This window comes from Leiobunum rupestre, chromosome 5 (genome assembly GCF_980474605.1).
Source record: "Leiobunum rupestre chromosome 5, qqLeiRupe1.1.hap1, whole genome shotgun sequence".
In the NCBI taxonomy this organism is placed as follows: Eukaryota; Metazoa; Arthropoda; class Arachnida; order Opiliones; family Sclerosomatidae; genus Leiobunum; species Leiobunum rupestre.
The window spans coordinates 25,980,517-26,267,280 of record NC_143388.1 but is presented as its reverse complement, the minus strand read 5'-3'; the positions used below and the strand labels follow the sequence as shown (position 1 = coordinate 26,267,280).

Sequence of the window (286,764 nt, the reverse complement as noted above, 5' to 3'; positions counted from 1 at the left end):
CTAAAATTGTCGTTAATTCTAACGACAAAAAAAGTTGTAGTTAGAGCACGGCATAGAAATCTCATAGGTAACTAGAATGCTGCCGTGTAACTGGAAAATGGGCCAAACGCCGTGGCAGACGATAGCCAGATCTCAGCCAATCAGAGCTCAAAGAGTGGTTCTGCCAAGAATTTAATGTCACCAGAGAGAATGACGTCACCTATCTCCCGCTATAGTAGCGGATCCAAGGAGGATTATTATCCTCCTTGGCGGAACCACTCTACGGCCTCTCATTGGCTGAAGGTTCAAGGCGAACTGGCGTCAAGCTCGGCCGTAGGCGGCAGAATTCTAGTTACCTATGAGATTTCTATGGAGCACGGCCAACTTTGATGTCTCGCGCATCTCTCGCGCTATAGCGGCCATCTCATTCGTTGACGTTTCTGTGTTAACCTATGAGCAAAAGATGTGTATGACGTCAGCGCCCCTAGCGGATTATTATTTTTAGTATAGTTTTTACATTGAAGACAATATAACAACCGAGCGTGGCGCTGACCTCTTACACATTATAGTGCAGGGGGAAAATCCTTGCTCGCGGAATTTCGACGAATGTGTTGGCCGTAGTAGCGCGAAAAGCGCGTGATCAAAGTTGGCCGTGGTTAGAGCCACGGGCGACAATTTTTTTTTAAAGATGGCGATATTTTCGAAACATGAAATTTGAGATTTAGCACAGGAAAATAAAAATAATCGTGATTTATAACTTCAAAAAGTAATACGATGTCGAGCTCAAGGATTTGAATAAGATGAGTATAGATTTAAGCGTTTATTTACGGTAAAAAAAGAACTCACGTATACTCAAATTTACTCATTGTGATAGGCTTGGTGAGAGTTTATCAGAAACCAATACACTGGCAATACCAGTGAATATTAAAAACTATTATTAACTTACTAGATTAATACTATATCTAAAAATACCATAGTCAAGTAAATTATAACACTAATAAATTATTCCCCTCGGGTGTAATAACAACAAACAGTTACTTTTACCATTTGATTATATGTTTTTAAAAGCATCGGTTCCAATGGTGAAGTAAGATGAAAATATTTACCAAATACTCAACTAGGAATTTGTTGTACGTTTATTATTCACAATGAACACTTTTTATTCTTCTTCTACGTCTAAAGCTTGGTTTACACAGGGCCGGCTCAAGAATTGTTTTTCACCCGGGCAAGGGGGACTTTTGGCGCCCCTCTTATTTTGAGACTAAATTAAACTACCCCCCCCCCCCCCCCACGAAAAACCATTACCATGTCCATGTTAAAAATTTACCGTTTTCATAACAATAAATAATACCTTTAATCACTGTCTAAATACTTTGTGTAAACATATTTAATACCTTCTTTATGGTACATGGTCATTTTACATAAAGCTTGAAACACTAGGTAAGGTGGCAAGACTAGTATACCTTAAGTACATTAATTATAATGTCCATACTGAATAATATCACGGTTAGTATACAGGTTGTCCTAATTTGATCGGCCCAGGCATTTTTCTCAAAAACTATAGTTGCTAGAAATGAAATTATCAGGATATACTCTCTCAGAAAGGACCCTTTTCTTTTGGAATTTTCAGAAAAGTCGTGAAATTTTTCACCGTTTTGAAATTTTTATTTTTTGAACGATAGGTGGTAGACGCAAACCATTAATGAAATTGGTATGGTCAAAAACGGTAAATTTTTCATTGAAATAATACGTCATGAAAAAACCAGTTGCCACTACCCAAAAAGGTAAACTTAATTATTTGCTTTAACAACCTAATTAAAACACTTTTTTTGCCTGATTTTTTAGGCCTACACATGAATATTTTTAAAGCTGTCGCTTGCTTTTCTGCTCCAACGACTTCTCTTCATTTCCTTTTTTTTATAAAAATAACCAGAATGCTTCTTTTTCTCTGACATCTTAATTCAATTCAACGTGACTCTAATTAATATCTATCTAACAAAAACTATTTAACTGAAACAAATAAATGGCTTTCTGCGCGTGCGCGTAAAATAGAAGAGACTAACTGTAACCACGGGCACACGACAGATTAAATCGTACCGATAGACTGCTTTGGAACTAGCCATCGAAAACGATTTAAATGCATTTTAGAATACTAAATGCATGGTCGTAATAGCCTAAAAAACAAATAGAATTCTTGAAGATGGCCTGCTAGTTTATTTATCATAAAGCTGGATACACGACAACGAAATAGAAAGCAAGTTACTTTGGGCTTCCTACTATTCCTGTGGCCCTATATGGGTTAGAGTGTGCAAAACTGGTGGTTTTACCGGGGAGTTGGGGTCTGGCCATAGATAAAATAACTTCGTATATAGATAGGAAACTTCAATGGGGCAAACGGACTCTCACGAGATTGCCCTGACATCTAGTGACTGCGCCAGTTGGCTGTGTTCTCAAGAGCGTAGCCTTTGCAATTGGGCTTGCGTTACACCAAGGTTCTAATACGGACTTCGAGTAGTGCGAACTTCACCAAATAATATTATTCGGGTCCCACCACCAGATGTCGTGAAGTTTCCTATCTATATACGAAGTTATTTTATCTATGGGTCCGGCTCTTGTAACCCATAAGTGTGGTGGCGCACTGGGATATGTTAGCTCTGATCAAATGGTCCTATCTCCACCTCCGACTTCGGTCAGGTTTGGACTGGAAACTGAGCTTCGGCTCAGTCTAACGGAGAGGGTCCGTGCAAACTGGCCACCTCGGCGGATTGGGTAGCCTGCTGTGGGGTGGCGGGCCTCCGTATGAGGGCACGCTGGTCCTTTTTCCCGGCCTTTTGGAGCACACCAGTATCTACGGTGCCAGCTGTGCCGGGTTATGTGGACCGCTGTGTTCCCGTCGTTCCCCTTTAGGAGCTCTCTCCAAAGGGTATGATGACTCTTTACCAACGTAGGTAGGGTGTCGGCTGGAGTTGCTATAGCATCCACTCTTAATCCCACCGCTGTGTGCGAAGTGAGAATTGGTCAACCCATTGCTGCACCTTTTGCTGGGTTGAGTGGTTTGCGTCAAAGGTGCGACCATCAGTAGTAGGGTACTACTACCCATGATGGATTTGACACCTGTCCGGGCTTTGGGACGCTGGCGTAGGACAATATGATGATAAGCCTCCGGTGGTAAGGCCCCTGTTGCTAAGTACACCGGGCTAAAAATTCTGGCACACTTCTATTCTTGTAGTATCGCCCGACCACTTTTTCTTCTTTATATTTTATACCCAGGTTTATAATGAAAATACCAGGAAAATGTTTCATCCGTCAGAACTATGCACCGTAATTTTTATGGTTTATTTACTTTTGGAAAATAAATTAGTCGCAAAAAAACGTTCATCGACGATGTTGGACATTTTGGTTGGGAAAACGATTTGTATTTCAAATTAGCTAAAGATTTTTCAAATTATGTTATGCTTTCATTAAAAATATTATAAACGAATCCAATTCTTGGTAAACCAAAATGGCTCACAACTCAATTTCGGCGCCCCTCTTAAACCGGCGCCCCGGGCAGTTGCCCGGGTTGCCCGGCCCTTGAGCCGCCCCTGGGTTTACAGTAGCTGAAAACTATTCGTGAGTTCTGAACCGTTCAACCAGTCTCCATGCGCACTATTCGGCAAAAACAAATTCTAGAACTGCCCAAATGCAAACTATTCGCAGACAAGAACCTCTTGTTGAACCGTTCGGAACCGTTCTAACGGTACCTGCTCAAGAGCAAGTACTGGCCGGAACTCAAGGTTAAAATCTCTAAAATTCGTCTGCACATCGGGCTGCGTACGTCAAATCGGACGATCCTAATTTGAATGACAACTATTCGTACAAAAGTTCTGAACTATCCAGAACTTTTTCGTGACGTCACAGCTCGGTCCTGGGCCGTTCTGTTAACGGTTCAGAACTCACGAATAGTTTTCAGCTACTAGCGCACGTCATAATGTATTTTTCTTTACAAACGTTATGTTTGTGTCAAAGCCGAGAAACGCGTCGTCGTCACGCCGCGAAGTGGTAACCAAGGCTTTCAGCTTAAGCCTAACCTCTGTAGAATAAAACATTAATACCATAGATATAAGAAATGTATATAAAGGTCTAGCTAAATTTCGGGGCGTCTAAGCCTAACATAAAATACGGAATTGACACCTAGCAGACACCGAGGAAGGCACGTGACCAAGAGCGCGAGCTCTCTTAGCATTTTAGTACTAAGTGCTTGACCTTTCCGCAGGCCGTAGTCTTTAGACACCATCTGTTGGTGACTTTTAGTATCATTTTTAAGCAGGAGACAATGGCTCTCGAGACGATAGTACGAGCTTTCTTACCGATAGATAGCGCCTTTTAAGGATAGCCTGCAGAAATTACGCGTTTCTGCTAGCTGTCACCTCCGTATTCACTCCCTTTGAAATATTTTATCTAGACCTTTATATACATTTCCTATATCTATGATTAATACCGTCTGCTGTATATGAACGAAACAACTGATAAAACGATGTGTCGCTATTGGCTCTAGCAAGAGCGGAAGCACGTCACTAAAAATTTCTGTCGTTAGCCTCTCTCTCATAACACTGCCGTAACGAGACACGTCTTAGAATACCAATTTTATTCCCGTTAAGAAATTGTCGCTTACAGATTGTCGTTTCGCCTATCGCCAGAATTTTTGTCGCTAGCTTAACCATGGGCCAAATAATGATAAATCCAGGACATGCCTCTGGTACCTTCATACGTACTAAATCGGTCGTCCACCAAAAGTAACGGGCGGCCATTTTAGTAGGCGGGGAAAAGGTGCAAATAAAAAAAATTGGGAGCAAAATCAAGCAGAAATTTCCGGTTTCCCGAACGCCATCTTGTGTTGACTAAGTCGAAATTCGGAAATAAGTGGCGGTTGTAATTCGAAAATCCTGCCATATTGGCCCCTGATTTTTAGATTAATGTTAACGATTCTAGGAAAGTAAATATGCGCATTTTTCCCAATAGGGGGCAATAGTGGTCGGGTGTTAGCGCTATTGGACGGGTTTTTCGCATAGAGTCATGTCCTGGATTTATCATTATTTGGCCCATGGCTTAACGATAGCCTCAGAATCGAGCCCCAGACCCGTAATTTAACGAGACCCAGCTTAGTGTTAGGAAAACGCGTTCGAGATTTTTGGCCTTTTTTTTTAATAAGCTCCGCCCCCGTTCGGAGCCTATAAAAACGCGGGAAAAAATCGGCGGGAAGCGGGTCACTTCAAATCCTCCCTGCTTCAATCGCTATTATTTCTTCAGCTATTTAAACTATTTCTTTCGTGTAAACAGCGGCAATTTTCCACTTTCGACTTCGTATTATCGGCTAATTATCAGATATTTTATTATATATATTTTTATTTATAAATTTGGTGATTATTTACATTTGTTTTTATATAATATTTACATTTATTATTCATAAACACGAAATTGTTTTGAAAATGAGGAAAGCAAAGAAGCAGAGCAAATGGCAAAGAAGTTTAACCCAGGTTGAACGAAAGGGAAAAGGAAGCAATTGTTGCTGGGTTTGAAGCTAGAATTGGTTGGGTCAACTGAGTTATGGAATAGTGAAAACGTAGAAAAGGAGTGGAAAGAGATGGCAAAAGTGTCAGCCGTTGGTAAGGGGACAAAAATAACTCGCCTACAAATTAGAACAAAATGGTCTGACTAAAAAAACATAGTAAAGAAACTGGCCCAAGATATCAGAAAAGCGACCGGGGATGAGCTGACACAACTTGAGAATAGAGTGGTGTCTTCCCCCTTTCCTTAAAACGTTTAGCGAAAAGGCTCGTCCAATGAAATTTGTACACAACACTGCGTTAGAGTGTTTAAAGGCTAGCTGCGTTTTCCAAGTGTTTGTTGCTCCTATAGCTGGCAGCATCTAGCGGAAGTTCTTGGTTTTTGTTTAATATTATTCTTTTTAATTCATAAACACCGTTAAAAAATTAGAATCTTTAAAAATATATTATACTATTATTTAAATATTAACCTACATTCGGTTTGATTAAATGTTATAAGAAAAACTTGTTATTTGTTGATGTGAGCACCGTTAAATTTTGATGGTAGCGGACCGCTGGCGGGAAAATGTATTTTCGTTAAATTCAGGTTGTCACGGCCAGAGGTGGGCAAAAATAGTGAGCACTCGTTTTTGAAAATCCTGCAGTAATGAGCGAGCGCTTCAAATTCGAATTCCAGCTGCTCTTGTTCAGCGAGAGGGCTAAATTGAGCAGCCTCTGGGCGAGCGCCGAATAGTTCGCTCCGGCGTTGATGGCTGACGGCGCGCTGAGGGAGATTCCCCCATCGACTAGTTAGCCCCCTCACTTTTAAGCGACGCGTTAGTACCCTCAGTAGAAAGCGCTGACGCAGCGTTGAGGGAAAATTACCGAGAGAAGGAATAGTTCGCTCAGATTTGAGCGCTAGCTACGCGCGGATTTTGATCACGGTGAGCGACGGTAAAGTTCGTTTACGCAAATCGCTCACAGCGCGGCGAGCAAAAATTTCAAAAATCAAACATTAAACTATTACTCGGCTATGGGTTTATTATTTACTTTTTTATTAATAAAATGAAGGGTACTCTAAATGTCGGGAGTTAATGATATCTCCGATTGAATAAAATTCAAAGGTTCTTCCGAATTTATCCAACGATAAACTAGACTGCAAATATTCCGTTTAGTGTTAAAAGAGCTTTATTAAATATTAAAAGCCACAAATTATAACAATAGGCGCTAGTATACATTCTTTTGGTCTTGACAAACTTGGCAGGTGAAATGGGCTACGCGGTACGCGTTTCTTCATTTTTAGGGGATTGTGGCTCGCGCTACTTTAAAGGAAAATATTAGCGCGCTCTCAACTTAAATTAATGATCGGTACCATAAAAACAAGTGGACATTTACTAACCCCTAATCCAACTCATTTGTAAATCTCCAGAATTTAATAGACAGTTTTAGCAACTACCTACAGGGGCGGTGCCAGAAGATTCTTAGTGTAGGCTAATAATGTTTATCATTTGTGGGCCCCCTGTTCCTCAATATTGGGCCCCTCTATATATTGACTTAAAATTCAATTTTGCAAATTCAGGTAATTTATTTATTATTTGATATTAGTGCGGTTTTTAAAATTTTACAGTATTAACTATCATCACATATCTTATTTGAATTTAAAAATCGACTCGATATGGCCCCGTCAGATCGATTTGTGGGCCCCTATTTGAACACAAAAGTAGGCTATAGCTCGTGTTGCCTACCCCTAACGCCGCTCCTGACTACCTACACCGGGATTTTAATCACAGTGAACGACGACAGAGTTCGTTTACGGTAAATCGCGAAGAGCAAACATTTCAAAAATTAAACTTCACATTTGACGGTATGAACAAGTTAATAATAAGATTATTTTTTATGTATATGTAAAATATAATACAATATCTTTGCATATAACCATCTTCGATTTTGTCCATTGTTTATGACATCGACAAAAATAACCATATCATCAAATGATCAAGCTAATTGCGAAGATTCACGGTTTTTAAATAATAATTTTTTTCAGAAAAAAAGGGAGGGGTTGGAATTAATATAATGGCCAGCCTGTGCCAATATTAAAACTGTTTTAGTTCCAAATTGAGGTAACTCGATTTACGCGAATTTTCTTTTTTGCCGTTTTTCAAACTTCCTTTACACTAAAAATATAAATATTACAAATAGCGGCCAATGTATAGTTACAAAGTTATCGATTATTTTCTATTTTTAAAAAGCATTACGTTATAAATCTTTTTCAAATTTAAATAATATTTTTTAGATACCTGGTTTTGAAACTAATAGCGTTCTTTTCGTTTTTATTTCACACCGAATTTTAGTAATAATAAAAATGTTTGAATAATTCTAATGTCTAGTTTGTGCGGGTAACAAAAATCAACAGTGAAGAAGCTGTCAACGATCACCGTCAAGCTCAGCATGTGGGGAGTGGGGACCCCCTGGCTGCCGGTGAGTATGAACAAGGAGGAAAGGGGGTGGCATTACCAAGGTAACCTATTTAAAGTTACTCTAGACAGTAGGCTATAATCACTATGCTGTAAACATCTGTGTCGCGCGAAAGCGATCCAAATGTAACGACTAACGATTACGATAAAAATTACATCATTCTTCCGAACTTCAAAAGGGCGTTATTTTATTTCTGGGGGGGGGGGGGGATTTCTATTTGAACTTGTAATAACTTACACACAAATATTTTCTTTACATTTTTCTGTTTTTATTGCTTACGATGTTACACTTTATATACAATATGGGAAATATTTCAATAATTATTTAATTCTTCGCTCTTGCTTGATACCTACAAAGATTCTAAAAAAAAATTGTGTGGAGCGTGTCATTTTCGCCTAATTTGGTTTGCACATGTTTCTTAACAATGAAACGAAACCAAAAGTAGTTACCGCCATACGCCAAACGAGGAGGCAATGAACACCGCTAATGCCCCACAATGGAACATTTTGAAAAAAAAAGGATCCACCGTGGAACTTCGTATGTCATTAGAAAGTGTTCATCTTGTAAAATACGGAAGCGAACTTAAAGCCTGAAATTTAATAAAAAAACTCAAGCCACAGGCGAAGTACTATAACTCCAAAACTACGGACTAGAAAAAATTAAACTTCGAAGGCGAGAAAAATTATGAACAGCTAAAGCAAAAAACACGAAAAAATTAAACTAAGGAAGGACCGAAATACGAATCGAAAGACGCAGACTTGAGAAAAGTCGACAAGAAACTGTAACGAAATGAGAAAGGAACCTACTATTTATACTATTATTGTAGAAAGGATTACGAAGCGAGGTATAAGTATAGGACAAAGACTATATAACGCTTCGCTTACTAGACAGGCGTGTTCCTAGGAAAAACCTGTTAACACCTCTGTAGCACTGTTAAAGCTGGGGTAATATTTGGACCCGCGGCTAGAGGCGCCACTAGTAACACAGCTCAAGCTAGGGGAAATTTTGGGCCAGCGTCGAGATGGAGCCACAATCGGTATGCAAGTTGAGCCATAGAACACGCCTGTCTAGTAAGCGAAGCGTTATATAGTCTTTGGTATAGGAAACTTCGAAATTGCCCTAGCATTGGCTATCTTAAACGGCTAAGACCCAAGGGAGGGGCGACTCATTGGCGTCAGTTCGGAATTCTGGCGTTGACCCACCGTCATATGACGTTAAGAAGTACACGCTATTGTTGAAATTGAAAACTGCGAGAATCAAGAAAATGGGTTCGATGCTAAATAGAAAAAAAAACCTCCATCGACTGTCCCCCTATTTTAATATTTTTGTCAGGTGCAGTAAGGAGTAAGTGGCGCCCTTGCTGTCTGGAATGAGCAGTGTTGGAAAAAAAAGCCCAAAGTGGGAAAAAAGGTTTGCAGAGCCAAATAGGATTTTATGAATCGGGCCAAGCCGCCAATTCAATGCTTTTGAATTAACTAATATTATTCTAATGTCTGAATATGTCGGCTATAGATTCCAAGGTTCAATAATATCTAATCGGCCCGATTAGTCGCAACTTAGTAAATAGTAACACAGAATAAATAAATATTGTAAATAAATGTAGTAAAAATAGCTAATAATACCATTAGTTAATAATATTGTTACATAAGTATGACACGTCTTATTCTTTATATGCAAAACGTTTACTGATAACTAGCCACAAGAGACACTCTATATAGAGGGCTTCTCGTGTATGACGTGCCCTTTATCAGCATCTCGCTAGGGGCGATTTTTTACCGTGATGACGTCACTCTGTAAATAGCTTTTAGTGAATTATTTCCATTAAATTATGGATTTATGATATTACGTAGTATTTTTATTTTTATTGATTAACGTTTTCATGTTAGTCTATCCGTAGTCCAGAAAAATATACTTTGGAGCTAACGTTCCGTAGACGCGGCCCGAATATACATGGTTTTCTCCGTTTTCCTATATGGTATTTTATTATAGAATACTTATTTCGGTTTCAGAAGGGCTAGTTTTGATCTAGTCTATCTATGAAGCTATACGACTCATTTTTAGGGGGAGTTCAGTTTAGCGAAAAGTATATTTATATATGTATATTATAAGTCAAGCCTAAATTAGCGAGCGAATGCCTATACGGGATTTACGAGAGCATTTCTAATAATAGTTATTATTATTGTTACTAATTATTGATAATTTTTGTTTTTTTATTTCTTAGGACGATTTACAGAAAAATATTTTGATATTTTCTGTAACGAACAAGAACTCGACCAAAGGCCAGACGAGCTGATGAATGCCAAGTTAAAGAACGGGGCAATGGAATTTGAACTCCAGTTGTATAAGGAGCAGTTGGACAATGCCAACAAAGCCCCCTAAGTGGCTGTAGCTGGTTGTTCTTGCGTAAAGGTCTCAAAAATTCCAAAACCAGAAGAAGCCAAATAATTGGCTAAAATCAAAACGGTCCTTTTCAGGACCACCTTCGTTTGGTCTAAAGGCCATTAGACTGTGTGATTCTAAAATGCTGAACTATTGAAACTAAAATATATTCGCTGTTTTAATTGTTCCGTATTTTACAAGATGAACACTTTCTAATGACATACGAAGTTCCACGGTGGATCCTTTTTTTTTTCAAAATGTTCCATTGTGGGGCATTAGCGGTGTTCATTGCCTCCTCGTTTGGCGTATGTCTGTAACTACTTTTGGTTTCGTTTCATTGTTAAGAAACATGTGCAAACCAAATTAGGCGAAAATGACACGATCCACACAATTTTTTTTGAGAATCTTTGTAGGTATCAAGCAAGAGCGAAGATTTAAATAATTATTGAAATACTTCCAATATTGTATATAAAGTGTAACATCGTAAGCAATAAAAACAGAAAAATGTAAAGAAAATATTTGTGTGTAAGTTCAAATAAAATCCCCCCCCCCCCCAGAAATAAAATAACGCCCTTTTGAAGTTCGGAAGAATGATGTCATTTATATCGTAATCGTCAGTCGTTACATTTGGATCGCTTTCGCGCGACACAGATGTTTACAGCATAGTGATTATAGCCTACGGTCTATAGTAACTTTAAATAGGTTACCTTGGTAATGCCACCCCCCTTCCTCCTTGTTCATACTCACCGGCAGCCAGCGGGTCCCCACTCCCCACATGCTGAGCTTGACGGTGATCGTTGACAGCTTCTTCACTGTTGATTTTTGTTACCCGCACAACCTAGACATTAGAATTATTCAAACATTTTTATTATTACTAAAATTCGGTGTGAAATAAAAACGAAAAGAACGCTATTAGTTTCAAAACCAGGTATCTAAAAAATATTATTTAAATTTGAAAAAAAATTATAACGTAATGCTTTTTAAAAATGGGAAATAATCGATAACTTTGTAACTATACATTGGCCGCTATTTGTAATATTTATATTTTTAGTGTAAAGGAAGTTTGAAAAACGGCAAAAAAGAAAATTCGCGTAAATCGAGTTACCTCAATTTGGAACTAAAACAGTTTTAATATTGGCACAGGCTGGCCATTATATTAATTCCAACCCCTCCCTTTTTTTCTGAAAAAAATTATTATTTAAAAACCGTGAATCTTCGCAATTAGCTTGATCATTTGATGATATGGTTATTTTTGTCGATGTCATAAACAATGGACAAAATCGAAGATGGTTATATGCAAAGATATTGTATTATATTTTACATATACATAAAAAATAATCTTATTATTAACTTGTTCATACCGTCAAATGTGAAGTTTAATTTTTGAAATGTTTGCTCTTCGCGATTTACCGTAAACGAACTCTGTCGTCGTTCACTGTGATTAAAATCCCGGTGTAGGTAGTCAGGAGCGGCGTTAGGGGTAGGCAACACGAGCTATAGCCTACTTTTGTGTTCAAATAGGGGCCCACAAATCGATCTGACGGGGCCACATCAAGTCGATTTTTAAATTCAAATAAAATATGTGATGATAGTTAATACTGTAAAATTTTAAAAACCGCACTAATATCAAATAATAAATAAATTACCTGAATTTGCAAAATTGAATTTTAAGTCAATATATAGAGGGGCCCAATATTGAGGAACAGGGGGCCCACAAATGATAAACATTATTAGCCTACACCTAAGAATCTTCTGGCACCGCCCCTGTAGGTAGTTGCTAAAACTGTCTATTAAATTCTGGAGATTTACAAATGAGTTGGATTAGGGGTTAGTAAATGTCCACTTGTTTTTATGGTACCGATCATTAATTTAAGTTGAGAGCGCGCTAATATTTTCCTTTAAAGTAGCGCGAGCCACAATCCCCTAAAAATGAAGAAACGCGTACCGCGTAGCCCATTTCACCTGCCAAGTTTGTCAAGACCAAAAGAATGTATACTAGCGCCTATTGTTATAATTTGTGGCTTTTAATATTTAATAAAGCTCTTTTAACACTAAACGGAATATTTGCAGTCTAGTTTATCGTTGGATAAATTCGGAAGAACCTTTGAATTTTATTCAATCGGAGATATCATTAACTCCCGACATTTAGAGTACCCTTCATTTTATTAATAAAAAAGTAAATAATAAACCCATAGCCGAGTAATAGTTTAATGTTTGATTTTTGAAATGTTTGCTCGCCGCGCTGTGAGCGATTTGCGTAAACGAACTTTACCGTCGCTCACCGTGATCAAAATCCGCGCGTAGCTAGCGCTCAAATCTGAGCGAACTATTCCTTCTCTCGGTAATTTTCCCTCAACGCTGCGTCAGCGCTTTCTACTGAGGGTACTAACGCGTCGCTTAAAAGTGAGGGGGCTATTCCGAAGATCGGGAGATCTCGCTCAGCGCGCGGTGAGCGCTTAAAAGTGAGGGAACTAACCCGTCGAGGGGGTAATCTCCCTCAGCGCGCCGTCAGCCATCAACGCCGGAGCGAACTATTCGGCGCTCGCCCAGAGGCTTCTCAATTAGAGATTGAGAAAATAAACTCGTTTGCCTTGAGTACTCGCTCACTTGAGCAAGCCGTGTTTAAAACTCTATATGCTCATTTTTCCGAACGCTCGCAAAAAGTTACGTAACAATATCAACCGCGTTAGATTGCCATTTTGAAATTTTAAGATCACGTGGTACAAACGACCTTGCAAGACTCCCTCGGAGTATCTCGAGCTGATTGATACGCGGAGAGAAATAAAATGCACTGTGGAAGGGTATCAAAAACCTGTCCTCTTAATTTACTGTCCATGGTTTAAGAAGTCTCGTTAAAATGTCTCTGGAACGCGTTTTGCTTACTCTAGTCTGGGTCTCGATAAAATGTATCTAGAACGCGTTTTGCTAACTCTAGTCTGGGTCTCGTTAAAATGTCCCAGGAACGCGTTTTGCTAACTCTAGTCTGGTACTCGTTAAAATGTCTCTGGAACGCGTTTTGCTAACTCTAGTCTGGGTCTCGTCAAAATGATTCTGGAACGCGTTTTGCTAACTCTAGTCAGGGTCTCGTTAAAATGTCTCTGGAACGCGTTTTGCTAACTCTAGTCTGGTACTCGTTAAAATGTCTCTGGAACGCGTTTTGCTAACTCTAGTCTGGGTCTCGTCAAAATGTCTCTGGAACGCGTTTTGCTAACTCTAGTCTGGTACTCGTTAAAATGTCTCTGGAACGCGTTTTGCTAACTCTAGTCTGGGTCTCGTCAAAATGATTCTGGAACGCGTTTTGCTAAATCTAGTCTGGGTCTCGTTAAAATGTCTCTAGAACGCGTTTTGCTAACTCTAGTCTGGGTCTCGTTAAAATGTCTCTAGAACGCGTTTTGCTAACTCTAGTCTGGGTCTCGTTAAAATGTCTCTGGAACACGTTTTGCTAACTCTAGTCAGGGTCTCGTTAAAATGTCTCTGGATCGCGTTTTGCTAACTCTAGTCTGGGTCTCGTTAAAATGTCCCTGGAACGCGTTTTGCTAACTCTAGTCTGGGTCTCGTTAAAATGTCCCTGGAACGCGTTTTGCTAACTCTAGTCTGGGTCTCGTTAAAATGTCTCTGGATCGCGTTTTGCTAACTCTAGTCAGGGTCTCGTTAAAATGTCTCTGGATCGCGTTTTGCTAACTCTAGTCAGGGTCTCGTTAAAATGTCTCTGGAACACGTTTTGCTAACTCTAGTCTGGGTCTCGTTAAAATGTCTCTGGAACACGTTTTGCTAACTCTAGTCAGGGTCTCGTTAAAATGTCTCTGGATCGCGTTTTGCTAACTCTAGTCAGGGTCTCGTTAAAATGTCTCTGGATCGCGTTTTGCTAACTCTAGTCAGGGTCTCGTTAAAATGTCTTTGGATCGCGTTTTGCTAACTCTAGTCTGGGTCTCGTTAAAATGTCTCTGGAACACGTTTTGCTAACTCTAGTCTGGGTCTCGTTAAAATGATTCTGGAACGCGTTTTGCTAACTCTAGTCAGGGTCTCGTTAAAATGTCTCAGGATCGCGTTTTGCTAACTCTAGTCAGGGTCGTTAAAATGTCTCTGGATCGCGTTTTGCTAACTCTAGTCTGGGTCTCGTTAAAATGTCTCTGGAACACGTTTTGCTAACTCTAGTCTGGGTCTCGTTAAAATGTCTCTGGAACACGTTTTGCTAACTCTAGTCTGGGTCTCGTTAAAATGTCTCAGGATCGCGTTTTGCTAACTCTAGTCAGGGTCTCGTTAAAATGTCTTTGGATCGCGTTTTGCTAACTCTAGTCTGGGTCTCGTTAAAATGTCTCTGGAACACGTTTTGCTAACTCTAGTCTGGGTCTCGTTAAAATGATTCTGGAACGCGTTTTGCTAACTCTAGTCAGGGTCTCGTTAAAATGTCTCAGGATCGCGTTTTGCTAACTCTAGTCAGGGTCGTTAAAATGTCTCTGGATCGCGTTTTGCTAACTCTAGTCTGGGTCTCGTTAAAATGTCTCTGGAACACGTTTTGCTAACTCTAGTCTGGGTCTCGTTAAAATGTCTCTGGAACACGTTTTGCTAACTCTAGTCAGGGTCTCGTTAAAATGTCTCTGGATCGCGTTTTGCTAACTCTAGTCTGGGTCTCGTTAAAATGTCTCTGTATCGCGTTTTGCTAACTCTAGTCTGGGTCTCGTTAAAATGTCCCTGGAACGCGTTTTGCTAACTCTAGTCTGGGTCTCGTTAAAATGTCTCTGGATCGCGTTTTGCTAACTCTAGTCAGGGTCTCGTTAAAATGTCTCTGGATCGCGTTTTGCTAACTCTAGTCTGGGTCTCGTTAAAATGTCCCTGGAACGCGTTTTGCTAACTCTAGTCAGGGTCTCGTTAAAATGTCTCTGGAACGCGTTTTGCTAACTCTAGTCTGGTACTCGTTAAAATGTCTCTGGAACGCGTTTTGCTAACTCTAGTCTGGGTCTCGTCAAAATGTCTCTGGAACGCGTTTTGCTAACTCTAGTCTGGTACTCGTTAAAATGTCTCTGGAACGCGTTTTGCTAACTCTAGTCTGGGTCTCGTCAAAATGATTCTGGAACGCGTTTTGCTAAATCTAGTCTGGGTCTCGTTAAAATGTCTCTAGAACGCGTTTTGCTAACTCTAGTCTGGGTCTCGTTAAAATGTCTCTAGAACGCGTTTTGCTAACTCTAGTCTGGGTCTCGTTAAAATGTCTCTGGAACACGTTTTGCTAACTCTAGTCTGGGTCTCGTTAAAATGATTCTGGAACGCGTTTTGCTAACTCTAGTCTGGGTCTCGTTAAAATGTCCCTGGAACGCGTTTTGCTAACTCTAGTCTGGGTCTCGTTAAAATGTCTCTGGATCGCGTGTTGCTAACTCTAGTCAGGGACCCTGACTAGAGTTAGCATTTCGGCGCCGCGCTCCAATCGTCCACTGCTGCGCGGGAAATTTTAAATTCCCCTTCGTTGTTCACCATTCTTCCTCAATCAACTATTTCACCATCACTAATTTCTCCAATTTCAACACTACCATCACTGTCAACTATGTATTTCACGCCAACTGCTACACCTCTGTCGTCCTCGTCTCCTCCGTCAACTACGCCATTATCGGAATCTCTCTGCACTTCAGCTTTACCTTCGCCAACCTTTTCGCTGTTAACCATATCTCCAACGTCAACACTACCCTTTCCGTCAACTATGAATTTAACGCCAATTGTTTCATCCCCGTCACCCGCGCCTTCTCCGTCAACTTCCTCATTATCAAATTCTCTCTACGCTCCAACCCTGCCTTCGCCAACCCATTTTCACCGGCGGCTAAGCCGAATCCATCCTCGTGGACTGTGCATTGCTCATCTCAATATTTGTTCCCTACGCTCTAAAATTCTACCACTTGAACAGCTACTACTGTTACACGATATTGACATTATTGGGATCACGGAATCTTGGCTTAACGACTCTGTCCCCGACTTTGTTTTGGAAATTGATGGCTATACGCTTCTTCGTCAGGATCGGAGGGGTCGTTCTGGAGGTGGCGTTGCGCTTTACTACAAGGAGCATCTCACCGTGACTCCACTATCGAATCCGCTTAGCCCAATTGAAATTCTTACCTGTAAACTAACATTGAAAAACGCTCGTCCGATTTTTATCGGTACTGTATATATACCCCCCGACGCGCCGATTTCTCATATCGAAGAGCTTCGGGTGGTTATTGACTATTTCCAAAATGATGTAGCTGGGGAGTTTATCATAATCGGCGATTTCAACATCGATCTTCTGAAACCAAATAATAGCAAGACTAGAAAACTAAAGACTGCCACTTCGGGCCTCGACCAGCTCATTGATAAATCCACCCGAACTACTCTCAAGACCAAAACCCTAATTGACCATATTTACGTTAGCCACCCTGACAAGATTTCTTACAGTACTGTAATAGATATTGGCTTGTCCGACCATGACCTGATTCTCTGTATTCGTAAAGCTCCAAGAACTCCACGAGAAACTAAAATTCTAACCACTCGTTCATTTCGCGATTTTGACGCTACTGCCTTTACGAAAAACCTCGCCCAAGAACTTTCTATTACTCCGCAAGTTTCTTCAGTCGACATCTTGTGGACTTTTCTTCGAGAAACAATATTAAAAACGCTCGATGACCATGCCCCGTTAATTTCGCGACGGTGCACTTTAAACAATCCACCTTGGTTCACGTCCACCATTCGAAAATTGGCCTACTATCGTGATCACCATAGATCTCGACGCACCGGCCCAAACGCCGAATTTCATGACATTCAATTCAAATACTACAGGAACTTACTTAACAACAAACTCAAGTTATCCAAGGCCTCCTATATTCGTTCTGAAGTTAGGCGCTGTGCGGGAAATTCTCGTCAGCTATGGAAAACCTTCAAACGTTATATTAAATGCAAACGTAAAGCAATTACTCATTTGACGGTTGGTCAATCAATTGTGGACAGCCCTTACGACATAGCCTGTACCCTCAATACTACCTTCACCAGCATGAAGCCTTGGCCTAGCGTCCTTCCGAATATAGTACCAACCACAGTCGAGCCTTTCGTTTTCCAAGAAGTCCAGATTCAAGAGGTTTTTGCGCAGTTGAAAACCCTATCCACGAACAAGGCAACAGGTCCAGATGGTATTCCCTTGAAAATTTTAAATGGCGCTGCTATCTTGTTAGCCCTTCCACTAACCAAACTGATAAACCTGAGCTTTCGTACTGGCCATTTCCCGTCTGACTGGAAAATAGCTCGTATCTGTCCGATTTATAAGGGCAAAGGTCTAAAGGATGATCCTCAGATGTATAGACAAATTGCCATATTACAATCTGTGACGAAGGTTTCCGAACGCTTATCCCAAGTGCAGATTCTACAATATCTCTCGGACCAGCGCGTTCTATATCATTTGCAGTCTGGATTCCGTCCTCAACATTCTACTGAAACTTGTATTTTTAATCTGCTCGAGGACATTCTAGATGCTCTTTCTCAAGGCTACTATGTTGGAGTAGTCTTCCTCGATATTGCGAAAGCCTTTGACTCGGTTGACCACAAGATTTTATTACATACGCTAGAGAAGCTTGGTTTCTCCCCGGAGTCTGTTTCGTGGTTTGATTCCTACTTAACTGGACGAACTCAATTTGTCACAATAGACGGCGTCTCTTCTGAATATGTCCAGTCGTCGATTGGTGTACCCCAAGGAAGTGTCTTGGGTCCGTTGTTGTTTTCCATCTACATTAACGACATTGCGAAATCGCTAAAGCACAGCACGGCCCATCTCTTTGCCGATGATGCCGCCTCTTTGTGTAGAGCTCTATCTTCTCAGGCCTTAATTGCGTCGATGGACGCTGATGTACTTAACATTGAAAAAGGTTATGAAGACATTCACTTGTCCCTCCAAAAGTCCAAATCAACGTTCATGGTTTTTGGTACCCCTAAAATGCTCACCAAATTTACAAATGTATCGGAATTGCCCTTGAGTCGCGTCTCACGAGTCGAATCTATGAAGTATCTTGGCGTATTAATCGATGAAAGACTTTCATTTGGTCCACATACCGTCCATCTCTCCAAGAAACTGAACCAACGACTGTGGTGCATTCGTACTCTTAAGCCCGCCCTTGACATTAAACTTTTAAACACAGTTTTTAAAGCCCTTGTGCAGCCTCTATTTGACTACGGGGACTTATTCTACAATGTCGCTCCAAACTATCGTTTAAAACCACTTCAGATTTTGCATAACAGAGCCGCAAAAACCGTCATTGGAGCCAAAAGTCGATCCTCGTCTACTGTCGCCCGTTCAACTATTAAGTGGCTCACCATTAAGCAACGCTACGTCTTGCACATACTCGTCTTTATGTACAAAATCTACTACAATCAAGTCCCGGAGTATGTGGCTCGACGATTTACGCGTGTTTCGTCGGTACATAATTATAGAACTATGAACAGTGCGTCATCATTCTACTTGGAAAAATTACCTCCCGCGTTTGCCAAAGTTAGCCCAAGATGTCGTGGAATAATTCTATGGAACTCTCTTCCGTCTAAACTAATCTCCAGCAACCCCTCTCTTTCAAAGTTCAAAAATCTTATTCGTGACTTCATTTTAACATTTGATTAACTTATCTTTTATTGTTATGTCTATTGCTATTTGTATCTTAAAATTTTATGTACACTGGACCCAACTGGAAATCAGTATAGTCATACTGAGTTGGATATCCATAATAAAGCCTTATTATTATTATTATTATTATTATAAATGACCTTGACGGACTCTCTCTCTCTCTATTTCGAAGTGATTGATGCGCGAGGAAACCAAAATTCTACAGGGGAAGGCTACGCTTTACTCGTTTTTTAAAATTTACAGTCCGTGGGGTAATCAAAGAGAAAATATTCTTAATTCGTTCAAATGTTGGTAGTGCGTATAAAATTTTACTTTCTCATCATTATCCTCGAAGGTTTTTTCAGCGCATTCTGACTCGAGAATTTGTTCCCATAATCTCTAAAGCTCGTTATTCATTCTTATATTGTCATTTTCTAACGCTACTCTTTAGCTCTGTAATATAATTGGCATCTAGGAGCCACAAACACAAGGAAAACACAGCTAGCCTTTAAACACGCTAACGCAGTGTTGTGTACAAATTTCATTGGACGAGCCTTTAAGCTGAACGTTTTACGGAAAGGGGGAAGACAATTTCTGATTTTTCCCCCTCAAGACGGCAGTCAAAAAACCCGTTCAGTAAAAAACCGCTGACCATTGAGCTCAGGGGCGCGTCAAAATTCTAAGAATAATAACAACAACAACAACAAGGCACCACCTTAGGCCCAAGTCATCTAGCGACTTATAATGCCATTAAACAGGTTGCCCTTGATAGTGAGAATTCTCACTTCTCAAAATTTTTACGGTCCTTCTCACAATTTTTACGGTCCTTCTCACAGGAGGTGACGTAATCTCTTCTCACGAGTTCTATTGAGAAGAGTGAGAATGCCTCAGAGCATTCTCACTTGGTCAAAAATGAGGGATTTAAAAAAAACGGCAGCTAATATTCTGGGGCGGCTCCAGGGGGGGGGGCTTGCCCCCCCCCAAAATAGCTAATATTTACGATTAGTATCATTTTAATATACGTGTAAGAAATCAATACAGCTTACTGTTTACATGCCATCACGGTCTTTTACTTTTTACATGCAAGAGATACTGCAGCTACAGAAGAGCTACGTAACGTATACCTGCGGAGATAAATTTGCCAGAGCTTTAACAGCGGAACTTCGACCGTCACCTATATGCTAAAGTTCTTGCAGCTGCAGGCCGAGTCACTGATTCACTTCTGGAAAATCGAGACCCGTATTCGCGTATGTAACATAATTGCTCATAAGTATGCCATTAGCTCTATTTCTTCACTAACGGTTTGTTTCACAGATATTGCGTCATCCGTACCCTACGTAATATTTGACGTCATCGAATCTCAAATTCCGATAATGCCGTCGTATAATTAGTTCTACGACTGATAAACCGACGGCCATTATTTTAGTAAAGAAACCGGTTTTAACAACCTAGGCTTAGGAGCTAAAATGAACTACAATATAGTGTCAAGTTCTGTTAATGTAATTAATTTGCAAATTAATGAATTTCTCGGAGACTCACGTTCTAAAATAAATTTGCATTGTCAAATAAAAGAAGCAGGTTTATTGCAAAAAATAGTTGAAATTCAGGTTGAGCTTTTCTGGCGCATCTACAAGGTTGGAGTCGCTGATTCTTTTGAGCCTAGGCCTAACTCTTCTAGGCTTGATATGAGTTTTAATAACGCTGGTGGAATATCCCACTTCGACGACTTGTTCCATTTTCGGAAAGCGATCACTTATAGGTCATTTTCCCCAACCTTTTATTTTTCTAAACTACTCATAATTTAACTTCATCCGCACAAACCGAGCGAGTTTTATTTTTTTATTCAAAGAAGAAAGGGCTGATTGAGTCTGAGAAGACCGCGAGCCCGGCGAAGACACCATCTGATTAATCAGGGTGAGATATGTGTAACGGCCAGTGCCCCCGCCAGCAGTAGGCACAAGTAGGCACGTGCCTATGTTCAAAAATTTTAGGCCTATTTTAGGGGCCTCTAAAGGTTTAAAAAAATTGCCACTGGGGCCTCCAAATGTGATTTTTAAATTTTATTTATTTTTAAAAATTGGTCATCTAGCCCCCTAAAAAAAGAACTCCCATTCAATTCCAATTTCCAAGAGTCCTAAATGGCCCTAACAAAACGTTCCCTTTTGAACCACCTATACTCAAAATCAATATTACTTGAGTACACAAACAAAGGCAGCGGACTCTGTGGTTTCTGCTTTTGGTAGTGTACTCTGTTAACATTGATATAGAGTATATGACGGAAGTCCGTCGTGCAAGGAAAGCAGCAAAAAAAACCACCTGTTCGCCTCAGTGATACAAGGGCGTGTCCAGGATTTTATTTCAGGGGGGGTTTTGAGGGAAAATTTCAAGGGGGGGGATGCTGACGGAAGTTTTACTGATATTTATTAGGCACCCCCCCCCCGGTCATCAGCATTTCGGGGGGGGGGTTTCAACCCCCAAACCCCCCCCCCCCTTAAATACGCCCTTGCAGTGATAACTTAGCTCCAACCAACACAATAAACATAAGCTTAGTTTCTAGGAATTCTACAAAAGGGGGCATAAAGTGAGAAACTGGATTTCTTTAATACGACTTAAACCGTTACAACGCTTAAACGAAGGGAAATCCGAGGGGCAGATCACTTTTTTACCAGGTGTCCTAATAATCATGATTAAAAATTTAATCATGATTTAATCATTTTTAATCTTTGTACTGCCAAAGCTACAGATTTAATTTTAATCATGATTTAATCATACGAGGGTGTCCTAAAAATCATTGGAGTGAGCTGCCCCTCAGGGAAATCCCAGCGGAGCTGAAGTCGAAGCGTAAAGCATCGTACCAGTCACTACTTTGAATAGAGAGCGTCCTGGGGATTAGGGTTTTTTACACACAATCCTAAGGATTTGTGTGTATTAGTCTCACGTACAGTGTAGCCGTTGCCGATGCCGATGCCGCCGTGTCACGCATACCTCTTCAACGGTTAGGGCTAGAAGAGTCAATGATATCTCGTTCGAATGTACAGACATCGCCATTGATAGCCTTTCATAAAGTTTTCAAATCGGAGGCCAAGAAGTTGGCATTTGCCCAATTTACTATTTTCGGTGATTTCCTTTATGTGGTAGATATTTTCTTTAAAATTAAGTCCGATAACGTTAAAAAAAATATTATTGGATAGGTTAGGATTCACTTGAAATACAACTTCGGTTATATCAGTAAATATTAAATTTAAGTATAGTTTTCGGGGTTATTTACGGGACCCCAATGTTCGCGGTTTTATATTTCCGCCTGAAAGTCGACATAACGTTCCTTAATTTAAGTCCGATTTTCATGAAAGTTATATTTTTGAATAGCTGTGGTTTACACTTAACCTAGAATTGCAAATACGTTCCTTAAATTTAATTCAAAGGTTTTTTGGGCAGCGTATACGGACCCCCGCAATTTCCAACATTGTAAATCCGCGTGTTTATTGAGGTCTACGCGCCCGTTTCCCTCTGGCGTTTTTCAAAGAAGTTCAGAGTGGGCCGCGCTTTCAACGTATGAGCAGAAGTAACAATTAAGTATGACACTGATCGGCCTAGTCTTCGGCGTATGACCAGAAGTAACAAATAAGTGTGATCAGAAGTAACCAATAAGTGTGATCAGAAGTAACTAATAAGTTACTAGAAGAAATAAGTGTGACACTCAACAGCTGACTAGTAGTAACAAATAAGTGTGATCAGAAGTAAAAAATAAAAGTGACACTGATCGAAGGAATCTTCGATGCTATCAAAGTATGACTAGAAGTAACAAATAAGTGTAAATATGTATATATGTGTGACCGTGTATATATTTTGGTTGCGATACCGGCGTTGCAGGTTGCTGTGAATAGCTCAAACAAACTTAACACATTCAGCGCTGTCTTTCCCATTGGGCCCGTTGGGCCAGGGCCCAGGGCCCCGAGTTCGAAAAGGGCCCCCTCGGGCTCAAAACAAAAACATTCAACATTAAAATTTCATATTTGCAATAATGGCTAAGCGAAGGAAAGGTTTATATTGTCCCCACTTTTTTTATTTCACTGAGACATTTTATTGCAATCGGCGAGCATATTTAGTCGGAGCTGATTTCTACCTTCGATAAATTGTTTTCTCTTACCAGGGCCAGCGTTAGGGCGTGCGGGGCCCCTTTCCCCCCATAACAAATTTGCCGAGGAAATGTTCTAAACAAATAGGGTTCACTCGCTCGGTGATCAAATTCATAAAATTGCTATACACCTGATTCCAATATTCCAAATCACAAGAATCTGACCGATAATCCTAATTTTTTTCGGAATCAAAGAATCATCTTGGAATCTGGAATCGAGTTCGAATCATAAAAGCTTACCCGGAATCAAATTCGAATCATTGAATCGTCTCAGGGCCCCTGAAGGCAGCGCTTACCGCGGGACCCTAGGCGGTCGCCTCATTCATTCACCGGCTTTGTCTCTCACCAACAGTTTTCCGGACACAGCCAAATTTTTAGGGTGTCTATGTTTAGAGTGCGAAGTTGACGTCAAACGAGCTTGAAGTAGGTCCGTATAAGATATTGCCACTATTTGATACGACTAAATTATGATGTTAAATTTCGGGTTTACTATTCCCACCGGCGGATCGAAGTTTTGTTATTAATTTTTTGAAATACCAAATAATGAATTTCGCCCATAAGCCCTGAAACTTTTGCAGTGTTTGAGAGAAGGCGTTAAGTTGTGTAATGCGAAATATCAAATTAATAAGAAATATACCATCCCCTTTCCCCCAAAATAATTGCTGGTCGAATATTTTGGTGATTGGGTGATTCGGTTGTTTGTGTTTTACCCCAGGTAAGGGAAGGGCCCGTCCTTTTACCGGGAGATCTTTGTTTTTGTGGGATAGCGAGGAGATCACAGCGCCCCTTTGACCCCTTATTGATATGCCGACGTGTCTAAGACCAGTTGTTTGATAGTCATTTATATTTCTTATACATTATATATATTATAAATTATTTATTGTGTTAAAATATGCTTACATGTATTATACATTTTTTACGTTTATATTTATTCTCAAAATTGAAGAGTTGGAAAATAATACGCGAGATAAATAACGCGAGTTTTTTTAATAACGCGCGCTCGGACGCGAGCTAAAAAAAAAGAAATAGTAACGGTTCGGATTTTGATTTGAAAAGGACTCCATTTTATGATCGGAGCAAAATAATTGATATTTCAACTAATTTTGGACGTTAAAGTCGTGTTTTGTTTAACCTTCGAGCTGTAAACGTGTTGACTTCAAGATAAGGACAGGAACAATCTATATTGGCCAATTCGTTATGCCCAACCATCCAGCGGTTACATTCAACATATTGTACGAGATACCATCGCCACCAACATAAATTCTGTGTTCCGCTGTTCCGAAACGTCAACAACGTCGCTCAGATTCTTCCACGGCTCCAACCGGACTCTGCCACTTCGATAAAGTTTCCGCAGTTCAACTGAACATTTCGGGATGAACTTTGTTAAGTAATGGTTGCAACCTAGATTTTACATTTCGTTAATGCCGCGAGCACTGGCCAGTTGCTTAGTTTGATAATATTTCATTTAGTTTAATTAGTGTTTAGGTAGTTTTAAGTTAGCTTAAATGTTTGGTTAGGATATTGAGTTTAAATTAAATCAATTAGTGTTTGGCAATCTAACAACTGGCTTGATACGTTTAATAACAAATTTCTCCTAGACACCAATTTAATACTGAGGACCCTCGCTAACCCCACCATATCACGTTACGCGAGTAGTCCCGGGCGTATTCAGTCATTATTATTAATTGTAGACGGGTACCTTAGGGGTTCGCTTAAGTCGATTGTCCCTAGGTTGAGATCTCCAATATTCGACACCCGCGCTACAATTTGGGGGCCCAGCCGGGATTTGAAGGCAGCGCTTACCGCGGGACCCTAGGCGGTCGCCTCATTCGCCTTGCCCTAAGACCGGCTTTGTCTCTCACCAACAGTTTTCCGGACACAGCCAAATTTTTAGGGTGTCTATGTTTAGAGTGCGAAGTTGACGTCAAACGAGCTTGAAGTAGGTCCGTATAAGATATTGCCACTATTTGATACGACTAAATTATGATGTTAAATTTCGGGTTTACTATTCCCACCGGCGGATCGAAGTTTTGTTATTAATTTTTTGAAATACCAAATAATGAATTTCGCCCATAAGCCCTGAAACTTTTGCAGTGTTTGAGAGAAGGCGTTAAGTTGTTTCATGACGCATTATCTTGAAGTGTTTCTCTCTTTAAGGAATGTGTATGAAATAATTATAGCAAAAAGAAAATATACTGTATCCTAACAAAAAACTTTTAGCTTCTGTATCTTTGCCTTTGTTTTGTGGGAAATTTCCTTAGCTCACGATAATACTTATAGCATAAATCGCATAGTACGAATAAGTATGACACTGAACGCGAAGGAAACTATGTGACAGTGTTTGTGTAATCGAAAGTTTTGGAAGGGGAGACTCTTCCCTACCTAAACTCTTCGCCGGTAAATGCCAGGTTAGTTTGATGGCGATAGTCACTACGCATTTAAGTTTCAAATTCAAAAAGTAATACTCTAAAGGGAATATAACCTCCAACGCGATCTGTATGGGAGACCCCGCAATTTTAAGGATTACCTCTCAAGTAAACCACTAAGCCGCGCCGATGCGTCTAAAGCCATAGGAGGAAGCGGCCAACAGCAAAACCGTTGGAGGGTGACCAAAATACCAGAAGTTATATTCCCTTTAAAGAATGAAGCGAGTGTTTATAATTCTGATATTTCACTTCCGATTCAATAATACATCATTATTTTTCCCAAGTAAACGTTATTTATATTTGCAGAAGTTAATTTTCTTCTGATACTTGTGAAAGGGTTTTAATTTTCAAAGGGTCTAGGCTCGTTCATCAAAAGTTGAAAATGGCTAACAGCAACGATTTCCCGCGCGTTGTTACCTGGAACTAACAAAGACTAAGTAATTCTAGGACCGGTGTCAGTTTTTAGCAACATAATGATTTAGGTTGTCATTGGCGAAACAGAATATCAGTAAAAATGTTGCATTGGGTGATAGGAAATATAATATTTTGTTACTTATGTCTTTAGGTGTTTATTAACCCAGAGCATAAGCCAATGGAAAAGACGTAAGAAAATTATATCAGCAATGCTGGTAGCACGTTTAGAAAGTTGGAGGGGAGAAAATCACTGAGGAATTGTTTTAATATCATCCTACGATTGATGGGGCCGAGAAGTTAAAGCTATTCCATAACGTTATCTTTTCCCATTTTATGCTGTAGTGTTATTTTCTATTATTTAACAACTTTTCCCATTTTATGCTGTAGTGTTATTTACCATTATTTAACAACTTTTCCCATTTTATGCTGTAGTGTAATTAACCATTATTTAACAACTTTCCCCATTTTATTCTGTAGTGTTATTTACCATTATTTAACAAATTTTCCCATTTTATATCATGTTATTTACCATCTGTTAAGTACCACGCTTTCGTAGTCGATGGAAATTTACTCCTCAAGCTAAAATGTTGATATTTGGTTTATGATAAAAAGTTCCCTTTAGTTAAAAATTTCAAACCGGGCGGTATTTGTTCGAATATTTCCGGTCATTTTCGAAAATAAATTTGACAAATGATTTCTAAAAACTGAAATATTTGGTTTTAGACCAATAGCCAACATGGCCAACATGATATAGCGACCTCACTCGCTTCACTCGCTCGGCGGTCACACAGAACGGTTTGATAAATGATAATGAACGAGCTTTCCATAAGTGATATAAGACACATTTGATGTAATTACTCTACTGCAGTGTATTCCCCAAAACGAAGAACGACAGTTCAAGTAATACGTTGGCGCGGTTCGTTTTTGGGTATTAGCCTAGTCTCCGACAATTAATCGAAAATAACTACGGGAAAAACTTGGACCCAAGAAGGGCAAGGGGGAATAGCTCATTGAAGGGGGGGGGGTGGCAATTTATCCCACCCTGTGGCCGTACATGACACCAAAAATAAATGATAAATTTCTACTCGCCCTGCCCTACCTTGAAGAGTACTCGGCTACAGCCCATACTTGCTATCTCGTCGCATAGGGGGACCCCAAAATAATAATTGCCACGGCATCACAATATGTAAAGACGGCCCTGAACACATTAGAAGGATTGTGTGTATTCTGACCGTCGTACGTCTTGTTCTTTTTTACTCCTTGTACCTTTTGCGAAATCACGTGATATCAGTGACCACTGATCGTAGAGAAAGGACCTAGACCTTCGGTGGTCGGACTTGTCCCAGATAACGCGCGTTTCTTCATTTCGTTTTCTGCTCCTGAACAAACAGGTAGTTCTCAATTTCGATTCTCTCCCAGTCAAATTTTTTCTAAGTCTCTTATAATAATAATAATCAGCTAGGCTAGGCTAATACCCAAGGCACCACCTTAGGCCTAAGTCATCATGCGACTTTTGAAGCCCTTAATTAAGGTGGCCGGGTTACAATGCGTAGGAGGGTGGTGGCAAGCCCTGCATGCCACGAGATCGAGCCAACAGCTCCCTACACTAACTATTACCGTTAACCTAAACAAGTTTTTATGGAAGGGGAAACCGAAGAACTCGGGTGAAAACCCCTTAAACCAGTGGGGAGAGAACTTGCAAACTCAACGCAGAAGGATTTGTTCCGAGTTTTCACCCAGTGCCACAAGCTGGGATCGAACCCGGCTCCTCTTGCTGCGAGGCGAAAGTGCTAACCACTCCGCCACCCCACTAACTAACTTGGCCAATACAGCCTTTTTAAAGGCTATTTAGCTGTTTTAAGCTAATTTTTAAACAGCCTTTTTCAAGGCTAATTAGCTATTCTAGCTAAATTATTCAAAAAGCCCTTTTCAAGGCTAATTAGCTATTCTAGCTAAATTATTCAAAAAGCCTTTTTCAAGGCTAATTAGCTATTCTAGCTAAATTATTCAAAAAGCCTTTTTCAAGGCTAATTAGCTATTCTAAAAAAAATATTCAAACCGCTTTTTTCAGGGCTTTGATATAGCTGGTATTATTAAAAGGTCTGTTTGAAGACTACATAGCTTTAACTAAGCTTTATTTTCTTAACCTTTTTAAGGTTATTTCGCTATTAGTATATAATAGTAGCATTTTCAAATATGAGTACCAGAAAATTTTTATCTGGGTCCCAAAAATGAGAAAAATGGAAAAGGGAAGATAGTTTCGTTAGTAATCAGAAAGGTGCAATGGCACGTTTTTTGAAATCGTCGGCGCAAAGCCATAACTATAGTTCTGAGAAAAACCTAGTCAAAGAATTGGGAAAGGGATTAGAATCCTTGGAGACTGATAACAGTCACTGTTTTAGTAATACTGCTGAAGTTCTTCCAAACGTCAGTACTGATATGGAAATGGAACTCATGAAGGAGAAATTGCAGAAGTAATTGCAAACCCCAACTCTAACCATGCACAAAATACATCAAACAACGTGTCCAATTCAAAATAAATGGGCTTACACGCGTTGAATAACTTGGATATTAGTCTAGATAAAGATTGCCTTCCAGTTCAGCCTAAACTAAATCCTTTTCCTAAAAGATTAATTGGCGGTAAAAATCGAGGTTTCAATTCTTCTTGGTATGACGAATATCAAATGATTGAATATTCAGTTGCAAAGGATGCAGTGTATTGTTTTTGTTGCCGTCATTTTTTAGGCAGTAGAAACACTGCATTTCTAAAGGAATTTTCGGATTGGAAAAACATGGGGACACAATTCGAAGAACACTTCACTTCCAACAAATCTTCTCACCAACTAGCCTACAAAATGTACTTAGACTACATGGAATCCAAATCCCGTGGATCAATAGTTTGCCAGGTTAACGACCACCATAGACTAGACGTTATTAGAAACACGTGGAAGTGATTATTTTATGTGCCCAACAAGATTTAGCACTTCAGGGGAACACTTACACATCCGCCGACAATATTGGGAATAGGGGAAACTTCATTGCAATATTAGATATTTAAAAAAAATGTCATGATTTAAAAGGAAGTTTAGTGAGAAAAATTATTGTTCAAGAGGTCAACTACTATAGGGTAGCTTGGGCGCTTGCCCAACGTGTTTAGCTCCGGGGGTCCGAATTAAAACGTAATAATTAGATTACTTTGAAATTTAAAATTGTTAAAATTATTTTAAGCACTAAACAAGAGGCTGTTTTACACATCAATATTAATTTAATAAGTTAAAACACAACAATAAAACAGTTCAGCTTGAAATAGCGCGAAACTAGACAATGGCCACTGTAGTCTTCTCCCTTAACAATGGGGGAGACAAGCCTAAATAAGTAGTTGATGAATTTGGGTAAAGAGGTAATCGTAGGGTGGAATTCTTCGATTAAAAGTAAAGTTGGTAATATTTATTTGTAAATAATATACTTAATAATAAAAAAATTATTAATTTAATAATAATAAAATTTTTATTAATTTAATAATAATAACATTTTTATTAATTTAATAATAATAACATTTTTATTAATTTAATAATGATAACATTTTTATTAATTTAATAATAATAAAATTTTTATTAATTTAATAATAATAAAAATTTTATTGATTTAATAATAATAAAATTTTTAAATAATTATATACAATTTGCTAGTTAAAGAACAACAAAAATTACAAAGGAGTTTTTTATGGGGGCCTCTTAATCACGCAGTGGCTACTCGCGAAACAATCCTGGCGGGGCTACTGGTAACGGCCACGCCAACGGGGGATACGTGGGGACATAAGTATATGTATTTGTACCCCGCTGCTCCGCCTTAAGCACTACAGCGGCCACCAAAACAACCAGCCCCGGACAAAAGTGCGCTTTGCGAAACAACGTTCGGCCAGTGAGACAGCCATTTTGACCGCCTCACATATAGCAAACAAACGCCCTCATCACGGCCCAACAAAAGGCGACACCATGGGCTGCCCGAGACCCACCCTCGCACAGCTGAGGACTAGAGTGGCTTCCTCTTCCACTGCAAACTACCCTCCTTAGTAGGTCACAGAATGACGAGTGTGGAACACCCATGAGGTTCCAGTGACCCAGCGCCCCGATCACATGACCTTGAGAGCCGGGTATGGAGCCCCCCACAGGCTCCAGTGACCCCATCACACCACTAGATAGGGACAGTGGGAAGATACGTGGGGACAGGGGTAGAGACACCCGTGGCGGAAGTATTCCGACCACCCGTTGGGGGATTGGTGGTCGTCCTCACACGACCATCCACAAACTCTGCCTCCGGGATGCCTGGGAGTACAGGAGTGAGCCACTACTCCCGGCAACCGAGCGAGTTTATAAATTTCAATAAAGCTACATTGGGCTGGCTAAAATTCCAACGCAAAAAATTCCTTCTCAATTTAGAGGTTTTCCATTGGCTTAAATAAATATGATACTAGCCAATAGTGTGACTCCCAAAATTACTAGGATTAATAAAACTGTTAAAATCTAACGTGGTCCACCTTTTTATTGGTTCGTGGTGAAACAAACCGTTAGTGAAGATTTTTTAATGGAATAAAGGTACAGTGGCATACTTATGAGTAATTATGTTACATATGGTATTCGGAGATAAATTTCAAGGCCGATTAACGGCGAGGCGTTGACGGCCGTTTCCATTCCTTCTTCTAGAGGAGGCAAGCGCGCGAGCCAGGCCAATAGAAAATGTACGATACATTGTGTTTTTTTTATTAAACTTCAGGAAATGTTATTGTTATTTATAATTACAATTTATAACTACACAAAAACCTCGTTTTTGTCGCTGCTTCAACTTGTTTGGGTGCACGTATGCGATTATGGTAAGTCACAAGTATCTTAGTGATAAAATTATTTTAGTAAGCCTATTTATGAAATTACGGTTGTAGTGCAACCGTTCAACGATGGCGTCGTAATTTTCATCGAAACTAAACCTAGTATATATAAGGGACAAACGATAAGTTTTATGGGAACTTTAGAATATCAAATGAAAGTGCTTTCTTATAAAAATGTCTAAAAAGCTTTATAGAGTTTTATGGTTTTATAGAATGCCTATGGTGCACTAATACCTACAGTGCCATGTGTGACTCTCTTGACCTAAATCAAGGCCCAGTATTCCTCTTTCCCCTACACCACTTTTCTGGCACTGTAAGTAGTATTACAGTGCATGGGTAAATTGGGTACACAAATCCGAAAGTGTCTGTTTTTTATGTCTTGAAAAAAATCTACGACGGTGGTCCCCCCCTGATGCATAAGTTGAAATTTTAGATTTTTTAGACAAAAACTACCCAGGCCAGCGATTATATTATGCAATAACACAACTTAGTTATTAATTTACAAGGTTTAACGATCTGATATAAAACACGTGTCTCGATACTTTTCAAACTTCAGTATGTTACTTTCATTCTGTACGTTGTTTGGATATTGACGCGACGGTTATTGTGGTTGTATTTATAAAGTTTTGGGCGCACCTGTTGAAACATAAAGAAATATTGGGAGCAAGTAGAACAAAGAATATAAAGCCCCAGGAATGGAAGGATTGATATTATTGGCCGCGTTTTTTGGTTGCGTTAGAAACATCCGGCAAAGCAAATCTGAGTAACCGGAAACGATTAAAGCAACCCGGCCTCTCTTTAAAAACGAGAGGCGCAAAAGTTCCACTAGACGGAGCTACACCTTCCATTCCTGGGGCTTTATATGCTTTGAGTAGAACATTAACTTGAGCTGACAAGAGATAAAACTAGACGAGGCCTCGCGCGGTTGTACTGTACACAGTCCCATAGGCAATTTGGGGGCCTCTCGATGGAAGCCCCCCCCCCCCGATTGCGGAGTCTGCCGGGGCGTTATTTACGCCACTGCCTTTTCTCCTCTAAGTCGGTTGCGAAGGGGATAAAAAATTATGCTTTCCCATTGCCCCACTAAATAATTGCTCGGAAGGCACACTAGTAGCAGTAGACGACAAATATTTTTTGTGGCCTTTTCTACATTTGTGAAATTGTATCGAGTTTTCTGACTGAAGAAATTAAAACTAAAACTATCACGGATTTCCGGATTATTCCAGTTTTTAAAGCAAACATTTGGAGGACGAGCCCATTTTCAATTGAGAATACGTCAGGGTGTGTCAGTTGACAGTTACGTATAAACCCACATAGAGTTATCTGAGATAAAGATGAGCTTATATGAAAAACTGATAGTAAATTAGGAAGATTAATTACAAAATTTCAACATGCGTTAAATGTTGGTAAATAAAGTTATAGAACCGTTTAAAACAATGAAAAACTCGGTTCCGGTTATCAATTTTTTACAAATATCGGTTCCGGATACGGTTATCAAATTTTTATATTATCGGTTTCGGTTTCGGTTACGGTTCCTAGAATTTACTCGGTTCTTCTCGGTTCCGGTTCCGGTTATCCGTTGCATCCCTAGTAATTAATAATCGGCAAGTTTCTAGCCAAAGACAATGGATCTTCAATTAGCATTCTTCGAGCATCATTGGCTCGAGATTTTGGATTAAAGTTTGAGCCCCACAACGACTAAGTCAAACTAGACTCTTCTCAATAACTGGAGAAGCGATTAATGTTCTGGGAACTGCAGAAATCGAATATGGTTTTGGATCACTTAAATTGAAATGGCGCGTTTACATTGTCGAGGGTCTATAGTGATTGGTCTCCTCTATTTTAAGGAAGCGCAACTTGATTTTCAGAAGAAAGTGTTGCGTAAATAGGATATAATTGTTCCTCTGCTCAAATCCTTTAACTCTTCCGAATAAATGTTGTGTAGAATAGCCTTAGCTGGCTAATCACGAAGTGATTGTCAAAGGGGCAATAACAAAAGACACTCAGCAGTTACGGTCAAACTATCTGAAAAGTCGGTACGGGCTGATTGAACCAGTCGAGAGTTTCCGTCAGTCAAATACTCTGGATAAGGCGGCGGCGACATTTCGTTAAAGAGACAAGAATTTGCCCCCTGGGTAGAAGTCTCGTAAATTTGACGAGTGACTCGTTATTTGTCAGATTGATTAATACTGGCTCTTCTCCAAGCACAATTTATAAAGACAGTATAATTGGTACGTTGCACGAGGTCGATGAAGTCGATCCTGTCCCGAAATACCCATCCAAAAAAACTGAACAAACCAAAAGTCTCGTTAGTAGTTTCAACCTTGAATGCGCTGCACTACAGCCTCAAGAGCAAAACCAACTGGTAGAGTTGCTCCAACGCTACAATCACATATTTTCGAAAAACTAATATGATTTGGGCCTGGTAAAGAACGTTCGACAACAGATTAATAAGGGCCAAGCTCTACCAATCAAGAAAACACCATATCGTGTTCCTTATTTTCAGACAGATATTATTGACACTCAGATAGAGTCTATGCTGGAACACCACATAATATCTCCAAGCCTTCGTCCCTGGGCCGGCCCCATAGTACCAGTGAAGAAGAAAGACCACTCCAGGCGTTTTTGCGTTGATTATAGATCTCTAAATGACGTAACTAAAAAGATTCCTATCCATTACCGCGAATTTGGCATCTGGGAATTGGCAGATTCAAATGGATTCAATAAAGTAAAGACAACCTTCATTAAAAAAAAAAGGTTTATTTGAATTCAATAAAATACCATTTTTACATGCAAACAGCCCTAGCACTTTTCAGAGACTGATAGAGTGTGTTCTGCGCGGGCTTCAGTGGGAAATTGGTTTAATATATTTGGACGATGTTTTCAACTACATTTGTTGAACAATTGGACCGACTGGAGAAAGTGTTCCTCCGTTTCGAGGCCAGTGGTATAAAACTGAAGCCAAGTAAATTATTTTTCTGCAGGGACGAAGTAGAATACTTGGGACATATAGTATCTGGCGCGGGGATTCAGCCTAACTCGAGGAATACGTTGAGAGTTTTTAATTGGCCAAAACCCACTTCTACTAAGGACGTGCAGTCATTTCTCGGATTCGCCTTGACTATCGTAAATTTGTCAGGGGTTTTGCTTTTATCGCAGCGCCACTCCACGCTCTTCTCAAACAGAAAACGGAATTCGAATGGACAACGCAATGTCAGCTAGGAGCAACAAACACAAGGATACCACAGCTAGCCTTTAAACACTCGTAAGCCCCATTTTTATGCTCGCTGGTAGCGGGTAAAAATCGACAAAATCCGCTTCCGCTACACACTTTTTCACTTTCCGCGTCGATCTGTTTCAAACAGATATTTTAGCTTTATTTTCACGCTTGCGAGTGGCGGATGCGAATTTTGACGATTTTTATGATTTTATCCGCTACCAGCGAGCATGAAAATGGGCCTTAAGGCAGTGTGGTGTACAAATTTCATTGGACGTGCCTTTACGCTGAACGTTTTACGGGCGGGAGGGGAAGACAATTTCAGAATTTTCCCCTTCCGACGGCAGCAGGCGCTAAAACATCTAACCAATGAAAATTGTACACAAAAAAATCCACGACTTATGACGCGTTGCGTTCTCCTTGTGTAGGGTGTTGTGTTTAGTGATATCAAGTTGTTGGACTGTTGCATTTCTCTTGTGCCAAAAATTATTAGTTATATTGATATATTTGTATTTCATCTTGATTTTGTGCATTTGTTTTGCTTATAAACTTTATTAAACTGCCATTTTTTTATAGCCGTCTAATTATTTCATAAAAATGTTATATATATATAATCTATCACTAAAGTCTATATTTCCCTGGTTCAATTAATAAATATTCCCAAAATATTGTGAAGGGATAAAATAACCAAAAATATTATCGGAATTCAAATTTACCGCGAAATTGACTATTTATTTAAGGAAAAAAGATAGATGGAGTAAGCTTTTCCGGAATAAAAAACTTCAGCTAACAAAAATATCGAGAAAAAATGTACAAAAACTGAAATTTAGTGAGGTCTGGCTTAGCTTAGTAGTTGAAAAATGAATATTATAAAATGAGTACAATGAAATGGGATATCAGAACAGTGGCGTAGGAACGAGGGGTACAATATACACCCTTGAAATTCAAAAAGGGCGCCAAATTTAGCATTCAAGCTGTACTTTCCTACGCGCCTGTATCAGAATGTAATGGAGAAAGGCAATTAATGTTATTTTGAATGATGTTTAAGAGCGAGGTTTTATATGGGTATTAATGTTATTTTTAATGATATTAAATTATATGTTTAAGTACGAGGTGTTTATTTTGGATTCATTGGGCACTAACGCATTATGAATACCAATGAGAATTTGGTTAGCGTTGTTCAACTGATTTGAGAATTCTGCCAAAATTTTGCCAGTCTGCTCTCGTTGACTGACCATTTCATTAAGGATTGATGAAAAAATATTGTGAAGCCCATCCTGATTGTTCACAACAGATTGCGCTGGCTTATCTAAAGTTTCAGTCTCACTACTTGAATTGGACTGCTGAGATAGCAGATGAGCTACTGGTACGGGACTTCGATTTTTGTGGCTTCTTTTAGCAATTAGCCTAGGTTGAGTTGACTTCTCCGGGACGTTATTGCGTGGAAATGGGTTTTCCTCTAAACTTTCTTCTGCTTATAAAAATTTATCTAAGGTAAGGCCGTTGCTTATCTAAAATTAGCCCATTTAAATTTATACTCATCTGTGCATTTATCTCGATCCCTCTACTCTTTTTGGATGATATTGGGTTGCAAATTGGTGAAGCTAAAGAAGATTTCACTTAACTAATGGAATCCATATTCAATTTTTAATTATATTTTACCGGGGCATTTCAACGAGCAATTCCTAGCATCACCACTGTCAATACTTGGTGTTGTATCCATCAGGCTTATGTGATAAAGGCCTGCATTTGGAGTAGCAGTAAATGCACTTGTACTAGGTCTTGATGGTGGAGTATAGGAAACATTGTTGGCAGTGACTGATAATGATTTTTTCTGTGCATGTAATGTATTAATTGTAATTGTATTTATCTATAAATTGTGTACTGCATTACATACTTGGAAATGAATAGCCACAGTGTCTATGTGGTTATCACCACCAACTATCCCTTTAATTGCCGTTTCGCCAATTAATTTTATGACCCTGAGTTCAATAGGTTTCAGCTCATCATAAGAGGCTGGAACCCCTCCAGTGGCGTTTTTAGACCTAATATTTTCTTGAGCCTTCTTCTTCACTAAACTTTAAAAGTCGCACCATTTGGTTCTTAGTTGAGGGCCTGTTCTTAATACACCCATTCTAACTGCCGAAACTTCCTTCGCAATTTCGTCCCAAGCTTTCGTTATGTCTTCGTTGCTTTCATATTTTTTGCCTATCCCCACTTCCCTGTTAACTAATCCTAGTCTTGACTCTAGTCCTGCAACAAGAGCTTCTAATTCCCTACCACTGAAATTCTTACGCCTTCGCTCATTTTGTTTCTCAGCTTTACTTTTATTTTTTGCCATTGTAAATAAGTAAAATGTAAAAATATAATTTATAATATAAAATTTTAAATATAATATATATATAATTAAAAACTCGCTTTATATCCAAAATGTTTAGACTGTTTCACTACCGACGTCAATCTGCCAGAATTTTAAAAGTTAGAAAAGATAATATTTATGGTGGGGTGGAGTACCCAACAAAACATAATTAAGCTATGGACGTAACTACGGCGTAAAACATTAGAAACTGCTTTTAAACTTTAATAACATTACGGAAAAAATTATCTAGCCCACTAAAAACTTTGTTTATTACTAATAACCAAAAAATCCAGAGTTATTTAAAAAATACAGAGAAAAACATAAATTTCAAAGAAACTAAAGCATATGGCGCTACCAATGTCTTATATTTTTCGACCGCGTTTTTTTAAGTTTCCATTAATTTACCAAAATTTTACATAGGAAATGTGATTGAAATAAATATTATATTAATATTATAAAGGTAATGATCAATTAATTGGGGTGGGGTGATTATAGCAAACCAAATATTACCGCTTTCCAAATTTAAAGATAGGTAGATAGATACTAAACATATTTAATCTATTGGCCGAAATTTATTATGATAGTCAGTATAATTTAAGCAATGTAAAATTGCAACTCCTATACAAACGAAATATTGAAGGCGTTTAATTTGGATTAATTTCAATCAGATTTACCGCGTCATAATTTAATTATTCCAAATTAAAATGTCGGACGCGGGCGGCGGTCCGCCTTAAAGGGAATAGAACCTCCAACGCGTTCTTTATGGAAGACCCCATCAATTTCCTTTATTCCCTTCACAATCAGCGCTTATCAGCGCCGCAAGTGTGAAAAGTCATGGGAGGCAGCGGACAATATTGGAACCCTCGGAGGGCGACAGAAATACCAGAGGTTATATTCCCTTTAAACGCCGTCGTCCCAATATTTAAGCGTTGGTTTGAACGTCAATGTCCCTTTTGCTGTAGGAGGTGCATTTCTAAATTTTATAGCAATCGATGGAAAACTTATTGAAGTATCATTGACGTTAATTTAAATCAGATTGACCGCGTCATTATTTAATTAATCCAATTTAATTAATCCAAATTAAAATGTCGGGCGCGGTCCGCCTTAGACGCCCTCAATATTTCGTTTATACATGTATAGGATTTTTTTTTAAAATTAGACTGACTATCATATTAAATTCCGGTCAATAGATTAAATATGTTAAGTATCTATCTACCTATCTTTAAATTTGGTAAATGGTAATATTCGGTCTGTTATAATCACTGCTACTCAAATTAATTAATTGATCATTACCCTTATAATATTAAAATAATATTAATTTCAACAACTTTTCCTAATCATATTTGATTAAACACGTATTGTAGTACCATTCAATAAAATAATATTTATTTCAATCACATTTCCTATGTCAAATTTTAGTAAATTAATGGAAACTTCAAAAAACGCGGTCGAAAAATATAAGCCACTGTTAGCGCCATCTGTTTTAGTTTTCTTTGTAATTTATGTTTTCCTCCGTTTTTTTAAAAGAACTCTGGATTTTTTGGTTATTATTAATAGTAAACAAAGTTTTTAGTGTGTTAGATAATTTTTCCGTAATGTTATTTAAGTTTGAAAGCAGTTTCTAATGTTTTACGCCGTAGTTACGACCATAGCTTAATTCTGTTTTGTCGGGTACTCCACCACACAGTAAATATTATCTTTTCCACCTTTCACCAAATTTACAGCGCTTCATTGGTTCATGATTGGTAACAGCAGCGTTGCCAGGTCCCGAAAATCAAATTATCTTACTAGGACTATAAAATTATCGATTTGTCATAAAAATTATCATACATTCCCAACGCAACGAGAATTGGCGCTAAATTTGAATTTTTTACTGATTATTAGCGCGTAGTCGGGTTGAGTGCTTTTTTATACTAGGTACCTTGATTTTTAATAGCGAGCGAGCGGATCAAAGCTGGCTGTTACTGAAGTCACAAAACTGAAAAGAACCGAGCTCAGGTATTTCAAATAAATATTGTGAGCCTGAGACGAGACCGATAAGTTTTCACGTTAAAACCGAGCCCGAGCTAAGGTATTGTGGAACGCATATTGTAACTTGTGAGCCCGAGCTTGAGCCCCTGTTAAAATACAAATTACTTCGAGTTCGAGCTTGAACCCATTTCATGATTCACATTACTTGGAGCTCGAGTCCGAGCCCGTATTAAAAATTAACGTACTAACAGCTCAACCTTGAGCCCGAGCTAAAGACTGATAATAATAAATTTTATTTCGTCAGGTAGAGAAAGCTATACACTTATTGTGCCCTGACACCTCTACAACAAAGTGAGAACAAAGTCAAAACAAAAACAAAAATAAGGAATAAAAACAATGTATACACACAAAAGATAAACACAAAACAAAAACAAGATGTACACACACTAGCGCGAACCGCTAAACTTAGCGAAACGGACCTTAAAGGCAAACACAGACGATTTGATTTTAACGTCCGATTGAAGTCAGTTCCACGTGTTTATAACGCGTTGGGTGAAGAACGTACGCCGAACCGTACTGAGACATCTTTTCTTGATAATGGTGGGAGCCTTGCGCCTTGTCCATTTGAGGTCAAAAAAGTGCGCTGCAGACACGTCATAGAAGCCATAGATTATTTTGTAGGTTTCTACAATGTCCGCCCGAAGACGTCTATCTGCTAGCGAGATAAGGTTCAGGCGCTTGAGGCGATCGGGGTATGAAAGACCACGTAAGCCAGATACAAGTTTTGTGGCCTTTCGCTGCACCCGCTCTAGGTTCTCTATGTCCTTCACCAAATGAGGGGACCAAATACTAGAGCAGTAGTCGAGGTGGGGACGAATGTACGTACGATACAGGATTTTAAACGACTTAGGGCTGAAGTGAGAGAAGGATCGTCGGAGCATGTAAAGAGCCCTCATCCCACGAGCAGACGCCACCTTACTGTGCGACGTTCCCAATAGTTGGCCAGAAAGCATGACTACAGCTTGGGTTTCAATTGCTCCACCACCCAGCCGGTACGGAAATTTTGGGTTTTTTGCCCCACAGTGGAGCACCATAGATTTGGCGGCATTAAAGCTCATACCGTTGGAAACCACCCAGCGGTCAAGGGCGTCAATATCGCTCTGAAGAGCATGGGCGTCCGTTATAGAGGTGATCCTACGCCCAACTTTATTGTCATCTGCAAAGAGTTTTAGGAGAGCATCGCAAACCACCAAGGGTAGGTCATTAATAAATATGACAAACAGGGTAGGCCCGAGAACGGACCCCTGAGGCACCCCGCTAGTGACCTCAGTCCAGGAGGAGCTAGCACCACCAAGGACCACACGTTGAAGCCGACCGCTCAAAAAGTCGGCAATCCAATTGAGGAGCATGTGCGGAACCTCAAGAGCCTCCAGCTTACGGATGAGCAGGGAGTGAGGGACGGTGTCAAAGGCCTTCCGTAAGTCCAGATAAATGAGATCAACCGAGTCACCGTTCTCAAGCCACTTAGTGACCTCCTCCAGAGTGGCAAGTAGGTTGGTAAAACACGAACGTCTGAGGAGGAACCCATGTTGGGCGTTGGAGAAAAACGAGCGCTTATCGAGAAACGAGACCAGCGTGTCCCGTACATTTGTTTCCAGCTCCTTACAAGGGAGGCATGTAAGACTAATACCACGGAAGTTGTCGTACGCACTGGAGACGGGAGATTTCCTGATCGCCGTAACGTTAGCTTGTTTCCAAATCGTAGGTAGACGACCCGACTCCAAGGAGCGCTTAAATATGGCGAGGAGGGGGGTGGCAAGTATAGATGAGCTCTCTCGCAAAAGTCGTGGATGAAGGTTATCCGGTCCCGGTGATTTGTCAATTTTCAAACGGTTGAGATACTTACGGACCGTGGTATATGTTAGACCAAAGTCCTGGATGGTTAATGCATCACGAGCAGGAAGAGAGGACGCCTCGAGTTGCGAGAAAAAGTCACCCAGTAGAACCGCTTCCTCATGAATTTCGTCAACAAAAACCGACCGGAAAAATGCATTAAGTGACTCAACAATCGCGGCTGGATCCCGAAGGGTGACCCCAGCTTGATTAACGACCACCGCTAGGGGTTTTTTGGGATTAAGGGAACGCGCCACATGGGAGTAGAGAGCTTTGGGATTGGTTGGGACTGCTTCCACCAGCGAGGCTTCATATTTATATTTCGCAGCACGGATGTGGGAAATGAGTGTGTTGCGGTGTTTAGAGAAGTTACGCCAAGCCTCCAGCGAGTTGGACGTTCGGTACCGTCGAAAAGAGGCCCGCTTAGCCCAAATTAAGGCCTCCGTTTCCCTTGACCACCAGGGTTCCCTGCGCAGGCCGGACTTCCTAGGGAGCGGCCTATGTACGAGGGGAACGCTGATATTGGTAGTGTTCATATCTGAGGTGAGCCCGAGACCGATTTGAACACTGTTTTCGTATCTCAGGATGAGCTCGATCTCCTTCCAATTCGCGATATATCTTAACCCTATAAGTCCACGTTCTAAATTTATTTTGGCAAAAAAAAGCGTTAGAAGCTAGCGCGGCTTAGAGCCGTCTGGATCATAGAAATCTCATAGGTTACTAGAATGCTGCCGTGTAACTGGCAAATGGACCAAACGCCGTGGCAGACGATAGCCAGATCTCAGCCAATCAGAGGTCAAAGAGTGGTTCTGCCAAGAATTTAATATCACCAGAGAGAATGACGTCACCTATCTCCCGCGATAGTAGCGGAACCAAGGAGGATTATTATCCTCCTAGGCGGAACCACTCTACGGCCTCTCATTGGCTGAAGGTTCAAAATGAACTGGCGACAAGCTCAGCCACTCAGCCGTAGGCGGCAGTATTCTAGTTACCTATGGGATTTCTATGTTCTGGATTCCCGGGCTCAGGGCTGCCTGACCGCCTCCAACTTACTGTCTTCTAGGTGTGCCAGTGATGCCTGAATGGAGCTTGAAAACACTAATTAGGCTATTTGATTAATAAATTGTGCGACGAAACATTGAGCTCGAGATCACATGTCGAATTGTAATTGTTGTGAGCCCGAGACCACCCGTCGATTTGTAAATATAGCAACTACAGTGAGTCCGAAACGGCGAGGAAATTTAGATAAAGAGCTCGAGCCCGAGACCCGGCCAATAATTGGTGGGACCAAGGTGAGCCCCAGACCAACCGTAAGCTCATAATCGAATTCAGTGAGGTGAGCTCGAGGCCATGGCCAGCTCTTGGCGTTGACCAATGATAGCGAGGGCTGCCGCGGCGGATGCAAATTTTGTTTCTTTCTCCCAGTGTCTTGGCTAAAATGACAGTAACACCATCTACGCGGAGTTTGATTTGCCAAAAATATACGGGAGCGATAACTAGCCGACAACCGGCAGTTGTTCCGTATTCCTTGGGTACTACGTGTAAAGCGCCACTTAAGTTTAGTGGCGCTTTAGACTAGGCGCCCACTGGCTCTCTGTTTCGTATCCGTCCTGCCTTCCACAAGGCATTGTCTCCGTTACGAAGCAAAGGCTTGTGGAAGCTAGGACGGAGACGTTACGAGGAGCAGTGAGCGCTTGGCCTAGGCCACGCATAAGAATATTTATCCGGTTTAAAATAAGACGCAAAAACTTAAGGAGTGAATTTGATAAACGGGTAGTACCAGAGAGGGTAAAGTCGCTTCGCTACTGAGAGGCGTCTCTCGTTCAAAAATCCGTATTTATTTTTTTCGGCGAAAATGCCCATAGGATCCGAACGTTTGATGGCGCTGCAAGCGTATCCGGAAGTCCTAGCGCGCGATTCAATATTCAGTTTAGTACGACGCAAAAATTGATTCGTTTTTAATTTACATTTTAAGTAGTTTTTAAATGTTTTAAATATGCCTGGACCATTGTGTTCCGCCGTAAATTGTTCTAATACGAAAAATAAGAATTCTCGATTATCATTTTTCAAGTTTCCAAGGGAAAAAGAACGGTGAATACGCGTTTTTTACATAGGTTTATTTTTACTTTAACTTTCTTATTGAAATTTCAGTTCCCTATCATAGTTGGATAATGTAAAAAACGAGAATCTGACAAATAAAACAACGGAATACCTACACTTTAACCATAGGTTTTGCTCTAATCATTTCACTGACGAGTTTTATGAATATTAAAACTAAAAATAGTCTAATACCATACAATATTTTATTAACACTACTCATTTTCCAGTACAGTTAGTGAAGTATAAAGAAAAACATCTAACGGTTCTTAATGTGGTTTAAAAAATTTACTGACAATTAATATACTAAAATGTATAGCATATCCATACGCGACATATGAACATGGGTTGGAAGAAAGCACGTTGGTCACAAACGCATCACAACCAATTTCAGAGGAAAACACATTGAATGTTCTAGATGAACATAATTACACTTTGTCCAGCAGTATTTCATGCGAAAATTCAGAAAATGGTAATTGAAATTTGAAACTGTCTATCTCAATAACAAATAATTTTAATAAATTACATTACTTTAGTTGTTAATCACAATGGTAAAAGAACTTTAGATTTAAACACGCAATTGTCATCATCTTCTAAACACATTCGAACAGAGCATATGCAATTCAATTGAGAGTCCAAATCTACTTAAACAAAATGTCCTTAGCTATATATCAGGATATCTAATCCATCGCTGTTTTTCCAACCACCAATGCTCCTCTTGCCTCAGCCAACTCAAAAAGAACAATCCAATTATTGATCCTACAAATGTGCTCTCCTTCTTCAAGTTTTTCAAAACAACAAAGAACTCTTCTTTTGGTAGCCTTATAGTACCTACTGACAATTTTTTAAAGTTTATTACAGAAACAAATGAGGTATTTGATACTATAGCTTTAAACTACTATCTCACATGCCAAATGTCAAAGAGCGTATGGAAAAATTTATTACACGTCGAATTGACAAGACTTGGTTTCAAGCATCAATAGATTCAACATGTCCGACTGTATTTCAAAACATGATAAGTTTCTTCGTTGAGTTTTGCATGCACAGTGCCCTGAAAAAACAAGATCTCGATCATGATTACAAAAAGACACAGAAAAGACTGGACAGGAAATTGATGAAGATACAGCACTAAACTCATACCTCATATTCGTCTTTTTTGAACTACTTCGAAGCTTTATCTTATATATTTATTTCTTATTTATTTTCATTAAGTTATTTGATCTTATTTCATTTCCAATATATTAATTTCTATTGTTATTGTTGTTAGGCCTTAGCTATTTATGTTTCCCATTATTTTAGGCTGTTAAAAAGAATTGACACTTCAATATTCAAATATAATATTTAAAAATAATTAGTTGTACTTACTTGCGTCATAAATTCACATGAAACAACCATTTCACATTTTATTTAAATTTTTTAGTATCAGAAATAAGAAAATAATCGGTGCCATATTGCGGATGTAACAAAAATCTTCTAAAAAAATTTAACTAACGACACCCTGTAGCATCCTGGTAGTGGGATCCTGAACTTCATTTGTAATTTCTTCTATTCGCGCGTGCGTCAAAAACTGGTAACGAAATTTTAACATTGCGGGAATAGGAAGAGACGCCTCTCAGTAGCGAAGCGACTTTACCCTCTCTGGTAGTACTTTTATGTTAGCTAACATGTTTCATAATTCGTTTTGGTGATTTTTACCTCTCCGAGGGGACTTTGAACCCTAGGAGAGGTTATACAACCAGTGTGTCAGCCAGTCAGTCAGTCTGTGTGTGTGTTTGTTTGTTAGGGGTGCGTATGCTCCAACTCCTTCTTATTGACTTTTGAGACGGACCAAGTGCTGAGTGTTATGGCAACCTCTCAACTTCCAATGGCAGGGCTTCCACCAATTGTTTACGCTATTCGTCTAATTTAGCGTTTTCTCTATTGATTAAAAACAAAGGCACCACCCAGGTTTCGAACCCAGGCCATTCGTCTTGGCAGTCGAGCGCTCTATCACAGAACCACCGATAGCTGCTTAGCTTCACTGAAAATAAGACACTCATCGTAAGCATAATAGGTAATAAAGTCTTGAATTTTTTTATGAATGAATCTATGAAGGCCTAATCTGGTTTTTTTACGAATGAAATTATGTTGATTTAATCTTGTTTAAAATAATAAGTTGTTGAATTTCAAGGAAAGGAAGGGTCTTATGGTACTTTTGTTGGTTATTTTTTTTAATGAATGGAGATAAAGATTTTTTCTGTTGTATATTTTCTTCTTTAATTTTTAAGAGTATTTACTTCTTCCGCGAAATGGTTCATTTTTGGAGGAACCTTTTTGCCATTTATTTTTGGTCTATTAATTTTTTGAGAATATTTACGTTTTTCGGAATTGGATCATTTTTGATGGAACTTTTAAAGTGTATACGTTGTGTCCTTAAGCTTTTCCGGTTTGATTATAACTAGGTTGAAACTTCATAATTTATTAAAGGTTTTTCTTATTCTAATCGACTTAAAATTTGTGACACTGATAATGCGGTGGCGTTGGTTTGGCGTTTAGTATTTAAAATTCAGTTAAGTGCCTTTTTTGTGCTTTGTTAAAGGTAAGATGTGTTTGGTTTTTTGCTATTAAATGTTTTATTGGTGTTGGTGTTTGGATTGATTCTCTGAAGCCAGATCGATTGGGTTATTATTATATATTTTTCTATTCGTTATTCTGACCCTGAAGCCTGATCGATTGGGTTATTATTATATATTTTTCTATTCGTTATTCTGGCTCTGAAACCTGATCGATTGGGTTATTATTATATATTTTTCTATTCGTTATTCTGGCTCTGAAGCCTGATCGATTGGGTTTATTATATATTTTCTATTGAATATTTTGGTTGTGAAGGCTGATAGATTGTGTTATTATTAAATATTTTTTATTGAATATTTAGGCTCTGAAGCCTGATCGATTGGGTTATTATTATATATTTTTCTATTCGTTATTCTGGCTCTGAAACCTGATCGATTGGGTTATTATTATATATTTTTCTATTCGTTATTCTGGCTCTGAAGCCTGATCGATTGGGTTTATTATATATTTTCTATTGAATATTTTGGTTGTGAAGGCTGATAGATTGTGTTATTATTAAATATTTTTTATTGAATATTTAGGCTCTGAAGCCTGATCGATTGGGTTATTATTATATATTTTTCTATTGGATATTTTGGCTGTGAAGGCTGATCGATTGTGTTATTATTAAATATTTTTTATTGCATATTTAGGTTCTGAAGCCTGATCAATTTGGTTATTATTATATATTTTTCTATTCGTTATTCTGGCTCTGTAGCCTGATCGATTGGGTTTATTATATATTTTCTATTGAATATTTTGGTTGTGAAGGCTGATCGATTGGGTTATAACGATGTATTTTTCTATTCGTTGTTTTGCTTCTGAAGCTTGATCGATTAGGTTTTTATTATATATTTTTCTATTCTTTATTTTGCCTTTGAAGCCTGATTCGGTTATTGTATATTTTTATATTCGTTATTTTGCCTCTGAAGCCTAATCGATTAGGTTATTATTATATATTTTTTTATTTGGCATATTTTTGTTCTGAGCCCTGATCGTCTGGGTTATTATATATTTTTCTATTGGTGAATTTTGCTCCGAAGTTTGGTCGGTTGGGTTTTTGTATATTTTAATTTTTTGATTGTGTTAAGCTTTTGGGTGGTTTTGTTTTTGTGAAATAGTTTATATTGGGTTATTTGGCTGGCACTGAAAATTGATGTGTATGGCAACATTTCTTGGAAGGGTCTTAAAATACAGTTGTCTGGCTAAATATTTTTTTAGCAGGTAAGTTATTATTTTTGCATTGTTTTGAGGTTATTTTTTAGCTTATCCGGTTTCATAATAATAACGTCTAAAATTCCTGTTTTGTAATGGTAAGGTGTCGCACTTCTTGCTATAATTAAATTTTCTATTGTTTGGTTTCTAAATTTTTGAAGGAATTTGTTGCTTGATTGCGTTATATTTTTCTTCCGGTTATTTTTTCTTTGAAGCCTGATCGATGGAGTTAATATTATATATTTTCTATTAAGTATTTTTGTTTTGAAGGCTGATCGATTGGGTTAATATTAAATATTTTTATAGGTTATTTTTGCTCCGAAGCCTGATCGATTGAGTTATTTTATATTTTTCTATTTGTTATTTTTGCTCTGAAGTCTGATTGATTGGGTTATTATTATAAATTTTTCTATGAATTATTTTTGCTCTGAAGTCTGATTGGGTTATTATTATTTATTTTTCTATTAATTATTTTTGCTTTGAAGCTTGATTGATTGGGTTGTTATTATATATTTTTCTTTTGGTAATTTTGGCTCCGAAATTTGGTCGATTGGGCTTTTGTATTTTAATTTGTTGATTGTGTTGAGCTTTTGGGCGGTATTGTTAGCATTAAATTATTGTTCTTTGTGTGAAATGGTTTAAAGTAGGTTTTTTTGTTGTTATTAAGAAAATGTTTTATGCCACGAGATTTGTTTTATTGAATTTGGTGTAGTGTTTTTTAAATAAGAGTTAGTAAATTTTGAATATTAGATTTCAGGAGACGAGGGTTTATCTAAAGAAGAACTAAGAAAGGGTATCGGTTTTACCCAGGTTATCTTCATCATGGGCGAGTGTTGAAATAAAATGAGCGTTAAAGATGCGTCAAGTATTGCGTAAGTGAGAAAACTAATAGTACCCTCTGTAGACATTTCTTTCATTGAAATTGGCTTCGTATTAATTGATACACTTGTACTGTTAAGAGGGTTAAACTCAATTGTACATTGTTTTAGTACGTCTAACTCACTGTTGTAACTACTTCGTTTATAATATTCTGAATAAATTAATTTCGACTGTTTCGTCTCAATTATTTTTATTATAATAAAAATTTTATACTGGGTGGGATCGAACCAGGATTACGTTTTCAGTAAATAACTCTGAATTGCGGAGATATATCATAAAGGGTCATCTCGATAAATTAATACAACTAGGGACAATTCTTCCGAGGAGAGGTATATTTTGGCTTGCCAACTTCTTTTTATTAAAAAGTTATAGAAAGTGTTTTCTACTAAAAATCTGTTTTTATTTGGTAAAAAAGGTTAATATTAGTGTTTTTACGCATTGTAATAACAAGTAAAAAATACCGGAAAAGATTTCATTCCATAAGTAGGATTAAATTATCATATTTCGATGAATATTCATTCTTATTAAAAATCTTTGTATAACTATAGGTTTCCCTTATCTAAACCTACAATACTTTCTCAATGAACAATTGCTGTAAATCGCGACACATACAAATCATGATTTAATTTGTAATGATCACTTTTTAGAACGGGATATACAAATTGTAAATGGCAAAAGGTGGGTCACACCAAAAGCCATTCCAACTCTGGTTTGGTTTCCATAGAATTAAAACAAGTAAAAATAGTCTTAAATAATTTTATTATTTAATTTAAAGAAATTACATCCAGTTGAAAGTAAAATAGAAAAAACCGGTGATGCTAACTTCTCACCTTTAAATTTTGACCAAGGATCATTTCGTGTAGGTTTAATTATGTTATTATAATTTGAGCAAGATTCCTTGGTTTTTAGCCAATTTTGTTTAGTTTTTTTTATTCAAAGAAGAAAGGGCTGATTTGAGTCTGATAAGACCGCGAGCCCGGCGAAGACACCATCTGATTAATCAGGGCGAGATATGTGTAACGTGGCGGAAGTATGCCGACCACCCGTTGGGGGATTGGTGGTCGTCCTCACACGGCCATCCACAAACTCTGCCTCCCGGACGCCTGGGATTACAGGAGTGAAATTTTGTTTAGTTGTTATGAAGAGATATTCCTCTCTCCATAAAAGAACTAGAACTTGCTGTATTACGAAAAATTGTTGGCATGGACATCTTCCCAGATCACCACGAACATGTTTGATGCTGAAGTTGGAATCGAACATCATCATTTGTAACGACCATATTTTAGGCTTACGTCAGCCTGTTAATTTTAGAATTCTTGATGGGCTTTCTAGTTTCGGTTTAATTGTATCGTTCTTTAAGTTTTTGTAACTTCCCCTCGGGCGTTCTCTCTCTACCCCTTGGTGCGGGTCGTCTTGGGTTTTGTGGGATCGCGTGAACCAGCTGTTCTTAGCCGAGCTTCCCTCTCTTCCATGGGGTCCATAGTGGCTTTAGTGGCCACGGGCCGCTGTGCCCCCAGTAGCTTTTCTCGTTCCATATAACGATGCGTTTGGAGTAAAGGAATGCCCTCTTGTCTTTGTAATGCCGCACTATCTTTTCACCCACATCTCCCCATTTGGGATTTCTCCGAAATAAGAAACAAGGACTGCCAATATGTCATGTTATTTTATATTTTTGTTATTTCTGTGTGACGTTTTTATGACTTAAATTCTGAGAGTTTGTATTGATACAATTTTAAGGAAATGAATAGAAAGCGAGCTTTCCTCGCTTTGGGGTCATAAAGTGACTCGGATGGAAACGTTTAACGCCTAAGTGCGAAAAGTAAAAGTTTAAATGTGATTGTGTTTGGCTCGGCGGTACGGCCTTCATGTTAAACGAGCGTCCCTTCAACTAATAACTATTTTCGGGGGTTTGAATTTAAAGACTTTCGCTCCCACGCTCGACGATTGGATGACCCCAGTGATGACCGTTCAGGAATAGAACTAGTGGTTGGACAGAGCCCAAAAGCGCGGGAACCCAAGACCATCAAAACCAAAGATTTTGGCGGATTTTGACAGAACGAACTTGAGAACCGCTCTGGGGACTCGAACCAGAAAAAGGGTCACCCTCTCCGCTACTCCTGGAGCAGACCCGACCTTTGGGTAACTTGGGTCCACTGACGCGAAGTCGGAAGCACCCCTAATCTAAAGGGCAACTGGCCCGCGGTTTGGTAGTGATGAATCGAGCTAGCCTGGCGGTTTAGGTTGGAAAGGCGTAAGTCCCGTTCGGGCAGCAGAAATCCCGGAGTGCGCGTGTGTGTCTGTGCGCCACAACTCTAGCGGTCATCGTTCCGAAACCGCAAACTGGGTGCCGAGCCGAAGCAGCAATGGTATGACGAATGTTTATTTTCGTAACTAAGACTTTAAAACTGTTGTCAATTCCCTCGGAATTGTTTCTGTGTTTTGTTTGTTATAAGATGTATGTCATGCATCAGTTAGTCTCTGCAGAGCATTTGGTAGAGTGAAATCTAATTTGTGTTAATAATTAAAAGTAACCATTCTAATGACAATTTGGCAGTCCGTCCTTTTATCCCTATGAGTAGTTTAAGCATACCCCTAGACTTCATCAACTCGTTAACTCCAATCGTGTACGTTATACGAGTTTCCCCAGTAACAATCCTTCCCTGTAGGCTATTGTCTCTTGCGCTGTCGTCCTTTTGGCTAGGAGCAGTTGTTAAAGGTAAGGAAATAGGCTTACACATTAAGAAAGTTATTAATTTATATTGCAAGCTCAGACTCCACAAATTAGCAAAGGACAAAAATCAAGAAATGAAGGGTCAAGCCATCAGACTTAAATTGTCAAGCTAATTTTACCTTTAGTAGAATCATCTATTTCATCAAAATTCCATTCACTTTGGTTTACAATTTAGAATCTCAGAATATTCCCATAACAAGCCATAGCCACAACACACCGGATAGTACACGAGTTACTTAAGCCTTTGACAAAATATCATTTCGCAATTAGAATTTTTTTGTTTTTAATTAAAAGATCATCTGCTGCTTTTTATTTGGGTTTTGAAAGAATTAATTGACTTACTTAAAAATTATAATAAAAATTAACCTTATTTTAAATTCACACAGCCAAAATATTCGTGAATCACGTCAGAGTACCTAAAATATTACAAACACGAACATGTGTGACGTGTCACGTGATGATTTTTTATTTTCTCACCTAATCGACAGGCGTCGCTTAAACGTGGTACCACAGGAATACGGAACAAATACCGGTTGTCTGCTTGCCGTCGGCTCCGTATTAACCGCCCGTAGAATCTTGGGTCTATTTCTTTATTATGTCTATGGCTGGCACTATCAAGAATGTGGTTAGTGGTTTTCGGATTCATTTTTTTCGAAAGGTAAATACAGCATTTCTTTGTTATTTTACGAGATGATAGATTATCTTTTGAATAATTGTTGTAACTTATCTTTATTATTAAAAAAATAGTTTATTGTATTTAGGGCTAGTTAGGAAGGCTTAGGCTTAGCCTTTACTTTCTGATTCTGTCACTCTTGTAAGCTAGCGGCCTAACTATTTATAATACTTAGTTTATAGTAGGTTTTCAGTTTGCTTCTGTTAAAATTAGATGTACTTTTGTTTAGAGAAACTGTCTTTGCTAAAGTATTATATAAGGTATTAAGCAAGTATATTCTTGCTGGCTCTGAGTCTGAGGTCTACATTTAGCGTTGAAATAATACACAATGTATATACTAATTTAAAGTATTAAATATAATTTATTATACGTTTGATTCTACATGTCGAACAGTGTCATCGGTGTCCAGTTTTCTTTTCAAAGCATTGATACTGGTCTTGTGGATTTAATCCTCAATTACCGCAGTCAATATGAACTTCAATTGAAGTGACCCATAAGCCTATTCGATCTAACTCAGGGGGTGGAAAAGGGGTGGAATCGCGCTTGCGCAGATAATACAACTGTTTCCAAACGGGCGCTATGATAGACTTTTCATAAGGTTATTCCTATGGTAGTTTGTAGTGTGTCATTTTAAATTGAAATTAGTAAAATTAAGAAATGGTTTCGTGTAGTGTCGTCGGTTGTAAAAGTAGGTTTGGTATTTCAAATATTAGATTCCATCGATTTCCGTCGCCAGACTTAAACTATGGGCAAAAATATTGAATAGAAAAAACTTCGCTCCCACTGTCAACTCGCGAGTGTGCAGCGAACATTTTGTTTCGGGATTTCCAGGCTGGGAACCCAGTGACCCTGATTGGATTCCTACTTTAAATTTACCCAAAAGTATCAATGTATCTGAAGCTAAACTGCAATTAGCACATAAAAGGAAGACCATTAACGAAATTAGAAGCCAAATTAAGGTAAACAAAAGTTATATGGCTCTTATTAGTTCATAAACTACTTAAAATATCTTAAGCCTTGGTGTTTTTTAACTAAATTATTGGTGTAAATTTTACTTCTTTAGGATGAAGAATATAAACAATTCACGAATAAGTTAGTGCACGAAAGACGGCTTGGTGTTTCTTTGGGATTCCATGATTACGTCAGTACCAGCATAAGTATGAAAGAAATTAGCGAAAAAGAGGAAGAAACACCTGTAAACATCCCCAGTGAAACTTTGATAACAGAAGAAAATCAAATTGAAATCCCCAGTGACAATGACTTCCCAGTGAATACCGAAGATAAAAAAACCATAGTTAGTCAAGGGTCTCAAACAGACTACTATGATTTAGAAATGGAAAATAGAAATTTGCAAGAACAGATATTGGGGCTCAAAGAATGCTTAAAACAACGAACCTGGAGCGCAGACAAGTTGAAAGATAATAATGAGATGACAAAGTTTTATACTGGTTTGCCAACTTATGCCGTATTCCTATGGCTTTTCAGGTATGTAATTGTACTGAATTTATGTATTAGGTTCGTTATTATAATGGGATTTATTAGTTTTTTACAGGAGAAAGCTGAGAAAATGACCTTCAAAAGAGGAAAGAAGAAGCAGCCTATTGGGCAAAGGAAAAGGTCTTTTAAGCTTCCTTTAATTGACCAATTCTTAGCGGTGATGATGAGACTTAAGGTGGGCTTGTTCTCTCAGGATATCGCAGATCGTTTTAATATCTCACCCTCCACATTTTCAGACATGTTTCAGACGTGGATTAAATTAATGGAATTAGAGTTAAATGAAATGTTTCCGTTTCCCTCAAAAGCTTTAGTCGATAAATATATGCCCCAAGGTTATTTAAAGTATCCTAACACGAGGATAATTATAGATTGTTCAGAGTTATTTATAGAACGGTCAACCTCTTTAACAGCTCAGAACCTTACATTCTCTAATTACAAACAACACAACACCATTAAATTTCTTGTAGGCATCACACCTGGGGGTGTAATTTCTTTTGTATCTGAGGTATGGGGAGGGAGAGTATCGGATAAAACTATAACTAATGAATCAAATTTAATTTTGTTACTGGATGAAAATGATAATGTAGTTGCCGATAAGGGCTTCTTAATAGAAGATTTACTGAAATCAAAAAAGTGTACTTTAAATTTACCCCCATTTCTGAAAGGAAAGGCACAATTTTCTGAAAAAGAAATAATTGAAACTCGAAGAATTGCTGAGTAGAGCGAGCTATTGGTAGAGTTAAAAAAATTTCACATTTTTGATGGCGTTATGCCACTAACAATAACGAAAATGGCAAGCAGTATTTTCGCAGTTTGCAGTTATATAACAAATATATATGAACCACTTTTGTAAAAACTATTTTAATATACTTATTAAAACCACTTTTTGTAAAAACTAGTTTATTAAAACCATTTTCTTTGTAAGCACGTTAAGGAACAATTTTTAGGAACTATTATTGACCTATTCAGGTCTTAGGACTTCCATTATTTGTCTATCCACTAAAAATGGAGCTATATATTTAGTGAAAAAATGTTTAAGTTTAGGCAAAAGCGTTGTATTCCAAAAATGGTCGTCAAAATTAATTATTTCTCTAAATAATCCATCTTCTTTCGCTTCGGTGTATATCACAAAATCTGCCCAACTCAGCTTTTTTACCGCCATCTCCCCCTGTACCTGGGAATAATAATGGGATTTTCTATCTAGTTCAATTAATCCAAAATTATTTCTTTTTAAACAAGAGCTAGGAAAGTTATCAATAATGGTCGATATTTCCATTTTCCTAATGTCCGTTCCTTTAATTGACGCTAAACATTTTATCTCCAAAATCCCCGGAGTAATTTCCATTGGATCTGAAATTATCCCATCTCCACTGGCTCCGATAAAAGAGTACTCTGTCATCAGTGACAATCCACTAGGTTCTACTTTGATATTAAATAGCTCTTCATATTTGGCTCTAGCAACAGGTTCCAAATTTTTCCCACGCAGGATAGCGGGAGGTAATCTGGCATAGTTATCCAGTTTTGAGGGGTGCAATATTGAATCCACAATTGACGTTGGAAATTTCTTTTCCCTGCAACCTAAAATTTGTCCAAACATTGAACTCGTTGCTCGTCCTACTCTCAATGTTTTCCATAAAGTGTTGGAAGATTGATCACTCGTTTTTTTTTCTATGAAGTCCACTAATTCTTGAGAAATTTTCTGCTTTTCAACGAAGTCCTCTAACGTAGATTCACTCACAATTTCGAACGTCACAGCTGTAATCAGAATTGTTAATACCTATTAATGTATATATAAATATAGTTTCATTACTTATCCGGATGAAAGATAAGATTTGTTGCTTGTGTAATCAAACTGTACGACTCATTGCTGGAGGTTGATATTTCAACCTCGTTACTATGACTAAGGAGCGTTTCATTAACAGTTTCGGTGTCACCATCAAGGTCGCAGAAATGTTTTGCTCCAGTTTGAGGATAAATTTCAATTAGAGCTCTAACGAAACCTTTAATTCTTTCGGGATCTTTATCCCTATGATCAGGGTGCCTGGGATCAAAATTTTTCCATTCATCCTTTTCAGTTGGAGTGTCCGGAGATTCCTTTGTCTTGGAATAAAGTTTGGGTCGATTTAATGTTATTTCACTGAGTGGCTTTGGCTCAATATTTCTCAATTTTGGTGCTTTCCAGCCACAAATTGTTGAAGTACAGGAAATTTGAATGTCTCCAGGTGTCATGTCTGCATACCTTTCCAAAAAAAGGAGCAAAGCACCAACGTGACTACACCTACCAGATTTCCTAAATTGAGTAGATAATTTAATATTGCATAAAATGTTATTATTAAACAACTACATACCCAACAGCACATTCACAACCACCTCCACATATGATACAGTCTAAATGGTCGAGGACGACGAAGACTCTATAGCTCTCCGATCTCATAGAGGGGTAGCAGCGAGACTTTACGTACAAAAACTGGTCATAAACCTATAACAGTATTCAATTAGTTATAATAATCCCAGAATAATAGACAAAGAGTAACTTGCCAGACTAGTTTCAATTCCATTGATAATGTCATCAGCTGCATCATCCGCTACGGCTCGATTGAAACCTTTATAGTGCCTATTACTCGTGTTATCAATATTAGACTTCTGTTGAACCAGATAATCGTAAACTTCAACTGAAGTAATCTTTGGTATAACTGTTGGATGCGGATTCAATGACCAATTTGGTATCGTATCTGGCTCAGGCCCTTCTTTCCCAGATATATCTAAAACAATAATTTATCACATCACGTTAATTTAAAATAAAAGCGATAAACTTACTTCCGAAATATTTATGACATCCACTATTTAGTAATAACTGGCCTTTTCTCTTCTTATTGGGATGAACGATTGGAGTTGAAGAACATAATGGCACATTTTCATTGCTATATAACAGGTTTTCTACCTGTTCATCATTATGGAAATCCTCACCAAGGCTTATCGTATTAGACTCCTCTACGCTCTGATTTTTGTCTTTTTCTCGAAGTACTTTTTCTATCGCCTCAATGTAATCCTTTTTTCGCCATTTACTCTTACAATTAATGGATAAATTGCAGCAAAATACTTTTAATTTCTTAATATTTAACTTGATAAGATTTCCCCTATCCATTTCTACCTCCATCTTGACTCGACTATTTTTTTAAGAACCAATCATCGAACTGCGTGTGCGCCAAAGTTAGATCGAATAGGCTTATTATTCCGACTTTCCCATCATTTTCTCTCACACAACCTTCACAATAGCTTCATTTTCAAGCGATTTATTGCAGAAATAACAAGAGTTAGCCGGGTGGTAAATTTTAAACGCGGTTACATGAAGAGCGGCGGACGCGTCCACGAAGGCTAAAAATTGTAGACGCGTTTCGGATACAACATTAAAACCACGAATACGACACAACGATTGCTCGTATGTAAAATGTTCATAGAACATTTTTTGTAGGAAGTAGCCGGGCCCTAATGTTTGTAATTGGGTACATACAATACAAACGTAGATATTCGCGATAAACCATTACTGTGCACTGGTTTCCACCATAACCATTGCGCGTAAAACAACTATTTCTAACAGTAACCTGTTCGTAATTGGGTACATGCAATACTAACGTAGATATTCGCGATAAACCATTACTGTGCACTGGTTTCCCCATAACCATTGCGCGTAAAACAGCTGTTTTTAACAGTAACCTGTGAAAAGATATGTTTTTGTTTGAGTAATTACTCCTAAAATATTTAATTACGCAATTTTGAACCATTCTTCATTTTTTATTTAAAAAAAACTAGCTTTCTACGATTTGAAAGAAACGCGTTTTCTAGTGCGTTCTTGGCGGTTGGAAATTATGGTAAAAAGAAAACTATTTCTAACACTAACCTGTGAAAAGATATTTTTTCTTTTGTGTATTTACTCTTACACGATTTAATTACGCAATTTTTAGCCATTCTTCATCTTTAATTAAACATTAATTAGTTGCTTTAAAGCTGTCAAAAAAACTGCGTTAGCGTCGAGCTACAGTCGGTCATTTAATCTTAGGTGAAATAGAGTGTTAGTTCACCAGTGCGGGGCCGATGACGTAACTTTCGTTGCCAGCCAAACGAAAAGCATGGGTCAAAGGCAGGGTTCCTTTATAGGGTTTTCCATTTGATTGCTCAAGATTCGCTCTGAATTTGTCTCTGATGTCATAGATCTCGCCCCAATCGACTAGAGTAAAACCGCAAATGGAACATTCCATGAACATATTCCCGCGCTTTGTTGTTTTTCGTCTGCTAGTAATTTGAATTTTCGCGTCTTGGTCTGCCATTTTGCCAAAAAATCTAAAAGGAACACGCGAAAATTTGCTCCGATCTCGATCTCAATCCGTTGATCTGTCCAAATCGGCCGATCGGTTTTTGGGCGATCTCGGAGCACCCTAGAGCGCGAAATGGAACACGCGAAACTTGATCGGAACAGTTCCGAGCACGCTAATGGAACATAAAATGTTGATCAGAGCGATCTAGAGTGCTCGAGAGCAGACAAATGGAAAACGTTGCCAGATGTAAAAAAGGGAAATTATAGTATACGAATTCAAAAATTATGGAATTCTTCGCCAAACTATTTCACTAGCATTATGTAGGCTTGTTTAGAGAATTTGGCGAGTTTTTAAAAAATTTAAAGATTAAACCTTCAAAAATTGACGTGGTCTACGTATATATTTAATTTAAACAAAGACGACTAATAACATTTTTGGTCTGAACATAGTGCAAAATGTTAGTGGATTGGAAAATTATTGATATTATGGTAAGTCCTATCAGAATTATTGAAAATATTGTACGGTCATAATTATGGTACGTCTGGCAACGCTGCGTGGGCGGAGAAATACCATATTAGTCTAGACTGTCTAGAGGATTTGTGAAAAATTGTGCGTTTTATGAGAGAAACAAATTCAAATGGTAGTTTATTTTCCTTTGATTTACATGAAGGAGTTGAAACTTTGGTCTATTTAGGAAGAACTACCTAATAAGTCTAAAAAAGATTGGATGAATTCTCTATCTGGTCTGTGACATCTGTGACAAACGTTTAAAGTCTGCCACAATCTGTAAAAACATATCGGTGCTATCCAGGGTTGGACATAAGCAGTGGCGTAAATACGCCAATGCAGCCAATGAGAGAGAGAGAGAGCTTCAAAGTGTGGCCTACTAGCCCCTGTAAGTAGCCTGCAACAGGTGCAAAACCAAGCACTTCATTTAAATTAAGGTTTTCGCGTTTCACTGCCTTATGGCCGGGGATGCCGAGCGCCCCAAAATGAATATTTGGGCATCCCCAACCCAATCGACCCAAAAAAAATCGATTGCTCAATTATCAACTAATATCATACAACATCGGTTGCCCGTATTTTTAATAAAATATTCTGTTCTAAACGAAGTCGAAATTCATAATTAAAAAAACACACAAAATAAAGCCAATTTCGGTAAATTTACTAATTTCAGGAGTGGGAGTTAAAAATTACGATTTTTAGTATCAAGGCATTGTCGCCACTCAAAAAAAATTGCGACTGAGGTTAGAGATATTGGGCGGTAATTTGAAAGATCGTTTCGTTTCTAGTTAATTTATAGACAGGTAATAAATTTGCAAGCTTACATCCCAAATGAAGAGTAGACGTCGATAGCTTCACCAACGGGTCAATTTTAGCAGGGGACATCGTCTTTAAGAGCCTAGGAGTACCATCAGGGCAGCTCTTCAAACGCTTTAAGGACAGAAAAAACGTCTGACAAGTTAACTGACTCCAAGGACAAATGTCCAAGGGGCGGTAAAGTCAAATCAGGATCTGGAGTGCCAAAACTACGACAGAAGAAGTCACCAAAGGCCGTAGCTTGTACAGGGTGACCACTGAAAAACCTCAAAATGTTTTAGGCATATATGCAATTCAACAGTCGATTTATAGGAGAAAACAGGAGTATTTTCTTTGATAATATAGGAACATATAGGAAAACTTGCATAAAATTTAAATTTGTTTTAATATAAAAGGAACTTCTTTTAAGCAGACGACGATATTCTTATTTCCGTTCAAGGCAGTTCTTTTTAAGGGGAAAGAATACCGTAAAAGCCTCTTTTTCGTTCAAGCTGAACGTTTCTATTTTTACAATTACATAATTGAATTATACTTTTCTTATTAGGCTGAACATTCCTCTAGTGCTTAAAATAATTTTAATAATTCTAATATTAATAGTTAACGAGATATAAGGTCCTAACTAGAGGGTAGTTTGGGCGCTTGCCCAACTTGTTTAGCTCTGGGGGTCCGAATTAAAACGTAATAACTTAATTACTTTTAAATTTAAAATTGTAAAAATTATTTTAAGCACTAAACAAGAGGTTGTTATACACTGAAATATTAACTTTATTATTTAAAATACAAAATTAAAAGAGTTCAGCTTGAAATAGCGCGAAAATAGACAACGGCCACTGTAGTCTTCCCCCTTAAAGGGAATATAACCTGCAAAGCCATCTTTATGGAAGACCCCTTCAATATTTCAAATTTCCCTGCACAGTGGCGCCAAACATTTCTAATGCCAAAGGCAAGAGCGGCCAAAGCTGCAAGCGTTGGTGTTCCACACCAAATACCTGAGGTTATATGCCCTTTAAAAGCAGTTTACATTTTATCTGCATACACAATTTTTAAAAACCTTGACATTTTATCAAAGGGTTTTAGTACATTAAGCGGCATCTGTATTACGAAAAGCGAACTAGGCCCGTGGGAAATTTGAAAAAACAGCGCGAAATACAAAATAATATTTAATTATAGGAAAATATAGGAAAAACGGTTAAATTATAGGAAAATAAAGGAAAGCATTGAAATACATGTTGTCAGAATTTATAGCCCGGTGTACCGGTAACAAAACACCACACCACCGGAGGCCTATCATCAGAATGCCCTACGCCAGCGTCCACAAGCCCGGACAGGTGACAAAACCAGCATGGGTAGCAGAACCCTACTACTGATGGTCGCACCCTCGACGCAAGCCGCTCAACCCAGCAGAAGGTGCAACAATGGGACGACCAGCCCGCCACTTCGCACACAGCAGTGGGATAGAGAACGGATGCTCTAGCAACTCCGGCCGACACCCCACCTACAGAGGGAGGGAGCCAAGCCATTTGGAGAGAGCGCCTAAAGGGGAACGGCAGGCACACAGCAGCCCGCATAACCCGGCACAGCTGGCACCGGAGATCCCGGTGTGATCCAAAAGGACGGGAGATGGGTTCGCCGTGCCCTCATACGGAGGCCCGCAGCCCCACAGCAGGCAACCCAATCCGCCGAGGCGGCCAGTTTGCCCGGCCCCTCTCCATTAGCCTGGGCCGAAGCCCAGTATCCAGCCCACACCTGACCGAAGTCGGAGGTTGGAGATAGGACCCTTTGGACGGAGCTAACATCTCCCAGTGCGCCACCGCCCTTACGGGTTACAAGAGCCGGACCCCGACTCCCCGGTAAAGCCACCAGTTATTGCACACTCCGACCCCTTGAAATACAGGAAAATTATAAAATAAAGGAAGAATGGTCACCCTGCTTGTAGCATGCTTCCTGATTACCCTTAATCAAACTGACTGGTAACCAGCCAAATGAAGTCTGCTAGACATAATCCTACACAATCTAACCAGGTCATCGCAAAAACCGAAAACGGCATTTTCAACAAAGACTTGAGCGGAGTGAGCTGCAAATCTAGTGGTTAATTAGGCTTAGATTAATTAAACTCAAGGAGAGAAAAAAAAACGAGATAAATAATTTAGTTTACCAAAGATTACTGTTTATTTGGTAAAGATAAGACAAAATAAAAATAGAAAATATGTGTACACAGCTATTGCTTATCTTATTTGAAACTTTGCCTATGTGGTAATACTGCAAAGGATCTTAATCCTTTCAAGTTCTGCTTTTTTTGGCAGATAATCCACTCTTATTGTTAATTTCTAAAAGGCGCGCAATATTAAAACCCGGGTTTCGACGGACAGCAATCTTTTCACTCGAGTCGCTTTCCGAAGCTCCCCCTTACCCCCGACTCCTTTGGCTTCCGACGGACAGCAATCTTTTCTCTCGAGTCGCTTTCCGAAGTTCCCCCTTTCCCCCGACTCCTTTGGCTTCCGACGGACAGCAATCTTTTCTCTCGAGTCGCTTTCCGAAGCTCCCCCTTTCCCCCGACTCCTTTGGCTTCCGACGGACAGCAATCTTTTCTCTCGAGTCGCTTTCCGAAGTTCCCCCTTTCCCCCGACTCCTTTAGCTTCCGACGGACAGCAATCTTTTCTCTCGAGTCGCTTTCCGAAGCTCCCCCTTTCCCCCGACTCCTTTGGCTTCCGACGGACAGCAATCTTTTCTCTCGAGTCGCTTTCCGAAGCTCCCCCTTTCCCCCGACTCCTTTGGCTTCCGACGGACAGCAATCTTTTCTCTCGAGTCGCTTTCCGAAGCTCCCCCTTTCCCCCGACTCCTTTGGCTTCCGACGGACAGCAATCTTTTCTCTCGAGTCGCTTTCCGAAGTTCCCCCTTTCCCCCGACTCCTTTGGCTTCCGACGGACAGCAATCTTTTCTCTCGAGTCGCTTTCCGAAGTTCCCCCTTTCCCCCGACTCCTTTGGCTTCCGACGGACAGCGATCTTTTCTCTCGAGTCGCTTTCCGAAGTTCCCCCTTTCCCCCGACTCCTTTGGCTTCCGACGGACAGCAATCTTTTCTCTCGAGTCGCTTTCCGAAGCTCCCCCTTTCCCCCGACTCCTTTGGCTTCCGACGGACAGCGATCTTTTCTCTCGAGTCGCTTTCCGAAGTTCCCCCTTTCCCCCGACTCCTTTGGCTTCCGACGGACAGCAATCTTTTCTCTCGAGTCGCTTTCCGAAGTTCCCCCTTTCCCCCGACTCCTTTGGCTTCCGACGGACAGCAATCTTTTCTCTCGAGTCGCTTTCCGAAGTTCCCCCTTTCCCCCGACTCCTTTGGCTTCCGACGGACAGCGATCTTTTCTGTCGAGTCGCTTTCCGAAGCTCCCCCTTTCCCCCGACTCCTTTGGCTTCCGACGGACAGCAATCTTTTCTCTCGAGTCGCTTTCCGAAGCTCCCCCTTTCCCCCGACTCCTTTGGCTTCCGACGGACAGCAATCTTTTCTCTCGAGTCGCTTTCCGAAGTTCCCCCTTTCCCCCGACTCCTTTGGCTTCCGACGGACAGCGATCTTTTCTCTCGAGTCGCTTTCCGAAGCTCCCCCTTTCCCCCGACTCCTTTGGCTTCCGACGGACAGCAATCTTTTCTCTCGAGTCGCTTTCCGAAGTTCCCCCTTTCCCCCGACTCCTTTGGCTTCCGACGGACAGCGATCTTTTCTCTCGAGTCGCTTTCCGAAGCTCCCCCTTTCCCCCGACTCCTTTGGCTTCCGACGGACAGCAATATTTTCTCTCGAGTCGCTTTCCGAAGTTCCCCCTTTCCCCCGACTCCTTTGGCTTCCGACGGACAGCAATCTTTTCTCTCGAGTCGCTTTCCGAAGTTCCCCCTTTCCCCCGACTCCTTTGGCTTCCGACGGACAGCAATCTTTTCTCTCGAGTCGCTTTCCGAAGTTCCCCCTTTCCCCCGACTCCTTTAGCTTCCGACGGACAGCAATCTTTTCTCTCGAGTCGCTTTCCGAAGCTCCCCCTTTCCCCCGACTCCTTTGGCTTCCGACGGACAGCAATCTTTTCTCTCGAGTCGCTTTCCGAAGTTCCCCCTTTCCCCCGACTCCTTTGGCTTCCGACGGACAGCAATCTTTTCTCTCGAGTCGCTTTCCGAAGTTCCCCCTTTCCCCCGACTCCTTTAGCTTCCGACGGACAGCGATCTTTTCTCTCGAGTCGCTTTCCGAAGCTCCCCCTTTCCCCCGACTCCTTTGGCTTCCGACGGACAGCAATCTTTTCTCTCGAGTCGCTTTCCGAAGTTCCCCCTTTCCCCCGACTCCTTTGGCTTCCGACGGACAGCAATCTTTTCTCTCGAGTCGCTTTCCGAAGTTCCCCCTTTCCCCCGACTCCTTTAGCTTCCGACGGACAGCAATCTTTTCTCTCGAGTCGCTTTCCGAAGCTCCCCCTTTCCCCCGACTCCTTTGGCTTCCGACGGACAGCAATCTTTTCTCTCGAGTCGCTTTCCGAAGCTCCCCCTTTCCCCCGACTCCTTTGGCTTCCGACGGACAGCAATCTTTTCTCTCGAGTCGCTTTCCGAAGCTCCCCCTTTCCCCCGACTCCTTTGGCTTCCGACGGACAGCAATCTTTTCTCTCGAGTCGCTTTCCGAAGTTCCCCCTTTCCCCCGACTCCTTTGGCTTCCGACGGACAGCAATCTTTTCTCTCGAGTCGCTTTCCGAAGTTCCCCCTTTCCCCCGACTCCTTTGGCTTCCGACGGACAGCGATCTTTTCTCTCGAGTCGCTTTCCGAAGTTCCCCCTTTCCCCCGACTCCTTTGGCTTCCGACGGACAGCAATCTTTTCTCTCGAGTCGCTTTCCGAAGCTCCCCCTTTCCCCCGACTCCTTTGGCTTCCGACGGACAGCAATCTTTTCTCTCGAGTCGCTTTCCGAAGTTCCCCCTTTCCCCCGACTCCTTTGGCTTCCGACGGACAGCGATCTTTTCTCTCGAGTCGCTTTCCGAAGCTCCCCCTTTCCCCCGACTCCTTTGGCTTCCGACGGACAGCAATCTTTTCTCTCGAGTCGCTTTCCGAAGTTCCCCCTTTCCCCCGACTCCTTTGGCTTCCGACGGACAGCGATCTTTTCTCTCGAGTCGCTTTCCGAAGCTCCCCCTTTCCCCCGACTCCTTTGGCTTCCGACGGACAGCAATCTTTTCTCTCGAGTCGCTTTCCGAAGTTCCCCCTTTCCCCCGACTCCTTTGGCTTCCGACGGACAGCAATCTTTTCTCTCGAGTCGCTTTCCGAAGCTCCCCCTTTCCCCCGACTCCTTTGGCTTCCGACGGACAGCAATCTTTTCTCTCGAGTCGCTTTCCGAAGCTCCCCCTTTCCCCCGACTCCTTTGGCTTCCGACGGACAGCAATCTTTTCTCTCGAGTCGCTTTCCGAAGTTCCCCCTTTCCCCCGACTCCTTTGGCTTCCGACGGACAGCAATCTTTTCTCTCGAGTCGCTTTCCGAAGTTCCCCCTTTCCCCCGACTCCTTTAGCTTCCGACGGACAGCAATCTTTTCTCTCGAGTCGCTTTCCGAAGCTCCCCCTTTCCCCCGACTCCTTTGGCTTCCGACGGACAGCAATCTTTTCTCTCGAGTCGCTTTCCGAAGCTCCCCCTTTCCCCCGACTCCTTTGGCTTCCGACGGACAGCAATCTTTTCTCTCGAGTCACTTTCCGAAGCTCCCCCTTTCCCCCGACTCCTTTGGCTTCCGACGGACAGCAATCTTTTCTCTCGAGTCGCTTTCCGAAGCTCCCCCTTTCCCCCGACAAACCGTTAGTGAAGATTTTTGATTGGAACTAGGGCGTCGCAAAAACCGAAAACGGCTCTTTCAACAAAGACCTGAGCGGAGTGAGTTGGAAATTCATTGGTTAATTAGGCTTAAGATATTGATACCCTCACCCCAGCCGAAACGGAAAGGCGGTGGAAAAAGAAAACTACGTTTTATTTGGAAAAGGAAAAAAACAATACGGCGTTTGCCAGTTTTCCACACAGCTTGCCCTATGTGGTAGTGTTCCAACGGAGCCTAAGTCTTTCAAGTTCAGTTTTTTTTTGGCGCCCAACCCACTTTTATTGTTGATTTTTAAAAGGCGCCCAATGTTAAAACCCGGGTCAAATATAATTCCATCCAAAGTCTTAACTCGCGACACGGCAACATAAGTCATTCCGAAGGCAAATTCGTTAAGCCCAATGTCCGCAACTCCTTTCTCCAGAGTTAAACCTTGGGAACGGTGAATACTTATGGCGTAAGTATATGTTAACTTCCAGAAATAAATTTCATTTAAAAAAAACTACCAGTCTCTTTCCCACACCCGTTCACGCAGGGCCGTATTTCCGCCTAGGCCTAGGGGCCCATCCTTGGAAGAGACCATCCAGTGACCTTAAGTACCGTTAAGGAAGGCATGAACCTATAATATCAATCTTCATTAAAAATTTATAAATTGCTAGATTGAACTGCGTTGAAGATTTTGTTTTACAATTACCAAAATTTACTATATTCCTAAAAAGGGGGACCAGACTCCTTATCTGCCTAGGTGCCCAGGATCTCTAAGTCCGGCACTGGGTTCACGACTGGCGCTTAGTGCTTACCCCTGTCTTCCCCCAACCGATCCACGACGATTTTTCTCCAGCCGATTATCGAGGCTCCCCCTCTCTATATCTACCCACCCAGCACCCGACGACGGACAGCAACAGATTTTTCTCCAGCCGCTTATCTAGCAAGATTTCCTATCAACTTTCCACAGTGAGAGCTTCGCTCAATAAAGGTACAGTGGCATACTTATGAGAAATTATGTTACATATGGTATTAGTTACGGATTTATTAAATTAATTATACGACGCTACGGAAAGGTTTTGTATACCTCGGTTTACAGCTTCACCAAACTGTTTCATAAACTCTGGATTATTTATTCGCCATCCCCTTTGACTTTGGTCATCTACTAGCCTGACCTTACGTTGTAGCCTCACTACCTAGACTGTCTTCGTCTATATTCATACAGCTTACAAGGTCCATGAAAGACTGATAGCCTAAGACGTAGTCAATCACGGTTGATATACCGCTTGCAGATTTCCGGGTTAAAATTTACGATTTCTAGATTCTGAGATACCGAACAGTCCTGTAGCAAATTACCAGCCGTGTTTTCACGTCCATCCCGCTCCCAGATATGGGCGTTGCACATTGCCTTTTCCCCGTCACGATTGAGTAAGGCAATGAAAGATATTCCATTCGGGTGACTCTCTGTTTCTAACTGAATATACCACTGCCAACAATATTGAAAAATTATGCGTTTTAACTTGTACCCAAAGATGCTCTTTACATTTAGTAGGCGAAACGGGTGAACATTTCAAGCTATCAGTTACCAAAACACTGATACCACCACCTCCCTTTTCGCGACCCTTTCTATTGAGATCCACCCAGGAAAACCCCGGGTGAATTTCACAGAAAACTGGGGTACTGCATGGTAGTTAGCATCTGAGGGTATATAATTCCGACCACAACTCCCGTTTTAAGTTCTGACTATCTAGAGTTATTTACATTTTTCTTCCTACGCGAACGATTTAGAGATTGGTTAACACCTCATTGTTCCAGTTGATGTTCCATTATCAAGAGCGTCTCTCTGACCCCCTTGACTCTGGCCTTCCGTCCTCTTCCTTCTTGGCCAAAATGCTCTACGTTCCCAAAGTTCTTGACGTGAATAGTCGGAAAGAATTTAAACCCGTTCAAAACCTGGCAGATGAGCCAGGGCACTAATGTTTTTCAACATCAACTTCTTCATCTCATTATTAGTCATGGTTAGACAGACTCAAGAATAAGTACATGTATACGGGATTTACGAGAGCATTTCTGTGGGCGCCGTCATAAGATGTCGGCACGCCTTTTTCATTGGCTGACATTCCTTGTCAGTGCATCGAAGCCGGTAGCTTCCACAGCACTATCCTCCAAAAAGGGGGCGGTTACCTCGTAAATCGCGTATACCTTGGTTATAAAAAATTGATTTATTTGACTAAAATCGGATTTTTAAAAAATGAATTTGATAATACTATAAATAACGTTTCTTTAAAATCTAGTCATTTTCCCCAAGCAAGAAGGTAAATTTTAGCAAAAGAAATTTTTATGGCAAAAATAATTTAAAATAGCAACCAGTAGGCTTGAATTTTTAGTGAAGGGCTATTTCTGTACGCATTTTACTTGGCAGTAAAGCCGAAGGGGGAGTAAATAGTTGGCATAAGTTTTTTAACAGCTATAAAAAGGTGAGGGATACTTCCAATGGCATCAGATTTCCCTTCGTAGTGCGATTGCAGTATTACTGTTCCTGAGAGACTAGAGCTGTGATTCCTCGATATCCTGTTGAAGACGAAGTTGCGATATTTTGGTAATAGAAGTTTCCTTGGCTCAGGTTGAGTTACTAGTAATCATTAAATTAAGTAACATAAATTTAAGAAATGGCGTCTTGTGTCTTATTGCAGTTATGGACATCAATATGAAGAATATCGTATTATTCTTGTGCTTTGGTCTCTTGATTCAAGAATTCCAAGTCTCATCTCTGCTTTTGACGAAAGGACTCGTTGGAAGTGTTATCGCCAAGAAAGGTCTGATTGGAGGTGGTCTCGTTGTTGCCAAAGGTGCCGGAGCTCTGGCCATCGGGACAGGCCTCTTGGCTACCAAAGCGGTCGCGATCCCCGTACTTCTCGGAGGCAAGGTCATTGCTGGGAAAGTAGCTTTGGGAAAAGCAAAAGCTGGAGTCGTGGGCAAAATAGCGATCGGAAAAGGTAAAATAGCCCTTTCTGGTGGCAAAGCCGTCGTTGGTGGAAAACTCGCCTTTGGGAAAGCTAAAGCCGCAGTCGTTGGAAAGGTCGCAGCGGGGAAAGCCAAAGTTGTCGTCGCCGGAGGAAAAGCATTTGTCGGTGGGAAGGTTGCCATCGCCAAAACCGGAGCCGGCGTCGTTGGCAAAGTCGCTCTTGGTAAAGCCGGATTGGTTGTTGCTGGAGGAAAAGCGTTGGTTGGTGGTAAAGCTGCAGTTGGTCTCGGTCTAGCTAAGAAAGTCGGTGGTATTGCTGTCGTCGGAGGAAAGACCCTAGTCACCGGAACCGTGGCAGTTGGTGCCGCTGGAGCTAAACTGGCTGTCGCTGGAGGAAAAGCGTTGGTTGGTGGAGCTGCTGTCGTCGGAGGAAAGGCCCTGGCTGCCGGAACCGTGGCAGCTGGTGCCACTGCAGCTGTCGCTGGAGGAAAAGCTGTAATTGGTACGAAAGCAGCAGTTGGGGTTGCTAGTCTTGGTCTGGCGAAGAAGGTTGGTGGAGTTGCTGTCGTCGGAGGAACAGCCTTGGTTGGTGGTAAAATTGCCGTAGCAAAAGCCGGAGTCGTTGGAAAAGTAGCTGTTGGTAAAGCTGGATTGGTTGTTGCTGGAGGAAAAGCGTTGGCCGGTGGAGCTGCTGTCGTCGGGGGAAAGGCTCTGGTCGCCGGTAAAGTAGCCGTCGGAGCCGCGGGTGTCGGAATCGCCAAGAAAACCGCTCTTGGTCTCGGAGGAGCTGCTCTGGTCGGAGGAAAAGTCGTCGTGGGAAGTAAGGTTGCTGGATTAGTATTGACCAAGAAAGCGGCTGCCATAGGGGCTAGTAAAATCGTCGGTGGAAAAGTACTGGTCGGTGGTGTCGGTGGCGCCAAGCTAATCGGAGTCAAGGTCGGAAGTGGAAAACTGCTGTCTGGTATCGCAGCCGCTAAATTAGCAGCTGGGAAAGCCGTCGTAGCAGCCGGAGCCAAGGCCGGGACTGCCAAATTGGGAGCTGGGAAGGCAGCTGTCGCAGTCGGCAAATCTTCCGCAGGAGTAATTGGAACTAAGGCAGCTGGAGTCGCTGCCGCCTTAAAAACTGGAGCAGCCTTAGCTGGGAAAACAACGAAAGCCGCGAAAAATGCTGTGGTTGGAGTCGTCAAAGGTTTAGTGGACGTTCCTCGAGTCGAAGGGCACGTATCAATGGAACAGTATGGCCCTGCAGTGGGTAAGTATAGAAACCTTTAAATACTTAAATCTGTTAATTAATTCAATGCTCTTTATTGCAGCCCCTGTGGAGATCCCGGTCGTCCACGAAATTCCCGCAGTTCCAATGGAGCTGGTGGAAACTGGCAAATCAGTTCCGCAAGTAGTTGTGCCACCTCCGTCCTTTTTTGGGATGCCAAACGGGTTTCTCAATCCGCAATAACAATTTATTGTATTTATTTAAATTGCATCTCGGTTCTGTAAATACTTTTTAAATCTTATGGTAACTTCGCGTAGTTTTTTAATACCATGTTATGAGCTTGGTCTTTTAAATATTTTAATAAATTATTAGAACCTGCTTTCCCGCATAATTATTTCATAAACGTTTAATTTCTCAAACGAAAATAAGTACGTGGCAGTTTGAGCAAGTCTCATTCAGATTTCAAGTGAAGTAATAATAAGTAGCCCTAAAAGATATTCTAAGAAAGAACCAAATGCAAGAGTGTAGAAAGACCGTTGTAATTAATTTCTGATATCACGGTCCTTCGGCAAATAGGATGTCGTAGTTAGTAAAAGTTAACCTTCTAAATGACATTTTGAGTTACTATATTTGATACCTTTCATGGTAATGTTGTCGACACACACAATTTCCTAAGGTGTTTCGCCTACTACGTCCAAGAATATTTTGGAAGCATAAGAAAAAACATCCCATACGCCAAGGCACGGCATAGCGGCTAAAATGGTCAAATTCTGGAAAACGTTTGTAGGGGAGCTATTCACCTCCCCTCTTGATCACAACACTTGATTTAAATACAAATCATTGTTAATTTTACCGGATTAATTTTACTTAAATTAAATTACTTTTAAATAGGAATTTCCCAAGTGAATGTTTGAAGGGGAGTGCCATCAGGAAACCCCTCCACCAAGGGAAATGGTCATGTTGGTAAAAATACCTTAGAGATTCAACCTACTGTCATAGCAGACCGGCCTCTAACGGGCCAAGTTTTTCAATAAATAGTGGCTTTACTAGGGTGGTGGGTTTGGCCGTATTAAGGCGTGTGCCATGGCAATGGCATTTTATGTTTGAAACCACATTAACGTTAATAAAAAATTTTAGGGGCCCCAAATTCAACTCTTCACAGGGTCCCCAATATTGTAAATCTGACTCTGGTGTTGGGGGTCCGACACTTGTAACCCATAAGGGTGGTGATGCACTTAGAAATGTAACCCTTGGTCAAATGGTCCTACCGGTTTAAGGATCTGCTAATCCTTCAATTAATTTGCCTTTATGTCTAATCCTTCTTGGTTTTAGTTCCGCCTTTTTTAAAAATTTTGCGCACAGAACGCCATCTGCTGAGCCGTGGTGGAACTATTAAGCAAGATTTACCATGGAGGGGTCCTTTAACTCTGGCTTTAGCTTTTCTTTTATAAAAGGAGATATATGTACCACCGGTTTTAAGGACTTGTTGAGTTAATTCTTAATAGTGAAATCCTAAACAGTTTCGCGATAATAGTAACAAGACGGTTAACTTTATACTAACATAGCTGAATCACCAAGGCTTAAGGGAAACAACAAATGTAATGAAAGCTTACTACTAAATGACTGCCTTAATTTTTCAACAATATAATTACAAATCTTGACTTATAGGCGAATTAGAAGAAGCCACGTGTGTTATTATTATTATTATTATCGTCTGAATAGTTGTTTTCCTCTAATACCTTTTCCTTTGGTATTTTATTTACCAATTCCGCGTTTTATGGTACGATTTTGCCAAATGATCAGTAACCTTCCGCCTTTTGGCAGACGAAGCCATGGTTGAAGTACATACTGCCATTATCAAGGTCGTTGTACTAAGTTGCAACTTAAGAAAATGAAACAATAAGTACAGAGATATAAATATAATATTTTTACACATTTCCGGTAAACAGTTGGCGGGAGTTTTGAATTCTAGGGGGCAATGCCCCTCCCTAGAATTTTGCTGGGAGGGGGCAACTAATGTTATTGCTCCGTACAACTTTTTGGTCAGTTAAAATCTACCAATGGCTTAAATTATCATTTTAAAAGCATGTAAAGCTTATAGAACCTCAACTGTTTTTAAATTTCCGACTTTTCCCGCCAATTTACATAATAAGTAAAAAGTACACATGCGTTCGGAGAAGCTACACTCCATTAAAAATTCAAAACCTTTCTCCAGACCCCCTTTTCTTTTCTTCTTGCCTCTCCAACTTCTAGAACGTTCCTACGCCCCTGCTTGAAGTGGTTCCTGAAATAAGGTCTGGTGAAAATAAAAAATACTAGTGTAATGATAAGGGTTTCCTTTGGCGCGGGTAACTGAACGAATCTCAATTTTTGGCACGCACAAACGAATTAACGCGCGTACAGAAAAATACATTTTACGGGCTTTCGAGGAATGATCTTTAAGCTTCATTTTCACGGTTGCTATACTAGTACTAAAGTCGTGACTTAAGTATGGATTGTCTTTGACTTCGTTGACTAGGTATGCTTGGCCGGCCTTGGCTATATAGGCTCGGAAGAACGAAGCGAGGGGAGGGGCGTTCATGGAAGCGCCTATTGCGTGTTCAGATCTGCTAGAACACTTTAATTAATCTCCTCTCCAAAAAAAAGCGAAGACGCCGAACTAAAAGACAATCGATAAGTAGTTTGTTTTTCTCCTTCCCCTACTGTAGGTAGAGCGTGAAGTGTCAAATTGACAAAATACCCCTGAAATCCAGGGTTTCCTTCTAATGACCAACCAAACGAGATCATTCAGGCCACTAGTACCAGTAAGGTCCCATATACCTGTCGAGTGCCCAACGAAGAGCTTTAATATGGTTGAGAAACTTGAGAACCGTAGAATTTAGAGTAAGTCATAATAACTGTATTGCCTTCATCTAATAGATGCCCCAATTGGGTGAAGTATTTTTTGTAGAGGTGTGCAAATACCATTTTTTGGGGATCGAATATCAAATATTTTTTTCAAAGCACGGCAAATACCAAATCGAATATTTATAACGTCAAATAATTTGGTCGAATATTTTTAGGGCAAAAATTTAGACCAGTTAACTGATCAAATACCAAATAGTATTTCGAATATCAAATTATTCGACGTATTTGGTTTTCAAATAGCCAAATAGTTTGCATATTTGTTTAAATATTTGGTCTGACCAAATATTTTGCACACCCCTAATTTTTTGTTTTTGATTGAGATAATTGTTTCCGTTTGATATCCGAACCTCCCCCTTCCCATTTATTTTATTGACTCTTCTCGAGTGCCTCGGTCCCACTACTTAAAATTACATCATTTACATTAAATGAACATCTTAACGTCACTCCACCAAAGTTGAGGTAGTTACACAGTCCAAAACTCCTTGAAAATTGTACCTGAATGGAAATTGAGTGGTGTTGAGAACTAAGGGAATACAAAGTGTGGGAAATAGAAAAGTCGCTTAATGACTTAGGGGCTGTTCACAAATTACGTAACGTGGTAGGGGGGAGGGGGAGTTTTCGCAAGCGTTACGAATTGTTACGTGGGTGGAGGGAGGGTTCACTAAAATGTGACGTAACACATCTTATTTTTAATATCGTAGAATAAAATTTTCATCACTTTCAGAAACAGTCGCAATTATTAAAAACATAAGCATCTTCATTGGTTTACTCAAGTTTAAAAGAATTTCATACCCATGGGTATGAAGTGTTGCGTAAAAATACAGTTGTAATTTCAAATGTAAATTACAAACAATAAAATTTAGTACCTGATCTTATTGTACTTTATTACCAGCATATTAGTTGTTACGTACTATAATAATTTAAGGGGGGGGTTCGAAATTTGTTACGTAATTTAGGAAGAGGGGTCCTTCCATTTGTTACTCTTTGTTACGAGGGGGAGGGGGGAGTCCAAAAAGTGGTTTTTCTGCGTTACGTAATTTGTGAACAGCCCCTTAGGCCTAAGGTGGTGCCTTGGGTATTAGCCTAGCTGATTATTAATTTCAGAAATCAGAGAGGAGGGAGTCCTGGACTCCAAGCAACAACCTCGACCGGTCCATTTTCCCGCGCGGTTTGAGTGGTCCTGAAATTATAAAACTACAGCGCCGTTTAGTCCAATCAAAATCTAGGCACTATCCCCCGTCTCAAGTTGATGATGATTACACTGCGTATCAAAAGGCTCGTAATGCCACTACCAATGCTTCCAGGAACTTTAAGCGGAAATCCGACTATCATCTTACTACCCAAATATCTAGTAACCCGAAGGCATTTTTCAGCCATGTAAATAGACTACGTAAATCCAAACTCACCATTACAGAAATGATGTCGTCTCGCGTTCCGACCCGAAGTCTATGATGACCACTTTCTGGAAGTCACTTCCAACACACCTCCCACTGCTACCCACCGGCCTCAGAATACTGACCCTTCCGCGACAACGCCTTGAACTTTCTTTAACTTTACAGCTGATTGCAGTCAATGTCAACCAAGCTGCTGGCCCTGACGATCTCCACCAATATCTTTTAAAGCAACTCGCTGCCACCTTCGTGTACCACCTCTCTTTAATAATCACCAGAAGCTTCGCAACTGGCCAAATTCCGCAAGTCTGGAAGTGTTCCAACATCACCCCCATTTTTAAAGCTGGCTTGAGGACCACCCCCACGAACTATCTGCAGTTACGTGTCATGTTGCCCGTGTCAGTGAGTGCCTAGCAAACGATCAATAGCGCACTTTCCAGACAGACACCGACTTCTTCCATCCCTCCCAACATGGCTTCCGCTCCAAACACTCAAGCACCTCCAGCCTGCTATCAGCAAACAACGACTGTACTACCTGGTTGGATGACGGAAAGCCCTTTGATGTTATCTATTTAGACTTTCGTAAAGCTTTCGACATCAGAAACTCGTCGAAGCACTACATAAGGCCGGCATCGATGACATGACCCTTCACTGGCTCTCCGTGTTCTTGACAGACCGCCAACATTCTGTCGTCCTTCAAGGCCAAACCTCTGGTCGTAGTACCCCTCTTACGTTGTTAGTGCAGTCCCTGAAGGTAGCGTGCTTGGACCTGTTCTGTTCTCAGTATTCATAAACTCAATACCTAGCGTTGTGCAACATGCATGTATTTACCTATTTGCGGATGACTCTAAATTGGCATCCCTTGTTGCATCACCCGAAGATCCTGATTGCCTGCAAACTGATTTTGACGCAGTAGCCCACTTATCAACCGACCACGGCATGGCCCTCAATGTGTATAAATGTGGTATCAATCATCTCGGCAGCAACAATTCCTACTTGGCTTATATCTTGACCAGAGTGCCACTTTCACACTTGGATTCCCCAATACGCGACCTTGGTGTCTGGGTCACTCCCTCCTTGACCTTTGGGAACCGCACTACCAGAATCGTTAAACGAATCAACTCCATTACGGGCCAAACACGTCAAACCGTCTTCTTTCGCTCGCCACGCCTTACTCCCACATATTAACTACGCCTCTGAGATCTGGAGTCCACCTTCCCTCTGTGACCAAGCCAACCTTACGAAGACCTACAACCGTTATACTAAACTTACCAGAGGTATTGACAACTTAACGCGTGACGACCGCAATGTCCAACTCCAGCTTGATCCGCCCCTTCTCCGACATCGCATGAACGATCTCGTCCAAGTTTGGAACCTTTGGTCAGGCAAATCGGCCATCAGCCCGTCGACCCTACTTCAGTTTGACTAAATTGACTCTCCTTGGTCATTGTGCTAAAATTACCAAACCTCGCGTCAAAACGAAACTTCGACAGAGCCACTTTTCCATCCGCCGCATCTCTAACTGGAATTCTCTCCCTAGAAAAACATTTGCGTGTACTACGCGCCAGACCTTTGACATAACGCTCCGCAACGTCTCCTATCAACCCTTCATTAATTCATTAATTCTTAATTTGTTATTCTATGTTTCTTCCTTGAAAATAAATAAATTAAAGAAGGGAAATCAGACCAATAATCCAATTCGTTTGTAGGCTTACACGAGCTATAGCTAGCGTAAGCCGTCACGTTGTCCGCCGCCACCGCCGCCGTATCAATTCGGTAACGCACGCACGGCACTCGGCCAACTGCGTTGTCTGTACTAGGCATTCAATAATCAATATCTGTACCGTCCGCTCGTGTGAGCCTACTAATTGGGTCTGCATGGTCCACTTGTTCATTTTTCTGTGACTGGCGAATGAGCACCTTTTAGTTTTATCAGGGTTCGAACACGACCTTGAAAACCTGGAAAAGTCAGGGAATTTGAAAATGTTTGCAAATGGTCACAAAAGTAAAGGAATTTTAAAATGGTCCCAAATTGTAAGGGAATTTTAAAATTACCCCAAAAAATCAGGCAAATAAAGTTTTGAAAGAAGATGTTTTTTAAGATTTTTACCTCCAACCATTGATTTATTTTACAAAAATGGTCAGGGAATATTTGGCAATTTGGTTAGGAGAAACCTGGAAATGTCAGGGAATTTAACGCGGGGTAAGACACTCTGCGAACTCGGTGTACACTTCCGTACCTTTGACAGTGCTAAATGGAACTCGTGAACTCTTGAAAATATGTACCTTTAACAGGGCTAAATGCACGAACTCGGTGTACAGATTATCTGAGACTGTCTTACCCCCTCGGAATTTAATTCCGGAAATTTTGGACTCGTGAACCCTGTTTATGACCCAGGATGAATTGGCCTTTCTATAAAGCAAGGATTCTATATTTTTAGAAGGATAGGAAGTGACTAGGTTCCCTTGTATAAACGGCCTGGCGGGAAGAGCGTGGAGTTTTACAAAATATTGACGTCACTTTTACCGCTTTTACTCACCCCCGAGGCCAAATCGTTCAACGGCGAAATGGGCTTTGGCGCCTTCACGGTAGCGATATTTGACCTTGGCTGGGTAATTTTTGGAAGGAGCTACTGCGCAGTCGCGCGTTTTCTTCCCGGCGCGAAAGCACCATCACTTACTATCCTTCTAAAAATATAGAATCCTTGTATAAAGTAACATTGGCCTTCTGGTTTTGATGTTGCTGCTGCGTCACGGGTGACGTATCGATGACGTTTTTCTAAGAAAAGCCCTGGACATAAGAGTAAATTCGACGAGGCATCCCGTTTTTAAGCTTAGATTGAACTGAACTTATACGTATTTCGTGACGAACAAGCTACATAAAAACAAGTTCAGCAAGAGTAGCTTATTTTATGGAAAGGCCTATTGTCAAAGCAAATTTTGAGGTTGCTATCTTGGCCAAATACAGGCCATCGGACCGAAATGACCGTCATTGAATTATAAATCTAACTTTAGTAATGCCCCGTCGTCGTAATTCTGTTTGTCCGCTTTGTATTTATTTATACCCCGTCATTTATTGAGCAAAAAGTACAGTTATTTCTAATTTATGGTCCTTTGGTATAGTGTGACCTACGATTTTATTTTGTCACGAGTCCTACTTTAGCTCAGAAGTAATAAAATGTTTTTAATTAATTTTTATATACTTATTTTAGAACAGATAATAGAAAGAGTGTTATGAGGTGTGTGTGTGTGATTATATGACCATACTCGGTTTCGGGTTAAGACAGCAAAACTTCTAGTACATTTGGCGGAAAGATACTACATGTAGCACGAATTTCCAGTAAATCGGCAACGGGAATTTTCAATTTTGCCTGTTGAATTCCTAAAGGTTCATACACGTCTTATATTAATCCATTTAAGAGATACCTATCGTGTAAATTTCAAAGTGATCTATAAATATTTAATGAAAATTAATATTTTAAAGCTTCATTACAGTATTACGCTTCTAAATTATCCTCAAATCGCACGTTTATGTACGCCAACGTGGTAATCTCGGAAATACCCGTTCTATACTTACCCTGTACTCACCAAACGGAATTTGTTCAGGTATGCCTCACTTAGAAATTCAACCGAAAAAAGGTCAAATTCTAAATTCCCCCCGCCTATTTACCGGAAATTTCGGTTAGTATCTTTCCTCCAAATGAACTAGATATTTTAAGTTAGAAGAAACCACCTATGGACTGTGCGAAGGATGATAAAATACGCGAAAAAGTTGATTAGTCGATAATTCAAAGGGACAATATAGCTAAATCCTAAACAAATTTGAAGAAATTAAAAAAAATTAAGAAATTAAAAAACTTACTAATAACTCGTACCAATAGATCTTCGAGCAAACAAAAAACGCGAATCTCGGATCAAATAGATCTTCGAGAAAAAAATTCCAACGGTAGACCGGTTTCGTTCTATTTGGAATTCATCAGTACCGTGGAATTTCAGGCTATTTTATTAAGTTTTTATGTAGTTTAGTACTCGAAGATCTATTTGATCCGAGATTCGCGTTTTTTGTTTGCTCGACTTACAAGGAGACATCCCGAAGTGTAACCCACCGATTTGGTTCAAACTCGGGGGATTGGTAGACGTTCATGTATGATGAAAAATCCTAAAGGGAATTTATTCAATGGGCAACCGTTTTGCCATGGCAACGAAAAATGTTTTTGACAATACAAAATATAAAATTTTCCCATTGAAAATAACATGGGATTTTGACCTCAAATTTATCAAAAGTTGATCAATTTTGATGTTTTTATTGTCAATTTTTATTTATTTTTCTTTTTTGGCAATTTCGAAATTGGTTCAAATTTTTTACCGGCTAGGAATCGGTCAGAATCCCATGTTATTTTCAATGGGAAAATTTCCATTTGTTGTTGTCAAAAACATTTTTCGTTGCCATGGCAAAACGGTTGCCCATTGAATAAATTCCCTTTAGGATTTTTCATGATACAAACCAATCCCCCGAGTTTGAACAAAATCGGTGGGTTACACTTCGGGATGTCTCCTTGTTAGAGTTCAGTGTTTCAGTTATTGTTATTTAAATGTTTGATAAAAAATTGGTTTCATTAATCCAATGATGAATACACAACAGAAAGCACACCATTAAGCAGCTCCTTTTTGTTGCACATCAAAAGATATAGATATATATTTCGATAGAAGTGGAACTATTGATTTCTTTGAAAAGTAGTAGTAGTGGTAGTCTTACTTTGCAACACCTTTCACAACTTTTTATCAGGGCTGCATATCAAGATCATTCTTTTTTCAAAATGCTTATAAGGCTACTCTCTACCTGCAGAGTAGCTTACACTATTTAATTACAATTTCGCAAAGCTTTTAATTTTACCTCTTTATGAGATTTTACGCAAGCTTTACGCGAAAAATAGTTAACTTAAATTGTTTTTCCGATGATGGTTTTGGGTACATTGCGGTCGTATAATTATAAACAGAGGCGTTTCCATAATTAAGTGCACATTTTTTATATAAATGACTGTACCTCTTTCCCGCTTCGAGCACGCTGACGAAGGATTGCAATTAATTGTGATTTTACTTTAGCTTTCGCATAACCATAATCTTAACTAGTTCAATTGGTTTAAAAGCATGCTACAACCTCTGAAGAGATAATTAAAACCGGTTACTTCACTGGAACTTTCATTACAAAAGCCTAGTTTACTTGGAAGCAATTCGTTAATGTATTGAATCTTTACACTTGAATTAAACGTTATGCTTAAAGGTAAAGCACCATGCTTTCAGGAAAACCTTAAACTTTATGTAGGCTTAGAGTGAAATCATAATGCGGGAAGGTAAGTTCTAATAATTTATTAGAAATATTCATAACATGGTACAAAAAACGCGAAGTTACCATAAGTTTATAAAGTATTTACAAGAACCGAGATGAAATTTTTAAAATAAATATAGGAAGTGTTATTGTGGCCTGAGAAATCCTGTTGGCATCTCGAAAGTGGACGGAGACGGTATTATTACTTGTGGAACCGATTTACCAGTTTCCACCAGCTCCATTGGAACTGCGGGAATTTCCTGGACTACCGGGATCTCCACAGGGGCTGTAAATAAAATAGGGTCAATTAATTCACAGCTCAGGCCACGAAATATTATTTCAAACTTTCTTTACATACCAGGTGCAGGGCCATACGGTTCCACTGATACGTGCCCTTCGACTCGAGGAACGTCCACCAAACTTTTGACGACTCCAACCACAGCATTTTGGGCGGCTTTCGTTGTTTTCCCGGCTAAGGCTGCTCCAGTTTTTAAGGCGGCAGCGACTCCAGCTGCCTTAGTTCCAATTACTCCCGCGGAAGATTTGCCGACTGCGACAGCTGCCTTCCCAGCTCCCAATTTGGCAGTCCCGGCCTTGGCTCCCGCTGCTACGACGGCTTTTCCAGCTACTAATTTAGCGGCTGCGATACCAGACACCAGTTTTCCACTTCCGACCTGGACTCCGATTAGCTTGGCGCCACCAACTAGTACTTTTCCACCGACGATTTTACTAGCCCCTATGCCAGCCGCTTTCTTGGTCAATACTAATCCAGCAACCTTACTTCCCACGACGACTTTTCCTCCGACCAGAGCAGCTCCTCCGAGACCAAGAGTGGTTTTCTTGGCGATTCCGACACCCGCGGCTCCAACGGCTACTTGGGTTCCGACGACAGCTTTGCCTGCAGCGACAGCTACTTTACCGGTGACCAGGGCCTTTCCCCCGACGACAGCAGCTCCACCGGCCAACGCTTTTCCTCCAGCAACAACCAAACCGGCTTTACCAACAGCTACTTTTCCAAGGACTCCGGCTTTTGCTACGGCAATTTTACCACCAGCCAAGGCTGTTCCTCCGACGACAGCGACTCCTCCGACCTTCTTCGCCAGACCAAGACCAGCAACCCCAACTGCTGCTTTCGTACCAATGACAGCTTTTCCTCCAGCGACAGCTGCAGCGGCACCAACTGCCACGGTTCCGGCAGCAAGGGCCTTTCCCCCGACGACAGCAGCTCCACCGACCAACGCTTTTCCTCCAGTGACAGCCAGTTTAGCTCCAGCGGCACCAACTGTCACGGTTCCGGCAGTAAGGGCCTTTCCTCCGACGACAGCAATACCACCGACTTTCTTGGCCAGACCGAGACTAACAACTCCAACTGCAGTTTTACCACCAACCAACGCTTTTCCTCCGGCAGCGGCCAATCCGGCTTTACCAAGAGCGACTTTTCCAACGACCCCGGCTCCTGCTTTGGCGATGGCAACCTTCCCACCGACAAATGCTTTTCCTCCGGCGACGACAACTTTGGCTTTCCCCGCTGCGACCTTTCCAACGACTGCGGCTTTAGCTTTCCCAAAGGCGAGTTTTCCACCAACGACGGCTTTGCCACCAGCAAGGGCTATTTTACCTTTCCCGATCGCTATTTTGCCCGCGACTCCAGCTTTTGCTTTTCCCAAAGCTACTTTCCCTGCCATGACCTTGCCTCCGAGAAGTACGGGGATCGCGACCGCTTTGGTAGCCAAGAGGCCTGTCCCGATGGCCAGAGCTCCGGCACCTTTGGCGACAACGAGAACACCTCCAATCAGACCTTTCTTAGCGATAGCACCTCCAACGAGTCCTTTCGTCAACAGCAGAGATGAGACTTGGAATTCATTAACCAAGAGACCGAAGCATAGAAATATCATTAAACTCTTCATATTAGCGCCCATGACTGTAAAAGGGGTCATTTTTTGATGAATATTAACTTAATGATAACTAATAATTCAACTATAAATACCAAAATACTGCATCTACAGATCTTCAGCAGGATGTCGAGGAAAGCTATGGAGAGGAACCTAGTTGGTAAACTGATAAACACTTGTAAAGTCCCTCACCTTTTTATAGCAGTTAAAATACGTATGCCAAGTAGCTTCGTCCAATCACCAGATTTCGGTATCGAATCTGTTCAGGTACACGCGCTTCTGCTGTCTCTAAAATGACCCCTTTGAGGAGGCGTTCGTAAGTTATTCCCCCCTTTGGGTTTACTGCAAAGTAAAATGCGTACACAAATAGTCCTTCACTAAAAACAACGGCCTACTTTATATTATTTTTAATCCTTTTTTTCATAAAAAAAATTCATTAGGTAAAATGAACTTCACGCTATGGGAAAATTACTAGATTTCTAAGAAACGTTATTTAGAGCAGTATAAAAAGTTACTTTTTAAATTAAAATTGAAGTTTTTTAAATTAATTTTTTAATTATTATTGCGCAGAACAAGTAACAGATGGCGGTACAAAACAAGATTATTGTTCTAGTCTGATTTCAGTGTTGTGATTTAAATCAAGTTATTATTTTTTTAAATAGTTGATTGAAATCACTTATACTTCAATTTATACATGAAAATGTGCCAAATAGTTTTTCTAGCATTGGCATTTCAGGTAAAACTAAATTAATAGCATTATAGCAGTAATTAAATTTAATTAAGTTTAATTTTAGATTACATTATAGCTGCGCGCAAATGATTAAAAATATTCCAGGAAAAGGATAAATTAAATGATTAAAAATCAATAAAAATCCAATTCCTATCAAATAAATTGATTTTGGATTTATGTGTATTACCATTACTTTCCAATGGTACGTAGCCGACGCCGCCGTTAATTTGATTAACCTCGAGCCGTTTGCAGTAAAATGGCAAATGATACTTCGGTCGATAGTGCGTGGCCGACCGTCGAAAGCCCAATTTCAATATCCGGGCATACCTCTTCAAGAGTTCCGGTTAAAATTTCAAATGATACGATAGATACCGATGCGATACGATACCGACCGTCGATAGCCCAATATGGATTTCTATGAAAGGGTGCGAAACTTTGCCCATATTTGTGAATTCGCAGTACTCTACTAATCTCTTCGGCCGATAGGGTTAGAAGGGTAGATGACACATCAATCAATAGAAAATGTCCCGACCCTCGCTGCATTTAGATCCCTTTTTCCGATCTGGGCCCCAAAACGTAAACAGTAATAAATTTTTAGTTTGTCCATCATGGCTTTTTTGATTTAGCTTCGATGACCATTATGTCTTCAACCGATAGGGCTAGAAGGTGAATGGTTCAATCGATAGGGAATTAGATAATCCTGATATCCTATTTTAATTTTGCCGATCAAGCAGTAGCGCTGACAGCGGTAGGCACAAGTATGCACGTGCCTACGTTGAAAATTTTTGGGCCTACTTAGCTGACCTAAATTTTAAGAAAAAGGTGCCTTCTTGGGGCCTAAAATTAATTGAAAAGATGACTAGTTGACAACCAGTTTTTTTTATTCCTGAACGTTACCAGAGTTTCATTTCATTTTGTGCGCTTCTTCAAAGCAGTTCTCTACATTTCGAGTCTTTCTCAGTCCGTTAAAGGGGCTCCAAAGTTCGGTGGCAAAATGTGCGTAAAGTCAGTAAAGTGTGAAATTTACGGTTGACTCTGCCGGCCTCTGCCAAGGTCGAGTGAGGGGTTGGGGGAATGAAAAGCATGCTCAATTTTCTTTTTTTGCCACCGAACTTTGGAGCCCCTTTAATTTAGTGTCCATTTTGTTTAAATATTTTTGGCAAGTGCCGACTTCTACCTCCTAGATGTTTAAAGAAGCCATACTGCGCTTGTTTTAAATAAAAACATTTCGGGTTAGTTAATATAGTTAGTTGGCTTTTTTCAAGCTTTTTATTTACACTCTAAAAACACAACACTAGAAATTGAATGCATCAGCATTCAATGCCTTGCCACTGTGGTGGAATGCTTTACCATTCAAATGTAAGTGCTCACGGGGGCGTTCAACTTTGACTGCTAGGTTAACATTCAATATTGAAAGTGAAGATTCAATCCTGAATGGGTAAAGCATTCCAAGCCAATAGTCGCACAGTTCATCTTTGATTGCTGAAGTTCCAATTTAAGCGATCCGGCGTTCAAATTTAACTCTTTTGGCGATCATATTTACCTGAAATGGCGTTCAAATGTGCGTGATTTAATATTCAAATTTAAGTCTTTTGACGTTCAAATTTAAGTGTTCCGGCGTTCAAATGTAGGTTTTAGAGTTCATATTTAAGTATTGGGTCGATCATATTTACCTGAAATGGCGTTTAAATGTGCGTGATTTATCACTCAAATGTAAGTCTTTAGGCGTTCAAATTTAAGCGTTCCGGAGTTCAAATTTAAGTATTTTGGCGTTAAAATTTAAGTCATGGGTCTATCATATTTACCCGAAATGGCGTTCAAATGTGCGGGATTTATCATTCAAATGTAGGCATAAGTCTTTTGGCGCTCAAATTTAAGCGTTCTGGCATTCAAATTTAAGTCTTTTGGCGATCAAATGTACCTGAATTGGTGTTCAAATTTAAGCGATATGTTGTTCAATATAACGACAATTGAGCTTCACATTAACGCGTACAGGCGTGCGTGAATCATTTTTATTATATGGTGAATTTGAGGCGACAAATATGTTTAATTGTTTATGTGCTAGAAAGGGAACAAGTAAGCTTACAGCATTAATAAGTTCATAGTTTAGAAAATACGTTTTTATTGAAATTTAAACTTTATTCTTTAAACAAAATTAAAGTGTATTCTAAAGCATGATCCATAAACTTATAGTTATTCTGTAAGTCTATTAACAATGCCTACTACCGGCGACGAAACATCCGTTGTTACAATTTTAAAAAACACTTTCTGGAAATTCTCAAGGAAGTCGGATACTCAAGTTGAAACGTATGGTATCCAGAAAACAAGGATGCGACTGTCATTCTTATTGAGTTGACGTCAAATGACACCCCGTCAATTTTAACCTCCAAGGGAGAATTGAATATTTATCTAATGTTTTCATTTTGGAATACTATTTTCGGTGTATTCACAATTGGATCCTGTATGAAATATAAAAATATAAATTTTGTAAAATATAAAACCGCATGCTTTAAAAAAATTATTCTCACTTTAAACGTGAACTATGAAACTATGTGGTAATTCACCACAGTATTTATTGTGCCATTTACGGAAGTTTTCCGAGAGCACATACTATATAAATTTTGTAGAAACGGAAGAAGGAAATTGCATACTAAGCAGTTCTCTTCTTTAATAGTAGATGGCGCGTCAGCCACTGCGTTTGCGCAGATCGTGTTACTGAAGTGGTGAATTATCTTGATTTTTATTTAGTGAAGGCTGAAAAGCTCTTTCTAAAAACGCCAACCATTAATTTCGAGTTACCAGGTTTTGGAGATCAGGTAGCGAAATAAAATGAAATCTAAATTCCCAATTTAAATTTATATCAAGTATATTTCTGTTTAAAATCTGTAGAGTCAATAGTTTTCATTTCAACACTAAACGTTTACTAGTGTTTAAAAAATCTCGTTCCATAAGCTTAACGTAGCCATTGTTTACCGGAAGCGGGGAACCCTATATTTTCTTTAAGAACAAATAATTTCATTGCTTAATTCTAAGCCAAGAATAATATAAAATTAGAATAGCAAAACCAATTGATATTTACCTGCTTGTTAAAAGGTACCCTCGTGAAGTCGTGGTAGTTGAACAACAAAGTAGGCTAAGGCTTAACACGACCGGGAAAAAATGGCTTAGTTTTTTTTTTTATTCAAGGAAGAAAGGCTGATTGAGTCTGAGAAGACCGCGAGCCCGGCGAAACACCATCTGATTAAACAGGGCGAGATATGTGTAACGGCCACGCCAACGGGGGGATACGTGGGGACAGGGGTGGGGACATCCGTGCTGGAAGTATTTCGACCACCCGTTGGGGAATTGGTAGTCGTCCTCACACGACCATCCACAAACTCTGCCTCCCGGACGCCTGGGATTACAGGAGTGAGCCACTACTCCCGGCAAAATGGCTTTTTTCCCACGATGCTCTTAAGTAATAGCAGGGTCTTTTTGGAGTGGGTAGCGACGCATCGCTGCCACGTTTTAAAACGCAAATGATTCCAGGCCGGAGCGCTTCCGCAGCCGTTACGAGAAAGCGGGGCTGAACATCGAAAATTATTGTAAAATGAATTTCAAAATTTTGTAAATTATTTTAATCGTGTAAATTTGTGCTACTAGAGGGTTAAAGTAATATTCATTTTAGATTAATTAATTGGTTCGTATTTTAAATAGCTCAGCCCGATCACGTTTGGTATACAAATTTATGGTACCCTGAATGTGGTTTTCGATGGTTACGGTCGGTCGGCAAAACAACTTTGTTTAATTCAATTAATTTAATAATAAGGTGTATCCGCTATATACAAGATAATACACAATGATCTTAGCCAAGAGTCCGAGTTTTTTAATTCTTTAGCCATTACCCGCCTAAAGCTAGTGATCCGGGTTCGATTCCATACCGTTTAAATATTGCTAATTAAAATAAAAAAATTGCACTGAATTGCCTTTAAAAAAAGCTCAAATTTTATTATTAATTATATAAATAATGTATAACAAAACTATTAAAGAAACAATTGTCTCTTCCAAAATTAAAAAGCATAAAGAATGGCAGAGAAACGTTAAGCTTTATGTTTAAAAAAAGTGTCCGATGCAGTAAGGGTCGGTGGCTCAACGGTTAAGCACTCGCTCGGAGTGCAGAGCGCCGGGAGTTCTATTCCCGGTAGCCGGATTTGTTAATTCATTTGTATAATTACTAATACGCGAGTCACAACATTTCAATTTCTTCTGTGCAATAATTTAAATCGAACCCAAAATTTCGTTATATTTATCATGGAAGAATAAAGCTTTCTTCTTCCATGTATTTACATAAGAAGCGAAAAATAAACCACTATTGATATACGCTTTTGATGAAACTGAATTTCTAATTTTCAACAAAGTGATTTAAAGGGGCTCCAAAGTTCGTTGGCAAAAAAAAAGAAAATTGAGCATGCTTTTCATTCCCCCAACCCCTCACTCGGCCTTGGCAGAGGCGGGCAGAGTCAACTGTATATTTCGCACTTTACTGACTTTACACACATTTTGCCACCGAACTTTGGAGCCCCTTTAAGTATCGGAGGTTCTTTGGTACTGGTAGAACGCCCGCCTGTCATGCAGGAGGACTCGGATTCGAAACCCACCCGATGCGATCACAAGTAAGACATATACCGTGAACATTTGTTGGAAACCTTGCCATTTGGATGCTTAGACGTCAAAAGCATCGTGAAAGATTTTTGAACGCAGAGGCTTATGCGTGTTCGTTAAGGTTGAGCAAACCGTCGTCTGCTAAACTTCGGCTGCTCACAAAGTCGCTTGGATACACTATTTAGCTCGCGTAAGTGTCGTCACGTTTTATAGCAGACGACACAGCAGCCAAGAGCTCACTAGACCAACGATCAGGCAGTGGCGTCACCAGGATTTCAAAACTGGTGGCGCTTAAGCCATTAGCACTGGTCAGGGGCGTCCTATAGTGAGTGATATGGGGGAGGGGGGGAGCTCCCAAAAAGGTTTTTAAAGTTGAAATATTGAGGCCGACTATGAAAAATTAAATTTTTGATGCCCATTTTTAAGTTCGAAGAAACTTTTCGACAAGTGAATTGGAAAAATTTTGAATTTTAGGTGGCGCTTCTCAGAAATTTTAGGTGGCGCTTCAGAAATTTTACAGGTGGCTCAAGCGCCGCCTAAAACACCCTAGCGACGCCACTGCTTTACTTCGACTAAATCTTTACACCAACAGTCTTATAAAAATATTCAGACTATTTGGAATCGAAATCTCGAGGCTCAATAGTATGTTAGGTTGATCAGCATCATAAAACAGGCGTTGCTTGAAATAGAGCTGTCGTAGCTGCTCACGTGCAGATAATAGTACTGTGCGCCCAATTTCGTAGAAATTTTAGATTTATTAACAGTGGCGCCGCCAGGATTTTTTCCCACGTAGGCACTACAATTTGGGGCCCCCTCTTGCCCACCAATTTTAAATATATTTACTTCAACCAAAAGTAACATAATAAACATAAGTATGACACTACCTATTTACCTAATGCATTATTTTAATAATAGTTTGTTTCGCCATTCACAACGTAAATTATTATGTCACTTAAGACTAATAACTCTCGGCGAATTCCTCTTAGTCTTTGGAAATCGCCGAGTGATACAGCCAAGGCCCATTAAAAATTGAAATGCTTTCAAAAATGTAAATAACGCTTACTTTGTGTTAAAATATTTATGCATTATTATATCAGGAGATAAAAATAACTATTATAAACATTAAACATTAGCTAGTTATTTCAGAGAGGTTACCCGTAGACCTCTCTACAATGTCGAACGGTTCTCTCCCGCCTTTGCGGGCACTACGAGCTAACCATCTAATTGTACCACTATTGAGTAAACGCAATATTTCTTGCCCCGCCCCCCGACCCCCACATAGGGCGGGCACGAAATAAAAAGAGAAAGTGAGTCACCCTTTTTTCTTTGAAATAATACACTACATGTCTACATCTCTGCTACTGACGAAGAGAACTATATACAAGTCTTAAATCTAGTCACAAGATAGCTTGTTGTTTCTTTATTTTTTTCTCTGTCGCACCTGTGCGATTTCGTGTTTCGTCTAGCCACGCGCGTAACTCCCCCTCAGCGGGAGGAGAAGTGACGGCCGTGTAACGCACCCGTCGCGTTTTTGCTTACGCCCTTACCCCCTGGTATTATACAATGGGTATTATCCTTTTTAAATGGAGTAAATATAAACCCATAAAATATGTGCATTAGTTGATAGTCACTAGTTTGAAATTTTTCAGCAATTTCTCTATTAATTCGGCTACGGAAAATTTACCAATATGAAAAAAATTAGGCCCCTTTTTTAATAAATTTGGGGCCCCCTCTAGTTTTCCACGTAGGCACGTGCCTACTCGTGGCTATTGCTGGCGGCGCCACTGATTTATTAAAGAGAAATTGTCCCGACTTAAAAGCCAAGTGTTAAGGTATGCCAAATAATGCTAAATACATACATAGCACTGTCCAAAATGAGCTGATTAACCTTAGTGGAAATATTGTTAGGCGAATGATGGTAAAGGAGGTTAATGAATCAGGTGGTTTCTTTTCCGTAATTGCCGATGAGACGAGAGATAATGCGGGAGTAGAACAGCTGAGTGTTTGCATTAGGTATACTAGAAAGGAAATTGGCGTAGTAGAGCGATTTTTAGCAATCACAGATTTGCATAAGTTCGACTCTGAAAGCATCAGCTTGGCTATAATTACCCTTTTGACGGAGAATGGACTGAAAATTGAAAATTGCGTTGCTCAGACTTATGATTGGGTCAGTGTAATTATTGGGCACGTAAAAGGGGTGAGGGTTCAAATAGAGAAGGCAGTAGGTGGAAATTGTCCGTACGTCCAGTGCTATGCCCATCGTTTAAATTTAATTTGGTTGAATGCTGCTCCAATATAGTCGCGGTTAGGGAATTACTCGGACTAGTTCAAGCGATCTATAATTTCCAAAGCAATTCAGTTATTAGGAGTGAACGTTTTGATTATTCTTAAAAAGAGCTGGGCTTCGAAATAGTCTTCATTACTTCAGAAGTAGATTTGATTCTGTTCTATTAGCATTAGAGAACTTGGTAGAAAATGGTAAGCCCGAAGAAGCTGCCGAGTGTCGAGGCTATATATTGCAATTACAAAACTTCACTAACTTGATTTTGATTACGGCTTTAGATGAAATATTAGGTATTACCAACTCCTTGTCGGAATATTAACAAAGTCCGAGAGTAGTTCTAACTGAAGCTATCGCTATTTGCAAAGCTACCATAACTACCTTAGAGGAAGTAAGGAACCCCGAAAAATTCGACTTAATTTGGGACGAAACTTCTAAGTTAGCACAATCCGTTTTTATCACGGTTCCCGATCGCAACACTGCACCTTTAGCTTTACGAAAACGAAAAATAATCCCTAATCAAAGACTAAATCATAGTGTGGTAACGTGTACAACAGGAAACCGAGACACTGAAGCAAAGACCTTACATGAACAGTTGAGATCAACTTACTACCAAATAATCGATAAATTTATATCAGAAATGAAAAACCGATTTTTAGAAAATAATAGCCTAATTAAAGGAATAACTGCGTCTGACCCCGACTCGGACAACTTTCTTGTAGAAAATGACGTCCTATACACTCGCTTTAATTTCGACCTAGATTCATTGAAAGGTCAAATTAAAATAGCCAGAAATTTAATAAAATCGAAAAATTTGAAAAGCGTAACAGACTGTTATCACTATCTAATGACGATGGAAGGTGGCTTTGCCAACTTGGTTAAGTACTATAATGTTGTTCTGTGTATTATCGTGGCCAATATTATTTCTGAAAGGAGTTTCAGTTCCTTGAATAGAATTAGGAATTTAAGAAATTACTCATTACTCATAGCATAAGTAACATAATAATATAATTATGACACTTCCTATTATTTTAATGATACATTTCCATTATTTCCTACAGAACCTTTTTACTGCACTGAGTTCAGAGATAATTATATAAATACTCTCTGCTGAGACTCTCGCCCAACTCCCACTTGAACTTGCAACAAGGAGACTACCCGAGGTGTAACCATGGGCGAATGGTGTAACTCAGCGATTTGGTTTAAACTCGGGAGTTAAATAGACTCTCGTGTAATTTAAATAACCCTAAAGGGAAATATTACTACGGGCTTTAGTTTGGCCATGGCAACCGAAAACGTTTTTGACAACTAAATTAGAACATTTGTCTATGTAAATTAACATGGGAAAATCGAAAATTCTTTTTTTTATAAAAAATAAAAGGTTGTTAAATTTGGGTATATATAATTAAATTAGGTAATTTTATGTAAAATGGGTAAATTGGGGTAAATGCAAGTGAATTAAAAAAAATCGCGAAATTTTAAGAAATTGACAAAATTAATATGAATTGGCTACATTGAGGATAAAATAGGGCAAATTTACTTGAGATATCTAAAATTGCGTAAATTTATATTATATATCTAAATTTGGGTATAATTAAAGAAAATATAGGCTTAATAATTTAAATTTGGAAAATATTTGGGAAAGTTATATAACTTCTATCTTAGACTATCTCGATCGGGGCAGGGATAATTAATTATCTCTGATCGGGGCCGCTGCTAGTGTAATAAGAGACAGATTCGGAGTGATTCTCGGTTAGTCAAAGAGGAAAGGAAATTTTTTACTGGAAAGCTTGTTTAAAAAAAAATACCAATAAAATACGCCATTTAAGCTTTACCTCTTTTCTCCAAAACAATTTATATGTTTATATAATTTATTAAATCAGGAAACTATAGAAGTATACACTTGGAATGTCTAAGGTGCCATTGGGACGGTGATACGAAAGCGCGTCGAGAAAAAGGCGGGGCTTAACTACGTCAAGTTTAAGACGTAATACAATTTGGGAATGTACGATATTTTCAATGGCGTACTATCTAGGAGGATTCAATTAAACCATAGAGTAAGAAAGGTTTCACAAGAACATTTCGCGTGTGACCCCCCTTAGCTTTTTCCTGTATAACCGGCGGCGCGAGACCCCCGACTTCGTTAATGGTGCGAACGGCCGCGCGCCCAGCGGATTTTTAAGAAAGTGGTGATCACGTGCATATTATTTTCAAACCCATATAGTACCTCACGTGTATCACATCTGATTTCTAAAACACGTGCTAATAAGAATAATATTTGAGTCCTTCGAATTTGGTTCGCACCAGCATTTTGATATACGTGGCGCCCTCCCGTGCTGAGACTTTACACGAAATGTCCTTGTGAAACCTTTCTTAGTCTATGATTAAACCTGGAGTGGTCGTCTCCCGTTTTAGGCGGGGCAGTAAAAAATTCACGGACATGACAAGTATCGCCATCTATCGTAGAACCTTTACACTTTTAATAGGCTTTTCGTCTGCTAGTTTTTCTAGTCCCATGTTTTTAGTAGGAAAAGACAATGAATTTTAATATTCGAAAACTAGCAGACGAATTTTTTAAAAACATGTAGAAAAGGTGGCGCTAAACTCGTATGTCCGCGATTCTGGCTCGCGCTGTGTTGAGAGAGAGAGGGGAGCTCGTAGTGGGGGGATACACTTTTCTATTCCAGGGTACCAAGTTTTCATATACCTAGGTACTATATTGTACCACTGTACCAGAATTAGATTAGAAGAAATTATCATAGAACCCACTATGGGTGCATTTGTCTCACAGAATCAGTGGTAGTTGGGACTTTAGTTTGTGATATTTCAAACTTGATCAATTTTAATTATAATTAAATTATGAAGTAAGTAAATTTGTATTTAGGAATTTTGGCATTAAAGATAAATAAAAATGGTATAGAATACTGAAGCATATGTTTTAAATAACGCAGTTCTTGACTGAACAAATAAACTTACATCTTTTTTTTTTATATATTAGTAACTTAGGTAAATAGGGGTCATCCCAGTCCCACCCATTGAGTTGGGAATAAATAGAGGTACAACTAAATCTGGCTGGCGCGGGACCAATTTCGTTCAATAAGGAGACATATTCAACTTTATCGTTCTACCGTGGCGGCATCTCTCTCTCTAGTGGTGGCAACTATATTGCAATTGAATTTTTTTCGCGAATCTGATGCGAAATTGAAATGTATGATTTCTCGTAACAAACAAACCCTTGAAGTTGTTTAAAAATAACTTTATTCTGTCAACACGATCCTTTTTAACTCAAGTTACGGTGAGTTAGCTAATAATTATTTATTTTTAGCCATGTAACTTTACAAAATATAGATGGCGCTACCACCTAATTATAAAGATGAATTTCGTACAGTCTTATCAGAACAGGTCCCGCGAAACCATGGCAACCGAAATCGTAATTGTAATTCTAGCAGTATTATTCCCAATTCAATGGTCCCACCCTTCCATGTCTAACAACACTTAATATCTAAGCCTTGTAAAACTTACGATATAGCAGACGATATTTTCATCTCGTTAGCTCACGTTAGATGGCGGTATCGTTACCCAGCGTCCCTCGAGAATCTTCTCTCTTTTTGAGGGGGGATGGAATTTTCAACGAGAATGAAACTTACCGCCCAGCAGTGGCCTAAATAGCGCCCCCGCAGACCCCGCGGCGCGGGGGGGGGGCCGAGAACTAGTGGCCCCCAAACGTTTATGATTAAAATCGGTGCTATTTAAAAGGGCCCCGAGTTGTTTTTTGCGGGGGTGGGGGGCGGGGTTCCTAGTTACGCCACTGCCGCCCACGCTTTTGTAAGGCATAATAGGCATTTGCGTTTCCAGAATTTCAGGCTCTGGAGTCTGTAGTGAGAGTACATATTTTTCGATAATTGAGCTAGCGCGTACGATAATGTTCGATAATTTTTAAATTTGCTGAAAAACTGCGACTTTTAAACATAAGATTTCAATCTATTAAACTTTAAGTGTTATTAAGAATTTGGATTTCCCGTCGGTATTTCACACAAAATTCAAATTTACCACCTGTGCTCAGGCGCACGATAATTTATTTCTGAATTCGATAGTTTTTTGGATATGGTACAATAATTAAAATTTCAGGCACTGGCAAAATCAATTGGGCAAAATAACCGGTAACTCCTGCTTTCAGTTTTTGCACGGCCAACTTTGATGATGTGTTTTTTTAATGAAAATGCATAATCAAGTTGGATGTGACGAGAAATTGAAAGTAGTCTGCTAACATTTCCTCTTTGCCCCCCCGATGTTATGTGTATTTAATAATACGAAATATAACACGTTTGTCCCAAAATTATTTGAAAAACACGATATTATGCAATATTTTAATTGTGATGTTTTTAAAGTAAGTTATCAAATACTCAAATTTATTCAATAATGCGTTTTTAAAAATTCTATAGAGGAATGTCTTTGATAAGTTTGATTAGGCTCTAAGCCTTTGGTAGTGGGCGTAATTAATTGTTAAAATTTACTTTACAGTTATAATGCCTTTTTGATCCAATTTTAATGCTAAATGGCTGCTATTCGTCATTCTCTTCAACGTGACGTGTTTCGTCCTAATGATGAAAGATTGGTAGGGGTTGTCCATGTTGCTAAAGCTAGTAAAAAGAAGAAAGCAAGTTTTTTATGCATAGCTGGTAAGCATCTGACTATATGAAGCGTACATTTAAGATGTATAAATTTTTTATCTGCAGTTAGTATAGAAAAGCCTGTGCAGGTTACAATCTACCAAGTAAAGAAATCTGATAAAGATGTTTATAAGAAAAAGTCATCTTGGCCTCTTAAAGATATTAAAGTGGTTGATGGAAAAGACAACGGCACTAAAGTAGCTTGTGTATAGTCTATTCTTACTTGCATAAATCTGAACAAAAATAATTTCAGGAAACTGCAGAGTTTGAAATAGTTTTTGAAAGACCTTATAAATGGTTAGCTAGTAGTGTGCAAGAGAAAAATGGTTTTATCAGCTGCTTATGGAAAGTCTGTGCTCAGTATCCACCACGACAAACGCCTACCTTCGTTCATATACAGAAGTCAATTTTAGAAGATGTTGTTCAAATCACTGATACCATTAAAGCTACTGAGGAGCTGGAAGTTGGAGTTGAATTGATTGACTCTGAAGATTATCAAGCTCTCACATCAAGAGAAGAAGCGGATTTGGAACGTCTTATGACTCAAAGTGAATTTGCAATTTGCAATGCGGAAGCTTTTACAGAACAGTTAGCTAGAGAACTGGCAGAACTTGATTCTGTATGTATATTAAAATTTCACTAAGACTTTTGCAACCCTTACATCTTACAGCATCTTTTCGCTTAGATTAATATTCACACCATCATGGCTTCGGAGCAGAGAGTGCATAAATTAATGTTTATATTGCAATCTGCAATTGATGAAGCTTCCCGCCTTGAAACACGACTTGATGCATATTGCTCCCTATTGAAAGTAATTGTACCAGAGATGACTCAAATTATTTAATCCTTACTTTACTTTAATTTTATTTTCAGAATGTTCAAGATAGCGTTCAGAGAATGGAAGAAAAAGATAGATTTATTCAAATACAAAATTCAAATAATAAACGTTTATGTGAAGAACTTGATAACATAGTGGTAAAAACTAAATATAACAAAATTCTACATTTGGAAATGTAAATGTACTTAATGTTATTAGACGCAACTTGATTTACCTTTTGAGCATCAAAATACGCTTTTGACAGGAGATTTGAAATCACATGATGGCATTGCTAAATTTGTGTTGGCTGTTAAAAGCTTGCAAGATGCCATGAATACCCAAATTCATCCAAGTAATTATGCGTTCACCCTAGAAGTCAAATGCTTGCTATAATAATTTTGTCAATAATCAGGTCTTAGGGAGATGACAGCAGTTCAAGAGCAATTCAGGTTATTTGAAAAATTGAGAAGCAGCTTCACTACCAGACTATCTCATCAGTTAAACAACATGTTCGTCCATTTGGTAATTCCTTTCTGATTTAAGCTTGCGATTCATTGTTTTAATATTATTTTTCAATATATCAAGGGCAATGAAACTGGGGAAACGTTAAACTGGTCAGGTTCCCAACAGTTGACGCTACCAGTACATAGCTATTGCCATGAAGAACTTACTCCGTACATCGAACTAATGCGTTGGTTAAAACAAGTGGATCCTAGTAGTTACGGGAAGCTCATGAAAGTCTACATCAATTCTTTGAGCAAGCAATATGATAGAGAAATACGTTTCTTCTTTGAAGTGGCTAAAGAAAAAATATCAGGGAAATATGGTAATGATAAAGATGAGAAAGATAAATATTAATTTTATTACGATTTTGTTCAACTTAAACTATCTTTTCTAATGCTTTAGATGTTACGGGCAAAACTACCAGGGCTAGACAGGCTTTATTAGGGATGGATCCTGAACATTTTGGTTCTGATATGGATCTAGCTGAAAGAGAGGCCTTCGATAAGTTATTAGATAGAATTCTAAGTGTACTGGAACCAATATGCCTTGCAGAGCAACAGTTTTGTCTGAAATTCTTTCACTTAACCTCCGATGTTCATCCTTCATCTTCCCTTTCCAGTCAGGTTTGTTTTTCTTACACGAATTTCAAAAGTATTTACCTCTCAAATGATTCTAATACATTTTCAGTTATCCGCGGTTCAAGCAAGTGTCTTAAGTCCAGCACCTAGTCATCAAAGCTTGAGTCGAACTAGCAGTGAAGAATTTTTAATGGCTAATCAAAGAAAAGAGTAAGGCCTACCCTCGTCTTACCACGCATATTTACAATTTAATTTATTGATTTTTTTTGTAAAGCAAACAAATTAATGAAGAACTACGTCGAATGATGGGTGAACTTTTTTCTGGGCTAGAACCCGAACTAATGAACTTTATTGCCTTTTATGATAAAGTTGATGGCTTGTAAGTCTTTGTTATTGAGTTAGTACAAATTTCTTTCCATTAATTATGTTTTTCTATAGCTTCTCTACCTATTTATTGGTAAGATTGAGTCAACATGTAATGTCGGCTCAAGATACAGGATCATTTCTTAGTATGACATTTGCAAATGCCCTGGTGCAAGCTAAACGTAATTTTGATCGTTTTATGGTAAATATTACATCAAACATATTACTATTTGTTTATTTCTCTTCTTTTAATAATTGTTACCTTCAAGCAAATGCAAATTCGTTCCATTGAAGAGACGAGAGTCGCAAAGAAATCTAAATGTGGAATTTTGCCATTCGTTCAAAATTTTGAAGTTAATATTATTGTCATATTTAATCCTTTTATAAACCTTATATTGAGTTTTTTTTCTGGTTTCAAAAGGAATTTGCGAAACAAGCTGAAAATATATTCAAAAACTCTGATAGAAGAGCTGATTTAGACCGATGGTATATCAAGCTGATGCACGCAATGTTTGAAAATATTGGCAAAATAGCAGTTGAACATCAGAAAACCCCTCACGAAGTAGTTCTGATGGGTAATACCTATACTTTTTCCATGTATTCTTAACTTTTTCGTAGACTTGTTAATTTGTTTTTCCCCCATTGTAGAAAATTTTCATCACATCTTCACGCTACTTTATCAATTAAAGATTCCTTGCTTAGAAAATGAGAGAAAGGAAGCCAAACAAAAATACAATGAAGCTTTGCAGGCTTATGTGACTCATTATTTTGGAAGACCTTTGGAGAAGTTAAATGTAAATTTCTAAATAGTTACAGAATTGGTCTTTTGAGAGAAAAATCCATCTAACTATGCTTCTAATGTTCTGCACTTAAAACATGTACCTTCACCGGCTCCTATTGATTTTATGAAATGGTGCAAGGCGAAATACATCAAAGTGCATAATAGTGATGGACCAAAACCGTTAAGATATCGTTATCGGTTATCGATATCGCCATTTTGCCGATTAATCGGTTAACGTGTAAATTATCAATTTTACTCTATACCGATATTTTCCCAGTATTTTAAACTGATATTTTCTAAAACCAGACAGAACGCGCCACTAGTTGATTGGAAGATACTCAAAATTGATATCGGTATCGATTAAATTATGATATCGGCGTACACTAGCGCCTAATGTCTACCTTTTTTATGATTAGGCAGCGTAATACATGGGGTCAATTTTGGCTCATGATGCGGTGTTTTGTCAGTTTGGTGGGAAATACAAACTGCGATAGTGCATGTTTAATTTTTATGGTCCAGATGGCTACTTCTCTCGGGAGGCATATTTTAATTTCTGATAGTATGTTTAATTAATTCTGCGGTTTTTCTGGTTATTAGCAATTTTTTGAAGGGGTCGAAAGTAAGGTTGCGCAAGGAGTTAAAAGGGAGGAAGTCAGCTATCAGCTAGCATTTAGTAAGCAAGAATTGAGGAAAGTTATAAAAGAATATCCAAATAAAGAGGTATATTTAAGGTACTTTTTTTAATTTTAGGCATTTAACTATGATTTGGTTTCAGGTTAAAAAAGGTCTTGAAAGTTTGTACCGCAAAGTTGAAAAACATTTATGCGAGGAGGAAAATTTATTACAAGTATGAATCTTATTATTTTATATTGTATTTAGTATTAATTGAGAAACCCACAGGTTGTGTGGCATTCTATGCAGGATGAATTTATCAGGCAGTACAAGTATATCGAATCATCGATAAGCAGCTGCTATCCTGGGGCTATGATAACTCTTGAATTTTCTATCAATGATATATTAGATTTTTTCTCTGATATTGCCAGATCGCATTAAGAAACATTGCATGCCCTGTGAAAGGAAATTTTTTATTTAAAGTATGTACAAAAAGAAAAATAATTTAAGTCATTATCATCTCTAAATCCTCTCTAAGAGGATATTTTGTTCCATTTTGGATATTGCATTAAATACAGTCTAGCTAATTCTTCGTTTATAAAATTTCATCACGGTGTAAGAAATGTCCCAATCAGAGACTAAGGAGAACAAAAACACTATCGCTAGCGGTGTTAGTGGATATAGCAAAACTTGAGTGCTTTGTAATATAGGGACAGCTGAAATTGAAAAGATGGCAAATTAGATTAATGGTAATACTATTTATTGGTTATTCCAATACATACCACTATAACCAAGGAATGTGATATAAACATAATATCCAATGGCTATAAGCCAAAGAGAATTGCCAATTAAAAGTGGGAAAAATGAGGTTGCATAATCAGAATGCACTATAAAAATTAAACTGCTTTTAGTATTTATATTAGTTAGGCATGTGCGAGTACTAGATTTTGTTTGTGTACTCGCTCAAGCTTTAGTTGAAAAGCTCGAAAATGGTTCAAGCATCAAATCGAGGCCTAGGTTTAATTTTCGAGTACTCAAAACAATTATTCTTACCAAGGCACTACTCCGGAGCTTTTAAAAATGGTGGGAAAAGCTAACAAAATTCCCTTTGGTCTGCCTAAAGATCTTTTATTGGGTGAGGTACAAGTTCTAGTTGTTTCTGATTGATCACTGATTTTAAATGTAGAAAAGGAAACCAAAACCATAAGTTACATAACGTAGGGTGCCCTAGATGTTTATTGTCAGTTGTTTGGTGGTGCATCAGTGAACTATTTTCTAGTTGTAACCCCTTGTATGGCCAGTTTTTAATTGAGACTTCACAAATATGGCTTCAAATAAACGTAAAAGCTCTGGCAGCAAATATTCTTTTAATGAAGAAGTAGTAGAACCTAGTGATAGAGCTTTCATCCTAATTATTTGAGTACTAGAAACCCCCTTTTTTAGGCTTAGCCTATAAGCTCGAAAGCTGGATAAAATTTTAAAGCTTGGCTCGAAACCCAAAAATCAAGGCTCGCACATGCTTATTAGTCCTTAAATCTCTAAAGAAATTTACCACTAAACCAAATAAGTTGAAAAACATGCAAAATGATTAAAAGAGGGAAGAATGCATTGAGATGTACGTCAAATGCGTAGCCCCATTCCACATCTTGGTCTGTGCATGATGGTTTACGCAAGTAACGGTTGCTTAGTATCCTTGAAAAAAATATTTTTGGATTATTGAGTCAAAATGTGTTAGCTTCTATTACCACAAAGATGTAGCAACGAGCAATCCAATTCCTACGCAGTCAATACAGATAACCCACATAAGAAATTTTAGGAACTCGAAGAAATTAAAGCCAAGTACGATGGCAAAACCAACTGAAGAAGCTGTAAAAAAAAAGCATTTTAGATATAAAATTATTAGGTAGATATATTTAGCTGTTCTGGAACAAAAGGTGTACACAACTATTCGCTTGATCTGGTGAAGAGAATTACTCTACACCCTGAACTATTCGTCAAGGTCAAAGTATTATGGCTACGCATTTTACTACTTAAAAGTAAGAGTAAAATGACTAAACTGATAAAATAATCTGCTACAGACAGCCGTAATGGGAAAAGTTTTTACTCTCTCAAACTATTTGCCAACACAACAAGTAAAATGACTTCAAAGGTTACTCTTTTTACCCTACAGCAAAATCCCAGAACATGCTAAAAGTATCCACCTACTCCATATTCATCATATCATACCAACTAGCCAAAAGCTAAGTAAAACAAGAAAGGCTGGGTCATCTCTAGCAAACTGATCCTTTGTTTCTGCAAATGGTAAAAAATTTGTTGTTAAATTTGTGTTGATATAAATGACAAATTTGTATTACGTTTCCGGTATTGAAAGTTGCGATACCTAGAGGATTACATTGTTTTATTAGCATTTAAGCAATTTCGATATGTATGGGACCTTACACTTTTTGGGGTGCTAGGAATAGGTACAAAGTTTGCCAAAAGGCAAATTCAAAATCCATGTGTCGAAAATGAACAAGGCGGCGCAGGAATTTATGGCTTTTCGCTGTGGCTGAATGCCTTTCCATTCTATTTGGAGATGGTATTGGAAGTGGGGATGATGAACCTCTGGAAATCATGTTTATATGGTATCTAGGATCAAAATAGAAAAGATACAAAACTTTCCTCCTTTTTTAAATATTAAATTTATTTACTTTTTATGTTTATTAAAACCAGTAAAAGGAAACTTCAACTAATTAAGTTGCTGTCATCACATGGGAGCAGCCATTTTTTGATCATCTCACGCGCAGTCGCATTAATTTTTTTTTCTCGCGCTCTTTTTCAAATTCGTTTTTATATAACCATTTCTAAAAGTTAGGCTTAGCAAATAAATATATATTAGGTATATATTTTACAGAGTATTCGGCTTCGCGGAGTAGCCGTTTGCTAGTCGGCGCGCCCTCTACAAAGTACGGGGTAAGAGGCATCGTCTAGCGGGCGGTAGGGTTGTTTTTTGTAGCTATGTCTCAAGTCTATGGTCTACGAAAGTGTCGTCCTCTGCGTAAGGATGACAGTCAAAAGTGCCAGACCTGTTTCAAATATGAATGTACTTTGAATAAAGGCACTGGTTTCAAGGATCTGTGGATTCGCTGTGAAAAGTGTCTGTACTGGTACCATGTTGAGTGTGCCTCGATACAATGTGTGGTGGTAGACAATGAGAGGACAATTCCAGGCGATGTTCAGGACTCTTTTAAATGTATGAAGTGCTTTTCAACGGACGAAATAGTGTCTCCAAAGGATGATGATGGTACCAGCAACGCCTTAACGCGCCCCATTCGACAAGACCGTACCCCGGTAGTGACCCCAAGGAAGCCAGTGCTTGGGGAGGTGGCCGCTATTGATAATGCTGAAGGTGGTATGGTCGTGAAAGAACAAGGCGTGGTCGGTTTTTCACTTGACGTGCTGCTAAATGGCATTGAGTCTATGTTGTCGTCGAAGTTTGCCATACTGGAACACAGAGTGGCGAGTGTGGAGACGACTCTGGTAAACGAACTGGAACGACGGGATAGAATATTCCAGGCACGGTACGATGCACTTGAGAAAAGACAAGATGATCAAGAAGAAATGAATAAGGAACTGAAGATTCAAGTCGAAAGGCTACAGATATCAATCGATAATATGCAAGTTCAAGATCAACAGGCGGAGACTGATCGAATTCGGGAGTCTTTTCAAGTCTTGTCTCAGCAGGTGGCCACTCTTAATGATCAAATGATGGAACAATCGCAGAAATTTGCAGATTCAAGCGCTAATCTCGTTACCAAAGTGTCGTATACTGTGGATACTTTAGCCTCTAATATGGTGGCCTTCAGAGTGTCCTTTGATGATTTGGATACGCCTGAAGGAGCTGAAAATTGGCTAAGGAAACATCTTGATCTTGGTAATGATATACCTTTAGCGGTGAAAAGTTGTTCCCGGTTTGGCAGACGTATGGGGAAGATAAATAAACCTGTCTTGATTGAGCTAGATAGTGCTGAAAGTAGGAAAATTATTCTAAATGCGTCAGATAGACTACGAACCAATCAAGTGCTGGAATATAGACAGGTCAGGCTTGCTCCAGACCGCTCTACTGAGGAAAGGATGTTCTACAAATTTCAACTATGGAAGAATAAACGTCTCACTAACAGAGTGAAGTCGCAAAGCACCCCGGCAACGTTGGAAAGTGGTGGGGTTGAGTCAAAGAACGCTCTCCAGAGTTTGCCTCCGGACACTCAAAAGACAGAAACGTTGCCGCACTCGAATGGTCTCTCCGTGGAGTCCAACCGAAGTGGTGGTGCATCAAAAAATGTGCCACCGGGCCTGACTTCGGGGAACCAGTTTCTTTAGGCCGGCAAGTCACCCCGTCCTCTGATGTGACCATCTTCCATGGGTCTCGAAGACGGTTTCACAAGGTACGCAGAGGAAATCGACGTGGGAAAAAACGTACCGCTTTCGTGTCTGTATATAGTGTAAAGGGTTCTATAAAGTTTGGTTACCTGAACATGCAAGCATCCTCACAACAAAAGTGGATGGAAGTTACCACAACAATTCTTGATAATAAATTGGACTTTCTCTGCCGGTCAGAAACGCATTTGAGGGACGGCAATTTGCCACCTACGCTTCCTGGTTTATCGTGGTTTGGAGTAAATCGAGTGGGTAGTGTGAAAAAAGCTGGTGGACTTGGAGTTCTTGCTCGTAACGACGGTTCGCTTAAGGTACTGAAGACCTGCTCTGAGCATATGTGGTTTTCCCATGAGTCCCAACCGGACATGGCTATTCCCTTGGTTTACTGTGCTACTGGAAAAGGAGCTAGAGTATGGAATGAGAAAATCTATACATGCTTAAGTGAAGATATCTTAGAATTCACATCAAATGGGTTTCGAGGCTTTTGTATTGGTGGTGACATGAATGGTCATTTGGCGGAGTTTGATGGCTATGAGTGTGATAATGGTGAGCTGCTGCGAGTTTTTGCGGAAGTACATGGTTTCACATTTGGTAACATGTTGGAGTGTTGTGTTGGACGAACGACATGGAACAATCGGACCAGCAAGTCTACCATTGATTACATTCTCCTTAGTGAAAATATTGTTCAAAAAGTCTTACTTATGGAAATTGACGAAACAGGGCAGTCGAGTTTGGGAAGCGATCATAACTTGGTCATATGTGAAATTGAAACAAATCCTGGTTCCCGGGTTTGCCCAGTTCCGACTCCTAGTTGTGTCACGCAAAAGGAGTTTTGGGACTTTGATAACGAAGAGGCCATGGCGAATTTTCGTGATATGATGGAAGACTGGGCCTCTGGTCTAACAAGTGCTTCTAGCTATGATACCTTTATTGAAGCATTGTTGAAAGCTGTTCGAATGAGCCTAGCGAAAAAGTCTCCCTCGAAGACTTTGAAACGTGGTGTCTTTCCAAAGAAATGGTGGGATAAAGAGATTTCTAAGGCTATTCATTCAAGACAGCAGGCTAGCCGTGACCACAGGAAAGCTAAGTCCCAGGGGCAAACTGAAGATGTTATCCGTGCTAAATGGACCACCCTACTTCAGACGAAGAAAGCTGTTAAGGAGATGGTAGCTCGAAAAATAAAGATAGTCAATGGGAAAAAAGTTTTGGAAATATTTGTCTAAGCTTCGGAAAAGTGCTTCTTCTGTAGCGTCTAAGAAAACTGGCTTTCGTGGAAAAAATGGAGTCCTACTGTACGAGAAACAAGCAATGATTGCACGTATAGAAGAATATATATCTGACTTAGAATATGACCTGTTGAACCGCTCTGTTGGTGCTTCGTCCGTGAGAAATCCAGAGTCGAAAGAACCAAGAAGCGTATCCCCTGAGCAACTTAACGATCCGTTTCACCAAAAGGAGTTTGAAGGTGCAATTAAAAAGTTAAAACGTGGGAAAGCTGTGGGTATTGATGGAATTTATGCTGAGAGCATCTTGTCGCTTGGTCCTCGGGCACTAAATTGCCTCTGCTATATTTATAATGACATAAAAGAGTCTGGTGACATCCCTGCCGATTGGAAGATTTGCCGAGTTAGTCTTATCCACAAGGGAAAAGACAAACCAGCAGACGAGTTGGAATCTTACAGGCCAATAGCAGTGACGTCTGTTATGTACAAAATTTACGCTATTCTCTGGAAAGAACGGATAACCACTTACGTGGAGCTTAATGGCTTTTTAAATGAGTCACAGTATGGATTTCGTCATGGTCGTAGAATAGCGGACAACCTCTTTGTGCTGACCCAACTCATTGAAGTGTATCGATTGACGAACAGACCACTATTTTGTGGATTCTTGGATTTAGAAAAGGCGTATGATAGCGTTCGGCTTCCTCAATTATGGCAAACCTTAGGCGGTCTCGACGTTGGAGATAAAACGATTGAAAAGTTGAAAAACATGTACCATGGCGCTACCAGCATATATAGTGCACAGGGTGTCACCACTTCCCCAATGCTAAATTCCGTCGGGCTTCGCCAAGGATGTCCTCTCTCCCCAGTTCTGTTCTCAATCTACATCAATGCATTGGCTGATCAGCTGGAAAGCTCTGCCTTTGGAGCTTTCGTAAATGGTGAAGATGGATTACGTGTTTCTGCCCTGTTATTTGCTGATGATGTCCTTCTCTTGGCTACTAGTCCGTCTGATCTCCAGAATCTCCTCAACATTTCTTCTTCTTTTGCGGATCGCCAGGGTTTGCACTTCGGAAGTGCTAAATCGAAGGTTTTGATTTTTGGAAAAGAAGCTACCAGTGATAAGTTCTTTCTACATAATGTACCAATTGTTGTTACCACGGAGTATACGTACCTTGGCGTCCTCTTCTCTACGAAAGGAGACAACTATATCCAGGAACAGGAAAGGGAGTTGACCCTAAAGGCCACGCGGTTAAGATGGGCGGTAAAAAACCTGGCACAAAACTCGTACAATAAGTATACCGTGAACCGTACTTTGTGGAAAACCGTTGCTGTCCCTGCGGTGACGTATGCAAATGAGGTTCTTACTCTTTCGGATGCGACGCTAAAGGCCTTGGATTATGCCCAAAGAGAAGCGGGTCGTAGTGCCCTGTCGGCGGGACCCTTTTCGGCTAATGCGGCTGTTCAGGGAGAAATGGGCTGGAGCACAATGAGGGATCGTGAAGCGCTAAGCAAATTAAAGTATTTAGGACGCCTTCTATTGCTGCCGGCCAACATGCTTCCTGGTATAGTGTTCAGAAACCTCCGACAGGCTGGAATTAGAACGAAGCTCCTTAAGAGAGTAGACCAGTTAGATAGGATCTATGCAAAGGGTAAACGTGCTAAGGACACGTGGCGTCGCAATAACTTGTAGCACTTTTACATTTGTAAGCTTTGCGGCTGGGAAAATGAAGCTCTGTCACATAATTCTCCTTCACCGCCCGAAGACGGAAGTGGCTGAGGACATCCTAGAATGGCGCATGTTAGGTTTTACGGGAGGGTGCGGGCATTTGAACATGGTGAAACATATACTAGTCTATTTCAAGAAATACTAAGCTGAATGACGTAGTCTGAATTGTTAATATGAACTATCACCATAACTATAATTGTTTTTCGTCTTTAGTTTTTAATTCTAAATTTTAAATTTCTGTAATTTTATTTCCGACTGAAACTTTGTTTTTTTTTTTGTTTTTTTGACCGTGCGCCCACATATGGTGGTGAGCCGCTCTGTTTCAAAAGAGTGGTATTTTATACGGGTCTATTAATAAATCATAAATCATAAATCATAGTCACTTTTTTTTTCAAAAATAATAAACTTTATTTTGGTGCACATGACAACTAGGTCTTCGCACCATACACACCCTGATACAGATACTCAAAAACAAAAGAAAAAGAAAAAATATATATACAGCAAGATAAAAGTTGGCAGTCCTTTCTACTGTTTTTTTCCCGCTTTGTTTTTAACAAAAAAAAATGACTATTTATGTCTGCTTTGTATTCTACTTGCGCTTTAAAAAATACTGGCCGCGCGAAAAATAGCACAGATATCAGAAATGATTGCCAGGTCTCCGTTTTGGACCGCGGTTTTCACCCCTTGTAGATTTGTATCATATCTGCCTGTGTTTAGGGCATGAAAAAGTCTCGGCCTAACTGGTTGACCACGAACACAGGAGAACAGAATATGCTCCACTGTCTGGACCTCCTGAGTGTTACAACTAGTACAAGCATTCGATTGTTTTAAGTTGATAAGGAAAAGTCTTTCATTGGTAGGTAAGCGATCACAGTTCAGTCTGGCCAGGAGAGAGGGGGGGCAGAATAACGAGAATGAATATTGGTGTATATAGCAATGAGCCTTCACACCAAGCGCACCAGATTCAAAATAAAACAAATGGAAAAATTAACAATCACTAAAAGCGAACAATGCAATAAAATGAACACAGAAAACAAAAATTAAAATACGCGACAAATCGAAGAACAAAACAAACAAAAAAAAAGAAACGAGATAATAATAGTCCGCAGAAAGTTATCAAGTGCGAATAGCGTTGCGAAGTATAGCGCAAGTGGCGGAAATAACGTCTGAAAAGCCGGCGTGGACCGCTTTCAACACACCCGTCAGAGAGACGGGAAGAGCCCTCTTATGGAGACTACTAAGGAGACCTCGCCGTGCTGCAACTTGGGATGGACAGGCGAAGAGAATGTGCTCCGCGGTATCTACCGCCCCGCACTTCGAGCAAAAATCCGAGCTACTCAAATTAAAGCGGAAGAGAGTTGCTTTCGTGGGAAGGCATCCGCAGCCGAGACGCGCCAAAAGAGTGTCATCCCGCCTGGGGAGCTGACGCCGCATAATCTCGCGAGAGCCCGGATTAGGCTTCGCTTCCCTGAGCGCGTAGGAGGTGGCGCGGGTCTGCCAGGAATCCCACCAAGCACTGGTAACCACTTTACTACACGCTGATTTCAATTCGGAGAGCGTAGCCGGGAGGAAAAAGTCCACCTTGGAGGGACGCGGAAGACTGGTGACGTCCGCGAGACCGTCCGCCGTTTCATTGCCCACTACGCCGACGTGAGCCGGACACCACAAAAGAGTCACTGGGTAGGAGTACCCGTCGCATAAGTCATGAATAGTAGTGATTACCGGATTATTTGAACGCGAATGTAACATCGTGAGCGCGCTTTTGGAGTCGGAGCAGAGGACTATTGAACTTTCAAGATGAGTGGAAGCGTATGAAAGTGCCAATTGAATGGCCAACAGCTCTATCCTGTTTATGGGATGGCCAGGATCCACCAGAGACCGAGCACTGACCCCGAGAGAAGGAATGGCGAAGGCGGCAACCCCGACTCCCGAGTTCGGGGCGAGAGACCCGTCAGTGTAAATAACCATCGCGTCTTTGGCGTAGATGTCGAGCGTCGCGAGGAACAACTGTCGTAGCGCGTCCGAGCAGAGGTCACCTTTGCGAGTAGTTAGCCAACGGGAGATGACCGTCACCTTGGGAGGTTCCCAGGGAGGAGTGGACGTGGGAGGAAGATGACCCCTGTAGGAATGAAAGAGCCAGGAGAGATTGTGTTCCCTAGCCAAGTTCCACGCCCGGAGCAGAAAAGGAAGCCGATCCGGGGTGAAGCGATGTTCAATGACCTCCAGTTGAGCCAGGTTGTCCCGCAGAAGAGCGGGATAAAACGTCGGGGTATCCGCTGTGCCACATGGAGCAAGAGTATGGAGGTCCAAAAGAGTGCGACGAAAACTCAGCGGTGGAATTGCGGCCTCAGCTTCCATTAGGACAATGGGTGTAGACCGTGGCACACCAAGGATGACCCGTAGAGCAGCGTTTTGGACTTTGTCCAAAGAGGCGAGCAGAGGAGCGGCTGCGGATGCATAGAGGGGGCTGGAATAATCCAGCCGGGAGCGAATGAGGTGGGTGTACAAAAGCCTTAGCTCGCCTCTACTGGCACCCCAACCGGTCGCTGAGACAGTACGCAGAAGATTGAGGCGCTTGAGAGAAGAGGAGGCTAGAGCCTCGACGTGAGGCTTCCATGTGAGTCGGTCGTCGAAAATACCACCGAGGTACCTATACGAGTGGACTTTGGTTAAGGGAGTGCCATCGAGACTGAGAGTGAGATCGCCTGGGATGGTAGTCTCCTTGGAGAAAAGCATAAACTGGCACTTGAGTCGCTGAAAGTTGAGCCCCCAGCGTGCACCGTACTCCGCGATGTGATCAAGCGATTGCTGCATGGAGCCGTATAAGGAGCGAAGGGCTTGGCCACAGACCCAGGCCGCAATATCGTATCCATCCTCAGCCAACGCTCGGCCCGGAACAAAAATATCAGCCTGAACCACTTTTGGAGCAGCCACCGGCGAGATGCAATGTCCCTTTCTCGGAAGCGGAGTTATACGAGGTCCTCTCCGGCCTTCGTAACACCTCCCCTGGGAAGGACAACGTCTCCAACCTCATTATAAAGGCCAGGAGAGAGTCCTTCCATCGATAGTCACCTATTGCCGAACGAAACGAATCTAGATGGCGCAACGGTGCCAAAGCAAACGTATGCACCGTCTGCTTGGAAACATATTTCATTAAATTAATGTAAATAAAATATGGAAGATGACAGAAATATTAGTAAGCTTAATAATTTTTTATATTAGTTTATTAAGATTTATTATTCTTGTAAACTTTAATTATTATTTCCGTCATTCTAACCCTTTTTAGGTTTTGAAGGGGATTTGCATATTTGTGGATCATGTCAAACTCAAGAGACAACAATACCAAATTTCCTTGAACATAAACGAGTCTGCTTAAAGTCGAAAAAGAACAAGGATCAAAATCACTTCCAAGATCATGATTATTTAGACAAACAATCGCCTTTCCAATCCCAATTACAAACTATTTCAAGTGACATAGTAGAGGAATGCACAAATTTAATAAGTGATAATGTTGGAGAATTAAATTTTACAACTTTACAACAAGCAGTGATAATACGTGATATTCAGAATCAAGATAATAATTCTGTTACCCCATTGAAAGATTATATTAATTCTTTATCTTCAAGCCCCTTTGCTTTCCAAGAAACTATTAATATAGAAAATGATAATAGCAATCACATAGATGATCCTATCCCTGAAAAAATAATTCCGGAATCTCTATACAATAGTAATGCCACTCAAACTGAAACAATTTTAATACCTGAAGTGTCATGTGTAAAATCTCCGGACAATAACTCTTTGAATGAACAACAAAAGTACAAAATTTGTAAGTTTTTTAAAAAAATTTTAATATTTCTGTTTGAATTAGTACTTATACCTGTTTAAAATTTTCTGCAGGTGTTGATTCTGAATCTGGCAGTAAAAGATTTAAGTGCTGCTATGATAATTGCTCTTACTCTAGTATTTATTTGAAAGATTGGACTCGACATTCTTTAACTCACACGGGAGAAAAACCATACTTTTGCAAACTGTGTGACAAACGATTCAGCCGTATGGATAAACTTAGAACTCATGAATTGACCCACACAGGGAATAAACCTCATAAATGTACTGAATGTACCTACGCTGCAACAGATAGGAGTAGTTTGTTGAAACATTTGAGAATTCATAGAAATGAAAGGCCTTTTAAGTAAGTATTGAAATCTCACCAGAAATAATAGACCTACACTTTTCTTTTTCATATGTGCTAATGATGGATTTTTCATTCCTAATTGAAAATTACACTAAATAGTTCTTTTTATAAAATAACCTTGGCCATCTTGTTGAAATGTTGCCTCCCCGCTTCAGCTGTGGATCCATTTTCTCTCCCACTAAAGAGTTTATTTACTCATTTTTGGCATTGGCTGAACTATTCCAGGGCAACATTTCAACAAGTTGGGCAAGCGTTAAGACATTTTATAAAATCAACAATTAGTCTGAAAAGCTTAATATCCTAACTATAGATCATTTGATAGAATCTGCATTGCCATACAGTTTAAAAAATAAAGTGGTTAGGTAAATTAAATTATCCCGGAAAAATTATTAAAAGTTTAATAAATCGCCAAAAGTGAAAAAAGGCTAAAAGTAAACAACATCATTCATTTCCGTAATGTAAATAGTGCAGTGGCCAAAAGAAATGTTATGAATCCTTAATTGTTTAGTCCATGGAACGGGTGTCTTAATTTGCTCTGATATCGCATTTATCTCCAAAACTATAATAGGTAGAGTTTTGAAATTTTCTGTGTAGACGTATGACGTACGGAACATTTTAATTTCTAATTTTCAGAAAATTTTAAAAAGAGTTTCATGTTTTTCAAAAATTTATTTTTTGAAAGTTAGGTGAAAAGAAAAGGTACAATATAAGTTGTTGGTCACGGCCAACTTTGATCTCTCGCGTTGAAATTCCGTGAGCAAGGATTTTCCCCTTATAAACTGTAGGAGTTCAACGCCACGCTCGTTTTTATATTGGCTTCAATGAAAAAACTATTCTAAAAATTATATTCCGCTAGGGGTGCTCAAATCATACAGATATCTTTTGCTCATAGCAGGAGACATGACTAGAAGTTGACAGCCATTTGTCAAGTTAAGATTCCAGTTAAGACCATACTAGGTTTATGGAAGCGTTGGAATGATTTGTGGAGACGGAATAACATATAGAGATATTTTATTGACCACGTGACTAACGTCACTAATGCTTTTTAGCAAAGAGAAACCCCCACAACATGGCGACCGTTTCCACGGGTGGGGTGCATTTGGCCGACTGCCCATTTGGCCGACAGCTCATTTGGTCGACTTTTCGGTCGACCAAATGAGCAGACCATATGGCCGACTACTCATTTGACCAACTACTCATTTGACCGACTGCTCATTTGTCCGACTACTCATTTGTACGACTGCTCATTTGTCCGACTGCTCATTTGACCGACTGCTCGTTTACCGACTGCTCGTTATAGCCTGTCCTTAACTATGTCTTTAGTGTTAGGTTGACTTATAGAACGGGCAATGTATTCTAAGTAGGCTAGTCGGCCATTACCTGGAACCACCGGTGGGGGGTCTAGGCTCCGGTCTTTGGTCCCAGGATATGGAGAATGGGGGTTAAGGGGGTTAAACTCAACATGGACGCGCCCAGCAAAATTCCAAAAAAAAGAGTCTATAAGTTAAGTTAAGTTACTTTGTATGACTGTGCTCCCTGAATAAAAAGGTGAGCCGCCCTGTTCCAAAAGGGCTGTCAGCGGTTACCGCGTTGTATGAGCCCCGGCATCGGCAACACAAAAAACCCGTTTTTCCGAATCCCTCCCGCTTTTAACCCTCCCCTCAAATTTTTTCTCTGCCGTATCTCGCCCGCCGCGTGAGATACAGCATGGACATTTTATAAGGATACAGTTTATCGACATACACGCATTTTAGGTAGGCCGACAAGCAGACGACGCGAATTCCAAAACTGCCGGAATAGGCAACCTTATTTAGTGCTTTTATTTATTAACCTTGTCTAGAACCATAGACAATCTGTTTATTGTCTATGCTAGAACTTCTGTCGTTTTTTTGCTCACGCGCTGCGGGCAGTGAGTTAACTTAGGTTATTGGTAGATTTTGCTTAAGATTATTAGGCCTTGTTTTAAGTTAGTTCTCAACTTATAATATGGCGAGTAGTACGCAGTCTACGCAGTGTAATTTAAACTTAGGAAAAAAATCTGTTTTGAAACACAAGCAAGTTCAAACTATAAAATGGAATGACACCAAATTGAAGAAGAAAAATTTCGGAAGCCAGTTTTCAACACCAGGGCCTAAAGTGAAACATGTTGCTATTCAAATTATTCCTTCCACTAAAATTTCTTTTAGTCAAACACTTGTTAACAAAGTAAACCAACCATCAAAAACTAAAACTTTAAACGCTCAAACACAGTGCCATTTAGGTGTAAGATTGGTAGAAAAACAAAAAGGTACGTAAATTTCGTTTCTGCATTCTATCTGTGGTGGTACGTACTAATGTTAATAAATTTGTTTACAGATGTTTCGATTCAAACTAAAAATAACTCTAATGCAGTGGATGTTAATGCAAATTTCAAAGACCATTCTGCGAACATAGCAAAATCTCTTCTACTTCAGTATATGAGTAGGGAATCTAAATTCTACAATTTAAATGCAACGGTAAATTACTTAAATAAATTAGTTGACCATAATAGTAGGCATTAGTCAATTAATAATTTAATATTTGTTTAGGTATTTCAAAACAACCGCAGTGAATACTCTCTGCTTATTTTTAATCCGAGATTTGTTGGCATCTCTGGATTTGATCTAGCGATTGCAAAGGCTACTATAACCGAATCTGGAAAATGCACCCTTGAGATCCCCTTTTGTCAAGCTAAAGAATGCAACTTATTTTTAAATAATGTGGTTTTGGAAAAAGAAGCTTTAAAAATATTTGAAGTATTGGCCGGAACAGAATATAGCTTCTGCCCTGGAATTAGTGATGTAATTGGGGGTCTATCGAGTAATGGCATAACAATATCTTTGATACCTTTTAAAAGGCGCATGTCTTCTAATTGCCAAGTTTGGTTTAAAAATAATACTGGTAAAACAGGAAACATAGTTCAGTGTTCAGGATGTCGAAATGCTTCTGTTAAATTATGCCAATCAAAAAAGAGAAAGCGCGAAGAAACTCCTGCGAGGCTGTCCAAACGGCTTAAAGCTGACAGCAACTACCCATTAAGTTATCTAACTCCGAAAAGATTCAAAGTTCGTATTGCTGCTTTAATAGAATCGCGAAAACAATTGAAACGAAAAGTTAAAAAATTGGAAAAACAGTTAGTTCATCGAACTATTTTGTTGGGCGATTCTGATTCTGAAGACCTTTCAAATAAAGTATCCACCCTAGATAAATAATATGGTGAAATTGTAGTGGAAATAATTTGTGAAACTAGAGATAAAGCAGACATCCTAAAAAAAGTATGGAAAAGTCTCTTGATGACTTAGGCCTAAGGTGGTGCCTCGGGTATTAGCCTAGCCTAGCTGGAAAAAAAAAACATTTTTTCAAGATCAAATTCGTAATTCTACAGGCAAATCTAGTAATTCTTGGAATGCTATAACTATGAGAATAGCATTGGGAGTGTATTGCCGTAGTCCCCGCGCTTATAATTCATTACGGAATTTTAAATTTTTTGCAATTATCTTCTGAAAACACTTGGAAAAAAAGATCGAAGTAAGCCTGAAATTGATCATTCATATTTACAGTACCAAAAAGGTAAATACGAGGCAGTTGTCCAAGATAAGAAGAAAAAGCGGCTGGTGGTACCTCAGGGTGATGGCACCTCAGGGTGATGGCATATTAAAATTTGATGAAGTGAAAGTCATAGAAAAACTTGAGTGGAATTCTATGAATCATCAATTTATGGGAGCAGCTATGGAACGTGCAGAATGCTCGTTTTTGAACGATGTCTTCACAGAAAACGAAGTAAAGCCTACTCAATTCGTACTACAATTTCTATGGCGGGATTTGACATCAGGCTTCGTTTTTTTAGGCCCTTATTACACTTTCAGTCGAAGCGTAAACAAATTTGACCTCGAAGATTGTGTTTTAAAAGTTCTTAATACGTTTTCAGCATATGGTTTTTCCACTATGGGCATGATGTGTGACAGTGCTAGTAGCAATCTTGCCTTCATCCAAGAAACTATGGATGCAAAAGGGGCATTTCCATTAAAGAGTGATGATGAAGCATTCAAAATTAAGCCTTTCTTTTAAGTCATGTCTCCTGCTCATAGGTTAACATAGAAACTTCAACGAATGGGTTGGTCGCTATAGCGCAAACAGCGCGTGATCAAAGCTGGCCGTGGTTCGGTCGAAAAAACCGAATTTTCTTGAAGATACAAGGTCATGATAAGAATTTGGTCATAGAAGGCAATAGCTTTTTCGGGCACTGTAAGAAAACACATTTTAAGCATAACGCAAATGTACGAAAGATAGACTGTAAAATAAATGGGGGTCGAATTTTTAACCGTCACTGCTACTTTAAAACTGAACGCTAGCTAGGGAGGGAACACCGGATTGGTTGGTATTTGAGCATACGCAACGACCGATTTTTGCCTATCACTGAGAAACAAATAACTAAATCATGTTTGCTCATCTAAGTAAATAGACCGTTATATTTCGGAAATCAAATCTTGAAAAAATGATCGTTTAACCGTAAATTTAGGTATAAGTTGGAATTCGTTAAATTAAAACTTAAATTATTAATTGAAATGAATCACCACAGACGTGAAAAACGGTAGAAATTACCTCGGTGCCAATTGAAGTCGTGAAGTATTTAAAGCGACCACTTCCTAATGTAAAATCATCCCTAGTTACTGGTGTTGAATTAAGATGCCTCTTTATTCTCGCGATCAGCGTACATAATGTTTCAATTGTTTTACGGCTACGCGAATCGGAACTCTACAAGAGTAAGTCAGTTATTTAGTATTCGCTATCCGAACTGAACACCAAGTCGAGATTTCAACCACCATGGAGATGTCGATGCCAGATTCCACGGAGTAGGTCGTCTAAACATCGACATGGAAAATTTTGTCCTGGCCTACTTTGTTGCTTATCCTCGACCCAGAATCAGGAGCGCAAGTGATGAACAGGGTTTGACAAGGGACTTCGTCTGGATCGTTCGTCTGAACGGGCAGAACTATTTGGAGTTCTTACAGAACGAAGTAGCGAATACGTTAGACGACATTACTCTGGCCGACTCTCGCCGACCGTAATTTCAGCGTGACGGTGTGCCACTACATCAACCTCAAGCTGTTGTAGCTCATTTAACGCTGAATTTGTTCAGCGATGGATCGGTCCCGTTCGTTGACCTCCAAGATCATCAGACCTACAACCGCTTGACTTTTTCCTCTGGAACTTCATCAAGGAGCACGTTTAGCAGATGCCTATTACGAGCTTCAGAGAACTGCGAAAATTAATTATTGATACCTTGAAACTTGTCACTTCCGATATGATACGGCATTCATTTTGAGACATGCTTCTTCGTGCAGAACCATGCAGTACAGCAAAAGTATGAATAATTGAACCCCACCTGTAATTTGTTCATGTTTGTTTTTGATCAATCTTGGGTACATTTATGGTAGGCTTGAAAATTGTTTACTTGCAATGCCCAAAAAAGCTATTGCCTTCTATGACCAACTTGTTATCTTTCATGACCTCGTATCTTAATAAAAAATTGGTCTTTTTCGACCAAACAACTTCATTGTACGTTTTCAAGTATGTTCTACAACTTTATCATTGAAAATTTTTATCTATCACCTACCTTTCAAAAAATAAATTTTTGAAAAACATGATTCTAATTTTCAAAAAATTCGAAAAAGAGTAATAAAATGTTCCTTAGGTCATACGTCTACACAGAAAATTTCAAAACTCAGACACACTGTATAGTTTAGAGGTGGAAAAACTTTAAAGTGTGTATATTGAGGAAAGCCACCTAGGAGAATGCAGTGTTGTGTACAAATTTCATAGGACGAGCCTTTTCGCTGAACGTTTTACGGGAAGGGGGAAGACCCTTCCGACGGCAGCGGGCGCTAAAGCGTCTAACAAATGAAAATGCCGGACTTATGACGCGTTCCGTTCTCCTTGTGTGGGGTGCCGTGTTTGTTGCTCCTAGCCAGTCACTTGGGTAGCCCCTTAATTCCACACATGTTGCACCCAAAGGTGAATCAATTCTGCGTTTCAAACTTTATTCCTAAAGGTGGCGCTGTTAGTCGACGTTGAGAAAGGGAGGGTAGTTGTCTTGGATAAGATAGTAGAATCTAAGACTTCTAAGTAAAACATAGTAGTAAATTATTATAATTTTAACGCAGATGTCAAATTTGTACCTACGCTAGCCGTAATTCCAGCCAACTGATCGTTCATTTGAGAACGCATACCGGCGACGCGCCTTTTCATTGCACTCTTTGTAAAATGAAGTTCAAAATTAACGCCGATCTGAAACGACACATGATCCTTCACACCGGAGAAAAACCTTATTCCTGCCCGAAATGCTCCTTCCATTGTAATAATAAAGGTAGGCTACCGACTTGCACTAATGTCAGGGTTGCCACAGTACCTGGAAAACATGGAATTCCTGGAAAATCCGGGAATTTTCAAAATTAGCCTAAAAATCAGGGAAATGTCAAGGAATTTAATTTTGATTGCCGTAGGAAATATTTACGAAAATAAAGGTTAGAAAATATAAAATTTTGTCACAAAATAAGTCAGGGAAAACCTGGAAAAGTCAGGGAATTTAAATCTGAAAAACAATGGCAACCCTGAATGATGGCACAGAAAAGACAGAATCTTTTTAGTAAACGGGTCATTCCATGACAAAACGCCTACCGCAGAACACCCGGCCGTTTTCGATTTCGCCCAAATTTTGCACATACGGTTTTGTGGGCCTAGGAAAACGATTGTGAAAGTTTCATAACGATTGATAAAGCCGTTTACGAGATACAGTATACAATGTTTTCAAAAGTACGCCTTGACCCCCTAATTGATTTCTCCTATATCTTTTGAACTAATAATCACAAAATCACATTAAATATCTCAATTTAAAGATAATGCGCACATTTTATGAATCTGTAATCCCAATAGTTTTGTGCCGTAAATTGCATTAAAATCTAGGTCTTTAAATAATTTGACCTTTGACCTCGACCAGACACCTCAATCGTAGATCAACGATTTTAGCATTTTTTTAATCCTCGCTAACGAATACATAATAATAACCCAAAATCTCAAAGTAATAATTGTAGTTTTCGAGATATTAATTTTGGAAATTTACCCCACCAATTAATGAAAATGTTATTTTATACTTGTAACTAGTTGAACTAGTACTAAATAAATTGATATTATTATTATTTTAGTAATTTAGAGTTTAGAATATTAAAAACTTATTCTTACATTACGTTTAATTATTTATATTAATATTTTGGTTTTTCATGTTATCTTGAGAAGCGAAATAGAATTTATCCATAGACTAAGAAAGGTTTACACCTTTCTTAGTCTATGATTTATCTAACTGAATATTCTTGAACAAAGCCTTGAAATGGATCGAAATTGTTCGTTTTGGTGAGACAGTAGTAAATGTCATTTACAAACACTTTCGAAAACAGTTGGTATCAACATCCATCTATTCGAATATGACAAATTAGTTCTTAGCAGCCGGAACATCTATACCTATGTCCAAAATAAGAAACATATGTCGTCACCATGAAGAACTTTTTATGAAAAGGTATTCAACGAGACAAACTAAGTGTATGAATCATTTTGGGACTCATGATGCTGTTAGAAAGAAAGGACTAAAAACTATTTCATTGGATTTGTTCAAAAAACTAAAGCTGCAAGGAATAAGTTATACATCCAGTGTTTTATGTCTGCTGAAAAAAGGAAAGGATGAACCCCACATACAGCTCGACGTTACAGAAGTTCACACCAGTGCACAAGAAAGCGATTCTTTTTTATTTAGTAAACCTTGTTCATCAAAGATATAGCTTTTGTGGCAGTTAACGAAACTCTAATAAACTTGGGAGAATCTCCTGTTAAAAGAATGTATATATAATTTTTTTTAATTTTTGTACAGAAGGTTTGTCATCTCGCGAAAAAAAAAACAATTCTAAGCAAGACTAAGCTAAACGCTTTGAGCAAATCATTGAAACGCAAATTAGAAGAGTCAATGGAAATTTCTCTTGATGAAACAGATGGTTATGGACGATGTATTTAGAAAGCTCGAAGAACATCGATTGTATGGGAATGTTTTGAACGAACTGAAAGAGAAATTCAATAACTCCAAGACATCATACGGCGAAAAGCTTCAGATCCTAACCTTGTCACCTTTTGGATTACAACGCACAATAGAGGAATTTGGAACACCAGAATACATGGTCAAATGAAGCAGGAATCTTAAATCTAGCCAGGGAATTCTTTCGCTACCAGAGAAACAATCGAAGGGATTAGTATTGACCGAAGACATTAAATCAAAGGTCATCATTGAATTTTACGTAAATGACGATAACACTCGTTTGGCACCTGGACAAAAGGACTTTGTGTCAATTAGGATTAGAACCACGAGACAGGTCAAAAAGAACATCATCAAAAGAGGCTTGTACTGCTGAACTTGAGATAGCTCTATAACAAATTCAAGGAAGAGCATGATTTGTCGTTAGGGTTTTCGTAATTTGGTTATCTAAGACCACCTTGGTGTGTATTAGCAGGTCCGTCAGGTACACATTCAATGTTTTTCTGCACCTACCACCAAAATATCAAGCTAATGAAATCAGCTCTACCGTCTCCTTGTCATCTAAAATGCGATATCGATTTCATTGCTCTCACCGTGTGTAACACTCAAAACAGGAATTGTATGATGAGAGTATGCAAGGATTGTCCTGGGAAAAATGGCCTACTTGAAATGAATTCTTAACGAAACTTTTAGAAGATTTTGAAAACATAAGGTTCATGCAGTGGGTGGCGTTCGTTATCTGCAACTGACAGCACAAAGCTAGTGAATTTGACTGAGAATGTTGGAAACTTAATCGACTCCTTTGCCATTAAACTACTTGAACTAACGCGCCATCATTACACATCTAAATCGCAATCGAACTATCTTAAAAACCTCAAAGAAACTCTAAAACCTGGGGAAGTAATTGTTCTTGGTGATTTTGCGGAGAACTATTCCTTCGTAATTCAAGATGAAGCACAAGGGTTTCATTGGGACAATTATCAAGCGACGGTGCATCCCTTCGTTATCTACTTCAGGGTAGTTAACAAGACGTACGACGGTCAGAATACACACAATCCTTCTAATGTGTTAAGTTTGTTTGAGCTATTCACAGCAACCTGCAACTCCGGTATCGCAACCAAAATATATCCACGGTCACACATATATACATATTTACACTTATTTGTTACTTCTAGTCATACTTTGAAAGCATCGAAGATTCCTTCGATCAGTGTCACTTTTATTTTTTTCTTCTGATCACACTTATTTGTTACTACTAGTCAGCCGTTGAGTGTCACACTTATTTCTTTTAGTAACTTATTAGTTACTTCTGATCACACTTATTAGTTACTTCTAATCACACTTATTTGTTACTTCTGGTCATACGCCGAAGACTAGGCCGATCAGTGTCATACTTAATTGTTACTTCTGCTCATACGTTGAAAGCGCGGCCCACTCTGAACGGCCTTGAAAAACGCCAGAGGGAAACGGGCGCGTAGACCTCTATAAACCCGCGGATTTACAATGTTGGAAATTGCGGGGGTCCGTATACGCTGCCCAAAAAACCTTACTTGGAATTAAATTTAAGGAACGTATTTGCAATTCTAGGTTAAATGTAAACCACAGCTATTCAAAAATATAACTCATGAAAATCGGACTTAAATTAAGGAACGTTATGTCGACTTTCAGGCGGAAATATAAAACCACGAACATTGGTAAATAACCCCGGAAACTATACTTAAATTTAATATTTACTGATATAACCGAAGTTGTAGTTCAACTGAATCCTAACCTATCCAATAATATTTCTTTTAACGTTATCGGACTTAATTTTAAAGAAAATATCTACCACATAAAGGAAATCACCGAAAATAGTAAATTGGCAAATGCCCAACTTCTTGGGCTCTAATTTGAAAACTTTATGAAAGGCTATCAATGGCGATGTCTGTACATTCGAACGAGATATCATTGACTCTTCTAGCCTTAACCGTTGAAGAGGTATGCGTGACACGGCGGCATCGGCATCGGCAACGGCTACACTGTACGTGAGACTAATACACACAAATCCTTAGGATTGTGTGTAAAAACGGAGAATTTAACCACTTAAGTTTTTGTATTATCAGTGATACCAGAACACATTCAACCGATACTGTTCACACTTTTTTAACCTATCTAATTCCAAATATAAAAACACATGTCCCTAATGTTCGAAAGCTCATTTGCTTTACGGATGGATGTGCTGGACAATATAAAAACAAATATAACTTTTCTAATCTCTGTCGCCAAAAGGAAGATTTTGGGTTGGAGGCCGAATGGCATTTTTTGCCACATCTCATGGCAAGGGACCTTGTGATGGAATTAGAGGAACAGTGAAGCGTAAAACAGCAAGAGTCAACAGCGACCAGTGACTGGACAGATTTTGACTCAAACAGACAAGTTTAATTTCGGCCTATCAGCCTTTGAAAATATCAAGTTCATCTATGTTAAAAACGAAGAAATTCAACGACAAAGGGAACTTTTGAAAGAAAGGTTTTCTAAAGCCATAACAATAAAAGGAACTCGACGATTTCATAAATACGTTCCGACATCATTAAATAAAATCATGGTTGCTCCGTTATCTTATGACGATTCGCTAACCATAGTTAAGGTTTCAACTTTCGAAATGCCAGATACTCGAAATCAATAGGCTGAAAACTTTAAAGTGGGAAATTTGGTAGCCAGCGTCTACAAAGGCCAACTTTACGTTGAATTAATTGAGGAAGTATCAGAGGAGTTTGAAGACTTCTTTATAAACGTTTTGCATCCCCCTGGTATTTCGGACAAATACACATGGCCCAAAAGGATCGATAGCTGTTGGTTATCAAGTGAAAATGTTCTCTATAGAATTGAAATACTTGTAGGTTTACCAAATTGTAAAGGTTATCAAATCAAAGAAGACGATAAATATAAAATTACCAAAGCCTTTTCAAAGTATAAAGAAGTTTAAGCTGTTTTGTGTAAGCTAAAAATTGATTCGTGTGTAACCTATAAGAATAAATAGTTTTTATATTTCATCTTGTGTGTGGTGGGGTAAATTTCGAAAATTAATATCTCGAAAACTACAAATATTACTTTGGGATTTTGAGTTATTATTATGTATTAGATAGCGATAATTTTAAAAATGCTAAAATCGTTGCTCGACGATTGAGGTGTCTGGTCGAGATTCCAAGGGCAAACTATTTTAAGCCCCGATTTTAATGAAATTTACGGAACATAACATTTCTTATTAAATATTCGTATTAAAGTGTGCATCATCTTTAAGATGAGATATTACATGTGATTTGGCGATAATTACTTCATAATATATAGGAGAAAACATTTTGGGGCGTACTTTTGTAAAAAAATCTCATGCTGTATCTCGTAAACGGCTCTATCTATCGTTATGAAACTTTCAAAATCGTTTTCCTAGGCCCAAAATACCCTGTGTGCAAATTTTGGGTGAAATCGAAAAGGGTCGGGTGCTAAAATTAAAAAAACAAATTGGCGTTTGTCATGGAATGACCCTAACGCGAAACACTCTTCTTCCTATCACTCCATCTGGAGAAAAAGGCATACCCACGACTGCACAAGTGCGAAGGCATCACAAGTAGTGCCTAGCGCCGCGCCACCGCAGTCATTTACTTTTCAGCGCGCTGCCGATAAATTTTGATTCCGCCGCCGAATATTTTTTGATATTTTCTACGTAACTTAATTTTTTTTTCCTTCAAAAAACAATTTTGAATTTTATTTTCACAAATTTTCAAAAAGGGGGGAGAAAATTTGGGCTTTTCACGCCGTGCTGCCGAAAAAACTCAACGCCGCTGTAGAATTTTTCAAAATTGGTGCGTCGCGCCGCCGCCGGTATATTTTAGCGAAACGCCGCCGCCGACCCAAATAAAATCGACGTTATGCTCTAATCACAAGGAGCAGCCATGATTTAAGAACAAGGTGGATACTTTTGGCTTGTTCTGGAACAAAAATAGTACACTTTTTACGATAAATTAAACTATTCGCTTTTTCAGGTGGAGATAATTGCCCTACACCGTGAACTATTCGTCAAGGTCAGAGTCTGCTTATCTAGAATTTATCTGGTAAAATGCCATAGGTAGCCATTTGGGGAAAACGTTTTTACACGGACTCGACCACAGAATCGGAGTAAAATGACGTCATAGGGTTACTCTTGTTATCCTATTCCGAATTTACAGAACGAGCGGAAAGTATCCACCACCTACAGTAGAGCCGACGTCCCACGTTTAGAGGATCTCTTAATATCGACGGCGCTGCCGGCGTTTTGAAAACACGGGCTGGCCGGAGGGCTACCTAGCCTTGAGTAGACGCAAATATACGGAACTCCGGTTTTTACACACAGTCCCGACCTTGGGATAAAATCCCATGTTATTTTCAATGGGAAAATTTAAATTTTTTGTTGTCAAAAACATTTTTCGTTGCCATAGCAAAACGGTTGCCCATTGAATAAATTCCCTTTAGGATTTTTCAAGTTACATGAAGGTCTACCAATCCCCCGAGTTTTAACAAAATCGGTTGGTTACACTTCGGTATGTCTCCTTGTAAGATCACGTACCGTGTAGCCGTCGCCGCCGCCGCCGAATCTTACATAACTTCTACGTTCTTTTTAGGGCCGGGGTTCTTCATTGAGTTAAAATTAATCTTTGGTTGGTAATGCTTAGGTAGGTAATTAGTTATGTTAAACGACATGATAATTTAGAAGCGCTCATTTTCAACCAAACTCCTCTTGGGTTATTATAGTACGCTTATTAAATTAATGTACAAGATGATTGAAAATAGGTTCCAATTTAAATTCTATATTCAAAACATATTTAATACATCAACTGGCGTTTCAGACTTTTGGCGCCATCTCGTAAGACCTCAGGTTCTTAAAAATCGGTCGCGTAATGACGATACATTAGTATAACAGGGGGAATGCTTGTTCTCAAATGTCCGTGACATCTTATTTTAAAAATGGCCGCTCCTTGTGACACCTTCGCACATTCGCAGAGTGGGTGACGAATTTTGGCGTTTTAGGAGAGCCGAAATGTCACTGTATTAATTACTAAAGTTCTCTAATGTTGTAGGAAACCTGAACATTCACATCCGATCCATCCACAACGAAGAAAGTGTATTGCACTGTGACAAATGCACTTTCTCGACGTCTTCCAAGGCCAAATTCCGAGAACACGGATGGTGTCATACAAACCATCCCATAAAATGCAGCCACGTAGGTGCCATTATTCGATTACCCGGAGTATATACCGATTCATAAATTTCAAGGAAACGAGCATTTTTTATGCATATTTTATACTAGATGGCGCCAGTGTAGTGTTGTTAATTTCCGGAAAAATAAAATGCGGGAAATTTTTCGGAAATCGGAAAAATAAAAAATTGGAACCTAAATTACTTTTTAGGGGTTTTTTATGTTTTCAACTTTTTATCGATATAAAATGTCTACATACTACAAAACATTAATAGTGTTACATCGTTAATCAGTTTAAACTAGTCTAGAGGTTTAGTTTTACTTTTAGATTAGGAAAAATGAGGCGGAAATGCCACTTTATTTAAATTTGCAAACAATATATTACACTAACAAGTCACTAATCATGGAATGAAAACTTTTTTATTTTATTCGGGAAAATATGGAAAATATTCCGGAAAAAAGGCCTCGGTCATTTTCCGACTTACAACAGTACGCCAATGTAAATGTAAACGTTAAAGGGCAACGCCGTGGTAGGGGTAAAGTTTGGGGGAGCTAATCCAGTTACAGGCGGCTTTCGCCGTTTATTCCCCCTCTGCAAAATCTGCAGTTTTCCACCTCTAACTATAGATAGATGGTGCCACAAGGCCCACAACTGACCGAAAACGGAAAATTGTCTCTTTCATCTTACCTTCTTCTCTTCCCTTCCCTAAAGCCTGGTTCACACGGGCAGTGTTTTCCTGGTTTTCTATATTTTCTAGTTTTACCGCCTTTTCCCGTGGTTCTGGCGCGCAGGAACACGACTGTACACACGGACCAAATTTGCCGGATTTTATCACAGCGAGCGTTGCCGGGGAACGAGGAAACGGATTACCTTTTTTTGAGGGGCGTTGGGCTCGACCAGTCAGCGAGCGTTATGCCGTCACGTGGTAGACGCCAAAATTCTTAAGCCTACTTTTAAAGACTTTCAAAATCGCTCCTTATATCACGTGACAGCGAAACGCTCGCTGATTAGTCGAACTCAAAGAGCTTCAAAAACCGGAAAAATAAAGTAGAGATATTTCAACATTTTTTTCTCCGTTTTCTCGTTTATCGGCAGCGCTGACGGCGGGAAAATCCGTTAAATTTTATCCGTGTGTACAGTCGTTTTCCCGTGCGCCAAAACAACGGGAAAAAGTGGTAAAACGAGAAAATCAGGAAAACACTGCCCGTTTGAACCAGCCTTAAGAAAGGGGGAAGCTTCGTGGCTTGGAAAAATCACAACATTTCAGCATGATTTCAGTCCTCCCTGTGCTCGGTAACTTGCCTTTCAGACTTTTGGCGCCATCTCGTAAGACCTTGGGCTTTTAAAAACCGGCCTCTAATGGCGATACTCCTGTTAACGGATCTTCTCCCTTGTCAAATGTGTATTAGTCTAATTAGGGTAGCGCGGACAAGATAAAGAGGTTTTTTATATGAATAAAATTTGGTTTATTTCTTTTCTGATACGTTTAATAAACGTATAGGCTTAAGAAATATAGCGCCATCTGCCTTAATATCCGTCAACTAAATATGCGAATAGCAGAATACTTAAAAATATATAGTCTGTTGTTTCCTCATACATTTAATTGAGAGGTATAAAAGCTGATGACGATATTTTTATTTCCAAATTCGAAGCTTACACGTGGCACAAGTAGAGAAAAATTTCTAAACTACTAATTTAAAAAAATAGCAAAACCTTGTAGTAAACGAATAAATTGTATATTTTCTTTTGAAGTGCAACTTCAGTGCGACAACTCAGTCCGCCCTCAAGGTACATCAAAGAGTGCACAGCAGCGAGAAACCCTTTCGTTGCGAGCATTGTCCGTATACGTCGCGACAAGCTTGTAATATCAGAACCCACACCAAGAAACATCATCCTAAAACGTTGATGCAGCGCCTAAATGGCGTTTCCGAAGTGACGGTCTCGCACAAAAGAAATAGAAAACATTTTGAGAATGAACAGAACAGGCCATTTTGTGCCAAGTCCTTCAAATGCACCTTGTGCCAAGCCGCTTTTGTTCGCAAGGATTCGTTAGATAGCCACCTACGTCACCATCAAAGTCAAATGACACAAGTAAATATTGTTTATTTAAGGCCTATTCACACGAACTAACATTACGTACGATCTACAAAAGATGGCCGAGATTTCCGTAGTTAACCGGCGATGCAAATTACTCATAATTCTTCTAAAAATGCCTCTACTACTACAAAAATATGCCAATTTACGTTAATAAAGGTGGGCAAGTTTAATATTATCATTTAATTTCGTATAATCAAAGGATGCGAAAGAAAATTGTTAAATATAAATATTGGAACTAAGCCTCGGTCAAAACTTGGCACACAAATCATTTGTTGTACGTTTTCCTTAAGTACCGTTCAGACTGCAATTTTAAAGGTGCCACATTAGTGGTTCATATCCTTAGTACCAATTAATGGGTTACCCTAACATGTTCACACTTTTGAACCAAACTGACAAGTGAGTTTATATTGAATTTTCCTTCAATGGGATTATGGGCATTTTTTTTATTGTCGTCTGCTATAAAATTTCCTATATGAAATTTAGAACTTAGGTTTAGCCTGTCATATTATTTATGTCTGCTTTTACGATAATAGCAATATTGTATAGTCATCAGACGACCGGTCAAATGTTTCAAAGTTAACGCGATAGCTTAATTTTATTGGCTGAATTCCAAATAGTTGTATATCTCAAACAAATTGTACATCCAAAAATCGGTCACCTAACCGAAAAATATTGCATGTTGGTCCACCAAAGAGTAGGAACAAATTCCGTGGACAAACTTATTGGCCTTTAACAGCCAGCACCGTATTTACTGAAGGTGGGGCCCTAGGCAGATTTTGTAGTATGTAAGGAAAGCATATAAACGCAAAACTCGCGTGTCCCGAAGCTGTGGTTATGTCACGAGAATAATGATTTTTCAAATTATAAAGCAACAAGCCTAATATGTTTTACTCTTAAACCGAATCAGTGAAAATTCCATTGCTTTCATCAGTGGTGGGGGCCCATAGGCCTGTGCCTAGTCCTTAATCCGGCACTGTTAACGTCCCTTTAGTGCTCACGGAGGAACTCGTGTTGCTCGTGTTAATAGGATCTTATTTCTATATTTTAATAAATAATTTTTCAATAATTCCTGGTTTCTAAGGCTATCATCAAGTCAACTGCAAGTGTTGAAAGATCAGAAATGGATAATGGACTAAACGACCCTGAAGAAGGAATGGCTAGTTTGAGTCATTGTACGTTCTCGATAGAAAATGCTAAAGTTGAGCTTCCCAAAGAAGGAGTTTTGTCTTATCTAAGTTGTGAAAATGCTCCAGCGCTGTTGTCAAACGATTATCAAGATATAAACGTTGATCTAGTAACTAATGGAGTTTTATCTCAACCAGACCCTTCCCAAAATATAATTATTGTGGTGAATGATAACTTACTTTATACCTAATAAATTGGTTCCCAACTTGAAAAATGTTTAAAAGTTTATTTTTTGTACTATTTCAGTACTCAACATAACAACGGTTCCCAATTTACATTATTTTAATACATTTATATAGTTACAAAGTCATAATAAATGTAATATTACTATTGAACCCCTTAAAATCAGTTGTTTTATCTTTAAATATTACTATAAATTCGTCTAAACATTCGGATAATTTCCTATATTTACCTAAAAATTACTATAAAATGACTATAATTTTCCTATTTTTCCTATAAAAAATAAGAGGGTTTCCTGTGATCACCTTGCTCAAGGAAGGATAAACAGATTTTTGAAACCCGCTCAACGTGCTGTAGTATCTTGGTTATTGCCAATTTGTGAAACAGCGCCTACCCGACGCTATCTTACTCGCGTCAAGGGCTAAATAAAATCCCCACGTATACAAATAATTTAGATAAAATATTTTCTTAATTATTTTTCCGTAATTACTTAACATTTTTATACGTTAAACAATGGAATTAACAATCAATGGATTGTTTTTATTATTAATTTATTTCTTGCCCCATTTTTAGTTTTTGGTGACGTCACTAGGCTGATATTTTTCGTTTGTTCTGGGCTGCTTTCTGAACGCTTAAAGTTGAGGCCGGTTTCTTACTTACGCCGTTTCCGGTTTCGACGTCACATGGATCAATGAAGCCAATAGTGGCGTATCAAGGGGTTGCGGCACTTAGGAGCAACAAAGACAAGGAGCTAGCCTTTAAACACGCTAACGAAGTGTTGTGTACAAATTTCATTGGACGAACCTTTACGCTGCACTTTGTACGGAAAGGGGGAAGACAACTTACGAATTTTCCCCTTCCGACGGCAGCAGGCGCTAAAGCGTCTAACCAATGAAAAATGTACGCAAGAAAATGCAGGACTTATGACGCGTTGCGTTCTCCTTGGGTGGGGTGCTGTGTTTGTTGATCCTAGGTGGCAACCGGTTCAAAATTTTGAAATGGTGCCCTATACTACTTGGAATGCTTATCGCGGCAGATTTTCACTATGTTAACTTAACGAACAACAACGTGAGAGGGGAGCGTGCACAAAGGGGATTTTTCTCTCTTAGGCGGGGCCAAAGCTGTCAGAGTTATCTTACCATACGCGATACGGAAGAATAAGCATTCCAAGTAGAGGTACGGATTCTTGACTGATTAAATTCCCAACGTAATCGAAATGAGTTCATCCTTCGATAGTGTTCTGTTATTAACAATGTTAAAGTAAGCAACGTGTATAGTTGGAATAATTTTGGGCCTTATGGTGCCCCTCCAGATGACCTCTTCAACATGCCCCCAATGGTAGTCGCCAAACATATATACGTATAGCTAACGATACTAATTTACCTAGGATACTGTATCCTTGATTTTACATTAGGGGCGACTGATGTATGGGAAAATAACATGGGGTTCACGCTATGGGGAAATGACGGATGTCTGGCGCGCGCGATATCTCTAAAACGGCTTTATGAACAAGCTTGATATTTTACATTAATTATACGAATTTTAATTAAAATTAAGTCACTGAAAACGAATTTTGAAGAATTATTGTAAATAAAATATACCAGATGGCGATACTTCTACCGCTGCAAAAATCTTTATCGTTATTGTTCTGAACTGATTGGTTTTATTTCGTAGTCCATCAACAATCAATAATTAAAAATAAAATGACTGACCTAAGCTTGAGTTATTTCTGTAGCACGTGTAAATTAGGCACATATCTACGTAAGCACTACATAAAGCTTAACACTTTTCCAACCTAGTTATTCATCTACTATTTATATACGAAAAAACTACCTGTCTGCCAATCTAGTGATATATTCACCATATCTATACGTAGGAAACACGTGACTGAATAAGTGTCTTATATACTAACTTAACACGTTGAAATGACGTATATATTTTACCTAACACGGAATATAAACGATGAATATTAATCATCACCCTTATATACACGTGCTCGTGCTACCTGGGTTAAGACTTAGGAACGTCCCTTGTTAATAACGTATAACCATATGTAACATAATTTCTCATAAGGGAAATCATGCCTTTTAACTTTAAGTCATTTACCTAAAAATTTATATTGTTCTGAAACAAATGCGCTGAAGAAATGCTCTCTAGACGTTTTAACGATAACGTTAGGAAGACCTAGATGTTCACGGAGAATTACGATTTCATTTTACGTCTTAAGAAAACGTTTACGGCTTCTACTCTTGTTCTTAAAGGGACTCCAAAGTTCGGTGGCAAAATGTGCGTAAAGACAGTAAAGTGTGAAATTTACGGTTGACTCTGCCCGCCGTGAGGGGTTGGGGGGAATGAAAAGCATGCTCAACTTTCTTTTTTTTTTGCCACCGAACTTTGGAGCCCCTTTAAAGGGTTCCATCAGCCTCGTAAGGGGAGAAACTCCCCCCCCCCCCCCCATTCCCTACCCAGTCTGGATTTTGATTTTGATTACCGCCACTAGAAGGCGCACGTCGCGCTAAACGAATGTACGATGACCGCGTAGTATTCCTCCGGGAGTTCGCCAGTGTATTAAAATTTTCGGTTTTAACAATGTCGAGCAATGAAATTAATGGTAATAATAAAATACATGATAAACGAAAAGAAAATCAATCACTAAGACAATTCGTTGAACAATAACCACTTTCCACATTAATTCTAATTAAATTCCAATAAAAGCCAACTAGGCCTAGGTGACAAAACTTCGTCCGTTGCGACCGATATCGAAATCCGAATTTCCGCGAAATGACCACGTGTTTTGTAAAGTTTCGTATTACCAAAAATTTGTCTCCTTCCGCTTTAAAAGAATAGTGCTATTTCGCCCCTCACTGACATCCCCTTACGAGGCTAATGGAACCCTTTAAAATGATACCACACTTTGAAATATATAACACTACAGTTATGAAGGGTCATATATTATATGAAAAGCTCCCTTGATAGTCTTATGGTAAAAGTGTGCCGGCAAAGAAGGGACCGAAATTTTAAAGGATACTTGAGTAAGCACTGCTCGGATGGTCCCGATTGATCCGAGAAACGGTTCTCGGTAGCCAATAGTCTGCGGCCCACGAGGGGTCGGAGTGTGCAATAACTGGTGGCTTTACCGGGGAGTCGGGGTCCGGCTCTTGTAACCCAGCACGGGCGGTGGCGCACTGGGAGATGTTAGCTCCGTACAAATGGTCCTATCTCCACCTCCGACTTCGGTCCGGTGTGGGCTGGTAACTGGGCTTCGGCAAAGGCTACCGGAGAGGGGCCGGGCAAACTGGCCGTCTCGGCGGATTGAGTAGCCTGCTGTGGGGCTGCGGGCCTCCGTATGAGGGCACGGCGCCCATCTCCCGGCCTTTTGGGGTTCCACCGGGATTTCCGGTGCCAGCTGTGCCGGGTTATGCGGTCTGCCGTGTGCCCGCCGTTCCCCTTTAGGCGCTCTTTCCAAAGGGCTTGGCTCTCTACCTTTCTAGGTAGGGTGTCGGCTGGCGTTGCCAGAGCATCCGCTCTTATTCCCACTGCTGTGTGCGAAGTGGCGCGTTGGTCGGCCCATTGCTGCACCTTCTGCTGGGTTGAGCGGCTTGCGTCGACGGTGCGACCATCAGTAGTAGGGTTCTGTTACCTTTACCCTTTAAAATTGATCTAGATCTTTTGGCAGAAAAATCTTTTATTACGCCATCAAACTCTAATGATTTCGCCACTTTATTTTCGATTGACAATAAGGCTAGTGATGACAGTCTCTCTTGGCTTATAGTTGATCTTAGATAGTTTTTAATTAATTTCAATTTTGAAAAAGATCTTTCTGCGGAGGCTACTGAAACTGGAGTGGTCAACAAAATTTTCAAAGCTATTACAATAATAGGGTACAACCATGTTATTTTTAGTTATATAATTTAAAGTATCAATAGCTGTCAAGACTGTTACAGGAATAACATCTTTAAACAACTGAAACTCTTGAAATAATTCTCCGTCTACATCGTCAATTAACGTCGTTTCAAGATTTTTATAATAATTTTGTAGATCTTCTTCCGAAATGTTTTTTATTGCACCCCCACCATATATGAAGCCAAATACATCTTTGTGCTCTCTGTACAATTTAAATCTACTTTCCATGGCAGATAACGCGTTATCAACTAATTTTAAAAAATAATTCGTTTTAAATTGAACCTCACCATGGTAAACTGTTTCATCGGGACCTTCATAACTAAATATTTTCTTTTTTTTTTCGTGCCCTAACTTCCCTAAAAATGGTTGAATAACCAATTCAACGATAATTTAAAAAAAAAAACAATTTCTGCTAAAATGTTTAGTCGCTACGTCCATTGTCACTTTTTGGTTTTGCTGACTATATTAAATTTGGTCAACATTTCGTACCAAATACTCAAACTAACGATGAAATCAAGACATAATGCTTAGGGCTTTTAAAAAGGCCGGAATTTGAAATCTAACAGCTCTAACCTGACCACCACCCTCCTAAGCATTGTAACTCGGCCACCTGGATAAATTTCTTTAAAAGTCGCTTGATGACTTGGGTATTAGCCTAGCTGATTATTATTATTATTGATTGGCGACAAAGTTACGCGTTCGAACGATGATTCAATCGCGCACACAATTTTATCTTCTTCGACACCCGATGACTGAACGAAGTTCTCTCTTAATTCTTCGTTAACCCTACAGTTTTCGTTGCTTATAAGTGTGCCAGTACAATTCCTTTTTCGAAAAATTTTGAAGACGCATCCTTCTCTTTATCGGCAATTTCTTCATGCTTTCTTTTCTGCGCCACTCGTATACTTTCTTCCCATATATTGGATATTGGAAATGAACATTGGACACCTGAATTTTTGTTACCTTATCTATAACTGGATTTTCCAGGAATTTCCCGTTAAATGCTTGAAAGTGTGAAATACAGAGAAACCTGCGGGGCCCCGCTGGCCCACTACGCTGCGGGGCCGGTTTATTACAAAAATAGTCACCCACTTCGTTTAATGGTTTCTTAGAAATTTTAGATGCATAACAAAATAACGAAATGATCCCACAATTTATTTGAATATGAAAAAAAATGGTTGTCAAAATCATTTATTTTCTAATATAAAAGGAAATTTGCGGGGCCCCTTAAATTCTAGCAAGCGCGGGGCCGGGTGCGACCGCACCCTTTGCACCCGCATCACGCCGGCCCTGTATCTAGGAGCAACAAACACAGCACCCCACTGTCCCACACAAGGAGAACGCAACCCGTCAAAAATCGTGCATTTTCTTGTGTACAGATTTCATTGGTTAGACGCTTTAGCGCCCGCTGCCGTCGGAAGGGGAAAATTCTTAAATTGTCTTCCCCCTTCCCGTAAAACGTTCAGCGTTAAGGCTCGTCTAATGAAATTTGTACACAACTTAAAGGCTAGCTGCTTTCTCCTTGTGTTTGTTGCTCCTAGCCTATACATCCGCTTTTTAGTTCCACATAAAGATATATATATATATAGACTATTGCTATGGACGGAATGTCGTTAAGTGTTTGTATGTTTATTTGTTTGTAGTTTGTTTAGCGTGGAAAGCGACGACACGGTAGATGGAGCTGCGAATTTTTTTTTTTATAATTTACATTATCGACGTCGTCGCAGAGACTCGAACACAGATAGCTGCTGGCCGCGTAATCTCCAAAAACCGACGCCTTAACCAACCAAGCCAAGCCAACCTCTACGAATTCTGCTTGAACTTTTACCCTTGAACAATGGCCCCGGAACTAGCCTTCTTTAAACGAAAATATTTTTACAAAATGCTAGTTCCTGGGCGTAAAGATTTTCTTTATCCTGTTTACTGTTTACTCAAAGAAAAAACAAGAATAGTTATATGATAAAAACTTGCACTGGCTAAAGCTGCAGGTGATAGATCCATGTTCAACTTTCACCTAGGATTCTAGGAAAGATCTATCATGGATTAATCAAACGGAAATAGATTCTTCTTAGGTGAATTTAGTTCTAGCGCGACGGTGGCGCCGCCTGGATTTTGGCAATTTTTTTTATCGAACGGTGTATGGTCAGAAGTAATAAGTAAGTGTGGCACTTTCTTATCGAAACCGTGTATGGTCAGAACTAACAAATAAGTGTGGCACTTTCTTACCGAAACCGTGTATGGTCAGAAGTAATAAATAAGGGTGGCACTTTCTTGTCGAAACCGTGTATGGTCAGAAGTAATAAGTAAGTGTGGCACTTTCTTATCGAAACCGTGTATGGTCAGAACTAACAAATAAGTGTGGCACTTTCTTACCGAAACCGTGTATGGTCAGAAGTAATAAATAAGGGTGGCACTTTCTTGTCGAAACCGTGTATGGTCAGAAGTAATAAGTAAGTGTGGCACTTTCTTATCGAAACCGTGTATGGTCAGAACTAACAAATAAGTGTGGCACTTTCTTACCGAAACCGTGTATGGTCAGAAGTAATAAATAAGGGTGGCACTTTCTTGTCGAAACCGTGTATGGTCAGAAGTAATAAATAAGGGTGGCACTTTCTTGTCGAAACCGTGTATGGTCAGAAGTAATAAATAAGGGTGGCACTTTCTTATCTAAACCGTGTGTGGTCAGAAGTAATAAGTGTTGCACTTTCTTATCGAAGTCGTTTATGTGTGGCACAAAATAATATTATCGCCTTCTTGGCGAACTTGTATAGTTTGTATAGTTGGTCCAGAGATTTGGTCTCATTCGATAGAACTCTTTGACGCGCACGCAGTGCCGTTAATTTCCGCCCCCTCCGACCAACCCCCTTAAAGGGAGAGTCACCGAATGGTACGATATCGTACGCCACGAAAATTGTTATACTTATTTCTTATTTTCCGCAAAATGGGTATTTTTTTTTATGAATTTGCGAATTTACATGACTTTTGGTGCCTAAACTACTCAAATGTTTGATATAAATTTCCTAAAATAAACACATTTGAATCCCAGTTCAAGAATTTCTTTAAAGTGTTGGTTGCACGAAAAATCGATAGTAATAAAAACGAATGAATGCGGGCTTGTTTTGAAGCCCAGGACGTTCTCTTTCCAAAAATGTCATTGTCGAAACAAATTTCCAAGCCTAAGTGTATTAACTTTGAGTCCGAAACTGACCTTTTTCGCTCCCCAAAATCCTTAAATTTTCGGCGAATTTTTCTCCTCCGTAGCACGAGCAATTTGGGGCAAATCAAAGCTGTAGTTTTATTCCTAAAATAGAAGGAACTGAAGTGGAGGGATTCTGTTTACTTGTAGAAGTTTTCAAACCAGAGGTTTTTAATCATAATATTAGGCTTAATATCGAAATAAAAAAAAATTACCCGCGCGCTACGCGGCGCGCGCGACCCGACAATTTTAAGAAGAATTTACAAGGAGGCTTCGGTTTCATATCGTTTTTCTACTACGTAGGCTTGTGTATGCCTATTTCAATTACTACTGCGTAGGACTTTTTCCTGGGTTTTTAAATCAACCTGCTTTTAATCCCAGATGTAAAGAAATGTATTACAGACAATTAGCCAATGATATGCTTCGCATTTTCTGACGTCATGGGTGCCGAGCAGTCTGGAAATTCGTCGAAAAACTCGATTTCCACCATTTCGACTTCTTTTTATAATAATTCAAAGACCACTTAACCGATTTTGATGAAATTTTCGGTACTTTCTATAAAATGTTTGCTCTTTCTAATGAACCATTAATTAGCCATAGCTAAAATTTCGTGCAACCAACACTTTAAATCATATTTCCACTAATTTCAATAAAGAAATGTATTACAGACAATTAGCCAATGATATGCTTCGCATTTTCTGACGTCATGGGTGCCGAGCAGTCTGGAAATTCGTCGAAAAACTCGATTTCCACCATTTCGACTTCTTTTTATAATAATTCAAAGACCACTTAACCGATTTTGATGAAATTTTCGGTACTTTCTATAAAATGTTTGCTCTTTCTAATGAACCATTAATTAGCCATAGCTAAAATTTCGTGCAACCAACACTTTAAATCATATTTCCACTAATTTCAATAATTTAAAAGAATTACTTTTGTCGTGTTTTGCTTACCTATTTCATCTTTGATACTTTCCGTCTATCTAACGACAGGAAATCAAATGGCCTCTACAGCTTTTGTATTGGTTTGCCCATCCGCGTATCCTGAGGGTGGGCGATGCCCACTCTCTAACATAGGATGGTGAATTATATATCAAACAATAGGAAATCACATGGGCTCAACAGCTTTTACATCAGTTTTCCCACCCGGGTCTCCTGATGATGGGCGGCATCCACTCTTTAACTTAGGATGGCAATTTATAGTATATCAAACGATAAGAAATCACGTAGCATCAACAACTTTTGTATTAGTTTGCCTACCTGTGTCTTCTAAGGGTGTATAGGTTTGTCCACTCTAATACACTGATGTGGAACTAATATTACGGCCTGGGCCGACTTGTTCCTCAGTGGAGCTGAGCTTTTTCTTACCATCAAAATATAAGCAAACGATCCAAAAATTATATTAAAATGCAAGTATCATTATTGATAAAGTAAATTTTACGAATAACGATGACGAAAAACTAATAGCGTCTGCTTCAGCCGCTACATATATAGGTTTTAATGGCGAACCATAAAGGGGGCGTAGCGATAGTTTTCGGTCACGAATACACGTTGATTATATTCAAATGTTCATAAAGATGAGTTTGACGTTTCGAATTAATCTGCTCGTAGAATTTAGTTTTTAACGAACTCATCTGTATAACGTTGGGAATTTAATCAGTATATAATTATCAGTAGAGCAGAGCCAACGACGTAATTTATTTTTATAATAACATACGTCGGCGGCACCATATCAGAATTTTGAACCAGGCGCCACAACCCCTCGGTACAACACTTGTATCCACCTTCGAAAAACCTCTTCCAGTATGACTTCATTGTGTGCAATGTCACTACATAACCGGAAACGCGTAACGGCGTAAACTAGGACGTCTCAAAACCCGGAGCCGGCATTCTCGACAAAAACTTGAGCGGAGCGTGGGCGCTACGATAATCGTGAATTATTAGTCGAATCTTTTTTATAATTTATAATAAGCCCACTCTTTATTAATAGTGGAAATAATAGAAAAATAATACGGTAAAGAATACGGGTGAAAAGCAAAACTCGCTAACATAGAAATCTTATAGCGTTTTCCATTGGGAACCTCCGAGTGTGATCCGGATTTGTTGAATGACGTCACTGCTCTCTGTAGGAGGCGCTCGGAGGATTCGCCCTGGTAGCTCCCAATGAAATACGAAACGTTTTCGGAGCACTCTTTTGTTTCCCTCCGACTTTTACCTGTACAACGACACATTACCGTCCACCGCAAATCGTTTTCTACATGTGGAAATGAAACATCGAGGAGCCATAACAACAAACAACGCAATAGTTATCCAAAACGTTTGCATATAAGAGAAAAATCTTTACGAGTAAAGAAACAGTCTACCATTTTTAAAAACTACATTAAACTCGATCATTAACTTTCCCATTGAAGTCACCACAGTGAGAGCTCCACTCACTCGCTTCGCTCGTTCGCTCCGCTCAATAAGAAACCCGACTAAACGTTAAGCGTTCAGAAAGCAGCCCAGAAAAGAAAGAAAATAACGTAATTTGCAGACAATGAAATTGTGAATTGTTGTACGATGAGTCCCTTCTGTTATATTTCAAAGGAACTATAATTCTAGACCCTATAATTTCAATTTTTGGCGCTGTTTGTAATCGAAACTAGTGCCATACCCCGGTACATTACGGCGAAATTTAAAAAAAAAAAACTGTCATCCGCGGTTATACAATATGTGGATTGAAAGGGTAAGGTCTTTAAATTTACGCTTTAATTAATTTGAAGTATTAGTTTAGATAATGGTTATAGTAGTTAATATAGTTTTCCTATTCTTAATTGCCTGCTTTTAGAACGATTAAAGTATAGTTAAAACTGATTCAGTCTTGACTTGCCTGCATCTGTCCTTCAGCTTACAAAGTTTCCTTTTGTTTAAATTGATATAAAACAATGGGAAACTCCGATGAGCAGCAAGAAGAAATTACAGTTTTGCAGAGTATTTTTGATGATGAGAGTATTTTTACCATTGAAAATGGTGAAGTTCCACGTGGAATGCTTAACATTCATCCAGTGTTACCAGAGTCATTCCACGTTGTATCGGAAACCATCTGTAAGTACTAAGCCAAAATTATTGATGTAATTTAAGTTTAAAATATATAATATTACTTTGCCTGGGGATGTCAAGGGTCAAAATTAACTTAGCGTACAGATATACGCTGATTTATAGTTTTAGAAAGTTTTTGATGTTTTTTATTCTTACCATTTTGGCTTCCAATATATATTTTGAAAACTTAGTGGGAGATATCTAAGATAATTATTATAAACTTCTGAATATAATAATGTTATATAGTGTACTGTATTGACAAATCCATCCTAGGTTCCAAACAACAGAAAACAAAAGTACAATATCTACCTCCAATGAAACTCTATTTTAAACTTAATAACAGCTATCCATCCACAACTTGCCCAGCATTTTTCATAACATGTCAGTGGCTTACCATGGAACAGGTAACTCTGGTATCTTTAAAGTTTATCTCTATGTATTAATTTCTTACGTAATATCTTATTAGCTTCACAAATTATGCAAACAAATGGACAAGATATGGGAAGAGTGCAAACCCGAAGTAGTTCTTTATCGTTGGATGACTTTCCTTCAAGAAGAGTGCCTTCAGTTTTTGGAAATTAACGAAACACTCGATATTTCTCCGTTAAAAACTCACTCATCTGGACCCATTGACGTTCAATTTTCTCCACCACCAAGAAAAAAGCAAACTGCCACTAATTCAAGGTTACCACAAAAGTCAAATCCTGATAAATCCAATACATCCAGATTTTACACTTCCAATTATCGTTCAAGAAATGTCAGAAAACCAACAACAAAATCTGCAGTGAAAAATGATCAAAACTCTCATAAAGATGTTCCTGACATAAGCGAAAAAACAAAAACAAAGCAATTGGAACAGATTCAAAAGAATAAAGAAAATGCCATTGAACATTTGAGAAAGCAATCAGGAGTGGTTCGATGTTGCGTGCAAACTACAAATACTCACGAAAGTTCTAATTCCGATTCTAGAGCTGCTGTACAGTTAAATGATGGCTTTGAACTGCTTTCAAAATTAATGGGTATGATTTTTAGCTTTTATGGCTCTTTTTATTTCATTCAGTGCTCGAAATGGACCGGAACGCACAGGAATGTCGTTCCAGTTTGTGATATCACCATTCCATTTCGTAAAAGTTTTCGTCATATCACTTTATTTCATTTTTATTTACCTCATAAAATATTTCGGAAGCTTTGAAAAGAAACGCATTCCGGTTGGTGAATAAGTCCATTTCTAGCATGATTTAATTCAATGGTTATTTCTATTCAGATTATAACGAAAAAAGGAAACAGCGTGAGTTTGAAAAACAATGGTTCACGTGTAAAGTATGCTTAGCTGATAAGCAAGGCTGCCAGGGGCTGAGATTTCACGGATGTGACCATATTTATTGCAAAGAATGTATGCGCTCCTTTTTTACTGTTCAAATTAAAGACGGAAATGTTCAAGGTTTAACATGTCCTGATGAAAAGTGTACTTCTCAAGCGCTTCCTTATCAAGTTAAATTATTTGACTACTAATTTATTATCAAGAGCATTTTTTAAATTGTTAACCTTTCTTTAGGTTTGCGAACTAGTTGGTGATGATCTGTACGCGAGATATGACAAACTCTTACTGGATTCTTCACTCGCATCAATGAATGATATTACAACCTGTCCTTTGAAAAGTTGCCAGTGTTTCGTCATAATTGAACCTGAAAGTACAATGGCATCTTGTCCGTCTTGCAAATTTAATTTTTGCGTGTTTTGCCGCAAGACGTATCACGGTTTAGATCCATGCAGATTTCAAGCTGGTTAGTCATTTTTTTACACAAAAGTTTGCCAAACTAGAATGTAAATTAAGTTTAACTTGCAGAGGAAAAGAAAACGATTAGGAAGACTTATCTCGAAGGGTCAAGAGAAGAAAAACTGAAACTGGAGAAGCGTTATGGCAAAAAGCAGATTCAAGTTATGATTAGCGATAGTATGTCTGAAGAATGGGTTGAGACACACAGCAAAAAATGTCCACACTGCAGTGCTGCTATTGAGGTTTGTTTTTAAGCTATACTTGTTATCGAATTATGTTTTTTGGATGATTGAACTTTTTTTGGATACTCTATATTTAATCTACTATTTTTTTTTCCAAATATAGAAAAGTGATGGTTGCAACAAAATGATTTGCTGGAGATGCAACACCACGTTCTGTTGGCTTTGCAATCGCCGTTTGAGTCCGCAAACACCTTATGAACATTATAATGACCCCAAATCACCTTGCTTCAACAATTTGTTTCATGGAATAGATGAGGAAGAGGCCAATGACTTTGATGATGAAGACTGGCGAGTGGGTGAATTTCTATGAAATGTTTTGCGTTGCTTTGTGTCAATTTCTGGAAGGCCTACTTAGTTTTTATAACAGTTTAATATTAATATATGCTACCTTATTGTTTTGATTTAAAATACCTCTGAAGATTAAAAGGGATATGTATTTTTGTAAAAAAAAAAGAAGTTAAAAGTTTTGATTTTAGAATGGCACAGTTGAAAGATATACACAAAGTTTAATTTAAAACTGGCAGTATTTATGTGTATCAACTTATATTTAAAAATTTGGCCATTAACGATACGCTAAATTCAGATACGTCAGCTGGAATTTATTAAAAGTTGTACTATCAGTTTAATGATTTTTTGTACTTCATATGCAATGTAACACGAGATATTTTCTCTTACTTAAAGAGCTACAGAATCATTAAAAAAAATTCCTGAATTTCAGCTAGCATCTCCCCTTTTCAAACTTTGTCAGGGTTGCCATGGTACCTGAAAAGTCAGAGAATTTGAATAATTAGTCTAAAAATCGAGGAAATGTCAGGGAATTAAGTTGGAAACTTTTGCTAAAATATTGGTTAAAAAACACAATCTTGGCACAAAATTATCCAGAGATGATCAGGGAAAACCTGCTAAAGTCAGGGAATTCGATTGTGAAAAAATTGTGGCAACTGTGCTCCTAAGAGGAGATACCTGGCCAGACATTGGTAAAAATTGTGAGCGCTCTTTTATGAAAATCATCTCGAAATATAAATTACGTGGGCCTCAATGCACTACATTGGGTGGAATTGGCCTAGTTACGCCACTTAAATCAACTCAAATTTGGCGCCAAATTTAAATTACACTTCAATTGTGGATCTTCTGAGTCTTAAGTTTATTATTATTTAACGTTATACCAGGAGACACAGTGGCGGCCTAAGGGGGGGAGGGCGATCCGCCCCGGGTACCAGGGCAGCAGGGGGTGCCATCGGAGAAGCTCGAGGGGGGGTGCAAATCAGAAAGATTAAACTTGAAGAAGACGGACCCGTGAAAACTTCTGCACCGTCCTGGGGGGTGTCACAAAACACTGCCGCCGCCCCGGGGACCCAGCCTTCTTAAGCCGCCACTGAGGAGACATGACTAGGAGTTGACAGCGGTTGCCGCGGTGAATGGGCCCCGGCGTCGTGAACACAAATCCCGTTTTTCCCAATAATTCCCGCTTTCTACCCATCCCTCGAATTTTCTCTCTGGCGTTTTCTTTTTTTCTCGGCCGTCGCGTGAGTTACTATAATAGGTGTTTTTTTTGGCCTGTTCTGGGTTTTTTGAGCAGGTTAAAAAGTGTAGCCATATGACGTCATTTTACTTCAATTCTGACTTGACGAAAAAAACGAATTGGAGTAGAAAGGGAGTGGTTAAAGGTTATTTATAAAAAGTTTCCCGTCATATTTTCGTGAAACGAAATTTAAGCAGACGACAAAAATAGATTACTCCCTCTACAGTCTACACTTCCTTTCGAGGAGGAGTAAAAAGTGTAACCCCTAATCAAAAATAATTTAAACTCTTACCCTAGATTCGAAATCACTCTCTCTTGCCGATAGCGTTTACCCACTTCCTGCCGGAACTCAGAAAAAATTATCTCCATGGTTTGCGCCTTACCGCAACCACGGCCAACTTCGATCACGCGCTGCCGCGCTATATACCGCGGCAGCGCGTGATCGAAGTTGGCCCTGCCGCAACCGATGGACCCCGATTTTTTGAGGTCACGTGCCGGAAAAAGGTAAACGCTTTGTAACAAAACCGTCAATGGGAAAGCTCTCAGTATTCGAATCTAGGGTACGAGTTTAAATTATCTTTGCCCTAATACTCCGGAACAAGCGAACAAAATTCGGGACAGGGTAAATCTTACCCCGAGAACAGGCGAATAAAAAGTCTTAGGCATAGAAATCGGATAACAAACTAGAACGATTTTTGAAATTTTGTCGTGGGTTCCGATTAGAACTTTTAAAAAACCCTGCCTTTGGCCCATGCTTTTCGTTTGGCTGGCAACGAAAGTTACGCCATCGGTGCCAAACTGGTGAACTAACACTCTATTTCGCCTAAAATTAAATGGCCGACTTTAGCTCGACCACGGCCGTGGCAGTGGCTCGACGCTAACGCGGGTTTTTTTACATCTTTAAAGTAACTTATGTTTAATTAATGTAATCAAATCGTGTAAGAGTACATACTCAAAAGAAAACATATCTTTTCACAGGTTAGTGTTAGAAATAGTTTTCTTTTTACCATAATTTCCAATCGCTAAGAACGCACTAGAAAACGCGTTTCTTTCAAATCATAGAAAGATAGTTTTTTAAATAAAAAATGAAGAATGGTTCAAAATTCCGTAATTAAATAAACAAAAACATATCTTTTCACAGGTTACTGTTAGAAATAGTTGTTTAACGAGCAATGGTTATGGGGAAAACCGGTGCACAGTAATGGTTTATCGCGAATATCTACGTTAGTATTGTATGTACGGCTATAAACCCAAAATGAACATTAGGGTCTGGCTATTTCCTACAAAAAATGTTCTATGAACATTTTACATACGAGCAATCGTTGTGTCGAAATCGCGGTTTTAACGTTGTACCTGAAACGCGTCTTAGAATTTTGCGCCTTCGTTGACTTAAAACGCACCCGCCGCTCTTCATGTAACCGCGTTTAAAATTTACCACCCAGCTAACTCTTGTTATTTTTGCAATAAATCGCTTGAAAATGAAGCTATTGTGAAGGTTGTGTAAGACAAAATGATGGGAAAGTCGGAATAATGGGTCACTTCAATTTAAGTTCATATTGACTGCCGTATGGAATAAATCCAAAAGACCAGTATCAATGCTTTGAAAAGAAAACACGACACCGATGAGACTGTTCGACATGTAGAACGCGAGCGAATCAACCTACCAAATGATATAAGAAATATTCAACATACAAATTTTCCCGTTTATATGAACTTAAATGTAATATAAAATCGTCTTGAAAAACCGTTTATTGCTTTATAACATTCAAAAATAATATTAAAATTATTAACATTAATAAGTTTGCGTTGTCAACGCGCGTAGTTTGAAACGGAAAAACCCGATTACTATTGTCACGGCCAACTTTGATTTCTCGCGCATCTCTCGCGCTACAGCGGCCATCTCATTCGTTGACGTTCCTGTGTTAACCTATGAGCAAAAGATGTGTATGACGTCAGCGCCCCTAGCGGATTTTTATTTTTAGTATAGTTTTTACATTGGGGACAATATAACCACCGAGCGTGGCGCTGAACACCTACACATTATAGTACAGTTTATAGGGGGAAAATCCTTGCTCGCGGAATTTCGACGAATGTGTTGGCCGTAGTAGCGCGAACAGCGCGTGATGAAAGTTGGGCGTGCTACGGCAAGCTGCTAGCGCCATAACATGGCGGTTAAAAATAGTAGAAGCTCAGACGATTTTTACAGGAGGGGGGGGGGTGCAAAATAACGAGAATGAATATTGGTGTATATAGGAATGAGCCTTCACACCAAGCGCACCAGATTCAAAATAAAACAAATGGAAAAATTTACAAACACTAAAAGCGAACAATGCAATAAAATGAACACACAAAACAAAAAATTAAAATACGCGACAAATCGAATAACAAAACCAAAAAAGAAACGAGATAATAATAGTCCGCAGAAAGTTATCAAGTCCGAACAGCGTTGCGAAGTATAGCGCAAGTGGAGGAAATAACGTCTGAAAATCCGGCGTGGACCGCTTTCAACACACCCGTCAGAGAGACGGGAAGAGCCCTCTTATGGAGACTACTAAGGAGACCTCGCCGTGCTGCAACTTGGGATGGACAGGCGAAGAGAATGTGCTCCGCGGTATCTACCGCCCCGCACTTCGAGCAAGAATCCGAGCTACTCAAATTAAAGCGGAAGAGAGTTGCTTTCGCGGGAAGGCGTCCGCAGCCGAGACGCGCCAAAAGAGTGTCATCCCGCCTGGGGAGCTGCCGCCGCATAATCTCGCGAGAGCCCGGATTAGGCTTCGCTTCCCTGAGGGCGTAGGAGGTGGCGCGGGTCTGCCAGGAGTCCCACCAAGCACTGGTAACCACTTTACTACACGCGGATTTCAATTCAGAGAGCGTAGCCGGGAGGAAAAAGTCCACCTTGGAGGGACGCGGAAGACTGGTGACGTCCGCGAGACCGTCCGCCGTTTCATTGCCCACTACGCCGACGTGAGCCGGACACCACAAAAGAGTCACTGAGTAGGAGTACCCGTCGCATAAGTCATGAATAGCGGTGATTACCGGATCATTTGAACGCGAATGTAACATCGTAAGCGCGCTTTTGGAGTCGGAGCAGAGGACTATTGAACTTTCAAGATGAGCGGAAGCGTATGAAAGTGCCAATTGAATGGCCAACAGCTCTATCCTGTTTATGGGATGGCCGGGATAAATAAGATTTCGTTTTGGTTCGCTTTGAAAATATTTAAGCCTAGGCCTGACATATTTATTTATTTATATAATAAAGAAATCGGTCACTAAGCTAGTGTTAGCTTATATGTGGCCGTACAGTATAGAGTAATGGCAGTGCTACGTCACACGATGTCACCCATGCTTTTTCCTATTCATAAAAAATTCGCGCCCACAATGGCGGCCATGGCCAAAGCTACGGAGTGCTACTATATATCAAAATAGTTACAGGTTATTGGTTATTGTTAAACAACAAAAACTTACAAAATACAAATAAAAGGGGTGCATACGGTACAACGAGTTAAAAGGGTCATTTGAGCCTAGAGTAAAACAGAAGTCACAGATAATAGTATAAATGGTATAGTTGGGGAAAACGTAAAATGGGAGTAAAATAAAAGATAAAAATAAAAGTTAAGCTAGTTGGTCAAGTTTAAGACGCACAATCTCGCGAACAGAGCGTCGGAGAGCAGTGGGGCAATTCTGGAAAAAATCGACTGGGAATTCGATCTCGATACCCTATACCATGTCGACATCGACTTCGACAATTTGCATTGATTTATGCTGCTTCGAAATCTTTACCGAATACCATTCGTCGAGATCTCGAAGTTCGAAATGTAGTTTTCGATCGAAAATTGGATTTTGAATATTTACAGAATACGCCCCCAGAACGAGTGCCACAAGAGAGAACATCAGCTGGTAGAGAGTTCCATAGATCGATTGTTCGGTGGGAGAAATGCCATTGGCGCAGGGATGTTCTAGTCCTAGGTTTAAAGATTTTTGCGTCGTGTCCCCGGGTTCGATGTAGAGAGTCAAATCGGAAGAATGAGTTTGGGTCGACTGATGAGTCACCATGCCACAGACTCCAAAGTTGTACAATATCGTTCACGACATGTCGGAGTTTGGGGGAGTCGAGATGGAGTGCAGCGTCAGGGTCATCAGGTGATAAATGTTCTAGGCCGCGAGTCAGTTTGGTAAATCGATTGTCCGCTTTCCTAAGGCTATCTTGGTCACCAAGTAGAGAGGGCCTCCACACTTCTGAGGCGAAGTTTATATGGGGAAGAACCAGCGATGTATATATAGTGCGAATAAGTCGTGGGGACCGAAAGAAAAAGTTCCGTCTGGTGAGGCCCGTGAGGGAATTGATCTTTTTTACAACCTTGGAAGTATGATGGCTATAGTTCAGGCTGGAGTCCATCCAGATTCCTAGGTCCCGAACAGTAAAGACAGGCTGGATACAAAGTTGTTCCAGATATCAATAATGTACGTTTATTGTACAGGAAATACACAGTATAAACCATAGAAATCTCATAGGTAACTAGAATGCTGCCGTGTAACTGGCAAATGGCTCAAACGCCGTGGCAGACGAAGCCAGATCTCAGCCAATCAGAGTTCAAAGAGCGGTTCTGCCAAGAATTTAATGTCACCGGAGAGAATGACGTCACCTATCTCCCGCAATAGTAGCGGAACCAAGGAGGATTATTATCGCTGTAATAGCGCGCAACGCCGTGTGTTTTTCACTCAACGGGTTATAAATGATTGGAATCAGCTCCCGACAATTGCTAAGGTTAAATCCTCAGCCTCAGCGTTCAAGACCCGCCTTGATAAGTTTTGTGGCTGGTAAAAAATAAATAAAAATACAAAAATGTATATATATCTCTATAATTTTGTATCTGCTATATATTGTATGTCACTTTCGTTCTTATTGTTTTCTTTTGTTTGTATATTTCGTGTATCAGGGCTCAATAAGTGTATTTCACTTTCTTTTCCTGACTAATAAAGTTATTATTATAAATAACTCCGATTCCGAGGGTGGGGCTTCGGCTGGTGAAACCAAAATCGTCACCCGATGCCGATGGTTACTCCCCCACTTTATGGCTCCAAGACCAGAGAGAATTTATAATTATAAATTCTCTCTGCCAAGACATTGTAATTCTCATGGTTCGACTGTGTGGCGCCATCTACAGTCTACGTCTCTCATTGGTATTTGATAAATATAAAAATGTTGAATTTCCTCAGTCGAAATATAAAAATTATGTATATTTTGACCTATAACGTCTTCGATAACAAATTTTGAAACACGAAATAATTAATGATATTAGAACCGTTCAAGATAATAGAAGGCGCTAAACGCCTTGTACATCTAAATAGAAGGCGGAGCCGTTTTTAGGGGATGCTACGTTATTCCCGTTCCGAGAGCAGACGCATTTTTCCAAATTTGCGGCGGTCGAACGGGCACGTTTGAAATAACGGCTTACAAAGTTTTCAATCAAATCTGGATTGAAGAAGAAAGAAACTCGAAAAATTTAACTTCAGGTAGGAAATAAACTTTTTTACTACGTTTATTAAATAGAACTTTACAATAAAAAGTGCTAGAAATTATTTCTAAAAATAAACATAAACTGATAACTTGTTTTGCGTAAAGTGTTTTGACGCATTTTGAATTATGCTAAATAATAATTATGTGGGTAAACTGAAATATAAGAGTAATCTTAAATTAATTAATTAAACCTTATTCCCAATTAACGTGTTTTACCTGGATGTCCTAGTTGTACGATCTTTCAAGCGAAAACCGGCCTGAAATAGTTTTAAGTCGCTTACTCGTTTTATATTTAAAGATGTGTTTGTCCAAAACACGGCGCTTTTCAACTACTTTGTACGAATCGTTTGCATAGTTATTAAACCAAATAAATGGTTTTATAGTCGCTGTATCTATAATTACGTTTGACTCTTTGAGCCGCGGGCTGATTTTGGGATCATTAGAAAAATAGACCGTTTTTGGGTAGTTTTGTAGTTCATCGCTGACCTATGATACTCTGGAAAACACGGGGTCCCGAGCCCCGGGTTTTTGACCCCTACGCGTTCTTAAACTTAAATATAACGATTATATTAGAGAAGGTAAACGAATGTATAGCTTTACCCGCACTGTCAAATTAGCTTGACGAAACGTTCGCCAAACATGGGGTACTTTACCTCTCCGCCGTCGAAATCTAGTTTGACCCAATAATGGATATTTGTAATTGTTTTTTATTAATGAATTTGGTCGTTACTTTTCTTGGAAATCTAGATTATGAAAATTATGTTATCAGAAGTGTATAAATACGTTACTTAATTATTTTCGATATGCCTTGATTATTTGAAATTTTGCGTACTCATTTACGTTTTTTTTTTCCTGATCAGTCTCCGCCCGAAACGTTTTTAGGTAATTCCCCTAAAAATATGCGCAATTTTTAAAGAAATTTCTATGGAAATTCTCAGAATATTAGGAGTGTTACATATTTAATTTATAAAAGTTGCTTTCTTTATTGCGCCACAATTTTTAGGACTGTGTCCCGAATAAATCAGAATTTAACCCAACCTCACGGGGTTTCCTTTAGGCGACAAACATCCTTTCCAGTTGTGATCCAACATCGCCAAACAGTTTAAAGGGATAGTAATTGCAGGGGAAGCTATTTCATTTCAAATCTCCATTTCACACGCTGCCAATTCACGGCCATCAAAGTTTAGTTTCGCTCCTGGCACGAGAAATAAGCAGCTAGGCTTGGGGTACGTCAAGTTATTAAGATTTCTTGCAAGAAATGAAAGATTCTGGCGATCTTGCTAACTTGACGATTTTCAAAACCGGAAACAAGAACTTCTGATCTCACAAATCTTGCGAGATTTCCAAAATCGCTTTCGAGGTAGTTTTTAACAAGATTCAAGATGGCGTCGAATGCCAATGAATTATTTGGCGTAGCTCTAAAAGATGATATGACGGGAATAAATTATAATTTATAAATTTATTGGTAATTGTTTTTGTCGTTTTTTTTAAATTAAAGCAACGTTTCGAACTATTATTTCCAAAAAGGCTTAAAGTTGTATTACTTATTTTACAAATCCAGCTTATCGAAGAAAATTGATAGACAACTTGACGTTTTACTACGAAAAGCCCTGGATATAAGGGTAAAATTGACGAGGTACCCTGTTTTTAAAGATAAACTGAATTGAACTTCTATGTAATTGGTGACGAATGAGCTACATAAAAACAAGTTCAGCAAGCGTAGTTTATTTAATGGAAAGGCCTATTTAGGTAGCCGCGTTACAATGCCTTCATGCGCGCGAGCCAACAAATCCCTACGCTCACTATTACCGTTAACCTCAACCAGGGGCGTAGGTACGATTTTGAGGGAAAAATCGAATAAATTCATTTTTGCTCCGGCATACTTATTTGAAAAAAATCGTCTTTGCCACTAAGATTTAGTCAGATGCAGCTAGGAGCAACAAACACAAGGAGAACGCAGCTAGCCTTTAAAATCGCGAACGCAGTGTTGTGTACAAAATTCATTGGACGAACCTTTACCCTGAGCGTTTTACGGGCGGGGGGGGGGGAGTCAATTTCTGGATTTTCCCCTTCCGAAGGCAGCAGGCGCTAAATCAACTGAGTCTAGAGTAATATCGGCGTGACGTATGTCGACGTCACCCATGTTTTTCCCTATAGATAAAAACTACCCTCAAAATGGCGGCCATAGCCCAAAACTACAGAGCGATACTACTCAATACGAGAGTCGTCCACTTTCTAATATTGCAGGAGCACCTACAGACTTGGCATTCTAAAAACAATCAACAGTATTTCAAAATGGCAAAAATATAAATTTCGTTGATCCCTTTAAGAAATGTATTTTCTTAAATTATAAGCATTTGTAAACTACAGCTACATTCAGGTCGGTTTCTTTGAGATTTCCACTTTGGAAACACTAATGTTATTTTGAAAAAAATCTCCAGAGAAATGCTTGACAACGTACGCAAATAACAGGCTTGGAGTTAAAATCGTTCCACCTACGGCGATTTTAACCCTTTAGCGAAAAGTTGTCTCCATTGTATCGTTTGAGATTTATAACAAACATCTATCCGCGTTGGAAACTACTGTAATCGTTACTGCTAGAAATACGACATTGAAGAGGAGCGAGCGAAGTTTCTAGCCACTCAAATGGCGATTAGTTTGTAACGTTGTTTTATAAAGAGTGTCCCAACAAATCTAGTTAATCATTGCATATACAGGGTGTTTCAAAAGATTATGCAAAAAATTTAAGGAGTTGTAGGGGGTGAGTTGAGAAGTATGCCTGTTTTTTCCCCATTTTCCTACGATGAGTTAAGAGCGCCAGAGAGCTTCAAAGTGTGGCCTACTAGCCCCTGGAAGTAGGCTGCAACAAGCGCAAACCCAAGCAGCAGGGACTTTAAATACTGTTTAAGTGTTTTTACCCTGGTTACCTCAATTTGTTTACAAAGTCCTTTTTCACCTATCACACGAAACCAATTAATGTTCGCATTTCCCTGCTGCTGGGTTTTGCGCTTGTTGCAGCATCATGCATTGCGGGACACGTTACGTTTCTCTTTTCCGCCACCGGGTGGATTTAGCGCTGTACTTTCGCCAGTCGTTAGCTTGAACCAACACTGCCTTTCGATTCAAACTTAGGGTTGATAGGCTTATGGTTTTATCTATTATGAACATGTACCGAATATATTTCATGTGAAATTTACCAGTGGTAAGTCTATGATCAATTAATTAATAACCCAAGTAATTGAAGCATTTCCAAGTATTATTACCCATAGTTTGGATTCGTAAAATATATCGAGATTATTCAAAAATACATTCAGATTATTCAAAAATTCATTCAGATTATTCGAAAATTCATTCAGATTATTCGAAAATTCATTCAGATTATTCGAAAATTCATTCAGATTATTCGAAAATTCATTCAGATTATTCGAAAATTCATTCAGATTATTCGAAAATTCATTCCGATTATTCGAAAAATTCATTCAGATTATTCGAAAATTCATTCCGATTATTCGAAAATACATTCAGATTATTCGAAAATTCATTCAGATTATTCGAAAATTCATTCAGATTAGTCAAATAATACATTCAAGTTTTTCGAAAAATAAATCCAAATTATTCGAAAAATATATATAGGTTATCCGAAAAATATATATAGATTATACGAAATATGTATATAGATTATACGAAATATGTATATAGATTATACGAAAAATATATATAGATTATACGAAATATATATATATAGATTATTCGGAAAATATATATAGATTATTCGGAAAATATATTCCATGGGGAATTTACCAATGTTAAGTCTATGATCAATTTATTAATAACCCAGGTAATTGAAGTATTTGCAAGTATTTATACCAATAGTTCGGATTATTCGTAAAATATAATAATCAGCTAGGCTAATACCCAAGGCACCACCTTAGGCCCAAGTCATCAAGCGACTTTTAAAGCCGTTAATTCAGGTGGCCGGGTTACAATGCGTAGGAGGGTGGTGGCAAGCCCATCATGCCACGCGAGCCAACAGCTCCCTACTATTATTATTATTCGTAAAATATATCCAGATTATTCGTAAAATATATCCAGATTATTCGAAAATATATCCAGACTCTTCGGAAAATATATCTAGATTATTCGAAAATATATCCAGACTCTTCGGAAAATATATCCAGATCATTCGAAAATATATTCAGATTATTCGAAAATATATCCAGATAATTCGGAAAATATATCCAGATTATTCGAAAATATATCCAGACTCTTCGGAAAATATATCCAGATTATTCGAAAATATATCCAGACTCTTCGGAAAATATATCCAGATTATTCGAAAATATATCCAGACTCTTCGGAAAATATATCCAGATTATTCGAAAATATATCCAGATTATTCGAAAATATATCCAGACTCTTCGGAAAATATATCCAGACTCTTCGGAAAATATATCTAGATTATTCGAAAATATATCCAGACTCTTCGGAAAATATATCCAGATCATTCGAAAATATATCCAGATTATTCGAAAATATATCCAGACTCTTCGGAAAATATATCCAGATTATTCGAAAATATATCCAGACTCTTCGGAAAATATATCCAGATTATTCGAAAATATATCCAGACTCTTCGGAAAATATATCCAGATTATTCGAAAATATATCCAGATTATTCGAAAATATATCCAGACTCTTCGGAAAATATATCCAGACTCTTCGGAAAATATATCTAGATTATTCGAAAATATATCCAGACTCTTCGGAAAATATATCCAGATTATTCGAAAATATATCCAGATTATTCGAAAATATATCCAGACTCTTCGGAAAATATATCTAGATTATTCGAAAATATATCCAGACTCTTCGGAAAATATATCCAGATCATTCGAAAATATATCCAGATTATTCGAAAATATATCCAGACTCTTCGGAAAATATATCCAGATTATTCGAAAATATATCCAGACTCTTCGGAAAATATATCCAGATTATTCGAAAATATATCCAGACTCTTCGGAAAATATATCCAGATTATTCGGAAAATATATCCAGATTATTCGAAAATATATCCAGACTCTTCGGAAAATATATCCAGATTATTCGAAAATATATCCAGACTCTTCGGAAAATATATCCAGATTATTCGAAAATATATCCAGACTCTTCGGAAAATATATCCAGATCATTCGAAAATATATCCAGATTATTCGAAAATATATCCAGACTCTTCGGAAAATATATCCAGATTATTCGAAAATATATCCAGACTCTTCGGAAAATATATCCAGATTATTCGAAAATATATCCAGACTCTTCGGAAAATATATCCAGATTATTCGGAAAATATATCCAGATTATTCGAAAATATATCCAGACTCTTCGGAAAATATATCCAGATTATTCGAAAATATATCCAGACTCTTCGGAAAATATATCCAGATTATTCGAAAATATATCCAGATTATTCGAAAATATATCCAGACTCTTCGGAAAATATATCCAGATTATTCGAAAATATATCCAGATTATTCGAAAATATATCCAGACTCTTCGGAAAATATATCCAGATTATTCGAAAATATATCCAGATTATTCGAAAATATATCCAGACTCTTCGGAAAATATATCCAGACACTTCGGAAAATATATCTAGATTATTCGAAAATATATCAAGACTCTTCGGAAAATATATCCAGATCATTCGAAAATATATCCAGATTATTCGAAAATATATCCAGACTCTTCGGAAAATATATCCAGATTATTCGAAAATATAACCAGACTCTTCGGAAAATATAACCAGACTCTTCGGAAAATATATCCAGATCATTCGAAAATATATCCAGATTATTCGAAAATATATCCAGATTATTCGAAAAATACATTTAGGTTTTTCGAAAAATAAATTAAAAAAATTCGAAAAATATATATAGATTATTCGGAAAATATATATAGATTATTCGAAAAATATATATAGCTTATTCGAAATATATATATAGCTTATCCGGAAAATATATATAGATTATTCGAAAAATATATATAGATTATTCGAAAAAAATATAGATTATTCGAAAAATATATATATATAGATTATTCGAAAAATATATATATATAGATTATTCGAAAAATATATATATATAGATTATTCGAAAAATATATATCGATTATACGGAAAATATCTATAGATTATACGGAAAATATCTATAGATTATACGGAAAATATCTATAGATTATTCGAAAAATATATATAGATTATTCGAAATATATATATAGATTATACGGAAAATATTTCCAGATTATACGAAAAATATCTATAGATTATACGGAAAATATCTATAGATTATTCGGAAAATACAGATTATTAGGAAAATATAGACTATTCTGAAAATATATATAGACTATTCTGAAAATATATATAGACTATTCGGAAAATATATATAGACTATTCGGAAAATATATATAGACTATTCGGAAAATATATATAGACTATTCGGAAAATATATATAGACTATTCGGAAAATATATATAGACTATTCGGAAAATATATATAGACTATTCGGAAAATATATATAGACTATTCGGAAAATATATATAGACTATTCGGAAAATATATATAGACTATTCGGAAAATATATATAGACTATTCGGAAAATATATATAGACTATTCGGAAAATATATATAGACTATTCGGAAAATATATATAGACTATTCGGAAAATATATATAGACTATTCGGAAAATATATATAGACTATTCGGAAAAAAAATATATATATAGATTATTCGAAATATGTATATAGATTATTCGAAATATGTATATAGATTATTCGAAATATGTAGATAGATTATTCGAAATATGTAGATAGATTATTCGAAATATGTAGATAGATTATTCGAAATATGTATATAGATTATTCGAAATATGTATATAGATTATTCGAAATATGTATATAGATTATTCGAAATATGTATATAGATTATTCGAAATATGTATATAGATTATTCGAAATATGTAGATAGATTATTCGAAATATGTAGATAGATTATTCGAAATATGTAGATAGATTATTCGAAATATGTAGATAGATTATTCGAAATATGTAGATAGATTATTCGAAATATGTAGATAGATTATTCGAAATATGTAGATAGATTATTCGAAATATGTAGATAGATTATTCGAAATATGTATATAGATTATTCGAAGTCACTTTGTGAAAAGTGCCATCTTAAATTATTTTTAAAACTGATAGGTTGAGGCGCGAGTATTGAAACTTATTTTTGCGTTTAAAACCAGAATTAAAGCGAGCAAATGAAATGACGGAAAAACAATCGTTTTTCCTCATCGTGACGAACTTGTTTCGCGAGTGTCGTACTGGCTTATTTTTTGACGAGTGAGAGATCGTGTGAGGGTGCCAATTCGTAGATTTTATTTTTATTCAACTTCCAAATATTAATATTAACTCGATCACGGCGGCGTGACGATGGAATACTTACGAGCACTCGTTCAAAAGCGTTGCAATTCGCGGAGAAATTCGAAGTATTTCGGAATGAACCCGAGCTTGAAGCGACCATCTTCGACACTTCGTTTCCGATGTAGAGGTCTCTCTGGCCAGTGGTCCATGCTAAATATTGGCCCTATTGTCAAGGTCCTCCGAGAAGACGTTCCAAGGACAATTTTAACCTTTTGGTTGTTTTTCGCTACCTTTACGGATTAATCACTTAAATATGGTGTTTCTCCTTTTAACTAATAATTTAAAATGCAATTAGGTCTTTACACGGTTTTGTGCTTATAAACCGCGAAGGTAGTCCCACCGCAAATTAAATTTCTCTTCATTCAAGGTGCGTTTTAATTAACGTAGTGGTAGTAGTAGCAGTAAGCAGACTTTGTTTCGCGACTGGCAGTACTGCAATCGTGGTTTTTTTTATGAGTAGGCTTTACACCTAGTTACGGAAAGAAATATAGCGTTGATATTGGTATTTCCTAATCGGGTTTTAATATGTATTTAAGGTGACCTACTTGAATAGAGTATTTTTTTAAATATAGAGTGCCTATTTCAATAGGCCTTTCTATAAAGTAACATTGGCCTTCTTGTTTAAATGTATTGGGCGCATCACTCGTGACGTATAAGTGACGTTTCTCTAGGATAGCCAATTAAAATTCGACGAGCCGCCCTTTTCATAAAGATCTAACCTTCAAAACTGAACTGAACTCCTACGTATCTCGTGACGAAAGCGATACATTAAAAAAAGTTCGGCAAGCGTAATGACTTTATAGAAAGGCCTATTGCAAAAATAAATGCCTTCTAAATCTCATAAAAGATTAGATTTTGAACAATTTTTTTGTACCCGAAATAACTGTTATCTTAGACCACTAGTAAAGGCGGGGAGTTTTTGGCCTCCGCAGCAAATATGGTCCGCTAATTAAAGTGATTTATGTCAAATAGTATATTAGAGTTAAGTGAAATATATTGTCTGCCACTAATATGAAGTAAGAGCTTGAAAGGGATTGTCCAAACATTAGTATTTTCTTACAAATATTTTCACATTTAAAAGTTTAATTTAACATCCGCTTCTACATTAAAAAGATCATGGCAACCCTGTTTTAAAAGATATTAAAAAGATTGGGCAGAAAACGGCTAATTTTTCTACGTAAATTAACACGATTATTTTGCGGCGCGAGCTTGAGTCCGTAAGTAGCGAGAAAATTTTGTATCTGTGGGTGTTCTTATTTGAAAATTGCGCCTTTTAATAAACGGAAGATCACTAACGCCATCTATTGAGCAGATCATAAAGTTACTCTTATTTTTATTAATGTTAAATGTCGGCCGATTTAGTTGCCTCACGTAACATGGATTTCGAGTACAGATTACAGGATATTATTTCCTGCTTGTAGTAGAGCTCTCGGCAGCGCTTTAATTGGCTTCTTTCATTTTTGAGTGAAGCAGAGAACACGACGACGCAATACGCTGTTTGGACCAAAGTACAGCTAGACTTCGTAGTAAGCTTACTGTTTCGTCTCTGTAATTGCAAATAGAATATAACCCAGACAAACTATTGTTCATTGGATGGTTGTTCCGTTGTAGCTGGGTGAGTGTAAACGGCGAATACCATAAGCCTAACACAAGGTCCCCATAAGCAAAGGTCTAGGGCAAATTATTAACGATCACATACCCGTTATTAAGAGGTAGGTATTTAAAATCAGCATCTCCTAGTGGCTACGTCCTCAACTATGCATTTCTGAAATAAATTTATGAAAGCGCACAAGCCGTGCGCGAACGTTCTTAAAGGGAATAGAACCTCCAACGCGTTCTTTATGGAAGACCCCATCAATTTCCATTTTTCCCTTCACAATCAGCGATTATCAGCGCCGCAGGTGTGGAAAGCCATGGGAGGCAGCGGACAATATTGGAACCCTCGGAGGGCGACAGAAATATCAGAGGTTATATTCCCTTTAAACTAAGAACGACGCGGGAAAAATCTCCGCCGCGAGCCCTTAGCACCGTAGCCAAGGCTTATTCGCAATTTTATCGCTTTAAAACTTAAAATTAACTCTTATCTTTGCAAAATGATTCATCAGAACCTAAAACTGGCTATTAGAAATAAGAGTTGTGTTTCTGAAGGTATTTATTTTTCAAATGTGAGATTTAGACGCGTTTTGTATGGCATTTATCAACCCGAGCGTGGCTGCTCTACCAAGCAAGAGAATATTTTAGATGTAGAAATTTTGATAAAGAAGATGTCGCTACTGCCCTATTGTCGCACGTAGAGCTCGGCGTTTGGATAAGAATTAATCACTTTATTTATTTTTATCCAAAACACACATTTATCCACAAATTATCCGAAAAAATCCATTATTTTTACATGTTAAATTGCTTTTTAGTCTGGATAATATCCACGAATAAACAGTTAATCGTTATTTTTATGGTTAATCGAAATTTTAGCGGTTAATTTATCTGTTTCGCCGAGCTCTAAGGACAACGCTGTTACCATGTTCCCCTATGGTAGACCTTTACTTATGGGGAGTCTTGGGGACCTTATGATAGACTTATGTGAATACCATCGGATGTATTACAGACCACTATATAGTTCCCGAAATCTTCAGTGTAATGATAGCGAAGGCTTAAAACAAGTGTCGGCTCTATCATTGCCACCTGTATTATGAAAAGGACCCTGTTATTAGAGATGGCCATGAATCTATCGGATTCTTCGAAAAAAGCGACTTCACTGGAGTGCGTGGTGCCATCTATTAATGGCAAAGGAAGTTAAAATTCAAAATAGCGAAATGATAACGTCATCAGAGACATTGTAGAGTATTATAGTTGGACAACTTATACTCTATTTAGTGGACTTTAACCTAAATTATATATCCCATGTAAAAATATTATTTATAATTGCTGTAATTAATGTTATTGACCAATTTAAAAACGATCCAATCAACGCGATGGTACCTATAAGTACCACCTTTTTTGATTTCGGCACTAGCGACATCTATTGAAAAAAAAGAGCTACTTCACGTCGAGCCGCCACTTGCTTTAATGTTTATCAGAAGTATATACAAATATCTTAGATAGAAGTATCCATTTTCATTTCCTGCTAATTTCATTTTGCTTGAAACACGTACCTTCTGTAACTGCCATTGAAAAATAGTTTTATAGATATTTACGTCGCAATAATTTATACTTCACGAACCGAGCTAAGTAGATTTTGTTTAGGTGGAAGGAGTTGACTTAGGCCTGTGTAGTTCATTGGGTACTAGCTAAGCTGATTTAATACAGGTATCAGGTCGGATGCCTTACTCAAAGCCCTGGCTTCCAATTTCAAATCCGGTCCTAAATCTGTTGTCAATATTGAAAAATTTCTCGGAATGATCGACAGATGAACTTTCAAGGTTTTGTTGCTCTGCGTGATTAGAGATAATCTGGTTTATTTTAGAAATGACTCGGTAAATGTTGGTTCACCTGCTGAGTTACCTAGTACCGCGTGCTAAACGAAAGAATTGTTTGATTGGGTGTAGCCTATATCCCCCTCTGTGCCAGAATTTTAATCGAAACCCGTACTGAGAATTGATTCTTTTGAATTTAGTTTAAAAAACGCATAGGCGTATCTGAAAATGATTTCCCCCTCAAGGCTCAAGCAATAAGGCACAAATAATGCTCATTGTTACAAAATCCTTTCGTATAAACCAAAGTAAATTTTCACCAAATGTCATGGACTTGGTGTTCATATAAGTACCTTCTTTAACCTTAATTCACCTTACCTTAATCTCACCAAATTCCGAGTTTATCTCACCGAATTCCGAGTTAATTTCGCCGAATTCCTAACCTTAATCTTACCGAATTCCTAATTCTAATCTTACCGAATTCCTAACCTTAATCTTACCGAATTCCTAATCTCAATCTTACCGAATTCCTAATCTTAATCTTACCGAATTCCTAATCTCAATCTTACCGAATTCCTAATCGTAATCTTACCGAATTCCTAACCTTAATCTTACCGAATTCCTAACCTTAATCTTACCGAATTCCTAATCTCAATCTTACCGAATTCCTAATCTTAATCTTACCGAATTCCTAATCTCAATCTTACCGAATTACTAATCTCAATCTTACCGAATTCCTAATCTTAATCTTACCGATTTGCGAATTACTAATCTTAATCTTACCGAATTCCTCACCTTAATCTTACCGAATTCCTCACCTTAATTTTACCGAATTCCTCACCTTAATTTTACCGAATTCCTCACCTTAATCTTACCGAATTCCTCACCTTAATTTTACCGAATTCCTCACCTTAATTTTACCGAATTCCTCACCTTAATTTTACCGAATTCCTCACCTTAATTTTACCGAATTCCTCACCTTAATTTTACCGAATTCCGCACCTTAATTTTACCGAATTCCTCACCTTAATTTTACCGAATTCCTCACCTTAATTTTACCGAATTCCTCACCTTAATTTTACCGAATTCCTCACCTTAATTTTACCGAATTCCTCACCTTAATTTTACCGAATTCCTCACCTTAATTTTACCGAATTCCTCACCTTAATTTTACCGAATTCCTCACCTTAATTTTACCGAATTCCTCACCTTAATTTTACCGAATTCCTCACCTTAATTTTACCGAATTCCTCACCTTAATTTTACCGAATTCCTCACCTTAATTTTACCGAATTCCTCACCTTAATCTTACCGAATTCCTCACCTTAATTTTACCGAATTCCTCACCTTAATTTTACCGAATTCCTCACCTTAATCTTACCGAATTCCTCACCTTAATCTCGCCCTCTATAATTATAAATTGTGTTTGTAATTTTATAGATACTGGTGAATCGTAACCCCCAAAAATCCTCAATCAAGAATGGTTAGTGAAGAAAATGGCGTCAAAGACGAGAAATCGAACGGTGACGTGGTAACCGCCGTGGTAACGCCCCATCATCGGGGGAACTGGTCCAACCAAGCCGAATTCTTCCTGTCCTGTCTGGGGTACGCCGTCGGACTCGGCAACGTCTGGCGCTTTCCATATCTGTGCTACAAAAATGGCGGAGGCAAGTACACCCCGGCTAATTTCATTCGTTTCGTTTCATTAGTGCTTCCAACGGCCACCTGATCAGGTCAATCGGGTCTTAATTCTCAGATATCTGAAGGTAAACAGCTAGATCAGGTTAATCATATAGCATATATTGGATGTCCACTAAGAAACGAAAAATGATAAATAACTGAAATACTTTTTTTTGAAAAATCTCAAATTTATATAGAACATTCCTCGTGCAGGGGGACATTTACTAGAGTAAAATTGAATGACCTTGAACCATGTCTTCAAGGTCATTCTAAAACTATCTAGTGAATCGTTGGGTTTACGGATTTCGTTCCAATTAGAAAGTTTTTGCTCGTCATCTCATTAGTTCAAATAACTTTGATTTGACCAAATTTGACCAATCAGAAGCCGAGAAATTGAAGGTTAATGAATTCAGTGTTTGATAATAAATAATCTGATTAGTTTTAATGTGACTTAATCAAATAAATACTGAATAGTTTAAAAATGCCAAAGTTGGCTACGATACATGCTTGAGCTCGTTTAACGATGGAGTTCGATTATTCTAAAACTTGTTGTCATATGACAACCAATCTTACAGAAATCAGGTTCAATTCATTAACCTTTAATTTATCGGCTTATGATTGGTCAAATTTGGTCAAATTAAAGTTAGTTGAACTAATAATATGGCGAGCAACAACTTTTAAATTCGAACCAAATCCGTAAACCCAACGGTTCCCGGAATAGTTTTTGAATGACCTTCAAGACATGGTTCAAGGTCCTTCAATTTTAGCACTAGTTAACAGATGTCCCCCTGCACGTGCAATGTTCCATAAGATTTAAATTTTTTCAAATAAAATGATTTTCAGTTATCATTTTTCGTTTTTTAGTATATATATATGATATATATCATGTATGATATATATATATATATATATATATGTAATATCATATGTATCATATATGTAATACAATGCGGGTTATAAACATAGCTTATTATTATTATTGTAATTATTATGAAAATTTCGAAAGGAATTGTAATCCGTGAATATGTAAAATAGGTAACTGTGATCTGAAATCCGCTCAACTTCTATTGGTTGGTTTACGATGAATTCGGATTAGTTTCGGGTTTAAACTATCTGGTTTACATTTCAAACGGTATCTACTGATCTGATAAAATTTTAGCTTAAATGCGAATATTCTGATATTCGATTTCTCGTGTTAACAGTTGGAAACGCTACGATACAATAAAGTTACGGTAATTTATTTAATTTGTTATACTTAAAACACAGGTGCATTTTTGATACCTTACACCACAATGTTGGCCTTTTGCGCCCTGCCAATCTTCTTCGTGGAGTTGGCCTTGGGACAATACCACGCTTGCGGACCTAACATCATCTTCAAGCACATGGCTCCCGGCTTCCGAGGTGAGTCGAGTGTAATTTTCCATTTTAGCACGCTCATCTTGTTTGTTATAACCCGTTCATAATACGGGATACACCGAACAAGATCAGCTTCTTAGATGACACAACGGAGTCTAAGAACTCCCCCCCCCCCCCGGTCTGGACCCATTGACGTAAGTTGCGCGAACAGGAAGTAAACCCAATAAAAAACCAAAAATCATAAATTGCGAATTGGAATGCAACTTTCGGGGTGAATAAAACTGAACACACCTCTTTTATTTTAACATTTTTCCTTTATTTTCAATGTCTTACTATCACTTCCTGTAATCACACTATTTACCTTTTACGGAATTTCTATACCCCTGTCATTTTCATTACGTGTTTTTAATGAAGACGGCAATCAAATATTGCAAAGTTGGAAATCATTTGACCAAAATTATGTCGGTTATTGTGTCAAATTAATTTTGATCCTTTTAGAAATCCAATTATAAAACCACGTTTTTATTTCGTAAATATTAAAATAATTAATTAATCTTATATTTTTATGCAATTAGGCGCTTAAATAAAACATTCTTCAAGGAAATCGCCAAAAAGTAATATTTCCGAGAGCCAGGACCCGCAAGGTATTGTTTATATAGTGTTTGTGGAAATAATTAAAACATTTCACCTGTAAACAGAACGTCGTGTTTTTGCCAAGCCTTAATAAGTCAAAAAAGCTACCAGGTTAAAAGGGAACGCTTGTTGCTGCCGTAAAGGTGAAACATTTCCATTATTTTCACAAGCACTATATAAACAGTGACTTGCAGGTCCTGGCTCTCGGAAATATTACTTCTTGTCGATTTCTAGGGAGGATGATTTATTGAATCGTATTTTGAACAGAAATTATCATGTATTACTTCATTTTCGAAAATTAAAATTCTTTGAATCCTGAATATTGGAGTACGATGTTTTAAAAACAATGTAGGGAGTGACGAAGAATAGACGTCATACCCAAAACGATAAGAGATTCTAACGGGAAAATAAACAACTTAAAAATAAACGTTCTACGGTTCCCTGGACGTGATTGCACACTTATGAAAAATGTGATTATAAACTTACGATGCTGTGCAACCAGTTCTTCACATTGTTTATTTTTATTTGAATTCAAGGAATTTTAATTATATTTTTTTGAAAGTCGATGATACATTATATTTTTAGATAATAGATTTTAGCATAAGTATGTGATACAAGACAGGTTAAGCCACTTCTCGAAAACGTATATGGGGAACTTGTAGCTGAGTGTATATTGTACACCATTAATCTACGTCTACAATACTACAAGTTTCCCGTACACGTTTCGAGAGTGGCTTAACCTGTTTTATTGTTCCCTAAATATGACACTTAATTCTTATTCTTCAGATGCAAACTTTTTCTGAGATGGGGGGGGGGGATTTCTTTTGTGTGTTGACGTCACTACGTGAAGGATTCTCAGTAAAATATTAACATATAGAGATACTTAATGAACAATATTATAGATTTATGGTGTTAGAATATGTAACATAATATCTAATAAGTGTGCCTCTGTGTAGCCACTCTATACAAAATATATTTCACTTTTTAAAATATATTCGGCTATTTGACCAATCAAAAAACAAATTGAATGGGTTAAAGTTTAACCTATTTAACAGGTTCCTATTTAAAACGTATTTATTTTCGTGTTGGAGGTGACGTAATACGCCGCATTGCTATTGTACCGCCACCTACTGTAGGTTTTTAAAAGTATATACTATTTGGGTTTTTTAAAATCAGATGAAAGGGAAATTACAATCTAAGCATTTCTAGTTTCTGATAGTAGATGGCGCTTTGTACTGAAGTGGTGTATTTATGTCACATCCATACACGGAAATGTATAAATTACCTTTATGGTATATTAAGAGTGATTATCTAGGAGCAACAAACACAGCACTGCCCACACAAGGAGAACGCAACCCTTCAAAAGTCGTGTATTTTCTTGGGTACATTTTTCATTGGCTAGACGCTTTAGCGCCTGCTGCCGTCGGAAGGGGGAAATTCGGAAATTGTCTTCCCCCCTTTCCGTAAAACGTTCAGCGTAAAGGTTTGTCCAATGAAATTTGTCCACAACACTGCGTTAGCGTGTTTAAAGGCTAGCAGCGTTCTCCTTGTGTTTGTTGCTCCTAGGTGATTATGTAATGTTTCTGTATTGCAATATTGTTGGTTAGAATTGGCGTCTTAATTTTCTTGACCAATGGTCAATGTTTAATTTCAGGTTTGGGTTATGCCATGATCCTAGTAACCTTCTACGTCAACATATACTACAACGACATCCTGGGTTGGGTCCTGTACTACACGTACCAATCATTCAGCGCACAGTTACCCTGGGAATTCTGTGGCAACGAATGGAACTCCATAGGTAATTACCTTAACATAATAGAATATTTAGTTGGGTATTTTTGCCCTAGAGGGCCCTGATCAGGGTTGGCATTTTTTTTATTTAAAAAAAAATCAAATAAATCGATTTTTTTATTTAAATCGGATTTTTATTGATTTATTTGATTTTAATTAAAATTTCAAAGTTTTATATAATTTAGTATAATTATTTTACCTAAATCATATGTTTTAATTTTTAAAGACTAATATGAATAATGAATTTGTAAAATTTAAGCTAATAATCATATAGAAGTTTTTATTTTTTAAAACCTATCTTGGTACTTTACAAAACAAATTCGGCGTAATCCCCAGCCACAGGTAGAATCCAATGCAACATTAGGGGGGAAATATAAGAAAGATTATAATTAAACCTAAATTATAGCAATTGGCAAGGTTTTTCTTTTTCAAAAATACTATATAAAAATTGATTTAAATAATTGATTTTTTTGGAAAAAAAATCATTGATTAAAATCGCGATTTAAATCGTGATTAAAATCAAGTTGATTTAAATCAGCCAACCCTGATCCTGATCGTTTGTTTTTCACATCAATCGTGCAGAGGGTGTAAAATCCCCCCGGGCCCGTCGAAAAAGGGCCAAGAAGCTTTTTAAGGGCCCATCACGTCGCCCTTTCCCTTTTGAAAATTCTAGTTAAAAGGGACGGCGATGACAATTTGGCCCGGGGTCAGAATTGTCTCTGCACGGCCTTGGAAACTTGTCCGATTTATCGTCTCTTTTTATATAATACTACAGGACCAAAATTATCTGTCGCTAATTTTCCCTAGCTCCTCTAGTTTCTCCAGAATCAGTGGTCAAAGTTGGACCAAACTTACAAGGAGAGTACCCGAGGTGTTTCAAAGTCGGGCGTAATGTAGACCTATATGAGATATGAAATTTCCCAAAAGGAGACGTTGCACTAGCAAACGGAAAATCTTTTTGACCACTTAAAACAAGATTTAGATTTTTTCCTTATTTTACCAAAAAATTGTTAAAATTTTAGCCTAAAAATGTTCCAATTTACCTAAACTTGATGAAATTTACCTAAATGTGGTCTAAACTACCCATTTCGTGATTTTCAAATTTAAAATCGAATGGGCAGTGCGACGTCTCCTTGGGTTCAGGTTGACTGACATAATAATAATATTTAAGTAACACGACGGATACTTAAACCATGAAGTTTCCGTCGTGTTACTTAAATATTATTATCATTTTAACCTTGGGCATGAAATTCAATTTATATGACTGACATATTATTAACTTTGCCATATTTAAAATCCAAACTACGTTAGTTATTTTCCATTAATTTTCACTCATTATTCGATGCATTTTCGCACGTGTAATTATTTGTCAATATTTTCCATAAGAAATGGTTTAATAAAGAAAATATAATTAGTTAAAAATAATTAAATAAATGTAAATCTGTGGGTTTCCAAAACAGTGTCCATTTATCACACATATTCAGATTTATTTAATTATTTCTTACTAATTATACTTTATTTATTAGGTTACTAGCAAGTCGTAACGCTTGTTAGCAGACGGTTTTTTTATTTAAGGACCACATAAACCTTAAACAATTCTGGACGAATTTCAAGTAGCTCCTCCCCTTCCATCACGTGTCTTCCCGTTTACGCCAAAACACTGTGATTCTGTCAAACTATTATGTATCCCTTTAAATGATAATAGATAGGATAAGCTAGTGGCCGAAACGTGTAGAAGCAACTTGTAGGATTGTAGACGTACCTTTTGTGTGTACAGCTTGCACCCGCTACCCGTGATTACTTAACGTGTTTATTATTTCACTTCAGTAGGTCGTTTCTTTTCGCTTGTTCCGGAGTGTCGGAGTAGAGTAAGAAGAGTAACATTATGACGTCAATTTAATCCGATTCTGTGGTGGCGAATAGTTTGAGTCCAAGTAAAAATGTGGTTCCATAATGGCTACCTGTGGCCTTTTTAGCAGATACATTCTGGCTAGCAGACGACCAAATCCGATTTACTCTCTGTACACCTCGTTTTCAGAAGGAGTAAAAAGAGTAGCCCTAATACTCCGGAGCAAGCGAATAGTTTATGGGCCGGAGCAGGAATCCATAACGCTACTTGGAATGAGTATCTCCCCATATCCCCTGTGGTATTTTGTGGCGGAACATTGTGGGAGGGGCTAGAACGCTTATACCGCCTTAAATGACGTCAAATTCAGTGACAAACAAAGGCTTATAAGCTCCGCCTACTATGTTCCGCCACAACGGCGAGGAATCGAAACCGTTATTCATTCCAAGTAGCGTTATGGATTCCTGGCCGGAGTAATAGTTGATTTTATAAAATGTCTTTACGCTTGGCCAACTTGTTGAAATGTTTCCCTGGAATAGTTCAGCCAATGCCTAAGAATGAGTTCATTAACTCTTTAGTGGGAGAGAAAACGGATCCACAGCTGAAGCGGGGAGGCAACATTTCAACAAGATGGCCAAGGTTATTTTATAAAAAGAACTATTCTCCTCCCCGGAACAGGCGAATAAAACGTAGGGTTAAAAGAGTTGTCACTTCTAGTCCGAGAACAGACGAAAAGAAACCACCTACTGAAACAACCTTGTTACGGACAATCCCACTTTGCCCATCGAATCTCTTTAGAGATGATCTTGGAAATGATTCAGTGTTGCCAGATCCTCAAAATAAAATCATCGCACCAGAGCAATAAAATTATCGATTTCGCAAAAATATTATCGTACGCTTGAAAAACGTCGGTACATTTGAAATTTGTGTGAAATACTGATCATGGACTAATTAAAGTAATTAAGTTTGTATAATTTAATTAGTCCATGTACTGACGTTAAACTTGTGAAATATTTTTTTTAATAACACTTAAAGTTCTACTGGTGATTAGAAGTTGCAGTCCTAACTGGTTTTCAGCCAAATTAAAAACGTTATCGTACACGTAAGCATAATTATCGAAAAATTAGTACTATACAGGGTGTTTCAAAGGGTTATGCAAAAATTGTAAGGAGTTGTAGGGGGTGAGTTGAGAAGTATGCCTGTTTTTTCCCCATTTTCTTACGATGAGTTAAAAGAGCGCCAGGGAGCTTCAAAGTGTGACCTACTAGCCCCTGGAAGTAGGCAGCAACAAGTGCCAAACCAAGCAGCAGGGACTTTAAATACTGTTTAAGTTTACTTTTTTACGCTGGTTACCTCGATTTGTTTACAAATTCTTTTTTTACCTATCACACGAACACAAACCTGAATGTTCGCATTTCCAAGCTGCTTGGTTTTGCGCTTGTGGCAGCCTACTACCAGGAGCTAGCAGGCCACACTTTGAAGCTATCTGGCGCTCGTTAAACTCATCGTAGGAAAATGGGGAAAAAACAGGCATACTTCTTAACTCACCCCTACAACTCCTTCAAATTTTTGCATAACCTTTTGAAAGTATGGCATTAAAAATATGGTACGTCCCAAAAATTAGCTTGAATTTATGGCAACGTTGAAATGATTCAAATGACACGATGACTTTGAACTTTCAGAATGTTACCACGTGGGTCAGAACGAGAAATGCAAGCAGCTAAATCAGACCTACTGGAACAATACTTGTACTGACGTGCCGGAGTTTTGTTCCGGATTTGGAAACTTCACGTTCTTCAACAACACGCATTGTTTCAATCAGACATCGGGTAACACCGTCGCCGCTGAGAAAGTAGCCAGAAGAGTCAGTCCATCCGAAGATTTCTTCATGTAAGCGTCACGTTTTTAACTTAGCTCCGCCCCCTTTGGCCACGCCCCCTTATCCTTTAATTCCAACTGTTTTTGCAACATATCCGCTTATCGCAATCGCGGGAATTTCCAGAAGTGGCAATCATTCGAAGGTGCTTTGTTGTTCCTTGACACCTATATAGACGTGACATTTCATTTAAAGACAATGAGTAAATGTTCACTGACAGGATCTGGTAGCGGTATTTTTATTGTTTGGCATTTTTATTAGCTACTCTTACAATAGGCCTTTCCATAAATTCACTGCGAATGGCCAACTTGTTCTTGAGATAGTGCAGTCAAGCCTATGGACGAATTAACTAGCTCTCTTTAGTGGGAAAGTCGAGGGGTCTGACATTGATTTCGTACAAATCCCGTACACTCGAGACAGCTAGTGTTTCGGGGTGGAAAAATACAGGTGGACAATAGTGTGGAAAATATGGAAATGTTCAGGTAGTCAATAGTGTGCAAAATAGTACAAAAGTGAATTTAGTGGCCAATAAATATTTTTACCTCAGTAATTTATAAAATAATAATAAAAAAATATTTTAACACATAAATTTAATAGAAGTGAAGAGAAGCACATTGTGAAAAACTAAATGAAAAGAGACTTAAAACCGTTTTAAGTCTCTTTTCACATAAATTTAAAATTTGGGCTACTTAAGGCAAATATATATGCATAGGAATGGTGGGATTCTGATTAGTATTAGAATAGTCTGTTCATTTTTTTGGTATAATTAATTCTAACATTGTAAGTTCAGTGTAAACTAAGACAGTTTTACAATAAACGTCTTAAAAATTTAATTCCAATTACTTTTATTAGCTTTTAAATGCAATTTTCCTTTATTAGCCACTTTTTGCCAATTTTCCACTGTCCTGCACTTTTCTCCAAAAAAGTGGCTTTAAGGAACAAGAACTCGAGAGAAAAATGATTTTAGAAATCAGTAAAAAAACTTGAAAATCTGGGCTAAAATTAGTTACGAAAAATCAAAAGTAGAAGTGGGAGAAAAACAGTAAACAAGAACGGCCATGTTATTTTATAGAAATGCCTATTGGTGCTTTACGGTGCGTTTAACGCATTTACGGGTTCCACGCGACGTCTTGTTTTTAATGTTTTTTTAGTTAGATCTGTATAGACCGATATACCTTTAAGGTAATACCATATGTAAAATAATTACTCATAAGTATGCCTCTGTATAACATTTCCATTGAAAAAAATTCAATGAGACCTTGTTTCACGCGGAACATACATAAAGCGGACCCAAAAATGCTTATAATCCTTGCGCTATTGAAATTTTACCATGGAAATGAAATCATGTGATCGCGAGGCACGAGCTAAACTTGACATGGGCAAAGCCAGAAACGCGCGAGGAATTCTCACTAACTTCCGTTTCCCATCAGTAAAGTTGATGACGCGTATTTCGTCACAGAGTTGTAAGTGACGTAATTTACGTCATATCCCGTGAAAACGTTTTCATTAACGAAAATGCTTTTATGGCATACTTATGAGTGATTCTGTTACATATGGTAATACGTACTAGCTCAAAAATTGTCTGCAAGTTGCGTAAATGACATGGTGGCCAAAATGAAAAATTAGTTGATCTGCCTTAAACAAAGGAATTCATACTTCCTTTAAAGGGCAACTTTCAAGTGACTGGGCACAGGGAGGCCTGGGAGGAGAGTATCGTTGTCGGTGGGAGAAAATTTCAGGGTAGGGAGTGATATTCCAAAGCCACCAAACCCTAGCTACACCCTTTTGTGGGGAAGACCAAAATAGAGAGAAAAGTTACAACGATTTCGGTCAGTTGTGGGAAACATGGCGCCATCTATCTATAGTTAGAGGTGGAAAACCTTCAATTTGAATAAATAAGGAATACCGCCTGTAACAGAATGAACTTCCCTGGACTTTTTTCCAAAGAAATAACTTTATTATTGGTGGAAGTAAATACAGTTTTCACAAAAACACCATTTAAAACCAAAAAAAGATTCAAAAATAAAAAAAAGGATTCATACTGGACATGCAACATTGAGAGGTTCTAAAGTTCTATAGTTTATTAAAACCAGCATTTAAATCCAAAACGTCTTACTAGACGGCGCCTGTAGTCTGAAACGTAGTAATTTTAAATTATCAAATAACTGCGAAAATGATAGTTTTTTCGGGTTTTATTTTATGCTGATTTTCCTTCAATTGGACCAAGAATTAATTAACGTTAACTGAGAATGTTTGGGCGCCACTATAGCATAAGCTTTTGCCTAAAAGGAAATATTAATTCTTTGTGATTTTCTTTAAGATTCACGAGGTTTTATTTAAACGCGTATTGACATACTTATTGTAATTATGTTACTTATGGTTTAAATAAATAAATTATTGGTTATACGCAACTGGCAGTTGCCTCACCCACTAGTGCTTAGTCATCCGAATCGCTTCAAATAGAATCTAATTGAAAATGAAGCCTTAGCAAGTTCCCCTACCGCGAAGAGCTTTACAAAAACCAGGAAATTAAAACGTTTGCCAGGGGTGCTGCAATATTGACTTATTGAAAGAGAAAATATACAAGCGGAATAGCCACTATAGCTTTGACCAGGTTATAAAAATCTCGAGGTTCTAAACTTGAATTAATGGATATATGGACGTTTCGGTGGCACATAATTGTTTTAGCAAACGCGAAACACTTTTCTCTCTATCCCTCTATCGGTAAAGATATGCGTAATAGTGACTGCGCAAATGCGAAGGTAACACGAGGAGCAGCCAAGTTTGAAAAATGGCCGCTTCTTGTGATACCTTCGAGCATGCCCAGAGTGAGTGTAACGGGACAGGGTTGATAAAGTGTCTTTCCGTTTCAGGGGAGCCTAAACATCTCCGTATTCATTAGTCCAAGTTCTAAAGCTGGAGGGTTTCGAGGGGTACTTTTTGTTAAATATATATTTCAATAAAACAGTCTTAAATCATAACCATTGAGTTGGGAATAAATACAGGTACAACTAAACCTGGCTAGTGCGGGATCAATTTCATTCAATAAAGAGACTTTATCAACTTTATCGTTCTACCGTGGCGGCATCTTTCTCTGGTGGTGGCCACTATTTTTGAGCGAATCTGACGCGAAATTGAAATGTATGATTTCTTGTTACAAACAAACCTTTGAAAATGTTTAAAAATAATTTTAATCCGTCAACACGATCCTTTTTAACACAAGTTACGGTGGGTTAGCTAATAATTATTTATTTTTAGCCACATAACTTTACAAAATATAGATGGCGCTACCGCCTAATTATAAAGATGAATTTCGTACAGTCTTATCAGAACAGGTCCCGCGTAACCATGGCAACCGAAATCGTAATTGTAATTCTAGCAGTATTATTCCCAATTCAATGATCATATCCGTACCGTACTAGACGTTAATAGCTATATTACCCCGAGACGATAAATCGAGCGTGTTTCTATTCCTCCTTTATATTGTCTATGATAATAGGTCTATATAGAAAATATATAGGAGGAAGAGCAACTTTAGCTTCGATAATTATTTAAAGCGTATCTCTTGATTTTAAAGCTAAAGGTTTGTACAGGCTACTTATGGTTAAATTATATTTCAACAGGCGAGGGTTAAACCTTAACATTCCAGAAGTTAATACGTCTAAAATAAACCGATACCTTAAAGTGGCGGCGTTGCTATTTCTTTTCAGTATTTTCTATGCTTGTATTCCCCGTATTATTTTTTACTATTTTATTTTTACTGATATATGGTATCACTAATTTCTCCACGTTTTGATTTTTCAGCAATAAAGCCTTGGCGGCTAGTTCCGGATTTGAGGATTATGGCGAAATACAAGGTCATTTGGTCCTGTGCCTTTTCTTAGCGTGGGTCATCGTTGGCGCCTGTTTGGTCAAAGGGGTCAAGTCAGCCGGAAAGGTAGTCTACTTCACGGCGTTATTCCCCTACGTGGTACTCTTCATCCTTTTAATTCGTGGTGTGACGCTAGAGGGCGCTTGGGGAGGAATTGTCTTCTACATAGTTCCTAAATGGTCCAAACTCTTAGAGCCTGGGGTAAGTTGTAATCAAACGTCCACAGATGGCGCTAGTGCAACGAGAAATGATAAACAATTATCCTTTACATTTTCAGGTTTGGATTGATGCTGCCACCCAAATCTTTTATTCGTTGGGCCCGGCATTTGGTTCCTTACTTACTTTGGCTAGTTACAACAAATTTAATAATAATTGTTTAAGGTACGTAGTAATAGCATATGTAACATAATTACTCATAGTTGTGCCTCTTTATAACCTTTCTATAAAAATCAATTTCAATGAGACTAAGGGTGCGTCTAGTTGGTGATATTGTGTTCTGACAAAAAGTATATTTCTGAGTCAGAAACTTTCTTAGCGTAAGAGATTCGAAACAGACTCGTTTCTTTTACTAAGAATTCTGTGCCGCATAAAATTCATCAAATCCAAACAAAAAAGCACGAGTTTCTGTTGGCCTTGGCTCTAGAGCGCAATTTTAAATGAGTTGGTACTAAAATAAGTTAGACAAAAAATCAATGACCAATAATAACGAAATATTACTTACCAATCACCATTTTTTCGTATTCGCACTGTTTTACGCGTTAAATATAATTTCGTGATCGTAGAGGGTCACATCAATATGAGCAGCACAATTTTAATTCTGTCGGCAAGGTACCTCGAAACTATTCTGAATATTTGGCTCAGAACAAAAGTGACATAATAACCAAAAGTGTGTCAATCGGACCTATTTCATAATGAATGTTACGAGCGAAATACAAGTTGGGAGGGGAGAAGGGAAAGTATGCCTTGGGGAGGGAAGGAAGTTAAATCCAACAAATAACGCCTCGTAGTGATAACGGAGGAACTAAGTAGCACTGGTCAAAGTTAGTGAATTTTTTGATTTTTCGTCGTTCTGTGGAGATGCTATCGCCATCTACCTACGATATAATTCCATAGACTAGAAAAGATCCAGAAAGGCGACAATAAACCGTAGTTTATGTGGTCGATCTCGAGTCGAGCATTCGTTAAACCTATAGCATACGAAAGTACAGGGATTGTCACACTTTTGGTAATTATGTCACTTTTGCTCAGAATTATGGTCAAATACCAATTATTCTATTTCCGGTCTAGTTTCTCAGAATGAAAAATTTCTTGAGCTTTTGAGTTAGAATTCTAACAAAACTATTTAGACGCACCATGGTTTTACCCGGAACATACAATAAGTGGACCTGAAAACGGAAAATTATCATACCTTGCGCTCTTGAGAAGGGTACCATGGAAACGAAATCACGTGATCGTGAGACAGGGGCTAAACTATTGATTGTTAATTAATGTTAGAAATACTCGAAGAATTCCGCACGTTTTCAAAATCCGCTACACTAACTTTCGTTTCCCATCTATAAAGTTTTGGTGTCTAAGGTCTTTGGCCGACACCATAAGTTTTTTCTAAAAAAAATCTATTAAGTTGATGACGCGTTTTTTGTCACGGAGCTGGAAGTGAAGTAATTTTCGTAATTTCCATAAAAGAAAATGCTTTTATGGCATACTTATGTGTGATTATGTTAAATATTTCAATAGTTCTTAGTTACTTCTATGGGTTCTTGATAATATCGTTTTCCATTGGGCTGCTCCAGTCTGTTCCGAGCAGTCTCGGATCACCCCGAAAAAAGAAACGTATTCCATTGGGATAAAAAGAGCCGCATTGACCTTGCTGCTCCATCACGGACAGATCCGAGCTGCTCCGTCTCTCGAGGCTGAGCGACTTTTTCAAATCGCCATTGGAATACGAACTTAAAACACTTGCTTGACTTTCGCAAGATAGCAGACGATACGCAGCCCTGTTCAAAATTTGTATTTCATTACGAGCGGCTCCATCTCACACCCAGGGCTGTGTTAGCAGATTTCCGGGCCACTAGGCCAGGTCTTCAAACCGCGGTCGCAGAGGCAAGATTCGTCAGCTTAAACTATTTAATTACAATTTGGCAGAGCTTTCAATTTTACCCCTCCAAATTTTACGCACGTTTTACGCAGTCTGCGTAAGTGACTTCGCGAAATAGACGTCAAGAAGTAATATTTCCGAGAGCCAGGATCTGAAACATACTGTTTATATAGTGCTTGTTAAAATAATGGAAACTTTCCACCTGTAAAAAGAACGTCCTGTGTTTGCTAACCCTTAATAGACCTGTCAAAATTAAGCTATCTGGTTAAAAGATAACATTTGTTGCATATCGTACATGTGAAAATTTTCCATTATTTCAAGAAGCACTATATAAACTTACAGTACCTTTCAGGTCCTGTCTCTTGGAAATATTACTTCTTGGCGATTTCCTTGAAGATGTTTTATTGAAACGTCTATTGGCCAGAAAAAATAGTGAACTTAATTTTTTTCCCCGATTATGGTTTTGGGCACGTATAGATATCCTGCGGTCGTATAACCCTAAACAGTGACGTTGCTACCTTATTTCCAAACCCCGGTATCTCAAAAAATGTGGTTTGAATAAAAAATAATGACAATTAACGCGTTCGTGTTTCGCTACCTTATTTCTAAAACCAGGTATGTAAAACTGTTCAGTTTGGGTAATAATCATTTAAAAAAATGGTTCTTTAACGATACCCATTGGGGCCATCAAGGGCCCGTAACTTTGGGCCCTTGATTTCTTAGTGACCACTGAGGCGACAAATATGAACGATACGCCCATTAATGAAGTATTAAAAATTCTCAGAGGCATGTTATTTTGGGCCCTTGATTTCTTGGCAAGCGCTGAGGCCACTAATATAAACGATACGTCTATTAATGGGTTATTCAATTTTATCTCGATCGCGATACCCATTGGGGCCTTCGGGGACCCTTAAATTTGGAAAAATGATTTCTTGGAAACTGCTGAGACCTCATATGTACACGATAAGTCGATTCATGAGGTATAAAATTTTATCTCATTAGCGATGCCCATTGGGGCCCATACATTTGGCTGATGTGGAAGTAATATTACGGCTGGGCCGCCTTGTTATCAATCAGAATAATAATGAAACGACCCTGATAATTAACATTATTTAATCATCCTTTAGAGACGCGATAGCCGTTTCGGTAGCGAACTGCGCCACGAGTGTTTTCGCGGGATTTGTGATATTTTCAATCGTGGGATTTATGGCCCACACCCTCGATGTTCCTGTTGAAGACGTTGTCCGTTCGGGGCAAGGCTTGGCGTTCGTGGCTTATCCGGAAGCGGTGACGAAAATGCCTTTGTCCCAGTTATGGGCGGTGTTGTTTTTCACGATGCTCATCACTCTGGGTTTGGATAGTCAGGTTGGAATAACAACATCTCCATATTTCTAGTCACGGCGATAAAGATATTAATAATAATTTTATTCATTTTAGTTTTCAATGAGTGAAACTTTGATTACGGCGATTCACGACCAATGGCCGAAGATGCGACCCTATTCCAGCGTTATTACTATAGTCACTTGCCTCTTCAGTTTTATCCTTGGGCTTCCATTATGTTGCAAGGTGCGATATTAGTTAATATGTTAATTAATTAATGTATACACTTGGAATCAAATAGACATAATAATAATAATAATCAGCTAGGCTAATACCCTTGGCACCAACTTAGGCCCAAGTCATCGAGCGACTTTTAATGCCTTTAACAGGTGGCCGGGTTACAATGCGTAGGAGAGTACTGGTGGGAAGCCCTTCACGCCACGCGAGCCAACAGCTCCCTACACTAATTATTACCGTTAACCTCTACAAGTGTTTATGGAACGGGAAACCCCTTTTAATCAATGGGGATTAAACTTGCAAACTCAACGCAGAAGGAGTAGTTCCGAGTTTTCTCTCAGTGCCACAAGCTGGGATCGAACCCGGCTTCACTTGCTGCGAGGTGAAAGTCCTAACCACTCTGCCACCCCACATAAGACACCAATGTGTTTCAGACCTACCTTTTGAAATATTTACAGAGTGCTAGTCTAACCAACGACTACAAAGCCAAGTAGATGGCTAATTACTGGAACTTCTGGAAGCGTTCTCTTTGGTCTTTGGCCTAATTTTTCCGGGAGCAATTTTATCTCCTCTTTAGTCGTGTATAGAAATACGTTATAAAATTCCACCCTTGGTGGCGCTAGAGTGGTGAAAATCTTAAATTTTGATGACGTATTCTTTTACGCCTCTCATACACTCACGTTTCATTCGCGACAAGCTCTCAGTGGAAAATATAACGATCTGGCACACTTTTGGGATTTATGTCGCTTTTTTTTGGAATGTATAAGTATCCATAATTGGCACCATATGCTCCGAAAGCTGCTCGAGAAACAGGCGGGGCTTAAGAGTTTTTTTGTTCAAATTCATCGGCTATCTGACAAGGCCCGTAACCAGCCGCCAAAACTCGAGGGTGCTTACAATTTTTTGGGGGGCGCCAATGCCTTGATACTTAAAGTCGTAATTTTTTAACTCTCACTCCTGAAGTTAGTAAATATACCGAAATTGGCTTTATTTGGTTATTTTTTTAAATTATAAATTTTGACTTCGTTGAAAACAGAATATTTTATTAAAAATACAATTATTTGATATTAGTTGGTAGATGACCAATCGATTTTTTTTGGATCGGTCGGGTTGGGGATGTTCAAGTAAATATGTTCATTTGGGGAAGCTGAGAATTCGCTGGCGCCCCCCCCCCCTATACGGACCTGTATCTGACGTCGCCACGATGACGGGCCACAGGAAGAAAATGAAGACCACTCACTCGGAAAATAGACTTACTTGAACAAGAATTTAAGAAACCCCGATTAGTTCTCACACTGAATGTCTTTGAGAATTGATCACATTCATGAAACTGGTCTAGTTTCGCGTAAAACTGCGTATTTAGATGGCTTATAAGCGCAGAAGGTAAGTGGACTTCTATCGAGACAAGGCTCAATGTTGACTAGGAGCCGAGTTAAGGTTAGCTTTGCGAAAATCTCCACTTTAATCCATGCTTGTTTCTATGACAATCATCGGGGCTAGTGCCGCTTTATCCATGAGGCTGACTAACAATGACTATAGTCCTCCTTAGACATTCCAAGTGTATAGTGTACTGTTAATATTTAAAGCTCACAACTTAATTTGTTTCAGGGTGGAATATACCTATTTACTCTGATAGACAGTTATTCGGCCTCGTGGTCGATTTTGTTGATATGTCTCGGGGAATTTGCTTTGGTGTCTTGGGTCTACGGCGTTAACCGATTTTCAGATAACGTCGAAGCCATGATAGGTATCAAACCGAACTGGTATTGGAAAATTTGTTGGGTAGCCGTTTCCCCCATTTTAATCACCGTAAGGATGAGTTTACGAAAGCCAACTTGGAATCATGCAATAGCATTATTGAATACGATTTATTCCAGGGGATTTTAATCTTCACGTTTTCGAGCCACACCAGAGCTAGCTTCGGGGACTACGTCTTTTCGGACATGGCCGATGGTTTCGGTTGGTTGATGGCTTCCAGTTCCGTCGCCTTGATACCCATATTCGGAATCTATGAGGCGTACAAGACCGTTCAGAGAGGAGAGGTTTGTTCCCATTTTTTTGTAAGCGAATACGCCATTTCAGTATTTATTCTGCCGCCATTTACGTCAGTTTTGAGAAAGCAAATAATGCACCAATATTAAAATATATTTTCTTTGAAAAAAAAAAGAAACTATTGGCGATCGAAACGAGTCTAGGTGGCGAACCGGAATTAGCTTCTCCGAGGTAGCGCCTATGATCTAGCATTTGCTACGGACAAATTGAAAAGTCATAAGAACGTTTTTTTAAATGAACTTATCAAAATATAAGCAAACGTTGTAAAAATTATATTAAAACGCAAGTATCATTATTTATGAAGTCAAAATTACGAATAACGATGATGAAAAACTATAATAGCGTCTGCATTAGCCGCTACCTATCTAGCTTTCAATGGCGAACCAAATGGGGCGTAGCGATAGTTTTCTGTCGTGGATAAACAATTTACAAAGCTACCGCCAATTTTTCAAGTCTATTTTTGGGCGGCTACATCTGTTGCAGTAGACATTAGAGAAGTATAAGATTTATTAAGTTTTAATATTAATGTCTAAATCAGTAGAAGCCCACAGGACCTACTTGCTATCGGGCAAGGCCACCCTATGTCCACCACTGATCTGGTGTATGTATTTATCAAAGTTTGGGCTTTCAGTTTAGGAAATTTAGCGCCATCTATCTTAATGTCCGTCAACTAATTGCTGAGGAAATAGCAGACGACTCTAAGGTTTCTAGGCTGAAGCTTTCAACTATTTCCAGAGAGATACTTGTGAAATCACGCCTATAGTGAAAAAAGATAGCCTACATTAATAATTACTCGTAAAAAGTGTATATTTTCTACTAGTAGGTGGCGCGTTCGTCACTGCGCTTGCACAGACCGTATTAGAGAAGTGGTGTATTGGCTTCTGGTCCGCCTAGATCGCATAGAAGTAACTAAGAACTATGTACGAAAACATTGTCCCATCACGAACTTTATTAAACGTAAAGTATAAAGTCCGTGGTCCCATGCTGCCATGATGTTCTACTTCTCTGAATGGAAACGCCCTAAACAACTCTGCAGTGCCATCTGGAAAATGCGGGGATATTTTCCCCTAGCATTGTTTGAAAATTCAAAATTGAGAAGATAATTTTTAATTATAATTATCAAAATAATAATATTAAATTATAACTTAAGGGGCCTGCTACAATGGCCCAATCCTGCAGAATTGGCATAGTAAAAAGGGGCCTGCTACAATGGCCCAATCCTTCAGAATTTACATAGTAAAAAGGAGCCTGCTACAATGGCCCAACCCTTCAGAATTGACATAGTAAAAAGGGGCCTGCTACATTGGCCCAATCCTTCAAAATGGGCCCTTAGTTTGAAAAGTATAAATTCATGGTGCCACTAGCTTTCTATAATTTACATTCAAAATTCTTAGTTACTTCTATGGGTTCTTGGCTCCGCTCTTGTCTACTCTAGTACTGCTTATTAAGTTTTTAACCATAATATACTTTGTAATTTTCATCTTTAGAGTTTAAGCACTTTGTGGAAACCAACTGCAGATTGGGGTCCAGCGTCCCCCGCTCCTGAATCGCTGGCTGACATCATCATGGAACCCCCTAAAACGAAATTAAAGATTGGCATTGACAATGGGATATTCCAACAAGAGACTTAATTTATAAACCCAAATTTATTTTATAAGCGATATTTTATTTCGTGATTACATTTACACCCTTTGAGCGCTCCACCATGTACATTAATATTTTTTTTACCAAAATTACTTTTGTTTTAACTGATTTACTTTTAGTACTGTCTTTAAATCATTGACAAATGTTTAAGATTATTTCTCAAAAACAAACGTTTTTATATTAAAAGAAATGTTTTGAAATTGATTAGTATATTTTTAAGTGTACTTCCGTCCAAACTACTACTACTATAATAGTTTGCCCTTGTTCCGACTTTAGCGTAAAATAATTTAACGTTTTTCCTAATGAAAGCATTATAGGCTTCGAGCTTAGGAAATACATGGACTAATTCCATAGACATAGGAAACGTATATAAAGGTCTAGATAAAATATTTCAAAGGGAAGGAATACGGAGGTGACAGCTAGCAGAAACGCGTAATTTCTGCAGACTATCCTTATAAGGCGCTATCGGTAAGAAAAGCTCGTGCTATCGTCGCGAGAGCCATTGTCTCCTGCTTAAAAATTATACTAAAAGTCACCAACAGATGGTGTCTAAAGACTACGGCCAAAGATAATTTAAACTCGTACCCTAGATTCGAATACTGAGAGCTTTCCCATTGACGGTTTTGTTACGAAGCGTTTACCCTTTTCCGGCACGTGACCTCAGAAAAATCGGGCTCCATCGGTTGCGGCACGGCCAACTTCGATCACGCGCTGCTGCGCTATATCGCCGCATCGCGTGATCGAAGTAGGCCGTGCCGCAACCGATGTAGCCCGATTTTTCTGAGTTCCGGCGGGAAGTGGGTAAACGCTATCGGCAACGCGCGAGAGAGTGATTTCGAATCTAGGGTACGAGTTTAAATTATCTTTGTTAGTACTAAAATGCTAAGAGAGCTCGCGCTCTTGGTCACGTGCCTTCCTCGGTGTCTGCTAGGTGTCAATTCCGTATTTTATGTTAGGCTTAGACGCCCCGAAATTTATCTAGACCTTTATATACATTTCTTATATCTATGGTTGAAACTTTTAGCTGTAACCAGGGTTGGACATAAGGCACTAGTCACGGCATTTGACCACTAAAATAAATGCTCTGACTACTAAAATTAATCGAAATCTGGGGTTCACTGGTCAAATTGACTCACTGGGAGATGTTAGTTCTGATCAAATGGTCCTATCTCCACCTCCGACTTCGGTCAGGTTTGGGCTGGAAACTGATCTCCGGCTCAGGCTAACGGCCACCTCGGTGGATTGGGTAACCTGCTGTGGGGTGGCGTTCCTCCGTATGAGGGCACGGTGGTCCTGTTTCCCGGCCTTTTGGGGCACACCGGGATCTCCGGTGCCAGCTGTGCCGGGTTCTGTGGACTACTGTGTGGCCGTCGTTCCCCTTTAGGGGCTCTCTCCAAAGGATATGACTCTTTACCTACGTAGGTAGGGTGTCGGCTGGAGTTGGTACAGCATCCACTCTTACTCCCACTGCTGTGTGCGAAGTAGGAATTGGTAGGGCAATATGATGATAGGTCTCCGGTGGTATGGCTCCTGTTGCTAGGTACACCGGGCTATAAATTCTGACACACTGGTCAATTTGACTAGTGAAAAATTTACCTAAATATTCATAAATAATGGCGAATATGTCGTATCATAAATTCATCATTCATCAATCCCATTTATTTAAAAAAAATCGTAACATGCTTGCAGAGCTTGTAGAAAATCAACAGCCCAGAGAGTCCACTGCACCTCATACAAGTTCGGATTCAGAATGTCTATCTCAAATTAATGCGTCATTTGAAAATATTTAAAACTAGTCGTGGAAAAATTGTGATCGGCCAAAGTCATGTAACTCAAGTGATAATAAACTCCTATTTTAATTCTGAAGGGTAAAGCAAAATGTTGGCTGCCCTTGTTTTTATACCCCATTTTTACCCCACTAGTCAGTGACTACTAAAATAAATTAAAGGGAATAGAACCTCCCACGCGTTCTTTATGAAAGACCCCATCAATTTCCTTTATTCCCTTCACAATCAGCGATTATCAGCGCCGCAGGTGTGAAAAGCCATGGGAGGCAGTGGACAATATTGGAATCCTCGGAGGGCGACAGAAATACCAGAGGTTATATTCCCTTTAAGATAGGAGGTTCACTAGTCAGGCTGACTACCATTGAGTTGGGAATATTAATCTAGAGATCCAATCAAATCTGCTCCCCGCGAAACAAGTTTTTGAAAACGTTATCATATGACTTGTGGCGCCATCCATTATTTTTGAAAAAAAAATATTTTTCCCGGAAAACGCATCTTATTTGAACGAACCATTGAGAGATAGACGGCGCCACGGGTAGAATGATAAAGCAGACAGCAGTATTCTTATTTTTTAAAAACTTGTTTCGCGAAATACTGAAATACGACGTTTTGATTGGACTTCTAGATTAATATTCCCAACTTAATGCTGACTACTAAAAAAAACATCCTTATGTTTAACCCTGGCTGTAACAGTAATTTTTGCAGAGACTGAGTGATAATTTTGAAAGAGCATACAGCTTACATTAGTAAATTTGAAACTCGGTCGGTAGGCGGAGATACTCGTGACCCAAATTTAAACTATTCAATGAAAGTTTGTGAAAAATACGTTAATTTTAAGTGAAAACTTTAAACACGAAAAAGCGTACAGCAGGATACCGATGTCAGCGAATCGGTGAGTCCGATGAGCGCTGCTGAATTTGGTCTGCCATTTTACCAAAAAATCTAAAGGAACGCGCAAAAATTTGCTCCGATCTCAATCTCGATCCGCTGATCTGTCGAAATCGGCAGATTGGTTTTGGGCTATCTCAGAGTAGCCGAGATCGGGAAATGGAACATAAAATGTTGATCAGAGCGATCTAGAGAGCTCGAGAGCAGTCAAATGGAAAACGCTAGTTCAAGGGATATGACGTAAATTGTGTAACTTCCAGCACGTGACGAAATATGCCTTATCAACGTTTTAGATTTACAATGGAACTTAGGAAAGTGCCATACTATATCTGAGTTATCATTGAGACCTCAGTACTGTAAGTAACCTAAAATAGTCAGAAAACTAAGAATGCCGCCAAAAACAAAACCATAATGATACCTATAATAAACGATTCCACGGGAGTACGTCAAAATTCTAAAAATGAGTTCTTTTCTTGAGAAGAGTTCTTCATTTTAATTTTCTCCCTGTTAGAACTCGCTAAAAAGTGACAAACGATTAAACATTCTTCTCAAAATGGCAGCTTATGGGGAGCCCTCGAACCAGCGCTTATATCATTTCCAAGAATTGCTGAAATAGTTGATTCTGAAATATAATATCGACAAATACATGTACAAAAGAGTTAATTTTATGGGCGCGCGCTCTTGATATATTAGTAGATTGTGGCTCGCACGTTGAAAATGAAAAATAAAGCGCGCGCTCAAATACTTTAACCATACAACCAGAAAGTAACCAAATCATGTGACCACCGATCTTTTTCGGAATCACCTATTGTCAATTACCTAGACCCACGTGGTGAATCAAAGACCTAGTCTTTAGACGGAGGATATGGAGCAGTGGCGTAGATAAGAACTCAAAGGCCTCCCCGCCAAAATCTCTATGGGGCCCCCCTTTCAATTTTTTTACGGTGAGCACCCCCCCCCCCCGCCGCGCCGCGGACCCTGCGGACAATCAGCTACGCCACTAATATGGAGCCGGTTTAGAGGGAGTAACTAAATAAATAGACGACCGACAAAATTAAACATATTCTTTGCTCGGAGCAAGATGATCAAGAGATTAGCTCCTCTCTTTCGTAGCAGTATCCTAAATTCCGAAAAAATAAATGTAAAACTCATTATTATAATATTGATTTTTATATCTGCTCTCGATAACTCAATGATTCAAGCCTAGACTTTCGGAGCAGTAGGAACAGCTCAAAAAACAGAATTGGTTTTAAAGTGAAATTTTAAAGGAAAATATGGTGATTGCTTGTCAGTATCTCCGCGTTTTCTCGATAGACATAATAAATAGGAGAAAACGCGGTTTCTCTCTACTGTAACATTACTATTTTCTCCAGATTTCATGTGGACCAAAGACTATGTGCACAAAGAGCACCATAATGGCAACACTGTCACTGCAGCAGTGCCCGACGTTTTCACAAATTCCCTATAGCAACTTCATGGCGTGCGCTTAAAAAATTATGAGAAACGTCGGGCCTAATAATGTTTGAGAATTTAAACGGCTTTTTTAGTATGTTTTTTAAATAAATAACATTTTTATCTTTTTATTCTTATCTTCAGAAAACATAATCGTAAGTTTTATTAAGGTTTTTAATTTAATTAAAGACGGTTACTGCGTTTTGCCAAAGTACCAAGGCTTAGTTATAAAAGTAGTATTTTTAATTTAAATACTAAGGCCAGCATGATTTGATGTAAATGCTAATCTGGTTACATTCATTGGTATAATTTTAATTCTTAAACTAACATATATTGAGTACAAAATAGTGTCTTAATGATAAGTAATTATCATTTATAATTAATTTTAGGAACTAGTTAGTGTGGTCAAAAGTAAATATACTCAAACATAAATTAACTTTTGGAACATTGTCATCGCTTGTGGAATTTACAGTTTTCATAAAAAGCGTTGACAATTCTTGACTAACCTCTATTTTTTAAATATAAATAGTTTAAATACTGACCAAAAATCTTTAGGGTAGCTAATAAAATCAACATATATGATACAAATGAACATGAAATCACCAATTTCAATTTGACAACCCAACTAAATTTCAAGGGCTATTATGCAATTTTTTAAATGGGAAAATCTGGGTAAACTAGACAGTATATTATAAGAGTTTCTTGGCCTGTTACAAGTGCTGCAAATATTTTTCACGATTTGGTGAAATTTCATTTTGAACAAAGGAATGGCAAATAAGTGTAGACAAACTTAATCTTGTATCTTTTCACAATTGAATAAAGTATTGAGCATTAACTTTGGTTTTAGCAGTTTCTAAGGGCTTTTTAGTTTTCCATAAGCGTAAAAAAAGGTCATATGCCCAATGTGTCAGAATAAAATAATGGGCAAATTAGGTACGCTGATACTTTCTTAAATTGAGCATGACTAGGGATAGTTTTCAATTGATTCAAGAGTTCCACTCTTAATTGAAGATTGAAAAATCAATAGCGTTCTTTATTAGAGGTGAAACCCCAGAAAAAGGGAATCCACTCTGAATATGATTACCTATAACCTAGGATGGGTAATGCATTAAGAAAGGGAATTTTGGTTTTAAAAATGGTAGCCAAGGGCCAGAGCTACAGACCAGGCCTGGCTAAATAATGAATTAAAAAATATATTATAATAAAATCCCATAGGAAGAATAGGGAATGAATTGTGTTTTCAGATAGCTATAATTTTGAAAGTGTAAATTGTGGATTTTGTTGAGCGCAAGATATTTTATACTAATTTTGAAGAAAAAATAGTTGAGGGTTTGTTAAAACACTCAGCATTACCCAGTTTTGTAACAAAATAATTCAGCTCCCCTTGTTAGAACTTTGTCTAAACTTAATATGTAAAATTTTACTTCGTTAAATAAATGTAAAATAAAGTTTCAGTTTATTAGAATAACTATAAGATTTATATGCACGCATTATGGGTGCATATCTTGTTCTGCGTGAAGATTTCATTTCTGCTATTTGTTAAGATTTAACAAAGGACATTTATTTATTTAAATTTTTATAGATAAGTCCCTTTTTTGTATCAGAGTCGACTTTTCTCTGAACTAAGTAAGGCTTAGTATGAAATTACAGATAATGTGATCAATATAAAAACTCTCGAAATTTGAATTTCATATTGTTTTGTGATGGTGTATTTTTTTCATTGCAAAGAGGGAACGTTAAATATTCTTAATATGAAACTAGTTTACAGAAATGTTAGATGTATACATAAATTTCTTGAACCACTATGCATCATTAAATAATATTCATTTTTAGATGGAATCCTGATGCAGTTTGCCTAACTCTTGAATATCCATGGAGAAATGTTCAGTGGATATTAACAATGCTACAGTTGAGGAATTACAAGAATTATCTGGTGTTGGACCAGAAGAAGCCCAACTAATCATTGAAGCACGGCTGGTAAATATAAAGTTTTTTAAGTTTTCCATTAGTTTCAACTATAAACAGTTGTAAATTCAGGATTTTAAAATCTGATATATGGTTGTTTTAATCAATTTAACTAACAAATCAAGAGAGGTTAAGCTACCACTAAAAAACGTCAGACTTTATCTTAGTCATCACGGATTCATAACAGAAGGTTGTGAAGGATATTTATGTTTATGACTAGTGAAGGAATATGGCTTGACTTTTATTAAAATTAAGTAAATTTAAGTAATTACATAAGTGTATAATATTGTTTCATAAGTGTGACACTTCCTATTCTTCACATGCAAAAGTTTTACTGAGAGCTATTCACTAGACATACTGCATTTCGGGCTTCGTCTCCGTTTTGCGTCTGATTGCTAACCTGTCACACATAGCCTTTAACAGCCCCTCGCTAGGGGGAGATTTTCTTCTTGTGATGGCGTAAAATATTCCCCACAGTGACAAACTTACAGAATAATATTATAGACTTATGGTAATTATAATCCAATTATCATTAATTATAGTGGTAGTCTGCCCTAAAAAATTTAAAGGGACTCTAAATATTCAAGGTTATTAAATTTCCCTTGCCGCTGTATCCTTATTTCAACCATGGGCCAAATAATGATAAATCATTATTTGGCCCATGTTTCAACTGTCATTGAATTTTGAAATTTTTAATATTGAATATTAGCAATATTTATTATGTCATATAGAATATATTAGTGTTACATACTGTGAAAATAAACTATTATGCCCCAAAATCAAATTAATTATAAATTATATGGTGCTATAAATAATTAAATATGTGATTTACATTTATACCACCCATTTGAAATTTCATTAACAACACATTTTTTAATATAAGAGTGTATATGTATAATTTAATTAAAAAAGGAAATTATTTTAATGGTACAGTAAATGGAGTCATTATATTAGCTCTATCTAAACAAATAAATAATTGGTGTGATAATTATAATTAGTAATAATCAAAAAGTATTTGTAGATTGTGTTGATAGTGGACTCCCTAATAAACCTTTTAGCATAATTGGTGTTGGGAATCCCTTTTTGCGTACATGTAGCTAAAAGCCTGCTGGCCTACTGTAGCAGAATCTATTTTTATTATTTAAGCTTTGGTAAGCTTGTCATTGAGCGTTTGCTGTAGATCTTAACTGTTAAGTTCTGGTTGTTATAGCAACAGAAATGTTCTTGAAACCAAGGTAATTACAGTTCTATTGATAGTTAAATGGCTACTACAGGGGAGGGGGGGGGGTATTTGTGGTTATTTCAGAGACTGGAAATCTTGTTACAACTTCCTTTTCATGATATTTCCTTCCCTCCCCTTTGATATATTGGGGCCCCTTTTTTTCTGGCATAGAACACCCACAGGGGTTGCCAGGCGCGGCTATATTATCCTGTTTTGTTGCCATAGTAACTGGGTTGTGTACAGTTTTGAATGCTTTTTTTCGTGCTATCTTGCCCATGTGTTGTTTTTGGCCTTTCGGGGGAAAGTTAAAATTTATTTCTTCCCAATCAATTCATGTGGTGAGTCTTTGTTAGTTTTAGAGAAGTTGTTTGTAGTTTCATATTTTTGAAGTATTCATATTTATTTTATATTGTCTTTAAAGTAATTTAACGTTTTATATTTTTAAATGGATTTTATTGTTGATTTTTAGAGCTTATTTTTTTGATTTTCAGTAGAACCTAAATACATGCTAAACTAGAAATTATTATTTACTTTTTGAGAGCTTCTGGATAATTTTTAGCTATAAGTTAGGCATTGTTTTACCACTTTTGTGACTTTTACCACTATGAATTAACATAATTTAATGGTATACCTTTTTTGGATATTATTACTAGAAGAATGAAATTATTTTCAGTTTTTTTAATTATAAATTAAGGCGTAGGTGTTTTCATTGGTTATTAAATGTTTTGTATCATTTGCAAATTCTGATAGATGAGGGATCAAATTTTAATTTAAGTGAGGTGCATAACTATTTTACAAATTTTGTGGTCCCCATGGATCGGTATAATCTTTAATTCTTGCTTTCCAAACAAACACAAATTTTCAGGATTTTACCATTTTATTAATTATGGTAGTAAACACAATATTCAAGTAAATGTGACCCTGTTTTCACAAATCTTTGGCCAGGTTGCCTTAGCTTTGCTACTAATAGTTTAATTAATTTATTTTTCAGTCAGTCTAAAAATAATGTTTTTTGGTGTTGTGATTAATTTTCCATGGTTTTAGATAAAGGAAAACTATGACTATAATATAGCCATGGCCTTGAAAATAAATGGTTCTAGGGAAAGTTTATTATGTTTAGTAATTTTGGTTGAAGGTGGGGGCGATAGTATTACATTTTGAAGTCAGACACACCCATGGACACCATCCTTAATTTTTCTGCTTTTTTTCCCTTGCTTGGCACTTAGCCAGATGGGTAGATAATTTTCAGTTGACTTTCCCAAAATATTGTACTTCTCTATTCCTTTTTTTACCTTGGCTGTTATTTATTACCTAAGTCATTGTAATGTTACGCTGATTATATATGAAAATGTGATTACTTGATAATTTAATATTTAGTTTTAACAACATCATTACGATATTTTTTTACTGTAGCAACTTGGGGGATTCAACTGTATTCACGACTTAGCAAATGTCCATGGTCTGACATCTGATGTAATAAAAACAAACGAAGCAATATTAAGCTGTACTCCAAGATCCCCAAAATGTTGTTGTTCATATTTGGCTTCCGTAACACCGCGAGAACCTTGCAGGATGTCACTTCTTCGCAATTTTGTGAAGGACAAAAAGAAGTAGGTTACACCTTTTTAAATATCAATTTTGTCGCTTAATCAAATTAATTTTACACTACCTGTTAACTGAACTAATACATAATAAAATTTAATTTGAATGGTTTTTAGGTTAAATCGGCACTCTGATAAAGATCTCCCAAGCACAAGTAACGAGTCAGGTAGAGATATATCTGAAGAACAAGATGGTGATGAAAGTGGTCGGGCTGATACACCAACGCAAAGCATGACCAATAAAGAAGCAGAGATCAGTTCCATAGCGAGCTCAGTCAGAAAACTCTTGCGGGGTTCTTCATCCATCGATAATCCAGATTACAGTGAACCAGTTTCTGAAGCCGAAATGGAATCATCGGGTGAAGAAGATATAGAATTAGTGGCCGGTGATGTTAGCCTAACTTCTGATAAGCAAGATGATGAAATGACCATTAGTAATAGTGAAGAATCGTGCGTCGCAACAGTGACTGTTAGTGTTCCCGACAAGCCTTTGGTTAGTTTTAAAATATATGAGATTAAGTATTTTAATTGAAGAAAAATTTCTTTCTGTACAGTTTCAGATGAAACGAAAATCCGACGTAGTAGATGCCAAAGTAGATACCCCGGGTAAAAAACCTTGTCGGACTTTAGAAGTGTGTGATACTCCGAATGGAGATTTGTCCCTTGACAGTGGCACGGCGGATAATGAAGCTGATTTAGAAAGCAGCCTTAGTAGTCCCGTTCCAAACCGCTTGGTACCTTTAGAGAGAAGACTTGGCAAAGTTAAACCTCCTCCTCAGCTAAATGAATGGCTAGGGACATATCAGGTATTTTGGGACTGCCCAAGACACCCCATTTACCAGGTATTCAACTTATTTTTTGTTTATAGTCTTGGACTGGAGCTCAACGTTTAGCGGCTTTAGATCAATTAATAGAAATGTGTGAACCTACACAAATTAGGCACATGATGTGCGTAATTGAACCTCAGTTCCAGAGGGATTTTATTTCATTGTTGCCAAAAGAAGTAAATGTTAAGCTTCATTTTTAAATTATAGCGTGTGCCTAATTTTATCTTTTTTTATTTTTTTAAATTGTAGTTAGCCTTATATGTTCTGGCCTTCCTAGAACCTCGCGATTTACTTAGAGCTGCTCAAACGTGTCGTAATTGGAGAATTTTGGCTGAAGATAACCTTTTGTGGCGAGAAAAGTGTCGCGAAGCCGGTATAGATGATTTTCGGGATGTATTAGGCAAACGGAAGATGAGAAGTAACAGTTCTCTAAGTTCACTGTCAGCGTGCAGTCCTGTGCTGATTAGTGGTGGACTTTCGATTAACGATAACTTGATTCCTAGTCCTTGTAAAGCAGCTTTCATGATGCATCATAACATAGAAATGAACTGGAGGTATCATCCAATCCGAACGCCTAAAGTAAAATCAACACATTAAAAGTTTTAATTTATGAGCCACATTCTAAAGCATCTTTCTTTTTTAGGTGTTGAAAGGTCATGATGACCACGTTATCACTTGTTTGCAGTTTTCTGGAAACAGAATTGTAAGTGGCTCTGATGATAACACTTTGAAAGTCTGGTCAGCATCAACGGGAAAAGTATGCTCAAATTATTCAATTCTTGATCTTAAATAAGTCCCTGAAATTGTTTTATTTGCATCTTTAGTGCCTAAGAACACTTCAAGGGCACACAGGTGGAGTTTGGTCTTCTCAAATGTCAGGCAATATTATTATAAGTGGCTCCACCGATCGCACGCTCAAGGTTTGGAATGCTGATAGTGGTCATTGTATTCACACTTTATTTGGCCACACATCGACGGTTAGATGTATGCACCTGCATGGTAACAGGTAACAACTTTTGAAAGTTTATTGCATTAAGAGTCATTTGTTTACTTTACCTTACTTTGGATAACAGGGTTGTTAGTGGTTCAAGAGACGCTACGTTACGGTTATGGGATATAGAAACCGGGGAGTGTTTGCACGTGCTAGTTGGACACGTAGCTGCAGTCCGTTGCGTGCAATATAATGGACGGTTAGTGGTCAGTGGTGCCTATGATTATATGGTTAAGGTTTGGAATCCAGAACGGGAGGAATGTCTTCACACACTTCAAGGACACACCAACCGGGTTTATTCCTTGCAGGTAAGGACGCAGTTGGATGACCAGTTGACCACCTTAATCATTTTAACGTATAATTTCTCATAGTTTGATGGAGTTCATGTTGTGAGTGGTTCGCTGGATACATCTATTCGCGTGTGGGATGTGGAAACTGGTTCGTGTAAACATATGTTGATGGGTCACCAATCTCTGACTTCTGGAATGGAACTCAGAAACAATATTCTAGTATCTGGTAATGCTGATTCCACAGTGAAAGTCTGGGATATTTTAACCGGGCAGTGTCTACAAACACTAGCAGGTATTTATTTATTTGCCAGGAGGAGGTTGATCTATTGTTCCCTAAAACATTTCCTTCCACTTTCAAGGATCTCATAAGCATCAAAGCGCCGTAACCTGTCTTCAGTTCAACAATAAATTTGTCATTACCTCCTCAGACGATGGAACAGTCAAATTGTGGGATTTAAAAACTGGAGATTTTATTCGCAATTTAGTGGCTTTGGAAAGCGGTGGTAGTGGCGGAGTAGTGTGGCGAATTAGAGCTTCACCAACCAAATTAGTTTGTGCTGTTGGAAGTAGAAATGGAACTGAAGAAACTAAACTAGTGGTTTTAGATTTCGATGTCGAACAAAAATGAAGGAAATGGAAAAAAAATTGGTGTGTGATGTTTCGTATTGGGAAAAACTTCTTCCTTTTTTGTTTTAAAAACTTTCAGTTTCCATAAATTTTTCTCTTTCTTCATTGTTGAAAAATGATATCCTATATTTGATAGAGAGCGAATTTGCTATGGTAAAGATAACTTTTGGGAATAGTGTCAGTGTAGAGTTTTAATTCAAATTTATGTTAAGTATTTAATTAAACAAATTAAGAATTCTTGCGGCATATCGGGGTTGGAAACCCGGTTAATTTAATCCTGAAGCCCTTAACCTTAAATATCCACCATTCAAAATTTAGTACCTCATCCATAACTTATGAAGACATTTTTTTAATTTTCACTTAATTTAAACATTTCATTATTAGGAAGTGTTTTGAAGGTAGAAATGACATCTTAATTTCATCCCACCTTTTACCCTTAAACTAAATCCTCGAAATGTCCTAGGACGAGTAACTGTTGGTGAATGTTTTATAGATGGAAGACACTTGCGTTTCATGGTTGAGTTTTAATTAAATGGAAAGTAACCATTTTCAGAGATAAAATTGCGCTCATTTTTATCATTTTGAGTTGGTTAAAATCGTATTTTTACTGTTTGTGTCGAACCATTTGTTTATAAAATCTTATTTATACATACAATGATTTTGATTAATTTTATAATTATATGACATATTAAACAATCAACAAATTACCTATTATAAGATGGATATGTAGTATTTGCTTGTTCTATCAGTCAAGGTAATAGTATTAGGGCTCCAATATTTACTACTCTTAAGCCAGAGTAAACTGATCAAATCATTTTATCTGGTAAAATGTCAAATGGCAGGTATTTTGAGAAAACGTTTTTTTTTTGTCTTGAACCATTCGCACCCACAGAAGCTGTGTAAAATGACATCATAGGATTACTCTTCTTACCCTACTCCATAATCCCAGAAACCATGAAAAGTATCCACCTAATTAAAAAAAAAATCCAGGCTTCAAGGTGAGACACTTTCACGTTTGCCTTAGTATAATACCATAATTAACCAAATAAAGCTAAAAACCAGTAGCCATCGATTTGCGAATTATTTACACCATGGGTAAGTAGAGTGAATGATCAACGTTAGCTAATTACGTAACATTTTCGAATTTCCCTCCAGGAAGTCACATGTGCCATTTGGTTCAATCACAGGCAAAACGTGTCTTCCCATTTTTCTTGGCGGTAGCGTTAGTTTTAGCAAGGCTGTGGTTTTAGGCTCCGAAAATTAATAATAATCTCCTTGTATAAAATACGAACTGCCAGCTATCTCAATAGATTAGGAATTAGATAAAATGTTATAAGATCTTAAGAAATTTGTTTCGGTACGTCAGATTTGACCTCCAAAAGCTTTTTAGCAAAGTCTTCCGATTAGCTTTGCATAACACATCTTGTGTTCTTACGCCATTTCATTTGCAAAGTTTAAAGTAGAAATATGGGTATAATTAAGCTCTATCAGTGTCCTGCATTAAGTATAGGAGTAATTAACAAGAAATTGAAAGAACTACAGAGTTTGTTGCAAGGATGTAGAGTTAAGGCTTTAAGAACCGAGTATTGCAACTATGTTGAATCGATAGAAAAATTATCAAAAGACGCTATCAACAAGTTAATTTGGATCCTTTCATCGAGTTTTAATGATCAAGTGGTAGAAGAAACAACTTTTCCAGAGGGAAATAACCAGACCATTGTAATAGAAATTGGACCAAGGTATATTAAAATAAACTGTTGGAAAGGTTATATATCGAAAAGTTAAATTAATCTTGATTTTATTTAGATTAAATTTTTCTACCGCATTTTCTACTAATGCTGTTTCGATATGTTTGAGCGTTGGTTTGAAGACCGTCAAAAGATTTGAACGTTCTGTGCGTTATTTTATAGAAGTTGAAGTAGAAAGCCAAACCTTCCTTAAAAATATTAAAAAACAGGTATCAATTAACTTTTCAAAAGTCAATTTGGTTCTTTTTTTAAGTTTGTTTGAATTAGTTGGTTGAAGCACTGCATGATCGTATGACCGAATGTCAATACACTACTGACATTAAAACCTTTGATTTGCAAGAAACTCCCAAACTATGGACTGAAATTGATTTACTTCGCGGTGGGAGAAAGGCTTTAGAAGATGTTAGCCAAGAATTAGGTATTTTTGTATTAATTTTGTATTCTTCGTTAAACTTCGATTTATCTTTCTGTTTTATTCCTTAGGCTTAGCATTTGACGATTGGGATTTGGACTTTTATACTGATATGTTTTCTAATAAATTAAAAAGAAATCCAACCACTGTAGAATGTTTTGACCTTGCTCAATCAAACAGCGAACATAGCCGTCATTGGTTTTTCAAAGGAAGACTACTTATAGATGGAGAAGAAATTAAAGAATCCCTTTTTGATATGATAGTTGATACTCAAAACACTAGTAATCAGAATAACGTAATAAAATTCTCAGACAATAGCAGGTATAAATACTTTATTTAGTTCTTTAACAGTTTCATTATATCCAAATCATTTTTTACAGCGCAATAAGAGGGTACAATATTCAGTTCTTGAAACCATCGGAAACGTGTTTTGCTAGTCCTTTATTTTTGACACAAGAGAGTAGAGACATTATATTTACAGCTGAAACTCATAATTTTCCAACAGGTTAATAAGAAAGCTAATATTTTATGGCTTTAAAACTAATCTTTTTTTCTAGGCGTTGCTCCATTCAGCGGAGCGACAACTGGCACTGGTGGACGAATACGCGATGTTCAAGCTGCGGGTAGAGGAGCCCACGTTATTGCTGGAACTGCTGCTTACAGTTTTGGAAATTTAAATATACCCGGATACAATTTACCCTGGGAAGATGGTACTTTAGAATACCCCAGTAATTTTGCCAAACCATTAGCCATTGCGGTTGAAGCGAGTAATGGAGCGTCTGATTATGGAAATAAGTTTGGGGAGCCAGTTTTAGCAGGCTTTGCCCGTTCATTTGGTATGAAACTGTCTAATGGAGAAAGAAGAGAGTGGATCAAACCAATTATGTTTTCTGGCGGTATTGGGAGCATTGCTAGTGATCAGATTAAGAAATTTCAGCCAGAGAAAGGTGTGTTTTTTAGTTACTATTATCAAAAGTTAATAATATTCTTTCATAAGTGCAACACTTTCTACACATCAAATTACAAAAGTTTTATAGAGTGGGCTCTACAAAACTTTTGTCTCTCTCCATATTTAGCTTAATTGCCCTTTTGCATCTGTCAATGTCTTTGATAGCTCCTCACCAGAGGGTGAGTTTTGTTTCTTTGATGATGTCACAATATGACTAGCTTTCAGTTAAATATTTACTTAAAGGGACTGGCAATTGGTGGGCACTGTAACCATTGATATGATGTAGGGAGGGGGAGATTGTAGAAGGGGGTTAGCAAAATGAAAAGTTTTAGATTTATCAGTAATGTTCCACGTTTCTTGTTTGGCTACTTATCGTTACACTTGATGTGGTTATCGTCACGTGGCCACGTTAAATTTTAATAATGGAAGAAAATATTAATAATAATGAGATGCCTAATTCTGATAAACGTAAAGTTCCCCAGAGCAACAGGATGAGAGTAAGCTTATTTGTTAGGATCATATGATATATTTCAACCATTATTACGTTAATTTAACAGGGAAAGAATATCCTCACATAAAACAGTCTCACAACAGCTAAAAACTTCAGAAAATGATCAGTGAAAGTAAAATAATGAATATATGAATGTTCCGTGCCTAACTTATCTTTATTATAGATTAGTAAAGAAAAGGAGTTTAGTAAGTTTACTTCTTTTTGTGTTCCCCATGACGCACACATAAAGAAGTTCCCTCTGCCATCAATACCCCCTTTCTTCCCTGCCCCTTCAATGTCATCATAATGACGTTTTTCAAATTCAAAAAGATTAATCTGTTGCTAGTCCTTTTAAGATCAAGTTATTGACATGTTGTTATTATTCAGCATTATTAAGTTTCAATATTTTTCTATGTAATTTTGCTGAATAGGAATGCTTGTGGTTAAAATTGGTGGCCCTGTTTATCGTATTGGAGTCGGTGGTGGTTCGGCTTCATCAGTCCACGTACAAGGAGATCAAGAAGCTGAACTTGATTTTGGTGCAGTACAAAGAGGGGATGCCGAAATGGAGCAAAAATTGAATAGAGTGATTCGTGCTTGTTTGGAACGTAAAGACGGAAACATTATTTGTAGCATTCACGACCAAGGAGCTGGTGGAAATGGTAATAAATTTATCATTTGTCAGGGTTGGCAAAAATTGGCTTTTTTAAAAATTAATAATCCAGTATGTTTAAAATCGGGTGTATTTTGTGGCTTAAACTGGTTAAAACCATTAATAAAAAATTGCTTATATCTAGCCCTCATTGCTCAAATTGCCCGATTTCAAAATTAAGTTTTTGCGAGTGACAGTACCTTTACATTGTGAGGTATAGCAGACTTATTTACCTGCTTTTATACCCTAACATGGTCGCATATTTTCACGCGCACAATGAATTTGAAGATCTCCATTGCTTATATCTAGCTCTCATTACTTGCGACAAAAAGTGAAGGTTAAGTTTTAGTTTTTTCAATATTTCTAATTTCTCAATTTTTTTTAAAAAAGTGGTTTTATCCGTGGATTTTATTTGGTTAAATCAGCTTTACACCAAGGTGGTTTAACACCAGTCTGGCTGGCTCTTGCCAACCCTGTCATTTGTGCTGTGTTTAAGCTAACTCGCTTTTTTTCTTAGGGAATGTGCTGAAAGAATTAGTTGAACCAGCTGGTGCAGTCATACATACTACCCAATTTCAATTGGGAGACCCAACTATTAGCACATTAGAATTATGGGGAGCCGAATATCAAGAAAGTGACGCAATTTTACTTTCTAGTAAGCATAAGTCCGAGTTGGAGGCTATTTCAGCCAGAGAAAAGTGCCCAGTTAACTTTGTTGGAAATGTGACTGGGGATGGTAAAGTTGTTCTGAAAGAATCTGACAACAATAACGTCAGGCATCCATTTGATATGGAACTTTCCTACGTTCTGGGTTCCATGCCTCGGAAAGTAAGATAAAAAAACTGACAAATTTACAAATCAATATTGATATGTTTAATGGGACTTTTTCTTTTAGCTTTTTGACATGTCAGCGTATAAACCCGCCGTTGAACAATTAAATCTCCCTAATGGTTTAACAGTTTTATCTTGTTTGGAGAGGGTTTTACGTCTTCCATCGGTTGCTAGTAAAAGATATCTTACAAACAAAGTAATAATTTTGAACTTTTAGTACATTTTATTCATTCAGCAACTAATTATATTTCCATCAGGTTGATAGGAGTGTTACTGGTCTTGTAGCCCAACAACAATGTGTGGGACCTTTGCATACTCCTCTTTCAGATGTTGCGGTTATTGCCTTATCACATTTTGATACTGTAGGCTATTATTTAAAAGAAAAATTACAAGCGTAATGAATTTGATGAAATTTTAGGTTGGTTCAGCTACTAGTATTGGTGAACAGCCCATTAAAGGGTTGATTGATCCTGAAGCCGGAGCTAGAATGTCTGTTGCAGAAGCCATTACAAATTTGATGTTTGCCAAAATTAGCTCGTTGAAGGATGTCAAGTGCAGTGGAAATTGGATGTGGGCTGCTAAGTTACCTGGTGAAGGCGCCGCTCTTGTCTTAGCGTGCAAGGCTATGTGCAAAGTAATGGGACAGTTGGGAATTGCTATTGATGGAGGAAAAGATTCTTTGAGCATGGCAGCTCGAGTTGGCTCAGAAACTGTCAAAGCGCCAGGTGGCCAAATTTATCTAATGATCATCAAGGCTGATATAATTCTATCAGATAATTATGTAAATTTTTTTATTTTAAGGCGCTATTGTTATATCAACGTATGCGCCATGTCCTGATATTAGATGCGTTGTTACACCTGACCTTAAGATACCTAATAAAAAGGGTAAGATTGTCATTTGGCTGGTTTTTATGTATCTTGAAAACCAATACCTTTATTTTAGGTCAATTAATACATGTTGACTTATCAAATGGCAAAACAAGACTTGGTGGCTCTGCTCTGAGCCAGTGCTACAACCAGTTAGGAAGTGACGTATCTGATCTCGACCAACCAGAACTCTTAGCTAAAGGATTTGAAATAACACAACAGCTGATTGAAGGTATCTTTTACTGTATCTTCACTTAAAAGTCTAATAATCTAAACCTAATATTGTATTACAGAATCAAAAATCAGTTCTGGTCACGATGTAAGTGATGGCGGATTGATAACTTGTGTGTTAGAAATGGCATTTGCGGGAAATGCTGGAATATCAGTTGATATAAAACATTCCTCAAATGACTCCATAGGAGTCCTGTTTTCGGAAGAAGTAGGTTGGGTACTAGAAGTTGCTCAAAAAGATGTGGACTATGTCTCACAAAAATATTGTTCATCTAACATTCCATGCTCAGTAATTGGAACTAGTATGGGTTTTGCCCAAGATGCTAAGGTAATGTTAATCGTTGGAATTTATTTTTGCACAGGGAGCTCCCAGCGATCTTAGAATTCCTAAATTCTTAGATAGACCTACAAAATCCTATAATTTAATTTTTTTATCCTATTTTTTTTCTTTTAGTATATTGTTAATATACATAGCAGACAAAACTCCTATAAATTAAAAAAAATGTATACTATGAATCTCTTTAAATTTTGGGATTTGTATACTACATTACAATTATTTTTGGGGCCAGTTAGCAGAACCAAATAACCATGTGATTTCTTTTTTAATTAGATTGAAGTGCTCTTAAATGGCCAAAAGGTTTTGAGTGAATTGATGGTTGATTTAAGAGAAATTTGGGAGGAAACAAGTTATCAGTTGGAATTACATCAAAGTAACCCAGATTGTGCCACAAATGAATGGAAAGGCCTAAGAAACAGGACAGCGCCTCCTTACAAGCTTTCATTCCAACCAACATTACCCAAACAAGTTCAAATGTGTAAGATATGCTAGTTGAAAATTAACAAATACTATGATAAAACTAAATAACTCTTTAACCACTAGCGCCAATCAGAGTTGCGGTCATAAGAGAGGAAGGAACGAATGGAGACAGAGAAATGATTTCTGCCCTGTCAATGGCAGGATTTCAAGTTTGGGATGTAACAATGACTGATTTACAAACAAGGAAAGCAACACTAGACAATTTTAGAGGGGTTGTTTTTCCAGGTGGTTTTAGTTTTGCTGATGTCCTTGGCTCTGCTAAAGGTACCTGAAACAATTCACTTTTTATCTACAAATTCCCATTTTTAACTTTAATAATTTTTTAGGGTGGGCTGCTACGTTTTTATTTGATGAATCTCTACGCAACCAACTGTTCAATTTCAAACAACGTAAAAATACCTTTAGTCTTGGTATTTGTAATGGGTGTCAATTGATGGCCCTGTTAGGTTGGGTTTCTCCATTAAATGAAGATTCAGGTACATTTATAAGTCACTGATTTCCATTAATAGTTCAAATCTTATAAAAGTTTCAATTTAGGCATATCTAGTCAGCCGGGTGTCGTTCTAAGTCATAATCAATCTGAAAGATTCGAGTCTAGGTTTTCAACTGTTAGAATTGAAAAATGCAACTCTATTATGTTGGCAGACATGCAAGATACAATTATCGGAGTTTGGGTAGCTCATGGAGAAGGTATATCTTGAAATTTAGTTATTGACAGTTTTAAGTTTTCAAGTGTGTAAAAAAACACATTTAATGTCTATGTCTAAACTTTACAGGCAGATTTAATTTTAAGAGCAAACATTTGCTAGAGCAAGCGATTAGCAAGAATTTGGTTGCCCTTTCGTATATTGATGATAATGGCAAAGCTACTGAAGAGTATCCTATGAATCCTAATGGCAGTAGCGAAGGAATAGCGGCCCTTTGTTCCGCTGATGGTCGTCATTTAGCCATGATGCCACATCCAGAACGATGTGTTCTACCATGGCAGTGGGCATGGATGCCTGAAGCTTGGAGGCAAACAGTAACAGTGTCACCGTGGCTGCAAATGTTTTTTAACGCGTTTAACTGGTGCCAAGATTGAAAATGTCACTGCTATCATACAATTATTCTCAAAAATGTTATATAATGGAAAGAAATTTTAATTGGGTAAAAAAATTTTCTTGGTACCTGAATAATTTTTTTTACAAATTTTTATACATGTGACATTTTCTAATAGTTATTTTTGATTAAATTTTTTCAATAAAACTTATTTACAGACATTTTGTACATATAACTTATTTGGAAAAGAGTATAGCAATAATATGAAACAGATGCTTCAAAATAAGTATCGCTATTTTTTTTGTCGATTAACAATAGTGTCTTTTGAAAGTTGTAAAAGCCTAAGTTAAAGGGAAGTGGGGAAAATTTGGTTACAAGATAGAATTTGTAAATATCCAACTTCTTACCACATTAATATGCAATAACTATAATTGTCCAATTAAATCTTAGCGATTCCAGTACATACATCGATTTACCATAGACATTGCCAATACTGGTATAAAAACGTTTCTCAAACCACCTTACTTTGGACTTTTCCGATTATTTTTTTAATTTTGTACTTGATCCTTCTATTACTATACAAAAAACACGCATTTGAATTCGAAGACCAGACTTATTACGCTATTATCTATAAAATACTTCAAAAGTGTTATCAAAAAATGTTACTATAATATTTGAATATATCAAATGCAACATTTGGAAAATTGTAATTTGCAAAAAATGCCACGGTGATTTGAGAAAACTTTGTTATTTACTACAGCGCGGAAGCTCCAAAACTACACGAGTTCTATACATAATCCTGCCACATTTAAGGCATTTATTGGACTTTAAGAAAATCAAAAAGGAAGGGTTGATTTTTCTTTTGGTATTTGGGATAATTTTGAATATCCCAAATGACTCAAATGGAATAATTTAAAGTCTTAATACTGATTCTACCGTGTTAATTATAATCTTTAAAAACAAAGAAATCAAATTCCTTTATTACTTAAAGGTAATTGTTAATTAAAAAATTAAACAGTAATAGGAGGTTTCGCTTCCTTATTGACCACGTAGAATCTATATTTGTTTCCGAAAAGACCCCAAATGACCGCTGTATTTTCAATGACTATGTTGAAAGGTACTGTGCATAAGGCACCAATCAAACGCAAAACAAATTTTATAGGTCCCAAACGGTAGAAACTGAATGATTTGATAACTCCAAAAACGTACATGTAAATATTGACAGCTCCCACGAAAGCGCATAAAATGGTTATGGGTTGCCAGCATGGGATGGGAAACAAGCCAGCTAATATTATGTTTGAAGTACTGAGAGGTACGGTTATCCATGAATACAGTGAAATACTCAGCAAAATTTTGGTAGATAGTGGGATTTTGGGGCTGTGTACGACTAGATATATGCCTTGAATCCAACGTTTTCTTTGCTGGACAAAATCCCAAATTGTAAAAGGTGATTTTTCCCACATTTCACCTTCGATGAAGTCAAAAGAGTAGCCTTCACTGGAAGCAACCATACTAAAATAGCAATCTTCCGCAATAGATCCGTCAATTCCATGATCAAAGGATACTTTTCTTTCAGCGCCAGCTTGCGTCACTACGTAGGAACCTTTCCAGCCAAAAATTGGGCGGTGAAACTTGCGAAACTGGAATCTCAGCTTACCCATGTCATCTGCTACTCGGAAACTATCTGCTAGAGTAGTCAGCCAATTTACAACACCTTCATTGGCATAAGTAATTAGACCTTGTCCAAACTGATGCTGCCCATTAAAGGCAAAGTTTAGGATTCCTCTAGCTGAATTTTCAGTCACAATCGTTTCTTCATCTAAATGAACAATCCAGTCATTGTCGTTGAGTAGGTTAACGTCATCTTCAAGGCAATATTGCAGGGCTCTAGCTTTAAATAACGCCCCCGTTTTAGTACGGTAACTTGTTGGTACAACCACTTCTCTGATTCTAGCGTGTTTCGGGAGATTCAGAGGTTTGTCAGACACGACTTCCATCATGAAGTTTTCAAGTCCTACATCTATACAGGTATTCATATTTCGAGTCACATTATTTTTGACCAAGTCAGGATAATCACCTCTAGTAACAGTACGTATGCAAATAAAGGGAGCTAGCAGCGGAGAGCCTTTTAGAGTAACTTTATCGGGAAAAGCGTTGTAAATAATCAAGCCCATAAAGTTAAAAATTGTCTGAGGTAGAGCTAAAAATGTTAGAATCCTAAATGCGTAAAGTAAAAATGTTCCTAAGTATCCGTAGCTGCTAATTGCATCCACATCCTCGTACGAAAACTTCCACAAATGAATGCCTCCAGTAAAAACTTCCATTACAATTATCAGGGTAAAAAATAGCACGCAATGAGTTATATGTTTTCCTTGACTGCTCAACATTGTGGTGCTGTGGTGGTAGTAGTTTATTGCTTTGTGAAATTATGAACGAGTAGAATCTAAATAAAAACGAAGATAAAATAAGCTATTTTATCGCCATAATAAAATTATCCTAAACATCTATCAATTTCTAGGTCACGAACTTGATTGAAATCTTAAGAGATTCAATTATAGGGAAGTAACGACCTTATAAAATAAGCCTTTGCCACCTACTAGACAAAAAATACGAAATAAAAAGTAAATTAATTACCGAATAATTATTAATGGGAATAATTATTTTACTTGAAGGTTGGTGATTCTTAACTTTAATTTAAAATAGGGAAGTAAAAGTTAAAATAACACTTCATTGACTAAATGACTGCCCGCATCCACTCCGTTCATCGTACTATTTTTACAACGCGAACGCCGCTGGTCGTAGATTAGCCGACCGGAAAATGATTAAACTCTTATTACGAAATAGTTTGTAGTTCCGGTGGTCATGAAAATGGGGAGGGGCGTAACTTTATTTTTCGTCGAGTACGTATGTACGTAAACAAGCTGATTTAAAGGAATCGGCTTATGCATTTTTTTGGGCTCAATATATTTAACTATTTTAAATATTTAATTATTTTGGTAAAGTTGATACTGCAGGTTGGGGATTTGATTCATAATGAAAATGATCAATTCCGATATTATTAACATTTATGGTAGAAACACAAAAATACTATTTATAATACTTAAGGTGGATAAACCATAAAACAATATAATATAAAATGTGGTTTCTTTAATCTTTTCACCTGTTCTCGAACTAATTGGTTATCAAGCATTAGTACAATTGTCGTAGCAAAAAATTTATTCTTAAGACGAAATTTATAGGACCCCCTATTTTGTGAAAATGTCATGAACAAGCGAAAAGTACCCAAATGGAATCGGAGTAAAATGACGTCATAGGGTAACTCTTTTTAGCCTACTCCAAAATCCCAGAACAAGCGAAAAGTACCCAAATAGAATCGGAGTAAAATGACGTCATAGGGTTACTCTTTTTAGCCTACTCCAAAATCCCAGAACAAGCGAAAAGTACACAAATAGAATCGGAGTAAAATGACGTCATAGGGTTACTCTTTTTAGCCTACTCCAAAATCCCAGAACAAGCGAAAAGTACCCAAATAGAATCGGAGTAAAATGACGTCATAGGGTTACTCTTTTTAGCCTACTCCAAAATCCCAGAACAAGCGAAAAGTACCCAAATAGAATCGGAGTAAAATGACGTCATAGGGTAACTCTTTTTAGCCTACTCCAAAATCCCAGAACAAGCGAAAAGTGCCCAAATAGAATCGGAGTAAAATGACGTCATAGGGTTACTCTTTTTAGCCTACTCCAAAATCCCAGAACAAGCGAAAAGTACCCAAATAGAATCGGAGTAAAATGACGTCATAGGGTAACTCTTTTTAGCCTACTCCAAAATCCCAGAACAAGCGAAAAGTGCCCAAATAGAATCGGAGTAAAATGACGTCATAGGGTTACTCTTTTTAGCCTACTCCAAAATCCCAGAACAAGCGAAAAGTACACAAATAGAATCGGAGTAAAATGACGTCATAGGGTTACTCTTTTTAGCCTACTCCAAAATCCCAGAACAAGCGAAAAGTACCCAAATAGAATCGGAGTAAAATGACGTCATAGGGTTACTCTTTTTAGCCTACTCCAAAATCCCAGAACAAGCGAAAAGTACCCAAATAGAATCGGAGTAAAATGACGTCATAGGGTTACTCTTTTTAGCCTACTCCAAAATCCCAGAACAAGCGAAAAGTACCCAAATAGAATCGGAGTAAAATGACGTCATAGGATTATTCTTCTTATCCTACTCCGAAACTTTAGGAAATCTTGTCACTACAAACCTAACTATTCGCAAAAGTAAATAGACACAAACAGAAAGTCTTGGATTCGAGTCGTTTCGTACCTTCCCCAATGGATTCCTTCTAATCTGAGATGCAAACCCCTAGTTTCCGCCACCCCAAAAGAGCCATCCAATCAAAACGTTTAAAAAAATTCGAAATTTTCGGCGGGAATTTGTGAAATTAGCCCCTCCGATACTAGCGCTCCTGGCTGGACAAAGTGTAACCTCTTCAGGTTGTCTGCTTTTTACACACAATCCTAAGGATTTGTGTGTATTAGTCTCACGTACAGTGTAGCCGTTGCCGATGCCGCCGATGCCGCCGATGACGCCGTGTCACGCATACCTCTTCAACGGTTAGGGCTAGAAGAGTCAATGATATCTCGTTCGAATGTACAAACATCGCCATTGATAGCCTTTCATAAAGTTTTCAAATCGGAGCCCGAGAAGTTGGGCATTTGCCCAATTTACTATTTTCGGTGATTTCCTTTATGTGGTAGATATTTTCTTTAAAATTAAGTCCGATAACGTTAAAAAAAATATTATTGGATAGGTTAGGATTCACTTGAAATACAACTTCGGTTATATCAGTAAATATTAAATTTAAGTATAGTTTTCGGGGTTATTTACCGGACCCCAATGTTCGTGGTTTTATATTTCCGCCTGAAAGTCGACATAACGTTCCTTAATTTAAGTCCGATTTTCATGAAAGTTATATTTTTGAATAGCTGTGGTTTACACTTAACCTAGAATTGCAAATACGTTCCTTAAATTTAATTCTAAGTAAGGTTTTTTGGGCAGCGTATACGGACCCCCGCAATTTCCAACATTGTAAATCCGCGTGTTTATAGAGGTCTACGCGCCCGTTTCCCTCTGGCGTCTTTCAAGGCCGTTCAGAGTTAGCCGCACTTTCAACGTATGAGCAGATGTAACAATTAAGTATGACACTGATCGGCCTAGTCTTCGGCGTATGACCAGAAGTAACAAATAAGTGTGATCAAAAGTAACTAATAAATGTGATCAGAAGTAACTAATAAGTTACTAGAAAAAATAAGTGTGATCAGAAGTAACTAATATGTCACTAGAAGAAATAAGTGTGACACTCAACGGCTGACTAGTAGTAACAAATAAGTGTGATCAGAAGTAAAAAATAAAAGTGACACTGATCGAAGAAATTTTCGATGCTTTCCAAGTATGACTAGAAGTAACAAATAAGTGTAAATATGTTTATATGTGTGACCGTGGATATATTTTGCTTGCGATACCGGCGTTGCAGGTTGCTGTGAATAGCTCAAACAAACTTAACACATTAGAAGGATTGTGTGTATTCCGACCGTCGTACGTCTTGTTTTTATTCTATTTTGATTCTACGTAAGAGGATTCGCGATGCCGCGTAAAAAAACTGCAGCTCATCTGCTATTAATGCCTAAAAACCAAGCAAATCAGTGTAATTTTTACATTAAGGAATTGTTTATCGTCGGAGTACAAATCGAGTTTGTTAAAAGTAATGGGAAACATAGTGATATTTTAAAACAAAGTGAACCGTTAGACTTAGGCCTTGGCTTAGAGACGGTATCAATATTTTTCTTTTAATAAATCAAATTGTGATAGTATACCTTGAATAATTTCCTCCATACTTCCATTGTCTATCATGTATTGCATGGCCTCTTTTCTATTTCCAAGTTGATCAAGTTTAAAAACAAGACGTACGACGGTCAGAATACACACAATCCTTCTAATGTGTTAAGTTTGTTTGAGCTATTCACAGCAACCTGCAACGCCGGTATCGCAAGCAAAATATATCCACGGTCACACATATAAACATATTTACACTTATTTGTTACTTCTAGTCATACTTTGAAAGCATCGAAAATTTCTTCGATCAGTGTCACTTTTATTTTTTACTTCTGATCACACTTATTTGTTACTACTTAGTCAGCCGTTGAGTGTCAAACTTGTTTCTTCTAGTGACTTATTAGTTACTTCTGATCACACTTATTTTTTCTAGTAACTTATTAGTTACTTTTGATCACATTTATTAGTTACTTTTGATCACACTTATTTGTTACTTCTGGTCATACGCCGAAGACTAGGCCGATCAGTGTCATACTTAATTGTTACTTCTGCTCATACGTTGAAAGTGCGGCCCACTCTGAACGGCCTTGAAAAACGCCAGAGGGAAACGGGCGCGTAGACCTCTATAAACACGCGGATTTACAATGTTGGAAATTGCGGGGGTCCGTATACGCTGCCCAAAAAACCTTACTTAGAATTAAATTTAAGGAACGTATTTGCAATTCTAGGTTAAGTGTAAACCACAGCTATTCAAAAATATAACTTTCATGAAAATCGGACTTAAATTAAGGAACGTTATGTCGACTTTCAGGCGGAAATATAAAACCACGAACATTGGGGTCCGGTAAATAACCCCGAAAACTATACTTAAATTTAATATTTACTGATATAACCGAAGTTGTATTTCAAGTGAATCCTAACCTATCCAATAATATTTTTTTTAACGTTATCGGACTTAATTTTAAAGAAAATATCTACCACATAAAGGAAATCACCGAAAATAGTAAATTGGGCAAATGCCCAACTTCTTGGGCTCCGATTTGAAAACTTTATGAATGGCGATGTTTGTACATTCGAACGAGATATCATTGACTCTTCTAGCCCTAACCGTTGAAGAGGTATGCGTGACACGGCGTCATCGGCGGCATCGGCGGCATCGGCAACGGCTACACTGTACGTGAGACTAATACACACAAATCCTTAGGATTGTGTGTAAAAATCGTCTGTAGCGTAATTTCTCATTAAATCTAAAAGTTTAGCTGAACTTGAACTTTCCATGTTGGCACAAACTTTCTTTCTATCGCGGAAAACGACGTTTCTGAAACCGGATTTCGCATGTACCTCGCGCAATACCCAAATTTGTAGCGATACGCGAGGGGGGTCGGCACCGCCAAGAAGGGATAAAGTAGTTTCTCAGTTTTGATGGCGCTGGCCTTGGTGAGAATCCAAGACTTTCTATTTACTTTTGCTATTCGCAAGGACGGAACTGGAACAAATTATCTACCTATCGTGGCCCTATTAGTAACATAATTACAATAAGTATGACACTTCCCATTGTTTTAACGCTAATTTCCTGACCTTTTTTTCGTTAGTAACACTTTCGCCCAGCAGTCGGCGTTCGGATAAGAATTAATCACTTTATCTTTTTTATCCACAACCGACGATTATCCAAAAAATAAAATTATTTTTTGCATGTTAAATCCCTTTCTATCCATGGATAATATCTATAAATAAACAGTTAACCGCAATTTTTATGGTTAATCGATATTTTGGCAGTTAATTTATCTGTTTTGCCGACCTTTAGCCCAGCTCAGACTTGGACTTGCAACCAAACTGAGTTGCATATTATCGTCCTTGATAGTAGTATGATCTAGGAGCAACAAACACCAGGAGAACGCATCTAGCCTTTAAACACGCTAACGCAGTGTTGTGTACAAATTTCATTGGACGAACCTTAATGCCGAACGTTTTACGGGACGGGGGGAGACAATTTCCGAACTTTCCCCTTCCGACGACAGCAGGCGCTAAAGCGTCTAACCAATGAAAACTTTACACAAGAAAATACACGACTTTTGGTGGGTTGCGTTCTCCTTGTGTGGGGTGCTGTGTTTGTTGTTCCTAGGTAGTAAATTTCGGTTTGCGTATATCTAGACACTAGGGGACTCTGTACTGAATTAAACGTTGTTTGCGCAATAGCTCTTAAAATCAGATCGATGAGATGCTGTGCTAATTTTCATAATTATGGTTATGATGTTACTCATGCCAGCACCAATACAACATCTCCAAATTCGACTTTTGATCGGATGACCGTGACTTTAAAAGGGGAATTCTTTATACTTGGTCTGCACTCGATTTTGAGCTACACTTTTGCTGGGACTAACTGTAAGACGTTTGTAGCGGGTTAGGGTAAGCGAATAGTTTTGACCTACTGATGACGAAATCCGATTATCCTCTTTAGTTTCTCACTTTTAAGGAGTAGAAAGTGTAGTCTAGTGTATGTATCTACCTTCTAAGTAAGTTATAGTATCTTTGGAAATCAAGTAAGGCTTATCATAGGTAACATAATAACTCAAGTGTGCCAGAAAGAACGTTTTCTCAATGAGACCTTGTTGCAAGGATATGACGTAATTGACGTCACTTCCCAGTCGATGACGGTTTTATCGTCTGGCGGGGAGGGAAGGAAGTTAAAACCAGTTTTACGCGACTAAAGTCCGTATTTTCTTTGGTGGCTGTGAAACAAGGTCTCATTTAAATTTTTAATACAGAGATGTTAAACAGAGGCACACTTATGAGTAATTATGTTACATATGGGCTTATTGAAAACTGATACTCTTTCAACAGTGAAAATAAAGTTTACTTTGTCAAAATAACCAAGAGTTATTGAATCGGAACATACAATTCATTTCATATGTAACATAATAATAATAATCAGCTAACCCACTCATAAGTATGCCAAAAAAGCATGAAACCCTGTTCACAGAATATGATGTAAATTACGTCACTTACAACTGCGTGACGAAAAACGCGTCCTCAACTCTATAGACGGGAAACAAAAGTTAGTGAGAATTTCTCGCGCATTTCTAACTTTAACAATCTATAGTACTATTATGGTAACCAATACACTCTTTTTAGAAGTCGGCCATTTCTATTACAGGCCTAATTTAAAATAGTACAGGCAAGGGCGCCTGCACGTGCTCATCAGCTCGAGACGTCGCGTGCACTTGACCGCGTGAAGCGGCCTTGCATGCACTTTTTGAAATCAGACCTGTAATAAAATGGCAGCTCTCACAAATAAGGATATAAAAGAGTGTATAGCGCAAAGATTATAAGAATTTTTGCATTTTTGGATCCCCTTATTGTATAATCAGTATGAAACAAGGTCTCATTGCCATTTTTTCTTTGGAAGTTATGAGTTTCATTTTACTAAACTTCCGATTACGTAATCACTACGCGACCAACTATAATTAACCGAAACTACTCACAAGGAGACGACCCGAGGTGTTACACACCGTTTTTGTTCAAACTCGATCCGTTGATCTGTCGAAATCGGTTTTTGGCCGATCTCGGAGTACTAGCTCGAGAGCGGGAAATGGAACACGCGAAACTTGATCGGAGGAGATCCGAGCACGCAAATGGAACTTAAAATGTTGATCAGAGCAATCAAGAACGCTCGAGATCAGTCAAATGGAAAACGCAATTAGCATAAGTAACATAATAACAATAAGTATGACACTTCCTATTGCTTTCATGCTAATTTATAACCAAACCTTTTTTCGGAACTGATACTCTCTTCAAGCTGTGACTTGGACTCGCGACTTACTGTTTTGGATGATTACTTTTTGATAATAATTTAAGCCTAATATCGGAGAGCACGTTCTGGAGTCGCGAGGGGCTTTGGCTTTGTTTTGAAGCCCGCGTGCGAATCCCGCGTGATAGAACAAACATGAGCTCGTGGCACCGAGAAAAACTTTCTTAATTTTTATCATTTTAGCCTAATATTCCGTCTATCTATCGGGAACCAGATATTTCGGCGGAAGTCTCGCGTATTTTAGACACTAGAGGGGTCTGTGTTGAGAAAACATCTTGATTACGCAATAACTATGAAAATCAGTTTGGTTGTAAATCTCGTTAATTGTCATACTTATAACTATTATGTTACTTATGCTATTAGCGAATGGGATTTTGAAAACCCTCCGAATTCCACGCGCCTTCTATCTTTAAAATGTAAAGTTTAGCTCGTGCCTCGAAAACACGTGATTTCGTTTCCGTAATAACCTTCTCAATAGCACAAGGAGTATTTTAATATTTTGTTTTGGGGTTCACTTATTGCAGGTCTCATTTAAATTTTATCTATGGAGTAATTATGAGTAGTTATGTTACTTATGGTCGTAGTCATACGTCGTACGGTCGTAAGGCCCGCTTTGAAAAGGCCGCCATGACATTATTTCACGTCACAGATCACGAGACAAAACGCCAGACAATCCTGAGAAATAATCACGTGACCGCCTGTCCATTTGCGCCTTAATGTCATTATCATGCCAACGAACGAGCTACGAATTATGAATGAATGAATGAATTTTATTTACCCAGAAGATCCCTTTTAAATCAGGGAGGAGCAAAGGCTCGCAGGTACAAAATGGTATTACGGAAACAACAATAAGAAACGTTGATATAATAGGTTTCGAGTTAATATAAAAAAAGGTGTTATCTTTTCCTAGCTAAAGGGGAAGACATACCTGCAGGCGGAGAATATCGTCTGTGAACCACGAAATCAGAGGCTATAGTTGATCTGGTGTTATTCCTTGGAAAAATGTAACTTCGCAGGATTTCGTCGATTTTCCAAAATCCTTTTCCGTAAAACTTCGCGCCCATTGAAAACTTCCTTGGGCCTGCGAAGATACAAGTTTCATTTTTATGGCTTAGATTTACGATTTTTCTCGTAAGAGATGTATTTTAAACGTCTTGTGATAGAAAAAAAAGGCACAGACAAGGCTACAAGCTTCATGTCTGACTTATCGCATTATGTTACTTATGATAAAGTAAAGTTTTTCATATTAGATGATGTAAAAAAAACTCCGCTTTTCCAGAAATCGCTACCAAAAAGTAAATGACGTTATACTCAAACGTTTAAATGTACGTGCGTTTACAAGATTTAGTTTATGGATCAGTTATTTGGTAAGTGCCCATTTTTAATTTTATATCATTTCATTCAACTTATAATGACTAAACTTAAGGTTTTTTTTTTAAAAAGGAAAAATTATGTGACCAGAACTTGCAAGGAGCTTGATAATGATCACGGAATTGGTCACAGCACTATACTAAAATTACGTTTAAAAATAAAATTGTAATCCCTGACTTTTTAGGCCTAGAATTTGTCACAGCACTATACTAAAATTACTTTTGGAGATAAAATTGTAATCCCTGACTTTTTAGGCCTAGTTTAAATTCCCTGATAGGCGGGAAGTGACGCGTGGAAAAAAGGCATTATTTCGGAGTTTCGGACATTGGCAAAAGGGAGCAATATTTGATCGAGCCTTGATCTTAGAAATAAAAGTCAAATGTATAGTCAAAGGCTAAAAACACTTTTATTAACTTAAAGTGTATTAATGTGTAAATGTTTCGACGATTTTTATAGTTAGATTATGTCATCATGATATACTAATGGAGGATAAGGGGATTACAATGTTTGTAGGAAATATCCAAAATACAATGACCACTTTTATTAGTTTTCACCTGACTAGCCGGAGCTTCGTTAAAAGTTTTAAAATTATATTTTCATTACACGCAACATGAACAAATAAAATGCAACGTAAAAACTAAAAACAAAAACAAATGGCGTCATCAGTTCTGATGTAGGTAATTATGGAGGTTTTCGCGTCTTCCTTTCGGTTGGCATTATTGAAAAAATGATGGTATGATCGGTTTGATGTTTTTAAGACGCGGAGGTGGTGTTCAGTTTATGGCAGTCGGTTGTTGTTTCTTCGAATGAAATCTGACATCGTGTTCGCGTCTTTGACTGGGTGAAATGAAACCGCGCCCGCATTGAGTGCACTGATGGGGGTATTGTTTCGTATGAACGCATATGACGTGAGCTTTGAGCGAACTGGCTTGCGTGAAGCTTTTGAAACAAATGGAGCAGGTGTAAGGACGCTCTTTCGTGTGTACCCGCATGTGACAGATGAGTGTGTTTCGGAGGGTGAAACATTTCCCGCAGTCCATACATTTGAGGGGACGCAGGTTCGTGTGCGTCTTCAGGTGAGAGTCCAAATTGCGTTGGCTAACGAAGATTTTGCTGCATCGGGGACAGGGGAAATAGCGGCCGTCGCCCGGGTCCATCACCCGTTTAGTTTTTGATTTCCGAGGTTCCGTTTGGCCGCCGGGACCGGTCACGTGGTTCGCTCGCGAAGTCGACGGCCCGTGATTGGTTCGCGGCGTCGACGCCCCGTGATTAGGCCGAGATGATGGCGCTTGTTGTTGCTGCTGCTGCTGCTGGTTTTGTTGGACCTGAGCTTGTTGGTGAGGCGGGGGCGCCGCCGTCACCGCTGCCGCTGCAGCCGCCGCCGCCGCGGCCGAAATGGCCGTGTTCGGAAGCGCCGGCTCCCGCGTCGGATCCGGGCTCGGTCTGCAGTCTTGCATCTCTCTCGAATTAAGGTTACACGGAGACGAGTGGTGGTTAGGCGTCCGTATCGGTAACCTCGGAGGTTTAATGTCGACATTGCTGGAAAAAATATATACATTTTTCCCAATTAATTAGGCGCGCTTCCTATAATTTGTTTGCTCGCGGCGTTCCGCTCCGTGGGTTATCGTCGGAGGAGGGGGCCTGAAGGTACCGTTAGGTTGAACGTAACTAGCGTACGCGCGCCCGCCCCGTTGTTTTCCCCGCTATACGAGGACGCCTATACAGACGCCATGATACGTAAACTTTCAAAATCCTATAAAAAGTTGGCGCTACGATATATCGGAGATGACATCCTATACAAAATTTGGTAAATAACCGGAAGAGTCAAGAGCGCGCTAACGTGTTTAAAAAAGATGCCGCGCAACGCGCATAAAAATAGAACGCTATTCCCTATATTTATTTTTTTTCGTCTCTCCCCTGTCCCCGATATAATATAACGGCGAAGAAGCCCTGCACAAAACGGGAAAAGAGAAAGGGAAGAACCCCATTATTGGAGGAGCTATATTCGTAGATCATACTAGGCCTACCTTGTAGGCCTATATCGACGCGCTGCATCTTGTGGAAAACTGGAAACGTCCGGTTGACGATGATCCATGAATATTCCAGCGCTGGGCGGGTAGTTTTGCAAATGACTAAATAAGCCGCTCGACATTTTGTTAAAATGTTCGAGATTCATCTTTAAATTATTGTCAAAAAAAGTACAGTTTGGCCCGTCAGTATTAAAAGAAACATAGCACCTCGGGCGCGCCCTCTACCCAAACGTCCAGGTACTATTTTTGGCAATTTTTCGACTCTAGCGCCACTGGTTTAAGCATCTCAAACTAACTTGCGCGGGAAAACGTGTGCTTTAAATTTTGTTTTGACGGGACGCCCACCAATATGCGATTGCGTAATATTTTTGTTACTTTCATACTCCGCACGGCAATCGACAGCGGCTCGTGACGGTATGTTTCGCGTGACGTGTTCTATGACGAATAGACGATTTTAACTTTTAGTTTTCTTTTAGTACAAAAATACTACTTGTAATTTAAACGTAGAAACAAATTTTAAAAATTGAAAGTATTAATGGCCATGAACCAGTTTATCGAATTTAATATTAGTTTTTACGTGAAAAAGTTTTCCGAAAATTATATAACCGTTCTTGAGGAAGATATTTCCCAAGTAGTTAAGAAATGTGGCATTACTGTACAAAAGCGAAACGTTTTGAAAAGCGGTGAGGAGTTAATGCATTCAGTTTCACTGAGAGAGAAGTTGTTGTATCAAATAGAATATGTTGGTGTATACGCTACTTTGCAATCAGTGTCAGAAGCCTATGACAGTATTCAACAAAACTGGAACAGTTACGCAACTCTTGTATTTAAGGAATCCCACTACAGACCCTGGTTAAATTTTCGAACTGACAATGCCTTTATTAAAAAATTTGAAATTGCGCATAAAAATATTGGTTTGGTGTATATGAACATTGGAACTCTGGTGTCACATAGTCATTTTGTAAGTCACTGCAAAAAGGAATACATTGAAGCAGATTTTTTCCACGATTCTAAGAAAATTGTTATTGCGAACCAGATGGAAGTTAAATATACTTCTATAAAGCATATTCTAGTCAATGGGAACCAGTGGATTATCCATTTATTGCACCCACCAATTTGCTATCGCTCTAGGGAGAAGAATAAATTCAGGGTACCGTATTTGGCAGAGTTTCATTCGTCTGTATTGGGTCGTTGTAACGCACTACTTTTGGTCTTCACTGATAGGCATAAGGAAAATATTTCCTACAATATCCTGTCGAGATTGCATTTTTGCTGCAGAAACTTGGGTATTCTAATAAACTACGTTAATGTTGAAATAACCCACAAAGATATGCCTTTGAATGTTACAAAGGTGAATTTTAGATTATTTGAAGTAAATTATTTGGTGGAAGCCTTATTAAGGAGAAGTTTCGTTCCTGAATTGCAAAATTTTATAGATTTTAAAAAATCTGTTCTTAAATTGAAATCAAAGAATCTGGAATTATTGAAAGAGGCTCTCAAAGAACTCATCTATCTCTATGATTTTGGATTTATTTTCAATTTTAACTCCGCTTTGGTGCTGACTTTTAATGATTTGGAGATAAGAAAGAAAAATATCAGCGTATCGGAAATTATTCCAGAAAAAACCAAACTGGTTCGTAGAGCTATGATAACACCGACAAAAATTGTACTTTTTCCACCAGAGTTAATAATTACAAACAGAATTGTAAGAAAATTTTCCATTGACTCGTCAATAAGAATTTCATTTCGAGATGATGATTCTACGAAACTTTGCCCCATTAGTGGAAATATCAATTGCAAAGATGTTATTAAAGACACCGTTAACTCTATTAAAGATGGTATAAACATTAGTGGTAGAAAATTTGAATTTCTGGCGTGGTCAAATTCGCAAATTCGTGATCATGGACTATGGATGTATGCAAAAGATAATGATGGAAATACAGCGTCGGATATTAGAAAATGGATGGGGGATTTTTCAAAAATAAGATGTGTGGCTAAGTTTGCAGCCAGGATGGGCCAATGCTTTTCTCAAACTGAAGAAACTGTAACTTTAAAATTGGACGAAGGAAGAGTCTCAGTGGAAGAAGATATTGAAGGACCAGAAATAGACCCTGAAAGCAAAAAACCTTATTGCTTTTCAGATGGAATTGGTCGTATTTCCGAAAAATTAGCTGAGAAGGCATGTCCACACGTTCTTTGTAAAGTTTAACTATCATTTCCAATATGAAATAACTCATGCAGGTGTGCGAAAAGCTGAAGGTTGTAAAAACACGGAGTGCCTATCAAATTCGCTACTCAGGTTTCAAGGGAATGCTAGCTGTTGATCCACATTTAGAAGATTATGATATTGTCTTTCGTGACAGCATGAACAAATTTGAATGTACGAGTTCTCAAATATTGGAAATTGTCAAAATTGCCCAAGCAGGTAATAAATAATTTTTTTTTTGTATTTTTGTCTTAGCATTTGACTTTTAATGTCCATTTTTCTAGGTCCTGTTCATTTAAATCGTCCATTGATCACTATTCTGGATCAATTAGGAGTCAAACATGAGGTTTTTCTTAAAATACAAAATGAAGCTATACAAAACTATACAGAAATGTTTTTGGACGATGAAAAAGCCTGTTCTTACCTGTCCATGCATAATAATCTAATTAATGTTAATTTTAACGATTTCATTTCGTGCGGACTATGCCCTACTATGGAACCTTTTTTCCGAAACCTGCTCTTAAATGGACATAGGTTTGATATGTGTTAGTATAATCTTATATTTAATTTGGAAGATAAACGAAGGTTTTTGGAAAGGAGTTTCTTACTATTTACAGCTCAAATAATGAAAAAAGCCAGGATACCAATTCCACCAGAAGATGGCAGAAACATGTTTGGGGTTTTAGATGAATCTGGTACGATACCTGGATACTGATTAAATATAAGCTGATCAAGTTAATAATTATGCTCCACAGGTATTTTAGAGTATGGACAAATTTTTGTACAGTACACAACGTATCTTGTAGGCCAAGACACTAACATTGAAAAGAAAATTGTAACTGGTAACAATAATAATGAAATTAATATTTTTTTACATTTTGGGAAAATATTTTTTCAAATTTCTTTAAAGGTAAACTGATTGTTACAAAAAATCCCTGTTACCAATTGGGCGATGTTAGAGTTCTGGTTGCAGTCGATGTACCAGAGCTTCATCACCATGTAGATTGTATTGTCTTTCCTCGAAAGGGAAAACGACCTCATCCGAATGAAATGTCTGGTACAAATCTCAAAATTAAATTAATTTAATGAATTAATTGATGATATTTTCTTATTGTTTTAGGCTCTGATTTAGATGGAGATGAATACACTGTAATTTGGAAACATGATCTGCTCTTCAGTGGTAATAAAAGAGCGAGACATTGCCCAGTGCCTGAAAAAAATGAAATTAACAGACCCGTTCAGGTGTTTATCTTTTTACGGTCAATTTAGTCTTAAAACCCCTCTTTTGTATTACATTTACCCATTGTCACCCTATCTTTTTGTTATTTATTTGCATCAGTAATCATACTGGGATCCCCGAGTTTTCAACCCCGACCTAACTTTTACTTTTAAATAGTCTTCTGCCGAAGCAACTACTCTCATCCCTTTTGCAGTTAGAAAACAAATCGCTTAAACATAAAAATTCCAAAAACAATGCGACCCAACACAACCCCGACTCAAATGTCACCCCGTATGATCACTAAATTGCATTATTAGGGTAATGACTGTTTTTTGGTATAAGATTTGTCCGTAACACATGGAAATGCTTCCCTTTCATGTTTTATTTCTTACTAATGATTTATATAACGAATATAATTTTGGTGGTTTGCTATTTTCAGATAAGCGACTTGTTTGAGTTCTTCTCAAATTTTATCATGAATGATCGCATTGGAGTTTTGGCCAATTCTCATTTGGCTGCTGCTGATAGAGTGGGCTTGCACAATGGGCTGTGCAATAATATTGCCAGGAACTGCAGCATTGCGGTGGATTTTGCTAAAAGTGGGGTTTCCAAAGAGTCTGAAGAATTATTTTTCAACGTGAGATTTTATCCTGACTTTATGCAGAAATGGGATAAAATAACTTATAGATCAAATAGAGCCCTGGGAAAACTTTACAGAAGTTGCCGAATTTGTGCGAAACTCAATCCAAAAACGCCTGGCTATTACGAGAATATTAAGGTACATTTTGCTAAGTCTGCTATATTTTTCACTAAGATAAAATGTGGAGGTTACATTGAGCTCTGAATATTTTTAGGTCAATCCACTCCTGAATGTTCCTGGTTGGGAAAAGTACAAAACAAGTGCTATAGAGTCACGAGACAAATACAATAGCTTCTTAGAATCAATCTTATCCGGCTATGGTGTAGTCAGTGAGAGTGAGGCCATGACTGGTCTCTATTCCAGAATCCATGGTCGTTTCAGTAGTAAAAATTCGAGAAACGAGATCGAAGAATTGGTAAAGATTTTAATCAAGAGTCTTTGGAAACAGTTTAAAGAAGATTTTTTCGGCGAATTTTACGAGGGACAAGATAGTTGTGATAATGAGACATTTGAAGAACAACATAAGAAAGCATCGGCGTGGTATAATGTAACCTACAGTCAAGAAAACCCAAAATATCTAAGTTTTCCTTGGGTGGTGTCGGAGCTTTTGTTGCAAATTATATTACTTAACCGTCCTACATGTACCATTAACAATGGTGAAGATTTCCTAGAACCGCCAATTTATACTGAATTAGAATGTAGTATTGACCAAGAACTGGAAAAAAATCCAAATTTTTACGCTACTTATCAAAATTGTCCAAATCCAAATTTTTTTAAAGCTAGATTTTTGATTGAAAAGTGGTTGAAGTACAATTATTTCGATTATTCTAAAATTTTGAAATTGTTTGATTCGACTATTGATACTAGTCTTAATTACAACAATTCAATCCGTTATGTCTTAGATTTCTTCAAATACATAATTAACTTGAGTTTGCAAGATAATAATATTATCATTGACACCCTTAAAGTTCAAAATCTTGAGCATCTAATAACCATTAAAGTCATATTAGATCTTGGCAAAAAAGCTTTAATAACAAATGGAAAAATTGCAATTAATAAAGATTTTGCATCATTTGGTTTGTCAAGAAATCAAAGCCAACCTGAAATGGTTGAGATGACCAAAACCATTACAGATGGTGTCATAGAAAAAAGCAGTCTTACTAAATTGATAGAACTACTTAGACAGCATTCAAATGTTGAACGTATTGTTGGAAGGCCAGAAAATGGGGGAATTGTACTCAGTGCCATAGGTCTTTTCAGTGATATCCAAAATTTAGAAGAGATGCTTCAGAATGGTTCTGAAGGTTTAAAAAAAGCTTTGGAATCCCCCAGATCTAATCATTCTGAAATTTTTTCCCCTGGTGAATTATAAATTTTAAAGTATTTTTAGTTTAAAAGAATGTAAAAAAAATGTTAAATTGCTATCTTTATTAAATTCAGTTTCATATTTTTTTCATATTATATACACTAGTTTTTTCTACTTTTTCTTAAGAATTACCTAAATTATAATAAAATAATATAATTTCTATTGACACCTTGCTGGTTTAGACGCCTGTGAAGGAAATATTCCTCCGTGGTTAATAGGCTCAATGAAGCAAATCATACAACTTTTATAAACTATAAACTAAAATGTAAATCTCATTAAATTAATTTTTATTGTGTTATATTGGCAAGGCAACTATATACAGGGTGTCTACTAAAATAAGAACCAGGGCGAATATCTCCAAAACAGTTTTAGGTACGAATTTTAAATTTTTAGGTCGCATAGAGTGTGTAGGGGGAAACCTTTGAAAATTTCGATGACCTTGAACCATGTCTTCAAGGTCATCCAAAAACTATCTCGAGAACCGTATCCAAGGATTCTATATCGCCAGGGAGTAATATTTCCGAGCGGCAAGTTATTTATTATATAGTGCTTGTTGAAATAATTGAAACTTTTCACCTGTCAAGCCTTATTATGTCAAAAAGGCTATTTGGTTAAAAGGGAACGCCATGGGTAACGCTTGTTGCTGCCGTGAAGGTGAAAATTTAAATTAGTTTAACAAGCACTATATAAACATTGATTTACAGGTCCTGGTTCTCGGAAATATTACTTCTTGGCGATTTCCTTGGAGGATGATTTATTGAAGCGTCTTTTAGAAAAGTGTTCCCCGTCACGTTTTGGGTCTAAATAGCGTAGACCCAATAGTATTCGACCAATAGGAAGTCTAGAAAAATTTACCAAAATCACAAAGGTCGTAAAAGGGAAAATTGCAAGAAAGCGCTAATAACTCCAAAACAAGTCGCTAGACAATCTCATCATGGTGGGAGATTTTATTGTTCGGAAAATTGTATGACCTTGAACCATGTCTTCAAGGTCATACTAAAATTATCTCGAGAACTATTAGGTTTAAAGCAAAATTTCCGATAAGAAAGCTATTCTATGTCACATTACCATTAACTTTCTAATTGGCATTTCTGCTCTAATTCGTACCTAAAATTGTTTTGGAGATATTCGCCCTGGTCCATATTTTAGTGGACACAGTGGTGTAGTCGGGCCAGGGGGCCTATTCTGGGGGGCAATTCTGTAACAAATCGACTGGGAATTCGATCTCGATACCCTATACCATGTCGAAATCGACTTCGACAATTTGCATTGATTTATGTTTATTCGAAATCTTTACCGAATACAGTTCGTCGAGATCTCGAAGTTCGAAATCTAGTTTTCGATCGAAATCCTATTTTCTATTGAAAACTAGATTTCAAACTTCGAGATCTCGACGAATGGTATTCAGTAAAGATTTCGAATAAGCATAAGTCAATGTAAATTGTCGAAGTCGATCTCGAGATCGAATTCCCATTAGATTTTTCACAGAATCGCCCCCCAGGGCACCGCCCCGCCTTAGTTTTTCCATTTTGCCAGGGCGCGCCTTGCTTCTATTTCGTAAATCATTTTTCTCGAATAAAGGGTGTGTGAATTTATTATAAATTTTGCCCCCATGAAAATACTATAACATCGTTACCTAGGTACGGCAGAGGTGGGCAAAAATAGTGAGCACTCGTTTTTGAAAATCCTGCAGTAATGAGCGAGCGCTTCAAATTCGAATTCCAGCTGCTCTTGTTCAGCGAGAGGGCTAAATTGAGCAGCCTCTGGGCAAGCGCCGAATAGTTCGCTCCGGCGTTGATGGCTGACGGCGCGCTGAGGGAGATTCCCCCCTCAACGGGTTAGTTCCCTCACTTTTAAGCGCTCACCGCGCGCTGAGCGAGATCTCCCGATCTTCGGAATAGCCCCCTCACTTTTAAGCGACGCGTTAGTACCCTCAGTAGAAAGCGCTGACGCAGCGTTGAGGGAAAATTACCGAGAGAAGGAATAGTTCGCTCAGATTTGTGCGCTAGCTACGCGCGGATTTTGATCACGGTGAGCGACGGTAAAGTTCGTTTACGCAAATCGCTCACAGCGCGGCGAGCAAAAATTTCAAAAATCAAACATTAAACCATTACTCGGCTATGGGTTTATTATTTACTTTTTTATTAATAAAATGAAGGGTACTCTAAACGTCGGGAGTTAATGATATCTCCGATTGAATAAAATTCAAAGGTTCTTCCTAATTTATCCAACGATAAACTAGACTGCAAATATTCCGTTTAGTGTTAAAAGTGCTTTATTAAATATTAAAAGCCACAAATTATAACAATAGGCGCTAGTATACAATCTTTTGGTCTTGACAAACTTGGCAGGTGAAATGGGCTACGCGGTACGCGTTTCTTCATTTTTAGGGGATTGTGGCTCGCGCTACTTTAATGGAAAATATTAATTAATGATCGGTACCATAAAAACAAGTGGACATTTACTAACCCCTAATCGAACTCATTTGTAAATCTCCAGAATTTAATAGACAGTTTTAGCAACTACCTACAGGGGCGGTGCCAGAAGATTCTTAGGTGTAGGCTAATAATGTTTATCATTTGTGGGCCCCCTGTTCCTCAATATTGGGCCCCTCTATGTATTGACTTAAAATTCAATTTTGCAAATTCAGGTAATTTATTTATTATTTGATATTAGTGTGGTTTTTAAAATTTTACAGTATTAACTATCATCACATATTTTATTTGAATTTAAAAATCAACTTGATGTGGCCCCGTCAGATCGATTTGTGGGCCCCTATTTGAACACAAAAGTAGGTTATAGCTCTAGTTTCCTACCCCTATAACGCCGCTCCTGACTACCTACACCAGGATTTTAATCACAGTGAACGACGACAGAGTTCGTTTACGGTAAATCGCGAAGAGCAAACATTTCAAAAATTAAACTTCACATTTGACGGTATGAATAAGTTAATAATAAGATTATTTTTAATGTATATGTAAAATATAATACAATATCTGTGCATATAACCATCTTCGATTTTGTCCATTGTTTATGACATCGACAAAAATAACCATATCATCAAATGATCAAGCTAATTGCGAAGATTCACGGTTTTTAAATAATAATTTTTTTCAGGAAAAAAGGGAGGGGTTGGAATTAATATAATGGCCAGCCTGTGCCAATATTAAAACTGTTTTAGTTCCAAATTGAGGTAACTCGATTTACGCGAATTTTCTTTTTTGCCGTTTTTCAAACTTCTTTTACACTAAAAATATAAATATTACAAATAGCGGCCAATGTATAGTTACAAAGTTATCGATTATTTTCCATTTTTAAAAAGAATTACGTTATAAATTTTTATCAAATTTAAATAATATTTTTTAGATACCTGGTTTTGAAACTAATAGCGTTCTTTTCGTTTTTATTTCACACCGAATTTTAGTAATAATAAAAATGTTTGAATAATTCTAATGTCTAGTTTGTGCGGGTAACAAAAATCAACAGTGAAGAAGCTGTCAACGATCGGTACCATAAAAACAAGTGGACATTTACTAACCCCTAATCCAACTCATTTGTAAATCTCCAGAATTTAATAGACAGTTTTAGCAACTACCTACAGGGGCGGTGCCAGAAGATTCTTAGGTGTAGGCTAATAATGTTTAAAAAATCAATGTAACAAAAATCAACAGTGAAGAAGCTGTCAACGATCACCGTCAAGCTCAGCATGTGGGGAGTGGGGACCCGCTGGCTGCCGGGGAGTATGAACAAGGAATAAGGGGGGTGGCATTACCAAGGTAACCTATTTAAAGTTACTATAGACAATAGGCTATAATCACTATGCTGTAAACATCTGTGTCGCGCGAAAGTGATCCAAATGTAACGACTGACGATTACGATAAAAATTACATCATTCTTCCGAACTTCAAAAGGGCGTTATTTTATTTCTGGGGGGGGGGGGGATTTCTATTTGAACTTGTAATAACTTACACACAAATATTTTCTTTACATTTTTCTGTTTTTATTGCTTACGATGTTACATTTTATATACAATATTGGAAATATTTCAATAATTATTTAAATCTTCGCTCTTGCTTGATACCTACAAAGATTCTCAAAAACATTGTGTGGAGCGTGTCATTTTCGCCTAATTTGGTTTGACAACAATGAAACGAAACCAAAATTAGTTACCGCCATACGCCAAACGAGGAGGCAATGAACACCGCTAATGCCCCACAATGGAACATTTTGAAAAAAAGGATCAACCGTGGAACTTCGGATGTCATTAGAAAGTGTTCATCTTGTAAAATACGGAAGCGAACTTAAAGCCTGAAACTGAATAAAAAAACTCAAGCCACAGTCGAAGTACTATAACTCCAAAACTATGGACTCGAAAAAATTAAACTTCGAAGGCGAGAAAAATTATGAACAGCTAAAGCAAAAAACACGAAAAAATTAAACTAAGGAAGGACCGAAATACGAATCGAAAGACGCAGACTTGAGAAAAGTCGACAAGAAACTGTAACGAAATGAGAAAGGAACCTACTATTTATACTATTATTGTAGAAAGGATTACGAAGCGAGGTATAAGTATAGGAAACTTCGAAATTGCCCTAGCATTGGCTATCTTAAACGGCTAAGACCCAAGGGAGGGGCGACTCATTGGCGTCAGTTCGGAATTCTGGCGTTGACCCCGTCATATGACGTTAAGAAGTACACGCTATTGTTGAAATTGAAAACTGCGAGAATGAAGAAAATGGGTTCGATGCTAAATAGAAAAAAACCTCCATCGACTGTCCCCCTATTTTAATATTTTTGTCAGGTGCAGTAAGGAGTAAGTGGCGCCCTTGCTGTCTGGAATGGGCAGTGTTGGAAAAAAAAGCCCAAAGTGGGAAAAAAGGTTTGCAGAGCCAAATAGGATTTTATGAATCGGGCCAAGCCGCCAATTCAATGCTTTTGAATTAACTAATATTATTCTAATGTCTGAATATGTCGGCTATAGATTCCAAGGTTCAATAATATCTAATCGGCCCGATTAGTCGCAACTTAGTAAATAGTAACACAGAATAAACATTGTAAATAAATGTAGTAAAAATAGCTAATAATACCATTAGTTAATAATATTGTTACATAAGTATGACACGTCTTATTCTTTATATGCAAAACGTTTACTGATAACTAGCCACAAGAGACACTCTATATAGAGGGCTTCTCGTGTATGACGTGCCCTTTATCAGCATCTCGCTAGGGGTGATTTTTTACCGTGATGACGTCACTCTGTAAATAGGTTTTAGTGAATTATTTCCATTAAATTATGGATTTATGATATTACGTAGTATTTTTATTTTTATTGATTAACGTTTTCATGTTAGTCTATCCGTAGTCCAGAAAAATATACTTTGGAGCTAACGTTCCGTAGACGCGGCCCGAATATACATGGTTTTCTCCGTTTTCCTATAGAATACTTATTTCGGTTTCAGAAGGGCTAGTTTTGATCTAGTCTATGAAGCTATACGACTCATTTTTAGGGGGAGTTTAGTTTAGCGAAAAGTATATTTATGAGGGGGTTTACATGGCCGCGTCGAACTATTCGAAGTAGCACAGCTGCTAATCCTTTTACTCGACGCGATAGAGATGACGGGTTTACAAGGTCGAACTTTGCACGACGGGAAAACCGGGCGATACGTTCTTAGGGGTTTTTTTTGATATTTTCTGGGGTTTTTTTCTACTAAAGTGCACGTGCCTTTATTTGGAAAATTTAAAAGAGCGGAGATGGACGATATTTACAACGGCGTAAGTTTAGTTCAATTGATAAATATTTTCTGGTTTTTAATCCAAATTCAGCAAAGAAATTTGAGACAAATTATTTTAAACTCGAATCGGGTCTTTATGAATAAGCTTCAAAATGAATTACGGGCTAGACGTCTTATCTTTTATAACGAATTAGTCGTTAGAAATAGTACCATCTCTGGGCAATATTTTATTGACAACGCCTATGAACGCAACAAGAGAAGGATGTGGACTAAAACAAGGAGTACCGATTGGTGGGATCGAGTAGTCACTAATCATTTTGACGATGATGATTGGCTCGAAAATTTTTGAATTCGACCAGCGACGTTCTAATATATCGTAGATCTTGTAAGAAGCGATTTAGAGCCAAAGGAAATGTGTGTCCGTAAACCCCTTTCGGTAGACATTCAAGTAGCCATCGCTCTGTACAAATTAGCGTCATGTTCAGAATACCGAGTAGTGGCCAATCAATTTGGAGTGCATAAGAGTACCGTTTACAAATGCCTAAGACGTTTTTGCGACTCTCTTTGCCGCCAGAAAGAAACTTTTATTATACTTCCTGAAATTGAAGAAGCTGAAGACATTTCTTCGCAAATCGAGAGATCCGGAAAAATCCCTCAAATAATAGGATCAATAGATGGATCTCATATCCCAATAACACCACCCACAGAAGGTTACAGGGATTTCATAAATAGAAAATGTTATCCATCTATTGTTTTGCAAGCCGTCGTCGATAACAACATAATGTAAATGTGGATTAGTTTTTGTTGTATTATTAATAAATACCAATTGGCTAACCCTTTTTAATTAGTCATCGGTGTTAACACAAGTAACATAATAAACATAAATATGACACTTCCTATACTTTCAATGCTAATTTTTAATTATAGTCGGTTTTCCCAATGACAATGTAAATCATTAAGTAACTAAGGACTAACAAGCTTCCGTGAAATGTGCAAATTACGCTTACTTTGTCATACTTCTATTATGTTACTTATGGTGTTACTTGAGTGGTTAGTCTTTGAGATAAACGATAATTGTTAATTGTTTTTTTTAAGATTTCGGAACATCAGTGTTAAAATGCCTGGAAGCGCCCACGACGCGACGGTTTTAAAAGAGTCTTCTTTATATAAGAGTGCCGATTATCTTCCAAAAGTAACTACTTGCTAAGCCCAAGGATAGTTGTGGTCATTAATTTATTTTACTAAATTTTTGTAGGGTTTTAAAACTATCGAAGGTATCAAAATCCCTTACATGATACTTGGAGATCCGGCTTACCCCCTTCTACCTTGGCTTCTTAAACCCTACCCAACACCTAACATTTCGCCGGAAGAGGAGTCATTTAACGTTTATCACAGTGCTGTAAGAATGGCGGTAGAGATCGCGTTTGGAAGGTTAAAGGGCAGATGGCGAATGCTATCGAAAAAAATGGACGTGCACTATTCATTTGCCCCGAAAGTAATATTAACATGTTGCATTCTACATAATATTTGCGAAATCGGCAAGGAAAGTTACCAAAGTAATTGGGAAAAAGAACGTTAGTAAGGATTGGGTCTAAGAGCTGCCATTAGGTCGTTGAACATGGTCTGGGTTTGTTCATTTTGTTTTTTAATTAAATTTTCTTCCCATTCTCTTTGCGCCTTCATTTGCTCGTCGTAAAATTTCTGATTGTCTTCGTCAAATTTTTTCATCATATTTTCCAAGCGTTCTGAATTTTGTTGCAGAACACTTGACAGTTCTTCTTTTCTCGACTTATTCGCAGATGCTATAAATATAATATACTACCCTCTTCGTCACTCGACATCTTCAAATAATAACTACAGAAAGAGTGTGGCACTGACCATTCAATGTTTCAGGGTTTTTTTGGGGGGAAATTTACGGAAAAACCTCTACGAAGCGTTCGACAGCGTCTTTATGGCGATTTCGGGTCGCTCCTATTGTAAAAATCTACCTCATGCTGTCGCATCGTTCGGACCCCCAAGAGATCGCTCTTTCTATCGAACTTTTGCGTTTACATAGCGAACCAAAAAAACATCGCTCCCTTTATCGCGTAAAGTGCGACCATGTAAACCCCCTCTATATATGTATATTATAAGTCAAGCCTAAATTAGCGAGTGAATGCCTATTTCGGGGAAATATTTGGTTAGTCATGTCCCGCTGCGACGAAGGGACGTTTCCTATGAGTGGTCAACCTTTCCCTTCTCGTTAAGATGCCGAAAGAGACGCCTTCGTGTCTGGACTCCACCTGCGGGTCCCAAAATTGAAACGATTGGGATAGTTTGGAAAGGGGTTGAGGTTCCACCCCCCCCCCCTCTTTTCAAGCTTCAAGTTGAAAGCCGATCGCTAAAACGTAAATACAGCAAATTAGTTTTACCTATAGTTATTATTATTGTTACTAATTATTGATAATTTTTGTTTTTTTATATTTTAGGACGATTTACAGAAAAATATTTTGATATTTTCTGTAACGAACAAGAACTCGACCAAAGGCCAGATGAGCTGATGAATGCCAAGTTAAAGAACGGGGCAATGGAATTTGAACTCCAGTTGTATAAGGAGCAGTTGGACAATGCCAACAAAGCCCCCGAAGTGGCTGTAGCTGGTTGTTCTTGCGTAAAGGTCTCAAAAATTCAAAAACCAGAAGAAGCCAAATAATTGGCTAAAACCAAAACGGTCCTTTTCAGGACCACCTTCGTTTGGTCTAAAGGCCATTAGGCTGTGTGATTCTAAAATGCTGAACTATTGAAACTAAAATATATTCGCTGTTTTAATTGTTCCGTATTTTACAAGATGAACACTTTCTAATGACATCCGAAGTTCCACGGTGGATCCTTTTTTATTTCAAAATGTTCCATTGTGGGGCATTAGCGGTGTTCATTGCCTCCTCGTTTGGCGTATGGCGGTAACTAATTTTGGTTTCGTTTCATTGTTGTCAAACCAAATTAAGCGAAAATGACACGCTCCACACAATTTTCTTTGAGAATCTTTGTAGGTATCAAGCAAGAGCGAAGATTTAAATAATTATTGAAATATTTCCGATATTGTATATAAAATGTAACATCGTAAGCAATAAAAACAGAAAAATGTAAAGAAAATATTTGTGTGTAAGTTATTACAAGTTCAAATAGAAATCCCCCCCTCCCCAGAAATAAAATAACGCCCTTTTGAAGTTCGGAAGAATGATGTAATTTTTATCGTAATCGTCAGTCGTTAGATTTGGATCGCTTTCGCGCGACACAAATGTTTACAGCATAGTGATTATAGCCTATTGTCTATAGTAACTTTAAATAGGTTACCTTGGTAATGCCACCCCCTCCCTCCTTGTTCATACTCCCCGGCAGCCAGCGGGTCCCCACTCCCCACATGCTGAGCTTGACGGTGATCGTTGACAGCTTCTTCACTGTTGATTTTTGTTACATTGATTTTTTAAACATTATTAGCCTACACCTAAGAATCTTCTGGCACCGCCCCTGTAGGTAGTTGCTAAAACTGTCTATTAAATTCTGGAGATTTACAAATGAGTTGGATTAGGGGTTAGTAAATGTCCACTTGTTTTTATGGTACCGATCATTAATTAATATTTTCCATTAAAGTAGCGCGAGCCACAATCCCCTAAAAATTAAGAAACGCGTACCGCGTAGCCCATTTCACCTGCCAAGTTTGTCAAGACCAAAAGATTGTATACTAGCGCCTATTGTTATAATTTGTGGCTTTTAATATTTAATAAAGCTCTTTTAACACTAAACGGAATATTTGCAGTCTAGTTTATCGTTGGATAAATTAGGAAGAACCTTTGAATTTTATTCAATCGGAGATATCATTAACTCCCGACGTTTAGAGTACCCTTCATTTTATTAATAAAAAAAGTATATAATAAACCCATAGCCGAGTAATAGTTTAATGTTTGATTTTTGAAATTTTTGCTCGCCGCGCTGTGAGCGATTTGCGTAAACGAACTTTACCGTCGCTCACCGTGATCAAAATCCGCGCGTAGCTAGCGCACAAATCTGAGCGAACTATTCCTTCTCTCGGTAATTTTCCCTCAACGCTGCGTCAGCGCTTTCTACTGAGGGTACTAACGCGTCGCTTAAAAGTGAGGGGGCTATTCCGAAGATCGGGAGATCTCGCTCAGCGCGCGGTGAGCGCTTAAAAGTGAGGGAACTAACCCGTCGAGGGGGGAATCTCCCTCAGCGCGCCGTCAGCCATCAACGCCAGAGCGAACTATTCGGCGCTCGCCCAGAGGCTTCTCAATAAGAGATTGAGAAAATAAACTCGTTTGCCTTGAGTACTCGCTCACTTGAGCAAGCCGTGTTTAAAACTCTATATGCTCATTTTTCCGAACGCTCGCAATTTTTTGCCCACCTCTGAGGTACGGCCAGTTTCTATCACACTAAAAATCGAAGTTGGACGTACATTTATAGCGTCCGGTTCAGCCAACTTCGATTACGCGCCCCGGTTCCTTTTTTTTAGAACTACTACACTGAACACCCTGTGTAGTTTACTAGGACCCTTGTTTTTAGCATTTTTACCTCTCCGATTGCGACGGTTGCAACTCAGTTTTATTGGAAATTTTGTTATTGTAATGTTTATGTGCAGTGTGGGAATGTTGACTTTGTGTTATGGTGGTTGTGAGTGTTGAGTTTGTTGTGTTTGCGTTTTGTATGTATGCTTGTATGGGTATGTACGAGTAGACTCTTCGTTGTTCGGGGTCGATGGCTGACGTTTATAATTACAGTAAACGACGCATTTGATTTAAATGGTTTAATGTTAAGTACAATTTTTGACAGCTAGGAAATAATACAAGTTGCCGCTACTTCGTCCTTTTGAAAAACTCCCTGGCGCTCCTTCTCTTTCTTCCACGTTACGCAGCTCGCGTTTTTACTCGCGTGTCATTAAAACCGTACTTACTAAATAGTTCGGTAGCTAAGTATAGGTTTAACCATAAGTTAATGATACCTCTAACGAGGAGACTACCCGAGGTGATAATCACCGATTTTGTTGAAACTAGGTGGGTATGTAGACCTTATGGTAACATGAAATTTCACCAAGGGAAAAGTTGCAATGGGCATTAGTTTTGCCATGGCAACCGAAAATGTTTTTGACAACACAGTATGTATATTTTCTCATTGAAAATAACATGGGAATCTGAGCACTTCTACGGGTGGGTACCCCCCAGTGAAAAATTTCAAAAAAATTGAAAATTTCAAAACCAAAAAAATTAGATCAAAATTGACAAATGAGATGAATTTTATGATATTTTGATGAATTTTGGTCAATTTGATCATAATATGTAAAATTGATCAGATGGTTATTTTCAATGGGAAAATATACATACTGTGTTGTCTAAAACCTTTTCGGTTGCGATGGCAAAACTAATGCCCATAGCAACTTTTCCCTTGGTGAAATTTCATGTTACCATAAGGTCTACATATCCACCTAGTTTCAACAAAATCGGTGATTATCACCTCGGGTAGTCTCCTCGTAATTAAGTAGACAAATAAGCCCTTTCAAGGTGGAATCTTTGTCCAGAAAATGTGATGTCAAATCTTGTCTCTCTGATTCCCGCGAAAATGAAAGATTTGAAAAATATCTCGGACCCAGCGCCGCTGTGCGGTCGAGAATTAAACTATATTGGGCTGAGAGAAATAAACCAATAGCAAAAAAACGTTCTTTTGCCTCTGTGGGGGGGGGGGGGGGGGGGACGAATTTTCTAAGGGAATACCGAAATTTATCTCTTTTGGGGAAGTTCAAGCTAGCCTTGCACCAAACGGGATTAAAGAAACGTTAGCTTCGGCAGTTCCAAGTGTATGTTAAGGCTACTTTGATACGCAGTGCGGAGAGACATACGTCGATTTGGACAAGCATATCCGCCATAGGCAGCATAGCCATTTGTCTACTTAGAGGTATCATTAACTTATGGTTTAACATATACAGTGAAAAAGGCGCTAACATTGGTTTTCTCTCCAACTTCTTCTTATTGACTTTTGGGACGGACCGAGTGCTGAGGGTTACGGTAAACGTCTCAACGTCCAAATGGCGGGGTTTCCACCAATTGTTTACGGTATTCGTCTTAGTTTCAATTTGCGATCGTATCGGGCGGGATTCGAACCCGAGCCCTCCTGCATGACAGGCGAGTGTTCTACCACAGCATATTAATAGTTTTTAAAGTCTACCATTTTTTACGTATGAAATTTTAAAGGTCAAATCTTGTTTTAGCGCAGTCAGCAGAGATAAGATGGTTAGAGGGTAGAACCCGTGGGTGGTCCACTTACGAGGAGTGTACCCGAAGTGTTAATCACCGATTTTGATGAAACTCGGGGGGTATGTAGACCTTGGGGTAACATGAATTTTCACCAATGGAAAAGTTACGCTGGGCTTCCATTTTGCTATGGCAACCAAAAATGTTTTGACGGGGTAGGTACATTTGTTCGAATTTCAATCGTCCGAACCGACGAAATAATAAATGTTTCAATTGTTCGAATTGGACAACTTATTTGTTTCATTCGTCCGAATCGGTAGCATCACTTGTCCGAATTCTGTCGCTAAATTAGTATTTCTTATTGCTGTTTTTTTTTTGTCCGGATTTTTTTTTGGCCGATATAGTAAGTGGGAATTGCGTTGAATGTTGTGGATATTTTTGGTTAGGTTAGGTTTGGTTAGGTTCACGTTAATGTTACTATTTTCTTATATTAACAATATTAAAAAAAACAACCAATTCCTAATGTTCGAAAAATCGGACAAACGATTATTCGAACAAATGAAATTCGCCAGTAAAGTTAACATAAATTGAACGACTAAATCACCAAAAAAAGTTGTGATAAATTTTTCGGGCAAATGAAATACGTTTTCGGACATACGATTCTGTTTTCCGGCATTCGGACAAATGTTCATTCGGACATTTGTACCACCGTTCGGATGAATGAAATTCGAACAAATGTACCCAAATCTTCTTTATGTATACCTTGAGGTAACATGATTTTTCACCAATGGTAAAGTTACGCTGGGCTTCCGTTTTGCTATGACAACCACAAATGTTTTTGACAACTTAAAATGAAAAAATCGACATTTAAAAAAAAACATGGAATTTTCTCGGTTTCACAGGGTACTTACTGTGAAATTTTTCAAAAAATCAAAAAAAAATTCAAATCTCAACTAAAATACTAAATTTGAACTATTTTGGGTGAAATTCATCAAGTTTGGGTAAACTTCATCCTAATTTGGATAAAATTGAGAAAATTTCAATGAATTTGATATATATAGGAATATTTGCAAAATTTTACCTAAATAGGGTATTTTCAAATAATTTTTTTTTAAATCGACCAAAATTGGGTAATATATGACCTAAAATTTTAAATTTGGATAAAATCGCGTTAAACCAACTAATATCGTCTAAAATGGGGTAAAATGATAAAATTGGGTAAAACAGACAAAAATTAATAAAATTGAATAAAATTGTGTTAAACCAACTAATATCGGCTAAAATTGGGTAAAATGATAAGATTTGGGTAAAATAATCAAAATTCGTCCAAATGACAAAAATTGGGTAAAATTGTGTTAAAACAACTAATATCTACTACAGCCAAAAACGTGGCTAAAATGATTAAAATTGAATAAAATGAATGAAATTTGGTTAAAAAACCGGAATTTGGGTTAAATAAATGAAATTGACTAGAATCGTGTTGAATTAATGGAATTGACAATGAACAAAATTGGATAAAAAAAGCAGTATTTACTTAAAATAAATAAGTTTCGACTACAATCGTCTTAAATAAATTGAAATTGACTAAAACAAATCTGTCAAACTACCAAAAGTTATGCAGGACCAAAAGTAGATAAACTGAAGAAAACCTACAAAATAAGGTAAAGTAAAATCTAAAAAGTTATCGATTTCGTTGTAATTTCGTAAACACTAATTATACTTTAACCAAGAATGTATTTATTTATACTCAGGGAAAATGAATATGTCGAGACTATCGACGGACACGTTGAGCCCCTAACCCCGTCACGCTAAGCGGGGGGGGGGGGGGGAGGGAAAAAGGAGGCGGTCTTATTTTTTGCGTCCTCGCTGCAGCGTTAATCACGTCGAAAAACGTAATTTTTAAGAACCAATGAGATTGCAGTATTATTTGATTTTATTAAAGCGGAGGAGCATACCGGGGGGCCCAACGGGTGGAATTGGAGAAACGCTAAAAATAATCTCGACATATTCATTCTCCCTGAGTATAAATAAATACATTCTTGCTATAACGTAAAGATTTTTTCGTTAAAAACCAACCATTCGTTCACATCCAAAATACCCCAATTTTGAAAAAACATACTTCAAGGTTTTCCATAATATTGTTCGTTAATTACAACTTGCAAAAAAATTGGCTAGTGTTTTGTCGAAGCTCCCTCTCTAGTGAGTCAAACGTCGGTATGTCTTTAACGATGTTTCTCAGAAACTACCCCACCTATTGAAATGAAATTTCACGTACCTAAAGATCTAGGAGGTTTTGACAAGGCGTCATTTTAATGGATTTAGGCAAATTTTTAGGTGGTAAAACGCGGATGAATACATTGTTAAAAGGTCAAACACCGATGAGTAAATAAGATAATTTCATCATCTAAATGGCGGAAAATGCCATTATAATGCTTGATAAAAAAACTAATATCATCAGCTTATTTACACAATGTCATTTTACTGTTTAAAAATATCTTCGTTTTGAGAGTTTAGGATTATACCGTTGATTTTGCAAATCGAAAAAGACAAATTTTGGTTAATAGTTTTAGAGTTATTGGCAGTTAAGTAAAGGCGGCCATTTTCAAGTAGTAATTATAATTAAATCATTCTATTCATGATTTCATTGATCTAATAACAATCATCCAAGGTTCGTAAATCGTGCATGGTCTGACAATCATCGATGTAAGAAAAGTTGCTCTTTTAAACAATGTATTCATCCGCGTTTTACCGCCTAAATCCATGAAAATGACGCCTTGTCAAAGCCGCCTAGATCTTTAGGTGCGTTAAATTTCATTTCAATAGGTGGGGTAGTTTCTGAGAAACAGCGTTACAGACATACAGACATTTGACTCACTAGAGTAGGAGCTTCGACAAAACAGTAGTCAATTGTTTTGCAAGTTGTAATTAACGAACAATATTATGGAAAACGTTGAAGTATGTTTTTTCAAAATTGGGGAATTTTTTATGTGAACGAAAGGGTGGTTTTTAACGAAAAAATCTTTACGTTATAGTAGTTTTCGTTAAAATTAGTGTTTTAGAAAAAATCGATAACTTTTTAGATTTTTCTATACCTTATTTTGTAGGTTTCTTCAGTTTATCTACTTTTGGTCCAGCATCACTTTTAGTAGTTTGACAGATTTGTTTTAGTCAATTTGAATTGATTTATGACGGTTGTAGTCGAAACTTATTTACTTTAAGTAAATACTGCTCTTTTTATCCAATTTTGTTCATTGTCAATACAATTAATTCAACACGATTCTAATCAATTTCATTTATTTAACCCAAATTCCGGTTTTTTAACCAAATTTCATTCATTTTATTCAATATTAATCATTTTTAGCCACGTTTTTGGCTGTTTACCGAAATTGCCTTTTTACCCAAATTTTATCATTTTACCCAATTGTAACCGATATTAGTTGTTTTAACTTTTAACACAATTTTACCCAATTTTTGTCATTTGGACGAATTTTGATTATTTTACCCAAATTTTATCATTTTACCCAATTTTAGCCGATATTAGTTGGTTTAACACAATTTTATTCCCAAAATAGTTCAAATTTAGCATTTTAGTTGAGATTTGAAATTTTTATTTATTTTTTATTTTTTGAAAAATTTCACAGTAAGTAAGTACCCTGTGAAACCGAGAAAAGCCCGTGCTTTTTTAAATGTAGATTTTTTCATTTTAAGTTGTCAAAAACATTTGTGGTTGTCATAGCAAAACGGAAGCCCAGCGTAACTTTACCATTGGTGAAAAATCATGTTACCTCAAGGTATACATACCCCCCGAGTTTCATCAAAATCGATGATTAACTCCTCGGGTACACTCCTCGTTAGTTAGTTTTTCGTAATTTATTTACGTCGTTTAGTCAAGTGGCTTTCTGTGCTTTGTTAATGGTAAGGTTTTCGCTTCTTGTTATTACATTTTCTATTGGTGTGGATATTTGGATATCTACGATTCCTAATGCAGTCATTGATTTCCTGATATTGGAAATTGGACGGAATTAGGGGTGTGCAAAATATTTGGTTAGACCAAATAATTCGATCGAATACCAAATCGAATATTCGATTCGTCGAATCGAATAGGACTTGGAAAAGTTCGCGAATATACTTTTTCTTGATCAAATAGTCGAATATTCGAAAATATTGGAAAAAGTATTTGGTATTTTCAAATAGTTTTGCAAACTGGTCGAATAACCGCGGGTCTTTTTCTAATTTGTTGAGTTTCAAGGCCATCAGAGGAGAACCAAAGAATATAAAGCTCCAGGAATGGAAGGTGTAGCTCCGTCTAGTGGAACTTTGGCGCCTCTCGTTTTTAAAGAGAGACCGGGTTGCGTTACCCGTTTCCGGTTACTCCGATTTGCTTTGCCGGAAGTTTCTATCGCAACCAAAACACGCGGCCAATAATATCAATCATTCCATTCCTGGGGCTTTATATTCTTTGGGAGAACGCTGTGAAATTTCCGAACTAGTGCTTATTTCTGGCACCTCTCTTTAGGCCACAGCGGCAAGGACCATATAAAGAGTAACTTGCACGTCAATTATTCATACCGTGTGTATTAAAACTTCTTGGCGAAAGGCAGAAGCTGTTTATTCTAGCGAATATTGGCTTGATTATTCGCGTGTTCTTTGTTATGGAATTCTCTAGAATAGCAAAGTAAAACTAAAACGTTAACCAAGTTCAAAACAAAACTAATTACTGGGAGACGTGTTGAAGTAAGTAACTTTTTGGATTTTTCGGTTTTGAGTTTTTGAGTTCACTAAATTATTGGTTTAAAATTGTTATAAATTAAATTAAATATAATTTTTTTATTTGTAATAAAAGATCTGCTCCTTCGTGTTTTACATATATTTAAAAACTCGAGATTTGAATGAAGTGTTTGCAAAGCATGAAAAATATAGCAGATCCTTTGATTTTAATTGTAGTTAGTAGTTGCTAAAGAATAAAAGTCACTAGCTCACTTGGACTTGGGGTAGTTAAACTTTAAAAATGTGTATTTTAAATTTTGTTTGTAAAAGTTTTCTTTGAAAAAGTTTAGTTTTATACTTTAAATTTATTAAATAAAATAAAATATATATTTTACATTTGGTTTAGTATTTTACTATTGCAAGTAAAATGAACAGTGATTTCAATTACTTTTTAATTTTTTGACAAATATGCAAACTATTTGGTTATTTCAAAACCAAATACGTCGTATTATTTGGTATTCGAAATACTATTTCGTATTTGATCAGTTAACTGGCTTAAAATTTTGTTCTAAAAATATTCGACCAAATTATTTGACGTTATAAATATTCGATTTGGTATTTGACGTGCCTTGAAAAAAAATATTTGATTTTCGATTCGATCCCCAAAAAATGGTATTTGCACACCTCTAGACGGCATTGGTCTTTTTCATGCGGTATGCGTCACAACGTCAACAGGAAGTCTACCGTCTACGAGTCGTTCACTACCACATGTCGAATATAGCTTTTCTACGGTATCTTCATCAAGGGCGAGTGTTGAAATAAAATGAGCGTTAAAGATGCGGCAAGTATGTCGTATGCGAGAAAAATACAAATACCCTCTGTAGATATTTATTTCATTAAAATTTGCTTCGTATTATATTTAACTGATAAACTTGTACTGTTAATAGGGTTAAATTCCATTGTGCATTGTTTTAGTACGTCTAACTCACTGTTGTAACTACTTAATTTATAATATTCTGAATAAATTAAACTCGGTTGTTTCGTCTCAATTATTTTAATTATAATTAAAATTTTATACCGGGCGGGATTGAACCGGGATTACGTTTTTAGTAAATAACTCTGAATTGCGGAGATTTATCTTTAAGGGTCATCCCGAGAAATTAATGCTACTAGGGACAATTCTTCCGAGGAGAGGTATATTTTGGCTTGTCAACTTGTTCTGTCATGTAGGTCCCCCCGGCCCCGGCTGGAAGTAAGCTTCCTAATCTTGACCCTTCACGCGCTTGTTTCAAAAATATGATTGGTCGTATCCGCTACCACGTGCTTGATTTTGCGCTGGCAGCAGCCTACTTCTAGGGGCTAGTAGGCCACATTTTGAAGCTCTCTGGCGCTCTTTGAACTCATCATGGGAATAAAAACAGGCATACTTCTCAACTCACCCCTAACAGCTCTTTATAATTTTTTCATAACCTTTTGAAACACCCTGTAGATTAATGGCACTGTGACGTCCTAGTACGTCACCCATGCTCTTTTATATAGAAAATTAATTGGTGAGCAAAATGGTGGCCATGGCCAAAGCTACAGAGTGCTACTACTCTATAATGGTATTGTGTCATTGGCCTGGGCGTTTTCCTCGTGTTATTCGTGTTTCAAATGCTTTATATTGTTTAATATTCCTTTGATGTAAAATGTTCGTGTATCAAGCCTGCGGAATTCGCGGCCAAAAACCCAGCTCGGCCTTGGCAGGCTTTCTTTTTATAAACAAATAAATAATATCCTCATCCCCGACCGTCTCCCACTGGATCGGTCAACCAAACGTACACTTTACTATAGTTGAGCTCCAGTTGCCTGGCGAGGAACAACATCTTGGGAAATCCGAGAAAACGGTTTCCAATAAAATAAATGTCAAATTTTATCACGACTGGTTTCCCAAATTGATTGGCCGCCTTTTAGTTTGATATATTTTTTATCGATTCAAGTATCATTTAAAACTGTTTCATTATAATTAAATGCCCAATGTTTATGAGCCTCCGATTGCCCAAATTGATATTGTGGTCGTAAGGGATCGATATTTCTTATTGATTGATTTATCGTAGACATTTCAGAGGAATCAGTGCCCCAGTTTGTGGACCCACAAATGACCCAAATTGGTTTTGCTATATTTCCTATCGTTCATGTATCGGTTTCAGAGGAATCTAATGCCAAATTTTTATGGGCCAGTGATTTTTCAAAATGATAAAAATCAGCTAGGCTGAATTTTTATCGAGTGCCGTTGAGGAGAAATCGTCGTTTCGCGGGCACACATTCGTAGCTTGGTGTGTTCACCATCACCTTCATCATTACCCTCGCTGAATGGGACGTCAATAAATGATACCATTAAATAAACCATTGAGGCAGTGACGCGCTTATACCAATTTAGGCTTCCGCTTGATGCCTGATGGCTCAAAGCAATTTGGGGACCCTTTTTGCACCTCCACGAGGCCGAACAGAAAATTCATCAATATTATGTTCCCCCCCCCCCCTCACGCCGTGGGCAAATTGGGAGCCCTAGGCGTAAAATGTGAGGAGCGTTTAGATGAAACCGTAAGAGAAAATAAAAAACAGTGAGGACCATTTGATTGAATCATATGAGACCAATAAATAAATAAGTCGGCGGATTGATTTATAATTTCCACACTACAAAATAAAACCTGTTCAGCGATTTTCCTATAAGTGGAGACTGGAGGATGAGACCATACCATACATGGGCAAAACTCCGGAGGAACCCTCCGGAATCTCGGAGGGAATTGAAAACCCTCCGCTATCTGTCGGAGGCTATAGAGGGTAGAAGCCATCCCTCATGTTATAAGAATAGAGGTTGGAGGGCAGAAAATGGAGGGGCTGCATTTTATTGAGGAGGGTTGAGGGTATAAAACGGAAGGCTTAAATCATATTCGGGAGGGTGGAGGTTAGAAAATGGAGGGCTCACTGTTACAATGGAGGGCGGAGGGTAGAAAACGCCGGGTTTAAATCGTATTCGGGAGGGTGGAGGTTAGAAAATGGAGGGCTCACTGTTACAATGGAGGGCGGAGGGTAGAAAACGCCGGGTTTAAATCGTATTCGGGAGGGTGGAGGGTAGAATATGGAGGGCTATAGTTTAATATGGAGGACGGAGGGTAAAGGCGGAGGGATTAATGCGTAATGGGGAGGATGGGCGGGAGAACACGGATGGGCTGGGGTGTGCTTTGTGCTTGTTATGTTTTGATTATGATCTCTAGATGGTGCCATCGCCGCTATTTCTAAACGCCCGTGTATTCACCGAGGGGCTAACCACTCTTAGAAAATCTGTACACCGGATTACGCTTAGATTACCACTGCCAAAGGCAGGGACTTCAAAGATTACGCGTAATCCCATTAGTACAGTCAAAGGTACGGCTCTGTGATCAGCCCCTCGGTATTTACACCTGTGACCCCTAATGCGCGCGAATATCTCATTATTACCTCGCTGTATGAATAAGCTGTAACAATGCTCGAAGTAAATGTTAATCTCTTTCGTTAATAGCCTTATTAAATCATTAGTTTATGTAATACTGTTTGGCTCTCATTTAATTCATTTAGTCACTGTTAAACTCAGGCTCAAGAGTAATTAGATTAACGCAAATATAACAGTGCTCACCTAGATAGTCCATTTTCACAGAGGTTAACAGGGCTTTTTAATAAGGGTGTAGGCTGAAGGATAGACGTTGGGAAGTTGCATTTTTGATAATTCATGTGATATTGACCAGCAAAAATTGATCTGAATGGCTCAAAGAATGCCTATAACATGTCGCTTTTACATGCTTTTATAACATACTTTTACTTTAGCGTTATGCTTGTTTATACTTCTACATTGGCCCTAACCGAGCCAAATTCAACGGTTAAGTCGTTCAATTAAGTTTTATACGTTTAAATCTGTTTTCCCTATAGTCATTTGCAGGCTAAGAAAGACAAAATATATAGTACAATCGGTGCAAGGATGCCTCATATCGTTTCCGGTCATTCCACCGCGTGAAATTTGAATTTGGCCATTTTTCGGTCAAATTCGAATTTTGCTCTTTTCGTCGTCTTTTAGCGTCATCTAGAAACCCAAATTGGAATCTTTATTTTAAATTTAATATTTGTGGGGGCGAGCAAATTTAAAAGATAAGGCATTCCTATCATTCTTAAATTTAAAATAGTATGTATAATTATTTAATTTTGTAAATTTATTTCTACGTCTTACCAGTTAAATTGACAGTTTCTTTTCAAATAGTTACTACGCTTTCTTGGGGCTAACGTTGTCTTAATGAGCTATAAACGTTTAAAATTATGTTTTTATCTTTACTTGTTAACAATAAACCTTAATCATGCTTTTTATAGTAACCTCTTGGGCTATTTAAAATATTTGGAGCTTCCATTATCGAACTTTCTTTAACAAAATAATTCGGCTGTATTCAGTAATTAAACTCATGACAACATGAAATTAAAAAATAGATTCCAATTTCGGTTCCTAGATGGCGCGAAAAGAGTATGAAAATCACTAAATTTGAAATCAGACAAAATATTTTTGTTCCAAATGGTTCCAAAGCGAGGCATTTAACTAAATTTTAGTAATTTTGGCTAAATTTAATTAAATTTCAGCCATTTTAGTAAATTTATTATTTACTTGATTTTAGTTAATTACAAAGTTTTGAAACAATTTGGAGCAAAAACAATTTTGTCTGAATTTTTTTAAAATTTCAAAGGGGGGAAGGAACCCTTACATTCTGTTGATTTCCCATGTAAAATCCCCTACGAAATTTTTGTTGTTGAAAATGTTTTTGGTTGCCATGGTGAAAAACCCGCACTCCGGCCCGTAAGACAAACATTTCTTGGTTACCCTTCGTAATGGTAATACAAAGACTACCGCGTACCGTATCAGTCACTTATTTTGTCATGGGCTCTTGGACTATTCTTGTTATGCCTTGTAATGTGTAAAGTTTACGAACGGAGATGTTCTCTCAACGTGTTCGTTAAAAAAAGTGCCTTAAATACAGTTTAAAGGCCTAGAATAGTGACAACGTTTTCTCGTGCGCGAATTTCAACCCCTCCCATCCTACACATGCCAACCTTTTAACGACAGACAGCTTGACCAGCTTGACTAGCTTGAGTGGTAGTATGATGTCTTGCCAAAACAAATTGGCATGTGTAGGACGCGCACGAGAAAATGTAGTCTGTTCTCGGCCCTTAAGCCATTATTTATAAAACGCTTACTCCTTAATGTAGTAAACGTCCAACCAACCAATTGAACTGTGTGTTTGAAAGAACTACAATATACACTTTAGGTTTTAGTAGGAATCAATCTAAGATTAACTCGTAATAACGTAGTGCAGATCTACTCTCTCGAGGGCGGAGGGTGGAGGGCAAATCTTCTCTTTGGAGGGCAAAGGATGGAGCTTCGCTCCGGAGGGCGGAGGGGAATTTGACGGAGTGTATTTCTAGACTCTGGAGGAAAGAGGGATGATTGACGGTGTGCTCATCTTCGCTCCGGAGGGCGGAGGGTTGGACGATGGAGGGCAGATTTAGCTACGGAGGGCGGAGGGGTATATGACGGAGTGAAGATCTACCCTCTGGAGGGCAGAGGGGTAGAGGATGGAGGGCAGATATTAGTTATGGAGGGCGGATGGATGAATGAAGGAGTACGTACGTTCGCTCCATAGGGCAGAGGGATGGAGGGTGGAGGGCAGCTATTTTGCCCATGTGTGGACCATATATCGGTGGCTCCGGCCTCCAGTTTCAGACCCCGAGACCGGAGACCTTCGATTTCTATGGAGACTGGACGTGTGGAGTCTGGAGGTCGAAGGCATTTTAGTCGCGATAGAGACTGGAGGACCGGAGACTGGAGACCGAATCTTCCATTGGAAACTGGAGGACCGAATACTGTAGGCCCAATCTTCCATTGGAAACTGGAGGACTGGAGACTGGAGGCCCAATCTTCCATTGGAAACTGGAGAGCAAAAGTGATGCCGACTAATAAATGTTGTAACTCACTTTAATGACGTGCTGTTCGCGCAACAGGGCGTCGTCAAAGTTGGCCGTGTGGAGTCTGGAGGTCGAAGGCATTTTAGTCGCGATAGAGACTGGAGGACCGGAGACTGGAGACTGGACGTGTGGAGTCTGGAGGTCGAAGGCATTTTAGTCGCGATAGAGACTGGAGGACCGGAGACTGGAGACCGAATCTTCCATTGGAAACTGGAGGACCGAATACTGTAGGCCCAATCTTCCATTGGAAACTGGAGGACTGGAGACTGGAGGCCCAATCTTCCATTGGAAACTGGAGAACAAAAGTGATGCCGACTAATAAATGTTGTAACTCACTTTAATGACGTGCTGTTCGCGCAACAGGGCGTCGTCAAAGTTGGCCGTGATAGGAAAGCGACCAATGGAGGCAGATTTTTCGGAGGTCACGTGCCGGAAGTGCGTTAACCCATCGTTACAAGACCAGGGAGGCTATTCTCTAAATTATCTCGATCTCACTCTCGATGTCGACTCGAAGTCGATCTCGAAGGCGATCACTTCGATCGAGAAGTCATTTCTCGATAAACGCTATTCTATACTTCATCGAAATCGACTTCGAAGTGATACATCTCGACTCTCGACAAGCGAGTAGACCACGTGGGTTCTACATATTTCCGGTTGTAATCGCGCAAAGGCTCTCTATTTTCCGACCAATAAGAATACATCATCACAAAAACAGCTGATTACAAACGCACATGTTTTATAGTTTAGAGAAAGGATATTTATTTTCAATGTAATACTGCAATATATATTTAAAGTCCAAAGGATTTATTGTTTGGTAAAAAGTTTTGGTGTAAAGAATTGGTTGTGTTTTTTTAGTGAAATTTCTTTTATTAGCTTAGAATTATCTTCTATAAAGAAATAAATTAATCGCTGAACTAATTTTTTCAATGTCGGAGAGACAAAGTCGTGTTTCAGTTTCCCAGCAAGAGGCAATAGTGGAATTTTTGTCTCATCATGAACAATTCAAGCCGAGCTATAGCAAGCGACATTGCTTTTTTCCCTAAGAAAGTAAGAAAGACGGGTTGGGTAGTGGACTAGTGGTAGCTTTTTGGCAACACGGGAGAAGGGTGGGGGGAATGAGTTAAAAAGAACTACTAGCTCGATGATTGGTTGAAACCTCTGTCGCAAGCGATCTCGTAAGCTTCGGACACGACGAGATCGACTTCGAGAAGTCCATCGAATTCGAGTAGCATTTTTCGACAAATATTTTATAGAAAAGCGTTTTTCGACATCTCGTGAGAACGATTCGAGATCGAGAGAGATCTCGATCGAGAACCGCTTACAGAATAGGGCCCCAGGTCCGACAAGAGAGGGGGGAAGCCGGTACAATTTACCGGAGCCCGTGCAGCCTAGGGGCCCGGGTTTGAACAATCCAGGTATACTTCACCCTGGTTTATCTCAGAAAGAGTATAGCTATCTATAGTACTAAAGACTCACTTTGGGGCCCGGAATTTATATTTTACCGGGGCCCGGGCCCGCTCTCGGCCGCCCCGTACAAAACCCTCAATTTAAAGCGATTTGAAGTTCATTTTTGGAATCTATGAAGTGATAACGAATTAAATGTTTTTTAAAAGTTTTACTTTCAGTTTTTAAATGTAATTTTTATGCGTAAACAAGATAACATGCCAGCAATAAGAATTCGTTCGTTAAATGATTTAAAGTCATTAAAATAGACCAAAAAATTATAACCTAAATGGCTATTATCCCTTTAATTACTCGTTACTTTGAAATATCTACTACTAATCTCGACCTACAAAAAATAACAATGTAAATAAATTTATGATTTTGCATTTAAACATACGGAATCTAAATAAGAATTTCGATGAATTTTTAACATTGTTAGAAATGCTTAAAGGGTTTTTCAAGAAAGATCTAGTTGATATGGAACACGAACGGCGACTGAATGACGTATTTTAAATTGACTAGAGGGTCTCTTGAAAGTCCCTTTAATTTATATATTACCGAAACTTTTAAAGTGCTAAATACTAATCAATTTAACATAGAAGCTTAAGGCTACCAAATACTGAGTACTCAAAAGTATTTAAATAAGAATGACGGGGTTGGAATTTATTTAAGTAACGACGTGAAATTTGCAAAGAATAACTTTACATTATCAAAAGCATCTGTGCTGAATATTGACTTAACCTTACCAAATAACCAAACAAAAAATATTTGGCATGTACTGTTCACCAAATAATGACTTCAATGTCAACTAAAGATACCCTTGCCAATCGTGATACTACCATTATCGACTATGATCTTTTATCTAGCTGTATGAAAAAAAAAGAGTCTTGGGAAATGGCTTTTAAGGAATCTGATATTAAAGGGGCTCCAAAGTTCGGTGGCAAAAAAAAAAAAGAAAATTGAGCATGCTTTTCCTTCCCCCCAACCCAAGGTTCGTAAAAGAAAAAGGCAGGCGGGCAGAGTTAGCCGTAAATTTCGCACTTTACTGACTTTACACACATTTTGCCACCGAACTTTGGAGCCCCTTTAATAAAGCTACAGACGTTTTCCTTAAAATTCAAACTTAGGTTATTTCATAAAAATGTTAAAATATAGCCGTGGATAACCTTAGGACAAATCACCGCTGTACGAAATCGAGACAAAATGGCTAAAAAAGTGAAAACCTAACCTATTAATGTTGAATTAAAAACACCGATCGTATTTACAGAAATAAAATCAATAATTTGATAAAAACGGTAAAATATAATTACTTTAAAAATAAAATTAAATATAATTAACTTGATTCTAAACACTTTTGGACAATAATAAATGAAGCTACAACTAATAATAAAAAGTAACTTAAAATACAAAATTAGATACGATAATAGATAAATTATTGCCAAGATAATCCTAAAGAAGTAGCTAATCTTTTTATTAAGTATTTCCATAAGTGTATAATATTGTATAGACTTATGGTATTTATCGTCAGTTAGCTAAAAAAAAATAATTGATAATGAAAAATTAAGAAGACAGGACGATAACGTTTATGTTGATGGCAGTGTTGGGCATTAATCAATTAAATTTTCAATCTATTAATTATTTGACTAAAACATTATTGCAATTAAATTAATTGTAACTATAAGCGATTATTTGAACATTGCAATTAATTTAATTTTAACTAAGCGATTATTTGAACATTGCAATTAATTTAATTGCAATTAAAATATTTACAATTAAACAATTAATTGCACGTTGCAATTAATATAATCGAAATTTATCCATTAATTGCCCATTGCAATGAATTATAATTGAAATTAAACCATTAATCGTCCATTGAAATTAAATTAATTGTAATTAAATTTAATTGGAATTTAATCACTAATTCCACATTGAAATTAAATTAATAGCAATTAAAATTAGTTGAAATTAAACCATTAATTCCACATTGCAATTAGTTTATTTGGATTAATACCTGTTAATTAACGTTTTGATTGTTTAAATTATCAATTAATACTAACAATTAAGTACCCTATTTAACTTTACAGATATCAGATGAACACGATTTATATATATTGATGCTCTTAGATATATTGCTTCATTAATAAAATTTAGCACTACTCCTTGGTAGGAAACATTACTTTCATAATATCAAAAGTGATATAATTACGAAAAGTGTGACAATCCCTGTATTTTAATATGCTAGATCGACCACATAAAAGACTATTTATTGTCGCCTTTCTGGATCTTTTTTTAGTCTATGGTAGTATATCGTAGGTAGATGGCGAAAGAATTTCCACAGAACGACAAAAAATACAAAAATACACTAGGTTTGACAAGTGCTACTTAGTTCCTCCGTTCCTCACTTCGAGGCGTTATTTGTTGGTTTTAACTTCCTTCCCTCCCCAAGGCATACATTCCCTTCTCCCCTCCCAACTTGTATTTCGCTCGTAACATTAATTAAGAAATAGGTCCGACTGACACACTTTTGGTAATTATTTCAATTTTGATAATATTAATTATTTTATTATTTTCTTAGTGTGTCGTTCATATTTCTTTAGTTTGTCGAATGTAGCTATAAACTAGCAAAAGTTACAAGTCGCGACGTGTTTGTTTGTTTTGTAGGCGGTTGGCACGGCACGCGGTGCAAAGGGTACTTGCCTTTCGCTCCAGATAGGCCAGATTAATTTTAAGGATACCGCACACTCCAATTGGACAACTAGAGCAAAATGGCGCTCAATCAAACATCATTCTCTCCTCAATACAGCCCAAAAGATCGTGCCAATCCACCTTCTTAAACAAATCAAGAAATGTTGGTGATTCATCGCAATTTATTGAACTCTAATTGGGCAAAAATAAAGAGAGCAGTGAATACTTCTTCATAAAGCATATAGTTTACATAATTATGATAGAAGCAAACATTAAAAGCCTATATTGACAGCACCTCTGTACTACGTAGCTTTATTTGCTTCAGATAAATCACTCTGCGTCATTTGGTCTTTTAATATCACTATAAAATCACCCTAAAAACTGAACCGGATTAACACTAATGGGGGCCCTGTGCCAAGTATAATTTGGGGCCCTTATTTTTATAATGTCTTAACACAAAACACCAAAAGAATAGGTACATTAGCTCTGAAAACGTTGTAGGGTCACATCACTTGGTTACTTTCCATCGATCTTACAAAGTCCGTAGCGCGCGCATTTTTTAATTAACGTGGCTCGCGCAAAATTTCGTCTAAGAAATTAGGGATTAGTCCACGCAACCTCCGAGGCCCCTAAGTTAGCCCCAACCTCGGAAGTCTCCTTAGATAGCCCCAACTTCGAAGGCCCTGCACCATGGCAACCTTGACACATACCTTGATACGGCCCTGCCTTCGCCCAATTTTTTTCACGATTAATAATTGGTTGGTTTTTAATTGTGACTACAGTATATAACAATTTATCAATTGTTAATCGTGAGTTTTCACAATCACAATTAATTCATTGTTAATTGTTATAGTCGTGATTAACAATTTATTAAATGTTCATTGTTAATTGTGAGTTTTCACAATTACAATTAATTAATTGTTAATTTTTATAGTCGTGATTAACAATGTATTAAATGTTAATTGTGAAAAGTCACGATTAACAATTGGTTTGTTTTTAATTGCGACTACAGTATATAACAATTAATAAATTTTTAATCGTGAGTTTTCACAATTACAATTAATAAATTGTTAATATTTATAGCCGTGATTAACAACTAATTAATTGTTAATTTTTATAGCCGTGATTAACAATTAATTAATTGTTAATTTTTATAGCCGTGATTAACAATTAATTAATTGTTAATTTTTATAGCCGTGATTAACAATTAATTAATTGTTAATTTTTATATCCGTGATTAACAATTAATTAATTGTTAATTTTTATAGCCGTGATTAACAATTAATTAATTGTTAATTTTTATAGCCGTGATTAACAATTAATTAATTGTTAATTTTTATAGCCGTGATTAACAATTATTTAATTGTTAGTTTTTATAGCCGTGATTAACAATTATTTAATTGTTAAGTTTTAGTTGCCCCAGCAATTAAAATTTGCCCAACACTGGTTGATGGTAATTACGCTCCATCCACTCCTGAAGATTTAAAAAATATCATTAAAACTTTAAAAAATTCCTATTCAAATGGCCATGATGGTATTAGCAAGAACGTATATATGTATAAGAACATTGAACGATCAAATTGGCGTCTGGTGCCATGATTCAATCGGTTTCAGAATAACTCCGCCCTAAAACCCGCGTGCAGCGCACGCTTGAACTAGAAATGGTTTTAACCATTAGCACGCGCCGCACGCGGTATTTTGCGCGGAGTTATTCTGTAACCGATTGAATCATGGCACCAGACGCCAATTTGATCGTTCAATGTTCTTATACATATATACGTTCTTGGTATTAGCATAAAAATCTTAAAATTATTTAAAAATGAATTATCGGTACCACTTTCTTATCTTTTAAATTCATCCGTAGTCAGTGGTATATCCCCTGATACGTTAAAGAAATCTATTATAATCCCAATATTTAAAGGGAATATAACCTTCAAAGCCCTCTTTTTGGAAGATCCCTTCAATTTTTCAAATGTCCCTGTACAATGGCGCCAAATATTTTTAAAGCCAAAGGCAAGAGCGGCCAGAGCTGCAAACGTTGCTGTTCCACACCAAATACCTGAGTTTATATTCCCTTTAAGGCAGGGAAAAAAGATTTGTTTGAAAATTATAGATCCATCTCATTAATTAGTAACCTTTTAAAAAAATTTGAGAAATTCATAAAAAAAAGAGTTGGTTGTTAATTTTCCGGAAAAATAAAATGCGGAAAATTATCCGCAAATCGGAAAAAATAGCAAATTTAAACAAATTATTTCTTAAGGGTTCTTAATGTTTCTATCGATATAAAATGTCTAAAAACAGTAAACATACTACAAAAAATTTATAGTGTTACATTGTTAATCAGTAAAACTAAACCTCTAGACTAGTCTAGAGGTTTAGTTTTATTTTTAGATTCGAAAAAAATCAGGCTAAAAACTGAAAATGCCGCTTACAAACAATATATGACTAATCATGGAATTAAAACTTTTTTATTTTATTAAAAATATGGAAATTTTCTGGAAAAATGCCTCGGTCAATTTCCGGAAAATATTCCGACTTACAACTCTAAGAAATCAACTAGCTGTTATTCTCCAGACAAATAATATACTTTCTAATAATCTATTCGGTTTCCGAAAGAACTTAGGCACAAATGACGTAATCTTGGAAGTTACTAAGGACCTCTATAATTCTATTGAGAAAAATAAAAAATCAATAGATATTTTTTTTGACCTTAAAAAAGCCTTCGACATTGTAGACCACTCGAACCTTATCGGTAAATTAGAAAAATTAGGTATTAGAGGAGTGGCTTTAAATTTGTTTAAAAGTTATCTACAGGGGCGTTTAGCTACGGTTAAATTACAAAACACTACTTTCGGCATTAGATCAATTGCTATTCCTTGTTTATGTACATGTACTATTCCTTTTGGTGGCCATTTGATTTCCTTTGCTGATGATACTATTATTTTATGCCATGGTAACACATAGACAGAAGTATTCAATATCGTCCAAGTGTCTCTCAATAAAATCTATAGAGCGTTGAATGAGAGGTTATTAACCCTAAACATACAGGGTGTTTTTTTTTCTAGAAAGTTGAAATTTGTACTGTACATTATACGTGCCAGGGGACACTTTCTACCAAAATTGCATCTAAATCGAAAAATATTTTCACGTTTTTTGAAAATTTAAATTTTAACCGTTAGGTGCTATAAGAAAATTGTAGAGCGTCACCGAAAACGTACAAATAGCGTTGGTTGGCGCCAAAAAAATAGACGTATTTTTCACTTAAAAAATATGACTTGAAAAAGTGTCAAGTTGGGCAAGCTAAAATAACTTTTTTTGAATGCCTTTGGGAGAGTAGTGTAACTTTATGAAAGTCAGAAATTTGTTAATCTGGTGTTTAATGCAATAAACACCACTGAAAAATCGAGGAGACAATTGCGAAGAAGGTATTACACGATTTAATTTCGTAGGATGAAGTACGTTTCGAAAATACTACCTTCGGCTGCGATGCAGGCTTGGGCGCGAACAATTATTTTGTCGAAGGTGGCTTGAATCATTTCCGGGGTTACTTCCCGGCAAGCGCTTACAATTCGTTGACGCAGCTCTTCAAGGGTCTCAACCGGAGTGGCGTACACCTTGTCCTTGACGAAGCCTCAAAGAAAGAAATCCAACGGAGTCAGATCGGGCGACCTTGCTGGCCAGTGTACGGGACCGTTTCTCCTTATCCATCGTTGTGGAAATTCGTTGTTTAGGTAATCTCTCACGGCTCTGTGGTTATGAGGCGGGGCACCGTCTTGCTGAAACCATAGTCTTGCTCGTTGCGCAACGGCAGTTCGTCAAGTTGTTGTTCTAGCTCATTTCTCAATAAATCTGGCCATATAGGTTTTGCGGTAGGAATACTGGACCAATTAACCGGTTTCCAACAAGACCAATCCAAACATTCAAGCGCCCAAATTGAAATTGGTGACGGTGTTCATATCCCCAGTGTGGATTTGTGTCTTCCCAAACATGATTATTTTGGTGATTGTAAGGGCCGTCTCTTGCAAACGAGGTTTCATCCGTTGCGGAGGAATTGTGGGTCGTCGTGCACGGAATTTAGCAGCCAGTTGCAAAAATCCAGCCGTTGTTGAGCGTCTCCATCTCGTAAACCGTGGTGAAGCGTTGCTCTGTAAGGATGGTACTTATGCCTATGTAAAATTTCCCAAATGCGAGTTTTACTGCAAGCCAAATCCTTACTCGCCGCGGCACAAATACTACGTGGGTATTCGGCAAAATAGGCTAAAACGGTGTTTTATTTATTTTTTTTTATTTATTTATTTAATAGGCTAAAACGGTGTTTTCACAGTCCAAATCCCGCTGACCAGGCCCACGAAATCGAGGCAGATGCGGCGCTAAGGTTTTTTCATAGGTGGGCTTATTATTTTGTGGACCTTAGCGGAAACCTTGGATTGGCCATATTTCGCAAAAGTGGTGAAATAGAAAAAAAAACAATATTTTCCAGCAAGCGAGAAGTGCAAGGTCGTTTTATTGTTGCGGCTCTGACCTTGTATCGACCTGGAGGGGACACGTGCATGCCCGGGGTATTTCCCTAAATTCCCTTAAGCCGCTTTCTTTTCTTTCAATTGGCCATTCAACTTCTCTCAATTTCCGCTCCCTTCCTCCCGAATCTGTCTGTTAATGGTCTACTATCTTCTTGAGTAAACAAATTGATTTTGAAAGATTTGTTTTCCAGAAATACGTTTCTTAGCAATAATACAAATTTCTAGAGATAAAAAAAAATCATAAATTCAAATATGTGGCCCTTTTAATATAAATATGTGGCCCCTCTCAGAAATGCAGGGGGGCTAAAGCCCACTTCAGCCCACCCTTAGCGCCGCTACTGAATCGAAGTTGTACGTTACCATACTGGTAAAAGTCATTTACAGCTCGCCTTACAGTAGTTATGGTTGGTCTTCTATCTGGATGTCGTTGCTCAAAGATCTCACTCAGTCGTCGTAGATTTCTTCCACCTTCCGCGTAGTAAATGGCCACTAGCTCCGTACGATCAGCTCTGGAATATTAAGGCATGATTGTTAAGATTGATTACGACAATAATGTTACACAGATTGTATTACAGTTATTTAAATACTAAATAAATTTAAGGTTTTTACTGACCTTTAAACCTGTGGTCTATTTATCTTCTCGCCTATCAGGGTTAAAATAGGTTTCGAATACGACTAGATGCAAACACAGGCCTATTAGATTAAAAAACTAATAGGAAAAGTCAATAGCTAAATGAGCTAGATTGTGGTTTCAAAAAGAGTGCCACGCCTCATGACCCCCGAAATGTGAAATACTGTATTTCAAAACGATGAATAGGGTGAAACGGTTCGGCACATTGGCCAGCAAGGTCGCCAGATTTTACGTAATTTAAATCGCCATTAATAATTTAATATATATATATACTGAACACGTTTCCGCCGGGTGCCTCATTAGTCGAATTTCTTTCGACCTTACCTAATTAATGTAATTTTTCATAGCCATTTACTGTACATTTTGTAATAATAATATTTTAGTATTTCATAAATTGTTTGGTCAATTTTATTTATTTATTAGTGTTTTAAGTCGTACGCCTTTTTCCGTAGTTTTCCGAAAAAAATAAAAAAAAAGTTTTCATTCCAGACGATAGCCAGATCTCAGCCAATCAGAGCTCAAAGAGTGGTTCTTCCAAGAATTTAATGTCACCAGAGAGAATGACATCACCTAGCTCTCGCGATAGTAGCGGAATCAAGGAAGATTATTATCCTCCTTTGAGGAACCACTCTACGGCCTCTCATTGGCTGAAGGTTTAAAACGAACTGGTGACAAGCTCGGCCGTAGTTGGCAGCAATCTAGTTACCAAAGACTATATAAATTGGCGATAGCTTATATAGTCTTTGCTAGTTACCTATGAGATTTCTATGGGTTAGACAGTGAACACAGCCAACTTTGACACTCGCGCAATAGCGGCCAACCCATGTGTTTGCGTTTTTCGCGTCTATAAGCATAAGTTCCGCGGAAAATTAAAAACCGATTTCGGAAAGTAATAAAATGCTCTCTTCATATATAAGTATGTAATGTTATAGGAATTATTTTATAATAATCTCGGAATATAAGTGTTATTCATTTTCAGTGAACTTCAAGACCATATGTTTGACATTTGTTGGGAAAGCAATTAGACATAAGCTTTCTAAACTTATTTTATGTCAAGGCTAGTATATTTAGAACGTTTAAGAAAGTGTCTTACTTGTAATTTACGGTAATGTAGATTCTTGTGAACATAATGATTTTATAGTCGAAAACCGATCGAAGAACATAACCACGTGATCATATTATTTAGTTTCAATTTGTTTTATTAGATGGCGCGGATATGCGCGATTCCACTCTATTGGCGGCGTTCTAGCAGGTCCATCTCCGCCAATCCGATCTTGGTTCTAGTCTCATCATTTCTATTTCTATGGGTAGGACCGAGCGTGTACGGGTTCTACAGATTATTTTAAGACGAAAATGTTCTATGGAATTTTTTCGATTTAGGCAACCATTTCGAAGTTACGAAACAATTGATGTATGGACGACCCCTTAATTTAAAATAACATTTTAATACCTTAACGTAAATTAGCTGTTTCATTCATAAACATCGGCACGATATTTCTATTTCGTTCATACTCCCTTTAAGGATTTAAAATATTTAATAAAATATAGGATGGCAAATTTTTATTATCTTTTATCGCATAGAAATTCGAGAAATAATTCCGATTTCTATGGTCCAGTCTGTCCACATGACGAAATAAAGTAAATCAATGGAAAATACATTTTGTTAGAAAATGTTAATAACAGAGTTACGATGTTTTGAAACTGTTCTAACAAACTACAATTAAAAAAAATTGTGTTTTTTAAAATTAAAGGGCCACACGGGCATTTTAATTTTCCGGACTGAGCATCGGAAGGGCTCAAAGCAAAGAATATAAAGCCCCAGGAATGGAAGGATTGATAATATTGGTCGTGTGTTTTGGTTGCGTTAGAAACTTCAGGCAAAGAGTAACCGGAAACGGTTAACGCAACGCGGTCTCTCTTTAAAAACGAGAGGCGCAAAAGTTCCACTAGACGGAGCTACACCTTCCATTCCTGGGGCTTTATATTCTTTGCTCAAAGGTATACCAGCCCGGGTCAATAGGGTACATTTTGAACCGGGCACCAAGCTGTCTTTCATGTAGGGGGAGAAAAACACTCCTATCTTTCAAATATAAAAGCTATTTATATATAGGGTGTCACCTCTGACAGCTTGGACAATTCAAAAACAGTCTGAACCGTCGGTAAAGCTGTCCAAGCTGTCACTCCTCGAGAAATTAACAAGTTCAGATACGTGGGGGTCAAAATTCGCGCACGAGAAAATGGAATCTAATCTCGGCCTTCAAAATCAAAAATTTCCAAAAAATTGGAACATTTTTCACGTTTTTGAAATATATTTGGCGGGAAGGTGCTAGACAAACAATTCCTATGAGAGTAATATCGGCGTGACGTATGTCGACGTCACCCATGCTTTTTCCTATAGATAAAAAAACTGCCCTAAAAATGGCGGCCATAGCCCAAAGCTCCAGAGCGATACTACTCTAATAAATCCCAGGGAGTCCGTAATCGGTGTACAAGTTCGTAGAATCGTATCTTTCACTGTATTGAAGTGATTACAGATTTAACATTACCAAAGCTGTACTCAGTTTTAAATTGCTGTAATCAAGTGTAGATTTTTGGGAAGTAGTTAACCCCTTGGATAAACTAGATAAAAATAGAGTAGCTTCTCTACCATGCGCTGAAAGGCAGCAGGTCTGACCATTCATAATATGGTTATTATATGCAATTTCCAAGAGACTGATGAAGTTTTTTTTGCCAATGTGGCCCTTTAAAATTTAGTTTTTTATTAGTTAAAAATATGGTAAGCCCCTGCAAAGATATTTTAAGTAATTTTTTTATTACCAGTTTCATTATATAAAAATACTAAAATATTACAGCTCTTCATTTTTAACAAATTTTTACCAAAAATACTGGTTTCTTGCTATAAGCTTTTATTTTTTTTTACTAAGTCTTTTTTTAATTCTTCTTTAGAAATTATTTCACTGTAATATTAAAATACTATCCACCTTTTCCAATAAAATTTTAAAACATTTATACCAAAAATACTGGTTTCTTGCTATAAGCTTCTTTTTTTTTACTAGGTCTTTTTTTAATTCTTCTTTAGAAATTATTTCACTGAAATATTAATAAAATTTTAAAACAATACGCTATGCTAACAATACGAAACTATGTTCCTGTTTTTCTTTGGTACCATATCAATAAACTTAAACAAAATATTACAAAAATAGTAAAAACACTTCCTCGAGAAATATGAGGAGCACCAATATGAATAAGAAAAATTTAAAATCTTTAAACGATAATATGGTTTAAGCGATTTTAAAAGGACAAAATCTTAATCTACATTTGGGAACCTGGGACTTAAATGTACTATAGATTCAATGTAACCAGATCAGAAGTAGGCACTACTTTTGCCAAATCGCATTTGTAAATTTTCATTGCTTCTAAGGTACCCATAGCTTTAAAAAATTAATTACCTCGCCCAAGAGGTGTACTACCTTTAAGTAGCCCATTTACAATAGCCTCTGGTCCTTTATTTAAAATATTTTTCAATTTTTGAATCTGTCTTGTATTGCCCCAAGCAGAGACTATTAAACTATTGTTATTTTCCCGAATTAGAACCTCATTACATCTTGACCATTCACGCAGCTTTTGTTGGAGATAGTCCACTGAATAAGTGCCTTTGGCATTACCCGATAAAGGAAAAGGGTCCATCTCTTCATTATCATCTAAAACAACACTATTTTGAAAATTCCCAAAACTTTCAAAGGTTCCAGTAATAGCTACGTGTCGATAAGTAGTCATTGACTCTTTAGCCAGAACATTTAACTTCTCCACGAAAAATGGAAGACCTAATGCCAACGTTCCTTTGGCTTTGAAACGAAGGGACATAAAGTACTTTAGGAACATAATTATCAGTGAAATAGCTTTCACATTTGGCACTTTGTTTGGGGTCGACTTGTAGGCGTGAATAAGTAATTTAATAATGCTTATCTCATCAAGATTGCAAATATTGGTCAAATTATTATACCGCGCCCACATAATGAGCATTTGACTGGCACACTCCCATTCTTTAAGAGGGCAACCAGCTGATACTTCTTTTCTCAACTCTAAAAGAATGAAATTGTCAAGATGAATAAGCTCATCTCGAAGCCCTTCCAATATCATAGTGTACTTTCCCAAAACTGGATTAACAACTACTCGCAAATTATTTTTAGCTAGGTTAATCAGTTTAATTTCACACAAATGTTTAGCATTTACCCAGGGAAAACTTAAGAAGCGGGGAGATTGACTGGCGGTGTAGGTTACCATGTACCAAGCCGAAGCTTTCTTCAGTACATTCATGGGATCTACCACAACTTTATTTGCAAATTCCTCAAAAAACTCTTTTTTGATAATCCTAACTAAATCTTCAATACTTAATTTAATCAACTCTTCAATTTCGCTTCTGTCTTTGAAGTGATTATAGCGACCATGAAGTTTAGAAAAGCAACTCGTCATGGCTTCACTTTCATTTTTGATACCATATGTCATCATAATTGTCTCCAAACGATCGTTGAACTTGTTTCTGGCTATAATAGCTGACTCTCTGTACCTTTGCCAACCATTATATTCCAAATGTGGATCAAACTAAATTATACAAATTAAAACTTGATACTCAATAATATTTGAATCATTTTAGACTTACATTAATATCTGAATATATCTCGCTGGTTTCAACAGTATATTCGCAAAATGTTCGACATGTACGATATAGAACTCCTAAAGATCTTTTAGACTTATAAGAATCTTTGTTACCCTTCTGCATGAAATCGGGATACTCCTTTGGAATCTCATAGCTCACTATATCCACTTTGACTCCACTTTTAGCAAAGTCCACAGCTATACTACATTTTCTAGCAAGATTTTGACAGATTGAATGCCTGATGCCATAATCTTTATGATCAGCAAAAGCCAAGTGGGAGCTGGCTATTCTTCCAATGTTATCAAAACTGATATAATCACACAGAAATTCTACCATGTCAAAAACCTTAAAAAAAAAAGAGGAATGTGAAGTCAAACATTAAATAAATTTCTAAATAAATACTTCAATTGGTCGATATAAAACTGGATTAGTAGGACATGGAAAATGACTTGGGGGGTCATTGTTATTGAAGATAAGATCTTTTTTCCAAATTACTGTATATTCATCTCCGTCCAAATCAGATCCTACAAATCTCACAAGAATTGTTTTGTTAACCAAAATTACATCATTCTACTTTAAGGTTTATTTTTCATACCAGCCATTTCATTTGGATGAGGCCTTTGTCCATTTTGAGGAAACACAATACAATCTTTGATATGATGCAAGCTTGGTACATCTTTAGCCAAAAGAATCCTAACATCTCCAGCTTGATAACATGGATTTTTAGTGATCATGACATTTCCTTTAAACCAGAAATTACAAGGAAATATCATATTAAGACAACATCAACAAAGTAAGTAATTACCTTCCAAAATAACAGTTTCTTCATTTGTTTCTTTCCCTTCCATGTTTGCAGTATACTGAATGAAAACTTCGCCATAATTCAGGGTGCCAGTTTCATCTAAAACTCCAAACATATTACGACCTTCCAATGGATCAATTGGTAAATTGGCTTTGTTTAGTATTTTGTCTAAAGGAATGTGACAAATTAGTTTTGTTAAGAGCTTCGTTAATATGATACACATTAAGGAAACACTCTGTGAATGTGACTGCATGTTCACGTCAGTATTCCTGTTTTGTTGTTTTTGTTCGAAACATTTTTCTGTATTCTCAAATTTTTAGAGACTTTATTTGAACCTTACTCACTCAATATAGCGCGATACTGAGGAAGTCGTTACCTCAACTGGTGGCAGAAAACATGACTAAAGATTCACAGGGTGTTCCCATAAGAGGACAAATAACTGACCAACAGCTGTTAAATGAGCAGCTAAAAGCATTCCCCGAAAGAAAGGTTCTATAGTTGGACTAATTCCTGACTTAATCAAATTTTCAAAGTTAAGCCCCAAATTCTGGTGCCCGGATAGATAATGCCCAGCTTTCTTGTCATCAAAAAACATGTCAGTTAACATTTGTAAAGCATCCTCTTGCAACCTCAAGAAAACGTGATTTGGTATTCCATTTTGATGCAATATTGTTATTAATGGTCGATTTAGAGCAACTTTACCTATGCAATAATTAATAAATATTATTATAGCAGGCAACAACTAATTTAGTGGTTTGTTAACTCACTTGCAGCACTGACTTTACAGATTTCTATGCATTTGCTAGAATTACAGGGGAATTTTTCCATGCTATTACGAAATACAATATCATAATGGTCTAGAGTTGGATCCACCACTAACATTCCTTTAAATCCAGCAAACCGAATTTGAAAAGCACTAGGGTTTCCTTTTATTTTTAATACTCCTAAAATCTGTTAATGAAATATTTATGTTGTCTCAAACTAAACAATACCTTTAAATAAATATGTGTAAAAGGACCAATTTGAATTAAAAAAGTTATGTAAATAACGCTAAAAAATATAAAGATTTTAGTGGACAAAAAGATTGATTTTAGGCATGCCATGATAAAATAGATAATCAGCTAGGCTAATACCCAAGGCACTATCCAATCAATAAGTCATCTAGGGGCTTTTTAATACCTTTACCCTAAGTAATCGGGTTCAATTGCACAGAAGGGTGGTGGCCAGTCCTTCATGCCAAGCGGGCAAACAGCTCCCTATACTCACTATTACCATTAACAGATGTTTACTGTTCAATATATAAACCTCTGAAAGTTTTTATGGAAAAGGGGAAACCTAAGAATTTGGGGGGAAATCCCTTTTACCAGTAGGGAGAGAACTTGCCAAAACTAAGCAGTAGGAGTGTAGTTCCGAGTTTTCACCCAGTGCCACAAGCTGGGATCAAACCTGGCTCCTCAAATTATATCAACAAAATAGGTTTTTTACTACGACCCAACCGTACTTAATTTTACAGAAAACGAAGTCTCACCTCAGCAACTGCTTTTGAGGATATTTTTCCAATGCCATCAGAGAAACAATAAGGTTGGTGACTTTCTGGATCTAGGCCTCTTTCTATATCAGAATCCACTCGATATCGTCTCCCATTCAGAGAGCCCAAATCATATTTCATCTTAGAATCTTGTGTTTGAGAAAAACATTGCCCCATTCGAGCCATGTATTTAGAAACGCAATTAATAGCAGAAAAATCACCCATCCATGTTCTAATTGAAGCCGCAGATTCTCCTTTCTTATTAACAGCATACATCCAAACTCCATGATCCCGAATTTGCGAATTAGACCAAGCCAAAAACTCAAAATGACGATTCCCAATTGTGATTCCTGGTAACATGGAAGAAGTAACTGCTTTTTTTACTACCACATTGTCCAAAGATGACCGATAGCTAATCTTTGAGTAATCTTCATCTCTAAATGATACTCGTAGAGCGTAATCCTTGTCAAAGGTACGGATGATGCGGTTCTGAATGCTTATTTCAGGGGGCCAAAGTAGAATCTTGGTTGGAGTAACAATGGCTCTTCTTATTTTCATGGTTTTATCGCTTCCTTCCAATATTGTTAGCTTTTTATTTTCAGTCATCTTCGTATGCCAATGGTACAGAATTTCAACTGATGATAAATAGTTGTACGAATGACCAGTGTCCGTTAGACGGACCAGCTCTGACAATGCCTCCTCCGCAACAATACTATTTTCAATCCAAAACTGTTTTACAACACGAAGAAATTCTTGAAAATTTTGAAGCTGGAGCTTGCAGTTTCTTCGGATAAGAGCTTCAATAAGATATAAACAACTAAATTCCATGCCAATCATGGTTGGATGAGATAAATATCCATTTTCTGATGGCATTGATTGAAATGCACCCACAAAAAGGGGACAGTAGAAAACTGGTGATCCCAGCTTTTTGCATCTGAAGTTCAATCTTGAAACAATTGCTTCAGCCTGAGTAACACTTTGAAAAGTGATACTGATGGCATTTGATCGGCCCACGATTGATTTGGGTAGAACATTAGTTTCGTCAACTCTTTTAAAGCCTCTGTGCACAGTTGGCTGGTTCATAAGCTCAAGAACAATGTTATTCCCATTGCAGATTATATGTTTTATAGAACCATATTTTAGTTTAATATTATCAAAATAAGTTTTTGTCATTTGGCCATTTCTGTTTCTGCGCCACAAAGGTTTTCCATGTTCTCTAAATTCAATCATTAATTCTCCACTATCATGCATAAAATCAGCAACAATGTTATGTTGTAAAGTTATGTTAAAAGCATTTAAGGTCACACCACCAAAAAGAGATAAGGGACGCTGGGTTTGTTTTGGTGTATAATGTGGCACATAATGAGTAGGAGTGACTAAAGTTCCGAAAGTTAGTTCACTTAGGGAAACTTCAGTGTGGAAATTTGATCTATCATAACGATAAGCTCTATTTTCTTTGAAGTGCAACAATGGTCGGTGTTCGTCAGTAAAATAATTGGGGATTTGAACAAACCAATCTTTACAGAAATGTGAATATTGCTCGGAGACATTTGGATAGTAAGAATTACCTTTCCTGACTTCGCAATAAACTTCGAAGAACAAATCTCCGAACGCCGGCTTGCTTTTCCCAAAAGTTATTGTATTTACTTGAGACGTATGAAAGTTAGAAACATTCCAAATTTTTACCTCTACCGAGCAATCTTCCAGGCAACATTTAAGTTTATTTTCAAGTGATATCTTTGCTTTTGAGTCATTCAATGGTAAATAAGATAAAATATTAAACTTTAACATCATGAACAAAATTCAACGAAAAAGTTAACATAAGAAATGTTATAAAAAGTGAGCGCAAAATCATATCCCAAAAGCCATCCTTCGTTCCCCGCTTTCAAAGTTTGGTTTAAAAAAAATTATTTTAGTTTTGGTTCCGTTACTACCACGGCCAACTTTGATTTCGCGCTGCCGCGCTATAGCGGCCATAACAATCGCCGTGTTTTTGCAAAATAAGATTTTTCCCGCCAGGGAGAAGGAGCGCTAGAACTCCTCACATATTTTCTCTTTTTATTGCCGCCTTCCAGTGCAATCAGCTGTTATTCTTCAAAGAAAAAGTCGTTTTTCCCAGGTTTTATATTTTTATTTTATTAACGAAAGAGTAAATTAATATTTTAGTTATATTTAAATTATAATTTAGCTTTGAAATATTTTTAATACTCTATTTATATTCTACGACAATAAAAACAAAAAATGTGTATCTCCGGCTCTGCTCCAGCAGATGTGGTCAACACCTTATCACGGTAATGCGTAATTATGAATAGTATTTTTTATAAAACCAATAATTCAAATATTTTAAATTAGGTAATTATTTACCTACATCTTTAAAATAATGTTGTTGATAATTATTCTTGATATTAAATAGATATATTTTTAGTATAGTTGTAAAGTGAATCTTTGAATAACAAAGTAAATGTTACTGAAGTTTGTATTCTTTTCTAGATATTGGCTTATATACAAGCTCTTTTACTTTTTCATGCTTAGCAGAAATTGTGCGCGTTATGTTATCCATAACCGGAGGGACTATTTTCTGACAGACTATTCCTGCAATTAATTTGGCAGGTTCTGGATCACAACTATAAAATAGTGGACAGAGTTCGTGCTTTGGCAAAATGCATTTCTCAAGTTCATCGTAAACACCTTGAGACCCGCAAATGTTGCACAAAGGTGACTATTCTTGATACAATTAATATGAATGGACGACTTGGATATTTAAGATTTCCTCTATCTTGGTTTTTAATCAAATCCAATAGTGGAGAGCTGTGACATGGCTGGGAAATGTTTACAACGCAGCAGCCACAAAATTCCTTCTTTGTAATTCCCTCAAAACATACCCAGCTAAGTATGCTTCACAGGCTAATTTTAAGGTAGAACATTGAGTTTCAGGAGTGATCAAAAGGGCATCTAAAATATTTTTATAGTCTTCAGGAATTTGATTGTCGGACAATTTAGAAGGTCTTGTATCACACCAAGGAGATGGCTTTTGTAACTCCCGTTTCACCATTAATTTTTCCAACGTATCTCTTCAGGGTCATCTTTGATGGGAGCTTGAGGAAACCATTTTTCCTTGAAATTTGGTAACCTTTAATTAACCTGTAATTTTAGGTTTTGACGCCAAATTTTTGATTGCAAGTTATTTATGGTGACTTTTATTGAGTTTTTATATTTCTACAATTTCTTTTTCGATTTCATCTTCAGCCACCTCAGAAATATTTTTTCCTGAAGAACTTGCACTAGCACTTTCAACATGACTGATAAATATTTTTTTAAATAAAGATACAAACCTGAAATATAATCGTCGTCCTTGAAATGTAGACTACATCTTTACCATTTTCACTCATTTGAAAATCTTTTCATTTAAAGATTTTGAACCATAATAACCGAAGATTTTCATAGCTTGGGAACTCGTGAAAAGACAAATCTGTCATATTTTTTGTATTTGAGGTACAAGACGGTATGGTTTCATATTTATATACGTTTTATTATTAATAACAATAAATCAAAAATTAACCGAGACGTTTCTAAGCCCGATTTTCAAAAATGGCGCCTTGTATCAATTACGCGTCTCTTTATATTGAAATTCTCCCCTCTTTGACTAAAAAACACATTTCCTTTAATTAGTTTAGTTTATCTGGCAATTTTACCCGAACATAATTCTAAAACATGTTATTTTCATTTCATTTATGCCAACGTGTTTTTTCCGAAAAAATTATGTTATTACGAGAGAAAACGTTTTTTCCGGATTTAATTCGAATCCCCCGCCTTTGCCTGTAATAAAATTTACATATTTTGTGAGGAGACGTAGCGCCCTAGCGGGACAATTTTCTTTCGCTTATTTACATGGGATTTGAAAATTTTGTTATGGCCGCTATAGCGCGGCAGCGCGAAATCAAAGTTGGCCGTGTTACTACCGTAGGAGCTTGGAGGAATAAAACCAGTATACAGGAGTTGCGGAGAGCTGCGAAATCGGTTTCGTCAGTGACCGTGAACTCGCGCGAGACGGAGGGGTTCAAACGCGACTAGCGCCAACTGCATACGGAATTTTGCAACTATTCTCATTTTATAGCATTGTTTTCGCGTCGTCTGGTTTGTTTTGAAACATTTCTAAATTCCTTGCGCCTTTTTCCAAAATGACTCGTATTTGTTTGGAGGAATAAAACAAACCAGATGAAGCGAAAACAATGCTATAAAATGAGAATAGTTGCAAAATTCCGAATGCAGTTGGCGCTAGTCGCGTTTGAACCCCTCCTTCTCGCGCGAGTTCACGGTCACTGACGAAACCGATTTCGCAGCACTCCGCAACTCCTGTATACTTGTTTTATTCCTCCAAGGTAGGAGTGGCCAGGCTTGGAAATAAGCGGTGGTCACTGGGTCAAAGACCAGTTTATTAATTGCTCGGACCAGTTTTTTTATTCAAAAGCTAGGGGTTCACTGGTCCTGTGTCCAGTTTATTAATTCAAAATTATCTACCGTATTATCATATGTAACATAATTACTCATAAGTATGCCACTAGCTCTATTTCTTCACTAACGGTTTGTTTCACAGATATTGCGTCATCCATACTCTACGTAATATTTGACGTCATCGAATCTCAAATACCGATAATGCCATCGCTCAATTAGCTCTACTTCTGATTATTATTTTAGTAAACAAACCAAAGCTTATAGCTTAAATGAACTACAATATACAGTCAAGTGCTGTTAATGCAATTAATAAAGTTTTCGGAGACTCTGGTTCTAAAATAAATTCACATTGTCAAATAATAGAAGTAGGTTTATTGAAAAAATAGTTGAAATTCAGGTTCAGCTTTTCTGGGGCATCTACAAAGTGGAATACACTTCCGGATTTTCTGAAGTCCATCGCAGACCGTTCTAAATTCACCCGCGAACTAAACGTTTTTCTTAACTGATCTCTTTGTTGTGTGAATATCTCTTTGAGCCTATAATACTGTACAGCCCTCTGGCGTGATGGGCACCGCCTTTTGCCAGAATAAAATACTTTAGAACTTTAGAACTTTGCAGATTTTTTTTTCCGTAGGCCTAACTCTTCTAGGCTTGGTATGGGTTTTAAAAAACGCTGGTGGAATATCCCACTTCGACGACTTGTTCCATTTTCGGAAAGTTATCTCTATTAGTAATTTTCCCCAAATTTTCTTTTTCTAAACTAATCATTATTTAACTTCATCCGCACAAACCGAGCGAGTTTATAAATTTCAATAAAGCTACATTGGGCTGACTAAAATTCCGACGCAAAAAATTCCTTCTCAATTTAGAGGTTTTCCATTGGCTTATATAAATATGTTAGTAGCCAATAGTGTGACTCCCAAAATTACTAGGATGAATAACAGGGTTAAAATCTAGCGTAGTCCACCTTTTTACTTGTTCGTGGTGAAACAAACCGTTAGTGAAGATTTTTGAATGGATTAAAGGTACAGTGGCATACTTATGAGTAATTATGTTACATATGGTATTATCATATGTAACATAATTACTCATAAGTATGCCACTGTACCTTTATTCCATTCAAAAATCTTCACTACGTTAGATTTTAACCTTTTTATTTATCCTAGTACTTTTGGGAGTCACACTATTGGCTACTAACATATTGATTTAAGCCAATGGAAAACCTCTAAATTGAGAAGGAATTTTTGGCGTCGAAATTTTAGTCAGCCCAATGTAGCTATATTGAAATTCATAAACTCGCTCGGTTTGGTTTGTGCGGATGAAGTTAAATAATGAGTAGTTTAAAAAAGAAAAGGTTGGTGAAAATGACCCACAGTACGGTTCGGTTCAGAGATCACTTTCCGAAAATGGAACAAGTCGTCGAAGTGGGTTATTCCACCAGCGTTTTTAAAACCCATGCCTAGGAGGATCCTCCTAGCCCATACCATGCAGTGGCGGATTATCCAATAGGCTGAGTAGGCTTAAGCCTACGGGCCCGGAGGATAGATGGGCCCGGTAGGATTTTTCTAGAAGGGCCCTCGAGAATAAATAACCCACAGTTAACGCAAAATATAAAAATATTTAAGCTTAATTTTAGTTGAAAAAAAATTGTTTGAAAATTGTCAAAACACAAATTTTTGTAATCGCGTTTCCTACTGATTGTCGGATTTCATTTCAACAACTGCCGTTAAGATCGTCTATATTATCTTCGTTTTGTTGTAAAGCCGGATACATGAAAACGTTATTTTTTTTATAATACTACTCTGCTTATTGATTTTATCTATATAGTATAATCCAGGCATTTATTTTATGCGTGTATCCTGTTGTCCTCAAAATTGAGTAAAATTAAATAAAATAATACTTTGCGAGTCCGAGTCCATCACCAATGAGGCGGTTATTTTCTTGACCAATTTTGATATATTATAATATTTGATTAATTGAATGACTGATTGACTGTGATAAACTGTGTGCTGTTCATAAAACTTAAGGCAAGTGCCAATCAAGGCTGGATTAGAAATTCTAATTTCTGACTCGAGTTATCTGTGCGACCCAAATAGCAAGAAAAATAATTTCGCTGCTTCTGAGACGAATTCAGTTAAGGTGTGCTTTGTCAATGGTCAGTTCTTCATCTTGTATCATCAGATTTTTTTAGTTATATATATTTCATAAGAAAGTTTAGTATCGTACAAAGTACAATCTGTTACAAAATTTTCGACAAGGGGTTTTTTGCATTTATCTTAAATTTTCTCGAAACGTGTAAACGATAGAAAAAACCATAAGCAATTTTTAATACTTTTTTATTTCCTTTCACGTGGAGTTGTAGTATTTTGCAAAGCGATAATAGTTACGGCGGAAACGCCAGATGTCGTTTTTGTCAACTTTTCAAATAATAGAGTTACGCCCCTGAAACCGGCATTTTCAGATTCAGGGTGGTTGATTCATATTTAGAAAGTGTCACTGCCATTGCTCTACCACCAACGGTTGAGGAGCTATAGCCGGTGGCAATTTTCGATTTCATTTGGGAAAAACTAAAAGACGTCAAATATCACTTGTGGCATTCCCCGATAATGCAGAGCAGTTCAACAACAATTAATATTGTATAGGAAAAGAGACGAGAATGGAAGCAATGAAAGTAGAAAATAGGTGTCAAAAATTTTAATTACTGGTTTAGCATCCTTTCCTCGAGTGAATGGCTTTTTTAACAATATTTTGATAGACACAGTGACTAAAAGTTATAACATTGAAACAATGGCAAGTGTCATACTAATAGAGATTATGTTACTTGTTGTAAAAACGAATTTGGCAGAATCGGTTGAGGGGATAAAAGGCGGAAACCTTTTGCTACACCAGTGATTACAGTTTTCTTCACCTATTTTCTAATTTCATTGCTTCCATTCTCGTATCTTTTCCTATACAATATTAATTGTTGTTGAAACGCTCTGCATTATCGGGGGAATGCCGCAGGTGATTTTTGACGTCTTTTAGTTTTTCCCAAATGGAATCGAAAATTGCAACCGGCTATAGCTCATCAACCGTTGGTGGTAGAGCAATGACAGTGACACTTTTTAGATATGAATCAACCACCCTTAATCTGAAAATACCGGTTTCAGGGGCGTAACTCCATTATTTGAAAAGTTGTCAAAAACGACATCTGGCGTTTCCGCCGTAACTATTAAGCCCCATTTTCATGCTCGCTGGTAGCGGATAAAAATCGTCAAAATTCGCTTCCGCCACTCGCAAGCGTGAAAATAAAGCTAAAATATCTGTTTGAAACAGATTGACGCGGAAAGTGATAAAGTGTATAGCTGGAGCGGATTTTGTCGATTTTTACCCGCTACCAGCGAGCATGAAAATGGGGCTTTATCGCTTTGCAAAATACGACAACTCCACGTGAAAGTAAATAAAAAAGTATTAAAAATTGCTTGTGGTTTTATTTTTCTATCGTTTACACGTTTCGAGAAAATTTAAGATAAATGCAAAAACTCCCTTTGTCGAAGACTTTTGTAACAGACTGTACAACCATAAATGCTTAAACAAATAATATCAAAACCGCCGTGGCAAGTTTCCCAAGGCCAAGGGGCCATAAACAAAGCTAAGCCTAGGGGCCCGAGTGGTAGTTAATCCGCCACTGATACCATGGATTAATTAACTAATTAATTAATCCATGCCCATGCCAAGCCTAGAAGAGTTAGGCCTAGGCTCGAAAGAATCTGCAAAGACTCCAACCTGGTAGATGCCCCAGAAAAGCTCAACCTGAATTTCAACTATTTTTTCAATAAACCTCCTTCTTTTATTTGACAATGCAAATTTATTTTAGAACCCAAATTGCATTAGTTCTTTTTAGCTCCTAAGCCTTGGTTGTTCAAACCGGTTTGTTTACTAAAATAATGACCGTCGGATTATCAGAAGTAGAGCTAATTGAGCGACGGCATAATCAGCATTTGAGATTCGATGACGTCAAATATGACATCAAATATTACGTAGGGTACGGATGACGCAATATCTGTGAAACAAACCGTTAGTGAAGAAATAGAGCTAGTGGCATACTTATGAGTAATTATGTTACATATGGTATTATTAACCAACTGGTCAACGTGACCACTTAAATAATTCAAGAGTTGGGAGTCACTGGCCAAATAGAACAGTTTAGAAATAAACCTTATTTCCAAGCCTGGGCGTGGCCTTTATTTGATATCAGAAATCCTATGTGCATGGCCGCCTCCATGCGCTCGTTCCGCGTGCTCTCCCTTTTGCGCCAATCGTCGCGAGCAGAGCGCACGTGAAGCAAGCGCGTGCAGGGGGCCGTGCTATGTAAATTGTGTCCACTGCCTCCTATATTTATTAGCGTTTTCCATTTGACTGCTCTCGAGCACTCTAGATCGCTCTGATCAACATTTTAAGTTCCATTAGCGTGCTCGGATCTGCTCCGATCAAGTTTCATGTGTTCCATTTCACGCTCTCGGGTGCTCCGAGATCGCCCAAAACCGATTTGCCGATTTCGACAGATCAACGGATTGAGATCGAGATCGGAGCAAATTTTCGCGTGTAGCTTTTAGATTTTTTGGCAAAATGGCAGACCAAGACGCGAAAATTCAAATTACAAGCAGACGAAAAACAACAAAGCGCGGGAATATGTTCATGGAATGTTCCATTTGCGGTTTTACTCTAGTCGATTGGGGCGAGATCTATGACGTCAGAGACAGATTCAGAGCGAATCTTGAGCCATAGAAATCTTATACTCCTACCTAGAATGCTCCAGTTTACGGGAGAACCTGACGCCAAGTCGTTTTGTAGCAACGACTAATGATCATTTAGTCTTTGCTTAAGCTTCAGCCAATCAGCGGCCATTCATTGACTACGGCAAGCCGCTAGCGCCATAACATGGTGGTTAAAAATAGTAGAAGCTCAGACGATTTTTACAGGATCCCTCCGATCCAAGCTCGCAGAATTCCCATAGGTTTTTGCTGGAATTTTTCACATGAACCACTTCAACGTTTTTGGATTTTTATTTAATAATAGCATACGTAACATAATCACTAATAAGTATGCCATAAAAGCATTTTCGTTAATTACAACTCGGTGACGAAATACGCGTCATCAACTTTACTGATGGGAAACGGAAATTAGTGAGAATTCCTCGCGCGTTTCTGGCTTTTCCCATGTCAAGTTTAGCTCGTGCCTCGCGATCACCCGATTTCATTTCCATGGTAACCTTTTCAATAGCGCAAGGATTATAAGCATTTTTCATTTTTGGGTCCGCTTAATGTATGTTCCGCGTGAAACAAGGTCTCATTGAATTTTTTCAATGGAAATGTTATACAGAGGCATACTTATGAGAAATTATGTTACATATGATAATAGTGTTAAGATTTTTTGAACTTTAAGTTTTGTTTTCATATTTACTTATTATAAGGAATATTTAAATGCCATTGTAAGGAAGATAAATAAGATTTCGTTTAGGTTCGCTTGGAAAATATTTAAACCTAGGCCTGACATAGGCCCAACTTTTAAAATATCAGGCAATTACAATGGCAGTTTTGGGAGAAGCAGTGACTGAAGGTCCTTAGTATTAACCTTTGTATTTAAAGGTTATTTCACATTTAAAGTAAGTAATATTATATTTATTATTATGTTTGTAGAAACTTAAATAAACAAAAACCTTATGAAAGAGTAATTATATCCCAGAAAAAAATACAATACACTAAAGAATGACACTTGTGACGAATTGACGACAATCATTGAATTTAACAGCAACAATCACTGATAATTGTCTTATTTTTCAAAACTTTACCTTCTGTTTAATAATATGCTTTTTCTCTTAGAAGCTTAGCCAAGATAAATGTCTCGCACTCTGCTTAAATTCAACATTCCACTGTTAAACAACATAAGAGATAGTACTCAACGAAGACCGATATTTACAATGTTAAATAAAGTGTTTTTAAAAAAAAAACGGATATTGCAGTAATTATAGTCCTGAGTTGTTGTTCCACTAGGCTCACTGAACTTCCTGAAGTAACTTTTACCAAATCATCAATTTGAAAATCTTTACGAGTAAAGAAACAGTCTACCATGATTAAAAACTACATTAAACTCGATCGTATCAGACGACAACACTCTATATAATTTGAACAAAATGGGTGAAAATAAAGCAAAATGCCTAAAATTGGAAATTTGTGAGAGGAAATTTAAAATCATACTTGTAAACATTGAAAAAAAATTCGAAATTGTTTGAAATATATAATTTTTTCAAAATTTAATTAAAAACAAAAATTAAAAAAATGATCAAAAGCAGTAAATTTTATGAAAAACGATTATATTTGATAGGAATTGATTGAAATAGATTATTTGTGAAATATCGGAATTATATATAGATAAATTAGTCAATTTGGTCAACAATGATCAAAATTCGAATTAATAGATCAAAATGGGCAAAATTTTCAATTAAAAAATTACTAAATTTTACTAAAATTGTTTGAAATAAAATATTTTTTCAAAATTTTAAAAAGTAGGGTCTTCGAGCCGGTCCCAAAACATTCAGTGGAAGGCCGTCCCACCCGCACCACCCGCGAGTACAGTGGTAAATACTTAAGTGGTGAACGTACAAAGGCAGGGGTGGTACAGGTGGTGAACGTACAAAGGCAGAGCGGTGTGGGTGGTGAAGGCTGGGTGGTGAATTTCAAAGTGAAACGATAAACTTATTACTTTAAAAACCTTTTTTAATTAAGAATTTTGTAAATGTATGGTCGCTAGAATGGTCTGTAACGCTAAACAACTTTTGTGAATAAAAACTATTTGATTTGAGAAAAATGTGTCATTCTTTAAAATGGATTTCAGGTTGCAACATCCTTTTAATGGTCTGATCGCGGGTGGGAAATCCTTTTTCGTGGCTAGTCTTATCAAATACGTGTATTTCACCCCCACCAGAGAGAATTTTATATGGTGCTATACGGAATATCAACCCAAACTGTTTAATTCGGTATTAGATGATACACCCACAGTTGAATTTCACGAAGGGTTATTAGACGTGAAAATTTTAGACCCAAATGTCAAGAATTTTGTTATTCTTGATGATTTACTTTGTGAAATATCAAATAACAAGGATGTCACGAATTTGTTTATAAGAGGTTCTCATCATAAAAACACGTCGGTTTTTGTACTTATGCAAAATTTGTATTATCCTTTGAAGGAAATTTGAACGTTAAATTTAAACGCGCACTTTCTGATAATTTTCAAGACATCGGCGATATTTCATTTGGCTAGACAGATTTCCCCAACTAACAGTAAATACGTCATCGACGCCTTTCATCAAGCAATCGCTAGAGACTTTGGGTATTTATGGGTGGATTTGAAACCAACTACGTCAGATGATCACAGACTACGAACAGGACTTATACCAGGAGAAGAGGCTGCCGTTTTTATCCCTAACTGAAGAGAATTCATAATCATAAGGAGTTTTTAAGTGTAATTCGTGTCAAAGAAATGCCGCCATCAAATATGCTAATAACGACGCGATTAAAGCTATTGTGGAATGTTGTATAAATGTTCTGCGTTGCAATGTAAAACTGTCAGATGATCATAAGAAGCGATTGAAGCGACATTGTCATATTTTGCGGAAGATATCTAAACCCAATAAAATCGCAAAACGAAAAAAGATTCTAATACAGAAGGGAGGATTTTTACCGTTCCTCTTAGCACCACTTCTTTCAATTGTGAGCAGTGCGGCACGCGCGGCTATAAGTAGAGCTATCAAAAATGGCTAGAAAGATGATCTTAGTCCCCGAAGACGTTTATCGACGACTCAATTCGCAACCAAAACTTGACGAAAACTTGGATACGAAAACTGTTTTAAATAATCAGAAACTTAATCAATCACAAAAAGTGGAGTTGTACAACCATTTATTACAACGAAACAAAAGAACTAAGAAAGCGAAACTCGTTGAAGAACCGAAAAGAAAGAAATACTGGTATTCGGAAATAGCTATCGCGATACCAGATTCACATCTAAAACCCGTCATTGCTTTGTACAAGTGGATCGAAAGAAACAGTAAAATTGAATGGTCTACCAGTGGTGAACTTATTTATAAAGGACGCCCTATAGTTAGATCTAATATCATGGATATTTTACACGAATCAGTTAAAGGATACAAAACCAAACCAAAACATGAAATTGTTGGATTAGATAACTTTTATAAATTGCTGTCAAAGGAAAATGTACCAAAATCACTTGTAAAAAATAAATTCCCCTTTGAATCCCCCATTGATAATGTACCTATTATTTCTAACGATCTACCAGAGAAGGTGTACGATGATTCAGATTATTTACCCCCAAGTCCCGAATAAAGAATATAATCATGCATCAGGTTTCAGTTCTTTCATTCACGAATTACACCTCAACATGGAAGGTGGCATCGATCCTACTCCGTCTGGGTTGATAACCTCTTTATCGATATCGTACTTAAAATCACCCAAAGTTATTACTGCGTTTTTGTTATTATTTATTATTATCGTTTTTGAACTATTTGAGTTCGCGTACTGGTATCACGAACGGAAAATGAACTGTACGATGAATGGATAAGCTAGAAGAAATATACTTCAATGTAAAGGATGCCGGTAGTTACGGAGGCATTCGTGGTCTTTATCGGGCTGCCCGAGAGAGGGGAATCAAAGTTAACATAAACGACGTGAGATAATTTTTAAAACGCCAAGATACGTACACGTTACACCGACCAGTGAGACACAATTTTCGAAGAAACAAGACGATAGTGTATGGGATAGACGAACAATGGCAACTTGATCTGGCAGACATGCAAGATATCAAAAACCACAATAACGGTTTCCGGTACCTATTATGCTGTATCGATGTATTTAGTAAATACGCATTCGCTGTGGCTACCAAGGATAAAAAAGGATCAACTATGGTAAAGTCATTCAAATCTATTTTAGAATCAGGTCGACAGCCGAAGGTTGTACAGACTGATCACGGTAACGAGTTTCTATTCAAAGAAGTTCAAGGTGAATTAAAACGTAGAGGAATCAAGTTTTTCGCAACGCACTCCGAAGTAAAATCTAGTATTATAGAACGATTCAATCGAACATTGAAGTCTCGAATGTACCGATATTTTACGGGAAAATTAATTTTTCACCCCCAGTCTCGTTCCCTTTTGAAATAGGTGACTTGGTTCGTATAAGCAAGAATAAAACCACGTTCGAAAAGGGTTACAAAGCCAATTATACCGAGGAAATATTCAAAGTAGTGGAGCGCTTACCTAGAGACCCTCCGGTATATAAACTGGAGGATTTGAAAACTGAGCTCATTTCGGGTGTGCTCTACAAGGAGGAAATACAGAAAATCGCGAAAGACCTTGATAACTGTTTGTTTAAAATAGATAAAGTTTTGAGAAAAAGAACTAAACCCGACGGAACGAGCGAACTTTTACTACGTTGGCGTGGTTACAGTTCAGATTTTGACTCTTGGGTGCAAGAAATCGTAGTACTATGAGTTTATATATAACGCTACCCTCTATACGTTATTTCAAAAACAACACTATAAGCAAGTTCAGGACGTATTTACCAGAACCCATTAAACTTGATGGAGCGTACGAAGTTGGTCTAGCCGAAATAAGTTATCCTAGAACGTGGAATAACGTTAATGAAGAATGTTTAGTTCAAATTTGGAATACTGTAGAAGATACTATAGACTCCTTGGAAGAACCTATAACCAAGAAGTCTAAAAAACAGTCAATCCAGAAGACGGAAAAGAACCCCGAAAATTTTGTGAAGAGAGATCTCAAAGATGAAATGCGTGATATAAGCATACTTATACCTTCCGGATATTACGGCTCTACCGAAGAATTACTAGAGATTATGTCACTCGATGATGACGGACAAAAAATTAACTCAAGGGTCGAGTTTTATTACAATAAACCTAATCGGCGGGTGGTTGTCGAAATTAAAGGAATGAATCAAGTTTACATACCACATGAAATCGCCATTATATTAGGATTCACGGGAATTCCAGGCAAAGATGTAACTGTAGTTACTTCAATGACAGCACCTTTTAGCTGTGATATGGACGCTGGGTTACATTCTCTGTTCATATACTCCGATATCATACAAAGTCGATCGGTTGGAGATTCAGATGTTCCATTATTACGTATTATAAGTATTCAAGGAAAAGACGGAGACACTGTTGAGATGGAGTTTTCTAGACCTCATTATATGCCTATTGCGCATAACAATTTTCAAACCATTGAAATTAATATTATGAGTGAAATGGGTCACCCTGTACATTTCGAAAGAGGAAAAGTTCACGTCACTCTTCATTTTAGACCTCGAAGGACATGGACTTCTCTATAAAATCAGGTGTAAAAACTTTCTTCCGTTCATTTGTGGTTAGCGTGTCAAAGGAGAAACATGTCTCCGCGTAATTTAGACCACGTTTCCGTAAACGATTATAATAACTATTACTTAAAGCAAATTGGACACGGATCAATTCCGGTATACCGTGGAGTAGCCGTGCAAAGAGGATATGGTCTTGGAAATATATTAGCCTCGGCATTTCGGTCGGCCATGCCTTTACTCAAAAAAATTGCCACATTCCTCGGTCGAAAATTTTTAAATACCGGAGCAAAAATTGCTTCCGACGTCTCGAGTGGTGTGTCTATTAAAGACGCGTTAAAATCTCGGGGGAATGAAACCTTAAGAAGAGCCGCCGAAGCAGTGAGTAAACTTAGTGGAAATGGACGTAAAAGGAAACGTAAAACGTCTCCCATCATCAGTTCAGTTCGAACCAGGAAGAAGAAAAGACGTTCTCTGCTTCAGTCTGATATATTCTCGTAATCATTGAACAATGTCGTTAGCCCACCCCAGTTCGCAGAACAGCATTAGCTCGGAACTTGATTTATTTCACGTACCTTATACTCAAACTGGCATAATAGGAAGTCAATGGGTTGAATATAATCCAACATCGAACATAAATGAAAACCAAGCAATTATCTTTAGTATCGCTGGAAACTCGGAGACGTACATTGATCTGAAAAATACTTTACTTCAAGTTCAAGTGAAAATTGTGAAAGCAGATGGAAACTAACCAAAACTCGATATTCACGACGCTGTATCTAAAACCACAACTCCTGCGGACAAAGTTGGTCCAGAAAATTTGTTTTTACATAGTCTCTTTGGCGAAGTTCACGTATCATTGGGTGACAGATCAGTAACGTCATGCCCTCAACAGTACCCTTACAAGAGCATGATTCAAACGCTCTTGACATATGGGGGGCCAGCCAAGGAAAGTTTCTTAACCGCGTCTCTATTCTATTAAGACAAAGCCGGGAAATTTGACGAATTTTTCAATAACGACTGGTTTAAGAAACGTGCAAAATTTGCTCAAGAAGGTGTTATTGACATGATAGGAGTTGTACGAGCTGATATATGTCAACAAAATCGATTTATTCCTAACCTGATAGACCTAAATTTCAAGTTTATCAAAAGCTCAAACCAGTTTTGTTTACACACAGACGGTGAAAAATGTAAAGTCATTTTCACACACGCATCAATGTTTGTCAGAAAAGTTAGATTGACGCCAGAGATTATGTTATCCCACGCTAAAACTTTGGAACTGGCCACAATGAAATATCCTATCACCCGTACGGAATGTAATTCATTTTCAATTTCCCAAGGGAACAAAATATGCATCAAAGACAACTTATATAATGGTCAAATACCCAGTAAGGTGGTGATCGGATTTGTAGACCAGAATGCGTATTTGGGAGACTACAAAATGTCACCTTTTAACTTTAAAATTTTTTCACTAACTCAAATCGCCCTATACCTTGATAGTAGTAGTGTCCCGGCAAAACCATTAAATCCAAATTTCAAAGATAAGTTGTTTATGCGTTCATACGCTAATCTCTTTCTTCAAACTGGTCAATGGAATATTGACGAAGGAAATTTCATCGACCGTGATGAATTCGCCAATGGAAACGCACTATTCGTATTCGACTTAACTCCCGATCTCAACGGAAGTTCAACTGACTGTTTCAACCTGGTAAAGAACGGGAGCGTTCGTCTCGAATTAATATTCGGAGAATCATTACCGTCAACAGTTAGCGTGATTTACTATTCCGAATATCAATCTTTGGTCGAGATCGACAAGAACAGAGCAGTTTTATATGATCAAAGTTCATAATGGACGCGCAACAACTTGAAATCATACTCAAGAATGGCCCGTATACCAAATATTTATTCAAAGGAGTCTTCCCTGCCGATAAACTTCCCGAGAATGTGAAAACGTATCCTTCACTTTACATCGTGAACACTGATACGTCCAATGGGACAGGAGAACATTGGTGTATGATATATCTCTCAAGATCGCTCAATTGTACATTCTTCGAGAGTTTCGGGAACAGTCCTGATTTGTTTAAATTTAACTATTTTATAGAGCGGTGGTTATTGCGTTATTTTGCTATTAACTTGTGTCGGGGAATAAAATTGTTTAGTATATTGGAAAGATTTTCTGAAAACAAAAATGTAAACGATCGTATGATATCTGAATTCATGTATAAGAAATACTCAATAAATTTGTTATAAAAATATTTTATTGTTTCGTTTTATAATGTCCGTGCGCGAGCGTTGATATACCATCGTCTAAAATATAACGTTTATCATCGCACGGGTTTAAACACAATTTGTCCGCGATAGTTAACTTACGGTTCAGAAGACACTCGCGATATTCCGCGTGACGGACGCGCTTTTGCACAACACGTTTACACACACCCTTGCAAGTCTTTTTCTCACCTTTGGCGGACAAAATAGAGTACATTTTGGGTCATCTTTAAACTTTCCGAGTCTCTTTTTATTGGTTTCGTCAAACAGAGGATGATTTTTGGGGTATCCAGAAAAATCATACATTTCCTTCTGTTGGGCGAAATCCTCGTATAAATCCGGTGTTTGGATTTGATACGTGAGACTGTCTGTAAATTACAAATAATCATTAGAAATGAGTTATACTATATACAAGAGGGTATACGTACCAGTATCGGTAAAAAGAAGTTTGACCTTTTCTCCGTACTGCGGCTTTATGACGTCATAGTGAAATCTATACATTAAAAGTTTCGAGAGATCCAAAATAGCGAAACCTGTATAGATGGGTCGGTTTAGAATAAGCTTTTTCTTGGCGAAATGAATTCCAACAAGGTCGTTTTGGAAGATGGTGAACTTTTCGAACGCGGGCGAGCTAGCTTTTTTAACAGCATTTTCTGGTGTCGTAACCAATTTAAAATCCTTATGTAAACGTAAGTTTTCCATGGTTTTACCTGCAAAAAATAAAATTAATTTTAATTATAATTTTTAATTTTAATTTTTAATTTTAATTTTTAATTTTAATTTTTAATTTTAATTTTTAATTTTAATTTTTAATTTTAATTTTTAATTTTAATTTTTAATTTTAATTTTTAATTTTAATTTTTAATTTTAATTTTTAATTTTAATTTTTAATTTTAATTTTTAATTTTAATTTTTAATTTTAATTTTTAATTTTAATTTTTAATTTTAATTTTTAATTTTAATTTTTAATTTTAATTTTTAATTTTAATTTTTAATTTTAATTTTTAATTTTAATTTTTAATTTTAATTTTTAATTTTAATTTTTAATTTTAATTTTTAATTTTAATTTTTAATTTTTAATTTTAATTTTAATTTTTAATTACATACCGAAGACAGACCAGTTTCTGTAGACTCTCTTTAACAGGGATTTTCAGTTCAGTCATCTGGGTTTTGGAATACTCGGAAAGCATTTCCGGTTTAATGGACTCCGGAGCTAACGGGTAGCAGTTATGCTCGTCGTGTAATGCGTCCGGATATTCCAAATCCACTTCCAAAATAAATCCCTCAGAGGCGTCGTCGGGGCAACTTAGAATTTCGCGTTGACAGTCAGGGGTGGGTTCAATCCACTCAAAACCTTTCATTGGTAACGCGTCGCACATGACAGTACCGTACAAATTGTTACAATCTGTTTAAAATAACATCGTTAAAATTAATTTTTTTTTATTTTTTTTTAAATATTTTTTTCTAATAAAATTTTAAATTTTTTTAAAATATTTTTTTAATAAAATTTTAAATTTTTTTAAAATATTTTTTTAATAAAATTTTAAATTTTTTTAAAATATTTTTTTTAATAAAATTAAATTTTTTTAAAATATTTTTTTAATAAAATTAAATTTTTTTTAAATATTTTTGTATAATTAAATTTATTATTAAAATTTTGATTATTCTTACCGAGATAACAGATGTAACTATCTGGTTTGGAACGGTCGTGTGTTTCCAGGTACTTGTTATTACCCTGTGCGAGACGATGGCTGATCATTGAAACCCCACCTCGTATGCCTTTTTCTATGAAAAGATGCATGTCCACATCCAGAAAAAGGTCAAGACGCACCTTAGTCATACATAGGGCCGCCTGCCACGCGAAACCCGGGACTGTGGAGGAATGGGCGGGATCTAGACGATATGAAGTTACGCACATCTGATGGAAATTTTGAAAGTCGTCTGCCAGAAGTAATGTGTCAGACAAAACATAAATCTCGTGATACCGTCCTTTAAAAATAAAATTTTCAATTAAAGATTATACATATTTATTATTTTAATAGTGTTCATACCCAAATTTCCGATGTTGAAAGTTTTCCAGACGTTTTTCGCATGCTCGTAGTCGGCTTCAAAGAGAGGCTCATCGGTTAAATCGTTGAAGAAACACTCGATAGGTGGAAGTTGTGTTTCTTTAAAACGATCTTCCGAATCCATGTAGGAATACGGATAAACTCCTTTTCGCAGAAGTAAATTAACCTCTTCCGACGTGAAAACCGAGTTTAAGAGCGGAAACTTGTCAGCCCCACCTTTCGATAAATTTCCGACGAGGGTCTCGAGAGAAGCTGGCAAGAATCGGATGCTGTCAACAAACCGTAGTTTACCCAAGGTGAAAGAAATGTATGTTTCGCTGTTGGTAGCGATACAGTCTATTCGCGATCGAAAACTATGGATACGCCCTCATTCGGCAGCAGACGGAAGCAGTAACAGGTCGCGCATTAGCAGACGGTACTAACAATCAAAGTTTTAAATCACGCTGAAATATATAAAAATATATAATATTTCCCTCAGAAGTTACTAGTTTTATTATTAGAATACAACACAGAACGTCATAGACCCCAGATGTATTTATTTTCGGCTCTAGCAGACGCTACTGTCGCTACACACACAAGTGAAGTGGCGGGAAAACTAAGGCACCGCATCGCCACCTAGAGCTGTTTCGGTCGTGAATATTCTTATTTTTGATCTTTGCAATTTGTTGCATAATGAGGTGGGCGTCATATCTACAAATGTTTTATATCATAAGTAAAAATACCTTTAAAAATATAGACAATTAATTTACCTGCTCAGATTATGAAGGAAAACCGGGATGAATTTTGGCGCCTTCATTTTCAAATTGCAGTTCTGACACGCGCAGCCCCTATACGCTTCTGTATAACGGTCATGGTCACGTGTTTTAATTGAAGTTTTCGTGAATGCTTCTTCGCAGACGTAACAATGAGTGGCGGTTTGGTAGGATGTTTCTTCAGCTTCAGAAAGTTGCATAGGGATGTTTTCCTTCAATGCTTCCGATATAGCCGTAGACTCGTCCAAAAGCATATTCAAAAACTTCAACGCACCGTCTTGTCCCCTGTAGGTCTCGTGCTTTACGAGATTTCCTACATAGTAAATAAATATTAGATAAAGAATTAAAAGAATTTCAAGTGATCAAATGTACCAGTGGGACTGACAATTGCGTATGAAAATCCACACGTGACATGTACGGCTAAGGTCGTGGTCGATGACAATGTTGCGTCTGGCAAACATGTCACTATTTTTGACATTATCGACTCGAAATCGGCGAAAATGATGTAAGGAACCTATATGAAACAAATAAATAAATATTTCGAATTTAAAAGAAGTATTAAATTATTTACCATTTGACTCCAACCAAAATTTTTTAATTTTAAAATTGGTTCTTTGGTTGGCATCTCCACGCGCTGTGGTTGCTGAACATTACAGTCGCGCATATGAACTTTGATAATTTCCTCTGAATTACTCCTTTTTAGACATCGGCGACAATAAAACGTCTTGTGATCACGTTTGGTGAATCCACTGAACAAACGACTTAGGTGGCGGATCAAGACGTTATGTTTATTTTTACCGTTTGTCACCAAAAGTAGTACCTAGACTCGGGTACACGTTTTTCACTTACATAACGCGGGAAATAACCCTTTTCGTACGCGAAAATGTTAATTGATAGGTTATTCGCCTCTTCGAGCTTTTTAAGTTTATAAGCATCCAGTTCGAATGGGAAAGTAATACCGCACAAATCGAGTTCGTTCTCGTATCGTTTATAATGTAAAATACGACTGGGATTATTAGTGGTTGGGTGTAGTTTAGCCAAGATTGACCACAAGAAAAATTTATTGTCACTTGGGTCTTCAGGGTTCACATTTACCGTAGCCCGTTTATTTTCAATCACGGGCGATAATTGAAAATATGTACCACCTACGAGAGGCAAATATTGAATAATGTTTATTTGTAAATACCAAATTTTATCCAAAACCCAACCACTTCCTAGTCCTTCATAATTGTTCATACTGTCGGCAATTTTGTCTCGAATTGAGTTTATTTGTTCGGGTATTACCTCGGGTGACAGCGTCGCGTGTGTAAATCCCCTGAAATACGGCATTGCCTCAACGTCCGTACCAGTGTTGCCATGTTCACGGGTATATCGTGCCCGCACCACCATATACCACTTTATTGGTATTTAGTTTGTTTTGAAGATACGTTTCTACCTTAGCACGGTGTTCATTTATAAATAGCAAAGGGTCGGTAACCCCATCTGGTGCCGTTATTCGAGCCGAAAATATCGCGTCACCAAGCGCATTAACCTCCTCTATTTGAAATGGATGAATGGCTGGTAACACTGCTGGTTGGTGAGCTGGTAGCACTGCTGGTTGAGTTAGTGGTTGACCAACTGGAAAGGCAACGGGTAAGTTAACGGGTGGGTTAGCGGGTGGGTTATGAGCGACGACTGCTTGTTGGCCAACAACGGCTGAACCAACTGCGATTGGTTGTTGGTCTTGGGCTTGAATATTATCCCAATGCTCACCAAGCCACTCGTCATCCGCTTGAGACTCTAATAGATGGTTTAAGGGATCGTAGATTTCCGATTGTTGAATCACTTTGTCTTCTTGACCATCTATAGAAAAAAAATACTTTATGTAACAAATAATAAAATTTTCTTGAAGAAACTTACCATTTTTAACTCGTTTACGAGAAAAAGAGTCTGGCGATGAGACCCTTTTTACAGGCGAGTTTGGTGGTGGTAATTCATGTGGTGCGCCTGAACGAGTGAATGAAGTGCTGGCAACGATACGAGGAGTCAGATCGGACCGTAAAAACGTCTCTAGCCTCGGGGGCGGCTCGAGCCGGGAAAACGTTTCTGATCTCGGGGACGGCTGGGTCCTCGAAGACGGTCCGGGTTGTAGAAACGTCATCGGCGGCGGTGGATGCGGAGAATTCGGTACCGTAACGGGGACCGCCCCGTGATTAAAATTACGTTGATGACGATTTAAAAAGTCTCGTCTCGAAAATGACTTATCACACACGGGACATTTTAACCTGGTATTACCATGAACTGATATCATATTCCTGACGGTTGATTTTACCCTTTTGGGAGAAAACGGTTGAACAGATACTACACGAATACATCTTGAATATACATTTTTCACCTCGTACCCGGCCTTTTTTTACCCTTTTTAGATTTGAAAACTTCACCCTCACCCCGCCTTTGCGCGTTCACCACCAGTTCGCCACCAAGATTCTCATTGGTTAAAAATGACGTATGCCTAAACGGTGTCTGAGAGGGCGGTGAATTCTATGTTTACCCCAAACACAATATTGATCAATTTTTGAGGAGCATATCTCTTTTTCCCTATTGGCTGAAAGTGACGTATTCCAAATTAAGGGGTCCAGTTAGGATAATGGGTTTCTTCCGGACACTTTGGGACTCTCTATAGCTTTACACGTTCACCACCACTGATGTTTTATCTTTACTAGTTCTCCGCCCAACGAAAAGCGGGGACTGTCAATCAGGATTAAAACCCTTCTTTTCGGTAGGAATTCAATAATACAGAGAAAGGCTGCTACCTTCTATAAACCTTTCATTTTAGCGGGGTACAGTCTTTACGTTTTCTTATGCACCACTCTCTATAGCGTTACACGTTCACCGTCCAACGAAAGCGGGGATTGTCAGTCAGGATTATAACCCTTCTTTTCGACGAGGGGTTAAAGGGATGAGCGTCAACCATTAATACACAAAAGGCTGCTGCCTTTACACGTTCACCGCTCAACTGTAGCTTTGGATGTTCACTGCCTTTGTACGTTCACCACCTGTACCACCCCTGCCTTTGTACGTTCACCACCTGTACCACCCCTGCCTTTGTACGTTCACCACCTATGTATTTACCCGCGGGCGGTGTGGGCGGGACGGGCGGGCTGGCGGTGCGGGCGGTGCGCGTGGTGCGGGCGGGACGGGCGGGACGGGCAAAGCCTCCTCGTGGCGAGAGCCGGGCAACGTATGGCTAATAACCTGCGGCTGATTTGCACAGGTATCACTGTCCCTATCCGGATTGTCCTTAATGGGGTCACTGGTGTCGTTCGCGGCTGCCGGGCCTGATTTCTGGGCTTGCGCGCCAGTTCGTATCGCCCCCTTCGCCGCCAGCCGGAGGGGTGACGGATGTGTTCGTGGTTGCTGGGCTCGGGGTTTTGGTTCGCGCGATGGTTCGCCCCATACCTGTCATTTTTTAACCTTATCGGGGATGGTATTTGCAGTGGAAGAGAAAGTCTCTCTAGCCCTCAGCTGTGCGAGGATGGGTTCTCGGGCAGGCCCATGGTGTCGCCTTTTGTTGGGCCGTGATGGGGGCGTTTGTTTGCCATATGTGAGCCTGTTCTTATAGCTGTCTCACTGGCCGAACGTTTGTTTCGCAAAGCACATTTTTGTCCGGACCTGGTTGAGTGTTGTGGGCCGCCGTAGTGTCGAGCGGAACGGCGGGGTACAATACATAACTTTATGTCCCTATCTAGTGGTGTGATGGGGTCACTGGCGCCTGTGGGGGGGCTCCATACCCGGCTCTCAAGGTCATGTGATCGGGGCGCTGGGTCACTGGAACCTCATGGGTGTTCCACACTCGTCATTCTGGGACCTACTAAGGAGGGTAGTTTTGCAGTGGAAGAGGAAGCCACTCTAGTCCTCAGTTGTGCGAGGGTGGGTCTCGGGCAGCCCATGGTGTCGCCTTTTGTTGGGCCATGATGAGGGCGTTTGTTTGCTATATGTGAGGCAGTCTAGATGGCTGTCTCACTGGCCGAACGTTGTTTCGCAAAGCGCACTTTTGTCCGGGGCTGGTTGTTTTAGTAGTGTAGTACAAATACCATAATTTTGCATCATTTTATAAATGGTACTATTATTTTGAGAGCGTACTATATAGTACCAAAAAATTTCCAACCTATAGCTCTTTCTATAAAATAATATATACCCAAACATGTATAAAAAGTGTTATTTTTTGGAGCGCGCGCTTCCTAATATTTTTGTCGACCCTTGGGCAAGTCGACGCGCCGCGAAAACGATGGCCGAGAGGTTAATGGGTTATAATCCCCCCCCCCCCCCCGCGACAATAGAGCTTACTATCCCGGGAAGTTCCCAAACAGCTCATATATATAGAATTTACCTATTTCCCTTATTAGTCAATACTGTAAAGTAAGGTAGGTCTACAATCGCCGGGAATGTACATATGTTTACGGAATTTCGTGTCGCAATCATTTGCAATATAAAGTTTCTTTCTTGAAGCTTGACTTTCGGAATACACGCTCACGTTTTTCAACGTTTAGACTTTAGAGTAGGCTATGGCTGGAATCGACGCGATCAGTTTCGCCAAACTAATTATGGAAGATGATTCGCTTGTTGTTTCTTGCTCGTGCAAAAACACTTGTTCCGTTAGAAACAATAACTGCCATGTAGGAAAAATGGAAAAAAATGTCGCCCTGAAGACGGTTGCCGATGTGGTAAAGGAGTGTTGAAATGCAAGAATCTTGAGAATGTCGACTCTATGAATGAACTGGTAAGTTGCACGTTTAAAATATTTATTATTGTATTGCCAAAAACTTTACTATAATTTTATGACATATTGGGTCATATTGAAACTATGGGCAGTGGTTAAGTATATATTGTGTTTTCTAAAGTTATAAGACTATTAGTTACTTATTTCTTATAAATATAAAATTTCGTCGTGACATTGGATCTGTTTTTTGTACATCAGTGGCGTAGATCATTGTTTGATTTTTAGGACGTAGAATTTAAATATATTTTCAACATTTGTTTAGAAATTGCCTATTAATGGAGAAGAAGGAACTTCACAAAGAAAACTAAATTTTCTACTAATGATTTCGATCTGACCAATTGAAATTCCACGATCCAAAATAAAATTGAAAATTATAAAGATCATTTAAAGGTATAAATAATTTTTCTCATAAATAATAATTTTTTTGGGTCTAGGCCATTTAAGTGCGGTCACTTTCGGTGCCGGATTGTTCGGTGCATAGGCTGTTTCGGTGTGTAGGTTGTTTTGGTGCCGGCTATTTCGGTGTGTAGGTTATTTGTGTTTAGGTCGTTTCGGTGCAAATTTTAAGTATATAAAATATAATATTTAATGATTTAACACTAAGAAATACAATATGTGAAATATATAATAATAAAATAACAAAGCTAAAAATGAAAATTATGCGCCACACCTTCTAAATATTTCATTGCATCGTTCTTGCCGTAGTTTTTGGTAAGATTGTGAAGTACATCCATCTTTAACAACCTACACACCGAAAGAACCCCTCCGAAATGACCGCACCGAAACAGCCGGCACTGAAATTGCCGGATCTCATTTTTTATAAAGAATTTTTATTTTTGAAGGCACTGACTGAAACAATGGATCGGAAAGAATTAGAAGAATGGTGCTTTCGTTTAGCCGAAAGAATTCCGGAAGCAGAGACATTGCTCAATAATCTAAGAGTACAAACTGGTCCACCCGCTTCGTCTTTAGGGGCACCGAGCTCGACTGGAGGGAGATCATGCCCGTCCGGAGGTCAAACAAGCTCTTCCACAGACGCACCGAGATCGTTCGGAGGAAAAACAAGCGCGCCTGGTTCTCCTAATGATACGCCTCCAACAACAACGAAATTTGTTTGTATTTGCGGTAATTGCAGACCTATGCCAACTCAGGACGAAAATGTTTACTGCATGCATTTTGATTGCATTACATTAGGGCCTCTATTTGCGTTGGAATGCTTATTGCCCGCACTCTTGGTTTTGACCATGAGACTACGCCACGAAGGGGGAATAGTTCGTGGGCTCCATAACTTAGTAAATAAAAATTATCGTCACGCTGCCTACCGAAATTTTACACTGTGGCAATATGGGTTTTTAGGGGAAGGTCGAAGGCTAGCTATACCGTCATGTTGCGTATTAAAAATTAGGAGCGAATTTCCCGAAGCTAATGGAGATTACGTTGGATTTGTACCTGGTAGATTACCTTTCTAAATTTTATTGTGTTTTTATGGAAAATCTTTAATGTAGGTTTTATATGAGAGTGGATAAATAAAGCGATTTGTTTTGGTTGACTCGGGTATTTTATTAAAAATTAGAAGCGCTATCTATTAACAAGTTTTATCTTTTAAAACAAAACTAGAATTGTGCTTTTGGATCATTTCTTCCAAGGGTGGGGGGTTATTCATTCCCCTAGACCTATGTATTCTTCTAGGGTCATCTCTTTGTTTTGGAATCTTCTGTAAATGGTTTCCCTAGTTATTAAAAAAAATAGTGAATTCATTTGCAAAGCCGTACCCTCCTATTTATAATTGATACCTTGAATTCTATTCTTTTCTTAAGAATGAGAGACTTCAATTCGGGTACGTAAGGATAAGTTTTTTTTTCATAAACTTTCGATACCCGCGTGTCTCTGCTTTTTCGATTGTACGAACATCTATATCTGCAATTAATAATTTAATTAAAAACAAGTTGGCAAGCCAAAATATACCTCTCCTCGGAAGAGTTTTTAATTTTCAGTGAAGCGTAACTGTATCCGTGGTTCTGCGGTAGAACACTCACCTGTCGTGTAAGAGGGCTCATGTTCGAATCCCGGCCGATTAAAAATTTATACTACACCCAATGACAAAAAGAGGGCGCTTTTGGAAAAACCTTTTCCCTGATTCTAAGAAACTGGGGACGCAGTGATTACCCTTTGCCCCGAAAATGCGTACAAAGTCCCCTCGGAGAGGTAAAAATTGATATCCATAAAACTTTTTTGTTTTTACTGTAGCTTTTTAGATTTTGTGACTGCCTGCTTCAGTCCAACGTGAGAGTTATGGTCGATAGCGGCAATCAAAGTTCGTAGTTTCTGTCCTACCCACTTAAAATTAAATCAGACAAAATTATGTAGCTTGCCCGGAAGTTTATTTTATTTATGATACTTACGTGAAAGCAAATCGTTTCGGTAGATAACTTAAAAATAAGCTGTTGAAAACTTCTATGAACCCAGTGTGCCTGAATTTCAAATAATATTCAAGCCGTTTTAAAAGATACGGACTTTTCACGATGCTCTCGAGGGCTTTGTAAGCTTGCGAGCCCTCTTCCAACCAGGGTTTATTCCGTTCCTCCTCGGGTAAGGGCATTTCGTGTGGACAGCAAAGTCCAATATCAAATAGATCAGTTGACCATTCGTGTTCATTGACTATGTGTCTTAGACACGACATCCAAGTCCACTAAAATTTATTCAAAAACATTTTTAGAATAGGGGAACGTGGAGTTGATCGTTTGAATACTTACTGCCATTTTATTAATATCTCCTTCACACATCAGAGAAGAATACCAAAAGTGGTTTCTAATTGACGGGGCCCACAAGGCGAGAGACTCGCAACCCTTCTTACTCGATTCCTATTAACACAAATATCTAGGTTGAAAACAATAACGAAGTAAAAATATGCACGCATTTACTGAACCTGGATCAATTTACTATGTATATTTTTCCCACCGTGCCAGGTATCCAATGAAAGTTCCGCGTTTGGAAATACCCTTTCTTTCTTGTCTAAAAAATAATAATTTCAATGCATTGGAATTTCGTCGCGCATTTTGGTTAACAATACACGTACTCATCTCGGCAACTATTTGACAATGAGCGTCAGTGACAACTTCAATAATCGTGATATTATTCCGTGCGGCCAGTTTATTTATTTCCTCGGCAGCCTTCTTGAATCCAACAAATTCCATAGCGGAGCTTTTCCCATTCGTTTCCCTTACGTCAACAGTGACTATTGACAATATCTTCTTCGTATTTATTTCGCCAAAATGGTACGTTTCCGTCATAGCCGTATGACCCGGTGAGTCACATCTACCATCGCCAGCTATTACTATTTCTTGGTCACGAAGCTCTTCGAACGCTTTTCTTTGCATTTCGTACCAATAATCGCTTACGGCTGGATAAATATACCTTACTTGATAACGGTAAAATGTGTGGCTTGAAAATAGTTCAATTTTAGCGTGTCGAAATAAGTTTTGTATTTTGGTGAAGAGACCACCTGACAAAATAATTGAACTCGCAATCACGAGATTTCCGGCGTAAAGACGATTTACGCGTGGTTGGCTTTCCCATATTCCCTGTTAACAAATTGAAACGTGACTATATGATAACAAAAGATAGATTGGAAACTTTGTCTTTGCCCTTGTGTGGCATCAGGAGTTTATAAGATATTTCTACGAGATAAGCGTTGGTCTCTCAATAGCGCTAATGGTATTCCCTGGATACAAGTGCTTTCGCACAGGGGCGTGCCAAAGTTTTATATATATAAAACTTCGGTGTAGGTTCATTTTGAATATTACAGGTTGACTAAACACGCGACAACGTAAGAGTCCGTCCCTGGAAAATACATTACCCCCGTGGTAGGCACGCCCCTGCGTTCGTTGCCTCTTGCTGGTTTACCAAATTACATTCCGTACGAAAACATTGTAATAATACTTACTATTCAAACTAATAAAATTCGTTTTTATGTACAAAATAAATATTTCCTACGTAGAGATATGTTATATACTTCTGGTCGTTTGTATATCTTCAAAGCAAACCTTAGTATGATTTTTATTCTTGGATGAACAACTCCAAGAAAACATTATAGCAGTTCCTTCGAGTCGGGAAGAATAATCTAATAAAAGACCACAATGGCAGTTAGATCCATAAGCCTTCTCTACCAAATGTGTCAAGTGTGACCGATAAACTAAAAGAATTTGATCATCTAAGATCTCGTCCGATGATTTTTCTTTTTTGTGATTTAAATATATAATATATATATAAAATAAAAACTATATAAAAAGTGATCACTTTATAATTTACTTTTGGGGTAACCTGCTCAGTGATAAGAGAAGGGCAAGGAGATGGTATACCACCAGCTGGGCTGAAAAAATTTGGTGGAACTGCCTATATGTGAATAGCAAATTTCATAAATTTTCAGGGGTATAAAATAAAATAAAATAATTGATTGCACCTTTAGTGTTTTCTTGGGAGTATAAGGGTGTTCTACGTCTTGAGTAAGGGAAAGTATGGTTTCGGGTGTTTCTTCCCTTAAATTAAATCCGTAAAATAGTATGAAGAAAATTAAAAGGCATGTAGAAAGGTATCAGGCGTCCAAAATAACACGGGGTTTATATGACCTACGTTTTTGAAGAAAGTATATATATCTTTATAAGTTATCACTTTGAAACTATATACATTTTACCTAATTAAATTAGAATCGAATGGCGTGGAATGAGTCGGGCCATAATTATTGGTTCGACGAGTTTTTTTTGGCGTTGTATCATTATCTTTTTCAACAAATTTCCTTACTCTTTTCCGAATAGACGTAAGAGGGCTTTTAAATGGGCTTACTAAAATGAAATTTGAATAAGAATTGCAATTTTTATCATTCAACTGCTAATATTTGGCAGAACTTGGATATAAAAGTAATTAGTCAGTTAAAGTTTCCATAAAAATATGCTTTTAACCTGAAGAATAGAAAAATTACAAACATTTTAAAAGTGCATCGGAATATATGAAACCAGAAGTTGATAATATGTCTTCGAGAGAAGTGTTATCTCCGCATATTGTTTTTCGCTCAATAATTGTACCTGAGGAGGCTTTCGCCAGTTTAAAAAAAAATTCGTTTAAAATAATATGCCAGCGATATGGCGCGTGACGCATTACGTCATAATTAATTAATGTCATTATTTATTAATTAATTTAATTAATGGACAGACAAAATGTGTTAAATATCGGTAAACATCGATATAAATAGTAATTTTTTTTGTTTTACATTGTCAGGTGGAGTAATAAAGGCGTACATTTTGAGCCACGGTGCAGTGCACACGTCCGCGGTTTTGGTGGGAAATTCAGATCATATTAAAACTATCTAAAGAGTCGAGCTTGCGAAATTTCATGCATCATTTTTATGTGCTAGATTAATGCTTATCTCGTAGATATATTATAAACTAAAACCATTTTTATATTTCAATGATGATAGATTCCTTAAATATTACATTCGTTATGACTTATTATTAAAACCAATACTAACATGCAGAACTGCACGGCGATCCATCTATTTCTGTTTGCGTTTCTATGCCTAAATAAATAATAAATTGTTAGAAAACGATGTTTTATCGAATTATTAAATTATTTAATACTTTTTTTAATCTTAAAACGTGTATTTCCCGAATAACTTCGGGATCTCATTAATTTAATTTTGGTTTCCTCTAATTCGTCCCTATAATAATTTTCACTCATATTAACAAAATTTCCGAATTAAAAAAAAACACAAAAGGAGAATAAATTAAACTAAATATTACCATTTTGTGAACAAAAAAATTGCAAAATCGTCATTTTTTAGCCCTAATTTGTTTCTTTCTTCTGTCCATCGTTTGAAGGTTAAATCACTTAGATAAACTGTGTGCCTCTTAGACATTACTGTATATTAAACCTCGAAGTACTCGAACTTCCACAACCGAAGCCTGGCTGGTTAATTACGCCGGTTTCCGCGAAAATATGCTTGTAGACAAATTCTCAGGTGTTCTCTTCCCCTTCCCGGACCGCCAACCGAGTTTTTCAACGCTGGGAAATCCCTGTTACCCCTTATCTTGAAAATCACCTGTTATTGTACGTGACCTATAGCTTCCTCGATCTTACAAAGAATAAAAGCCTCTTTAGCTTTGAATGTAGTACCAGGTAATATTCGACTGTCAAAATCACCTTTGTGTATAAACTGAGTTTCCTAAATAGTAGTAAAACCAGTGAAAACCTCCCGTCAAAAAGGAGGACTTTCCCCTTTATACCAAGAATAAGGTAGACAAAGAGGTGTATGTCCTGATAGTCGGTGTTATTATTCCGAGTCGCATTACTATACGTATGGCGCCATCTAGTGTTGGCGAAAGAACTACAACCTTCATATATGGTTGCGATACATTCTTTAATGTAAAATATATAATGTTACTAAAACTAAGTATAAGAAGATAATATTATTATTATTATCATCCTCTTATGGTATAAATAATTAAAATGATATGTAATATTTTTATAATACCGGGCAATTTTAAAGCTTCTCATGGAGGCAGTGTTAATTTATTTCGTATAAAATTATCTTTTGGAAAAAGATGAAAACTCATTCCTTTAGAACTAAACATATTACTTTTGCAGTACGGTATGCAACAAGTGTTTCCTTTTAACCCGGCAACTTTTTTGGCATGTTAAGGCTTAGCAAAAAACCGATGTTACGTTCGAAAAAGTTTCCAGCTTTCTAATATTTCAACAAGCACTATATAAATAGTAACATATGAGTCCTGGCTGTCGGAAATATTACTTCTTGGCAATTTCTGGGAAGATGTTTTATTTAAGCGCCTATTTGTTATAAGCAAAAAGTCTTTGAAGGTATGTTTATTAGGAAAAGGGTAATTTAAATTTATACAAAGGCTGTTTGGAAGACACTAATTGGGGTCTATTGTTAATGTTTAACTTTTTGTTTTCCATTTATTATACAGGGTGTCTTGATTTGATCGGCCCAGGCATTTTTCTCAAACACTATACTTTCTAGAAATGTGAAATTTTTAGTATGTACTATCTCGGTGGAGATCGTAGTTATTTGTGAATTTCAAAAAATCGTGAAATTTTTCACGGTTTTAGAATTTGTAGTTTTTGAACGCTAGGTGGTAGATGAAAAGTTTCAAGAGCATACTTGAAAACCTCTAATGAAGTTGGTATGGTCAAAATCGTACATTTTGTCACTGAAATAATAGGTCATGAAAAATAACAAGTTGGTATTACCCAAATGTTTTTGCGCCTCATGTTATTGTAATGATTGTCTGTGAAAAATGAACATGTTTCGAGCCAAATCATTGTTTTACTTTTACAAATTAAGTGTTAGAACAAGTGCAATTATTATAATAAGGAATTACAGAAAGTTTTTTACAAATACGGTTCAATAATGCCACCGTCCGCGATGAAGCATATTCTGGAGTAACGAGTTGGTACGCTGCAATGATTTTCTGGCGCAGGTCGTCTTCGCTAGTGACTGGCGTCTTGTATACTTCCTCCTTGACGAATCCCTACAGGTAAAAGTCCAGCGGTGTCAAATCTCGGGACCTAGGAGGCCATCGCACTGGACCATTCTTCTCAATCCAAATACTCAGGGAACTCGGTCTTGAGGTATTGCACCACATGTCGTTTCTGGTGAGGAGGTGCACCGTCATGCAAGAACCAAAGGTGTGGCAGATCGACTACGGGGACATCTTTCAATGCTTCTGCTACTTCATTTCGTAGAAAAGCCAAGTAGGTCACCCCATTAAGCCGATTCGGAAGAAAAAATGGCCCAATGACGCGATCTCCTACTAGACCTGCCCAGACGTTTAAACGGAATTGTACTTGATTGTGATGTGGAAATCCCCAGTGCGGATTTACATCAACATCACTCCACATATGGTTATTCTGGCAGTTTAATGGGCCGTCCCTTCCAAATGAACACTCGTCGGCAAGGACGTATATAAGGGGGGGGGGTGGTTTAGGGGGTTCAACCCCCCCCCCTTAGGACCCGATTCCTTTCTTACGAAAGGAGCGCAACATTAAGAAATAAACAGTAAGACGTAAAAGTGAATTGAAATATACGCAACGCAGCACAGTAAAATATATTAATATATTAAATATATTAATAGGATCATTAATATTATCATTTTCTCGCAAATGTATTAAAAAACTTCGTTTGATACACGTGCGGAAATGTCATTGTCACTCGTCCCGAGTCTAGCCAGTACTTTAAATATGCGTTATTGCTAACGAAAAATTTCGCGCTCGCGATTTCATCTGGTTGTGTTATAACACGTCCCCCTCCCTTAGACTTTTTATATCTACGTGCTTGCTCGTCGGACGCCAAGATCAAACGGAGGAAATCTTCGTTGGCATCCGCGGCTCCGCCATGGTACTGAATCAGACAATCAGTTACCGAAATCCAACCTAAGGCGCTGAATACCATCGTGAAGTGCTTGGTGGAGCGTGGCACGAAATGGGTGAAATTTATGGTGGTTAAGGACACTCCAGACATAATATTTTGACAAGTCCAAATCGGAGAATGCCATTCTTATACTTGCTCGAGGGTAAGCGACAAAGTAGGCGATGACTGTGTCTTCCATATTAGTGTTATGACGTCCAGGTCCGCGGAATTTGGGATTCACATTGCCGTCTCCTTCGAAGTCAGCAACAGCTCGGAGAATAGTGTGGTGATTTGGTTGACTGTCAGGATATAACCAAGGTTCTTAAAAATGCTTAAGCGCACAATAAGGTTGGCTTACGCGGGCTGCTCTCTCTCTGAAATTTGGGGGAAGACATTTTGGATGGGGGAAAGCGCCCGTGTGACCTCAAAAGTTGTCGGTAAAAACGAACAAGATGCCTCGCCACCTTCACGACTCGAGAGTGAGAGAAGCGACCCACGCAAGCCCGTGACTGGGATGCCATATTGGGCTGGAAAACAGCCAATTGGGCTTCTTTTCGAAAATATTATCTGTAAATAAATAAATAAATAAATAAGCATGTTTAAGAACCTTGGGTTGGCTGTTGGCGGGAAATTGGGCTTTTAAGTTTTTTTTATACTGAGAATACCGCCATGCGCCAAAAACCTATTACTTTAAATTAATTTCTTTTAATTTTAAAATTATTGCGGTAAATTTTTGGCTTGATTTTAGGAAAATCAACAGTTTTTTGGCTTCAAAAAATAAAAATTGGCGGCTTTTCGGTTGATAATCTGGTATCCCTAGCCAGTGAATTTGTTTGAACTAAAATGTCTAGTGTCATTTTCTACATACTATATATAGGGCCATCTTTAACCTTTTGGAGGCCTGGGCACATTAGGATTATGGGGCCCCTATGACCTTGACAGAGCACTATTTCGTTAGAATAGAAAAGAAAGTCGATAAGCAAAGTTCTAGATTTATTTTTATTTCTTTACAGTCACATTAAATAGATAATATAATATAATTCACAAAAGTTACTCTGGCAAGGCCCTAATTCCAAGCGAAAATCTCAGAAGCTTTATACGATTCGTACAATACGAAACAAACTTAAAACTCATTAAACAATTATAAACCGTGTTAGGCAGCTTAGGCTTAGTTAATTTAGATACAATAAAAAACTTACCCAAACAATAAATTAATGTTTCGAATGAAAGTTTTGACAAAGCTCCTTAAAGACGAAAAGTCAGAACTTGTGTAATTTAGAATGTCACGGAACCAAGGACGGAACTATATCGCTATATTTTATATTAGACGAAACCACTAGTTCCATTTGGAATTATGTTAAGAAATGATTAATTTTTCAGAATACTTTTACTCTCAAAACTTAGTTTAATCAGCTTAAACTTAAACCGGAAAGCCTGATTTTCGGGCGAGAGTAGAGCAGCTTCGCGCATGCAATAGCTAATAAGTAAGTCTGTATTGTAGTCAGTCATAGTTTATTTTTTTCGAAATAAATATCGGTTATCGTTTAATGATCTGGCAGGAACCAGGGGGCCCCTATCAATCGCGGGGCCCTGGGAACGTGCCCAGAGTGCCCAGTGGGAAAGAGGGGCCTGACTATATTGAATTTAAATTAAATTGTGTCCAATATAACTATTTAGTATTTTCGGATGAAACTATAGATATATTATTTATGAAGAAACTTGCTAAAACAAAGGTTCTTAAAAATGCGGGATAAAACGTAGAAAAAATAATATACCGAGACTCCGAGAGCTAGAGAGAGTTCAATCAAGAAAGACAGACAGACAGAAAGAGCCGTTATATATGCCTGCTAAAAATAATAGGTCTACCGGCATCTCGACATCTTGTGACGTCAAACTAACCAGCGTTTCCTCTTTCAGTTAAAATAAGACGGGCGACCGACGCGATACAGAGCGTGAGCGGTGAGCCCCCCTTGGATATAACATTTGAAACAACCGACTTGTTAAACGCAGGGCCGTAGCTAGAGAAAATGGCGCCAGGGGCGAGCTGCAATTTTGGCGCCCCCTAATATAATTATATGGACCAACTTTGGTGCCCCTATACCCTATCGCGGGGACGGCGCTGGTTAAACGTGCGTTTCAATGACCATCACCGTAGTTTAACTCAACCATCCGGGACCGCTGTTCACGAGTCTAACGATTCACACTTTTTTACCGGATTACGTAGAGATAATGTTTTTCAAACAAAGCGGTGGCACTTTAAATACTAAAACGGACCCACATTTTAAACGAATCAGAAGTGCAAAAAAAAAGCTTTCGGAAATTCAGTTGGCATAAATTAGACATTTTGTAGACCCTAAAACCTACTTTTTCTTGATTAATTGTCCCTAGAAAACGTGTGCGGAGTCCTACTGTAATTCCTTATAAAATTGCACTTGTTCTAACACTTAATTTGTAAAGGTAAAACAATGATTTGGCTCAAAACATGTTCATTTTTCACAGACAATCATTACAATAACACGAGGCGTAAAAACATTTGGGTAGTAGCAACTTGTTATTTTTCATAACCTATTATTTCAGTGACAAAATGTACGATTTTGACCATACCAACTCCATTAAAGGTTTTCGAGTATGCTCTACAACTTACTCATTGAAACCTTTCGTCAACCACCTAGCGTTCAAAAACTACAAATTCTAAAA

At 37.9% G+C, this 286,764-nt stretch overlaps 19 protein-coding genes and 2 long non-coding RNA genes across 30 annotated transcripts; 12 read left to right on the top strand and 9 right to left on the bottom strand.

Annotated features, from left to right (window-relative positions):
• Positions 1-34,877: 34,877 nt before the first annotated feature.
• LOC149943996 (uncharacterized) lies at positions 34,878-36,414 on the bottom strand. Its single transcript, XM_090175424.1, has 4 exons — positions 35,926-36,414; positions 35,691-35,862; positions 35,567-35,632; positions 34,878-35,499 (listed from the first exon to the last, which is right to left on the bottom strand). The coding sequence occupies exons 2-4, from the start codon at positions 35,749-35,751 to the stop codon at positions 35,123-35,125; spliced, it is 504 nt and encodes a 167-aa protein (XP_090031550.1). The 5' UTR covers positions 35,752-35,862; positions 35,926-36,414; the 3' UTR covers positions 34,878-35,122.
• A 6,334-nt stretch (positions 36,415-42,748) lies between these two features.
• Positions 42,749-43,610, bottom strand: LOC149943995 (uncharacterized). The gene is made up of 3 exons (XR_016480977.1): positions 43,489-43,610; positions 43,294-43,399; positions 42,749-43,182 (listed from the first exon to the last, which is right to left on the bottom strand). It is a non-coding gene; the product is annotated as an uncharacterized LOC149943995 (long non-coding RNA).
• Positions 43,611-51,095: 7,485 nt separating this feature from the next.
• LOC149943994 (uncharacterized) lies at positions 51,096-52,656 on the top strand. The gene is made up of 6 exons (XM_090176262.1): positions 51,096-51,126; positions 51,270-51,397; positions 51,502-51,923; positions 51,981-52,110; positions 52,183-52,267; positions 52,403-52,656. Exons 1-6 carry the CDS (start codon positions 51,096-51,098, stop codon positions 52,654-52,656), a joined length of 1,050 nt encoding a protein of 349 aa, XP_090032388.1.
• A 13,197-nt stretch (positions 52,657-65,853) lies between these two features.
• LOC149943993 (uncharacterized) lies at positions 65,854-67,793 on the top strand. The gene is made up of 3 exons (XM_090175334.1): positions 65,854-65,948; positions 66,043-67,566; positions 67,628-67,793. Exons 2-3 carry the CDS (start codon positions 66,045-66,047, stop codon positions 67,765-67,767), a joined length of 1,662 nt encoding a protein of 553 aa, XP_090031460.1. The 5' UTR covers positions 65,854-65,948; positions 66,043-66,044; the 3' UTR covers positions 67,768-67,793.
• Positions 67,794-77,205: 9,412 nt separating this feature from the next.
• LOC149943992 (uncharacterized) lies at positions 77,206-79,180 on the bottom strand. The gene is made up of 3 exons (XM_090176791.1): positions 79,136-79,180; positions 77,507-79,069; positions 77,206-77,434 (listed from the first exon to the last, which is right to left on the bottom strand). Exons 1-3 carry the CDS (start codon positions 79,146-79,148, stop codon positions 77,295-77,297), a joined length of 1,716 nt encoding a protein of 571 aa, XP_090032917.1. The 5' UTR covers positions 79,149-79,180; the 3' UTR covers positions 77,206-77,294.
• Positions 79,181-90,955: 11,775 nt separating this feature from the next.
• Sec3 (exocyst complex component Sec3) lies at positions 90,956-95,604 on the top strand. The gene is made up of 19 exons (XM_090174716.1): positions 90,956-91,079; positions 91,214-91,371; positions 91,429-91,559; positions 91,616-91,981; positions 92,048-92,173; positions 92,236-92,337; positions 92,399-92,531; positions 92,592-92,701; positions 92,765-93,005; positions 93,086-93,306; positions 93,371-93,471; positions 93,536-93,640; positions 93,700-93,826; positions 93,894-93,977; positions 94,046-94,199; positions 94,273-94,418; positions 95,003-95,125; positions 95,181-95,252; positions 95,306-95,604. The coding sequence occupies exons 2-19, from the start codon at positions 91,248-91,250 to the stop codon at positions 95,456-95,458; spliced, it is 2,619 nt and encodes an 872-aa protein (XP_090030842.1). The 5' UTR covers positions 90,956-91,079; positions 91,214-91,247; the 3' UTR covers positions 95,459-95,604.
• On the bottom strand, positions 95,302-97,789 carry Unc50 (Unc50 RNA binding protein). Its single transcript, XM_090174717.1, has 8 exons — positions 97,708-97,789; positions 97,457-97,645; positions 97,372-97,397; positions 97,244-97,309; positions 96,763-96,883; positions 96,570-96,709; positions 95,800-95,904; positions 95,302-95,733 (listed from the first exon to the last, which is right to left on the bottom strand). Exons 2-8 carry the CDS (start codon positions 97,630-97,632, stop codon positions 95,597-95,599), a joined length of 771 nt encoding a protein of 256 aa, XP_090030843.1. The 5' UTR covers positions 97,633-97,645; positions 97,708-97,789; the 3' UTR covers positions 95,302-95,596.
• Positions 97,790-103,498: 5,709 nt separating this feature from the next.
• LOC149943989 (uncharacterized) lies at positions 103,499-105,444 on the bottom strand. Its single transcript, XM_090176261.1, has 2 exons — positions 105,412-105,444; positions 103,499-105,334 (listed from the first exon to the last, which is right to left on the bottom strand). The coding sequence occupies exons 1-2, from the start codon at positions 105,442-105,444 to the stop codon at positions 103,499-103,501; spliced, it is 1,869 nt and encodes a 622-aa protein (XP_090032387.1).
• A 50-nt stretch (positions 105,445-105,494) lies between these two features.
• On the top strand, positions 105,495-123,348 carry LOC149943987 (uncharacterized). Its single transcript, XM_090176260.1, has 7 exons — positions 105,495-105,578; positions 105,669-106,208; positions 106,280-106,571; positions 112,757-112,959; positions 119,757-119,899; positions 121,629-121,967; positions 123,055-123,348. The coding sequence occupies exons 1-7, from the start codon at positions 105,557-105,559 to the stop codon at positions 123,346-123,348; spliced, it is 1,833 nt and encodes a 610-aa protein (XP_090032386.1). The 5' UTR covers positions 105,495-105,556.
• LOC149943988 (uncharacterized) lies at positions 107,922-112,052 on the top strand. 3 transcript variants are annotated; one of them, XM_090174824.1, is made up of 5 exons: positions 107,922-108,861; positions 108,930-109,069; positions 109,142-109,657; positions 110,153-110,372; positions 110,521-112,052. In XM_090174824.1, exons 1-4 carry the CDS (start codon positions 108,561-108,563, stop codon positions 110,237-110,239), a joined length of 1,044 nt encoding a protein of 347 aa, XP_090030950.1. In that variant the 5' UTR covers positions 107,922-108,560; the 3' UTR covers positions 110,240-110,372; positions 110,521-112,052. The 3 variants fall into 3 exon arrangements, with proteins under 3 accessions (XP_090030950.1, XP_090030949.1, XP_090030948.1); XM_090174823.1 differs by having other exon boundaries at positions 110,440-112,052; XM_090174822.1 differs by lacking the exon at positions 110,521-112,052 and having other exon boundaries at positions 109,142-110,239.
• Positions 123,349-133,032: 9,684 nt separating the features above from the next.
• LOC149943986 (E3 ubiquitin-protein ligase RNF14-like) lies at positions 133,033-136,128 on the top strand. Its single transcript, XM_090175694.1, has 8 exons — positions 133,033-133,161; positions 133,264-133,520; positions 133,788-133,918; positions 133,981-134,533; positions 134,779-135,005; positions 135,070-135,298; positions 135,361-135,533; positions 135,637-136,128. The coding sequence occupies exons 2-8, from the start codon at positions 133,361-133,363 to the stop codon at positions 135,841-135,843; spliced, it is 1,680 nt and encodes a 559-aa protein (XP_090031820.1). The 5' UTR covers positions 133,033-133,161; positions 133,264-133,360; the 3' UTR covers positions 135,844-136,128.
• A 6,292-nt stretch (positions 136,129-142,420) lies between these two features.
• Positions 142,421-173,978, top strand: LOC149943985 (sodium- and chloride-dependent glycine transporter 2-like). 2 transcript variants are annotated; one of them, XM_090174839.1, is made up of 12 exons: positions 142,421-142,569; positions 154,901-155,127; positions 156,407-156,541; positions 158,784-158,927; positions 162,449-162,656; positions 166,447-166,714; positions 166,791-166,894; positions 169,736-169,973; positions 170,046-170,174; positions 171,774-171,974; positions 172,043-172,207; positions 173,705-173,978. In XM_090174839.1, exons 2-12 carry the CDS (start codon positions 154,941-154,943, stop codon positions 173,846-173,848), a joined length of 1,923 nt encoding a protein of 640 aa, XP_090030965.1. In that variant the 5' UTR covers positions 142,421-142,569; positions 154,901-154,940; the 3' UTR covers positions 173,849-173,978. The 2 variants fall into 2 exon arrangements, with proteins under 2 accessions (XP_090030965.1, XP_090030964.1); XM_090174838.1 differs by having other exon boundaries at positions 142,421-142,589; positions 154,919-155,127.
• Positions 173,979-177,949: 3,971 nt separating this feature from the next.
• LOC149943984 (F-box/WD repeat-containing protein 7-like) lies at positions 177,950-186,166 on the top strand. Of its 3 annotated transcripts, none has more exons than XM_090174392.1 (12): positions 177,950-178,143; positions 179,822-179,965; positions 182,589-182,785; positions 182,894-183,269; positions 183,331-183,582; positions 183,645-183,779; positions 183,853-184,182; positions 184,247-184,360; positions 184,428-184,609; positions 184,677-184,902; positions 184,966-185,176; positions 185,244-186,166. In XM_090174392.1, exons 2-12 carry the CDS (start codon positions 179,861-179,863, stop codon positions 185,510-185,512), a joined length of 2,397 nt encoding a protein of 798 aa, XP_090030518.1. In that variant the 5' UTR covers positions 177,950-178,143; positions 179,822-179,860; the 3' UTR covers positions 185,513-186,166. The 3 variants fall into 3 exon arrangements, with proteins under 3 accessions (XP_090030518.1, XP_090030519.1, XP_090030520.1); XM_090174393.1 differs by lacking the exon at positions 177,950-178,143 and adding an exon at positions 178,166-178,291; XM_090174394.1 differs by lacking the exon at positions 177,950-178,143 and adding an exon at positions 178,175-178,263.
• Positions 186,167-186,874: 708 nt separating this feature from the next.
• Positions 186,875-193,589, top strand: Pfas (phosphoribosylformylglycinamidine synthase). The gene is made up of 19 exons (XM_090175824.1): positions 186,875-187,250; positions 187,318-187,468; positions 187,527-187,677; positions 187,743-187,992; positions 188,052-188,176; positions 188,229-188,618; positions 189,542-189,772; positions 190,280-190,590; positions 190,658-190,789; positions 190,851-190,955; positions 191,012-191,318; positions 191,395-191,478; positions 191,537-191,692; positions 191,754-192,019; positions 192,302-192,506; positions 192,572-192,772; positions 192,835-192,984; positions 193,046-193,198; positions 193,285-193,589. Exons 1-19 carry the CDS (start codon positions 186,979-186,981, stop codon positions 193,587-193,589), a joined length of 3,945 nt encoding a protein of 1,314 aa, XP_090031950.1. The 5' UTR covers positions 186,875-186,978.
• Positions 193,269-196,363, bottom strand: egh (beta-1,4-mannosyltransferase egh). The gene is made up of 2 exons (XM_090175825.1): positions 196,181-196,363; positions 193,269-195,989 (listed from the first exon to the last, which is right to left on the bottom strand). The coding sequence occupies exon 2, from the start codon at positions 195,931-195,933 to the stop codon at positions 194,557-194,559; it is 1,377 nt and encodes a 458-aa protein (XP_090031951.1). The 5' UTR covers positions 195,934-195,989; positions 196,181-196,363; the 3' UTR covers positions 193,269-194,556.
• Positions 196,364-204,963: 8,600 nt separating this feature from the next.
• Positions 204,964-206,800, bottom strand: LOC149943981 (uncharacterized). Its single transcript, XM_090174694.1, has 2 exons — positions 206,582-206,800; positions 204,964-206,093 (listed from the first exon to the last, which is right to left on the bottom strand). The coding sequence occupies exons 1-2, from the start codon at positions 206,728-206,730 to the stop codon at positions 205,328-205,330; spliced, it is 915 nt and encodes a 304-aa protein (XP_090030820.1). The 5' UTR covers positions 206,731-206,800; the 3' UTR covers positions 204,964-205,327.
• A 163-nt stretch (positions 206,801-206,963) lies between these two features.
• On the top strand, positions 206,964-212,046 carry LOC149943980 (uncharacterized). Of its 2 annotated transcripts, none has more exons than XM_090175353.1 (9): positions 206,964-208,763; positions 208,826-209,009; positions 209,075-209,335; positions 209,408-209,485; positions 209,546-209,632; positions 209,701-209,847; positions 209,923-210,032; positions 210,449-210,787; positions 210,864-212,046. In XM_090175353.1, the coding sequence occupies exons 1-9, from the start codon at positions 207,120-207,122 to the stop codon at positions 212,019-212,021; spliced, it is 4,008 nt and encodes a 1,335-aa protein (XP_090031479.1). In that variant the 5' UTR covers positions 206,964-207,119; the 3' UTR covers positions 212,022-212,046. The 2 variants fall into 2 exon arrangements, with proteins under 2 accessions (XP_090031479.1, XP_090031478.1); XM_090175352.1 differs by having other exon boundaries at positions 206,965-208,763; positions 209,911-210,032.
• Positions 212,047-247,213: 35,167 nt separating this feature from the next.
• On the bottom strand, positions 247,214-252,810 carry LOC149943979 (uncharacterized). 3 transcript variants are annotated; one of them, XM_090175161.1, is made up of 9 exons: positions 252,543-252,810; positions 250,975-251,771; positions 250,214-250,397; positions 249,891-250,148; positions 249,450-249,614; positions 249,240-249,386; positions 249,047-249,168; positions 248,648-248,989; positions 247,218-248,589 (listed from the first exon to the last, which is right to left on the bottom strand). In XM_090175161.1, exons 1-9 carry the CDS (start codon positions 252,766-252,768, stop codon positions 247,429-247,431), a joined length of 3,402 nt encoding a protein of 1,133 aa, XP_090031287.1. In that variant the 5' UTR covers positions 252,769-252,810; the 3' UTR covers positions 247,218-247,428. The 3 variants fall into 3 exon arrangements, with proteins under 3 accessions (XP_090031285.1, XP_090031286.1, XP_090031287.1); XM_090175159.1 differs by having other exon boundaries at positions 247,214-248,589; positions 250,975-252,810; XM_090175160.1 differs by lacking the exon at positions 249,047-249,168 and having other exon boundaries at positions 247,215-248,589; positions 249,319-249,386; positions 250,975-252,810.
• A 296-nt stretch (positions 252,811-253,106) lies between these two features.
• Positions 253,107-254,303, top strand: LOC149943978 (uncharacterized). 2 transcript variants are annotated; one of them, XR_016480985.1, is made up of 5 exons: positions 253,107-253,265; positions 253,585-253,689; positions 253,776-253,889; positions 253,944-254,099; positions 254,221-254,303. It is a non-coding gene; the product is annotated as an uncharacterized LOC149943978 (long non-coding RNA). The 2 variants fall into 2 exon arrangements; XR_016480984.1 differs by having other exon boundaries at positions 253,117-253,265; positions 253,944-254,303.
• A 12,716-nt stretch (positions 254,304-267,019) lies between these two features.
• Positions 267,020-267,652, top strand: LOC149943977 (uncharacterized protein F54H12.2-like). The gene has a single exon (XM_090176259.1). It carries the CDS (start codon positions 267,020-267,022, stop codon positions 267,650-267,652), a length of 633 nt encoding a protein of 210 aa, XP_090032385.1.
• A 1,122-nt stretch (positions 267,653-268,774) lies between these two features.
• On the bottom strand, positions 268,775-273,179 carry LOC149943976 (uncharacterized). The gene is made up of 9 exons (XM_090176258.1): positions 273,164-273,179; positions 272,421-272,731; positions 271,262-271,403; positions 270,887-271,202; positions 270,714-270,827; positions 270,120-270,406; positions 269,740-270,057; positions 269,176-269,473; positions 268,775-268,778 (listed from the first exon to the last, which is right to left on the bottom strand). The coding sequence occupies exons 1-9, from the start codon at positions 273,177-273,179 to the stop codon at positions 268,775-268,777; spliced, it is 1,806 nt and encodes a 601-aa protein (XP_090032384.1).
• Positions 273,180-286,764: the final 13,585 nt, after the last annotated feature.

Bases quoted from the DNA above. Each gene is read 5' to 3' on its own strand.
- LOC149943996 (XM_090175424.1), bottom strand. From the start codon at position 35,751: ATGGATACAACACCAAGTATTGACAGTGGTGATGCTAGGAATTGCTCG. The intron at 35,633-35,690 runs GTAAAATATAAT...AATCTTCTTTAG, and splicing joins TTGCTCGTTGAAATGCCCCG to CTTCACCAATTTGCAACCCA. The intron at 35,500-35,566 runs GTATAAATTTAA...TTTTATAAGCAG, and splicing joins CGAGATAAATGCACAGATGA to AAGAAAGTTTAGAGGAAAAC.
- LOC149943994 (XM_090176262.1), top strand. From the start codon at position 51,096: ATGGTTTCGTGTAGTGTCGTCGGTTGTAAAA. The intron at 51,127-51,269 runs GTAGGTTTGGTA...CGGGATTTCCAG, and splicing joins TAGTGTCGTCGGTTGTAAAA to GCTGGGAACCCAGTGACCCT. The intron at 52,268-52,402 runs GTTATTTAAAGT...AATTTCTTGTAG, and splicing joins CGATAAATATATGCCCCAAG to GCATCACACCTGGGGGTGTA.
- LOC149943993 (XM_090175334.1), top strand. From the start codon at position 66,045: ATGGACATCAATATGAAGAATATCGTATTATTCTTGTGCTTTGGTCTC. The intron at 67,567-67,627 runs GTAAGTATAGAA...TCTTTATTGCAG, and splicing joins ACAGTATGGCCCTGCAGTGG to CCCCTGTGGAGATCCCGGTC.
- LOC149943992 (XM_090176791.1), bottom strand. The intron at 77,435-77,506 runs GTATGTAAAGAA...TTTTATTTACAG, and splicing joins ACCGTATGGCCCTGCACCTG to CCCCTGTGGAGATCCCGGTA.
- Sec3 (XM_090174716.1), top strand. From the start codon at position 91,248: ATGGCTGCTATTCGTCATTCTCTTCAACGTGACGTGTTTCGTCCTAAT. The intron at 92,338-92,398 runs GTAAAAACTAAA...TAATGTTATTAG, and splicing joins AAGAACTTGATAACATAGTG to ACGCAACTTGATTTACCTTT. The intron at 95,126-95,180 runs GTATATTTAAGG...ATTTGGTTTCAG, and splicing joins AAGAATATCCAAATAAAGAG to GTTAAAAAAGGTCTTGAAAG.
- Unc50 (XM_090174717.1), bottom strand. From the start codon at position 97,632: ATGATTTCCAGAGGTTCATCATCCCCACTTCCAATACCATCTCCAAAT. The intron at 96,710-96,762 runs GTAATAGAAGCT...ATTTTTTTCAAG, and splicing joins CTCGTTGCTACATCTTTGTG to GATACTAAGCAACCGTTACT. The intron at 95,905-96,569 runs GTAAATTTCTTT...TAATTTTTATAG, and splicing joins TCAACTTATTTGGTTTAGTG to TGCATTCTGATTATGCAACC.
- LOC149943989 (XM_090176261.1), bottom strand. From the start codon at position 105,444: ATGGAAGGACTCTCTCCTGGCCTTTATAATGAG. The intron at 105,335-105,411 runs GTTGGAGACGTT...CTTCCGAGAAAG, and splicing joins CTCCTGGCCTTTATAATGAG to GGACATTGCATCTCGCCGGT.
- LOC149943987 (XM_090176260.1), top strand. From the start codon at position 105,557: ATGGAAGATGACAGAAATATTA. The intron at 106,572-112,756 runs GTAAGTATTGAA...ATTTTAACGCAG, and splicing joins AGAAATGAAAGGCCTTTTAA to ATGTCAAATTTGTACCTACG. The intron at 119,900-121,628 runs GTAGGTGCCATT...TTTCTTTTGAAG, and splicing joins ATCCCATAAAATGCAGCCAC to TGCAACTTCAGTGCGACAAC.
- LOC149943988 (XM_090174822.1), top strand. From the start codon at position 108,561: ATGGCGAGTAGTACGCAGTCTACGCAGTGTAATTTAAACTTAGGAAAA. The intron at 108,862-108,929 runs GTACGTAAATTT...ATTTGTTTACAG, and splicing joins ATTGGTAGAAAAACAAAAAG to ATGTTTCGATTCAAACTAAA. The intron at 109,070-109,141 runs GTAAATTACTTA...ATATTTGTTTAG, and splicing joins TCTACAATTTAAATGCAACG to GTATTTCAAAACAACCGCAG.
- LOC149943986 (XM_090175694.1), top strand. From the start codon at position 133,361: ATGGGAAACTCCGATGAGCAGCAAGAAGAAATTACAGTTTTGCAGAGT. The intron at 134,534-134,778 runs GTATGATTTTTA...ATTTCTATTCAG, and splicing joins ACTGCTTTCAAAATTAATGG to ATTATAACGAAAAAAGGAAA. The intron at 135,006-135,069 runs GTTAAATTATTT...ACCTTTCTTTAG, and splicing joins CTCAAGCGCTTCCTTATCAA to GTTTGCGAACTAGTTGGTGA.
- LOC149943985 (XM_090174839.1), top strand. From the start codon at position 154,941: ATGGTTAGTGAAGAAAATGGCGTCAAAGACGAGAAATCGAACGGTGAC. The intron at 162,657-166,446 runs GTAAGCGTCACG...TTGATTTTTCAG, and splicing joins CCATCCGAAGATTTCTTCAT to CAATAAAGCCTTGGCGGCTA. The intron at 166,715-166,790 runs GTAAGTTGTAAT...TTACATTTTCAG, and splicing joins CCAAACTCTTAGAGCCTGGG to GTTTGGATTGATGCTGCCAC.
- LOC149943984 (XM_090174392.1), top strand. From the start codon at position 179,861: ATGGAGAAATGTTCAGTGGATATTAACAATGCTACAGTTGAGGAATTA. The intron at 182,786-182,893 runs GTAGGTTACACC...AATGGTTTTTAG, and splicing joins TTTGTGAAGGACAAAAAGAA to GTTAAATCGGCACTCTGATA. The intron at 184,903-184,965 runs GTAAGGACGCAG...AATTTCTCATAG, and splicing joins ACCGGGTTTATTCCTTGCAG to TTTGATGGAGTTCATGTTGT.
- Pfas (XM_090175824.1), top strand. From the start codon at position 186,979: ATGGGTATAATTAAGCTCTATCAGTGTCCTGCATTAAGTATAGGAGTA. The intron at 189,773-190,279 runs GTAATAAATTTA...TTTTTTTCTTAG, and splicing joins CCAAGGAGCTGGTGGAAATG to GGAATGTGCTGAAAGAATTA. The intron at 192,020-192,301 runs GTAATGTTAATC...TTTTTTAATTAG, and splicing joins GTTTTGCCCAAGATGCTAAG to ATTGAAGTGCTCTTAAATGG.
- egh (XM_090175825.1), bottom strand. From the start codon at position 195,933: ATGTTGAGCAGTCAAGGAAAACATATAACTCATTGCGTGCTATTTTTT.
- LOC149943981 (XM_090174694.1), bottom strand. From the start codon at position 206,730: ATGAATCTCGAACATTTTAACAAAATGTCGAGCGGCTTATTTAGTCAT. The intron at 206,094-206,581 runs GTAGGCCTAGTA...TATTTTTTCCAG, and splicing joins CGTCGATATAGGCCTACAAG to CAATGTCGACATTAAACCTC.
- LOC149943980 (XM_090175352.1), top strand. From the start codon at position 207,120: ATGGCCATGAACCAGTTTATCGAATTTAATATTAGTTTTTACGTGAAA. The intron at 209,336-209,407 runs GTTAGTATAATC...TACTATTTACAG, and splicing joins TGGACATAGGTTTGATATGT to CTCAAATAATGAAAAAAGCC. The intron at 210,033-210,448 runs GTGTTTATCTTT...TGCTATTTTCAG, and splicing joins AAATTAACAGACCCGTTCAG to ATAAGCGACTTGTTTGAGTT.
- LOC149943979 (XM_090175159.1), bottom strand. From the start codon at position 252,768: ATGATGTTAAAGTTTAATATTTTATCTTATTTACCATTGAATGACTCA. The intron at 248,990-249,046 runs GTATTTATTTAG...TTTTTTTTTAAG, and splicing joins TTTTATATCGACCAATTGAA to GTTTTTGACATGGTAGAATT. The intron at 248,590-248,647 runs GTAAGTCTAAAA...TGTATAATTTAG, and splicing joins AGATATATTCAGATATTAAT to TTTGATCCACATTTGGAATA.
- LOC149943977 (XM_090176259.1), top strand. From the start codon at position 267,020: ATGTTTGTCAGAAAAGTTAGATTGACGCCAGAGATTATGTTATCCCAC.
- LOC149943976 (XM_090176258.1), bottom strand. The intron at 270,407-270,713 runs GTGTGTGTAGCG...GTTTGTTGACAG, and splicing joins GTTTTCCCGCCACTTCACTT to CATCCGATTCTTGCCAGCTT. The intron at 270,058-270,119 runs GTATGAACACTA...TTATTTTTAAAG, and splicing joins TTTCAACATCGGAAATTTGG to GACGGTATCACGAGATTTAT.